At 40.4% G+C, this 284333-nt stretch overlaps 30 protein-coding genes, 1 long non-coding RNA gene, 1 other non-coding gene and 1 pseudogene across 39 annotated transcripts in view; 19 read left to right on the top strand and 14 right to left on the bottom strand.

The window, feature by feature from the left end:
• The window catches only part of LOC117150616 (tektin-4), a 2099-nt gene extending 804 nt beyond the window's left edge, over nucleotides 1-1295 (bottom strand). The window contains exons 1-3 of the mRNA XM_033317586.1: nucleotides 936-1295; nucleotides 569-843; nucleotides 1-503 (exon numbers count right to left, since the gene is read on the bottom strand). The exon at nucleotides 1-503 is cut by the window's left edge and continues 804 nt beyond it. Of these exons, the coding sequence (XP_033173477.1) occupies nucleotides 1-503; nucleotides 569-843; nucleotides 936-1295 (1138 nt within the window). The remainder of the gene's footprint in view (nucleotides 504-568; nucleotides 844-935) is intronic.
• A 242-nt stretch (nucleotides 1296-1537) lies between these two features.
• LOC117150618 lies at nucleotides 1538-3056 on the bottom strand. Its single transcript, XM_033317587.1, has 2 exons — nucleotides 2956-3056; nucleotides 1538-2904 (listed from the first exon to the last, which is right to left on the bottom strand). The coding sequence occupies exons 1-2, from the start codon at nucleotides 2957-2959 to the stop codon at nucleotides 1691-1693; spliced, it is 1218 nt and encodes a 405-aa protein (XP_033173478.1). The 5' UTR covers nucleotides 2960-3056; the 3' UTR covers nucleotides 1538-1690.
• A 14848-nt stretch (nucleotides 3057-17904) lies between these two features.
• On the top strand, nucleotides 17905-18558 carry LOC117137476 (phenoloxidase-activating factor 2-like). The gene has a single exon (XM_033298954.1). The coding sequence runs from the start codon at nucleotides 17905-17907 to the stop codon at nucleotides 18556-18558; it is 654 nt and encodes a 217-aa protein (XP_033154845.1).
• A 1284-nt stretch (nucleotides 18559-19842) lies between these two features.
• Nucleotides 19843-21044, top strand: LOC117144481. The gene has a single exon (XM_033309663.1). It carries the CDS (start codon nucleotides 19904-19906, stop codon nucleotides 20792-20794), a length of 891 nt encoding a protein of 296 aa, XP_033165554.1. The 5' UTR covers nucleotides 19843-19903; the 3' UTR covers nucleotides 20795-21044.
• A 20798-nt stretch (nucleotides 21045-41842) lies between these two features.
• Nucleotides 41843-43359, top strand: LOC117145968 (probable serine/threonine-protein kinase DDB_G0276461). The gene is made up of 2 exons (XM_033311873.1): nucleotides 41843-42049; nucleotides 42112-43359. Exons 1-2 carry the CDS (start codon nucleotides 41849-41851, stop codon nucleotides 42631-42633), a joined length of 723 nt encoding a protein of 240 aa, XP_033167764.1. The 5' UTR covers nucleotides 41843-41848; the 3' UTR covers nucleotides 42634-43359.
• Nucleotides 43360-63899: 20540 nt separating this feature from the next.
• LOC117150543 lies at nucleotides 63900-69972 on the bottom strand. The gene is made up of 2 exons (XM_033317474.1): nucleotides 69883-69972; nucleotides 63900-69821 (listed from the first exon to the last, which is right to left on the bottom strand). Exon 2 carries the CDS (start codon nucleotides 69795-69797, stop codon nucleotides 63987-63989), a length of 5811 nt encoding a protein of 1936 aa, XP_033173365.1. The 5' UTR covers nucleotides 69798-69821; nucleotides 69883-69972; the 3' UTR covers nucleotides 63900-63986.
• A 9454-nt stretch (nucleotides 69973-79426) lies between these two features.
• LOC117150462 lies at nucleotides 79427-79774 on the top strand. The gene has a single exon (XM_033317357.1). The coding sequence runs from the start codon at nucleotides 79474-79476 to the stop codon at nucleotides 79708-79710; it is 237 nt and encodes a 78-aa protein (XP_033173248.1). The 5' UTR covers nucleotides 79427-79473; the 3' UTR covers nucleotides 79711-79774.
• A 3606-nt stretch (nucleotides 79775-83380) lies between these two features.
• Nucleotides 83381-84934, top strand: LOC117144631. The gene is made up of 4 exons (XM_033309929.1): nucleotides 83381-83756; nucleotides 83817-84192; nucleotides 84466-84640; nucleotides 84693-84934. Exons 1-4 carry the CDS (start codon nucleotides 83678-83680, stop codon nucleotides 84867-84869), a joined length of 807 nt encoding a protein of 268 aa, XP_033165820.1. The 5' UTR covers nucleotides 83381-83677; the 3' UTR covers nucleotides 84870-84934.
• A 127-nt stretch (nucleotides 84935-85061) lies between these two features.
• Nucleotides 85062-87689, top strand: LOC117138364. Its single transcript, XM_033300434.1, has 5 exons — nucleotides 85062-85160; nucleotides 85218-85313; nucleotides 85368-85600; nucleotides 85656-85778; nucleotides 85853-87689. The coding sequence occupies exons 1-5, from the start codon at nucleotides 85146-85148 to the stop codon at nucleotides 87483-87485; spliced, it is 2100 nt and encodes a 699-aa protein (XP_033156325.1). The 5' UTR covers nucleotides 85062-85145; the 3' UTR covers nucleotides 87486-87689.
• Nucleotides 87690-87927: 238 nt separating this feature from the next.
• Nucleotides 87928-89797, top strand: LOC117138374 (zinc finger protein weckle). Its single transcript, XM_033300446.1, has 4 exons — nucleotides 87928-88160; nucleotides 88222-89127; nucleotides 89188-89534; nucleotides 89593-89797. Exons 1-4 carry the CDS (start codon nucleotides 88035-88037, stop codon nucleotides 89627-89629), a joined length of 1416 nt encoding a protein of 471 aa, XP_033156337.1. The 5' UTR covers nucleotides 87928-88034; the 3' UTR covers nucleotides 89630-89797.
• Nucleotides 89741-91620, bottom strand: LOC117138385 (leucine carboxyl methyltransferase 1). 2 transcript variants are annotated; one of them, XM_033300458.1, is made up of 4 exons: nucleotides 91230-91620; nucleotides 90644-91069; nucleotides 90263-90579; nucleotides 89741-90176 (listed from the first exon to the last, which is right to left on the bottom strand). In XM_033300458.1, exons 1-4 carry the CDS (start codon nucleotides 91473-91475, stop codon nucleotides 90140-90142), a joined length of 1026 nt encoding a protein of 341 aa, XP_033156349.1. In that variant the 5' UTR covers nucleotides 91476-91620; the 3' UTR covers nucleotides 89741-90139. The 2 variants fall into 2 exon arrangements, with proteins under 2 accessions (XP_033156349.1, XP_033156357.1); XM_033300466.1 differs by having other exon boundaries at nucleotides 90275-90579; nucleotides 91230-91619.
• Nucleotides 91621-93507: 1887 nt separating this feature from the next.
• On the top strand, nucleotides 93508-100100 carry LOC117135242 (acetylcholinesterase). 3 transcript variants are annotated; one of them, XM_033295385.1, is made up of 8 exons: nucleotides 93508-93579; nucleotides 95616-95788; nucleotides 95847-95979; nucleotides 96351-96779; nucleotides 96840-98059; nucleotides 98121-98432; nucleotides 98500-99201; nucleotides 99268-100100. In XM_033295385.1, exons 2-7 carry the CDS (start codon nucleotides 95622-95624, stop codon nucleotides 99107-99109), a joined length of 2871 nt encoding a protein of 956 aa, XP_033151276.1. In that variant the 5' UTR covers nucleotides 93508-93579; nucleotides 95616-95621; the 3' UTR covers nucleotides 99110-99201; nucleotides 99268-100100. The 3 variants fall into 3 exon arrangements, with proteins under 3 accessions (XP_033151276.1, XP_033151277.1, XP_033151278.1); XM_033295386.1 differs by having other exon boundaries at nucleotides 93530-93703; XM_033295387.1 differs by lacking the exon at nucleotides 93508-93579 and adding an exon at nucleotides 93936-93959.
• A 1852-nt stretch (nucleotides 100101-101952) lies between these two features.
• Nucleotides 101953-105504, bottom strand: LOC117135241 (exosome RNA helicase MTR4). Its single transcript, XM_033295383.1, has 2 exons — nucleotides 104340-105504; nucleotides 101953-104285 (listed from the first exon to the last, which is right to left on the bottom strand). The coding sequence occupies exons 1-2, from the start codon at nucleotides 105421-105423 to the stop codon at nucleotides 102214-102216; spliced, it is 3156 nt and encodes a 1051-aa protein (XP_033151274.1). The 5' UTR covers nucleotides 105424-105504; the 3' UTR covers nucleotides 101953-102213.
• Nucleotides 105505-106091: 587 nt separating this feature from the next.
• LOC117135353 lies at nucleotides 106092-106209 on the top strand. The gene has a single exon (XR_004459007.1). It is a non-coding gene; the product is annotated as a U5 spliceosomal RNA (small nuclear RNA).
• Nucleotides 106210-106632: 423 nt separating this feature from the next.
• LOC117150521 lies at nucleotides 106633-108135 on the top strand. Its single transcript, XM_033317441.1, has 3 exons — nucleotides 106633-107001; nucleotides 107071-107172; nucleotides 107883-108135. The coding sequence occupies exons 1-3, from the start codon at nucleotides 106747-106749 to the stop codon at nucleotides 108027-108029; spliced, it is 504 nt and encodes a 167-aa protein (XP_033173332.1). The 5' UTR covers nucleotides 106633-106746; the 3' UTR covers nucleotides 108030-108135.
• Nucleotides 108136-109636: 1501 nt separating this feature from the next.
• On the top strand, nucleotides 109637-129163 carry LOC117136630 (G1/S-specific cyclin-E). 3 transcript variants are annotated; one of them, XM_033297622.1, is made up of 6 exons: nucleotides 109637-109985; nucleotides 116870-116997; nucleotides 119753-120083; nucleotides 126796-128066; nucleotides 128132-128357; nucleotides 128470-129163. In XM_033297622.1, exons 2-6 carry the CDS (start codon nucleotides 116978-116980, stop codon nucleotides 128740-128742), a joined length of 2121 nt encoding a protein of 706 aa, XP_033153513.1. In that variant the 5' UTR covers nucleotides 109637-109985; nucleotides 116870-116977; the 3' UTR covers nucleotides 128743-129163. The 3 variants fall into 3 exon arrangements, with proteins under 3 accessions (XP_033153513.1, XP_033153519.1, XP_033153527.1); XM_033297628.1 differs by lacking the exon at nucleotides 109637-109985 and adding an exon at nucleotides 111202-111355; XM_033297636.1 differs by lacking the exons at nucleotides 109637-109985; nucleotides 116870-116997; nucleotides 119753-120083 and adding an exon at nucleotides 125889-126645.
• LOC117136649 lies at nucleotides 112458-114251 on the bottom strand. Its single transcript, XR_004459111.1, has 2 exons — nucleotides 113344-114251; nucleotides 112458-113284 (listed from the first exon to the last, which is right to left on the bottom strand). It is a non-coding gene; the product is annotated as an uncharacterized LOC117136649 (long non-coding RNA).
• Nucleotides 129164-130535: 1372 nt separating the features above from the next.
• Nucleotides 130536-167238, top strand: LOC117145774 (voltage-dependent calcium channel subunit alpha-2/delta-3). Its single transcript, XM_033311554.1, has 16 exons — nucleotides 130536-131134; nucleotides 134130-134702; nucleotides 140881-140962; nucleotides 150073-150183; nucleotides 159767-160240; nucleotides 160520-160801; nucleotides 160857-161564; nucleotides 161634-161847; nucleotides 161911-162116; nucleotides 162208-162437; nucleotides 163088-163192; nucleotides 163262-163523; nucleotides 163594-164079; nucleotides 164149-164304; nucleotides 164362-164518; nucleotides 164583-167238. The coding sequence occupies exons 2-16, from the start codon at nucleotides 134590-134592 to the stop codon at nucleotides 164774-164776; spliced, it is 3780 nt and encodes a 1259-aa protein (XP_033167445.1). The 5' UTR covers nucleotides 130536-131134; nucleotides 134130-134589; the 3' UTR covers nucleotides 164777-167238.
• Nucleotides 137698-138262, top strand: LOC117145790. The gene has a single exon (XM_033311579.1). The coding sequence runs from the start codon at nucleotides 137755-137757 to the stop codon at nucleotides 138157-138159; it is 405 nt and encodes a 134-aa protein (XP_033167470.1). The 5' UTR covers nucleotides 137698-137754; the 3' UTR covers nucleotides 138160-138262.
• Nucleotides 142661-143588, bottom strand: LOC117136554 (annotated as a pseudogene).
• On the bottom strand, nucleotides 151102-152736 carry LOC117145782 (phenoloxidase-activating factor 2-like). Its single transcript, XM_033311565.1, has 2 exons — nucleotides 152516-152736; nucleotides 151102-152288 (listed from the first exon to the last, which is right to left on the bottom strand). The coding sequence occupies exons 1-2, from the start codon at nucleotides 152723-152725 to the stop codon at nucleotides 151125-151127; spliced, it is 1374 nt and encodes a 457-aa protein (XP_033167456.1). The 5' UTR covers nucleotides 152726-152736; the 3' UTR covers nucleotides 151102-151124.
• LOC117145799 lies at nucleotides 154448-155037 on the top strand. Its single transcript, XM_033311593.1, has one exon. The coding sequence runs from the start codon at nucleotides 154500-154502 to the stop codon at nucleotides 154677-154679; it is 180 nt and encodes a 59-aa protein (XP_033167484.1). The 5' UTR covers nucleotides 154448-154499; the 3' UTR covers nucleotides 154680-155037.
• Nucleotides 167239-179655: 12417 nt separating the features above from the next.
• On the bottom strand, nucleotides 179656-182624 carry LOC117140698. Its single transcript, XM_033303765.1, has 4 exons — nucleotides 182355-182624; nucleotides 182182-182284; nucleotides 181109-182066; nucleotides 179656-181042 (listed from the first exon to the last, which is right to left on the bottom strand). The coding sequence occupies exons 1-4, from the start codon at nucleotides 182534-182536 to the stop codon at nucleotides 180633-180635; spliced, it is 1653 nt and encodes a 550-aa protein (XP_033159656.1). The 5' UTR covers nucleotides 182537-182624; the 3' UTR covers nucleotides 179656-180632.
• Nucleotides 182625-183165: 541 nt separating this feature from the next.
• LOC117147510 (seminal metalloprotease 1) lies at nucleotides 183166-184049 on the bottom strand. Its single transcript, XM_033314426.1, has 2 exons — nucleotides 183833-184049; nucleotides 183166-183770 (listed from the first exon to the last, which is right to left on the bottom strand). The coding sequence occupies exons 1-2, from the start codon at nucleotides 184047-184049 to the stop codon at nucleotides 183223-183225; spliced, it is 765 nt and encodes a 254-aa protein (XP_033170317.1). The 3' UTR covers nucleotides 183166-183222.
• Nucleotides 184050-188980: 4931 nt separating this feature from the next.
• On the top strand, nucleotides 188981-190410 carry LOC117150482 (odorant receptor 35a). Its single transcript, XM_033317381.1, has 4 exons — nucleotides 188981-189862; nucleotides 189960-190055; nucleotides 190110-190292; nucleotides 190342-190410. Exons 1-4 carry the CDS (start codon nucleotides 188981-188983, stop codon nucleotides 190408-190410), a joined length of 1230 nt encoding a protein of 409 aa, XP_033173272.1.
• A 4351-nt stretch (nucleotides 190411-194761) lies between these two features.
• On the bottom strand, nucleotides 194762-195557 carry LOC117150945 (zinc metalloproteinase nas-4). The gene is made up of 2 exons (XM_033318113.1): nucleotides 195350-195557; nucleotides 194762-195276 (listed from the first exon to the last, which is right to left on the bottom strand). The coding sequence occupies exons 1-2, from the start codon at nucleotides 195555-195557 to the stop codon at nucleotides 194762-194764; spliced, it is 723 nt and encodes a 240-aa protein (XP_033174004.1).
• Nucleotides 195558-196263: 706 nt separating this feature from the next.
• LOC117148009 (seminal metalloprotease 1) lies at nucleotides 196264-197256 on the top strand. Its single transcript, XM_033315172.1, has 2 exons — nucleotides 196264-196483; nucleotides 196536-197256. The coding sequence occupies exons 1-2, from the start codon at nucleotides 196273-196275 to the stop codon at nucleotides 197081-197083; spliced, it is 759 nt and encodes a 252-aa protein (XP_033171063.1). The 5' UTR covers nucleotides 196264-196272; the 3' UTR covers nucleotides 197084-197256.
• A 586-nt stretch (nucleotides 197257-197842) lies between these two features.
• Nucleotides 197843-198715, top strand: LOC117146062 (seminal metalloprotease 1). Its single transcript, XM_033312006.1, has 2 exons — nucleotides 197843-198069; nucleotides 198138-198715. The coding sequence occupies exons 1-2, from the start codon at nucleotides 197853-197855 to the stop codon at nucleotides 198683-198685; spliced, it is 765 nt and encodes a 254-aa protein (XP_033167897.1). The 5' UTR covers nucleotides 197843-197852; the 3' UTR covers nucleotides 198686-198715.
• Nucleotides 198716-199353: 638 nt separating this feature from the next.
• On the top strand, nucleotides 199354-200180 carry LOC117146292 (seminal metalloprotease 1). Its single transcript, XM_033312307.1, has 2 exons — nucleotides 199354-199559; nucleotides 199613-200180. The coding sequence occupies exons 1-2, from the start codon at nucleotides 199358-199360 to the stop codon at nucleotides 200164-200166; spliced, it is 756 nt and encodes a 251-aa protein (XP_033168198.1). The 5' UTR covers nucleotides 199354-199357; the 3' UTR covers nucleotides 200167-200180.
• A 778-nt stretch (nucleotides 200181-200958) lies between these two features.
• LOC117144713 (seminal metalloprotease 1) lies at nucleotides 200959-201928 on the top strand. The gene has a single exon (XM_033310055.1). It carries the CDS (start codon nucleotides 200972-200974, stop codon nucleotides 201755-201757), a length of 786 nt encoding a protein of 261 aa, XP_033165946.1. The 5' UTR covers nucleotides 200959-200971; the 3' UTR covers nucleotides 201758-201928.
• Nucleotides 201929-221933: 20005 nt separating this feature from the next.
• LOC117150367 lies at nucleotides 221934-253415 on the bottom strand. 3 transcript variants are annotated; one of them, XM_033317227.1, is made up of 4 exons: nucleotides 253340-253415; nucleotides 251118-251633; nucleotides 225046-227019; nucleotides 221934-224076 (listed from the first exon to the last, which is right to left on the bottom strand). In XM_033317227.1, the coding sequence occupies exons 3-4, from the start codon at nucleotides 226947-226949 to the stop codon at nucleotides 222909-222911; spliced, it is 3072 nt and encodes a 1023-aa protein (XP_033173118.1). In that variant the 5' UTR covers nucleotides 226950-227019; nucleotides 251118-251633; nucleotides 253340-253415; the 3' UTR covers nucleotides 221934-222908. The 3 variants fall into 3 exon arrangements, with proteins under 3 accessions (XP_033173118.1, XP_033173119.1, XP_033173117.1); XM_033317228.1 differs by having other exon boundaries at nucleotides 253345-253415; XM_033317226.1 differs by having other exon boundaries at nucleotides 253140-253409.
• Nucleotides 253416-254778: 1363 nt separating this feature from the next.
• On the bottom strand, nucleotides 254779-255720 carry LOC117147134. Its single transcript, XM_033313915.1, has 3 exons — nucleotides 255506-255720; nucleotides 255088-255345; nucleotides 254779-255032 (listed from the first exon to the last, which is right to left on the bottom strand). Exons 1-3 carry the CDS (start codon nucleotides 255661-255663, stop codon nucleotides 255008-255010), a joined length of 441 nt encoding a protein of 146 aa, XP_033169806.1. The 5' UTR covers nucleotides 255664-255720; the 3' UTR covers nucleotides 254779-255007.
• A 2212-nt stretch (nucleotides 255721-257932) lies between these two features.
• LOC117148208 lies at nucleotides 257933-258699 on the bottom strand. The gene is made up of 2 exons (XM_033315498.1): nucleotides 258568-258699; nucleotides 257933-258512 (listed from the first exon to the last, which is right to left on the bottom strand). Exons 1-2 carry the CDS (start codon nucleotides 258613-258615, stop codon nucleotides 258174-258176), a joined length of 387 nt encoding a protein of 128 aa, XP_033171389.1. The 5' UTR covers nucleotides 258616-258699; the 3' UTR covers nucleotides 257933-258173.
• Between the last annotated feature and the right edge of the window lie 25634 nt (nucleotides 258700-284333).

The following is a 284333-nucleotide window of genomic DNA, read 5'->3' as shown; positions in this document are numbered from 1 at the left end:
CTCCCGGTCGGAACATGATCGTCCTGGAGCAGTTATTTAACCCAGTATTTAGGGTATCAATCTCGTAGGACTCCTTCTTGTCACTCCAGTCGTATTCCAGTCGCTGCCTAGCCGTTCGATTCTCAACCTGCTGCGAATTGAAGTCATCCAGTGTTTTCATCAATAACCTTCGGATTTCAGCTATAAGGGCCAACTCGTTGACCAGCTCCTCTTCCACCTGGTCGCGAACCAACTCGGTATCTGGTCGTGTGGCCCTCTTCTCAATGCACTCCTTGGCTATGGATTCGGGTACGCCCAAAACCACCATGGATTTCCGCAGCTTAATACGCTCCACTTCCATAGTGGATATCTCATCGGCCATCGCCTTGATGGCGTTCTCCAAAGTATTCTTCCACTTGCCAATCAACTGCGAACGGATCCTAAGTTTGTCGGTGGTTTCCTTTTGCGACTTGTCCACCAGGGCGGAGAGCCTTAGGAATTCTGTGGTCGAACTGAAGCGGTTTCTGTGGATTGGATTTCAGAGTTTAGCGGTTCAGTAAGTGTAGTTCCTGATATTCTGTATTCTTACTTATCCGCCCTGCCCAAGCTTGCGTTGACGACCTGCACAGTCTCGTGGTTCCTGGTCCGCCATTCATTTGGGCTGTATCGGGTGATCGAATAGCGGTCCACAACGGGTCTCGTTCCCGTTATGCCGGCCATGGGGCTCCAATCCACTTTTCCCGATGCCCAAGGACCAATCGGACCCATGGGCATCAGCTGGTCCTTGTGAGGCAGCTCATCGCCCTGTTGAGGCAAGTAGCATGGTGGATTCCGCAAGTCATCTGCTTCGGGGTCCATGGAACGCTGGGCGGAAAGAAAGCATATGTTTTAATCAACTATGATCTAATGGTTAAGCCAAGTTTATATACGAAAAAGTATCATTTAACTCAGCTCACCGCAAACTGAACTTCCTCCATTCTGAGTGGCTTGTTCGATTGCTTGTACTGTTCAGCTCGCATGTCGGCCAATTGCATCTGCTGTTGGTCAACTCCCGCTTGGAGATCCGCCTGTAGCTTCTGATGCTCTTGGGCAGAACCCATAATATTTTGGACCAGGTGCTGTTGGGCGGCCTCATCGGGGTGAGGAGTCAAGGCTACCAGAGCGGGCTGTGGAGGCTTTTTCAGTCGGTGGGATGGAGGTTCCGTCGGAAGGGGACAGATTAGCGGAGCCGGGCAAGCAGATCCCGGATTCAACTCAATCGTCCTGCCCTTACACTCTGGATTTACATCCGGCGATTTCTTCTCCAAGCAATTCATTATTGCTCAACTTACGACTAACTTGTGAAAATATCAAAATATCACGTGGATTGTAAAGTATACGAATGACTTTCGTTTAGTGTTGGGCACAGACTAAAATTGAAAATTTTGGACGATTGTTTGAAGGGCGCAAACAAAGAAATGGGTTGCTGGGGTGCCTGATTGTTGAGTTCAGTTTATTGGCAACGGTTACTATATTGTATTTTCGAATATGAATGGCGTGCCATTTAAATTTTCAGTACATTGTTTTTATTGTATTCAATTCAATTAACACTCAAATACAAACTAAAATAAACTATATTCTAAATGGGTCCTTCCCGAATGTATTTATAGGATTATCTGGCCAAAAATCACTTAAAATTTGGAAAACACTCATTACCTAATTAGGAATCAACCTATCCCTTTGCCATGTTCTGGAAAAACATAATGGAGAACTCTAGGACATTGCTGGGCTTGTACCGCAACAGATTGAGCACATAATCCTGCATAAAATCGGCCAGCTGTGAATTGCTGCTCAGATAGCTGGTGGCATTCTCGTAATTGAGGGCTTTGAGCTCCCGGAACTTGCGAGAAAGCTGTTCGTTTTGGCGCCACATCAGTTCCAATTTGGGCAGGATGGGTTCCTTTCTCTTCGGTGGCATGCAGGCGGCATGCAAAAGGTAGTTATAGCCGCGCCAATAATGCAAAACAATCCGGCCCTCAGGAGTCATGAAAGTCTCGGCCACATCCTGAAGCTCATCGTTGAAGCACTGCTGCGTGAAGATGTGCACGACATTCTTGTATGTGCGATAGAAAATGCGCACCTCCTTGCGCTCCTTGGAAACAACCAGATTGCACCGAAGGACCCGGCCATACAAATTCATTGTGTAGTACTCGAAGTCGCCCACAAAATTGTTGCACACCAGGTGTCGCATCAGCAGCATGATCCCGCCGTCCAGGACGAACACATGATCACGATCCTTGATGTCGATGCGAGCCTTGAAGCGCTGCACTTCCTCGTTGATTTTGGTTTCGCGAATGGCGGTTAGCATCAAATCGGCATGGTTTCGCAACTCCAGCGTCTTCTCCACCCGAGTATTGTCGATTCGGTCGAACTCCGATCTCTTCTCGCAGATGAGAAGGAACTTGTCATCGTACTTTCCCTTTAACTGGTGTCCACATTCCGTCATACCCTTGCCCTTCTTCATTTTGCTGCTGCTGAAGATCACATAGCCATCGAAGGATTCCTCCACATTCAAACAGAAGCGTCCAATCTGCTCAAGTTCCCGCTCAAAGAAGATTTTTAGATTTTCATTTAACTTGCAGTTTGTATTCCGCAGCTTCGATATGAACAACTGTTCCTTGAAAATGATCGCCTGTTTGGTGGGCATAAACTGCTTGGGATTGATGCCCCAGTCGCACACCTTGTACTGATCGTCCGAGGGCTCAATCGGTCTCAATAGCGCCGAGATGATACTCGACACACTGATCTCGTCCTGGGCATCCAGCTGGTCCAGCTCCTCGCAGGCATCGTTGGCGGCACGCTTCTTGTTTGGATCACGAAACTGCTCCATGTCACAGGTCACGAAGAGCGGCGGATCCAGCCGCATATCCTGGTTTCCTTGAGCATCTGCAGGGTTGTGTTGTTTAATATATTCCTCCTAATTTATGTAATTCTTACCCATTCTTCGGATTTTACAGTCTAATTTTTGTGTTTCTAAGTTTAGCTTCCCAAAATTTCCTAGTTAATGCGAGTGTTCGCAGTAAAAGTTGAAAGCCAAAGCTAGGCTGACTGATTTATTATTAATATTATTTTTAAGGCATTTGTAAAAATAAAATACTCCTGTAAAACAGTAGTAACTGTTTCAGATTAAAAAAATAAGAATAAAAAATGTTAAATCATTTGCGGTTGTCTTTTAAAAAACTTGTATATTTTCTCCATATTCAACACAAAACTTTGTGTTTTGATTACGCCTGTTGTTGTGACGGCCAAGAACTTGCCTCGGCAATTAGTCGGAGCGTCTAAGTAACGCTCTCCGGGAACTTCTTGAAGTGAGCAACTTTGGAGTGGCCCCGGGGTGCAATGATGCCATCGAAATTGGCGCTGCAACAAGCGGCGAAACAAAGAGTAGAAAGCCTGACATGGTCCTCAACTAATTGCAAGGCCAACAGCTCTTCAGACGACTTAAAGAGCGACAAACAGCGACAAGTGTAAGTAAGGCCAAGAGGACGAATGTAAGTTGGTGCCTCCATGGCCGGCAAACAAAAAGGGTCGCAGGACGAAGGACATGCTCCACGTTGTTGGCTCATTAAAAGGCAAGGAGCGTGTGCGAATATAAACAGTTAAAGGTGAACACACACATACACGCACACGGCCCCAGTTAAAGGAGGCATAAAGGGTTAACAATAAATAAAATGACCGGCCTTCGAGACCGAGCAATATTAAATTTGTTATTAAGCTTGTAATTATTTGCTGAGCCGGAAATGTAGGCATCTGCCTGCTGCCGCTGCTTCATTTTAACAGCGCGAATTACGCCCGATGAAAATGAAAATATAAATAAATTATGCAAAAGACAAAGACAATGCGCTCCTTTTTTATTCCTTTCACTGCTTTCCATTCAGGCTGGAGATCTCTCGTTGTCCGCTTATTTCACAGTCAAGTAAACTTTGAAAGAGAGGATACTCGAAAGGACAAAGGAGGTCCAAGGTCCTGAGGCGAGGACCGGAGTCTTGAGTTCTTCGGCTGCACTGAACAAATAAAGGCGATCGCGATTCGTATGCTGTACTAAGTCGATATATGTTAAATATTTAAGCTATTCAAAAATGTAATAACATTTCATAAAGACAGTATTATCATTATTGTTATTATCATAATTTTAACATTTGTTTTCGAATCGAAAAGATACTGCATTGAAATTTCATAAATATTTTAAAAACATTATATTAATCAAGCTATTTTGCAAATTAAGCATATTCTTTCAGTGCATTTATTTACGCTGGAATTCTCATTAATTTGTTATGCATTTCTCTCTACGCGTAAATTAACTACAATTGTTTCTGTGCGACGTCCACTTACATTTAATCTTTGTCTTCATCTGCACACACTTTTCATTCGTTTGGGCCATTCATTGCGCATTCATTTCAGGCCTCGTTCATTTCCTCTGCATTTGTTTTGCATTTCTCGTCATTGTTCGCCCTTTAACCTGCCCATAGCCCACTGCCCCGCCCCCTGAGTGCTAAAATAAATCAAATGTACGAATGTGTGTGTGTGTGTGGGTCCAAAGAGGAGCTGACACAAAAAAAAAAAAAAGAAAAGGAGCTGAACAGAAAAAAACAACTAAAAAAGCGAAAACAAATCTTAAATGAAAATTGTAACCGCTGCGGCTGTGCAAAAAGCCATTGGGAAACCGTTGGGAATGAGAAAAACTGCGCGGGGGGATGCGGGAAAATGGAGCGACGGGCGAGGAAAACTGTTGGTAATCTCCAGGCCCACATGTATCGGGCTTGTGGGTTTTGGATTGCGGATTGGGTGGCGGTGGGGGCTTAAGGGTCAGTAATAAATGTCATGATATGAAATTTATTTACGCGCTGCGAAAAACCAAAGCAAAGGAATGCAATAACAACAGAGCCAAGGACCAAGTACCAAGAACAAGAATCGGAAGGACAATACGCATACACTAACACACACACACACTTACTGCACGCCTTGGCCAAATCGCAAAAGACAATTAAAATGGAATGCCAAAGAAGAATGCCGAAGGGCCAAAACGAATGATACAAAACCTTGATTCAAACTTGGCCATTGATAGGGGAAATAATTGCCAAGCGCAGTAGAAACCATATTTCACAAACATTTTGTCACATCAAGAATATTATGATTAGCCCAAGAAAAAGTTGGACACTCTTAATATAAAAATCAAGAAAAAATAATACAAAAATACTTGAGCCCATTTTATAGGTCATTTCATAAGCGAAGAAGGCTTAATAATATTTAAGCATAAAATATCATGTCAATAAAAAATAACTACTACTATCACATTCTTATATTAGCAATTATTTATAGTTTTAATGGAGATGACTGCTTAAATATTTTAAAACTAAAATATTAAATACCCCATTTTCATTGGTATTTGAAAGTATAAGTCAGCTAAATGAAAAGACAAAATGGAGGACCGCCTGAGATTTCCTTGACATCGTCCTTCACACACACACCCGCAATTACACACGAGACACGCAACAAGAGCCAAGCAAATAAAAGCTCAGCTTCAGTGCTGATAGCAAAGTAAATAATACAGATTCTCGCAATTTTTCTGTAATTAACACATGCCCCATTCAAACGAGAAAATGGGGGAAACACCTTCAAAGTCACACATGCCATATATCATACATGTACATATCTCGCTCGCTTGGACTGAAAGTTGAGGGGGCTGGCAAAAAGGACTCCCGTACTGCTGGAGGCACGAAACCTGAAACCTGGTTTCTGGCAAAGGGGTGAGGTTAGGGGTTATGGGGTGGATCGGGTGGATCGGGCGGTACTCGCTTAGGAGGTTCTCGGTTAACACATAAAGCACAAAAGTGTTGTCAGCTCGCATGGCATTTTTATGAGCTGTTCATGTGAAAGGACATGCAAGCCATCTCCTTGTTATGTTAGTGTTTTGCACATGTCAAGTTTAAGTGGCACAACTCCCAGTCAAATTGGCATGTTTCGCTTATTGCAATTTGGACCGGAAATGAGTAATAAAATTAGTTAATTCGATAATCAGACGATAAAGGAAAACGGTAAGCAAAATGACAGTGAATTTAATTTTACGTAAATAATTTATACAGTTGATTCAGAGTTATCGAAATTAACATCACCATATTTAGTCCGCAACTTTCTACGGTTTTGTAAATAACACAACAGCTTTATTACATAAAATGCAAATTATTTTGAAATTTAATTTCGTTATACAATCCAAGTGCGTATTGTCAAGTACAGTCAGTCCATGTTTTTCCCTTCTGCCGTTTTGCATTGACAAGCAAACAAACCCCGAAACTCGGAAAAACTGCAGTGAAAACGAAAAACTTGGGGCAAGGTGCTGTATTGTTGGTGTTGTGTTGTGGTAACAGGTGTGTTGGAAAAGCTGAAAAACAAGCGAAACGCGCCGAGCGCAAAGTCTGTGGAAAAAGTTGATTGTTGTCTGGTTTTGTTTCATTTTAGAATAATTTTAATTCTTTTCCTTTTCATTTTGAAGTTTTACCCACAAATTTGCTCTATTATTATTCCTGTATTTGTAAAATCCTATTTACATTGAATATTATTCTGAAAATATGGTAAATCACTCGCTTTGTTTATAGATTTTAAGCTAGATGGGTGAAAAGTTTTATTTGCCTGGCAAGCTGGCTAACAATAACCAAATTCAACGCAAGCATTTATGAAAAGTTCAATATAAATAATAAGCCTCAGCCATTTTCGAGTTAACAAAACCAAACAAAAGCCCCGAAATGCATCAGTACTTTTAAGAGATTCTTACCAAGTGCAAAATGCTGCCAGGCAGCGTCAATCAATTTCGAAACTTTTTTAATTAGCTCACAACGAACGTGTAATTGACTGCAAAAGGGATCAAAAAACGGTGAACAATAAATAATATTTAAATGTAAAGTCTTAAAAGAGTACAACGCTCATAAAGAACTTTTACAGGTAAGCCAATTAAAATATTAAAAGCGCGAAAGGGTATAAGAGTCCGTGATAGGTGTGATAGGTTATGAAGTTTAATGCAATGTAATGAATTATTTATAGTCATCAAGGACACGCAGAGTTTGTCAGTTCCTAAGAGTATCGTGGGTTCTAAATATATTTTCCGAACTTGTTCCAAAGCCTTTTAATAGTTGCAGAAAGGAGACGCGATGAATAGCGCTTCTCCAATTAAACTCATAAATATGTACCACCATTCCATTTATTTCGTTCACCACCAAAGTTCTTTAAAAAACTGTTTGCAAAAGTGTAAAGTGAAAGCAAATATATTTGCAGGCGCATAAAAAAGCCATGAAAACTGGCGAGTGACATGTGAAAGGAGTGGAAGGATGTGCATGTGGATATGGACGAGGATGTGGATGTGGCGCAGGATAGCTGCCAGGCAGTTGGGCGTAAACCACTCAAAGGCGCAAATAAATACACCGCCCGCATATAGAAGGTGGGCGAGAGGTCCTTTGTTTGCCCCGCTGTGTATATGTTTGTGTAGGCTCACGTATGCCCCTGAATGTGTGTGTTAATTTGCCAACAAAGACACGTACACACAGGCAAACAGCGTTTAAGAGATTTGCCAAAAGAGAAAGTTCGCACCTGAAAGACATCCCAGCGCTAAAGTGTTTACCTTGTCATTGCTATTAATTTGTTCGCGCTACATAATAGCTGTGTCAATATTTTTCAAACATTTTCTAAAACGGTGCAAGTCCTTGAAAATGGGCACACGTCGAGCAAAGGATAATATTATGAATAGGGCTTACACATATGATTAAAGGACGTAGATAATCGAACTCATTAGTGAGGCAAGGGAGTGGAGTGAGGTTCACACCTAAATCAATGAAAATAACCAGTTTATGGGAATTTTCTTTTAGTTTGCAAAAACTGACTTCAAAATGTTATCGATCTAGAATCTACCACTAGTGAGAAAGGACCTCAACAAGAAACTGTACAAGCAAATACGCCTAAATTGCGACTTCACATTGCTAACCCCGCAGCGGGATAAAATCGCCCCGCTGGCAGGCAGGGCATATCAATCAAAGTTCTGAAAGGGAGTCCATTGTGCGTTAACAAGTGGCACGTTGTCGGATTGATACACAGGCTCAAAAAAGGCGAGGGCAGGAATAGAAAAGCAGGGCAGGGACAAGCCAAAAAGCGAAACCAAGCCAACCATGATGTATCTATAACTGAGCCTTGGCTTTTCCCAACCTTTTCCTAGCTTCAGTTTTGTACCGAAGGACCAGACTGCTGCACTATCTAAACGACAGTTGTTAGTACACCAGAAAAAAATTCGGAAGTATGCTATAAAGTAACCAATGGACCACCATAGTATTTATTTGCTGCTATGAAACTAACAATTCGACAAATTATTTTTTTAAATGAGCAATTGGCTATATTATTTTTGTTTGGGGTGTGACAAATCATTTAAGGTTTTTCCAGTGCATGATTGTGATTTGCTGGATTTCGGAGTGATTCTTACTCCGTGTGTAGATGCCGGCTGCAACTCAAACATCAACAGTTGTGCTACTACTTGCAGGTTCCTTCAGATGGTGCTGTATCTGTTCTCGTTTGGCGGAGTATGTCACCGACAACGTGGCCTGCACACGAGTTTGGCAGGACAAAAGATGGCAAGCGAATGGGATCCAGGGATCCAGGGATAGGAATCCGGGGGATTGTGCTCGAACAAGTCATCAGCCATGTACAGGAAGTTAGTTAGGCGGCCCAGACTCCCATCCAAGTGCCAGTCTCATTCCCAGTGAGGCTCTGCCAAAATGTCACCAGCGACAAGTTGTTCAAACAGCAAATTACATGCAGCCATGGAACTTGCTTCCAAATATACAACATGTAAAAAAGACGATCTGACTTTAAAGTCGTAAGCTCACGAGATTTTTTGTACAATTCCCCCAGCGTTGGTGGTATTTTGAATATGCCTTCGTTTTGCCATTTTCCACCTTTTTAACCCAGCATATGGCTGCTATTGTTGGCGTTGATAACACATACATGCATATCTGTAGGCCGCGCCCCCGAGTTTTGCTTTTGGGCTTGTTGAGGCACAAAAGTGCACTCGGCTATTGAAAATGCAACAACTGATAGCAGCAGGCGCTGCATACAAAGTAGCCAAGGGAAAAACAACTAGAAAAGCGATGAATAACACACCTCAGAACGGGTCGAATTTTAAATACTCTTCGTAGAAATAACATGCTATTTCATTTGAAGGTTATGCAAATTTAACAAATAGTTATTTCAACTAGGAAGTACATTTTTGGATTTCTTGAATATCAAAATTTTGTCTTGGAGTATTAAAAATCTACTTATGTCCTTACTTGTAGTAAATGGCACATTTTCAATCGTATTCAGTTTTAAATCCATATTGCCTGCAAAAATTGTTCTTGTTAAATATTTTACTTTACTTAAAAGGCCATCCAGTTGTATGACAGTAAAAGTTGGACTTAGAAAGTAGAGTGGATGGCTTGTTGGAAGTCAGGGGAAAATGGAAAATGCAACCGAGGAAAGAGGCATGATATGCAGCAAAACAACAATGAAGTCTTTGGGGACTTCCTTTCCATACATATTAAAGCACAATATCCTTCCTGATCCTTAAAATGTAAAGTTTTACCCAAAATACCCGCTCCGTTCATCCATCATCGTTTGCCTACTAATTGATTTAAATTTCCTTTCGAACTCATTAGGTTCTCTAATATCCCCGAAGTCGGCAACACATATGAAAATCATTTTTTACTATTGTGGAAGCAAGGACATGAGAAAAGTTGACGCAAAAGTTTTCGGATAATTGATTTGCATGGGGAATAACTCAATTTGGGTACATACAATTTCTAGCTTGATTGCAAAATTCAGTAGTTACCGAAAGTATGTTTAGCACAGAGATTTCAGGGAAGAGCTTGAAATCTATTAACATTACTCCTAGTCAGACTTCAAAATATATTGGCATATTATTTGTTATATTTGTAGAACAAAATCTGTATTTAAAACGATATGATTATATACCTTTGTCTTTCATTATGCAATGGCTTTATAATATTTATTATTTTATATTTTTTAAAGCCGAACTTTTAACTATCGCATTGTACACAACTCATTGCAAATAAACACATCATACGTTTTTATTACGAAAATTGTGTCAACCATTTTTGATAAGCATCAGGCAATGTACGCCAGTAAAAAAAAACGACAATAATACATAGCACAAAAAATGAGAAAATTGTCTACAAAATGGTTGACAGGCAATTTGCCTACACACATTTTTCCACCCAAATGTTTCGTCATTATACCACCCGAATTTCCCTCTGCCTTTTCACATTTCGTAACATGTGAAATGAACAATTTTCACATATTTGTATGACAACGTTTATGCCGCACACTCAGGCGAAGCTGAAGCAGCATAAAGACATAAAAATAAATAGTTGGACTCAGCGAGCGACAATATCGAGCAGTTATATTCGAAGCGGAGTCAAGGCAACGCCTCATTTGGGAAATGGGGCACCACCCCAGAAGGGCACCCAGCTTCTGGACTTTTTAATGCTGATGAGGCTGACCTGACACCACCCACTTGAGTTGACGGCAATGGTGGAGCACGTAAAATTCGGACTATTTCTTTGTATAATTTGTCAACAAATAGTTTTTCATGTGAAGGAAACAAGACAAGTAGCATTTGGATCAAATAGTTTTTATTTATAAATTTTGAAAGAGGAAGGTTTAAAATGAAGCCAGTTTGTATTACAGTTGTTCAGTATCAGTATCACTAATTAAATAAAACTTTTAAATATTTTTTCATTAGTATCAGTGGAACATTGAAAATACTCCACCATTATAATACTAACAAAGTTTCAAAATACTTTTTGCTCTGAACTAATAAACAGACACCGTCCGTTTTACCAACTTCTTAAAACTTCATCGATTCATTTACAATATGAAAAGAATGAAGTCAAAATAAAAATCACAAAACTAACTTCTCGATGTTGCAGACAAATTAAAAGTAAGCACGGCAAAGTTTCAAATAAAATATGTTGGAAATGCAGAGCAAACTTACTGAAAATACTAGGAAATGAACTTTAAAATAATCCCGACAAGACAATTAGTAATCGTCGGAGAAAATCGGGAGGAGAGTGAGAAAGTGTTTGATCTCGGATATATAATGAACAGGCCATGTCAAAGTTGCACTCGGCGGTGGCACTTGATAATTTTGTTTTGCTTCCCGCTTAATCGCACCCCCGAGAACAATGCATCCTGGCTTGGTCCTGGCAACGTCAGGCTCCACGTCTGGATTCTCGACACCCGGCAATGCTGGCAGCATCACCGGATAACTGTCGAACGAATTGATATTGTTTACTTTTAATTAAAAGCATTTTGCTTCGCTGGCTTCTAGCCACAGCACATTGAGCAGCTCTCCGGCAAGGACACGAACTCACATCGATGACTGACAAGGAGCGAGATTCTAGTTCCCTAACTGCAATCCAAAACAAGTAAACTGAGAAAAAACCAAGTCAATGTATTCTATTTAGCAGGCACAACATACGATTTCAAGGTTTCGTGGACATGTTGACTACATATGCATTTTTCTTTGGATTTGTTTGTGTTATTAGGGAACTCAATTTGCCTTTTAAAAATAAACAAGAAAGGGGTAAACTGTTTCCTCCGTGTGCATGCTCTTCTAATCGTACTCATTGGATTCCCAGCTCCCTCCTGACGAGATTCTGATGACCGTGTCCTTTCTAATGAAAATCGAACAGTCTATATCAAGGAGTTACCATTGAGGCGTTTCAAGATGCCTTTGGTTTTAAAGATCCATGTTATCGTTGCACTCAGTGGAAATGAAACGATATAAGAAAGTAACTAATTTAAAAGGAACGTGTCGCTTAAATCAGAAAATCACCAATCATGGAATATAAAAACGGAACTTAAAGCAGTAGCCCTTGAAAACTGTCAAGCTGGAATTCTACATATTTTATGTCCATTTCCTCCTGACCTCTAATTAAAATCCTGGCGCCAGGCCTTAACCCTTTTTAGGCGCCTCGAACACAAGTTTGCCCACCGAAAGTGTTTAGTTGTGAAAAAAATGTGCTTAAGAATTTATGTTGAGAAAAGTTCTGTCGCCTTCAAAGTAATCCAAACTCTTCGTGCGTCTTTACCAAAAAAGTTTATCGTAGTTTTCGTAGAGGCCTATCTCTTTAAAGTTTCACCTGCCCAGATAAAGTCGCAAACTTTTGCGTTCATTTCAAAATTAATTAAACGTTTAAGACTGGCCCGGCGCCACTCTTGAATAAGTAAAGTTCGTAGATATTTCGATTGGCGAAGGACAATGGCAACATTTAATTGGGGTTCTCGATAATAATTGGCCACAAGCGGCTTAAGGTGTACTCACGAACATTTTTGCCGGCATCCTTAAGCTCGGAGACTGGAAAATTCAGCACCAAATCCATGGAGCTTTTTGTGTGAAGGGACTTTGGTCAACTTATCGCCGAGAACAACGTATACTTATATATATAAGTTTATACTTACGCTGGTATTACGTTTTCTCACCCTTCTAAGGCAGTTTTCTTTGTCACAGACTAAGCGGCTTAAACAATGAACTTTATTTTGTCTGCGATTGATATCATTTCTGCCAGACTCATAAGCCAATAAATAGTAATAAATATAAATAGCCCACGGGTGATGAAGTTCAGTTGCAGGCCGATAAGGGACTTATCGGAAAATGTGTATGTGGAAAAAAATATACCCGCTTATAAATAAATTAGTTGATTGTGAAGAAGTTGAGTCACACATTTTAAAGAAAAAGTTTATAAAAAACAAACCTCACAACTGTACTTATTTAGAGAAATATTTTGTGATAACTGTTGCAAAGCAAATACCAGTCTCTATTTATTGTTGAGGGCAACCACTTTTAGTAAACATCAGAAATAGTCTGAAACCATATCTATAAAGGCCATTGGGCATTCAGAACAGCAGGATTTACGCCAACATGCGACTAATTAGCCGGCTCTTGCATTATTAAGCCGGCCGAAAACATAATAGGTATAATCAGAGGACTGAGCCAAATCAAACCATAAAATTAAACTGCAAGCTCATCGAAATGTTCATACATGAACTCGGCCATGCAGTTTGATTGATAAACCCCATGTAGGGCTGAAACTGGATATAATGAAGTAACCCGAACCCCGATTCGGAACCCCTCCGACCAATCGACAACACTTCATGCAATTTGCAGCAAATCAAACTAAACATCGTATGCGTATACTCAATATTGGTGTGCCAGGCTTGTGTGTTTTGCAAATAGTTTGCGCAGATTTTAGCAGTAAAATAAATTGTTCCAATTTATGCTGGAAATGGTAGCGTTTGGATTTCGAGGGAAGGGAGGGCCTAAGTGGGAATAACCCACGGCAACTATCGGAAAACTGTTTCAAATAAATACAATGTAATTATTGAGCCGTACAATGCACTCATACACGCATCTATCCATTCACATACACATGCAATCAGGAATTTCGTAATTATATTTGGGAAGCTGTTAATCACAAAATGCGCGGCCTATGCAAATATCACATCCAGGTAAGCCGTAGCCTTGAACAGAAGCCACAATCTGAATAATATATGCCCTTTAATAAGAGACTAATGGTCCTGATATTTTCCAAATTCGAATCAATTAATTTATAATGTAGTAATAATATATATATACACTTTTTGTTTTATTTTTGTGATAATTAACACTTTGCTTTAATTTTAAAACTTTTTTTAATATATGTTATAGAATTTATGTCCTTTAGAAGTTAAACAATTTATTACAAAGTGGTATAACCTATTTAAAATCTACTTGGAGTAGAGAAACAAAGTGTCGTGCTACAAACTTTTAACCGACAACGCTTGTGTTTGCATAAATATTTTATCACTTTATTATACGAAGTCCAATACAGAGTTTTGGCACTTTAGCTGTGGCAATTTGCATATGGTGGGCTAGCGCAGTGGCTTGCATATACGGAAATTAACCAAATACGCCGCTGATTTGTTGAAAATTCTGTTAATTTATTTGTTTATTGAATATAGACGCCGGCGTTCGAGGGCCTCGTTCGCATATATGTAAACATATGGCATAATAAGTGACCGTATGCAAATTACGATGCCACCTTTATACACATGGATTCCATGTTTGCAGCATGCCACTCATTCGTTTATTTGCCGCTGGCCCCTGTCAACATTGTGACAGCAAGCTTACACGCGTAAAAATTTTAATTAGAAAATCTGTAAAAATATATCAAGCATTTTCACACACTTTGCAGAGCTCCGGCAAGAACCAATATATCAATTGTTTGCTGATGTTTGACAAGGAGTCAATGTGATGCCCATATGCTAACAGAATATATTTATGATGCAAATATATGCTAGTTAATAAACACAAATTAAGTCCAATAATATTTTAATTCCCACGATCAGAACACGTGACTTAGGCACTAATTTAAGCCCCCTGATTAATTCAATATCCATGCCAATTATATCCAAAGTCAATTGGCCAAAAATCCCTCGACTCATTGGGTCGATGAAGCGTTCTGCGACGAGAATTAAGCCCCAGATGCCAAAAGGTGTGAATGGGTTATCATTGGCGTTAAGGACTTGCCACGCCCATGGCACGCCCTCTGCGAAATTCCTCCCCTGGGCGGCGTACGGATAATATTGCTGATGCTCTTGCGATGCTGCCGCAAAATTCAATCAATATAATTGCAACACTTTAGCAAAGGACTTTGCCAGGATCACACACACAGGCGCACACATACGTATGCCCCACATATACGACATGAACTTCAATTCACCCACACATGCACACTTCTTAACTGTGAATGTAACCAAGGCAAATTGCGTAAACAATGTAAAGCGTTTCAAATTTATACGTCGGACCCAAAAACTTGCCCCAAAGGAACCGGCGACAACAGCAACTGATGACGAGCTAAAAAAGGAGTAAAAGGACCCAAACATAAACCAGAAAACGTGTGCGTGTGTGTAGAGGTAAGTGGCAAATGTAGAAAGAGACGACATTCGTGTATTTTCACCCAGAAGTTTATGCACTTAATTAAGCCCCAGCTACTATACAGCATACACCCGAGAAAGGTTCACTGACATAAATCAACGCAAAGGTGTGCTCAATCATACAAAAAGTAAATTAACCATGCACATGATTTAAAAGGTACATTTTACAATTCTATTTTTACACTCATCGCTTGCAGGTTTTACGAGTAGAAACTAATACGATTATGGTTGAAAGTATATTCTCTACTTAATGAATTAAGAATACCTTCTCTACTTATTAAATTAAGAATACCTTTTGAACTTAACTTGTTAATAAATTAATTATTGGTTGCGAATTTTAAGCTTATTCCCTATTATTTTTCTTTCAGTATTGCGTTTTTTAAACCAATTAGTCAATTAGTAAAATGTAATGCAATCGATTTTTACAGTGCATATAGAATAGAAGTAGACACAACAACTATGTTGAGTGGAACGCAGATAGAGGTCCTCGAGTACATCCGCCTTAAGGTCCCTGGAACAAAGTTTGCCATTTCGTTGGGTGGGCGTAAAATGTGTCGCAGAATTACTCAAAACTCGAACTCAACTTTTCACCCACACACATGCATGGCGAGGAAAGGATGTGGAAAGTGCGGTGAACTTGTACCCACAGCTGTGACTTTGAAAATACATTCAATCATTTTCTGAAAGTTTTCCCGGATACGTATTTTATTTATAGTTTTCAGCGGAGAGAACGGCCATCTTCTTTCTCCCAACTAAATACAATTAAATTTATATTTATCAATCAACCATGCACAATTTATGCTTTGTTTACTTCAAAATAAGGTTAACAGTCTAATTTGCTTAATGGTCCCAGGTCACTATGCGTTTCACGCCTAATTAATACAACCAATTGGTATAATTTTTGTGGCTGTCAGCATTAAATTAATTTCATATTTAGCGAATAATATTTATACTCGTGAAATATAAAATGCCCAATGCAAGTGACACACCCAGCGGAGCTAACAAAAACAAAATTGGCTTTATTATGCAACAATAAGAAGTAATTAGCAGGTTAAGAGAATTGAAAATTAAGCAAATACAAAACTGCAATACAATGCAAAGCAGTCAACAAATTTTATTTTAAGAAAAGCATACTCGTTTTGTTCTCGGTTCTTTATAATAATTATTAGTAATTAAAATGAATACGTTCACAATAAGTATGTGATTTTAGGCACCAAATATGTTCTTATTGTTACTTAGACCACTGAAAAAAATAAGCTTGTATATATTTTGTTTCGACGTGAAGCACGTCAATGAAGTTACCCATCGTTGTGATTAAAACGTAATCCAATTCGAAACTCCGAAATTCAGTATGCACTTTATTAGATTTGCTCGCTCAGCGTTTTGCTTATGAAATCCCCCATTGCTGATTAGAGAAAGCGAATCTCACGTACGGCGCATTCGCCTTGAACCCCCTGTGAAAGTGGTGTTCCTGCCAGTGATATTATTTTCTTATTCTTATATAAATCCATTTGAAATGCAACTTTTGCGCTAACGCATAAATCTTCAGAACAAATTGCAAACATGGTGGGCAGGGGCTGGAATGGCCTGAAAAGAAGGCAGCAAAGCGTAGCTGCGAAGCAGTCGAAGCATGTGTTGTGCCACTCCATATACATATACACACAGATGTGTACTATATAAAAGTGTGTATCCAGATGCTTGTTTGTATATATATTGTCGCAACATCAGTCAGGATTAGTTGTAGAACTTTACCAGTACGACTAGTGGCCCCATCTTGTTTGCCATGCTGTAACCGTCACGCAGAACGCTCCAACATGCTGCCAGTTGTACCGCCCATAACCCATAGCCCAGCGCTCTCACTCACTTCCCACTTTCCACCCAAAACAGCCACCCAACCAACCCTCCACCCAGCCGCTGCTGGTAGCCTTGTCCTTGTGTTGTGTCTTGTCTTGTTGAAGTTTTCTGCACTGACGTTGTTGTAACTGGCTTTGGCTGTTTGTCTTGTCTATTCCATCGGAATGTGTGCCGGGGAAGTTGCTCCCATTTTGTTTGCTTAACTCATTGCCGTTGAAAAGGCCATAGAAATTATTTAGGTAATTGCGCCGAAAGCCCCACTAGATGTAAAATTGAAATGTTTCATAAAAGCATAATTCGAAGACACTCGTAATTATTATATATTTTCCATAGTATTTAAAGCCGGAAAACAAAAGTGCAAGATATTGACATTTAGAGGAACATCTGACATGAAATCAACTCGGCTAATAATCTTTATCAATAATATATATTCTTAATGTGTTAGTAAGCGCCACAAGTTCAAGTATATCCTTTTACTCTTCGAGTAACGAGTATAACAACGATAAATGTAAATAATTGCAAGTGCAATTTTTCTGTTTAACTGCGATTCACGCCTAAAAACCATTCATCAGTCAGCGATTTATATTTTACAGAAATCAGAACGCCTCACTATATGTTTTATTGGAATATCACTCTTTTGCAGCCAGTTTGCATTCCACAAGTAACGAGAACAGATCTCATGTACGGAAAACTTTCTATTTTCTGCCTGCTCCTGGCTGTATATAATTCAGATGCCATTCCTTGCTGGAATTCCAAGGAAAACACATGTGCGGCTCGGCATCTCTGCAGGATCGGCGCAGAAGCAGAACGCCCCGTCATTCAGTTCCGGGATCTAAGCATGGCCTACTGGGAATGTCCTCCTGCAACAATCTGCTGTCGCAAATCGAAAGTGGTAATAGATGTAACATTCATAAAGGTAAACTGGTATTAATAAATAACCAAACGCATTTGAAGGTTCCGAACATCGATCCATCTCGTCCACTTTAATGTGGCTACGTTAACAGTCTAGAGCTGAGCTCCCCAATGAAGAGACATCAATACACAGCCCGAGAGGCGGAAGTGCCATGGACGGTGGCTCTTCTGGATGCTAGAAATCTTGAATATTGGTCTGGCGGCTCCCTAATTGCTCAAGATGTTGTGCTAACAGCGGCTTTTGTCACTGAAAAACTAAACGAATACCAGCTGATTGTAAGGGCTGGCGAATGGGATTTGCTAACCAAACAAGAGCAAGGGGAACATAAGGATGTTTCCATCAGGAAGATTGTGCGACACTATGGCTTCAATCGGACAAATGGAGCCAACAATGTGGCCCTGTTATTTCTCAAAAAGCCGCTGGAGCTAACCCACCATATAAACCCCATTTGTCTGCCGCCACCGAATCGCAACTTTATCTATAACCGTTGCATTGTCAGTGGCTGGGGTAAGAAGAACTTCGAGGACATGGCTTACATGAATGTTCAGAAGAAAATTGATGTGCCCTTGGTGGACAGATCTAGGTGCCAGCGACAACTTCAAGGAATCTTCGACAAGAACTTCTATCTCGACCGCAGTCTGATGTGTGCCGGCGGTGAGATTGGCAAGGATGCGTGCAAAGGCGACGGAGGTTCCCCACTGGCCTGTCCCCCCAAAGTGATCCAAATCGATATGAACAGGTGGGCATCGTCAACTATGGATTAGGATGTGGCACAATATTCCTGCTGTGTACACTGATGTCTCAAAAATGCGGACCTGGATTGACTATCAGATCCGAGAAAACTCAAACGCTTATCAACCACAAAATGCAGATGATGGGGGCAAACTAAGAAAAGAAAACTTTAGAAACTTATAATAGAATTTCGATTCTAAATAAAAGCAAATATTTATTCCTTAATTAGAATAGTGATCCTATTAAAAGGAAATATAAGATTGCCTTATTTAAAAATAAGTATATTTCTAAAACGTTTATCCGTTAGCATTTAATCCCAATATCAACCAACGTGGGATGTTGGGCATTAATTAGCTAATACAGCTAGTTCATATAACAAGCTGCGTTCATCCTGCTACTTTCGGCTAATTGTGGACTTGGGCGGGTCGTTTCATTGATTTATGGCTGCTAATTTCAACGCATGGCGCTCAAAGTATTAAATAATAAACTGTATTCCTGCAGGAGGCTCTCGATCCCGCTGTTTTCCGAATCCCCGCCATAACTCCACCCACAACATCATCTTCATCGGGCTCCTGCTGAGCTGCAGTGTTGCTCGAGATGAGGCGCCATGCAATATGAGACCATAGGAAAGGGCTCCCTTTCTGGTCGCCCGGCAGACTTTACAAGTATTTCCCTCGATTTTATGGGCCAGCTCGGAACTTGGGCGGGAGTTTCCCCGTTCCCACTGGCCGTGTAATGAAATTAAAGGCGTAATGCAATACAGCTGGCAAAGTTTTTGCAGCGGTTATTTCCATGGGTTCTCGTTACTGTTTGCTCTTTTGCCCGCCAGTAGCCGTCGTCGCTTCTCCAGACAGGCATTAAATTTAATTAATATCTTCCGTTTTTTAACAGACTGCGGTCTTCAAAAAATTTGATACCGTTCGCTGTTGTTTCTTGTTTGGTGTGATGAAATTTTTCTGGGGCATCTCTATCTCATCTCTTTCTTTGCGGACTTTTGGAAATATTTTTGGCAAGCCTTTTAAATATTATATGCCCCTTTTTTTTATCATAAGATTGGCAGGTACCTGAATTACAACTTTCGTTTATAGTTTTTTTTTGTTTAAATACACTTTTACATATTTGAAAAACTCGATTAAATTACATAAAATTTATAATTGCGAGAATAAAACTACGATAAATACTTTTTTAATATTTGTAATATAAAAGTCAAATTTTATTCTACTTTGAACATTTAACAACCCAATCAATTGGGCCTTGCTTTTTGATTCAGAATAATTTGACGTGACTGTCAGAATTTCGTTTCTTAATTCAGTGTCACTTTTACATTGCTAGCAAACGGCCGTTTCGAGATAAATAAGTTAAATAAGTTGAAGTAAAATGAGTACAGAAAAGAATTTTATTCCACCAAACAATTCAGCCACTACGGCAACGGCTCGCAAAATCCCCGAAGAGTCTCTATCAATCACTGACCAGCCGGGGGCAACATCAACGCCAACTCATATGACACGCAAACGGCCAAGGCTTTTATCTCTCCAGTTGGATTCTGCATTGTCATTGTCATTGGTGGATCGAGTTCCGCAATCATTCGGGGATATTCGAGGACGAAAGGGTATTCGTGCTAACAGTCCGCGAAAAACTAATCTCCCCAGAACTAGAGCCCCGTATATACTGACTACAACAGAGCGTGTTCCCCCAAGTATAATTCATGGTAGGAATTCTGCTAAGCCACAGATGAGCTGGGGTCATATGAAGACTACAGAAAAAACTTCGGCGAAGATTTTCGAAGAGTCCACAGACACTCAAAACTATACACCCAAAAAGAATGCCAAAATTACGCCAAAAATGACGCAAAAAACGAGGATGATGCAAAATGTTCCAGCTATAAAATCACCAATGAAATCAACAACGTCCTCATCAATAATAAAGCCGAAAACTTCAGCAGAGTCCCAATTGAAATCTCCAACGAAATTATCAATGATGTCAACGAATTCGCCAAATCAGTCGATTAAGTCAAAAAAAAATACTCCTGATGCCCATTTCTTTGGAGAAGTAACCAAAAAGCAAAATGCCACTGAAGAAGATATTTCGGAACCGCCTTCAAAACAGCCTCGTCTACATATTTTGCAAGTCAATTTGGGGTCCCCATTCGCCATGACGCACAGCAAGAAACTTAAAGTAATTGCAGTTGATTTCAATGATAAAAATCAGAAGGCAAAAGAAGCACCTACTGACCAAATCAACACAAGTGAGGAAATCACCGATTCTTAACAAGTTGGGATAGCAAAGTCGGAAGGTTATCGAAGCTTTACTAAAAACAAATATGATTTGAATCGAAACAAATTCTTTTACTAGTTTATTTAAGGAAGTTAATATCAATAGTACACGATCGTTGTTCCTGAATGTTTTTAAATAAAGATTATTATGGATGTAGTCGTATTCATGTTTTTACTTTGCTTTGAATATTGATGTCATATTGAATCAATCATACGCACTGTGTACCCAATGCAGACATCATTTAACATAAACGGAGCTCCGATTGATACACAGGAGGTGAAAATCAGACCCATTGAACCGCAAATGCGACGTCAAGCAATAAAAAAAAATAAAAATATCGATAGTACACGACCGTTCTTAATGGATATTTCTAAATAAAGATTATCAATGCGATGCAGCAGGCCTTAACAACTTATTCCTTTGCCGGGTTCTAGCACTAGACTGATTGCATAATCTACACTTTTGCAGACAATAAAGTTCTTTCAGCGCACTTTGTAAGCTGGCAAAATGCACAGAAATGGCATTATCACGCTGCACACAGCTAATTTGCAAGCAAGGAGGAGGAGGTGGAGGTGGAATATAGCCATAGACGGGTACGGGGTACAAAAAGATCGGCCAAAGAGAAAAGAAAACTGAATTATATTTGCACAATAAACTTGGCAGCCGCCGTCTCTCTATATTATTATTCTGCCAGTTGTTTGTTTGTAGTTGTGTGTTCTCTTGTATCTGTGGGCAATAGTAATAAGATGCAAGCACACCAAGCACAATTTTCCTTTACCACCCGCCGAATGACACTCAAGAAAATAATAGTCCTGGTTAAATTAAAATATAATATTTATGGTAAAACACAAAAGCATTTTTAGATGTATTTGATGTATTTTATGCATGTTGATGATAGAAAAACGCGTTTAAATAATCAATTCCAAAAAGGTGGATATTTTAAAGTATTTTTGGCATGTAAGTACAGGAAATAAAACATTTCCCTAAGTGTGCAATGAAAATGCGGACAAAAAAGGCGCAAGAACTGCGGTTCAATGGGAGAAACACTTTTGGGTTGGGATGGTTTGGTGCATATAAAGAAATTTGCATGGATTTTGAACGTAATAAGCGAAATGTGACTGCAAAATCCAATTTGTAATGAGAAAAGTAGTGCGAATTGTCTGTGTATCTGTGTGGCGCGGTAGCTACAAAAATATTGCAGCATATTTCTAGGCGTATTTATGGGTTGCGCTTAGTTTGCCGTCACATAGCATGATGGTTGTCGTGGGCCAAGAGGGGCGGAGAAGGCGAGGAGGCGTGACAGGGGCTGGGGACTGAGCGCGTGCTAAAATTATGCAATACAATTATGCGAACAGGCCTGCAACTCGGCGCATGCATGTGTGTAGATGTCTGTATGTGTGTGCTCTGCGCTTCGAAACGTGACTTGTTTTTGGTAGGCTTACGCTGGGGATCCCCCAATTTGTTTGCGGCTGCTTCGTGGTGTTTTTCCCCATTTTATGCTGGTCCTGGAACTACAAAGGGATTTGTTTTGAGAGCAATGGATAAGTTTGTGGACCGAAGTGCACAGCTGCACACTGGGAACGCAAAGTTTTTAAACCGTTCCATAATATTTAAAGGCATATTTTAAAATAAAACCTTTTATAATTAGATATTTGGAGATTACATTACATTTCAACTAAAAATCAATCAAAATTGGCTCAAGTAAGTTTTTCTGCTTTATAGAAGGGATATGAATTTGCATGATTCTATTCATTGTGCACAGACATTTAAATTTTGTCTCTCCATTTAAAAATAATTTCCTGCACGCGCTTGAAAGTATGCTATAATTCACACGTAGCACAAACAACTGGCCAGGACCTGCGGTTGCCAAGAAGAACGGGAAAAGGCCTTCCTGTTTACAATTCATAAGCAATTTCGGACTGGCGACAAGGCGAGTCGAGGCTCCCATGTTGGGAAATCAACCTCGGCACCACACGATTTTTAATTATTTTGTTGCATTTTCATTTCAGCTCTGTGTTTTGTTTTGCTTACCCAAATAAACAAGGTCCAATGGTCGCCTGTTTTTCATGGGGAAAAAGAATACGGGCTACTCGAGGATGGCAATGCTCGTTCCTTGACCGTGTATTCTCTGTTGTATAATTACAAAACGTGATTTTCTTTTTGTTTAGTTCTCCTTTATTTTTGGCAGACAACATTTCACGGTTTATGTTAATTTTTTGTCTGTGTTTCTTAGCTTAAATTATTGTGACCTCCTCAAATGGCCAGTTTTGGTTTATTTTTTGTTTTTTTCGGAGGTCTGTGTATTGTCGCAGCTGGTATGCTTCAGAGGTGTCATAAAATAAAAGTTCATAAATATTTACTGCACGTTTTATTAGTTGCTGCCACGTTGACGCCGTTGGCCCAACTCTGAGGTAACTTAAACACATTTAAATTCTATTCTCCTGATATTTTTTAAATATTTAAAATACATAGCGCGCTGTTGTTGAAAAGAAATGTATTTGTAGAAAGCAAAAATTAAACATTGCTTATTTATTTGGCTGGGAATCAAGTTTTAATATAGAATGTTTGCACTTTTTTGCGGTTTTCTACTGTGATTTTTTATTTATTTACTCTAGAACAGTAATGGAGTCGTTCAAACACTCCGACTGTCAATAATTAATTTTAAATAATTGTATAAAAATAAATAAATAAACTAAATAACTAAACAAGAAAATTCCGTATATCAATTTGACTGAAATTTTGATGAAATGTCTACCATTCTAGACTGGATGTAGTCGTATTCGTGTGTTGACTTCGCATTGATGTCAAATTAAATCAATCATACGCACTGTGTACCCAACGCAGACATCATTTAACATAAACGGAGCTCCGATTGATACACAGGAGGTGAAAATCAGACCCATTGAACCGCAAATGCGACGTCAAGCAATTTCATGCCACCGAAAATCTTTCAAAGTTAATTTTCAACACACGAGAAAACAGAGGAGTCAAGACAGCTACTCAGGAACGAGAAAATTGTACGACTTCAAAGCGTCAATAAGCAGACAAATATAGACAAACGGCGATGGGGGAACGTTGTTGGCCAGGTAAGCCGGGTGGGCGCGTCCAATGGAAATGGCCCGGCTGTCTGGCAAACAAGCTGACTGATAACGGAAGCTGGCAATGCACGTGTTTACCTCTCGATATTTGCCGGCTGCCATGGAAAAGGATGTCCTCGCCACCTCGCCTTCTAGCGCCCACCCACCCGTTCTCAGTCTGTCTCTGTCTGTTTGTCCTGTCGCAGGACGATAATGACGACAACGGGGGGAAGGGACTGCTGGTGGAAAGAGGGAAAGGGGATACACCGCCCCTGGCCGCTGCTGATGTCACACATTCATGGTCATTTTGCTGAGTCAATCGTTTGAAAAATTTATGTTGCCTTCAAAAGCAAAATTTGCCATCACCGTCGTTTGATTCTCGGCATTGCACAGTGGTTCCCATTGTATGGGGAATGTGGCCAAAAATACTTCTAGTTGAGGTAGACACTTGAAACTTATTTTTGTAGCAAAATTATATGAAAAAATAGCCAGATAGCCAGCCAATATCATAAAGCTGTCATATGAACGATCAGTTTGAAATTAAGCGTTAGTATGGAAAACTTTTTTGTTTTCAATTATTTTGCAACGAAAACTTGCAATTCTACATAAGAAATTAGTATATATATTCAGGGCGTTCTTAGCGAACATTGTATGCTCATCATATAGCTGCTATAGGAGCAATCAGTCAAAAATCGTGATTTTGTTAAAAAAAATATTTAGTTTTAAAAAATATTGGATGTACATCCAATCATTTTTATTTTTATTCATTTAAAAACAACAACCATAAAATAATTTTTTTGGTATATACATTGATATACTTATATTTTTATTATTCAAAATTAAAAAAAATATATAATACATTTACAAGGTGAAACGATATATAATTTAAAAAGATTGCTCAAGTAAATCAAAGGCTGATTTTAAAAGCTTTGACTTTGGTTTGGATGGAAGTTTTCTTTGACCAGTGATAAATGGATCAGAGCTCAAGAGTACGGGACCGAATACGGGACCAGTACTTGTACCGTACTGGTCTCGTACTCGGTCCCGTACTGGTCCCGAATTGGTCCCGTACTCGGTCCTGTACTCGGTCCCGTATTGGTCCCGTAATGGTCCCGTACTGGTCGCGTACTGGTTCCGTACTCGGTCCCGTATTGGTCCCGTACTGGCCCCCTACTCGTCCCGTACTGGTCCCCTACTCGTCCCGTACTGGTCCCGTACTAGTCCCCTAGACCTAAAATAAACAGCTAAATGTATTTGCCAATTTTAATAATTTTAAATCATAATTAAGACTAAATCAGTTACTTTAAAATCAAGAGGAGTAAGTAAAGCCACGTAATGTAGTTGGCTGATAAAAATACCATTGAATCATTGGGTCAGAAATCATACTTTTAAATTTTTCAATTGAAATTTCTTTAAGTATGTGCGAGTTTAGCCACTGTGCGACTGCGAGTCAGAGGGAGATGGGTATAGAGCCGGAAAAGGGAAGGAGATAGTCAATAGATGCGGTTCATTTAACTTGACTGAATGTGCATCGCCTGCTAACCTGCCTCCATTCGCATTGTCTCCTTGGCAGTCTGGTCGGATCGGGTTTCAGCCTTTTCGACCATGGCCCAAACTCAATTCATGTTTATGAAGTGCTGATGTGTGTCTGATTTAATTGGAATTTGATGCACTTTTCAATGTATGCCGTTCAAGTCAGCAAAAGTGTTTCACTACACTTCAGTCATGTTTAACCACTTAATTATGACACTTGGGGGAAAACATTTGTTTTAAGTTGACTTGGACAAGGGATGCAAACATTTTTACCTGTAATTGCTGATTAGCTGGTTGGGTTCGTATTTACAATTACAAGTGTTTTAAACAAATAATTCAACAGGAAAATGTAAAATTTAATTGCAATTTGACACGAAATTAGATTGTTAAAGTCGGTCTAGCCAGTTGATTAAAAATGAAAATGATTTTCTTGTATTTCCAACATCGTTAAAGTATTCAACAAATTAGGGCTCTGAATTCAACATTTCTTTATATTTTTCGTTGACTTTTCCTTTAATTTTTTAGTCCGCAGCACTTAAGATTTCCATTTCCTTGCCAGTCCAGACAATACCCGCCACCTCCATGAGTTCTCATCTTAATGCGCTTAAAGCTGGTCGCGGAATAGAAAAATATATAAATGTGGGCAGCCAAGTGTCAGCGACAGCTACGGGCGAAGAATAACCCAAAAGTTGGCCACAAAACAACAGACCCAACTATCCACAACCCTTCGTAGAATACACCCTCTAACTTAGTTACAAAAAATGTGCCGAGAAAGTAGGAGAGATGGTGAGAGAACGGGGGAGAAACGACGAGTAAAACTTAACAAGTTCACTTAGAAGAAATTAAGTTTTCAGCATTTATGTTAGGAAAACTGTAAAGAAAAACTTTCTTAATGAAGCGACGACAATGTGGTGAGCAATGAAGAAATGTGGGCAAAAAATCGCACTACTGAAACCCAAGAAGCGCACAAGTTTGCTATGAAAGCATACTAAATGAGGTCCCCCATCGAGTCAAGAAAAGAGCTAAAAAAGTTTAAAACTCATAAAAATTTCATATTGGGTGAATTGTAAAATAATTTCATTTCATTTTAAATTCAATTTTAATTTATTTGGAGAACAATATTAGTGTGCCAAGCTCTCCCAACATAAAAAAGGAAAAACGTACATTAGTCCAAATACATATATTTAAATGATTTTTTAAAATATATATGTACATATAAACAAATTCGAACTAAAAAATCGTAGTCTTGGGCCACATGAAATTTTTTTCACAGTCTTCACGGTTATCATAATAATTTAACATATTCGCACAGTCGATAAAGTGGAGTCCAATGCAGGCCTTTTTTTCGTGATTATATTCGTACTTCGCCATAAATGACGTGCACGGTAAGTCTAAATTTGCAAAGCCGCCTAAAACAGCTTCCACGAGAAAACCAAGCAGCGCCGAAATAACAAAGAAGTTAATGCTGATTAATGTTTAATGTAGAGATTGTAGGTCACGACTGATCGGTTGCAAATAAAGCCTGCCTTTTATAGTCACTGCGCAAACGCTTATCAATTACTTCGAAATTAGCTGATCTTATAAAAATATTGTGGCACTGACATATTCTGCGATAATACCATTCCATTAAAATTATGATAACAACGGTTCCTAAAAATGTCAGAATATTGAGTTTCTGAGAAAGAACGAAAAGAAAAAAAACCGAGTTTAATTTGATGTGAATGGACCGAATTATTATGAAGTTGCCATAGGAATAATCGAGAAATACAAAAGCATAACTTATTTGGTATTGGTGGTACTGTACCTGCTGTAGAAACAGTCGGAATATTAATTGAAATTATTATAAATGAAAATATATAATCTTTAATTCCTTTGTCCTTAATCATAGAGTGTTTTTTTCGGATTACATTAGTTTTTTTAACATAAATATATAATATAATATGCTTCACAAGTAAAAAGTATAATTTTTTTCGCTAACAAGCTTTAGATTGCACTACATATGTTTTTAAATCTTTTTCCTTAGCGCCAACGTAAAAGAACTTTCCTTCTGTAACACGTCCAATGTTTATTAATTATTTGCCAAGTGCTTTTGGATGGGGACCCATCAATCCATAGCACACCCAAAATTAACCTAATTTTTTACCCACTCAATGTTTGGGGAGTGCGAGAAAGAGGTCTGAGTTGAAAGGTTAGCCCACCGCCTTGTTTTCAAACTCTTGGCAATTTTTTACCTACGTAACTCACACATACCGACCTGTGGACCTGGACCCCCGAGTGTATTTGTGAGAGAATCAGCCACAGTTGGAAAACTTCTCCAGTCGCTCCTTTTTGCTTTTGCAAAGCTGTTTTGGTTGCTTTTCCACTGCCGCCTCCTTTTCACGGGTAGAATTTACTCGCTTGAAGATAAATTATATAAGCATTTCCCAAAGGTTAACGTGATAAATTTCCGGCAGCGTAAGCAAAATATCCCACAGAAAAGAAGAAACCCAAAGTCTGGCTTCGATCTTGCGGCCGCCTTGCAGAAAAGGACTCGGCGCATATGTATGTGTGTGTCAGATAAATTGTTTATGTGTCTGTGGGGAAGCGATTAGTGTTAATGGGTTCCTCCCCTCAGTCCCCCAGCAACTTTCTTAAAAAATGTGTGATTTTTGGCTTTATTCTTTTTTTTCGTTTTGTGCGGTATTCGATTCAAGTTTTCTTTTCAAACACTTGGGCTGTGCGCGTATAAGCAATCGATAAGTGCACGCAGACGGGTACAAAAAGACGATGGTGGGGGTGGGGCGGAGTAGCAGTTGGACAGTTGGATAGACAGTCATATGGGAACCAGTCGTACATCGGGATATATATTTTCAATTTCTTTTTCAGCAGAACGCACATAAAGTTTGCCCAGCATTGCTGCTGTCTGCTGTGCTGAGATTGCAGCCGGGGCATGGATTGCCAGGACAACAGGCAGGACATTCCCAAAAGTGCCCTAGCCATTGTCATTGCATCGACTTTTGCTGCTGGAGTTTCATGTTTAAATGTCAATTTCTCAACGAGCCAAAGTGACCAACGAGCCACCGACATCCAGTTGTTGTTGCTTCTACTGCTCCAGATCCTTTTGTCGGCCAAGTCCGTTTTCGCCTGTCCTTGCGCATTTCGCAGGCCCATCCTATGGCATATATTTTTTAACGCCAGTACGTCGGTATGGTCGGAGTTATTTTTTCAATTACTTCATTGTTGATAGGGGGAGACGTGGTGACTGAATAAAGAAACTGGCATTGTGGTCAGCTTGCCCCCTCCATTGTTTACCAGACTAGATTAGTAGTCCAAGGTGTTGTGATTTGTTGGGCCAAGGACTTAGTTGGGCAAATATTTCAAACTTAGAGAAAAGAAAATTTGGTAAAATAGCTCGGGGACTCAACATTATTAAAGTTAATACAGAAAAGAAAAGAGCTTTAATAATAGTTTGGTCAGACGTTGTTCATGTGAAAGTTATTCATCATGAGAATAGTAATTATCTACCCAATAGCGATAGAGCGTTACAGAGTTTATTTTAATAGCTAGTATTTAGATCAGTGCCAATTTGACCATCGAGTTAATAACACGACTCTCCGCAATCCATAAACATCGAACAATACTGAAAAGACAACCTAAACAACTCAATAAATCAACTGTCGACTGAGTAGCCTTTCCTGCCACCAAAAACAGGAAAAAAATTGTAAAACAAAACACACAAATGTCAATCCTTTCTGCCTGCCGAACAAAGTGGGCAATTAGTCCTGGCACTGAATACTCCCAGAGAGGGCGGGGTCAAAGGCTTAGTGCTACTAATTTTCAATTTGCATGGCACCCAACCTACAACTGCCATCGATAGGCGTTTGATGTTGATCCCCACGACGACGATTACGTCGGGCAGCGAAATATAAATAAGTTTGGCAATTTAATTGAAATGGGTTGACAGGGCCGGGGGCCAAAAGCTCACGGAAACGACTATTTTGAATGAATTAAATGGCCGTCGAAAATCTTTATTTATAACAGCTGCGAGCTGCGAACTTTGCACCCCGCCAACGACACCTCCTGTCCACCACCGACCAAGATCCCCAGCTCTCTGTCTGCTGGCATCAGAAATATTAAATGAAACGGAGCAAATCCCATTGTCACCCGGTTTCGGCAATCGAAATTGGCAAATAATTGACAAGCTATTTGGGGCGTGTTGATTGGCAAAAACTAATGCCAGCAGGACGCTCTACTCTGGGAGACACAGGCGGCGGGAAATCGATATACATTTGACTGATGGACATCGCCTGCAAGGGCCAGCCGAACAAAAGACACTGTGCAAAATCACTAAATTTTTAATTCAATTATAGTCTATCTTCTTATGGTTAAAGATTCCTTACAGTCAAACTTGACTTTTAATAGAATAACAAATTAAATTAAAAACAAACAACTATATAGCTGAAAAGATATTTTTTTGAGAAATGTATAAAATGCATTTCAACGTTTAATTTGGGTTTAAACTTTTTAATTTGTAATTTGTACCCATTGTTAGTCTATGATTTCAACATAAAATCTATACTAATATCTAATTTAATACTTATGTACTATTGTTATTAAAATATTTTACAATATTATTCTCAGCATAAGATACCCAAATATAATGATACATCGTTTCAAAACCAATATTCCCGGCGAGATTTGTACTTAACAAAAAAGAAAGCGTGACAACACCGGATGAAACTAAGTGACATTAAGCCATTTCAACGCAAACGGGATTTGCCCTACCCTTCTTTTTCCAGTTTCTTTGCTGGCTGATGGCTTTTTTAGCCAGATGTGCGTATGTGTATATATGAGTATATATATTCATATTAAATACATACTCGTATAGGGAGATAGATCTCTGCACCTCCTGCAAATAAATCGGGCATATCCGTCGGACACCACATGAAATACAGTCCATTGATGCTTTTCGTCTTGTTAAAATAATTGACAGGTGGCCGTGGTTTGGGCCAATCTCTAAGAGAGCCCACGGTCGGGGCATTAGTGCCATTTATGACAATGCCGGACAAATTGCGGGCCAGCAAATTGATTGGCCAGCTGTTCGTGAATAAAAAATAAAATTAGAAGGGATATAGAGAAAATATGCCAATGATGATCGAGACCAAGCAACTTTCATCGCCTAGATACGAAAAGAGATTTCCCAACTGCTATATCTTTAATTAAAACTAAATAATATAATATAAATAAATATATAATATAAATATTTACCTAAATGGTTCGACCAATCTAACAAAGTAAAGTTTTCACGACAGCGACATTAATTCTTAGACCAGAACGAACTCACCACAACATCGAAATCAAATGTTTTCATTGAATTTCATTCGAGACGTGGTCATGCAATTTTAATTAGTTGGCTAGCTATAAATTATTCAGAGCCACGTCGTTCGAGGGTCAAAATAATGGATTTTCTCTCTGCCTTTTGATTTTCTCCCTTTCTATTTTCATTGTTATCTTGGTATATAGATTGAGCAGAAAATGAAATCGAACCAAGTTAAGTAGCTAAGCATTTTCGTTTCTATAGCATTGAGTTTTCTTTATCTAACCCGATAAAATCCGCAATCAATTATTTTTCCCATGGCTTAATTATTAAAATTTCAAGATACAGAACACAGAGAATTCTACGTATTGATTACTCAATTGTAATCCTTTTCGGCAGTATAAGTACATACGGATTTTGTTATAAAATACAATTTAGTTTAATAGCAAAATATGTTGATAGTAAATCATAACTATTTCATGTTTGCATTTCAATTTGTCCTCGAAATTCATTCAGCTAATACAATATTTTCAACCGACAAAAGCCCAGCCGCAGACAGGAGAGGAAGAAAGTTTTAATTGACTTGCCCAATGCGGAATTGTTTTGTGTGTACCTGTTGTGTGCGAATGCCACAACTAACAACTCCAGAATCCGGGCTTCAGTCTGGAACCAAGGAACACCCAAAATACCCAAATTTCCCAGGCAGCTTTCCAGTTGCTGTGAGCGATATGAGAACACTGAACATAAAAAACATCAAAATAGATTCGATTTTTTCAGAATTAATGCAATTTGCGCAACACTATAATTAGCTTATATCAAACTAAACTTAAAGATCAAACCATTTATTAATGTACCAAACTAAATAGCTTACTTTAAAAATTATTTTTATATTTCAAACTTTTATCTCCATTCCCTTATTTTGACAACATATATGACGGTGGAAATAGTTTATATTTTTTGGCGAAGCGTAGCTGCGTTTCAGCAGCATGTGTGTAACTGGGCGTGTTTTATGCTTTTGCGCCCTGCGCCAACTTAAATGCTAACTTATGTTTAGATTTTACCCAATCCCGAGGAGCAGAAAAAAGACGATGCAGGATGTGGGGAGGGAAAAGGACCAAAACCAACTAAGCCGGCTGCCACATTGTTTGCCCGGTTGTATTTCGGGCTTTTTTGGCAACTGCAACTGCAACAACATCAGGGGCAACATCAGTTGCAGTTGCTGGAGCAGCAGCAGTCAAATTGCAAAAGTTTCTTGCTTTAAGCATAAAATATTTATGTCTGCATTTAGTTTAGTTTTTGGCTGGGTTTTTAGTTACTTTTTCAGTTTGAGGAAGATTTCTCTGTTGCAAGTTTGTCTGGCTGCAGTTTTATTAAAACGATTTCTGTCGGGTCAAAAAGTAGAACCCCAGGCGGCGGCAGACATGGCCTAAAATGTTCAAAAATGCCATGATCTTAAGTAAATGGTTTGGAAGGTAACGATGGTGATGCCTTAATTGAAATTTTAATCAGTGTTAATTAAGGTGAATCGAAAATATCTAGACCAAATTTTCTGCAAACAAAGCGAGAGCCATCCAAACGATTTCAATGGAGTATTAAAGTATTTATTGGAAATGTGTTTGTAATCGTCTTCTTTTAGTGAAATATATTGAAGTTTGTCAATTAATTTGAACTGGAAGTAATGTGCATAACTATTTCATTTAGGTACAGGACCGAAAATAAACTAAACTAAACTTTCCATGTTTTTTTTTGTCCTGGACCGACATAATAATTGAATCCAATGCGGTAAATGTATTACCATATAATGGTGTACATATGTCTGAATGTCAAATACACTTGGATTTTAATTGATTTTCTTATTTAATCACTGCGTTTAGAAGGCATTTGCATTTTTGGAATTTAGATTGAATTAATACTTATCATATACCAAATTGTAATTTTTTTTGTTCTCGTTTTTCATGCAAATTTTAGTGAATTAGCACAAGGTGGTCGAGAAACTCTTGCACGAAAACGGGAATCAAACTAAAGTCAATCTCGCACTTTCTTAAAGAATTCGAAAATGTATTATTGATATTGATATACCCAGGACGTTATTGAACACTGGCAATTTGGAACATAAGAAAAAATAACTAAAATTTCTTTTTACTGAATGCTAAAGCTATAGTTTTCTGCTTGCTCGATTTGCTGCACCATTAACTAACTAGTAATTAATTGTAACCACTTTTAAGCGATTAAGATATCGATTTTGGACATATATTTTTTAAGAATTTACATACATACGTTACATACAACTGTTACAGGCCTAAAATTTCTTACAGGTATTACCTGTTACATACTTTTTAACGAATCTAGTATACCCTCTTACTCAACGAATAGTGGGTATAAATATGGTCAGCCGAAGCCATTAATTTACTTCCCACAATATTTGGCATTACTCAGATCCTTGTGGTTTTTTCGGCCCACGCCGCTTGGTCACATCTATATTTTCCGTTTCCTATTGTTCTACGTTGTGGTGCTCGAGCACCTACTTCTTACGCAAACAAATGATTTCTGTTTACACACTCATTTCTCAACATGTTACCTATTTAAACTTTTGTGGACAGGAAAATTTAATTAAAACCAAAACACAGCTGCTCCCCAAGTAAGCCAGAGCCCCCGTAAAATCAACAAAAGTGTTATATAAAGACGTGACGGGGAGGAATAGGAAATCCGAGGAAAGCCCAGACACTCATAGCAATATTTTCAATTATAACTCAAGTTTATAACGGAAAACTTGTGAGTGAAATTGAAGGAGATAGAAGCCGGAAATCCAGAAATAGAGCGAGCTAAATGGAAAAGCTTTAAACGTATTTCGCTGAACAAAGGGGGCCAAAAGAAATAAGGAAACACAACACAAAACAATAAACTGTAAAATGAAAACTGTGAGAACAATATATTGACACAAATAAAATAATGCGAACTAGATTCGAATTTCAGTTAATTTGAGGAGTTCGTTTTCCGGCTTTTCGGGCACAGTGGAGCAGAAGGAGAGCAGGAGGGAATTTCCATTCTGATATAAATTCACTAAAACAAATCAAAACTTTTCATATAACTTTCACATCAATCGGGAGTGATGTGCGGGTTATTGGGCGGCATGCATGCCAAACAAATCAAAACAAAAAGCTCCAAAGTGCCACAGAAAATTGCTGGATTGTGGGTTTATAATAGTACTTCACAGCTTTTGGGGAGCAAAGCCATCAAGAAGAAGCACAAACTTCAAGCTCAAGTTTAACCAACAGCATTTTGTCCTTGTACATTGTTCTTTTTGTAAAAGGTATCTGTTGAGTAGTTAGGGTATGTGGTACCTAATATCAAGCCAATAGCAATCTGATTAATATTTTAATATGTAAACATATATATACAGATGTTATATATTATATATACAGATGTTAGGATCCTCGAAATCAATAGAAACTAATTCTTTCTGAATTAAAAACGTTAGATATCTTGTAGTCGAGACTGCAAAATAATAAGATCACATGACCATACATTTAAGAAATGGTTTACAATTTTCAATTATTTATTTTATTTATTTATTAATTTTATTTAATTATTTATTTAATTTTTGTCCTAATATAAAAAATTACATTTTCAAAAACTTTTACGATACTTTATATATTTAAATGGTTAGGTAAACTTTCTTGTATTTCTACCGTACTCTCTTCCGTATTTTTACCATATGACTGATTGTTTTATGTGCTTAATTTTCAATAGGACATTCTGCGGTAGCTTCTGCAAAAAGATGCTCCTTTGGAATGGGAACAGTGACTGTGGGTGGGACCGACTTCTTTGTGTTGATGACGTGTCAACTTTTGTGGAACTGCAAACTTTGCGCAAAATGAAGCGACAAAGCGAAACCTTTACAGTAAAAAAAAAGTGAAAGAAAAAAATCTTACAAAAGGAAAGTTTTTCTTTTTCCTTTAAATTGAATTAACTTGAGAGCAGACCTGTGGAGTGGGGTACGATGCCCTTTACACCGGCGGAAAACTTACGATGATTTATTTGCTTCACATGGCAAAGTTGAGTGTCACTTTTTTCCCGTTCGTCTTCTGCTTCTCGTAAAAAGCAGTATAAGAAGATATGGAAAGCATTCTTAAGAGAATGTGGGCGTTTAAGCAACTTTATTGACCGTTGATCGGCGGAACTATTTATTTAAATACAGGGTGCTGTTTTAAGTACACATAACAATTTTAATTGAATGCTCTTTAGCCCCACATTATTTACGCATATTAATCGAAAATATTTTCATTAGGTCGTACGAAACCAGCAAAACAAGATTCCGAAATGAGCATTGAAAATATAATTTTGGCAAATTGAACACTCAAAGCGCTATTTAAATGGCACACAAATCTGAAATCGATGACGCAGCGTTGATAGAATTTATGCATTTTTGCAATAAACTATAATTTTGAAAACCAAAGAAATGTTTAGGGACATTATTTATCAAACTAGCTGCTGCTGGTCAAACGCATTGAGTTGTGTGTGCCATAATCGAAAAAAAATGTTCACCAAAGCTGCGCAGATCAATTTGGGCTGCGGGAAAAGTTGCCTCGACAGTTTTCCGACTTATCTGGGAAAACTAATTTGTTAAAATGCTGCCCGGCTTATTTGTCGTCCTCCTCGTTCGGGAACAATTTTGAAGCTGATCCCAAAGACACTGACAAAACCCAAAATGCCAAGCATCCATCATAGAGAGTTGGGCGGCGGGACGCAGACTGCCGACGACGACTTTTGGCGTCTGCATTTTTGGTTGGAAAATAAATAAGGCGAAATAAATTCCTGTAGCAGGGACGTAGTGTCGCCATCAACTTGACTTGCTCGAGTCAAGTAAACTGCAAGCCAAAGCCGGGTGCACTTTTTCACTTTTTTCCAACAGTCTCGCTTTATGTTCTGTGCAATATTACAGAAGCAGGGTATATTCTTGGTTCATGGATCAAAAGATGAATATATATACATATATATACAGTGGAATATAAGTCAAACAATATTATTTTGAAGTTACTTTTATTAAATCATAAAATATGTTAACAATTACATCTTAAAGTTATTTAGGGTATGTAGGGTACTTATGGGTCGATATAACTGACAACAGGTTTTTTACTTCCTTCAGCTGCTACATTTTGGCTGCTCTCATGTTTATGCTTTGTATGCTCGTTAGGGTTTTTATTTCTTGTGTGCCCAGCTTATTTGAGGAGTCTTCGTCCTTTCTGTTTAATGCCAAAGCAATCGGCCCGTTACATATTAAATTTTTAAATGGCCCCATATCTCCGGGGCTCAGAATCACCAGAACCAAATGCGGTGCGTTAATGGTTCGTGCTACATTGCCCAGTGCGAGGTCATGGTGGTTAAAGCTCAATGAGGTGTTGCCATGATTTAGTTGGCTTAGCTAACTTTAACATCAAAAGCATGTCCTTGTTGATCTTGCGGTTGCACTTTGTGGTTGAGCAGAGACAATCGCAAGCGGAGGGGAGTCTTGTAGGTAAGTAGGTACCTTTAAATAATTACCAAGTCTGTGGGTAATAGCAATTGAACTGGGATTTGACACCATTTCCATTTACACTCTATTTATATAAAATAAAAGTTTATACTTAATTAGTACGATTGGTAAGGTTCTCAAACAGTTTACTTTAATAAACTATACTGATATGTCACAATCAAGGTTAAAACAATGCCTAAATATGTGCTGACGCACTTTATAATTATAATTTATTATTTATAAATACGAAAAGTATAAATTGTGCAAGTACAATCGACTTTATAATTTGACCACGAGCTCGAACCATCAAAAAATCTGAAAAAGGCAACTTAAACTTTAACAGCTATGACCTTCGGCATTGCTTATAATAAATTGTGAGAGTTGAGTAAAAGTTTGGCGCTTGTCAGCGAGTTATCTATGTGTGCGCTGTTGTGTAACCATGTATTTGAGTTTCCAGTGTTTTGAAAAACTTGCAACTGGCCAAACCCGAATAAACTTTTCCCTCCTGCTGAAATACATATCACTCTCTGGTGTGTTTGTGTGCCAGCTTTTCAGATCTGTTCTAATATATTGTGGTCAGCGGAGAGTTCCATCCTTCATCCCTCCATGTCCTTCGCCTGCATGGCCGGAAAAGTTTGCCAACAATGCCACATTAACACATTTGTTGAACGTATAATCAATTTGTAATTTGTAGCCGCAACAAATTCGTGGTATATAAGTCCACAACAAGCGGCAGCATGGGGAAAAGAAAAATAAAACTAGGGGAGTCTTAGAATCCCGAAACTGCGAAACTTTCATGTCAACATGAAAGTCGAACGGATACAAAAAAAAAACTGGTGTAGGACACAGTTAAACAGTTATATGGGGGAACAGTACCTTAAGAACCCAATATTAATGAAAACAAATCGGTAGTTTACCCTAGCACCTAAAATCCTTTAGGAAAATTAACTTCAAGTAATTTTATAATATTCTTAACGCTCTTTTAAAAAGGTATCAAATACTGGTATAAGATAATCTATACAGAAACTTTGGATACTAGTCGTCACATGAAAATGGAAACATAATATTATTCATTTTCCATCAACAACTTTTCACCTTTTCCAAAATTTAACCATTTCAGAAACTTCATATAAATCACCTTCATCACATTTAATTCTTATCAATATTTCAATATGTTGACAACGGCAGACTTCGACAAAAAATAAATATCTGATTCTCTGACAACCTGCGTCAAGTTTACAAACTGATTTTAAAAAGTTTCATAATTTATATTGCTTTGTATGTCCTTGCGCTGAATTCCCCGCACATTCGAGTGTATAAACTTGAACATTTTCGCTTTCACACTTTTTCCAGCCAAAGCGTGTGTTATGCAAATTGAGTGCAGCTGTTATCTCTTTGGCAGCCGAAAAAGAATAAAAAAAATAAGTATAAATAAGGAAAATAAAATGGAGGCGGGTGAAAAACAGATAATGCTTGATAAATGTGTGTAGTCCCCATATGCAAACACCCACCTCACCCAAGTCAATGGCCACCAGATGACAATCGGGATAAAGTATCCTCCTCCTCGAATTTTCTTGACAACATAAAGCGTCTTTTAACAGCCTGGTCCCATTCCACCAGCCCCTCTTTATATGCAAATTTGCGAAAGGGTTAACTCTTGACTGAAGGTCAGTTGGCATTTTGTTCGACGCGGTGGCACAGTATATAATAGATTGTATATCATTTTTCTCCCATTCCGGGCTGTTCATTTTTAACGACAGAATTGATTGACATTTTGCACCCTCAAGGCGGCTGTATTCAATATTCCAAATAAACCAAAACCGAGATGAGTTTGCGTTGATAAGCCCATAAAGTTATTTTAGTGGATTTTTTTTGGCAACAGAAAACAACGGAATGTCAAAAATAATAATATATTAGTGTATTGAAAGCCTAGTAGTATTAATTAACTTTTGCGTAAAATGTGGAAAAGCACGTATTGAAATTTGTATATGAATAAAAGGAACATATATATATTCCTCTGATATTCCGTTTTCGTGCAGCATTCATTTAGTTAAGGCCACTTCCTGCCTAAGCCCATAAACCAGTCCGAGAACCTAGAAAATGGTCCAGAACAAAACTGAATCCGACCAAGGGCGTGGTGGGCCACCTGTAAGCCGCTTGCCAATCGCTGACAGCCAACGCTTAACGTGAAAATCCCCTAAATCGCTCCTGTTGCAAACGAGTTTCGCCCTGGATCTGGCTTTAGCTGGCCTTGGCTCTGTGTTCGCATCTGTATCTGTATCCGTATCTGCCGCTGACCGGAACCCAATTGAATCGAGCGAGGCCAGTGGAGTCGACCGGCTACTTTGGCGCACTTCTGAGCCTGCACTGCTTGGCTTCCTGTTGCCATCGGCAGAAAGGTAAACAGAAATGTTTTCATGGACACAACTGGAGTGGAATGAAGGAACAATTCCATAGGAATCGGTGGGGATAGAGTAGATAGATATCTACACCTCTCTCTGGGGTGTCATTAGCCCCTGTTGTTATAAATACTGTCTACGCCGTTATTTGTTGGTTGGTGAGTAATGTGTTTAACTAGATTTATAGGCTTAATCCTCCTAAGTTATGAGCCACAGTATAATATAATCTCTTGTAAAGCTACTAAATATACCTGAAACAATAAATATGGAAACAAATAGCCTAAACAAATATTTTAAATGTAAATTTAATTATCAAAAAGTATTTTACTTACGCCAAATTACAAATTGCATGTTAGATACGACGTAGGACTACCCACAGGGATAAATGAATGCTCTCCATGGCTAAAGAAAATATTGTTGTAAACTAGAACGAAAAAGCGAATTTCTAATTATACGTAACTGTTCGTTGAGCCCCGAAATGAAAATCGGTAAATGAAAATTGTGAAACGGCTAAAACGAAATGAAATCATCAACAAAAGCATAATTCAATTTTACGGACCGTTGAAGCCACTAATGAATTATCGTATAGAGTTCGATACATAGGACATAGCCATGGATTTATACAACTTCATATGTGCAGATGTACCCATCGCAAATAGTTTTTCTTTTTTTTATGCATTTCCATTACATTTCATTGCATTTTGGAATTTGTTTCTATGTGCCATTCGGAATTCTGTTTGCCTGTGCCCCCTATGATCCTTAGCCCTTTTCCATCTTGTTTCGATTAGTTTTTTTCGGGTCTGTATATTTTTCGTTTACTTAATGAGCAAGTTGATGATATAGGCTGCTCAAAAATTTAGAAACTTTTTTACCTAATAAACGGAAAGCGAGAGTAGAATACTTACTGTCATTTGACAAAGCCAAGACCAAGGTTTTTATTAATTAAATTTCTTTAATATTTAATTACCAATTTTATCTAAATTATATATAAATTTCAAATCCCCAACAACGTCGCAAAATGAAAAAAAGTACTTCTTATTACATTTTTGAAGCTGAGAACCCAAAAAAAATCACGAAAGCAGTTGTAAACAAGTAATTGCACTTGAAGACAATCAGATAAGAAAAGCAAGGTTATAACTTTACAGACAGGAAAAAGAGAAAAAAGAGGTAGGAGTTTGGAAAAATGGAATGACGAAAGGCAGCAAAAAAGCTTATAAGATAAAATAGGAAAACGATTTAAAATATATATTATTTTAATTTTAAATTTTCACATACCGAAATATTCTTGGATCAGACTTTTGTTATAGTTTCTGGCAGTATTTTTAGGGCATTTTAGCCGACTCTAAAAAATCTAAAATCCTTTTTAAAGCTATTTTTATTTATTTTAGGCCATTTTGTGTTTATTTTGTATAACTTGTATGACTTCGTTGAGGGCTTGCAAAATTATATCAACTGGTTTACTGTGCTTCGTGGGCTTTTGTAAATTAGGCTATTTTAAAGCTGGCTCGTCCCAAGAGGCCCCACAAATATTTAACGCAACATTTAACCATCGGTTGTGCGCACCACACCATCAACCAAATGTCCATATAACCAAAAAAAAAGGCGTACAAGGCCAATTGGGCAAGGGATGAAAAAGGGTAACTGAAAAGGCCAAAAGGCAGCTTTGATGTTATTGCCGCAAATTAGCTAGAAATCTTTTGCCTACAGGTCACCGCTGTCCCTTTTTCATTCCATTCGACCACTTACCACTTATTTTTACCCGAATATATTTTTTGGCCTGCAACTTTTCCGATTATTTTTACCTACACCTGTGCGTAACAAATAGAAATTTGCCAAGAAAATAATTGAACTTCAATTGAGTGAGAGCATGTGCAGAATTTCAAGTATACGTATTACCGGCTGTACGTATAGAAAGAGCCAAACGCACATAAAATAAAATACAAAGTTTTGGATTCCCCCAACTTTGGCAGAGTCCATGCTCAAGTTAAAGCGGATTCCCAGTTTTGTTTTCCCATATTTCTGCTATAAGTCGAGCAAGGGAAGCAGCACATTTTTGCTGCATCAATAGTTCAAATACTATTTTATGCTTAGTTGATTATTGACTGCAAGTGGAAATTTACTTTTGCTTCATCGAGAAAGGACGAGCAAGACAGAAAGAGTCTCTTTTTTTGGGTTAAGTCTGGCAGAACGTTAAAAATTGGCAGACGAAAGAAACTTGTTTGTTTTTCAACTTATACGGAAATTGTATTTTTGCCCAGCAGGGAAAAAAAATCAAAAAATCTGACAAAACTTGAAAACAAATTGTGAGTGTCCTAACGTGTACTGCGCCTTCGTGAATTCCCATTTTTGCAGCACTTCATCTCTGTATTTCCACTTGATATTTTTGTTGTGAGCTTACACAGTTTACCGAACGATTTCTACACTCATTTGTATTCTATGTATCCAGGTATAGAGCCAATCTATTTCCCTTAAATTAAAACATTCTTTAATCTTAGCCAACATTTTCTGAGCAACTAACTACCAACCGTGCTCTTAGTCACTATTGTTGGACCTTGTTCGATTCGATTGTAGAATCGTTCTGGCCGTTTCCTGTTGCCTTCTAACAATCCGAATCGCATTGTCGCTGCAGTCAAGTGCACCGCCAGAGTATCCAGCACTTTTGTGGCCAGCGTGCAATGCGTTTCTTTGGGTTTCTATTCAGGATTCCATTCCGGCCCTAACTAACCAACACACTTCAAACTCTCGCTTTTAATGCGCTCTCCATGGAAATGCTGTTGCCATACAATCTAGGTTAACGAAGGTGCCTTAGAAGATGGATTTGTGGGTCGCAAAAGTGCAAAACAGAGCCTGGATGCCCTTTACTGCTCTACTTTTGTAAATCCATATTGGCTTAGTTTCCAAACGAAAAAATGTATCTCCTCCACCTCGGCCAAAACCACATTTAATATTGCATTTTAAATTTATGTATGTGCAATTCAGCGCTTGTAAGAATTCAAGCAAAGCTTAAAAATGTGAGTGATGTTGGTTTTGATTCTCAGATCAAGGGAAAATGACTTGGCTTTTGATTCGGAAAATGCATATATATTTTTTTATAATATTTCACAGAACCTCTGATTAATTTAAAGCCGATAAGGCCCGCAGCAAACACTTCCACGAATAGATAACACTTTGAGCGGTATAAATGCGAATCTTTACTCGAGTTCGATCTCAGTTATGAGTTCTCGGGTTACCATGTCGGTGCAATGGGAAATTGTCCTAATGAGCTTCATTCTGTTCAGTACCGCCCAGGCTGGAGGATATTGTGGACCGAACAAGATGTATGCGTGTGTGCCCACGCTTTTTTGTAAAGATGGTCGCAGCACGCAAAGAAATCCCGCTGCTTATTTCAACAGGCAGTGCTTTTCGTTTGAGACTTGCTGTGACGTTAATAGGGTGAGGCCAAGGATTGTATTTTCTTTGAAGTGTCACTTTATTGAAAAACATGTTGTTTTCAGGTAATTTATGGAATGCGGTACACTGGAGGAGAGTTCGAGCCTGGTCCATACGAACAATCCAGCGAGCCGTTCAACAATGCAGGTGGAAAAACTTCTGGCACAAACAGTCAACAGTCAACTGGTAATACGGGTGGAAATAGTCCGACCTTGAAAAAAAAGGGCGGAGTGTCATCTATAACAAACATTCAAAATACTAATAATGGCGGAGGCAAAACTTTTACAACAAATAGTCAAATGCCTAGTTATACGATGAATAGTCAGCCATCCAATAACGCAGTTGGAAAAACCACTACTGCAAACAATCAGGCACCCAGTGAATCAGATGGAAAAACATTAACACACAGTACAAATTTCCATGCTCATAATTATCTTAACAATAATTCCGGAAAAACTAATTTAGGAAACCCACCTACGGCTAATACTAAAAATACAAATAGTCCAACTTATCATCATTATCAAAATGTTAATTACAATCCCAGTGGTAATGCAGGCAGCGATGTTGGAGTTTATAGACAGTCTTGAAACATTTAACTAATAATGCACAAAATATAACACAAATTAAAGATTATTCATAAATTAAAGATAAGCAAGAAAGCGATTCGAAACTTTTAATAAATAAATACATATTAAACAGCAGTAGACATGGACCAACGCTAAAAAAAACTGGTGAAACCTTCACTCGATTCGAGAAATGAAAAGTGCGGTCTGAAAACCGTCTGGAAAACGGGCGAAAGCGATGGAGAGAAAGGTCAGCTAGACCGCTGCAGCTGTCACCATTGACAGGAAGTCAAAAGTTAGCGTCCCCCAAAAGCGGAACTGAAACTGACAGCAACAAACACACTCACCCACTCGCCTCAAGGACAGCCGAAAAGAAAATCAAGGCATGACAGAAATAAAGGACAAATATCTATAAGAAAATAAAAACCGAAATTTGATTTCCACAGACAAGTAAAATATTTTTTACCCCATCCTCCCCATCTATCGAACCTATGCCCGCTGCTGAAACCAAAAGAAATTTTAATATAAGAAAAAAAGGAAAGCAGGAAAAGAAAATAGAAGGACGTTCCGAGTGCGTTTTCCAGCTGTTTCCCTTCAACGAGAATTTGTCATTTCTTCTTTTTCGTATTTCCCTGTCTCATTCTAAGCTTGTTTGCATGTGTTTCTCAGTCTGTTTGTGGTTTGTCCTTCCTTTGTTATTTATTATTGTTTTTCAACAGGAAATTCGTTTCCCTTGTTGTTTTGCTTCCTGCTTATTTTTGTTACCAGTTTCTCTTCATCAATTTCTTCGACTGTCTGCGGCTGATTGGCAAAATCGGCAACAGAAAGCCCTTCGTAAGCCTGTAAACTAAATGCATTAGCTAATCTTAATTAAAATGATTTAGCACAGCTAAAAGCAATTTTCGATTCAATTATATTCTTGAAATTATTAGGTTTGAAACTTACTTATTCCTATATAAAAGGAATCAAAATCGTGGCTTGGTTGCATATGCTTATCTCTATCAAATATATATATATTTTTTGTAATACTCCCAATCCATTTTTAAAACAAGACGCAATCCTTACACTCAATTAAATCATCTTATTTCTGGTCAAAATATTTTACAAAAAGTTGGTCGAAAAGAAAAAGAAAGCTACCGTGAGGCGGCAACTCAAGCTCATTAATTTAACTTACCCAAAAAGGAAACCAAGTGGGTGTGGGAAATTCAGGCCAAACAATACCGAGATAGAGGGACCGGAAAACAGGATGTGCGGCCAGGTACGAGAAGAAGGCAACCAGAAAAAAACCACCAAGAAAAAGTAGCACGGAAGCGGATTTTCATTCAAGGTAAAAGCAATCAATCAATATTCATGAAATCAGATTTAATTTTAAGCGCATTTAAGTTTCCAGCCAGGAGGAGGAAAGGAGGACGCTTTCTCCATCTCGGCCCACCATTTCTCCTTGGTAATGATTCAGCATTAAATTTCGGGTGACTGAAGAAAGGCAAGAAACAACAAAATCAGCAGCGACAGCAACAGCAACAAAGAAAATCAGTAAAATGAAACGATGTCGACGTCAAAGCAAATGAAACTGAAGATGAGACCAGAGCGAAATTTCGGACGAACATCATTAGAAAGATGCTGGAATTCGGTTGTAGCCGGATGGTGGGTGGGGTTGGGAATGGGACTGGTGTTTGGCTATATCCATCCGACCTTGCTAATTGTATGACAACGGGGGGTGGGATTCGCCCACCTGGCCATTGAAATCATTGCTCCGTTCAAGTAGCTGAGCGCATAAAACTAAGCTGCCAATTCAATTTCGTAATCAGAGTGGCATGAAAAATTAAATAAAACATGCAAATAAAATTATTACGCATAATTTGTGTGCACACAGGGTGAGATGAAGGGCTCCCGGTAGGCAATACCATTTTCCCGCGAGCTTTTCCGGTGCGGAGTGCCTGATTTTATTTCTGCTTGGGATTTTGGCTGACTGGTTCCCTTTGCAACACAATTTATTTTTCTGCTTGACAATTTATCTTCAAATTTAGCTCAACCATTTTATATTCATATATTATTAGCCTATTATTAAATATTATATCAAGCATTAAAATTTAGTTAATCATGGTAATTACCTAGTCTTTAGGTGTTTATTGTAAAACTTTTTTGTTAAATATATAACAAATTATTATTACATTTTATAAGTATTTAACAGCAATGAGTACTACAAAATATTGATTTATATCTTGTTTTGCATGACTAAAATATACTTTACAATTCAATTAAATATTGTTTTCAAATTATACTGGTTTTCCTTTTTGAAAGCTTACCTTCATTACTCGTAGCACATTTGTAGCTGTCCGAAAAAGGCAAGAGTTAATAAAGTCCTTAATTGAGTTGCTGTTATGTATGTCCACCGTTGTATTTTTATATGCTAAAGCGAGTGCGATGCTTGTGTGGTGAGGCCTCGGTGGTTGAGGTCAAAACTATTAGCAGTGTGCCGGGAAATGAAACTAAAGTTTTGGGGAGTAATGAGATCGTAACAGCGCAGATTTAACTGGATGTGTATGAGTGGGGCGCTTATCTAATATGTGCATCTGAAAATGAGATTGGAAGCAGGGCATAAACCTTTCGTACCACCTCATTTTTCACAAAACACTGTGCTCTTGTTAACCTTTTTTTGGTCTTTATTCCCTGTATTCCATTCATTCTCCACGTTAATCGAGCGTTTTATCTCTCCCAGAGATTTGTAAATTTGTGAAGCATTCTTTAATGTGCTTAATTTTATTTGGGATCCAGCCACTCGCAGCTTCGGTGTTCCACAGTTTCGGTTTGAACATGTGTTGCTGGCTAAACTTTTTCATTGTTGCCCCGTACATCACACAAGCGGCTTTATTGGTCAGCAGGGGTTAAAGTAGCCGAGTTAGTTTTGTCAGCCTTGGCATTAAACCCATGTTGTCCATCGTTCGCCTCATTTCCATCTGCCAGAGTTGCCGCGCCGCGGGTTATTTGTTGGGTTCAAAGTTCGGGTCTAGTCTGGTCGCCCTGGGATCGGGGACAGAGATTGGGATTGGGATTGTGGGTCTGAATCCGAGTCCGGGTCTGCGGGTCTCCTGGTGGGCCCTACCACCCCTGCTTTTAAACCATTTTTCGCTTATTTTGTGCTCTAATGGGGCATAAGTGTGATTTAGCAAGTGTTTAATGAGCTTTCCACTTTTTCCCCTAGTCGTTTGAATTATTTTATACCCATGCTGGGCTTTCAGATAAAACTTATTTTAAGGTGTGACAAGAGAAGAGACCGAAATATTCATGTACTCTCATGGCAAATTGGGATTATTTATAGTAGTGAGCGACAATAAAGGATATGTAGTTATGTTATTACTATATATACATAAACAAAGTGTATTCATCCAACGCAAATGCAAATTTATATGCTTTTAGTCATTCAATATGCATGAATTATTTTTTATTATTACACATTTTGTTTAAATTTCACCACTTGCTTTAATTTCAATTAAAGTTGCAACTAAAACATTCAAGTAATATTGTACGAAAATCGCTCTTTTCATCATTTTTCGGTCATCTCCTTGAGCCAACTCATTGCGAACAGACTGAGCCACGACCCACTTGGTCGTATTCGTATCTACTTGGCCCAAAGTGATGCTGCGTTTTCAGAGGGCCAAAAGCAGCCCGCAACCTATCACAACATTTGCTGAAGTATGTAACTCGACTCGAACCCAGACGCGACTTGCAATCGGGAATTGGGAATCGAGAATCGGTCTTTGGCCTGTTACCAGAACAGCCGTTGTAGGTCAGTGGGAAAAGTGCTTCTAAGAGAGTAGGCGTTCGTCAAAGGGAGCACAAGTAATAATAATATTATAATTATTAATTGTTATCGATTTTATATTTTACATTTCGGATAATGTATAAAATTGTGTGACATAATTATAATTAAAAGGTTTCATTTTCTGGTTTATTTATATATTTATTTATACTAAAATTAAGAGAACACAATTTAAGAGTACAAAGAGAAAATCTCATTTTAAAAACTGGCTGAGCTTTTAAGGCACATTTCGAATTCGCACAAAAATGTCCCACATGGCTGGGAAATTGTCCCAACAGAGGAAAATACTGGTAAATGTTACCATGTGCATAATGTTAAGTCTGATATCTAAAGGAATTTATAAATTGGCATCTTAACATTTGAGAGCAAGTGTTTTATTATAAATATTTTTAGTTTTTAATGCAGAATTCATTATATTTTCGATAATAATTGCTTTAGTATTATAATAAATAATACTGACATTAAATTCATGCTAACCTTTTCAACTTCTAATGTTTTATTATTAAAATATTAATATAAATTCAGACATTCACTCACATTAATTTCCTGACAAAAATAGTAATCAAGCTGCAGGCTTAGCCTGTAGTTCTAACATCCATCTGGCCTAACTGAATACTCAGTCTGAAGGCGTTTTTTCCCTGAATCTGTCACTTGACTAATTAAAGTACTCCTTTGCCAATCAGAAAAAGAAATCTGGAACATGTTTCTTGAAAAATTCAACCTGATTTCAACGTCGGTATGCAGGCAATTGTGGCTTACGACGTAACTCTATACCGTACACGCTAATATTTGCACTAATTTGATTAAAAGCATTTTAATGGCTTGAAGACTTGGCAGCCTCGCAGGTAAATGCTCGCACATTCATTTTGTTTGGGCTGTCGGAAGTTTAGCCTGCTGCAGCCGAAGTACACTCACAGTGAAGCCTCTCCTGATGCCCAACCTATGAAAATGGCCGCCCATTTAACGCATGTGTTTGCACGCCACAACTTTCCAATCCCCCGAAGTCGGAGAATCCCGAGCCGGTGGATACGCCATGGAATTTTCGGGGAACGATGCTTTACGGCAACCGGAATGGCTAAGATGGGAAAGCTATACCCAAAACTCAACTCCAAGGAATGTTCGCCCATCTTTTCTGGCTTCTGCCGCCTTCTTCTTCCCCATTCTATCCCATTTTTCTCTTTCTTCTGCACGGGGTTTTTCCGCCATTTCAGCAGAAAACTCAACCAAACTCGCACAACCAAAAGGCTAAAAGTTCAAATGCAGCAGCAGCAGCTCTGCCATTTCACCTGACTGCAAGAAAGTTTTTCATTTGATTTTTCACTTCTACCATCCGTTGCTGGGTTTGGGTTTGAGGTGGAAAACATTTTTCTGCTATTTTGGGTTGCCTGCGGGCCTCCCTTTGGCAGCACCGTCCCCCCCCCCCTTTTGCTTATCGTTTTAGCCAAATGTTCGAACTGTTCGCATTGGATTACTTGCGGATTTGTCCATGTCGTTATTTCGACGGTCAGTTAAGCCCACTTCAGGTACCGCTCCGCTCCCAATTGGATCGTTCTCATTACGGAATAGGAGCAGGATAAAACTCCCAACTCCGAAACCCCACTGCGGGAGTGCGTCATACTTTATTTGTTTTTTTAGCTAAGCGCAGAAGTTCAGCCATCAACCAAAACTTCAACTGCAGCGCCAAGTCAAATTTCTGACCGGACCCCAGACCCAGTAAGTGGCGTCAAACTTTCAAAACTGAGCGCCTTGGCACTTTTGCATATTTCCACCGAGGAATACGAAAGACGAAAGGGTGGTACCTAAATGGTTGGTTAGACACAGATCGTCTGAGGAGGAAAACACCAGGAAACATTTGCATAGCTAGACCGAAAGACAAGTACGCTTTGGAAAAGAAATACAGAAGTTGCTAATGATAGCAGATGTTCTTAAAAAATTCAATAATAAAATAAAAATAACAAATTATACAATACAACATACATCACATTTATTTTATTACTATTTATTATTAACATATTTTATATTTATTTAAATAAATTTAAAAAATATACATTTATTGTCGTCTTTAAAAAAAAAAATAAAAAGCTTGCAATTTTTTGAGGTGCCGGACAATGGAGGAGCTCATTGCTGGCCTCACCCCTTTCATTCTTATTTTCTCAGACATCGTTTATCAGAGGTCTGGTGCTGTCTTCGCTCGGCTGCATCTTTCTTTTAAACACTTACTTAAGTGGAAATTTATGTTGTTTTTCTACCCGTTCTTAGGAGCTGCCAGGCTATTGGTGCGCAAATGTTGCATTTGATATGTGCCAGACAAGGGACCTAAGCCCAAAGTCCAAGTCCTGGCCATTTGTTGTTGCACCGCTGCACACTCCCACCCACACCCACAGCCGCAGCCACAATCGCAATCACACCCACAAGCACACCCACACGCAGATAAAGAATTAAGTATCTGTGTGAACGTAAAGACAAGTTGGCAAAGTTAAAGTTTTGCTTTAACAAGATAACAAGAACCAGCATGAAAAACTGTGGCCAGAACTTTTTCCACGGCTCTCGGAAGAGAATCTACTAAGAAATACAGGAGCCAAAAATAGTTTGCAAAATCAAATAAAAGGGCAAATAATTAATGCAAATCATTTGAAATAATTTAAATTAACTTTGGGCAGTTGATCAGCTTTAAGCGTTAATAAACTTCAGCATGAAAAACACACAATTACACTCAACGCCACACGACATTCCACAAAAAAAAAAAAGAAAACACGATCTCAACTCATTGAAAATAAAAACTGACAAAAAAAATCGTCAGTAAGCTGACAGTCATCAGACAATGCCCCAAAAAGTTACCCTCTTCGGCGGAAGAAATAGCAACAGAAACAAAAACATAGTCATCAGCAGCGGCTGGGAAACTGCTAAAAACGAATCGCGAAACAAAAAGCAAACATCCGAAAAAAATCACAAAACTTCACACAAAAAGCACTCAAAATATTGTTGATTATGCCAGCGCACAGACACATGCATACTCACAAAAATCGTCCGTAGTGTTCCGATTTTGAAATTCAAATAAATTGAAAATCGCCTAAAAATCATTAAAACATTTGCAAATAATAGATGCTGTCACATAAAATATTTTGAAAATATATATATTTTATATATATATATTTTTGACAAAAAAGAATGTAAATATAATTGGCTTTAGAAATCCTAGGTAGCTTTGAGTTTACTTAAATCGATTCTACACAAAAATAATTGAATAAATTAAAAAGGAGTTTTGGAAATTCGGAACCGACCTGATAGACACTGAAGAACAACAGCAAAACGGTCGCAATGAACGTCGTCATATGGCTCTATTCCCGCCCTTTTTTCCGGATGCCTCTGCAACCATAAAAACAAAACTGAAAAGCACGGCCGTAATGTTTTTTCGACGTCCGCTCACTCGATTCGCTGCTTTTTTCACTTGTTTTTTAGTGTCTTCGGTGTTTAGTTTTGGGTCATTGCGCATTGGTATTGTTTTGCCAGGGAGAACGGGGAATCGACTGCATTTTTGCTCAGCCGCCTTCGCACCCGAAATCTATGTAGTTAGAAGGGGTTAGTACTCACAGTGCGATACTGTGCAGTGTCTCGTTATCCATGGGAAACTTTGCCTCTATGCGAATTCTGTTTGCATTTCTTTTTGGGGCCTCTTCCTTTTCAAGTGGGTACTCTGCCAAGGTAGTGATAAGTCCGTAAATTGTATGACAGGATGATAAGAAGAAAGTATGCAAAAATAATGTTAACGAAAGAATTCTATTAGTTATTATTGTATTACAATAATTGTGTATTGTAATATTTTATATTTATTGGTTAGGAACTGGATTGCCGTATAATTTCTTTATTATAATTTTTCATTAACCCCTTTTAGCCGATTTATTTTACATTGAACTTTCTTTAGGGCATCAAAAATTTGCCTATTCAAAGCTAAGCGTGTCCTTTGGGCACTTTTCCAAAAAACTGTAATTGCTGCCATCATGTTTTGTAATGTGTGTGGGTTGCATGTTTGCTTGTGTGCGTATAAATAAAGTGAGTGTTCGTGTGTGTGTGTGCGGTGCTCCTTGAATTGCATTTTGCAGCCGTAATGGCTGTTGACTCTACTCCGCTGCTATCATCTCCAAACGCCATCCTTAATGCCAAGTCCTTATCGACCCCGCCAACACCTGAAACAAATTCACTGATCGGCGAACAAACTTGATAAGCTTAAAACTATATTTTAAGCCTTTTGTTCGGGCGGACTCTTTAATTACAGCGGAAGTTAAGAAAGCTTTTTAGAGTTTCGTACCCGTCAACTTAGTTAAAAAGCCAACTTGGCTTTTAATGACTTTGTCTTTTAATTTCATTAAGCTCACCCAAAATGTCAGCTCCCTGCCTTCGTTGCCAAAAATTTCATTAAATGCACTACCCTGAAAGTTTCGCGAGAAAAACTTAATTTGACCAATTTTCAGGTACAATTCTAAATCAAAATTGTACTATAAGAATTAAAAGCCCTCTTAGCTGAACATTTTTAAATTAGACAAATTAAACAAAAATGCTGCTTTAGCTTAAAACAGTCATTTTGCCATTCTCGTGGCACTCCATCACTTTCGCCTAATCATCCGGCTTTTCTGCCCAGGTAAACAAACCCCTTAGAAAGCGAGGTTTTTCATACCCAAAACTGGGCTTACAGAGACCAAAAACAGAGGCTGATTGCTTAATAATTTTTGTGATGATGTGAATTTACTTTTATCCCCCATTTGGGAGAAGGCCAACCACCAAAAACTCCAACACCAAGCTGGTTCCCAAATGACTCTTTTTTGCTCCGTATATGCGGGTGTACCCATATTCATTGGCTTTCGGATCCAAATCAGCTTAGAGACCCAAAACAGGTGACAAACATTTTTTTTTCTCCATCGTGTGAAGAGTTCTGCAATGCCAAAGCATGTGTAAATATTCATGTTGGTATCGGGGTATTTTGCCTTTTGTTTCCTTACGTGTTGAATTAGCTTTTTCTGTTTCCGGTTTTGGGGTTGAATTTTCAGAGCCATTTTTCTTATTTGTTTTTTTTCGTGTGGCATTTGTTTGCTTCAGCGATAAAAATGTAAATTTATGAAGTTTTAATCAATTTGGGGAATTCTCGCTTTCTTTCTTTGTCCCTCCCTTTTTTTAGCATTGTTTTTGCCATTTGTTTGCTGGCCCCAAAAGGCAAACACACAGACGGCAGACAACAAAAAAATTGCGAAACATTTAAAACATATTCCCAGCTTTTTTCCCACTGGCTCTCCCTTCTGTGTGTTTTCTCGTTGGCGACGCACAATAAAGACCCTAATAAAATTTTGATTTAGTGTTATTTGTCACCAGAGGGCGAGTAGGCATATAAACCGAAATATAAAATGCAGATGAATGTTTCTCACTTTGTAGGTTGTTTTCTGCTTAGAACTGCGTGTTAAGTTGGAAAAGTTCATCCCAAATGAACTGAAAATGGGCTTTCGCCTCGTTTTAATATCTTCATTCACACAATACAATTAATAATATTTTATTGAACTAATTGGCATGGCACAGGAAAACACATAAATTTGTAGCCACGTAACGTATTGTTTATTATTTAATTACCATAAACCAAATGCAGCAATAGCCAGCCGGCTCTCCAACAAATTGATTGTTTATTGCGAGCACACATTAGCAGGGGCAATCAAATACGCAGTTATTGTATTTCGGCATTGTCACAAGCTGCGTATACGCAATGTAGCTTGGCATTCCAAAGGCACCACAAATAATCCTCAAGCAGACGGCGATTAGCTGTCCAGTATGTGGGTATAGTTATGAGCCAGGACCCCAGGTCATGGCGAATTATGAAAGGAGGTGGCATCCCGGGCAGTGAGGTCCTGGGAAGGCAGGAAAAGCGTAACTCTGACAACTGCGGCAACGGTAATTGCCAGTGTCCACTGTCCAATGTCCACGAGAGCGGCAACACCATCCTGTCGTCCATTTGGAACTCGTTGCCTCTCTCCTATATTTATGTTTCTTTTGTGGGGTGGCACTAGGTGCGGACTACATTACTCCGAACATAATTTTAATGTGCGTAGTAAGCGGTGGCTGCGTAGAAAACCAACTAAACAACAAACATAAAACTACCGTGGAATGCGCTAAAAATGGTTGGGCATTCCACAATTACAGAACTTATAGGTCTTCTGAAATTTACAAATGCCCTAGATTACAAAAAATAATTCAAATTGAAAGTACAAGTCTATACTTTTATTACTTTTAAAAATACTGCTGCACCCAAATATATTCTACCTATATTCGGGAATTTACAATAGCTTGAAAGTTATTATTTATTTCAGAAGTATAAGATCTTTATATCTCATATTTAAGCTTTTCTTAGTTATGTCAATACTATTACGAGACTATTTAAAAGCCTCAAAAACCAGTCCGAACACAAGAGGCGGTCAGATCATGGTGCGCGTTATCACTTTTTAGTTAGTAGTTGTTATTTATGTGCCATTAGTTAGTGCCCAAAACGCATTTGGAGGCTCAGTAGGAGTCAGGACTCCCTCCCTTGTCTCGATTTATGCCCTCCGACCGGAGCTGCGAAATGGTTCATAAATTCTTGGCTGTGCGCCGAAAAGTATGCAACTGGTTTCAATATTTCGCATGCTCGTATTATCAGTGGCAATCATTTATACCTTTCAGTTGTCTTCCCTTGCGAGTGTTTTTGCCCATTTCACTTGTGCTCGGGTCGTGGGACTGTTTTATCGGCGTTTGTTTTACTTCCGACAGCGGAACCAGAAACGGAAATTTCTCATTTCAGTACATTTCCGCATCTCGCGCACCAACGCACGCACACATATGTATGTATATAATTACACTGCGAGAAATCGCTACATATGCAGATCAAGCTGTGGTGGACGGGATTCCCCACCAAATGGAAAACAAACAAGGGCATTGTTTTGCAAAGAGGGCGAAGGCGAAAACATTCATTCTCTAACAAATATGCGAGCAATAGCAACGATAAAAGGATACAACGCCAGCAAGAACAAGAACAAGAACAAAAAGCGACAAAAGGAAATCGCCAGCAAAATGTTTTTAAAACTGCCAAAGGCATAATTTTCCCTTTCATGTCCTTCTCTTTGTCTTTTGCTTAGGAATTTCACCCAGTACTCTGACTTGATATAGCAAAGGGCTTTGGGTTAGAACGGCTCGAAGGAACGGATTGTATTCTAGGTTGACGCTAGTTGACATCGGTTTTGCATTTTCCATCCCTTTTGTTGTAATTTCTTCTTTGTTGTTTAGTTAAGTCATGATTTCACTGTGATTTGCCTTTCTTGTGACTTAAATGAATGTGAATCAGACCAACAAAAAAATACTGTCCAAGGATATTTTAATAAACATCTGCGGCGTTGTAGTAGGAAATACTGCAATAAAATATAAAATACATTCTGGTCATTAATTAAGCACAGTGCCAAATTCCTGACAGAGATCCCAGATTCTCACAGCCTTACAGGTAGGGTAGCGGATAAAAAGGTCACTCGAATTGGCGACCAACCCAACCCATTCGCCATTCACCTTTGCGACGACTCCTTTTATTTGGCCAACAGAACTTCCACTTGAGTGAGTTTCTGTGAGGAACAAATTCAATTTGCATATTTTGACAGCGGAATCGACTGAAGAGCAAAAAATGTTGGGCCAAATGAGAAATGAGAACGCCTGACGCTAATTACAAGAATTTATTGAAATCAAGAGTGGCGACTTAAGCAGTGCGGGAAAATGAAATTATTGCGGGGTTGGGCTTTTGGAAATCGGCTTTTCCTTGAATCGCGCTTTGCAGGACGGGTCCTTCGGGCTCCAATTATTGACACTTGACCAAACGGCCAAGCGACCAAAATGGTAATTTCTATTAAAAACTTTAGGAACAATTTTTGTTGAAAAGAATTTTTTCTTTCACTTTTTGGGTCATTTTTGTTTGAAGCCAGCGATGTAATGAAAGTGCTGGTGAACAAAAAGTTTTCGATTTCAGTGCTTTTACAAATTGGCATTAATTAATTTTCAATGTTTTTTGTTTTTTGTGTGGCACTTGAGACTTTTTTTTAGCGAAATTGCATTTGGTTTTTAATGAAAAATATTTAGCAATTAGTTCGCGAAAAGGCAAGGCACACAGAAATCGTTAAGTTCTATGATAGGGACTCAGACATTTTAAATAAATCTTAAATAAATTATATACTCTCATTACGATTTTAAACTAAGCTAAACCCTTTCCTAATCCGCATAAGATACGTACATTATTTTTTATTAAATTCTATACCTTAGATGTATCTTATTATGAGCTCCACAATATTATCTTTCATATCACTGGCACTCTTCCCTTTAACTCGCCGAGTCATATAATTAATTCCTTTTCATTATATTTTTGAATAAAAAAATTCGCTGGTGTTCATTCATACTTATTTCATATCTTCTTTCGCCGGCCTTGTGCCTAATATGAATTTTATGCAAAAGCGCTTTAGGGCGGCTTTGGTCATAATGCTTACCAGGTTGGGTTACCCTTTTTCCCTCAGCGTGTGGCATTAAAAAATTTAATGTTGTTATTATGCCCCGCGAAACTGTAAAATGAAATGAAAGAAAAACAAAAAAATTAATATAATTTTTTTCTTAATTAAAATAAGCTAAAAAGTTTCAGTCACATGGGAATAAGGGATTAAAACCAGTTTGAACTCGAATGTGTTAAAATTAAAAAATGTATGTTTTTCAATAGACAAGCAGAAATATCCTAATCAAAAAATACCAAAACCTTCCTTTACCAAAAAGCCAAACATTAGGGGATATTTTTGAACTAAAACAAAACTTCATTCTTTTAAGTTGTATCCAACATAAGTTGGGCAAATATAAAAACTTTGCAATACATATATTTATATATATGGAAAAAGTGTCCAGAAAAGTCGTGTGTAGAAAAGTTACTTTTTTCACCGAACTCCTGGAAAGACTAAGACTGAGAAGATGGCAATAAACTTGAGTTTGCCGAGTGGTTTTTGTTTTTCCTGCACGCCTTGCAGTTCGATGTGGTCAAGTTTTGCGCACTAAGCGAAACTAATGTCGAAGTGGCGAAGCGCGAAAAGAGTTCCTGCTTTCCCCACCAACGGGGCCCCGGAAAAATGTTGGAAAACTAAGAAAAATGAGACGATAATGGTAGCGATATTACTCCAAAGGCAAAGTGCTCTTCACTCCCCATAAAGAAGTTGGTTTTATTGCGCAAACTTCGACAAGACAACCAGCGTAACTGAATTCGCTAATCATTGAAATTTAGCCTGCTAATAGATAAAGGTAAGTGTCAGTATGTGAATTTAAGAGATATAAATTCTATTTAATATTATTCAGAGAGAATTACAATTTCCCATTGAAACGTTTATCTAGCATTAATTAACATGGTTATTCGATCTCCTTGGTTATATAACTCATAGTATAAAAATACGAATATCTTTGAATAGAATGGTCAAATGAACTGACAACTTGAAATCATCTAAATCAAAGCAAGACTATAAATAATATTGGATCGTCCATTGTATTTGATTTCAAAAGGGACATATTCTGAGAATGCTTTTTGTTTGGTCCAGTCGAGAAGTCGTTGACAACTTGACAAGCCGAGATTTAATTGATGAGCTTCTTACCTGTTTGCGATGACAACGCTTCATCCAAAAACCTTTAATATTAACCAAGTTAACAACAAAGTTACCCAACATTAAAAGGCGATATATGGTAATCTTACCATTTCATATCACAGCCATACCACACAAGTAAAAAGCCGAGAAAGGTGTGGCCAAAAAATAAAGCCACATATTTGTGGAACATAAATTTCCGACGCCAAGAGTCGAAAACATACCAATTTCACCATTTTTTTTGTTACCTTTTTTTCTTTCTCAATACGAAGCAAAGCAATGCAAACGTTTTTACAATGCCTCCTGCACAAGTTTTTGTGCCAGATGCCCAGCTTTATGTATAACCAACATGCTAATGCCAAGCCACTAAAACACACATTTTGCTCACAACTAAACGGAAAAAATCGCCAGCCAAATTGGAAAGTACGATGCTGGGGTTTCTTGCAAGTTTTTCATATAAATCTGGAACAGCTGGCACAATATAAGTACGGGTTCCGTACCACGAAAGGTGGATAGAAGGGCAAAGGGCCGAGTTGAAGTTGAAGGTAAAAATCTGTTGGCCTGCGGTGTAATACCAACAACAGCAAACATAAATTGTAAAAAAAAAATATTTTAAATAGAACGTCCAAAAACTATAATTGCTACAAGAAATTCATGAACTTTGTGTTATTTATTCAATATTTCCAGGTACTTTTTTGAGAGACTTTCATTTATTGATATTTATTATTATTTTAAGTGAATTATTTTCATATTTTGTACCTTCCATTAAAGGGGTTATCTGCTTTTATACGTAGTATCCCACTACCATGAAAATGAGACTAACGAAAGTTCCTTTCAATTATTCTTTCACTTTGGAATCTAATATTATAAACTTAGGGCTAAGCCCTGTCAGTATGAGCAGGCCCAAGTGTCATCAAAATTGCGCCAGAGTAACACGATTGAAAGCCCGAGAGGGCTCATATGGCTTTAAGCCAACAAAGAGAAGGGCTCACACACGCCTATAACATTTAAGAGGCTGTGCAGCCGATTCTCAAGACTTATTTTTCACAAAAAAATAAATAAATAAGAAAGACCGCTCAACTGAATTTAAGCGCTTTTCAAATACGCCTTCGAGCACCCCCAAACCGTTAGTCCAAGTCCCCACTTAACGCATTTATGTTGAAAACGTGATATAATAAAGAGAAGAACAGGCGAAAAGACGAGAAATTGTGAGGCCAAACCCTAAATCCTTCAAAAGCGGACTTACTTACTCTCGCGACTATCGATATCAGCGATTCTCGCTAACCCTTTGCGCAAATATTACTCATACACTGGACCACGCCCCCATGCTCAGGGTTCCACGCCCAACGCCCCCACACACTCCCCCTGCAAACGACCTTCACTGAGCTCAAGTCAAACGCGGCGCGCAAAAATATGCTATAGAAATTTTTTCGCACCCTTAGCGAATGCCTCGCCTCGCAAATTGAATTGAAATTCGATGGCACTTTAGCTGGGATTGGGATGGATGGATAGATGGAGGGGGCCAGGGGGCGAAGGTCTCGTCTTTTTGGGGCATGTCCTGTACTTGTCTATATTAAGGTCTTCCAAGCTCAGCTGCCTTTCGCGTCATCATCATCACCATCATCCCCATCAGCATCATCGTCATCCGAAGAGGGGCGCATTAGGCGCGCATTTTCGAGTGCCTTTTCAGGGATAAACGTAAATTTTATTAGTTTTTTTATGCCACCCCTACCCATTTTCACTCAGCTGCCGCTTCTTCTTTGCATTAGCGAAAATTAGTCAGGCAACGGCGCTAGCAACACAACTCAAAGGATATTTGCTCAGACCTTGTACTCCATACAAGTTAAGAATGTAAAATCCAAGGTCTGGACACCATTTTGGGGTTTGTATTTGAAAAAGCGAATTTGATATTTGAATTCTTTATAATTGCCGTACATGAAAGGCAGTCAAACTAGCTCTGTCAATATTGAACCGACACACTGTGCCAGCAAACCATGAAATCCAATAAACTAGTAAGCTAATAACATTTAATAAACTCCCAAACGTCAGGAAATTAAAAATGAAAATAAATTGGACAGCACAACGAGCAATAAGAGCTGCTGGATGTATACAAATAATACAATTTTTTACTGGAAAATATTCAGCACTGGATTTTCTACTTGGCTTGTGTTTCGAGTTTCGCTTAGCTGTTTGTTTTAATATTTAAGTCTTGCTGGCTTTACTTTAGTGTACTTTAATGTAAATGTCTAGCTACTTGAAAAAATGTTCAAGTGCTAGCAGCTCAAAAAATTGTGCGCCTGCGAAAGGAATCCAAATTAACGTAATGTAATTTGACACTTTTGCATGTCAAATTCAAGTGAAACTTTTCCAATCGTTTAATGAATTGCAAACACATTTTAGTACTTTTATCAAAGACGTTTTTTTAATGAATTCTTTTCGAGACAAGTGTCGGGAATGTCATCAAGTGCGTGATTAAAGCAAATTAAAATTGGATATCAAGATGTATGCCTGACATTTATTGGACAGTCGAAGGGGACTTCCGAAAGGTTGGCCCAATGCAATGGCTGCGAAATCGTTTCCTTTCAACCGATTCTGATACTCAATTCCTGTGTAAACACCTTGAAACAACCTTACCATCAATGGACCCCCAAGTCAACACTTGGCACCCTTTTACAAACTAAAGCTGGCAATTTCGTGTACGTATAACTGCGCACACACTACTTTGGTGACAAAAAATGTGTAGCATAGATTAAGGACCTGTCCTCGCTCACATTTCCAAGACCTTGGCAAATACAAGAAATTCCAACTAAAACCTAGCACACGGTCTAAGATAAAGGCAGCCAGAGAGCAAACATTACAATTACACTTTTGCGGACAGTTTTCCTCTGGCAATTGTGAAATTTATTACGTATACGCAGTGTGCAACGGAGAAATTCGTGGAGGAGATGCGAAGTCAACGCGTTGGCGAACTAAACATGGCGAACAAATTTTACCCGCTGACAGGTGGAGAAAATGTGCAGCGAAAAAGAACAACAACAAAGTTTACGTGGGATTTGTTAAGTTTATTTCAACATTTTGATTGCGTTTGGAGTTTATGCTGATTGTCCGCCCTCTTGAAGGTAAACACTGTAAGCTGTGGAAGCTCTCGCATACTTTATATGCCACACAATTGTTATTCCTCAAGATTTCCAAACTCATTAGACAAATGTGCGTAGCCGCCCCACAAGCATACCATCCTTGGTCCACAGTGATTTAAGAGTCAACTTACTTGTGTCATATTCAATTGTGATTTATTGCGGTCACACCGCACAAATTTTTTCCCACATATGCGGCGCGTGGCTGGGCGAACAACCCCTTCAAATAAAGTTGCAAATGTGGAGCAGTTAATTTACCGAAGGTATCACGAAAGGAGGACAGTGGTTTGTGTGGTTAGATGCAAGCACGTTTTTCATGCGAGATGAAAAATAATTTTACAGGTATCCCTGCAGTGGCTTCTCTTAATTTGAATACCTTTTTAAATTTAGTTTTTTAGACATTTCTTTTCTGCGACATTTTGCTTATCAAATCAAACTTCCATGTCCATTTAGACAATAGAACCTAAATAAAGCACATCAAGTTTATTTGGGTCAAAAGGACAAATGTAGATGAGATAATTCGAGTTTCCAACACAATAAATTGGCTCATTTAAGAACAAACCGATACCGTAAAAGATTTCAGTTAGCTCAAGCTAACCAGAAACCCCCCATTGGGCGGTTCTTCCATGTACCAGGCTCATTATAGTTAACCGCACATTAATGAAATCTCCGAACAGAGAAGCCTGCCTATGTGGATGATTATATACATACACATGTGTGGGCTCGGAGGAAAACAGCTGAAATTTATATGCCACAAGATGCAGAGTGAACGGAGGAGTAGAGATAATCAGAAGCGGGAAGTCGATGACTTGTCCTCTTTGTTCAAAGGAGGAGATTCCTTCAGCAGCTCTCGTCGGCGTCTGACTCTGATTGATTTGAATAAACGCGCGCATATTTATCAAATTAGCCACAAGCACCGCAGAGCGAGACATATCGCCCTGGGAAAGTTGTGGATAGGGAGGCTACACATATGATGTACACACATACACTCAGCGAAAAGGGTAAAGGTTTCCATCCGAAAAATTTAAATATAAGTTTAATTTTGTTTTAAAGCCCATTTTGTATGTAATATGAATATATTTTAAATACAAATTCTTGGTCTTTCGTCTAGGTTAAGACTATTTCTTCATAAAATATTTTAATACAAAATACTTATTTTTGAATTTGGGATAACAGTAGTTAAAATCAATATAACATTTCTCAAAATAGCAAAGTCTTATTTTTTTGAGTGCACAGAACCATATGCATGGCTATTTCAGAGTTCAGTGTTTCGCACAAATTGTCATCAACTAATCAAGCATGGGTGGTTGGCCATTGGAGAAGGGAGAAGGGACGAACCTTTGTAGGACAGGAACCTTTGGACAGATGAAATGAAGATGAATCTTTTGTGGTCAGCAAAGGCATAAATTTCGTCAAGCGGGGGAGGCGCCACTTCAGCGGTGAAAAGTGAAAACATCATAATAAATAGGCTTATCAAATTGATAAAATGTTTAGCATTCTTGCCTTGATTTTGATTTAAATGCCAGGCCATAAATCAATAAATAAATGAATAAATATTACATCTATTGTTCACAGCGGTGGCAGCGATAATAAATAATATCCACCGAAGCAAACTCTTTCAGCGATTCCGCGCTGTCCATTAGCGCAGGGCATAAATAAACAACCATTGTCCGGCAGCTGAAGCCATTAACTGGCATTGTTTAGTCGGGGAAATAATAATAATAAAATGGCCTAAGCTTGCTCTTTTCACTCGCACGTTGTTCCCCTTAACTGAAATTTTAATATATACTTGGCGCCTTTTTAATGCATTTTCTAAGATTTTACTTTGTAACGGCAGGAGCTGGATTTAATAAAAACTCGGATAAATATAAAAGTAGCAAGGCTGGAAATAAGACATTCACGCGCACAAGGGTTAAGTCAGAATTGGGAATGAGTTGGGGGGAGTTGACCCATAATTTTGAATAATTTTGTTATTTATTTCTTCTTTTTCGGCCAAGACACAGCAGCCACAAAAGGAAAGCCAACCATTAAAGGAAACCCCTGGGATACAACGAAGGGAGCCCCTTTGATGGGCATTGCATTATATTTTCATTAAAACGCATAACATTTTATGGTCTTTTAGGGTAACTTAACTTTTAAGCAGTTTTCCATCTAATTAAAAGTCTTATTGTTAAACAAGAGTTTATTTTTTTATATAAACATTAATGATTGCATGAACAAAAATAAAGACCACACGAAAAGCGTAATGCAAAAGTTATGATGACGAAACAACAAATGAGGTCACGGCGTATACGTAATGCCAATGGAACATATAAGACACACACGAACAGAAAAACTACAACTGGAATAAGGGTAAATGCCAAAAATGCCGTTTTATTGAAATTTATGGCTAAAGTTCTGTCCACTTTCCTCTTCTCGCTGCTTCGCTGCTTCCACATATTTCAATTAGTTTCAATTTGGCTAAAAAGCCGCATGTACATATACATATACTAACATGCATTTCAATTGTAGAATCAATTTTTGATCGCCACAAATACGGGATAAATGGGTATTATTGTGTAGGCCCTTAAAAATTATAATAAAAACAATAATCGAATATAACGCATTCGCAGCGAGCAGCCAACCCCTTATTGTTTATCCATCTAGAACCGAAAATATTTATATAGCGCACGTGTGAGTGTGTGTGAGCGTGTGTGTGTGTGTGTACGACTATGTATATCTATGTCCCAGGCCAACATCCGTTGAGCATTCTACGACGGTCAGCTGCATTGGCCATTGAAACGGAAATGAGAACTCAACGCAGCGGAAATTTAATAACGACCAACAATTTAGCCATGGAACTGGGGAGTGGGAATGATGGGTGAATGCCAGAGGATCGTTCACACAGTCAGGACAAGAAGGACATATTTATGCGGCCATTTTGACTGACCGCATCCAGTATCCACCATCCAAACCAGCTGCGACCACGCCCTCCAATTGTTGTCCATTGACAAATGACCATTTCATATGTGAAATGGCAATTCAATTGATTTCTCTGCGCCAAACCGTTTGCAATTGAAATGAAAATAGTTCGAATATGTTTCAGCCATCGGCCGGCTGGCCATTTCTACCATTTTCCCATTCCCTCCACGGCCAACCAGTAATGAGAAGTATTTCATAAAGCCCCAGACCCGGCCACATAAATTGCTCCGTGTTTGGGCGAGAAAAACTGACAACAAATTGTCAATAATATTGACTGTGGGGTGCGGAGAGACGTTGTAAGCCAGAATGGCAACTTTGTAATGAAATATATTGCCTAGAACAGTTCAAGTGTGTCAACGGGCATAATAATAAATTTTATATCATAGTTTAATTTGAAGTGACGCACAACGATAAAATCGTTTGTACTGAATTGCTATTAAATAAGAAAATTGCAGAATACAAAAACAAAAAAACAACAATCTGATTAAATTTGATCATATTTAATTGAGCTGAAAAACAAAAGTTGAAAGTTAAAAAGTATTTAAATTATAAAATGACAGTAGAAATACTAAATTTACCAACTGAAACTCACTTTGTTTCTTTAGAGTATAAAAACCAAAAGAAATGTAGTCCACACATCAACACACATAATAAATGGCTCGTTTATCAACCAAAACGCATCGGAAGCAGGCAATTTCCTATGAAATTAATTTCCCTAATCATCAGTCGAGCAACTCGCAAGTCACCCGGTTAACTTTTTTGTGAAAAGCGAACGCATGTCAGGACCTTGCCAACCTTCTTCCGAGTGTCACCGCTTCCTGTCGTTCCAATCAAGTTTATTAAATGCCTTCTGCCTGGGCTCAATTATCTTCTTGACATTCTCCACTTTTTTTTTTTGAGGGCGGCTGTGCTTTATAATTCATTCAGCTCAGTCGCTGATATGTGGAGGACTGGCTGAGATGACTGCCAGCTGTGTTTGTCAGATAACAAAAGAGCTCAAGACTGGGCCATCCTTTCCCCATTGTTCATTTCTTTGGCAGAGATCCGAGCGCAAAGATATTCGAATGCGGATTCTCCGAAAATTAAGTTATGCAGATGAGAGCTGTTAGAAAAGTGTTGGCTTAACTTGTTCGTAAAAATATGAAAAGTGAAGACCCAAATATGATTTAATTTTCGCAGAGCAATTACAATTCTTGCGAAGCCAAATCCCAACTCGTTCAGCGCTGGAAATTCCATTTGGCCAAAGCCTAAGCCAAAAAGTAAATTTTCCATTATTTTCTTTAATTTAAATGAACTCCCAGTCGCCTGGATTGTCCCTCCCATTCTACCATTCCGTTTCTATTCACACGGGACCACAATATAAGGAACATTTGCATAACAAAAGGCTTTTCCAGTTGCTGCACAATGCAAACATTGCTAAGTCGATTCTTAATTTTCAATTAAAATCCAATTTATTTATAGAAGAAGCGTCTAATAAAAATGTATGTCTCGCACTCTTTTCGCGAATAATATCCTGAGAAAGGAGGTAAACGTGATTGAGAATGCCATGGCTGACAAACTTCTATATATTTAAATTGAAAGCTGTTTCGAAGGCGTTATAAAGGCTGCCACTGAAATTTTATAAAAAACACGCGACATAGGAAATAATTCATAATAAAATAAATTTCACATACTAGCTAAAAAATGAAAACACATATTATACAATTTACAAATGTTTATTAAGCTACCAAGGTGACCACATATGCACATTTTACAAAAGGCAGTATTAAATAGGAAATATTGAAATATGAAAAATGGAATAACTTAAGTAATTTACAGTGATCTTTTCCTTTCCAGCTTCCTTCTAAACTCGAAATATTGTACTAGATCCAATCTATTATCCTTTTCCATATAATAGTGATCGGGATCTAATCTTTTGGCTAGGCCCCTTAATAAGTCCTCATCTGCTAGTTGAAGAGATAATAAAAAGTTAATCATTGCCGAATCAAATTGAGCATGCAGCTCATTGATAACATCCGAGTAATTTTGACAGGTCCAACGAAACTGCAGCATTCGTTCCCTATAATAGGTGGAAAAAATGTTTTGTGGTTGTTCTTTGCGAACTCTAATCACATATTCCACTGTTATTTGGCAGGAACTTAGGAACTTTCGCTGCTTATTATCAAGTTGAAGTATGAGATCATAAAGTCGCTCCAGATATTTTCGTAGATTTTTCGATTGCAGGGATCCCAATGTAATGGTTTTCAGATACTTTCTATTGGCAACCAGTAATTCGTCGACGGTAATTGCGTTCTTGCAAAACCACAAAAGTCTTGCGAATGCTGGCTCTAATAAATAGTCCAAAAAATACTCCCTTAGAACATTCATAAGGCGCATACAGGCGTTTATCAACTTGGAGAAACATTTGAGTGTGTCATTAAGGCCTTCAAAATATTTACATTCAATATGTTTTCGAAACAAGATCTGTTTCCGATGTACTCCTTCATTGAGCACATAGTTGACATAATGAAATCTCCACATTGCGGTGAAGATAACCTCGTATGCCTTGGAATCCTCACCGAGTAGTGCTCTCCAATGGGTCGATATCCTCCAACGGAGTATTAGCTTCGACCAACACCTGGATCCCTCGGACTCGCTCTTATCTATATAGATGTCCGGAACTGGTTTGTGCAACATTTTATTTTTAATTTCGTTAAATAGTTGTATATCGAAAGAACTTTCGGGTTCACCAAGGACGGACTCTAACGCGTTGATGAATTCCATGGTAAAGTTAAGATCCGTAAGCATTATGTACTTATGGAGCTCAGAAAACAGGTACTCCGGATTGGTCTTAGTCATTCGAAGATGCTTTAGGACTTTGCTTGATATTTCCAAGTGCAGATTACGAACGAAATTGTAAAGTGGTTCCTGATCGCCATACCGGATTAACTTATCGAATGTCTCTATCAACATACAACGAACTTCATTTCTAGGTACACAACTTTCAACGTTAATGCCCAAATACTTTTCTGAGTATTCCACAGTTTTGCCGACACCTATCAGAATTTCACTTAACTGAAGGTCAAAAATACCAGAGAAAGACTCTGTGATCCGGTAGCGTTTTTCCCAAAATTCATCTATCTTTAAATATTTAGTTTGTTCAATGAAAAACATATCACGATTAGTAGTATAAGGGAGTCTACCATTCAAAAACCATATGTGAAGATTATATATGAATGGTTGAATTACCAATTTTAACCATTTCAGTAGTAAGTTCCTTTGATATCCGGTCCTTCGGCTTGATTCCTCATAAAGGTAGACAACAATAGACTCTGCTTTCTGAACATTGTTAAACACCTCTAATAACCACTCAAAATTCCGTTGAAAATCTCGAGTTCTGCGATACAAGGAAAGCAGTGAGCTGGGATTCCTTTTCTGTACATCATAAAATTGGTGAAAATTAAGTAGATACTTCTGTAGACATTTTCTAAGTGCAACAGCAGTATCGCCCTGTTCGGCAAGCCTCACTTGATGTTCCTTCAGCTCGCGATAAAAGTATCCCAAGTGACCAAAGGCCAACAAAAGATATGACTCACTTATACTATCCTGATGATGAGGTGAACGCAAAAGTAGTCTTCCTGTTAATGATGACAACTTCAAATGGGGCGATCCATAGCCCATCATACCGTGCAGAGCATCGGTGAAAAGAGACTCTGCAGATAAGTCCTGATCACCTTTATCCCTTAAGTGCCAGCGCAAGGATTCATATGCCGCCCTTTCCTTTTTAGTGAGCAACTGTTCCAACTGGACTACACCCACAATAGTTATCAAATCGGGGTAGCTCGTATTCTTAGGCGCTTGTCTTATGATACATTTTAGAGCACGACTTAGCCGAGGTTGTAGCGATGCGGTTATTATATCACAGTCTACGCGATATTTTTTTTGGCCCGTGACCTCGACAAATTGATCCAGTTGTTCATAAAAATCAGGAGCATTCGGGTCATCAGGTGACCATCCGTATGCAGGGTTCGACTTAAAGGACTTAATTATAGCGCGTGGGGCGGCAATAACATAACGTTTATGGTGCCATTTGGATCTGGATTTGCTCTCTAAATTACTCAAATCATTTCTCTCAGCCACTTTGCATTTTTTCTTGCTTATACACAAACCTTCAGAAAAGTATTTATCCACCACCTCTGAATAGTTTACCTTTACATTACAACTCTTACATAAATAAAGGATTTGATTACTGTTCCTTCTTAACAACCGTTTTTCAGAGCATTCACTTAATTCTGAAGTTTCCGACGTGTGTCTTACATATTTTGGGAACTGTTTTCCAAGTATAGCATCAGAAGGATTTTTTTGAGTCCATTCAGATATAAATGTATCAACATTCCTCGAAGGACTTAAATTAACCACACTTTCGCCCGACAAATTAAGCAAAGTACATTCATCTGTTGTATAATCTAAGTCCTGGTTATGCTGGTTACTGAAATATTCTTTAAATTTTCGTTTCTTTAAAATGGCAGAAACACTTCTTAAGGTTATTTCCGACAAAGATTTATCCACTTCATTCAAAATGTTTATCTTGACATCACTAACCGTTTTCGAAATTTGGCCTAATATCGGTGAAAGTTCGTCTTGATCATCGGGTGGGTGACCTGGAGTTGGCATTGGACTTATATCAGAGATTCCCTCGGAGATGTTAATGTTTAAATCTTCGTTCGAAGCTTCACAAAGACTTTCAACTAACATAGGGGTATCAATTTTAACTTCTTCGTCTATAATAGTATTATTTAACGCTGAAACATTGGACAAGACCTCATCCATAGTCTTTAAAACTTGAAGCTTTACAAGATTACTCCTTTGGCTAATTTGACTTAATGTTGGTGAAATCACTTTTTCGTCAACGAATTCCATTAGTTCTCCTGGGTTAATTCTTCTTCTTAATTCCGTATATTCATCAATTCTTAATGACAATGGGCTTAAATCTTCAGATTTTTGCACCCCACCTCCACAAAGCCTTTGTCCGCTTTCATCTAGAACATTTAGCCTTATATCTCTAACAGTTTGATTTATTTGACTACAAGTCGGTGAAATCTTTTCATGATTATCCAGATCAAAACCATCTCCGCAAGAATCAACGCATAACTTATAAGTCGATAAACTTAAATCTTTAAGATCTTCAATTTGATCGGCAATATCATCATTAATGCTGTTTCTAACGTATTGCTCAAGTTCTATAAACGACTGTGTGCTTTCCTTATTACCCTCTTCAGCAAAAAATTGTTCTGACTTTTCTGGTGATGTCTTCAAATCCAACGAATTTTTAGCCAAACTGCAGTCCTTGCAGTTATCATTGATATCTCTAGGTGAATTTATGTCGTCTGGATCATCATCACATTTGACCATTTTCTTATTCAATCGAGCTGTTTGATTTTTTTCAATAAACTTCGGCGATGACTTATTCAGCTTTCTTCTCGGACTTGCATTTGGTAAAGACTTACACGATTTATTTTGTGTGGCCGAATTATTGTGTCTATAAATATTTTGGGAACGTGTTTCTGAATGTTGTAATCGAAGCTCATCTGTAAATCTGGAATTTCGGCAGAAGTTTTTCACCTCGCTTTTAACAATTTCCCTGGACGAGTTACTCAATAGTATGTCAGAAGATTTCTTAAAGGTCACTTCCAGGGACTTGTCGACTTCTTTCAAAATATTTACCTTAACATCACTTACCGCTTGTCTTAGTTGACTCAAAGTCTGATCCTCTAGCTTTGGCGATTTCAGATCGATTTCCTGTAAGGTGCTTTTTCCATCGTTATCCATTTCTACTGGTTCACTTGATGCATCGATTGTTATTTTATTACACTGGTTTTCAGAAAATTTACCAGTTCCATTTTTGAGAGCATCGAAGGGTGACTTACGAGAATTATTTCTTATAGGAATTTTAGAAGCTCCTTTATATGAACTTTTCATCGAACAAGAAGCAGTTGTATTATAGGGAAGAGGTTGAGTACTTCTATTGGAATCATACTGGTTGAAATCCGAATTTATGGAGGTACGAGGTTCTGGTTTTTCTGGTTTATTTATTTTACTAAGATCATCAGCGAAAGTACTATAAGTTTCGTTTTTAGGATCATTTAGAGCATCAGCTTCATCAAAAATTAACGAATTAATATTCGTGTCTTCCACACCATTCGATACCTCTACTTTTTCGGGCAATTCATCATTCATTTCTTCTGTGCCATCATAAATTCCTTTCATCATATTTGAATCAATTACCTGTTCATTAACACTTTTTAAAGGTTGTTCATTAGGAACAACTGAAGAAACGACTATAAAATTATATTTGGAGGAGCTATCCACAGGTTCCATGGAAGAGACACAATCAACATAATCATCTACAGCTAGAATAACCTCATAGTTGAAAGAAATGCCATTATCAATTCTGATGCCCATTGGGCAGGTCATTGTTCCAGCATAACTTTCCATTAAACTATTACCTTCAACATGAACATCGATCAAAGAAATGTTAGCCAAATCGTCGTCTGAAGCAATAGAAATATTATTTTCATGAACATTTGACGAAATCGTTTCCATTTTCAAATCGGTTTTTGAATCCTTCGGTTCTGCGGAAATATCATTTAGTTCAGATAACATAGCGATGCCATTATCAATTCTGATGGCCATTGAGCAGGTAAACATTTTAGCATTACTTTCGATTAAACTATAACCTTCAACGTGTAGATTGATCAAAGAAATGTTAGCCAAATAGTCGTCTGAAAGAATAGATATATTATTTTCATGAACATTTGACGAGATCGTTTCCATTTTCAAATCGGTTTTTGAATTCTTTGGTTCTGCGGAAATAAATTTCAGTTCAGATAAAATAGCGATACCATAATCAATTTTGATGCCCATTGGGCAGGTAATTATTTCTGCATAACTATTCATTAAACTATAACCTTCAACATAAACTATTTCAGTATGAACTTGGCATAACTCCTCTTTTTTATCTTGATAACATATTTCCTTATTTAAGTCCAAAATCATTGGTAAGCCATGTGTATTAGCTTCATTTCGGAATATTTTCGATTCCAAATACATATAAATTTTCGAGTCGGAACATATTTCTTTGGCATCTGGAATTCGATTAATTGGTTCCCGTATTCTTTGATCCTGGCCATGTATACTATCGCTTACTTCTATGCGAGAAGTTGGCGATTCTTGGGGCGCCTTATTCGAATCGAATAGATCATAGAAAAGTTTAAGGAACTCGCATCGTTTTATCTCATCCGGCTCCTTGTCTGCCAGTTCGTTATAGAGACGCATAAACAAATTCCCTCGGGTATCATGAAGAGCTCTTTCCTCAGGATCCATTCCTTGTTCCATTTGTTCGAATTTTATCCGAAAATCATTGAGGAGTTCCAAATCAAAGGAACATTTTAAGGTCGTATTGCTTGCGGCTATATAATTTAACGATTTTTCCACATCGTGAGTAAAGTTACCTAGACTAACACTCAATTCTAAGATTCCCATATGTAGATCATAAGCCTCGCTATTGCCATCCTCTCCAGGTGGTTGGCTAAAATACTCAGCCATTTCTTTATCTAGTTCAATTTTAAATGTCTGCGTCTCCATTTTTAATAACCGATATCAGTTAGTCTAAGGAACATCGTTAGCATCGCGCTTTGAACAATAGTAATATTAATAAAAGATATCTTACCGCTAACAAGATATCGAATTTTGGCGCATTTTTTTTAAATTTTTTACTAAATTCCGAAACTTGATAAATATCTTAGTAACAAGATTGTCAGTGCTACATGTGTGTGTGTAATCAAGCAAATGAGATTTTAGTTTCCGCCTTGTTTTATATTCCTAGTTCCGCAGCGCCATTCACAATAATTAACCCATAAATCTGTCACAAGATTGTCGACAAGTACAAAAACTAAACCAAGCCATTCAGCAAAAATTGCGATGCCTGTGCACCTTTTTCAGTTTCTGCCGGAATAGAAGCAACCACAACCTTTTGCAACCTTTCGCAACTCCCTGCCAACTTTTCATTCATTACATAGCTCTCAACGCGCCGCGAATCTCGAGTTCATGTGGGGGGATGGAGTGTTGGAGGTGCTGGAAATGTATGACGCTACTTTTAACCTCAGACCGTAAAAAGTTTCTGGGCTGCAGCAAAAGGAAACTATGCAAAGATAAGTGAAAAAGATTATATATGCATTGTACTAAAATTTACCGCCGACATGAGTGAAGCAGTTGAGCGAGTTAGCGTGGAGAACAGCCCCCGAATTTTCTTCCACAAAATGGCACGAAATTTACGTGCAGGCAAGTCAAACGTAACGCAACCGGAACCGGAAAGAGCCATTTAAAAAGGCGGAGCACGGAAAAAAAACTGTGTGTCTGAAAGAACTCGCTCCGTTTTTTGGCAACAGGCCGTTCTCATCCTGGCCGGAATTTCAAATGACAAAGGCAACAGGCTTTCGGGTCAAACGAAGAACATTTATTTTGCATATTCGTGTGAGGAAAATTGGTTGTTGAGCCAGACAGCAGTCTCTTTTATAAAGGGATTTTCTGAAAAATGCAAGAACTGTTGCTTCTCTAACTGATATATATGTATGTATATCTATGTATTGTATATGCTTGAGAATGAGCTTGACTATGTCGGAAAAGGGATAAAATGTAAGTTTCAACTAGAGTTTCCGAATGATGATAAGATATGAGTATATCCTTATATTGCACAAAGTATACTAGGTTCATTAAATAGACAGAAAGATGCATTTCCGACCACAAAACGTATACGTATTCTGGCTCAAGGTCATAAGCCGCCGGTAGGTGGCGCTCATTACCAAACTTGAGAACAGTCTATTAGCTGCTTGCATATCTCCATCTCCACCATTCCTTCATGTAACTCACGGATATTTTATAGTAGAGACCTTTTTAATTGTTTATGCAATAAACCCGTCTCCGACGGGTTTGGTTCCTCTCCAGGAACCCTAGAGACAAAACAGCTCTCAACAGAGCCACCAAGGAGCTGAAGGAAACTCTGGTCAGGCTAAGGAAGGAGGCCCTCGACAGCTTTGTTGGTAATCTCGCGCCGGGTGATCCCCACCACAACCTGTGGAATGTTACCAAGCGCATCAAGAGGCCACATCAGAAGACAAGACAACTCATGGTTCAGAACTGAAACCGAAAGAGCCAACGCATTCGCCGAGCACTTGGAGGAAGTCTTCACACCAGCCAATCGATGTTCCCCAAATGAAGCAGCCGAAACAGCCAGGCTTCTGTCAGAACCTCTCTCTGACTCCGAGTCGATACCCTAGGCCACGGAAGAGGAGATCAGCAATTTAATAGCTGCAATGGGTAACCACAAGGCTCCAGGTGATGATGCCATCAATGCCATTGCTATAAAGCTCCTCCCCCCTATTAGCAAGTCACTAATCACGACCATAATAAATAAGTGCTTGCAATTGGGGCACTTCCCTTCATCATGGAAACGCGCCGAAGTAGTTATGATCCTGAAGCCTGGTAAACATGAAGCCAATCCCGCCTCCTACCGCCCGATCAGCTTACTACCAGTACTCTCCAAGATACTCGAAAGAGTATTTTTGTCCAGAATATTGCCGGTGATTGAGGAGGCTGGTCTGATCCCTGATCACCAGTTTGGCTTTAGGCGCCGCCACGGGACACCAGAGCAAGGCCACCGAGTAGCGCAATATATCCTGGACGCCTTTGAGAATAAGAAATACTGCCTAGCAGTAATGCTGGACATTAAGCAAGCCTTTGATCGTGTTTGGCACCCCGGTCTCCTCCTAAAGCTCAAAAACGGCCTGCCCCAGCCATATTTCAAGTTCTTGAAATCGTTCCTGGAGGGCAGAAGATTCGCCGTCAGGTGTGGAGAAGCGCGCTCAGACGTCAAAGAAGCCCGAGCAGGAGTTCCCCAAGGAAGCGTTCTCGGTCCGCTCCTCTACAACGCGTATACGGCTGACCTGCCGGTGATACCGAGCCAGTACATTATGGCAGCCACTTACGCCGATGATACTGCGTTCCTAACAACAGCAGATACCCCAGCAGAGGCCTCCCAGACTATGCAGGAGCAACTAGATCTACTGAACACGTGGCACACGAGATGGAATATATCGGTAAACAGCGACAAGTCAACCGCTACCACCTTCGCAACTAGGCGCGGCACTTGCCCACCAGTCAGTTTCAACGGGTTCCCAATCCCAGAGGTAGCCAATCCAAATTATCTTGGCTTTACACTGGACAGGAGACTTACATGGAGACCACACCTGCTAAAGAAGCGGAAACAGGCGGAGAACCGAGTCCGTGAATTCTACTGGCTGATGGGCAGACAATCTAAGCTACCGACTTCCACTAAGCTCCTTATCTACAAAGCGATCATAAGGCCAATCTGGACGTATGGCATTCAACTGTGGGGCACTGCATCGAAAAGTAACATCAACATTATCCAGACATTCGAAAACAAAACGCTCCGCACAGTCACAAACGCTCACCCTTTCCACGATAATGCCACTATACACGAGGTCCTCAGCTTCCCCTGGGTGAAGGATGAGATTAAGAAAAGCAGCAGGCAGTACATGCAGAGGCTTCAAGACCACCCAAACAACCTGGCACAAGACCTGCTGGACACCAGTCAACGCACCAGGAGGCTGCACCGATCACACCCTTTGGACCTCTCTGGGATTAGACACGCAAATTAAATTAAATTATATACATACATTATTATATACATCATACATACACAGTTATTGACAGTTATTGTATAGTTTCGCAACAATTTATGTAATCAATTAATTCTCTACCGTTAAGTTTAGTCATCAAATTTAATGATTGTCCGCGAAGGACAGTTTTAAATTAATACATCAAAAAAAAAAAAAAAAAAAAAATATTTGGATTCCCTACAATATTTGTTCAGATCTTCTCCGCATCAGTGACCTACTTATGATACACCAAGGCTAAACATTCCTGTTCCCGGAACCAAACACTACTCCATTACATCGCTCTTCCACTCTTTGTCCTTTGCAGGATTGGCTCTATTCTCCCAGGCGACAAATTCAATGGACAGTGCACAATAGAATCGGGCTGGCTAACAAACCCAACTTGTCCGCCTGTGAACTATAACCAGGGACTCACTTATGTTGTAGTTACCGATTCATGTGCATGTTGAACAAACGACTTCACTGAACAATGCAAATAATTGTCAAACTTAGCTGGGCACAAAGAAAGTCGGCTATAGACGAAGCTGCAAAAAAACTAAAGCCAACCCCTTGCAATGAAAGGAAGCATATGATTTTTATAGCTCTGCCAGCAGGCATTGTGTGCAGTTGTGCGAAAACACTAAAAGGAAAAAATTATAGAAATGAAATAATAATTTGAGCGGCTTAAAGTACTTTTTAACACTATAAATTTCAGATATATCTCACTTTTTCTAAATGGATTATTCCAACTGTTTATTTTCAACTACTAATCACTAATACTTTTGTTTTTCAAACATAATTTCATACAAAAATTCCCAGATATTTCGAAATACAAGATAGGTATGTATAGGTATATGTATAGGTATATATAGGTATATCTTTCCAATTATAAATATAAACTTTAGAACGTTTTTGAATCATACTGTATATTTCTCTGCGTGTAATTCTTAATACTGCAGGGGGGTCGAGAAGAAAGCTCCACTGATTGTCTCAGGGAATCCGAAATTGCGGAGGTAAAATCGGATGGAAGGCATTCAAACGTGCTAAGCGGCGCTTTAATCGCGCACAAACACGGATTGGGAGTGGGAAATGTGCAGGACAAATCGACAAGTGCCACGAGTAGAATCCAGACAGAGGATCCTGCGACAGCGAGTAATAACAAAAAAAAAAGGTGCACATTGTTAGCCCTTCGTCCCCTGTCATTGGCTTTTCACATTTCAATGAGCCCGGGCCGCCAGCTGGAGTCACTGCCTCCATTTCGACGAACAATGAAAGTCAATAAATTTGATTTGACATTTCCTTAAGAGACGCCCCACAGTTTTTTGCGCTGATTTGGCACATTCTCGCCCGCATTGTTTGTCGCCGAGCTGCAATTGTAATTTTATTATTATGCCTGACAAAACGTCACACATTCTGTTTTTTAATGATCTGGGCGTTTTGAGAGCCATGTTTTTATCAATTGGTACACGAGGATGAGACTCCATGTTCTTCGTGTCTTTACTTTGGCGTCCTTTCAGTCGAGTGCTTTAATATCCCAGTTGAATTTTACAACTTCGATAATGTCTTGGTTTGAAAGTGAGCAGTATAAAAGGACTAAAACCGATTCTAAAAAATATTCTTACATCTATTTACACACCTTTAGCATGGATTTTAAAACCGTGAATTATAGCAATCATTAGATTGGTTTTGCATACATATACCACATGAGATTTGTGCTCCTCGAAGCCAAGTAATATAGAACTGCACACCATACAAAATTAATCATCAATTTCTGAATTCGGCCGGTGTGCGAATCGAAATTTATGCACTGCAGCAAGTTTGCGATAATTGAGGCTGGAAACTGCAATTGCTGCATTAGCCGGCCAGGAAATTAATTTACAGCTACTACCAAGTTTTGATTGCCAAACATCGCCGGATATCTGCGTCGGCTAAGACTCCGGTTTAGTTTACATTTACCGAGCGCACGTGGAATGCGCTTAAAGAATCAAAACACGGACTTACAGTCTTAATACTAATTAAAATCATGAACGAGCAAAAGGGACAAAGGGTCGAGCAATTACGTGCCACACTTAAAGCGTCATTTTATGGCAGACATTGAGAGCCAACCCATATCCGATGTTTATGGCATAAGCTGCTGCTTAAGTGCAACGCATCCTCAAGGACCCTAATCCTTGTCGGAGATCCACATCCACATCCAGGCAATGGCAATGGCCCGGCACATACAAAATTTAAAACCTTCTCAGTCTGTCGCTTGTAATTACATTGTAATTGCAACTGGTTGTCATCTTTCGCTTCCTCTTCTGTGCCACTGCAGGTTGCAATTTAATGCTTATTACATTTTGGCATTATATGGCTATGTTTGCCAACCGAACTGACTTGGCATTTGACACTTTTAAAGTGTAAAACAAATGCATAAAAAGCACATGGGTTCTTATTAGCATGGGGATAGCCCTTAAGGATATTCAAGCATTGTGTTGTGTTACCTTGACAAACTGCCTTTGATGTTTGGCTTATTTTGAATTATAATAGCACCAGCATTGGGGATTAGTAGACCTAAGGACATTATGCTTCAATACAACGTAAGCATTTCGGCTTACGGCAAATTGTATAAAATTAAATTGCAATTTACTCAAGAGCCTTGCAATTCGCATTTCGAATGCATTACACGCACACGAATACGAATTTGAAGTTTGTTTTGTTTTGTGGCCAAGTGAGTTATTATGACGTTGTTTGGCATTCGAGTGCGGCCTAAATATGTGAAAATTGTGTGCTCATTTGTGGTTAATTGAATGCGTATATATTAAAATATCAGGGACTTCGTGTCCAGATGTCGATTAAATTGGCTTTGCCGGGCGTCAATTATTGAAATCTATGTGGCGAAAATGCGTAAATGTTGAAAAGTTTTACAATTCCACGGGCCGATTCGTGCGCCACCCACTTTAGATTAAAATTCCCTGTGCGACGCAACTCTTTCATTTCTTTGGCCACGCAGCAAATTAAAAAATTGTGCAACAATTGAAAGCACTCAAAAAGCAGGAAGCATCAGCAGAAAAAAGCTGAGAAATTGTCAAGAAAATGCAGCGATGTTCATGCCACTTACAGAACGCTGGACTAGTGCAGCCAAGACAACGACCGAAGTACGACGGGAAATTAGAAAAGGAAACCAAAAGATATCTCGTATCTCGAGTGATTTCACCGTGGGATACCCAGCATTCGAAGCTTATCTAGACATTTTCATAGTAAATGCAGGAATTATATCAAGAAAGGACTGATAGGAATTATAGGACTACTCGTCAACTCCTTAAAAGGAACGAGTAAAATATGCAAGAGCGAGTTCTTCACCATTTAAATAAAAGAAACGAGTGACTAGGACTACTCGTCAACTCGTTAAAAGGAACAAGTAAAATATGCTCGCGTGAATTCTTCATCTGCATCTTAAATATAAGAAGTTTATTCTGTTCAGACTTAAAATATATTCTGTGAATATAGTTATTACCCACTACTTTAAAAATTGGTAAATAAGTAAATACCCCTTTAGACGCCTAATACAGGGCATTGTAGAGCGAAAAATTGGAATAGAAAGCCAGCGAGCAAATGCCAAGGAACACAATGAGATGAGCAAGCTGTTCAGGCTGGATGAAAGAACGAGGACCTACAAGGTGCCAGAAGTGGGAAGGGATGGGGGTGTGGGACAAGTTGGAAAGGACTCCCAACCGGATCGGTGTCGGTGGCACGTGCAACATTTGCCACAGTAATTGATAGCACGCTAGAGTGATTCGTAGTGCAATTCAAGGCAGCTTTTGCCTTTTTGCACCGCTGCACGACAAATTTATTTGTTATATGTATTTTCATTTTACTTATTTTCATTGTTGTTTGTGTGAGATTAGAGCGAGGAGTGTCTGCTTAAAGAGGCAAGCGACTCTTGGGAAACCCTTGGAATAGAATTCGATAGTTTTAAATAAGTTATGACTCCGCTACCCTGGAGTGTATTTATCGTTAGATAATCACAGTAGGGAAATATTTCTTGACCGATGATGATGATGATGACGAGACACTGATTACGATCAGCTCCATTGTTGTGTGCACAATCAAGTGCGCATGAATAATTCCCTCGGCAAGCAAATCCGCTATGAATTACACACACTTACGCCCACATTCCGCTGCCAGCAACCTAGTACTTTGGCTTTTGGTATGCTTTTTTCTTCACTTTTTTTATGACTGCATGCTGGCTGAGATGGAGGAAAGCTGGTTGTGATTTACCGTCAACATCTTGGCAATGGAAATCATCAGAGGACCACGAAGACTGAAAGAAATAATTCCACCAAAAAGAGGAATCCATCTAAAGGAATTCTTAAAAAATTCGGTATAAATTTTAAATATCTTAAAAGTACTGCAATCACTTAAATCTAATCACGTTCTCTATTTAAAATATATTAAAGCATACTTTTAGACACCTTTGGTAGTTATATTTTTGAAGTAACTCATTTATATATATTATATTTATATTATATCTTTAATATTTTACAGAGATTCTCAGTGTAAATGGCAAGCCATTGTCTTTGCGTTCAGAGTGCACAAATCTATTTTAATATTTTCTTATTTGCCACTGACATTTAGCAAAAAATCACATAAATTGCTGCACACAGCCTTTTCGCCTCCAAATTGGGAAAGGAGGGGATTCGGGTGGTGGGGGCGGGGGTCCTGCGGGTGGAAAATGTCGACTACCTTGGGAGTTTCTTGGTTGAGTTTTCCCAGGGAGTGCGACGCAACTAAAAAGATTTTTTCTTCTACTATTATTCCCGCGTACTTAAATTTCCTTTTTTTCGTCCTGTCAGAGCTTCCACATTCTCACACACACACACACTAGCACAATCGCAGGGATATAACAACGACGATGACGTCGACGGAGAGATATGCAGAGATATAAAGCAATTTTCTACGTAAATACTTTGTAATGGATTTAGTAAGTAGTAAAGTATGACGCGCTTGCCATCTAGAGCATGTCGGCATATATCCGTATTTGTATGTGTGCGTGTGTGTTGCCAAGGCTCTGGCAGTGCCTGTGTGTGTTAGCCATGTTTGATATTGTAAATCTCAGCATATATATTTTTGCGCATCATATAATTGATGAAAAAGTATTACAGCGATTTTCAACGGCATTTTGTTGTTGCATACTTATGTGCGCAGACAGTAATGCCTTCGTGTGCGCCTTTCACATAGCCTTAGTAAATGGAGCGTGGTGAGTGAATTATATTTAATGCTTTGTGTAATTTAAATACAATAAAACGCCGTACATCTTTTTATATATATTATTTTTTTTATCTGACAGCCAGAAGTAAGTACAAAGTATGCAAACACACACACACAGAGACAGAGCCAGACAAATAATAATAATTTTACATACTTTGGCAGACATATAACGCAATCGTAAAATGTATTATACTCATGAGTTTCCACACAGTTGAGTGTGCTGGGCCAAAGAATATGTCATAATTTTTAAGTGCCGTGTACAAGCGAAGTCGTATATATATATCTTTTGGTCTTTTATTCGCGATGGTTGGCAAGTAAGTGATAAACAACATCAAAGAAATACACTTTTGATAACTTAAGCGGATTAAATGAATTCAACGATCCTTGATCTGTTCAATATCATTAGATACTATTTAAAAACGACTTACTCAATTATTAATCTGTCGCTCAAATTTGGGCCAATAAGAAGTGAAATTTGTAACTATGTTGCAAGTAATTTGTACGTTGAATTCTCAATTAATTCTTTTCAGTATTTTTTCCATTTAATTGGCGGTCGAAATAACAAGCCCCACAACAATTGGTTAGCCAAAATTTGTTTCACCTACAGCTTGATTAAAAAACCACAATGAGTCCAATTCGAAATAAAAAAAAGGGAAAACTGGGGGAAAACACTCACAATGAGCACTCTCGATTGTGGATTGGGCGGTATAGAAAAACAGTTCCAATATGACGCCACCGACATGTTGTCACAAGGAGGTCAGCCACAGGGTAATTTAAATGAAATGAACAACAAATGCACTCGCAGTCGTAAAAGGAAAACAAAGCCATATCCACTCCACCACATGCGACATGTGCCGCAAATGTTGGCCAAAATAAATAGCTGCTGTGAATTCCATCGAGGAGCGTGTATATATTACTATAGGAAACCAGTTGGTCGGTTTGATTGCAGATGATTGGGGTGCCAAAACAACTGCTTCGATTCGACTCATACATATTGCTCTTCAAATTGGTCATCCACTGTAATAAAAAGCGAACGGAATTGGAAAAAAGAATGACGGGGTCAAGCTTTTATGGTGCTAACAAATTGCTTTTTATAACACAATTTGCGTAGAGATCCGCACAATAATACTCGACCATTTGTTTTTCGGGAGTACAAAATTTACCATTTTATGCTGCTTTTAAATGCAGTCCAAACTTATGGTAAATTGGAAAAAGGCTAAGAAAATTATACATTATTTGATTGATTTTTTTCAAAATCAGCTAGCCATGCCTTTTTATTCTCCTATAAATTTACTTTTAAAGTACTGCGAACAAAACGTCACACTTACTCCGCAATTATGAGACTGGCAAACAAGGATCTCTGCCAACATTTCAAGAATGCAGGACTCGATTTGGCCAAGCTAACACATCGCCGCAAAATCGAAATTATTTCCGTTTATTTCACCTGGATCAGCCTGATGATGAACACCTGGGAGCTCAGCACCTATTGTTTGGATGAAATCACTGGCACTCTGCAAACGATTCAATTTTGGATGGCGCATTGCTATAACATGGTTATTCCTAATCAAAAGTAAAGTTGTAAGCTGCAAATTAACGTTGGGTCGTACAAGAGCTGAAATAAATAAATATTTTATAATGCCAAGCATTTTATATATATATATGTAAATGTGATTTTGGGCTTCACAACGTTTTCATGGAGTATTGAAATGTAATACTGCGAAAAGCGTACGTTTTCATCACGCTGCACACTTCATCGGACCTGGCCAATGCCATTTTCCTTGGTTGGCCCCCCGGCTGTGTGCTCTTCCTATTATAAATAACAAATCCCTAAATACACCACTCAGAATTCAATTAAAACTCTCGAAGCGCCAGCGCAGGCAGATATCCTAAGCCCCACAGCCGCAAATCCATAGGGGAGTCGGTTTTGGGTGTTGGGGGGATTGTGGTGCTGCCTGGGGGAGTGGAAATAACAAAAATCCCCCTCTCAAAAAAAAAACATTTCACGAAGACAACAACACCATTGAGTGCTTTTCTTTACTTTTTTTCGTTGAAATTTTTGTTTTTATTGCAAATATTTATCAACTGTAGTGAGAGGTAAATATCTGCCCATGCCTGGGCAATAAAAAATAGCCATTGGGCATCGTCGTCGCCGAGCACTTAGCATAAATCTAAGCAATCATTTTCCCTGCTTATCGCCAGTAGACAGCGCTTATTGCCAATAAAAGAAATTAAAATGAAAACCAGGTCTACAGTAAGCTTCAACTTTGCTCGTTTCTTACAGCCAAAAACAGGAAAATTGGCAAGCTGCAGTGACTGGGAAAAGCGGGTGAGTTTTCCAAGCCCATGCATGTATGTAGTATTTCGGGTCCAACGCATCGCACATGTCTGCAGCAACGGCACACAAATGTCATTAGGAAAGGCGGCCAGCAGAGGAAAACTTATGGCCGGATTCAGTTAGTGATGGGATGCAGGATACTATAACTATTCAATTAAAAATATGATTGTATTTCAAGTAAATTAGGAAAAGATATTTTAAGTAAATCATGCAATTGAAAGCAGTTAACAAAATATTTTTAAAATCCAAAAAGTTTGCTGAGCATCTGCTGTTTTCCAAAATATTTAAAATAATTTACTGATATTTAACGAACAGGACATTGTTTACCTAGGCAGCCCATCGCTAGCGATTGTCCTTTGAGTTGGCCAGTTGTCGACGTTGTTTGAGCCATTGCGGCCAGCTGTTTCCCCTGCTGGTTTTTTGTGGGCCTGTTAAGTATGCAGTTTTTTGCCCCACAGGGGTCCTGCTCCCCTCGTGAAAACCCCTTGAAACCCCCTTGCCAACCCCCTGGTTCGTAGTGTGCGTGTTAAATGTGTGCGATTTGTCGTGGCAGCTCTTTAATGGCCAGTGGGGCGTTGGTTGTGGTGGCGATACCCTTATGCTTATGGGTTTTGCATGGCGGCACGTGTGGGACATGCAGATGGCGGTCGAGGAGGGGCGTTGGAGTGGTGGGTGGACTTCCGGGGAGGTCCACTTATTCGGTCCCTGGCCACCGCAAAACTAAAATTGAACAAATTCCTGACAAATTGGAATTTGGTTTAGTTTTTTTTTTCGATTTTTTTTCTACTTTTTCGGACCTTTCTTGTGCCAGCGAAATTTGCTCACATTTTTCTTGTTTTCCTTTCTGCAGCCTTTCTTTTTTTTTGTGAGCTCCCTGCTATTGTTTCTACAAGATTTCTCCTCAAATATGCTCTTGGCCATTATGATTATTTCCACATTGCCCGCTCGTCCTGTTGAAAAATGACACTTTACAACACTTGTAATTTGTTCTGTTTTCTGCCAGTTTTCCTCTAGGAAAGTGGGGTTTTTCCAAACTTTTTTTTGGTTTTTGGGGTCACCAGTAAGAGGGCAACTGTGATTTGTGGGCGTCAATGTTATTTCTTGCTGCCCCTTTGAATGCTACTGTGAAGGACACTAAAAAATCCTATATTTTCAAAACTATTGATAATTCTTAGATTTTATCAAAGAATTTACATTTAGTTTAAATTAATTTCTTAATATTATTAAGGACAAACCATAATACGGTTAAGCCTTTTATAGCCCCTTTATTGCCTTGTTTTTTGCGATCTTGATTGGATTTCCTAATAAGCCAAATTGTTCTTTGGTGAATAAATGCAACTTGATTACCATCATAAGGCCGGCAATCCAGGTGACCGCAATTTAATCTGCGTGCAAACAATCGCAACTCACTGGCCAAAAACAAACCGCAAAACCCAAATGTTTATTATTTAGCATTCAAATTAAATTCATTATTTATAGATTTCGAATTATTACAAAAAGTCACTGACGAAACATTTGCAAAGGGCTAATTTGAATTACATGAAATGCTTGCGAGACCAATTTTAGCGGTTTTCATGGGTTGAAAGTTTTGTTAAATTATTGAAATGAATGCAAATTGCATTCCAGCCAACCGAAATGTTATGAATTGTCAAATCTCAAATTGGTTTTAACTCATTTGTTAGTAATTAGGGTAAAAACTATATTTACCACTCACCTAACTGTGAAACATCGAGCTAATCAGCCAACAAAATAAAATTCAAAAATATTGGCGCTCTTATATAAATTTAGTTTTAAGCCAATTAAAAGTAATACACATTTATGTGCATGTGCAAATGTAAGCAGTTACAATGCCATCACAATAACTAAACAATTATTAATAACTTGCCATTCGAATATCAATGTTAATTTGAACATTTCTATGAAAGTCACGATTTAAGCGCCTTTGGAAACCCGTCCTAATGGGCATACACCTGTACCGCTTGAAAAGTAATCACACGTTACAAAAAAATAATTAAACAGTCGAGTTGACTGACTATCAGATACCTCTTAATCAGCTCATAGAAGAGCCAGAGATATGTAGATTTTAGATTTGTGGATATTTGCGGACGTTTAAATTAAACTTTCACTAAAATCTGCCTAATCTCAGCTTATTACAAAGACAGACGGGCATGGCCAAAATTATTCGGATAGTTATTCTGATTAATATATATACATATATTTATATTTCACAGGGTCTAAATAGCTAAAATACTTAACTTCACCAGGTATAACTATAACACCATTTAGTTCTTTACCGACCAACATATTCCAGTTTGCAGCGAAAGAACAAAAAATGAGAGACAAACAAAAAATAACTTTAATGTAGTATATATATAGATATAGATATATTCATATCTTTAATGTAGTATATAGCTGGATATCTAATTCATACATATATGGCATTATATACTATAGATCTGTAAATGAAGCAACACGTTGTGGCCGTTATTATGAGCAGACAAGGGGCATTATTAAGTCACGTAGCATCGTGTGTAGCTGACATTTTCTTCAATTATCGTACTTATAGTTTCCTTTCGCGTGTTGACTACTTTTTCCGCTTTTCGACTTGACTTTTTCTCAACACCCGACTCCTCTGACCCTCCGCCCCCTTCCGTCTTAATTGAATTGTGGCTAAGATACGTGGTTAGGTCAAGTTGATAACTTCAGCGAAGAAGAGGCCTTTCCAGCACTGGATGTCGTTGCTTTTGTATTCAAAAGCCTTCAGTTATGACGTTTAAAACGTCATTGATTAGATAGCATTCGTTTTTGAAAGATTTGGAAAGGTTTGAAACAATTTTGAAGAAATTATAATATTGCATTCATGTATTGTAATATAGGTTTACTTTTCTAAAAGATTTTATTTACATACTAAAAGCAACAAACCACCAAAGAAGCCAAGTTCAAGCTGAAAACTAGATATGTATTTCCAGGCAATTTGGTACCATTAGCAATTTGAGCACGCACCGGTTATAAAACAAATAAACTATCTACACCAAATCGCATTTCATGGATACTTTAGTCAGTGAGCGTTGTTTGCGTTGCGAGTGCGGATCGTTAACGGATTGAGTGTGTAAATGTGAAACTTCTGGCTCTTGAAAAGCAACCGATCAAAATTCTATAACACCTTTGGACGATATTTCGTTCAAAATTCAAAGCCTAAACCCAAAATGCTTTTCCTCACCGCCCGTGTCGATCACACGGCCGAGCAGATTTTCAAAATTGAGCAACTCAGGCAGCTGGTGGAGAGTAAGCTAAATGCTGTTGTGTGAATTCCTCGATTCGATCAGCCAGGTGAAACTGTTTCAGAGTGCGAGGAGCTACGAGTGGGCACCGAGGACACCCTGCTGACCAAGTTCCTGCACTACACGCGCTGGGACACCATCAAGGCCTACCAGGCCATACACGACTACTATGAGTTCAAGCGACGCCATCCCACCTGGGTGGCCCGCCATCCCATTGAGCACTACCGTCAGCTCTTCTACGGCACCCACTGTCGTTATGTTATGCCCCAGGCGGATCGCAGTGGACGGGTGCTGGTCATCTTCAAGACGGTGGACGGGTTCCAGGACTACCCCGACTATCTGCAGAGTCTCGTCGAGATGGACGACCTGATCTTCGAGTCGCTGCTGCTGCTCCCGCGCGTCCAGCAGAATGGGATTACGGTCATTTGTGATCTCCAAGGGTGGGTTTAATTATTTTTAATAAGTTAAATTCTCTATACTTGCTTATCCTTAAGTTACGTTTATTTATTCTTAATATTATCTTAATTTTTTTCTTATAATTAAGATGAAAGCGCATTTCAAGTATTATTTGTGTTTTTAAAAGTATATTTTACAGTTTACATTTATTTAATGATTATGAGTTATTTTTGAAAAATTTTATCTTTCTCTAATTTCTTTTTCCAATAGTCTGTCATTGATTGATTTTATTAGTAACCTCGATTGTTAATTTCCAGGACAAACCGAAATTTTCTGAGGCAATTTTCGCCGTCGTTTATGAAGGTGGTGAACGAAAAGAACGCAGTTCTGCCCTTCAGTCAGCGCATCGTGCATATAATACAACGTGGTTTCCTGATGCACGTGACCTCCACTTTGTTTATGCCCTTCATGAACAAGGAGTTCAAGGAAAAGGTAATACAATATAAGGATTTAAGTGGTTTACTCTAAATGCATCGTTTAAAAGATCTTTACGCACGATGGGCGACATCTGAGCAAACTGCGCGAAATGGTTGGCTACGAAAGTTTGCCTGCGGAATATGGAGGTCCTGCGACGAATGTCCTGGATACGAACTTGATATTCAATCACCTGAGCCAAAATGCGGAGTATCTGGAAAAGCTGCAGACCTACGGAAAGGCATAGGGAGATATAAGGAACTTTTGCTTATGATTTTATTAGTATTTTGAACACGAACCAAATACATTGACTATTTATAATTAAAACAAAATTTGCATCGTTTTTATGAAATGTAACAGTTAGCAAGTAAGTTGGCAACGCGGTGCTGTATCTATCGATAGGCGATAGGCGGTAGTGCATTTGGTCAGTAAGCCGGCGGTGTTTTCTGTTATCGACTGAATGGTATTATTGTTGTGAAATTTAAAAACATAGTCGCTGAATTTAGGTAAATAAAGTTGTTTGATGGCTTCTAACAAGGTAGGTTCACAAACTATGGTATTTAGCGTTGGCTTAACTGCATAGTTCGATTTCCAGGAATGCCTTATAATTGTGCTGGATGTGCGAACATGTGCCGCCGAAGAAGTGAAGCTGAAGGCCGCAAAATGTGTGGCGGAGATTCTTAAGGACAAGGTGTGTGAAATACAATTGGAACTTAGTTAAATATGCTAACTTAAACGATTCCAGATCGTGTGCGATAGGAAGGACTACGTGTCCTTTGTCCTCGTGGGTGGCGACACCGATCAAGTAAAAACGGAGGATGATTACCTCCCAAATGTGGTGCCCTTTGGTGATCCAATACTTTGCAGCTGGAAGCTCTTGCTGGAATTCTTCCAGTTTGTGAATAAGACAGCCTGCGAGGAAGGAGAATGGCTAAATGGTATCCAGGCGGCCCTGAAGCTCCAGAGAGTCGCATCTACGTATGTGATTTACCTTTTCACTTTACCATCATATTTAATGGAATATTTCTTGCAGCCTTAGAGTCGCCAGGCGGAGGATCCTCCTGCTCTTTCATTTCAACGACTTTCCGCAGGACTACGAGAAGTTCAACGAAATCACCGACGAATTGCTTAACGAAAACATCGAGTTGATTGTAGGGTAAGATTATTTATTTTGTTAAATGCAGTGCAACGACTACCATAATAATAATATTAATTTCCACCATCACTCAGAACGCACAACATAGCCTACATAGACAATGCCATGACCTCTCAGCCTCAGGCTATTTTCAACTTTTCGCGCAAATGCGGCCCCGATGAGCTGAATAACCAGAAGTACGCCCTCAGCCTCGTTCCTCGCTGTAATGCGACGTTGTGCAGCTTCAAGGAGGCGCTGCATACCGTCTTCAAGGTGACCAACCGGCGACCCTGGGTGTGGAACGCCAAGCTGAACATCGGCAGCAAGATCTCCATTAGCCTGCAGGGCATAATCGCCATGAAGAACCAGACGCCCGTAAAGCTGAAAAAGGTCTGGGCGGAAAAGGATGAGATAGTGATACGGGAGACTCGTCATTATATCAAAGGCACTGAGATCACGCCGCTGCCGGAGAATCTGATAACCGGTTACATGCTGGGCGGCACTCCGGTGCCATACGACGAGGCCGTGCTAGAGCCGAAGGAACCACATCCACCTGGTCTCCACTTCTTTGGGTTCATCAAAAGAAATGCCGTGCCGGATGAGTACTTCTGTGGCGAGTCCTTGTACCTCCTGGTGCACCAGAAGCACAATCAATCTGCCGCGGTGAAGCTGGACGCTCTGGTGCGCGCTCTCGTTTCTTCGGATCGGGCCATACTATGCTGGAAAATATTCAGCACCAAGTTTAACAGACCGCAAATGGTTGTGCTCCTGCCACGCCTAGCAGACGATACCCATCCGGCTACTTTGTATATGCTGGAAGTTTCCTATACGTCTCAGCACCACTTCTGGGATTTTCCGGCACTGCGAACGGCCAAGACGGAGTGCAGCGAGGACCAGCTGAATGCCATTGACCAGTTAATCGATAGCACCGATCTGGAGTGCACACTGCGGGACACGCAGCAGCCACGTCCGTGGGCGCAGAATGATCTGCTGCCGTTCGACGCACTCCCCAGCATCTTTGAGCGGAATCTCATGGACATCCTAGAGCGAAAGGTTATCTATAATAATGACAAGGAAGACAAAGCGCTTAAGGACAAAAACTTCGCGGATGTATTCTGGCGAGTGCCAGATGCCCTGGAGGAGAAGTCAAAGAGAGCGGCAGCCATCGTAAAGAAGCTATTTCCATTGCGCTACAGTCGCGCCTGGCAGGAAAAGCTGTTGGCCAAAGAGCAGGCAGAGAATGGTGTGGCAGTCAAGTCGGAACCAGCAGAGAAGGAAATCCCGATGCCATCAAACGGTGTGGGCTTAATTGATCCAGTCTCCGATTTCAGGCGAGTCCTGGCCAGCGTTCGCTCCATCAGTAATGCCACTGAGCGAGATGCCCGCTTTCAGGCGCTGGCTGCCGATACCCGCGTGGTGATCATCACACTGTTGCAGCGCAAGAAACAGAACATCGGGCAACTGGGCGAGCTTATCACCCTGTACCGGCAGAGCTGCATCGACTTCAACACCTTTTTGGAGTACGACAAGTTCGCCGAGGAGCTGAAGAAGATCGCGCTGGCCAAGAAACGCAGCGCATTCTGGCAAGACGTTATGGTCGACAAGCAATTGGGCCCTTTGGTCCTGGGCGAGCCGACGCTGGATGACGAATTGGCCCTAAAAGCCTATTACACCATCGAGAATTGGGCGGAGAGCGAGGCGAACGATATGGAAGACGTTGAGATGTAGTTTATCATTCCACATTGTAAATATTAAGCAAATTCAGTTTTTTGTTAAAATCAGTTTTTGGTATACACAGTTTTTTCTATATGTAAGTCGAAATTAAATTATTATATTGTTTATATACCAGAGTAAAAACTTAGTCGCATGTTTTAAAAACAAGATTAATCGCACAGTGAAATTGCGGCTTTACTTTCATTTTATTCAATATAATTTCTTGTCGTTTTAACTAAACAACATCCAATTGATTATTTCAGCGGTTAGTTTCATAATACAGTTTTATGTTAATAAACATCGACAAGCAGTAAGGAAAACAAAAACTAAAATAAATACAATTTTCAATTCCAAATTCAAAGTGATGACATTTTGAAAATGGCGCAACCACTTGTTGTTTTGCATTTATCGATATTGCAAAAAATATCGGAGTGCGCATACCATTTAATCGATTCGGATTTCCGCTCCAAACAGCTGGTTTTAATCATCGCTTGGACATTAGAATTTAGTAAAAATCCGAGGGCATACTGTACCAAACTGTGGGGTTTCTTTTGAGGACTAGCCATGGGAGTTCCCACGAGCGATTGGATATACTGGTGTCGCCTGTGCGCCCGCGACGACGTTGTGTATAAAGTGCGCGAGCGGGACAACGATCTGGTTAGGATCATCAGCAAATGCTTCGATGTGGAGGTATGTTATTCTTTTTTCCCAGCCTCCAGATAGCTGATACATTAGTTTCCTGCACACGCAGATGACCCTCGAGGAACCGGAGCTGGGCAGCATGTTGTGCGAGGAGTGCTACTCCGTGATTGGCCAGCTGGTCACCTTCTCGGATAGCGTTTCCAAAGTGCAAGCCATTTTTGAGCTCCTGCGACACTCGGAACCGCAGGATAGCCAGGACTTGGACGCACTGCGTCTGGAATACGGCCTTCCGCCGGCCTGCAAGCAGGAACTCGAGTTCCTGGACATGGACGATACGGAGGATAAGTGTTCCTTGGTGGAGGAACTAACGACATCAGACCATTCCACATCTCCGTCACCAGATTTTGAAGCACAGACCGTGCGGACACGAGCTAATCTCAAACAGTGTAATGCCGATCCCAAAGTGATAGCCTCACCTACTGCATCCATACCTGAAGTTGAAACAAAACGAAGTCGCCGGCAACAGTATGCTGCTAAGCGAAATTCCGAAGTGTACATTGCCACCGAGTCGGATGATGAGGAGCCCATTCAAGACGAAGACGATGCAGAATCCCCGCCGCCTTTGAAACGTAAAAGAGGCAGACCCAAGGGCTCAGGCAAACAGAAAAACGTGGACGACAGCGATAACGTAACTTCCCGCGAACCAGACAGCAATGCTAAATCCAAACCAGATGACAAGGCATCCGAATTGAGCATGTCGCCCCATGGCTCCCAGAGTTCGAATTTCGTCGATTACCCCTGCAAAAGCTGCAACGAAACCTTTATGTCCTTCATGGCTCTGCGCAGGCACAGGCACGACATGCACGGCGGTCCGAAGAAGTACGTTTGCGACCACTGCGGCAAGGGTTTGAAGACCTTTACATCGCTGGTGGAGCACCAGCTGGTTCACACGGAAGAGAAGCCCTGCGTATGCCCCGTCTGCAATGCTGGTTTTAAGAACAAAGCCAGGCTGAGGGTAAGTCATAGTATAATCTTGTGTCCCAACTAAATCTTGAAATTTGTATAAAATTTCCAGGTGCACAGCCAGACACATGGTGAGCCCAAGTTTGAGTGCAATGTCTGCGGCAAAAAGCTGCAGACACGGGCGATTCTTAACAAGCACAAGTATGTGCACACGGATGAGCGGCGCTTCAAGTGCGAAGTTTGCGGCAGCGGCTGCAAGAACTCCACGGCATTGAAGATTCATCTCCTTGGACACACCGGCCTCAGACCCTACGTATGCAAGTACTGCGGAAAGGCGTTCGCTAGCAACACCAACTGCCGGTCCCACAAATGGAAGAAGCATCCGGAACTGGCGTCCAAGGAGGATGAAACCGAATCTTCACGTGTTCCAGTGCCAACATTGGAGGAACTAAGAGCGATGTAAGCTATAGTCATGCATATTAATTATTATAATATTGGTCCAAACTTTCGTTTGCAGAACTCGCGAGATGGCCAAGGCCAAACAGGATGTTTAGAGCATCGACATATTCGGTTGATTAACCAAAAAATTATATAAATAGCAGTGCGCAGTTAAATTTTATCCCAGAGACATTTACATTTACACTTAATTTTACACACAACTGCCCTTTTGCATTTAAGTTGGTTTTTAATTAGTCTCAAAATACATTTACACTTTAAACGCACACTTAAATTGGGGAATGAATGGATGGCGTATTGACCACCTCTCAATATTTTGTGCCATAACTCGGTGATAAAATAGTAAATATTAGGCGATTAAATAATAAAAATGTAACAAGAGAAAAAACTATAAGGAACAACTAAATTAATACAAATTAGATCATTTGTGAGTGGGATAAATATCTAAACATGTTTTGATTTCGATGGTTTCTCTATAATTATTTGCTATTTAGTTTAACACGTTGAGAAGCAAAATATTTTGGCATGACCTTCCAAACCGAGCAAAGAGTCAATAAATAGTGCATCCAAGTAGGTTGGCTCTCTATCCCTTCCGCCCGCACTCACTCCTAGTCAATGTTCAGGGAGGACATCAACTCTTCGACGCTGCATGGAAATATAGGAAAAAGAAAAGTCATGTTGATTAACCGGGTATCGCAGGAGACCGCTGTCGTTTAGGCACGAATGTTTACACTGGCACGCACGTGATATCTATGTCCTGAAAGGCCACGCCCAGCCAGGCGACCACCAGGCAGTAGTGCTGGAAGAGCTGGAGCAGCAGTTCACCCTCGTCCAGCATTTCCAGCCGCTCGATGCGCTGCCTCTCGGCCGCCGAGATGCTCTCGTACACCTGCACCATGTCCCAGGCGCGGGCGCCAGTCCAGCCGCTGTCCTTGAAGCGGTTCCTCTGCGTATCCAGCGACAAGCAGGATTCAACGCCGGCCAGGCTGCAGCCGCGTCCGCGCAGATTGTTGAGCATCACATCGCCGAAGCGGTCGTTCATGTTGACCTGCGGCGAGCAAAGGATTCATTGCACTAGTTGGATGAGAAACACAGAGAAGGCACATGCTAACCTGTTCGTAGTTGACAAAGACGGCTGCTTGGAACTTTTGCGCAATCCATTTGAGCAGGTTACGGCAGTTTTGCGCCTCGATATAGACCAGAACGCACTCGGCGAGGAATATGGTGGGCAGGGAGTAATCAACTTCTGCCTGCTGCAGCTTGCTGTCCACCTCGTCGAGGTTGCGCAGGTCAACGCCCATCAGGTGGTAGCTGGGTCCGTGCAGATCCGTGGGACTGAGCCGCACCTCTCCATCCTCGTCGTGAATCCTGGCCAGCAGGGCCTTGTTGCGCTTGATTGTGTAGCACTTGCGGGCGGTGACCGTGGGGAAGTCCAGCTCAATAAAGTTCTTCACCTGGTGGGCGGTGTCCCTCAGCCGGAAGTAGAGTGTGTCGAAGCCGCAGCCCAAATTGATGATCTGGCAGTTGCCCGAGGTTTTCTGTACGGAGAAAAATGGGTGGGAGACGGTTAGAGCAAGGTCAAACTGGCATGGACATGCGCGGTGTGGCGGGCATGACGGGCACGGCCTTGGTGCAGCAATGCAACAGGATGACCTTGGCACGTGCCAGACAGTTGGGCGCCGCGGCAGATGAACTGACCTTTAGAAACTTCTCGACGCACATCTCCACGCCCTTGACACGGGCAAAGTAGCCGCGATTGATCTCCGGCGCCTTGCGCTCCTGGTTGCGCACAAAGTACCCGATGTAGTCGTCCTTCCAATAGCCCAAGCGCACCGCACATCGCTTGCAATCGCTGGCATCGTCGTTGGTGGCTATCACAGCCTCATCGCACGGATGGAACTTGTGCGTCGAGCCGGCAATTCCGGCCGACGCTGGCGGCTCCATGGCTCTGCGGCTGGTTTACTCGGCGGTTTCCACTTGGATTCTTATTTACAATCAGCTCCTGCGGCGACCACGAGTTCCAGAATCCTTGTTTTCCTGTTCCGAGTTTTTTTCTCGCTTGAAAACAGCTGCAGGAGTCGATAGGCGATAACAGCTTGCAGTGTTGAATAGCCCTTGGAGCCTGTCCGATAAAAAACCCAACAAATAACTCGATTAGTGATGGTTTGGCGCGAGCATTTGAAATATAACACATACAGATTAGGGCAAAAATTATGAAATTCAAAAGAATAATGGGAATATAAGATAACATATATGAATATAACCATTATTTCACACTGTACAATGGATAGCAATTTTATTTATAAGAATCTTCTTGTTTAAAGTAAAAAAATTAGGTCAAAAAACCATATAATATTATTCACAAGTATTAATAATAATGTTTGGGAATATCAAGGTTTAGGTTGTATGACGTTATCTTTTGTAGTATATTTTAAATTTCCAGAGCAAGTTCAAATCCGTTTCCCGGCCGATTATAAATAGATTTCAATCCCAATTTGACAAGTATTCTTGTAACTCTCTTTCGAGTTAATTGTAATTTTTTGCTCCTCAGTAGTACGAATGCAGTTTTTCTTCAACCTAATTGACTTAAGCACTTCATTAATAAAGTAAGGGTCAACATTGTAAACAATGCGTCTCAGTGCTCAAGTGCTTTAATTGCTTCCCGCATCTTTGACATCGGAAGCTCCGCCGCTTTGGTTATAATTAAAATTAGCAGCTACGCCCAGCAACCCGCTCAATAAGTCGGGGTCAAAATGTGAACCGATCGCCAATTGGCTTCGTCGTGCTGAGCTCCAAGCGTGAATCACGACCCATCCATCCATCCATCGTCTGGGCTGCGTCCTATATAATAGAATTCAATTAGAAATTATGCAAAGTTTTATTCCGTTTTGTCATGCTAAGATAACTCATTACTGCTTTATCCAGAACGTCTTGTTTTGGATGACAAGACTTGTATTTCCTAATAACTACTGACTTGGTATACATATTTATTTGCTTGTTTTTAACTTAAATATAAGCTTTAATATAAGTAAGCTGGTAAACTCTTATTACTAATACTTATCCCTTGTTGCATAACTTTATACTTTAAATTAAGATCTTTTAAGATGTAGTTCAACGACTGATTTAATTTAGATTATTCAGATTATTCAATTAATTCAGAGATTTCATAATATTTTGTTTAAAAAAACTAGGCTGTTAGTTAAAAGAAATAAACAGTAGCAGAAATAGTAGGCGGGATAAGTCGGCGGGACAGTCTGCGGGTCGGCAGATGCAAAAGTGACTTGCCGGTAAAGAATAAAAGAAATAAATCCTTTTATCAATTTCCAGTACGAACCTAATCGGAATAGATCGGAATATTAATATTATTATTATTATAATTATTATTATTATTATAGTTATTAATTTATTATTATTATTATTATTATTATTATTATTATTATTATTATTATTATTATTATTATTATTATTATTATTATTATTATTAGTATTATTATTATTATTATTATTATTATTATTATTATGATTATTATTATTATGATTATTACTATTATTATTATTTTTGCTATTATTATTCTTATTTTTTTCTTGTTATTATTGTTAATTTTCTTGTTTTCCTTCTTTTTATTATAAATATATTATTATTATTCTTGTTGTTATTATTCTTATTATTATTATTCTTATTATAATTATTATTAATATTATTATTATTCTTATTATTATTATTGTTGTTATTTTTATTATTCTTATTATTATTATTATTTTTATTATTATTCTTATTATTCTTATTTTTATTATTCTTATTTTCTTATTTTTAGTATTATTATTATCATTATTATTATTCATTATTTTTGTTTTAAAGGAAATTTCTATCTACAGACTAGCACTTTTTAGATTTTTAGGGAGAGCGCCCAGCTGACAGAGCGGCTCTCTTCCCATTCGATTCGAGTTGCGTTGGGTTTGGTTGTGGTTTTGGTTGGCTCGTCAGTTCGTCGGCAGCGTTCGAAAGAGTCGGTTGGCTGCGTTTTGGCGGTAGTGGTTGTGCGCACAGGTGAGAGTTTGGTGTGCAAGAGGCGGTTGGTTAAAGTTAAAGCTGCGCGCGCCCAATACAACGATAGAATCGGTTGGCCAGGTGTATCTGTGTGCGAATCGTTGGTAACAGCCGGCAACTGAGTGTGAGTGTTAACTGAGTTTCGTTCGCTGTGTGCGTGAGAACTGAGAAGTGGTTTTTGGACGGCACAGTGCGCTTACCTGGCTTACCTGAGTCTCAGTCTCCGCCGACTCAAAAACGGTCATTTCAGCTGCGTTACGTTTTTTCTCGCTTGTATTCAGTCTTGTTTTTGGTTAGTGTTTTTTTGTTTGTTACCTTTTCGGGGCGTTGGCCAAGAAAGTTATTGTGAGTGAGAAACGCATTAAAGTTGAAACCAAAATGTGAGTGGTAATGGTTGGAAAATCGCGATTAGATAGTGAAATGACAATTGGAGCATAACTGTAAAAACAGTGAGATTAAGTCACAGAGAAAGAAAACAAGTGCAATAAGAAACAAAACAGTAGTTTAAAATAACTGCTTATATAAACAAAAAAAGATAAAGAAGATCTTTAAATAATAAGATTTTCTTTTAAAATTACTTATTAATTCCGTTAGAAGTGTATACTCTTTAAGTTATCTACAATAATAACTGTATCGCAAATGCATCCGATTCTTTTCCGTGGATTGGTAACAACAACACCTGTGTGGTGGGCCAACACACAGATACACACACACACACGCACATGATGGGCACGCACACAGGCGCACCTGCGCTTCACTTTCAGCGTTATCGTTGCGTTTATTGTTTGCTTTGGTGATTGCGAAAAGGCAAAAACTTCTACAAATGATTCATCAACGCGCAACAGCAACAAATGCCAACGAAATTTCGACACGAAATTCGATCTGAAAGTTCCCATCCAGTTTCGCTATAAACCAAGCTCGTCCATATGTATGTATGTATATGCATATGTACATATGTCATTTTTGTGCAGGCGTTTGCACTTCCGTATGTTTTTTAGGAACCCTTCGAGGGTTGAGCCGTCGTATCATCGAATAACCGGGTAACTTGAGGCGTCCACAGGCAGGTTAATGCACCCGTACATGTACGAGTCCTTGTGCCACATTCAACACACTCGCAGTCAGAACATTAGCATCAGTTACAACTATGTACATCTTTTGCATCTTATGTTCTATCGATATTCGATTAATCATAAATACATATATGGTTTAGACCCACCTGTACTTCTAAATACATAATGCAACCAAGGCAACGATGGCTATGTTGCATCGATATAGACTGCATTGCCAATCAAATGCCAAGAGCAAAATTCAAACAAATTCAATTTGGAACAGCCAGGTGTTTATATTTTCACACTTTTTCTTTTGCCACATTTTCGCACGTAACAGTAGGGGTTGCATTGGCCGGAAACACCTGACACAAAAATATATTAATCATGTATTTTATATTATTTATCAACTCATAAATACATGGGCTTCACTTCTTGGTGTTATTTGAATGAGCGATAGTATTTCATTTGCTTTTCCAAAAAATCACTTGACCAACATTTTCCTAAACAATTTACTTGCCACCCAATGGGCTCACACCATTTTACACCGATGACCTTTCTCTATTATCGCTGCAATTAACCCATTGACGCCGTTCCAAAAAATCCAGACACGAGGCACCGAACATTCAGTGTGATGGGTATGGGGTTTGTTCATTCCACTCCGCACTGAAGTCGCATTTTATGCTGTAACTTATTTTTAGCGCTTTTTCGAGTCAGCATTCAAACGGGTTTGTCGGTCTCTCGGCTTTTTCTAATGCCGGATTGGTTTGGATTCGAGTGCCAAGAAAATTGAGCCAACCACGTAATGGAAAACCAGTTTGGTCACTCTTACTGGAACTCAGAGCCCGAGATTTGTTTTCATTCTGTTTGTTTATACTTGAATGTGCTTTTGGTTCACCATCTGAAACCTTTGTTGATTTATTGACGAAACTATTTCTTTTATATATGTAACTTAAGCGAAAAATTTCCGACTTTTGAATATTTTTCTAGATCACCATGATGCACAAATTGAAATATCGCGATAAAGTAAAATGGCTGTTAGCTCTTCTCGTGCTGATCGGCACTTGCTTTACTCCGACAAGTGGACAGACAAGAGATCCCAGATTTTATTCCCGTCCAGGCGTTGACTACCATTGGCCAAATCCCGGCGATCCGGATTACAGGTGAGTCATGGTTTCCGTTCGACTTATCAGCTTTTGTACTTAAGTTTGGTGCTTACAGAACCTACACGTTCAACGATCGCCGATATGGTCATTATCAGCCAAATGGGTATGGAGCCAACTATCCAGGCAGAAATCCACCGGGACAGTATCCACAGGGAATGCCGAATGAGGATCGCTTTCGATTTGATCCGGTAAGATATAATTCGATATTAAATACCCATTCCCAATACCCAATTGCAAAATGATCCGAATATTTATTGTGGGTTCCCAACTCGCGCTTTATCAATTAACTTCCGTGACACAAAAAACTGACCCCCATACCAAAGAAGCGCACCGAAAGATCCATAAGCGAACAATGCCCAGTCATTGAGAGAGATAGAGTTTGTCCGATCAACAGATCCATCGGTCCAATATCAAAGCAATAATCTTAATTAAGTTTTCATGCCATCGCGACTTAATCAATTACACATGTCGCCCATTCACTGATCGACTCAGAGTCTCCATTTGTTCCATGTCAAATGGTCTAATGATGGTACCATATTTCCCCCATTTCCCATCACAGAACGATCCAAATGCTCGGACCCAGTTTCCCGGAGTGCTAGCCGGATGGCGTGAGGATTTGCAGGGCAAGCAACGCCGGGATTCGTTGACCCTGGAGCGGGATGTATTCGTGACCACCAACTATGGCCAGGTGCAGGGCTTCAAGGTGTACATGTACGACAATCCAGACCCCAAGTCCTTCTATCGTCCCTACCACTCGACCGTGGATCGTGTGATGGGCGAGTGCTCGGTCTTCCTGGGCATTCCCTACGCCCTGCCGCCCACCTTCGAGGGCAGGTTCAAGCCACCACGCGTCCATCGAGGCTGGCAGCTGCTCCAGGCCGTCGACTTTGGACCCGCCTGTCCACAGCCTGTGCGGTACACGGGTGCCACGAAGGGAATCATGGACATGGACGAGGATTGCCTCTACTTGAATGTGTATTCGCCGAAGGTAGGTTTCAACTAAATCATATTATAAAACTTCCAAATACTATATTCGTTTCTTACTCAGACTGGTGCTGGTGTGGCTCAAAAGTACCCGGTTATGGTGTACATCCATGGCGGCGAGTTCATCCGTGGAGCCTCCAACCTATTCCAGGGTCATATTCTGGCCTCGTTCTACGACGTGGTCGTGGTGACCCTGAATTACCGCCTTGGTGCCCTGGGATTCCTATCCACGGGTGATGAGAACTCGCCCGGAAACTACGGAATCCTCGATCAAGCGATGGCGCTGCGTTGGGTCCACGACAATATTGAGTTCTTCAACGGCGATCGGAACTCCATCACTCTATTTGGTCCGGGAGCGGGAGGCGCCTCCGCTGGACTCTTGATGGTGGCACCACAGACGCGGAACATAGTGCGTCGTGTGATCGCGCAGTCCGGCTCGGCTCTAGCGGATTGGGCGCTGATCCAGGACAAGTATCGCGCCCAGAACACGAGCCGCGTGCTGGGACAACTGCTGGGCTGCTCCATCGAATCGTCGTGGAAGTTGGTCAACTGCCTGCGCACCGGGCGCAGCTTCTATGAGCTGGGAAACGCTGAGTTCTCTCCCCAGGTGGGCAGCTTTCCATGGGGTCCAGTTTTGGACCACAACTTCACGTTGCCCGGCGACGATTGGTACGAGGGATGGCGCGAAAAGGACTGGCGTTTCCTCACCCAAACGCCGGAAACCCTCATCCGGGCCGGAAAATTCAACCGGAATATTCAGTACATGACGGGCGTGACCACACAGGAAGCGGCCTTTTTTGTGGCCCAAAACGAATCCTTAAGTCCGTACTATGAACTAGATGGACGCTTCTTCGATCAGAAGATAAGGGAACACGTTTTCCGCTACAACTATACACTTAATCCGAACGGAGTTTACGAGGCCATCAAGTACATGTACACCTTCTGGCCGGATCCCAATAATAACACCATAATCCGGGACCAGTACATAAACATGCTGAGTGATCTCTACTACCGGGCACCGGTGGATCAAATGGTCAAGCTGATGCTGGAGCAGAAGGTACCGGTCTATATGTACGTACTGAACACCACTGTGGAGGCACTGAATCTGCCACAGTGGCGAAAGTATCCGCACGACACCGAGCGTTATTTCCTCACCGGAGCTCCCTTCATGGACACCGAGTTCTTTCCCAAAAAGGAGCACCTGCAGCGCAACATGTGGACGGATAATGATCGCAATATGAGTCACTTCTTCATGCAGACGTATTCCAATTTTGCTAGATATGGGTAAGTAACTATAAGTAACAATACTATACCTATATATACTAAAACTTTGCTTTAATTCCAGCAATCCGACGCCGCAGCAGGTGCTAGGCATGCATTTCCAGCGCGCCTACCAGGGCGAGATTCGGTACTTGAACATCAATACCACGTACAACTCCTCCATTCTGCTCAACTATCGGCAGACGGAGTGCGCCTTCTGGACGCAATACTTGCCCACAGTTATCGGTGTGCTGGTGCCCACCTATCCACCCACCACGGAGTACTGGTGGGAGCCCAAGGAGCCGCTGCAGATCGCCTTCTGGAGCATGTCAGTGGCCTGCTTCTTCCTCATAGTCCTGGTGGTCATCTGTTGCATCATGTGGCGCAATGCCAAGCGGTAGGTTTTGGATGAATATAATATTATACCATAATATAATCCAACAATAACTGATCCACATCCACAGCCAATCGGATCGCTTCTATGACGAAGATGTCTTCATCAATGGCGAGGGCTTGGAACCGGAACCGGATGCGCGTGGTGTGGACAATGCCCACATGGTGACCAACCACCATGCCCTGCGCTCCAGGGATAATATCTACGAGTACCGCGACTCTCCATCCACCAAAACCTTGGCCAGCAAAGCGCACACGGACACCACCTCGTTGCGCTCACCCAGTTCGCTGGCCATGACCCAAAAGTCCAGCAGCCAGGCGTCCCTCAAATCAGGCATCTCGCTCAAGGAAACCAATGGCCACTTGGTGAAGCAATCGGAAAGGGCAGCCACGCCACGATCCCAACAAAATGGCTCCACCGCAAAGGTGGCGTCTCCTCCTGTGGAGGAAAAGCGTCTACTGCAGCCACTTTCCAGCACGCCTGTGACGCAGTTGCAGGCGGAGCCGGCTAAAAGAGTTCCCACCGCCGCCAGTGTCTCGGGCAGCAGTCGGAGCACCACTCCGGTGCCCTCTGCCCGCAGCACCACCACGCACACCACAACAGCCACCTTGAGTTCCCAGCCAGCGGCTCAGCCGAGGAGAACCCACCTGGTGGAGGGAGTGCCTCAGACATCCGTATAAGTAACAGCTCTCTAAGCGCAGGATGCGCTTAGGGAGTCAGCCGAATCGTCCAATTACAGAGCCAATCAACAATCCAGGAGGAAGTATGCCAGGTGGGTCCTTTCATTGATATTTGTATGGACAATCACATTACTTACCAAAAATCTTTATTCTTACAGTTTCTCCTGGAATTTTATTTAAAGTAAGTTAGATATTTCCGAAAAAAAATAGCTTAAGTTTTGTATTTATGATAGGTTTGTAAACAGATCTTTGAGATCTCAGTTTTGAGTTTTAGTTTAGGCAAACCTGTATTTCTAATGCCTTTAAGTTAATTTAAGTTAACTTGTTCGTAAGTTTGATAACCCAACGAATACAAATCCATATCAATGACATTCCATAGCCTTATAATCGGCCTTCACGTGTATATATAGAATTTAAATGTATAATAAGAGTTATTTAAATCTAGGAAATGTTCTGCCGTAACTGAAGGGATTTAGCTATATAATACAAGTATTTTTATAACCAATGCTGAACTTAACTTTTTAAAACTCCCTTTTAGTGGCAGTAATATCGAATGAAATTGTAAAGAGAGTATATCTTTTTAATAAAATATAGAAAACGAATAAATTAACGTTATCAAAAATAATGCATTACATTATTTAAGACCTGCTATTATTTGATAACAAACTCATAACATTGTCGCGTCCCGTATCATAAGAATATCATTAAAATACCATTAGATCCTAGCCACTCCCACACATCATCAAGAGCAATACCTACAGTGCCTTAATATCTGGTAATTGTCCTCGATGGACCCACCACTAGTTCTTGATGAACAGTGCCCCCCATCCATGTACCGACTAAGTGTGCCTTTCATACATAAATGTACTCCTAGTTATATAACTTCTATATGTTCGTTGTGTCGCATATAAGCAAAATGACCATACAAAATCAGTGTGAACCGTCCAATAACTTATGTTTTCAAAAGTATCGTGTACATTGTTTTTCTGTATACAGCTGTGTTCAAAAAAATAGCAGTGCTTGGGACCTGCGAGTTTAAGATAAAAAAATCCTATGATTTAAAGTTTTATTGGAAAATTTTTTTTTATAATATCATTAGGTATTCAATTTCAAACAATTCAACAAAAGTTTCACTTTTATTTCTTCAATAGTTTCGAAAATATAGATAAAAACAACAAAAGAGGCAGAAATTCTGGTGTTCAATGAAATAGCAGTGCTATGAAAAAATATAAAAAAAAAATCATCTTGACTAAGAACGAACTTAGTTTTTCTTTTTAATGTGTTAATTAGGGCCTAAAACTTGGTTGGATAGCCTTTGTTAGCCAGCACAGCCTTACACCCACGTGACATGGAGTCCACCAGGTCCTGCCAACGTTTGGGGGGAATTTTTGACTATGCATCCTGCACAACTTGCCAAATCTGAGCCTTAGACGTCGGGGAGTTTTTCGACACATATTGTTTAATGTCCCCCCACAGGTTTTCAATCGGGTTTAAATCGGAAGATGATGCTGGCCACTGCATTACATCTATTCTATTTCGGGTGAACCTATTCTTAGCCGATGAGCTTCTGCGTTTCGTATCATTATCCTGTTGGAATGTCTATTTTAAGGGTATATTATATTCAGAATATGACAGTAAGACATCATTAAGTATATTTGCATATGCGTTTTGGTCTATAATACCATAAATCATATGTTATGGACTCATACCATTGTAAAAAAAACAAGCCCATACCATAATTTTCGGTCCACCATGGTTGAAAGTCATCAGTGGGTGTTTTGGGTGGTACTCCGTGTTTGGAGGTCATCAGATATACTGGAGTGAACCAGTTCCACCAAATAGAACTATTTTTGACCCATCAATCCAAAAGATATTACGCCATTTGGAGACTGGCCAGATTAGGTAGGTCTTACGGAAGCTTAACCTTGCCTTAATATGCCTAGGGCTAAGTAGGGGATCCTTTTGTGGACTCCTCTCACAAACATTTTGATTCAGTAGTCATCTCTGAATAGTAACGTCGCTTATTCCCAAGTTCAGCTCAGACTTTATGTCCCCAAAGGATGCAAAAGGATAGACTTTGCTGTAACAAACTATGCGCCGATCCTCTATATCTGTGGTTTTACGTATGGTACCACGGTTTTCGGGCTTCCGTTCATATTTAATGGCATTGGATACCATTTTGGCAGAACATTCAAGGGTTTTTTGAATGTCCTTATATGTTTTTCCTTCCTTTCTAAGCTTAAAAATTAACATTCTTTTCTCCTGGGAGCAGTGGTGTCCTCTACCCACTAAAATAAAATTTTTTGAATTTTTTTTAATTTATTGCCCTTTAAAATATACGAATTATCTTTACCAAACTCACTTTTTAGAAAATATTGATCATTTCGAGACTTTACGATGGATAAAACCAGAGACTGCTATTTTTATGAACAGCCTAAAAGTGGTGAATTTGCTCAAGAATGTAAATAAAAAAAGGATAACATGAAAAACTGACGGGATTTTCTTTTTTTCTATATCTATACATTCCATTTTACAAAAATAAGTGGAATAAAAAGTGGATTCCACAAAGGGACATGGAGAAATACATTTGTGTTTCTTAGTTTCCATCGCACTGCTATTTTTTTGAACACAGCTGTATATCTTCATTTGTCACACGATCGAAAGCATATTGTTTTCACCACATTATATATGTTTATATGTACTTTAGATAAGTTTGATGTATTTGTCCATAAATAAATATTTTTACATTACTCAATGTTGTTTTCGGAAATGCTTTGAATCCGCATTATCAATTATGACAAATTTGACTTCACTGTTGTGGTTTTGAAATAAAACAAACGTGATTTCGAAGTTAATATTTGTTAGACCTCATGGTCATATTTATTTTATTAACCGAGGATAAAATAACTTTTTATCATTAAACAAATTTACAAAGGTTGTCGGTATGTTAATCAATGAATAATCGCAAGCTTCGAAAACTAAATCTATGACCAAACATCAAGCTAGGAAACATCTTAATGGAGCTAAGAAACAAATCCGATTCCAATAAAATACGATTGGAATGGAAGTGGAAGTTAGGCCTTAAAATAGATTTTCCTAGAATCTTACAGATACAACGACGCGGCAAAGACAATGTCACGCTTGAGCAGCCTTATTCCTTCGGAGAACTTGTTTTCCAGGTCCGTGTTGCCAATGGTCTTCGAGGCCTGGCACATCTGGCGCAGAAGCTCCTCCAGTCGCCTCATGCAGCGGATGATGGAGCCTTCGAAGATGTCGGTCATCTTGCAGACCGCAAGGAAGCTGGAGCCCTTGCACCACGCCAGCACCACGTCCATTAGGAAGGGCTTAAACTTGTCCACGTACGTATCGGCGTCCAGATCGAGTTTGCATTCCGTGGACACCTTGGCAATGCGCCGCGCCAGATCCTGCATCGAGCGCAGTGGGCCCGATAGCTCCGTGGCGCTTTTCACCGACTCGCTGGACTTCTCGTCGCAAACGAAGCAGGAGAGGAGAGCCACGGCTTGCGGAGCGGTGAGGTCGTTAAATACTCCGTTGAAGATCATCTCGGTCATGAGCAGCTCATCCGCCGAGCTCAGTTCGCAGGCAACACGACCCTTGAACTCGATGACGTCGCCAGGCTTGCAGTAGCCCATGCGCCGGAGCACACGCTTGCGGTGCTTCAGTTCCTCCATCTGCAGCAGACTGCGGGCAGCCTTTAGCTCGGCCTTTAGGTCTTGCAGCTGCTTTTGTAGCGTTAGCTTGTCCTGGTACCGCCGGTGTATACGCTCCAGTTCCGGTGACTTGTGCAGCGGATGCTCCTCCAATCGCTTCTCAAATTGGGCAATGGTATTGACAATATCGCGGAAATCTCGATCCTTGATGTTCATGTCGTCGATGGGATTGAGGACCGGTGGTCCCAGGGGGAATCGTTTCTTGGCCTCCTGGATAGTCTTTAGCACGGCTCGCCGATTGTCAGCACTGCGTAGATCGTTGGGGAAGTACACGCGAATTGAGCTGATCTGGGTGATGAGGGTGTGGGCCACCGGCACCACCTCCATGCATCCACGTTCGTTCGGTTTGCATGGCTCCGTGTCGCCGGTTTTGGCGGCCGCTTCACTGACGTGCAGCAAAACATCAATCGTGACGCTGGGCTCAGCCTTTAAAGGATTCTTGCGGCTTTGGTCTTGCTTCTTGAAGTTCAGCACAATCCCCCAGTCGTACTCCTGTGAGCCGGCGGCCACCTTGACCAACCTACCTGGCTGTAGGAACGGCAAAAGGTATTGCGGCTTCGTTATCCACTGACGGAACTCCTTGCCGTGCTGATCCAGCTGAGAGCGTATGTGATGGTAGGAGGCAATGTTGTGCTCGTCCTTGATAGTCAGCTTATTCAGCTCCAGCGTCTTCTGCTCCACCTGGTCATGCAGGCCGGGCAGTGCTGCTTGATTTTGGAACTGATAGAAACTGCGTTCCAGCATGTACTCCGGATTGATTTCCTCCACGCGAAGGAGATTTAGCACCATATTGTATGTAAGATGGAAGGCCGAATTGATGGGATCTGCCTTGCCCTGAACAATATCACGACCAACAGCCGGCGAAACTTTTTCGTCAATCATGAGAATGACGATGCCCTTGTCATCCAATCCTCGTCGACCGGCACGTCCCGCCATCTGGATGTACTCGCCAGAGCTGATCCATCGGAAGTTCTTGCCATCGAACTTGCGCGGAGCCGTAAACAGCACAGTTCGAGCCGGCATGTTAAGGCCCATTGCAAAGGTTTCGGTGGCGAACAAGGCCTTGATCAGACCTTCGCCGAACAGAATCTCAATGGTCTCCTTTAGAATGGGCAGCAGACCGCCGTGATGGATGCCAATGCCGCGACGCAACAACGGCAACACGTTTTCCACCTGCGGCAGGCGACGATCCTCCTCCGTGAGCACGTCCATAGCATTGTTGAACACCTCGTCCACTAGTTTCTTTTCGTCGGGAGTGTTGAAGTCCAGCTTGGCCATCTGCATGGCGTAGATCTCGCAGTCCTTCTTGCTGAACGAAAAAATGATCACCGGTGCAAAATTGCGCTCCATTATCATCTTGACTATTTTAAAGATATTTGTTTGTCCGGCATTAGTTCCCTTAATGCCCCCATTGCGTCCTTTCTGATCTCCCTTGCCGGCCTCACCTGAAAGACATGGAAGTTAAACTATGTTTGGATTTGATTTCCAATTCGATTTACCTGCATTGGCCAGCACTGCCATTGCTGTGGTGAAGTTGTCCTCCTTGAACTGCCCCTTTTCATCGACGATAAGATGGATGCCATCGCCTCCGGCCGGGAAGATGTAGTGCTGCAGAGGAGTGGGACGGTAGTCGGTGTAGACCACGTGACATGGCTGCTTGTGCAGGTGGCAGACCCACTCGGCGAATTGTCGAGCATTGGGAATGGTGGCCGAGAGAAAGACATATCGCACGTTGTCCGGCAGAAGGATGAGCGTTTCTTCCCAGACGACGCCGCGCTCCTTGTCGCGCATGTAGTGAATCTCGTCGAAGACCACCCAGCCCACCTCGCGCATGATCTCGCTACCACGGTACAACATGTTCCGCAAAATCTCGGTGGTCATGATCAAACAGGAGGCCGATGGATTTATGGTCACATCACCGGTGACCAGACCCACGTCCTTAAACTCTTCGGTGAATTCACGGAACTTCTGGTTGGACAGAGCCTTGATGGGAGTGGTGTATATAACACGCTGCTTGGCGGCCAATGATTTTGCTATGGCATACTCCGCCACCACCGTCTTACCGGCTGACGTGTGGGCGGAAACCAGAACACTCTGGCTGTTGTCAATGCACAGAATCGCCTGGCGCTGGAACGGATCGAGCACGAAGGGGTACTCCTTCGCAGGCACGCCGCTGAACGGCTTTAGGGGTATGTACTCCTGGTCGGGATGCGCGGCAACCTCATGGGTGCATGACTTCGGAGCGTCCAACAAGTGCGTGACAATCCTGTTCCGCAGGGCCTCCAGAGCCGCGGAATCGTCTATATCGAGGGTACGAGTGGGTTCGTCATCTGGATTGTCGTCACCCACCGCATCCGTTGACTCCTCCTGCTTCAGACGCTTGGTGGGCTCCTCAGTGCCGTCTCCTTTGTCATCGCCGTCCGCTTCTTTCGAGGATTTCGAGGTACTGGTGTCAGCCGCTTGGCGCTTATTTCCTTTCTTGGAGCCACCGCTTCCCGATGGCTTCTCCTCCTGGTTAAGTGCTGGTGGCGGCACCGACGGCGACTCTTCATCAAAGCAGTCGAATAGCTCATCTATATCCATGCCTTAAGCGGAATTTAATGTTTATTTTTCACGAACTATTTCAACGCACGCCGCAAAACATGTGAAAGACCGATATCACGATAGACATGGTTATCGATTCTGCCGACCGCCGTCAGTAATGACCATCTGACTATTTTGAGGGGAAATTTAGCTATTTTTGAATTACTTCAAATAAAACAGAATAAAATATAATAAAGTTAAAAATTATGTTGTACTTTATTATGGAAATATGCTTGGTATCCACGAATTTCATTCGAAGACTAATAACGTGATATTTATCTATATTTATATAGTAATAATATATTGGCAGCTTCCATCATGCAAAAAGCAGCGTAAAATTGGCAAAGTAGTTGATTTTGATTATTAATGTGCTAAAAAGTTTTTATTAAAACATACCTAGGTTGTTATAATTATGCATTAGTTTTTTGAAAACATATATTATAAATCTGACTACTATATCGATATCCTTATTCATATTCATTCGTAAACATTCGCAAAATTAATTGAAAATAATAGAAATGAAATCATAGCTTGTTATAGTAGTTTTATATGAGTAAAATTATTACCATAAACATATTTTAGGGGTTGTTTGCGTGTTAGAAACATTATGATTCCCAACATGTTCAAGCACTTTCTAAATGGTAGGGCAGATAATTTCCGATGTAAAGTCACTCTGGTTTCTCTTCAATTGTCGAATAAATCTTTCGCCTTTTACTAAAGATTTCCGTGGAGAGGAACACTATAATGAGTCTAAAATAATTTTTTTTGTAGTGCCCGGCAACTTCGGTAGCTGGGGTATAAGAAATACATGAAAAATGGGTACCCCAGGTACAGGTTTCAAGGAATATCTCAACTCTCAGAGCTCTACCTTAAAAAGGGCCATTTCTATAAAAATTCATAAAAAATTATCCACAGTTTTTGATATAACTGAAGAAGATATGAACCAGCCCATAAAAAATTAATTAATGAAATTAATTTTATATTGTGCTTGTTATGTAGGCCTAATTAAGTAATGATCACGAAAAAAATGCATTACAAAATTATGCAAAGATGGAGATCACATATCTTTAAAGGGTACTAACGCTTCCTTATACGTGTTGCATACTTTTCAACGGGTCTAGTATACCCTCCACAGTACGAGTAACGGGTATTCAAAATACCGTTCGATTGTTGGCCAAGCGCAGTTTCTGGTATATTTGAGAGAACGGTCACACTGGCGGCAACAGCTGTTCTGTTTTTCCATTGTCGCTGCCCGATTAAATTATACAATTGTTGGCGTTTTCCAACGTCCACATCGCAGAGTCCAATAACAAACGGTGCAAAATGGTAGTTGGTGGTGCCTCGGAAACGGGCGGCGTGAAGCCGATGGTCATTGCGGGCCGCATGGTGCGGGAGCGCGAGCGCCTGATCGGCATGTCGCCGGAGGAGCGCGCCTGGCGCAAACAGTGGCTGAAGGACCAGGAGCTGCACCACGGACCCCGCAAGGTGCCCGCCCTGGAGCTGGAGCTGAACAACCCCATCAAGCGCTTCTACCGCGCTCCCCTCGACAAGGTGTGCAATGTTTTGGAACCCGTCCTGGTGAGTTGTTGTCGTGGGTATTATGTAATCAAGTTTTTGACCAGAGGAGCATCCGTTTCTCGCCTGCAGGGCTTCCAGCGCGCGTTCACCGTGCGCTACTGGACCGGAAAGGCTCTGCTCGCCCTCACCGGAATCTACGCCGGCGCCTACTACTTCAAGTACAACCAGAATGTAAGTTAATTGGTCTAGGATTCAAGTTGGCTAAGCTATAAGTATAATACTTAGTATCGAATGGTGATGTATCTCAGCTATAGTTAGTTGCACTAGAAAAGTGTTGTCGTAATGAAAATAGCTTCAGTCCTACGCTTTTCATAATATGCAAATAGGTAAAACGAATCTAAAGACTATGGTACTAATATGCCTATTTACTGGTCTCAAAACATTATAAATTCAATTCAGAAACACCATGTAAAGTATTTAATATATGTCCATGCATGTATGACACTAAAACTTCGTATAAAAACTACTAAATCGTTGGCTAAAATTCCAAAAACCTAGCAGTTAAAAGAATCTATCATGTATATTTTAAATGTAAGGATTATATTCAATTTCAAACTTACTTTACAATTTTATAATAGTTCTATTCATAACTCAAAAGACATAGGTCGTCTTGTTGCGTTGTATTTTTAAGCGCTTGAGAGCTGTAAAAACCGTTGAAGTTATTTGAAAGTTGTGACAGTCTTGAAAGTTATATTTTTGTTTATTAAGGAAATTCGTTTAGATTTCAAATGCTACCATCGAATAAGAAGTTTCATTGCTCTAAGGCCCTTATACATAAGACAAATCTATAAGATCGCCTTTCTTTAGCAAATTAGCTGTTTTATCGTTTATAATATGTATTATATTTATAGTTTAATGATCCCTTAATCCTTTTTTTTAAGGACTGGACCCGGAAGGGCGGCTGGCGTGTGATCCACTCGCGCAAGCAGTGCGTGCCCGGAGATGAGGGCTATCCCAAGGTCTCCGATCGATCGGCGCCTTCCGATTACGCGGCTCGCGGATTCAACGAGTCGCCGCTGAAAGCTTGAAGAGATGATCGTCCCCGAGCTGGCTTAGTGATTTTGCTTAAGTTTGAAACGTAAATTAATAATATCAAAACAAAAATCGCAATAAATATGGAAACGAAAACACAGAGCAGGAGATTGAGAGAGTGGATTGTGGTTTTGCCATGGCCGCGCTGCTGAAGTTGAGGTTTTTCTGCTGCGCTTGGCGGATATTTGCCGAAAAGCAAACTTAGCACTTTGCCGGTGTGCTCAATTCGCTGAAATTGTTAATTATCGGCAGTTTTCTTTTATTTGGTTTTTCGAGCTTATGAAGAAACCAGGCTGCGGTCGAAGCTCCAAGAAAATGAGATTTTCTAATCAGGTGTGGCAAGTGGCATTTAATCACATAATATTCAAATCAAATTGATAACTAATAATTGAGTGAAATAAATGAAAATCGGCAGTAAATCAAATTCTTACGAAGGTGTCATGAATATTATTTATTGGATAAACTTTAAAACATATTATCTTGGAAATTAATATATTCTAATACAATTTATAAAGCTTCGAAATAAAAAACAAATATTTTAAAGAAATATTTGTGTGAGGATATTTATTATCAAAAGTGATTGAGTGAATTAATAAAAGAGTTCTAAAAATACAAGCTATATTAAAAAATGATTATAAGATATAATAAAAATATAAAAATGATTTGGTTCAATCTTTGAAGTTCATAACTTAATTTTTTAAAGTTAAATATAAAAATCAAAACCAACAACTTACATTATAAAAATTAGTCAAGAAGTTCCCTCAAGAAAATTATTCGGTAATTATTAGTTAGTACTGCCTTTAAATGGTTATTTAATGGATAAATAACAGCCTATAGAAAAAAGTTGTAAATTAGTAAAGTGGATTGAAATCAAACAAATTCAAATAACCCGCGCCTCAAAATTTTAAGTTTGTGTGTACTTCTAACATTTAGTATACGAAATTTGCTATAATAAATCAAAATCAATATTTGAGTTAAGCAACAAAAAAGAGCATAAAAGTTTAAAACCATTAAATCATTTGAGTGACATCTGTTATTGTTTGAAAAGTGCGCCAAAAACTAAATCGATTAAAAATCAATTAAAAATGAAAGTATCTCCTAAATTAAAAAATTATTACTTGAGTGTTCTTTTTAAATTTAATTACTAGATAGTCGCATGATAAAAGCAAGAACATAACAATAAAACGAAAACTATATAAGCGTATCAAACATGCGTTTCAAATAGCGCGCCCAACAGAAAATCAAATTATTTAATATCCGTTAATCGAATAACCAAAGCACCTTGTGCTGACAACTGTTTTTATATAACATAATTTCATCTTTAATTATTTCAAATAGAGCGCGCCCTTGGGAATCCCGTTTAATGCTTCAGTAATACCCCAATTTCAGATATGAGCAGCGCGGATAAATGGTGAATTAAATATGCAGTGCAGTAAAAGTCAGGCTAAATTGTACAAGTTATTTTTCGTAATTCGAATAGCGCGCCCAATAAAAATCCCGCAACGCGATCGGCCGAGGTGGCAACGCCGCTGCCACTAAACTCCGACACTCTCTTTGCGCCGTGTGGCCAGATGATTATGGCCTTTTTTTTATTGTGTGGCTATTTGCTCTTTCATCGCTCTCTCGATTTCGATCTCGTCGCAGTGCCGCTTGCGATCATTGTGTTACTTTGGAGTCGCTGAAAAATCGCGGGGATCGCATCGAATTGGCCTTGACTGGCGTGGGGTTGAGCTAGCCGTGAAAAAGACCGTGGAGCCAAGATAAATCTGCCCAAAAAGGTGACAAAAAGGAGGCTACACTGTCTTGCTGGCTGTCGTGCACTAGTGTGTGTGCGTGCGCGTGTGTGTGTGTGCGGCGGTGTGTGCAATTTTTTTCATCACCATTCCCAGTCCGCGTGTGTTTTTCCGTCTGCAATCCCGCCGAGAATTCGCCCGAATCCTGCCCAACAGCAGGTGAGTGATCCCGGCCAATTGGCCCATTCGATTGGCAGCAGGTGCAGGGTTCGAAAGTTCGTGAACTTGCCTTTTAAGCCATCTCCCTTAGACCCCGTTTTCCCCATCTACATTCTACCAGTCGAAAAGTAATGGTAAAAAAAAACGTGAGCAGCGACGTCGACGTTTTTGCCTCTTTCTCTCTCTCTGTTCCCCTGCCCCTCTCGCGCTCTCATCCGCGCCTTCTCTTTGCGCGCGCAGCTGTCATCGCTGTCAGCAGCGCGCGCCGACGTCGGGTTCCCGCGCGCGGGAAATCGTCAAGTTCAATCGATTCTAATTTGGCCGAATTGAACGGGATTTTTGATTTTAGTGAAAAATCAGATTCTGCGAGTTTTAATCTTTCAATTGGTTGCAGGCACGCATAGGTTTTCATTTAGCTTAGCCGAGTTATAAGCGCTCGAAGTTGGTGCCAAAAATGCTCGAATGTTAATCGATGACAACAACAAAGTGGCAGTGGTTTGTTTGGTTTCAGAGCAGCGATGCCACCTAGTTGGACCTCAGTCATCGTGTCAGATGTTTTTTGCCTGCAGTTCATAAAAACTACTAGAAAAGCATATTAAACTAATTAATTTCAGGCTTCTGAAGAATAAATAAAGAAAATAAAATTTCACAGACATATAAATACCCTTTAAGGTAAATTTTTTAACCTTGAATTGATTTTGGAGCACTTTAAAAATAATAAAAAAAAATAATTTCATATTAAAATTTAAATATATACTTTCTGGAGGCCATATGTGAATTAAAATTGGAATTTGACACAGAAATAAATCTTAGGTACTTCTGTATAACCACGATATATCCGACTAAATCCGCCCTTCTGGCATCTTCGCCAGCTGTTTTTCGACCACCCAGCTGACTGGACGTCGAACCTCCAATTGTAGTCTGACTAGCCTGTTGGGGACTCCAATTGCAGACTCCATTCAATAAAATGCGAAGCTTGCCACCAGCGGCTTCATCGCCCCGTCTCGCTTTCTCACGCTCTGTTCTTTGCGCGGGAGATGCTCGCCCCATCTCCGTCCCTCCCCTAGAGTACAACAAAGTTGCCCCCTGTGTTTGTTGCATTTTTTGGCGCTTCGGATCCGCCTGTTTTGGCGCGTTCCTCATGCACACTCGCCGCAGTCGCAGTCGACGTCGCTGCTTTTGATACCCAGTTCCACCAATTTTTTTTCGGTTTCAAAGCGATCACTTTGCTGCCGCCGCTCCGCTGCTCGTGAAGTTTTTTCGTGGCCGGCGACGACGACGAAAAACTCTCGAAAAACGTTGTTCAATTCGCTTTAAGAAAAACAAGTGAAAACACCGGGGATATTAAGCATTTTTCCGCTAACTAGAAGGTAAAACCAATTGCACAATGGCCTGAGTGGATAAAAGGCAATACGTTATTCAGAGTGGAATAAAATATATGACGCGTGTGCGGTGACAAGTGTGTGTGGAACAGTGAAGTAGAGAGCGGGAGAGAATGCTGCGTTTGCCGTCGTGTCTTTGCATTTTTTGCTACAAATACAACATCCTCTTATAAGAAAATTGACACGCTGTAGGATTTAACCGTTGCTTTCTGATTGGCAAGACACGGAGTGTCCAAATGGTACAAATGGTTTCCCACACAGTGTTTAGAAAACTCCCATAAGTGAGCTCCCATAACGAAAAGTGTCCTATTAGAATTAAACCGTTATCCAATGGGAACAAATCGGAAAAACCTATGAAATAAAGGAAAGCTTCTAATCATCACGTCTAAAAGTGCACTGAGTTTCTTATGCGTAATCGGAGTTCAGTGAACTATTACGGCTTTTCTTACTATAGAAGGCTTGAAATGCAGCTGATGGCTTATTCGCTGCTGTTTGGGCCAACTTTCTAATCTTTCTCCCGCCCGAATTGCACTTTTTCCCGCCATTCGCATAGATTTTGGGCGGTAAAACAAAACTGCGCCAGCCCAAACGCCTAATTCGCGCCACTTTGCGTTTCTCCATTCTTTCCCCATGCTCATTTCATTTTTATACGCTTCCTCCAATGACACACACACAAGCACAAACTTGGAAGAAATGCGCTCGCTAAGAGAGAGGGTAAGCTCTCTTTCTCTCGCGCTCTTCCGTTTTATTCCAATCAGAACAAGCGAGTCAAGTTATTTTTCCCCTTCCCAACCAACACCAACAACAAACAAAAACGTTTTAGTACTGCGCTCTAAAACGGAAAAAGAGAGAATTTGACTGCGACGTCGAAAAAATTCGGAAAATCGCCGATCAGTCGACGAACCTTTTGAAAACTTGACGAACACGAAGCAGAGGTCAAAGCAAAATGGAGAAAACGAGTGAAGAAGCAAATAATGAATTATGTCAAAAGTGGCGCAAAAATCTTTGGTACACGAAACAAAGAGATTGTTAGTGGTATTTAGCCCTTACCCACAATCTACGTACATACATGTTTACATGTGTAGAAATATTAATAGAATTTTATTTATTGTAAAATCGTGGTTATAATTATTTTTCTGAGTAGTAACTATGTACGGTGAGTGAGCGAGATAGACTGTCAAGTGGAGAATGGAGTTCATTGATATTTCTCGGCGCTTTGCTTTCGCTTCCCCTTCGTCTCCACCTTGCTTCGCGCCATCTTCGTTCTCTCCTCTCCTACTCTTCTCCTCTGCTTCCATTTACCTGCCACATTCATTTTGTTGTTGTTTTCTTCGCAATTTTTGCTTTCTTCTTTATTTTTTGCATTCTTTTGACGTTTTTCAGTTTGCGTGTTCGCTTTTTGCGCCGTTAAACTTTTGGAGTGATGTTGGCGGGGGTGTGTGCGGAGGTGGGTGGTGTATTGTTGATGGGGTAGCTTTTTGTATACTTAATTTTTCGATTATGTCATGATCGTGCCGAAAATCCGCCGTTTATGTTTAGATTTGACCAGTTTGCACCATAGGGAAATATAATTCTTTCTTAGAAGTGATTTCGAAAAAAGTAAGAGCATCAAGTTTTTGATGATTCAGTAATGAGTGTCCTGAATTTTGTAAATTTTCCCAATATTTTCGACCAGGTGATGGAATATTCCTTTGTTTGACCCACCTAAACACTCCTTATATGACCTATTCAAATCCTAGTCAACACCTTTCAATTCTTCTCGTGATCAAGTGCTTGCCACCTTCGAAAGCGGTATGTCATCAAAGGATTTTCTAGACGAGCTCGGAACCCAAACTGATCTCGAATATTTTCTCATCATACTTACATAAATGGTTATAGGAATCCACACATATCAACTGGCCATATTAACCCGAATTCCTAGTAAAATACCAACAATATTTCTCAATTACAAGTGCGGAATGTTTTACAAATATTACATGTTCTCCAAAAGGATGAGTTGTGAATACTAACTCCTTAAATAAATGGTTCACATGTATGTATATGTGGGCATTTTTTTTATAGTCCATACACAGTTTTGTCGCTGCGGCAGAAGAATCCGATTTGGAATCGGAATGAGGTGAAGCCGTATGTATGAGGGGCAGAAACAACAATGATAAACAGTTTCCAGTTATTCCCAGACAAACAAAGGATAGTCCGACTGGCGATTTGTGGAGCGGGGCAGACAGGACGCAGGCCACTTGAGCTCGCTGACTCGCTGTGGGCATCCTTTTAGACGCTGCTAAATATAAACTAAATAGTCAATTGAGCGCGTCCCGATGTCCTAACGGCTACTTCAAGGCCATCGATTCCTGGAACTGGAACGCCGCCGTCGCCATCGCCGCCGCTGCCGCTCCATTCAAGAACTTTGATTTGTTCTCCTCCATCGGCTGGGCCGGCTTTACTTTCACACGCCGTTTTGCCCAGGCGGCGCTCTTTAGATACCCGGCACACAGATACTCAGATACTGGGACTCACAGATACACTGATGCGCGCAGGCGAGGATCGACTTTCCTGTTTTCGTTCGCAGTACCCTGTAGTTCTGGGCAGGGTGGGTGTATGCGACTGAAGCAACACAGCAAACTTGGGCCAATTGACCGTTAGAATTTAAACACATTGAAAAGTCAAGTTTATAAAGGGATACTCAAAACATGAAGATAGGTTATAACTTTTAGTAGTTTATATATACATATTATGCTGATATGGTTCGAAAGAAGTATGGTTTAGGCTTTCGATTGCAGATAATATCTACCTGATGAACTACATAATACCCAGGATTATGGAGTTCATTGTTACACAACTTCTGCAGACTTTCGTTCCTCCGAGTTCCAATTAATTGCAAGAGTGCTGGCCACAACCACAACAATGGAGAGGAGGCGGCATGGGCATGGACAACGCCACAGATGCCCAGATGCATGTGCATTTATCTCGAGTATCTCAGGAATGTATCTCGCCGCATGTGCAGAGGAGCCCAAAATGCAGCCCAAAAAGGACGCACAAAAATTGCAGACAGTTGAAGACGCCGGATAACTCGAGACCTGTTTTCCCTCTACATATGTACACATATAGTCTGGCATATACTCGAGATACATACATATTTGTATATATGTATATTTTTTGCGCTCTCCTTTGCGCATTTTGCGCATTCTTCTTTGCATTGCCTCAAGTTGCATTTCATATTGTATCTCGAGACTTGGTCCCATTTCCTTGTGGGAAATCTTCCGCACAAAGCAAATATTCCGAGATGAGGAGGGGCCTTTGGATTTGCCGCAGAAATATACGGTCGACTTTATTTTCGACACTCGGTTTTCCAGTTAAATGACCTTGGAGGACCCCGTCCAGGTAAACAGATTCACTCATGCATCGTGCACCTTTAATTAGGCGCTGTGTGAAAAGGAAACCCACGAGTTTATCCGCTCGATCCGCGGCATTATTCATATTTGTATACCTGTCGCCGCGGATTTCGCCCGAACTGGCAGCTCTTCACTTAATCTTCATTAGAGGAAGTTGCAGCCTGCGTGTGGGCAGTTCCTGCAATTAGTTAGGCATCTATCTTAGTCGCTGGTATTTGGACAAGAATAATACAGTCATTTGTTTGCCAGTGGCCCCTGTCAACTGCTTTGTAAAACTAAAGGATATTTCGGTATCATTATTAACGAATATTAATTTGAGGTTGTTTCGTGATTTACAAAATAGATTAGATTAATCCGACTATTAGCGATGTTAGATCTATAACAGACAATTTTTCTAAGATTGAAACTGAAAGATAAATGTCTATTCCATTGCGTTTTTAGGTTTCTGCTGTATCTTAAAGATACATAATTTTTCATAATGTTTTTTGAGCTCGAGTACTTACAAAACCTAGATCTTTATTTTGGGATTACGATTAAAATGTTGATCCTATTAATTGTTTTATGATTTTTAACATATTTTAAAATGGCCAAAGAGATGCACAAGTTAATAGATCTTTTTTCTGTGTAAGGAAATTTCTTTGTTGTAAATAGAATAGTCAGGGGGTTGAAAACTAAGAAAGCAAAAATGCTCTAAAAGGACTTCGGGGAAGCAGAGGGAACCTAATTAATTAGGAGGCATATCCGCAATTAGTGTGAAAATGATGGTTGGAAACAGCAAAATATTGTGCATGAGAAAAGGCCGGAAAACGCATAAGAAAAGCGAGGCAAAAAGTGAGGAAAATAGACAATCCGTTGCGTAAGAACAAGAAAGTAGGGAGAGAAAGTCTCGTTGGCTAAAAAGCATTCGCATTTGGGGTAGGTAAAAAAAGGTGTCGAACTGAATGGTAGGCCGAAGGGAGGTCCATAAATCGTGGCGAATATAACGCCAGGCCCATATGTCACACGGAAAAAGGAAAATATAAATGAAGGAAGAAAAGGAAGCGAGGAGGGGTGGGGAAAAGGAAACGCGACAGGATACAATTAGCGAGGGGGAAGTCAATTGAAGTTACAAAAGCAACAGCAGAGACATTGCCCGAATCCTTTTAGTTGGGGTAGGATCTTCAACAGCTGCCACTCCACGCCCCTTCCCCAAACCTATCCACTCCACTCACCTGCCCCGCATCGCATCGAATCCATACTGTTCAGTTCTAACAGAAGGTCAGCGATCAACTCTAGCCACAACAGGTGCATCGGGGCAATAAGGACTCGGCTCCTCGATATAATTAAGCGTTGTAAACCACTAGAAAATGCGGACGTTGCGCATGCGCCGAATGCGATGCACCTGACATCGGTACACTCAGAAAATTAAATACACTAATAAGTCATGCATTACGAAGTTAATTATTTATTTATCAACGATACTTCGAACTTGCAACAACCATTTGGCATCTAAGCTCTATTGATTTGAATAATTTAATAGCACTTGGAATATATGCCTAGTGTTTTTTTAAGTGTACAGGAAATTCAAGGGGAGCAGCTGAAGCTGAAACTGCAGCAGAGGGCATCAATCGAGACTCGTGGAAATTCTATTATAATAAAAAGATGACCATTCCGTGACTACCTGTTAAGATGACCCAACTCTAAAATAGTCTTCCCACCCATCTTTCTATTTAAGTAATTTGAATATCTTAGACACACTTTGCACCCCAAAGAAAAATATTTACTTTCTTCCTTCGTTTTGCTAAAAGCAAAAAGTTGGTGTATATATGTTTTTTCGAGAAAAACTCACGTAAACAAATTTGTTTGGGGTTTTCGAAGCAAGGAGACTCTTCGGCCACATGCTGTGTGTGAGTTTCCCTCAAGGATCATATGTTGTTTTTTCCACAAGGATCTGCAGATAATGTTTTACTAACTGTTGATAGGTTTTGTGAGGTCGTAAAAACTCGAAAACGCGTCACATGTGATGACCATATTCTAGACACTCTTTATATAGTTTATATTCCATTTATAGTTTTTTATGATTGCTTTACAATATTAATTTATTAAGTTTATACTTTGTTTAATTTATTTGCAGTCCCCTTTAAATTATACATTTCATTCAAAACATTTCTGCTTCTGACGAGCAGCTTAAAAACAAGATTCAGGATAAAGAACCTTGACGGCTTCTCAAGGCCGTACAATTATGGGTTTAAATGCCAAGAGGTAAGTTTATGCGTTTTTTTTATTAATTTTAAATAATTTAATTTAATATACGATGTTTTAAGGGGTTAGGTATTTTTACGTTGCAGGTGAATTATTGTTGCATACCCCAACAAGTTCGATTTGAGTTGGTAAAGAAGATCTTTAGTTTCAAGCAAACCTGCATGTTTTTCTTGACATGTCTTATGATCTTAGACATTTCCTTTTCCCATCAAACACTTTTCGTGACTTCCACTTCCTCCGCAGCGCTGACCAAACTAATTAGCACCCCACATGAAAGCCAAGAGGCGACTCCCCAACGGTCTGAACTACCATTTGTTTCTAACTTCCTGTGGCGACATCCGATCGACTTCCTTTTTACCACTAACAAACTATCCTGGTAGGCAGCGCGTCTCCCTTTAATTCTCTTAACCAAAAGTGATGTTTATCTAATAGCTATTTCGTAATTATAAAGCGACAGAGCCCAACTGGTTATGCCCGAATACGCCGCGGGAAAGTAGGACCCGCAGGAGCTATAACCACTCGGGCTCCTACTGTTCCAACCTTCTGACTCAAGTGCGATAATCTAAAATGCATTTTCACTGTCAATTTCCAAAAAAGAAAAAAAGCCATCTGTTTGTAGGTGTTAAAGTCGAGGCAGCGTTGATAACCAAGTGCCGCATTCCACAACACTCTGCATACCTTTGCAGGACCTTTCCGAGGTCCTGCGTGTGATTAGTATATAATTGCGCGCGAAAATGTCATTAGAAAAGTGTTTAGTTGTGGGACGGTTCAGGGTCAGCTTGGTCATTCAGAGGGTTGGGCTATGAAGGGGGTTTGTTTGGTCGGGCTTGATAATGCTGTCACTGCAGACACACACTTTTTGTGGCTTTTGCAGTCATGTCCTGGACAAAAATTAATTGAGTTTAATATGTTTTCACCCTGCACTATATATTCTTTTTGCCTGTAGGTAGTAGGTGCCTGCGCATGACCATAATTGCATAATTGCCTAGTCATTTGGTTTTGTCAGTTGCGTCCCCGTTTGCCATTCAACATCATCATCATCACCCACCAAACCCCCGGCGACCCACTGATCACAGCGATCACTTAAGTGATAGTCCATTTTATGGACATATTTCGTGGTCAGCATGTGTGCGACATAATTATTGGTATGTGTTGCGAAGCTATTTCCCTGCCATCTATAACGGAATTTATCAAAAATGTCACGGAAGTTATAGTTCAGGTTGTTCAGATTCCATTGCATACTTTTGAGGGCATGGGGTAGCACAAGAAACGCATATAAAAATGTTAAAAAAAATGATAAATTCTAGTAACCTCAAGAGTTAAGATCAAACACTATGGCTCCACATAAATTCTCAAACATAACTGTTTTGTGGATACCAATGAAACGAATAAATAACTAATTTCTAATCGAAAAGTCGCCGTTGTTTTATAATTTATCATGTGAGAAAGATCCATCCTTCGATAGTCCACTTATTATCCACTGGACCAGATTCCAGGAAATACATCTTAGAATTTTTTTCATATCATCTCCGAGATAGTCACCCTACCCTTTGCTACCTACAGGGATTCGGATTTGAAACGGAATAGAAAGGGGAAACGAAACCGAAACAAGGTACATATCTGGCTTTGCCGCAAAGGAAAGGAAACTTTCACCTCGAAATGACAAATTTCAGTTTGAACCTTAAGCCGCGGAGATGTCGGGAAACCCCTGACCCCGAACCACCGAGTACAATGAAAGAAAGCGGGAAAAACTTGCAGGCCGCGTGCACGTACGCTCCATTAGTCCTTTCTCGCCATAACTCATTTTTAAGCGATTTCATTTCCTCGTAATTTACTACGTGATTACTTTTTCTTGTTCATTAAACCATTAAACCCGATCGATAGTGCAGGGCAAGGATCAAAACAGGAGGCTGCAATGCCGAGCCTCTGGCCAAGAGAGAAATGGCTAAAGCATTTGAATTTATGTATGGGCAGCAGCCCTTTTTTTGTATTATCCCTTTTCACGAGTTCCTTAAGAAGGGTTTTTGGTCCCAAGGGTTAGATTTCGTTTTTTGCTTTTCCTTCTGCTGAGCTCCTCGCTCAAATTGCAAAAATTCGCGCATCGAATTGCTTAAAGTGCAGTTGCTTGCTTGCATCGCAACACTTGAGAGTTGCGCCGCAAGGATTCATTTAACATCTGTCCTTTGAAGTATGGAAAATTGTATTCTTCCCGTTTGCCAGCCTCCTGCATTATGCTAATGTGCATGCAAATTTGCCAAAATTGCTCAATCTCGAGGAGGAAAGGCTTTCCTCGGGCCCTCACAACGATCCCATTTCCATTTCCCCCGATCACTCATCTCGATTTCAATTTCCCGGATGTTAAATATTAATGTATCCGTTGGGCGCCTTAATCTCGAGTCTCGCATCGCGATTCGAATGCCGTGTCAAAATTCAATGAATTTATGTTCGTTTCGTTTGTATCTATTTTAGAACGCCCCTATGTGATTTGCTGCACAGCCTCCGTGGCATATTGAATTTCTCTATTTTGCGAAAAAAGAGGAGAAATTGGAAATAACTGAGCTTGGTTTGGGTTCACAAAAATATGGGGGAATCTTTAAATCGTTGGGTTAGATATAATCAGTTATGTTGAAGTATTCTATCTAATAGCTGCTCTTAAGGGACATTAAACTATATAAGTTTAGCTATGTACTTAGTAATTTAAATTATTTAGTGCTTAACTGAGATTAACAAAAGATTCCTTTACTTTCTTTTGCAGTGTTTGTTCTACCAGCAGCACTGAGCCAAATGGCAGCATAGTCACCACCGCCCCCAGCAACGGAGAAGTGAGCAGCAGCATAGTCGTCGTCGTCAGCAGCAGTAGTATCAGTAGCACCACCGATAGTCCAATCGCAGTCCCACATCCAGATCCAATCCCATCAACATCGTCCTCTTCAGCGCCGCAGCGAAGTGAAGAGCTACCAGGAACCTCAGCCGCCTCCGGAGCCGTCGAGATGTGCTCTTGTGATAGCCAGAACCTTGCAGCATCCACAGCCGCGACTTCCAATGGCAATAAACGTAAACGGCGTTTAAGCAGCGATTCAAACGAGGTACGTAATCCAAAACATAAAGCCAGACACAGCGCAGATAAGTTTTATGAATGAAGTGCTTTATCATGCCATGTGACCTCGTTGATTTTTGCAATCTTATCAGGGAAACGCCAAGAGGGCGTCGTTGACACCCAGGCAATCTAGTGTGTTTCAAAAGTGCCTATGCATTTCAAATTTATTAAATATTCATATTTTAACGAACTCTTAAACTCTGGGAATTCTCTGTTCTCTAAATTCTTGTCTTGTTATTCCCATTTTCATTCTAAATTAGAATCTATTAATTTAATCTAGTAATCAAAGATTAGGTTGTTTATAAGCTCAAAGATTTATTTCCAAGCTGAAAACCTGATTAATTGTGAACTCTGTTAATAATAATACTATAAACTAACAATCTACATATATATTTGAACCGTTGAGCTGATCTCTGATATATCTTTTTGACTTCGAATAATACTTAAGATTTTGAGCAATAGCCATTTTGTATATTTATCTATTTGATTATAGTTTCCCAATTGCTTTCATTGATCAGCGATCGCTAAAGAATTCCCCATTTTTGTATGTTTGGCAAACGATCTTCTATTTGTACTTCCATTTGAATGGACAGCCCTTTGGTGGCTTCCACTCGTTTGGCTGCCGATCTTCATTTGATCTTTCGCTGCTTGAGCTCTAGCCAAATAAGCCGTTGAGCACGTAGACAGCTACTTGGCACTTTTGCGCGGGCACAATGCAAAGATGAGCCCAAAAATAAACGCTACTTACTGAAAGGGCTCATTTATCAGCATCCTTGGAAGCCTTGAAGTCAGATCTCCGCTCAAGTAGCTGCAATCAAGGCGGCGAACAATGGCTTCCTCATCTCCTGGCGGCTCCTCACGATGGGCAGCTGTGTTGGTGCAAAGGATTTTTTTCTCCAGTGCTATATGAGTTATGGAGGGGAGAGAATATTCTCCTATACGTGCAATGAACTTGCAGAAATTGTTTTCTTGTTTGATAGTTTGGTACCCTCTAAATGGGTATCTTTATCTTTGGCAAAGTATGAATATCTGGAAGTTTTCTTATATTAAATCTAAAGTATGTTATGAGGACTATTCTGGAACATCAGCTTTTATTTGCATATGTTTTATTGATAAAATGGAAATCTAGAAATTTAAATTATTTATAAGGTGCCTTGGTTTAGACTGAGAATATTTCATAAAATTAAATTGAATTCTCCAGGGTATTCAAACAGTCTGTTGCCTAACAAAAGATATCCTTGGTTATTTTTTTTGCTGTTTTTTGTGTAGTTTTTTGTTTTTGCAACGTTTCTGCGCCTGGTTTCCCTGCCAAACAAATGTCATTCGCGAACGAAAAAAAGTGGATGGCAAGGAAATGTCTGGCCCCCTTCAGGCGAACTTGGTTGAGTAAGAGAATTCCGAAGGGGTCCTTGGCAGTATGCCGAGCATATGCATGCCAGGACAAAGGAGCCGGACTAGGAGCAGGCGCGGAAGCAGGAGCAGGAGACAGAAGGCGTCGTTGCGCATGCGCGCACACCTTGAGTCCAAGTCCGAGTTCTCCAGGGGTGGGTTTTTCCAAAAGTCAAGGCGTCGGCAAATGTCCGTTAGGGCCGTGGTAAGAATTTGAAATTGCGATAGTTATAGGTTAGCTTGAGGCAGAAGAACTAGATCAAGACAGTTTAGGGATTGGCATCGGGATGGGGACGGTGATGGGTAAGGGATCGTGGTGTCTACCGGAATGGGACAGAGCTGAAACCGCAACACACGAACGAACTGGCGGAGGGGTTGAGCAACGCCTTATCCTTTTCAAGGATCACTGGGCCGAGTTTTTCCCTTTTCTTTTCGTCTCTAATTAAATATTCATCGAGACGACATTTGCTTCTGCAGAAGATTCGGAGCATAAAAAAATTGTTTCCAACTGGGTTGCATTTTGCTACCCCGTTTCGGGACATGTTATCCTTATGCAAATGCCTTGCCCGATCCTGCCACGTCTGCTCATTAGATTTCCGTTAAACTTTTATGCAAATCATCCGGCTTCGTCCTTCTCGAAACTCTTGTGTCATCTGCTTTCGGGACACGCAGAACGCGTCTGCATCGGAATGCGGTCTTGAAATATTATACAATATTTGTTTTGCTGCTGGCACAGGATCAAAATTATGGTATTATTTTACCAATTTGTCAGTGTAATGTAAACCCCTTTTTCTTACTCTTTACATGGCAGGCATGAAATCGCCGAAAGTTCCTTGTTATTTTTTTTGGGAAACTTCTTTGTTTCTTTTGTCCCGAAAAGGGGAGTTGGGTTTGCTTTCGCCCGGGTTTCCTTGCGATGCAATCAAGTGTGGGTCTTGATTTCTGCCAAGTCAGTTTCGGGACATTGTGGGAAACTGAATTCAAGTTTCACTTTCCCAGATTGCATCCCGATTTGGGATCATGCATCGCCTGCTTTGTAATTCAAAGTTTTTTTCATTTTACAGAGGATTTTATTTAGCTGGAGGTAAACAAGAGATAATGGTAAACTTGGGCAGCGATCTGTTTTCAGATTAATTACATTAAGATTCGTCTGATGAGAAACTAGTTTTTAAGCTGATAATTTTAAAAGGTAAATTATTAGATAAAAGAAGAACAGGTTTAATAACGTAATTGGAGTAAATCAACTTATTTCAATGGTGATAGATACTCTAAAAAGTTGGCATATCTATCCCCTGAAGAAAATTGTCTTTCCTGACTATTAATCAAATTCATTTTTCGCATTCAAAATTCATTCGCGGTTTGTCCTTTGTCCACTTACCCTCCTCCCGTTTCACCAATGTGATATGCTTTAATTCGTTTTGTCATGGATCTAACCAATTGCATGATTAATTACATGTCCAAGCAATTTCGCCGTCCCCCTGGCCCACCGAATTTTCCATTTCCCCGATGATAAATCCAGCAATGTCACCGCGAAAGTGTTGTGTTGGATTAACCCTTTCTGGACTGACCAGGGGTCAGTTGAATTGGTTGGAAATATGAGTGTTTGTTATGGTCCTTCGGGGATTTGTCTTCTGGCATGTTGTTTGCATATCATTTATTAAAAGCAGAGCAGCGGCGATGTCCCAAAAGTGGACAGGACTTTGGCTAATTTTGAACGATCATCAGGGAAATTGTAGTATGTCAGCTTTTGTGAGTCCTTCATGAAAATGAAGTATTTGAAAACAAAACCTCTAGCTTGATCCTGAATTTCAAGAAAATCATAATCTTTTCAAACTGCAAACTGTAAAAATATTAACAACTACCGCACATTGTAGAAAGAAATTAAATGTTATCAAAAGTCTTGGGGGAGAATTGAAAAAAAAAACTGTAAGAAAGGAAAAATAAATGGAAACAACAATGCAGCATATTACACGAAAACAGCGGTGAAAAAGTTACACCTGGACCCACGCCAAGGTCTAAAAACTAAAGGTGTTTCGGTTTCGAGCAGACGGTCGTCGAAAGATTACGACACATAAACGCAGGACTTTGTAGGGTAGCCAAAAGGAGAGGGAGACGGACACAATGGGGCACCAGGACATCGAGTATTGAGGTCGGCGACGCAGCAGAGGTTGTCGCCTAACAATCGAATTGCTTCTTGACTGCTTTTCGTATGTACCCATAACTTGAGGAACTGCATCATCTGTCCCTGGCTACCCATGGTCTCCCTCCCAGTGAGATCTCGAGAGATGTTTTGGGTGCCTCTTCCTTGTGGGCTGCGATTTTGAAGGAGCTGATCGGGATGTGAAGGACGATTGCAGCAGCTGCCTGCTTGGAGTTGAGACTTAAATCCTTGAGGCAGCGGCGGCGGCGGTGGCTTAAGGGCAACAACCCAGTTTAACCCTTGTTAAACTTGGGATGCAACCCTCCGGGTCCAGATTGGTCCAGATTCCAGCCCACTTTACAGTTCACTAATTTCTCACACTCACTCCGCCGATCTTTCTCTTCGAATCCGTCATGTCGTTAAGTAAACTGGGAATTTTCTTGCATAATCTTTGTGATTCCATAACGCTTGACCAAGTCCAAACGGCAGATGCAATGTCCACGCACCAAAAGCAAAAATGAAGTGAAATAATAGGGCTAGAGGAACGGAATGTCCATTGTGCTGGGAGATGGCTTCTTAGGCCATTGCACGCTTTGATTTTAATTACATTGCATCTGGGTGCCTTGACATGTGTCCATGTCCATATCCATGTCCATTTTCATTTTCATTCCACGATTGCCGTTCCCGGTTACCTACATCATCTTCTCCTCGGAGGGTTGTTGTAGTTTGTTGGCCAGAAGAATAAGAAATTAAATTTGTCATGCGTCTTGGACCTTCCTGTCTTGCCTCAAGAACAAAAAAAATGTATTTATCCTCGACTCCAGGAGGGGAGTTCTGCTCGGTATGTTTGTCGAGAGAAGGCAAACCTACTCAGACAATTAAAATTGTCACATAAATATCGCAATATTTTCCCCCATTTTTGCCGAAGAAATTATGTGAAAATCTTTAAGGGGCAGCAGGGTTGGTTGATATTGTTAAGCTTTTACGATGTGTGAGATTGACTGTTAAGAAAGTTGACGAAATGCAGTCAGTATTTGATAAATTATATGGTGTGCACACCTTTTTCAATCAAAGAAGAGATCAATTGCAGTCGTAAACCAGAGAAAATTGTAGAAAAACTAATGCGAATATCATATGGATTTTATATCTTTTGTATTAGTTTACTGCTTAGTTTAATGGGCAGATATGGACATTTAAAATATTTTTGATGTATATTTTTCAGTCAAAGTAGAACTGCAAATAATTGTGCCAAATATTTAAAACAGAAACCCAAACTTCCTAAACTTTTCCAATTGTTTTAAGTGATAGTTTTGATATATTTCAATAACTTTTACTAAACATTTAAGATAGAAAAAGCTAGGAGACTATGTCTTTCTTGAATTGACTTTCAAAACTTCCCAAAAATTTTTAAACGAAATACGTTCATAAATGTGTTTTTTATGTTATCAGCAATCCAAGACATCGTGTCCCATGTTGAATACATTTTATTGTACTTTATGGACTTTCTGATTTTGGCTTCTGTTTTCCATCATCTGTCTGCAAGAACAATGGTCAAGGATTTCAATTGTTTTCGATTTTCGGTTCCATTTCCATTTTCGTTTTTTGTTTGTGTCATTTTTGTGCTGTAATCTTATGAGTCGGTCTCCGGTCTGGCTGAAGGTTCCATTAGGCTCGCTCTACTTTTGGCTTTGGCACCGCCTCATCCCTCTGATCAATGCCAAAAGATAATTTATTATTTGAGTAGCCTCCAAGATGCAGGAGATTCTAATGCAGCCGCCGCTGGCAGCTCGAGCCAAAAGCTATGGTGCTAGCAAATAGTAATTTATATACTCCCTATGTACTATTATGTGTCGCTATTTTGAGGGTTATGTAGGTAGTGATTTTCAAAACGTCTTGCGTCTACCTGGACGGAAATGTTGACAAAAATAATTGTAAAAAGGATCAGGAGCCACAGCCGTCAGTGGGATTTGTTGTTGGGCCGATAAACACCCAGAGGCGAAAAATGCAATGCTGCAAAGGCAAAAACAACACAAGTCGTCGTCTCAAGATATACGGATATCTTGGGCAACCAACCCCCGATGGAAAGGGACGGCAAGTTGGTTTGGCGATCCGATCCTGTTTTACCGCTGTTGTTGCAGCCGCAGTCGGAGAAAAGCAACCCCTATTTTCAAGACCGTTGCATTCGTTGGGCAGGATAACGACGATCGGGAATCGGGGAATTCGGGGATCGGCGATCTGGAACGGAGAACGTCGAGCTCAGTTGCACAGCGCACGTCAACGCGATTGGTACTCGATCAAGCCAAGAGCGGAGTTAGCCAAAAAGAAAATAAAATATACAAAATAATACATACGAACTGAAACCAAATCCAAATTATTCGTTGCCAAGTAGCAAATGTTAAGACTGATAAATATATTTATACAAACCAACAACAGCGAGTGCAAAGAACTAATTTAAGAACCGGATTTGCCAAGATCACCTACCAACAACAACTACCAGAAACAACCAACACGAAGCCAAAATTGTTTTAATGCTATAACCAAAAATCTGTTTGCACAATTATTTAATCATACCAAAGAAACAACGCAACAAATTAATTCCAAAGACTGCCACTAAATTTATAACATCAAAGTTAAAAGTGCAATAACGATATCGTGTTATAAGTGGATCATACCAAAAATATTTAAAAGCAACAAAGAAATCCGTTCGTTCCCACGAGAAAATCCAACGAAGTGCTATTGTCTTACCTCCATGCCATTCCATAGTCCTTGATCTTTTGTGTGAACTCCTGGCTCCTCATTTTGTGCGGGTGCATTCGGTCCAGCAGCAGTCCATCTATCAAGGATTACCAATTTTGACAGGCGTGCCCACATAAATTTCCCCAAAACCTCCTTCGCTAATTAAATTCGGAGCACGTTTCTAATTCCGCCAGCCGGGTGATCCTGTTGTTGTCTTGAGTATCCTCTCCACTCATTTGTTCATGTTATTATGAAGTTGGAACAGAAGCGCAAATTTATTGAAATGGTAATGATTTGAGAAATATGAACTACTATTTAAGAAAGTAATATCTGAATATGGCTTAGTAATTATAATATTTTATTGACTGCTTCTACTTTAATTTGAAGCATTAACTTGTACGATTTACTTATTTAAATATAACTGTTCCATTTTCAGGACCCTGAACTCGGCTTTGAGCCTCCATCAGCTAAGCGCCAGCAGCGACTGCCCGCTCTCTATGGCAGCGAGCAGGGCAATCTGTCATCGGTGGCCTCCTCGGTCTACACCTCGCCCGTTGTCTCGGTTGATGGCCAGAGCACCCAGGAGCTGCTCAGCATACGTAGCTCACCGGCCGAGGAGCTGCCGGAGGCGTCACACAGTCCGCTGCCGGACAGCCCGGACAGTCCGCCGAGTCCGGATCGTGGTAGCAAGCAGACGCCAGTGGTGGTGCGCTACGCTGCGGAGCAGGTGGTGACCAGTACAGTGGTCACGCAGAAGGTGGAGGACGATGACCTTTTGGACGACAGCTGCGAGGACTACTCGTACGACGAGGATGAGGAGGATGATGTCGAGGAGGAGGACGACGACGTGGAGATCTACTCCTCCACAATTTCTCCAGCCTCCTCCGGCTGCAGCCAGCAGCAGGCGGTGAATGGAGAGCGTACTCCCGGCCTCCCAAATCACCAGGAGCAGATCCATCATCCGGTCAGTGACTTGATGATCAACATGCGGACGCCCATGTCGCCGGCAGTGGAGAACGGTCTGCGCCAGTGCCCACTTCCTGCGCTCGCCTGGGCTAACGCCGCCGATGTTTGGCGCTTGATGTGTCATCGGGATGAGCAGGAGTCGCGTCTGCGCAGCATCTCGATGCTGGAACAGCATCCCGGACTGCAACCACGTATGCGCGCCATCCTCTTGGACTGGTTGATCGAGGTCTGTGAAGTTTACAAGCTGCATCGGGAGACCTTCTACTTGGCCGTCGACTACCTGGATCGCTATTTGCATGTGGCGCACAAGGTGCAGAAGACGCATCTGCAGTTGATCGGCATCACCTGCCTGTTTGTGGCCGCCAAGGTAGAGGAGATTTATCCGCCAAAGATCGGGGAGTTTGCTTATGTGACGGATGGTGCCTGCACAGAGCGGGACATCCTTAACCACGAGAAGATCCTGCTGCAGGCGCTCGACTGGGACATCAGTCCTATCACCATTACCGGCTGGCTGGGCGTCTATATGCAATTGAATGTGAACAACCGCACTCCGGCCTCGTTCTCCCAGATTGGCAGGCAAAAGAGCGCGGAGGCGGACGATGCCTTTATCTACCCGCAATTCTCTGGCTTTGAGTTTGTGCAGACCTCACAGCTGCTAGATCTGTGCACCCTGGACGTGGGCATGGCCAACTACTCCTACTCGGTGCTGGCAGCGGCCGCCATCAGTCATACATTTAGTCGGTAAGTTAGATGGAAGTTACTTCCCATGCGAAATGGTTATCTTACCGAATATTTTTCCTTTTTAGGGAGGCGGCTTTGCGTTGTTCTGGCCTAGATTGGCAGGTGATTCAACCTTGCGCTCGCTGGATGGAGCCCTTCTTCCGAGTGATCTCCCAGAAGGCCCCCTACCTGCAGCTGAACGAGCAGAACGAGCAAGTCAGCAACAAATTCGGCCTGGGACTCATCTGCCCCAATATTGTCACCGACGACTCGCACATCATCCAAACGCACACTACTACCATGGATATGTATGTAAGTATCTAAGTATATACAAAAATGTTGAAATGGGTTACATATTTGATACCCTTCGAATACAAAGCGTACTTTATTCCGTCAGTTACTTATTGAGTCTTCTATCTTTCAGGACGAAGTGCTTATGGCCCAGGATGCGGCTCATGCCATGCGCGCTAGGATTCAAGCTTCCCCGGCCACCGCGCTGCGCGCTCCCGAAAGTCTTCTGACGCCTCCCGCCTCTAGTCACAAGCCGGACGAGTACCTGGGCGATGAGGGCGAGGAGACGGCGGCCAGGAGCGGCATCTCCTCCACAACCACATGCTGCAACACTGCCAGTAACAAGGGCGGCAAGAGCAGCAGCAACAATTCGGTGACCAGCTGCAGCAGTAGAAGCAATCGCTGAGAGATGCGCCTCACTGCTCTTGGCCATCATCCTCTCACACTCACCACACCCGCCCAAACAGTCTACGTTAAGTGTTTCTTATATTTAAATTATTTTTGTTAAGTGAAAAGTTATTAGTTGCCTAATTCCTATGCTAAAAACATATTTAATTTGAAATTATCCACGCGCTCTTGATTCTCAACTCGCGATATAATCATTTTCCTCGCTCAGCTTAATATTTAACTTTGTGTATTTATAGAAAAACAGAAATATAATTTTAAATGTACACTATCTATAAAGCGCTCAAGCTTATATATATACATACACTTAGAGTATAGCAGACCAGGCAAAACTGAATTAACCATTAGACTAATACCTGCTGAAAAGGAGCACAACACTATCCAGATTTCAGTGGTGACGTTCTCATAAACCAAGTTGGGTGCCTCAAAAATGAAACAACAAAATATGTTCGCAATCAGACATGTTCAGCTTTCAACCAGTCAGTCAATCATTTGATATCAATCACCAAGCAGCAACTAACAAAACTAAAACTGACAAAACAGGAGAGGGGCAGCAGTGGCCCGGAGCACAGCACTTGACTAACCAACTAAAATTAGCATATAAGTCGAGGGAATTTATCTAACTCTACTAATGCATTTCATTCGACAATTAATCCTACTAACAATGAATCAACAAACATGACAAGTCCACAGCTGACATGGAGTGACAAAGAAAATGGCAATTGAAGAAGTAAAGAATTAAATATTCATGAATTGAACACCCAGAACAGACTATATGTATTCATATATACATCATTGTACAATTTTTTTAATTAGACTAATTTGCCATAATTTGCTAAGCAAATAAATACTGTACATAAAACAAAACATACAAAACGCACAAAAACAAGAATTACCCGTATCTGAAACGCATATAATATATTATTATATAAGTGTACAATTCTTTATATGGCTTAAAATATTTTATGTACATTCAAAAGGCAAACACGGAGAGTAGAAAAATATTATTATTCGTTAGCTTAGGCATAAATAACATGTAAGTGTTCATATGATTAAGGCTGGATTGAAAACAAAAACAAACAAAAAACCACAAAAAGAAAAGCAAACAAAAAAAACTAATCTATTTATGTTTTATTTGTAGTTTTAAAAGCAATAATCATTTTAAAATTATGAATTTAATTTTAAATATTTTCAGAACTACGCTTATATCCATGATTTGATGTTAATAAATAAACGATCGCAAAATCGTAAACTAAACAAATCAAGTTGAATTGAATGAGTAAATAAATATACACTTTTGTAAATAAAACAGAAATCAATTTACATGTTTTATTTTTAATGGGATCATTATTAGCTACAAACGTGGTAAATGTGTTCAAAAAACTTTGGCACATCTTGAAAAATTATATCATAATATGAAACAAGTATATAAATATATGCAGTGCGAGTGAAGATAACCAGAAAATGTACTATCTGTAGGTGAATTATTGTTGAATGAATTACCATTCAAATTAAGCGCTTTATATTTCAAATAAAGGCGCCAATTCAGAACGGTTGCACTTTGACTCTTATATCGATAGTTCTGCAAACTGCTAACATTCTGAACCGTTAGCGTTGTGGGAGCGGTTAACAGAGGGTAACGAAACCATCTGGCAGCACTGGCTCAAAGCAACCCCAACGGTTTTGACCAAATTCGAGTTGAGAGGAAGCAAGTTCGAATGGCGAGGTATCGAGGAATCGTGCCCCAAGAGCAGCTATCTGGCCCCAAAGAGCACACTCAGTTCGTGGCGAGAATCTGGCGAGTGTGGATGCGTTCCGAGCAGAAACCGCGTCCAAACGAAAATTCCATTCTGCCCAATGCAATCCGCTAAACCGATAAAACACAAAGCAAAAACCAGTACCAACTCAAAGTGCAATATTAATTTTCACACTAAAAGGCTTAAAGTGCTTTTGGCTGGCCATAAAGTTTAGTTTCAAGTTTCACAGCCAGTTCGAAAATCGCTGTATACCCCGCAGGATATCTTCAAAATCCAAACTTTGGAAAAAAATCCAATACAGATATCTGTGTATATGTATAATGTATGTACGTGAGCGAGTGCCTGTGGTGGTGCAATAATTGTGAGCGCCAAAAAGCCGAAGAGACGGAGCCGCGCAGCCAAATAAATCTCTCGTCTCGTCTCTTTGCTACGCGCTACTCGCTTTCTCGCGTCGAGTCGCGCCGCTTTCTCCAGTTCGAAAGTCGCGTAGTAAAAAGTGTCGGCAAATCTGCGCCCAGTTGCACCACCCACCCACTCAGGCAAGCCACCTTGGCCACTTTGTTTTTGGTCAAGACTTTCGCACACACTCGACTTCGAAATTCGAAATTGCGAATTTGGCGCGCACCGGAGCATCAAGTAAGTGAGAAAGTGGGCGAGAGAGAGAAAGAGAAGAGTCCTTTGGAGAGAGAGAGAGCCAGTGCGCCCCCGTTGATTGCACAATAAAATGGGCAAAACAAAAAGCAAAATAACTAAGCGAAAATCACTAAATTCCCATAAATTGGCTAAAGTTTCAATTGCTCTGAGCATAAATCAAAATTCGAGCGAAAAAGAAAAGCTGCTCTAGTGTGTGCGTGTGTGTGTGTGTGTGTACGTGAAGGTCCTGACGTTTTGCGCGCCCAAAGAAGTATGCTACGCCGTTTTACTATTTACTACTACGCACGCTCCCCCAAAAACACATCGATACTCACACTCACAAGGGGGGCACATGGCACATAATAACGGTTTATCGTGTACTATAGCCACGCAGCTTACGCAGCTGCGTAAAATCTCAAGGCTTGACCAATACCCCGTAACCTCTGGCTGGCCTTCCAATTCCCCAACTCCACATAAATCCCCATCCAATGGTCCTGCCTCCGCACCGTTGTAAGCTGTTTACCCGTATATAACCAATATATACACTGTATGCTGGGATGAATGTGTGTGCAGCAAGTCATTTGAAGGATTTTATTTAATTTAATTTTTTTGGGCATCACGTTTTTATGTCAGGGATAATAGGTAGAGATCTATTCAAAATTATTGAAAAAATTGGCTATCTTATGAGCCTAATTTATCACATTGTTTTGTAATAATTAGATCGAAATGGTTCCCATAAAAAACTTCTTATTTCAATTTTTATTAGTTATTCAATTCTCATATCAGTTATTATATTCTACCCAACCAATGGCCAATAAATATGTAAAGGGTCTTTCAAATTCTAACAATAAATACGTCATATGGCCCGTTTAAGGGCGAACATTGAACAGATTTATAACTTATCAACATTTTATCCAGCCAGACACACAGACATATCCGTCTTTGGTTGTAAAAAGTTTTGTACGCCGTCTATAGAAATTTTCGCAGGCACATTAATTCCATTACGAAAACTCCCAAGGCCATATTGCTTTTAAGCTGCCGCTCTGTGCGGCCCAAACAAAACCAAAAAGTCAGGCCAAACATAAAACGGCAAAGGCAAACAAAACAGAGAGGCGAAATGTGTGTGTGAGTTTGTGAGTGTGTGGGTTGAAATCGGGATGGGAAAGGACGAATGCGCAGGATGGGGAAATGGAAAAAAGAATGGCAGGAGCTAGCGATATATGCGATATAATAAATCTTTTGTATAACACGCAAAACTTTATGAACGTGCGCCAACTATAAACTTTCACTTTCCAACAATGGGCTCGTCCGTTTGACGTTGCCTGATGCCAACGTTGCGTATACGCCATGTTGCACATGCTTTTATTTTTATTATCACTATTACTTTGTTTCAGTTTTCCCAACCGAGACCTCTTCGCAAAGGCTATTAAGATGGCGTAATCTTAAATGTGCGATTTTTTAGATAGGCAGCTATTTATGCAGTGGTATTTTCGCATTTAATTAAGCATAATGTACAAAAGCCATATTTGAGTATCTTTTTTAGGGTCAGGTTAAGTTAAGTTAATCATTTCATGACTTTTATTTTAAACAATATATTGTTTCGTATAACGATGTCTATGACAGTTTTCTTTAATTTATTGTAGAATAAAAAATCATAAAATCAAACATATTTAGGAACATTTTCCTTTGATTGATGATAGTATTAGTTAAAAGTATAAAAATATCACGTTCCATAATATGTTACAAGCGAAGATTTCACATACTCATTTGCACTTGCTATGCTTATGTATTCTTTTAAGCAAAGATTTAAACAAGTTGTGGCAACATTGCAATGCATTGGTTAGATTATGGGTAAAGTTGCCTACTTTTGAGGGCCTGCAACAAAGTCGTTGACTTTCCGTTCGTTGTGCATGTGGAGCCGGTTCGATGTCGCATCCCCAGCGTGGATGGCGCTCCACTTCTGTCAAACTTTTTGATGTTGAGGCAGATGAGGAAACGGGGGAGGGAATCAGAAAAGCGTGCGAAATCCGGTTATATACACACATATTTAGATATGCGGAGGGGGAGGGGGTGGTGGGTATGTGGGTATGTGGATGTCTGAGTGCGTATTGGCCGCAATAAATTGTCTTTCTTTCTTTCTTTCTTCCTTGCGGATGTGGTTGTTGTTGGCCTGCGGAACAGGCAAAGGCTTGCAGCGTGTTTAATGAAAATTATTACGCGATATCCTTGGGGACGCACACAAGGGTGCGGGGGGTGGGTGGTGGTGGTGAAACGGATGTATGGCAATGTGCGCCCCGTTAGGGGGTGGCATGCCCATACAAAAAAGGACGATTCTCTGGCGAATAAGAGTACGAGGAGTACGGGTGAATGAGTGTGGCCGCCTTCTCACACTGCGCATGTACACCAGTTTCGAGTTCGAGTTCGAGTTCGAGCTCGAATACATCACGAAGTTGCGCCTTTCTGCATATGTGTGAGTGAGTTATGCTACTGCAACTGTGTGCGTGCGAGGCGGTGGGTGGAAACGCATTTCTAGGTCAAATCCACATGGAGCCAGGGGGAATCAGCCTCAGCCCTTGTCCCCATCCACAGCCAGAATCGTAAAAACATATATTGCTGAAATATTTCTGGTCTGTTTGTGAACCGAAATAAAACTATTCGTAAACCAGTTCTCTTTGCCTTATTTTCGAAAATAAATACCTATAGCAAGGCCACAAGCCAAATTTTTGCATATTTAAATAAGTTTTGGATAGACGAATATATCTATATATGTAACGATTCTCTACTCGTTGCACATTACCTTTTTAAAATTGAAACATCAATGTATTGCTATTAATTCTTGCTTACGAACGATTCACATATTCATATTAGATTTCCCAATGTACGAAGTTTTTGTTCATATAATATGCTAAATGTACAATTAAGACAGACATTATTGAATTTAAAACTTTGAAACCATTTTAACATTAAATAATAAATACCTTTACGTTTTCCGTTTCAGGTTAAAACACACTTAACCACATATCCCACTTCCAGCTCAATTAACACTTGTCAACAAAAAATAAAAACGGGCAAAATAGGCATAAAAAAATGTTAAACATACCCGGAAAATGCAATACAGACTTTTGGCAACAAAAAGTTTGTGACTTTCAAGCGATTATAGCAAGTAAATGAAAACGCAATCGAAACTGAAATTATTTCTAACAATGCATAGAAAATATTCCAAAAATTGTGAATAGGTGAAAAGAAAATCAATTAAAACGGAAATTATATTTCATATGTGAACTGTTCTGTGGTGTTTAGCCCAAGTGCCGAGCACGAAACAATAAAAAGAATTTATACATTTTGGAAATTAAAAGCAATCGATAGTGAATCTAGCCGCAAACGAGGGATTTAATCGTGAACAATCAAAAACAAATTGATCCACATAAATACGCAAACGGACAGCAAAACAAGCGAAAATGGAGAGCAAACATTGGAGCTGCTTTGTGGCCATTGTGCTGGGTGTGCTTATATTCAAAATGCACATATTTGTTGCATTCGCCGATCAGGATGAGGATATACCGCACAACGAGTAAGTATTATTCATCATCCAGCATCTGACATCCGACTGGGCACACCAACAGTTTCAATTATGCATTTTGCCAAATATTTTGGCAATTTCCTCGGACAGGAAATTAATTGAAAATTTGTTTATTGTGCCTGCGGCGTTTTTCCCCTGCTCATTGTTCTATACTATATATACAATGTACACCGATTTCTCGCCAACAATTCAACAAACTGCTGAAACACGTATGCAAATTTAAACTGTTTTTACTCTTGACTGGGCGACATTTGTTGCCTAAATAATTGAGCTAAAATAATTGGAGTGTTGACGGTAGAAGTGAAGTGTTTATAGATTTAGGGTTAACAAGAAGCAAAAATAAATTAAATTTTAAGATAAGATTGAAGCTTAAATAGTAATTATATTCGTAGTTTTGTAATTACAACCACAGTAATCTTCTTAAATTTATTAAATTTTAGAACACTGCATTTATTGCATAGCCACAATGTTAAAAAAATCCCTTTTAATGACCCATAAAGTTCCAGTTGAGCAACTATTTCGAATATAAATATGTTCATGCATCAAGATTTTATGTGTTGCAAAATCTCTTGTGTAAAACTTTTGCCATTCGTTTGCGTTTATAGACCGATTTATTTATGATTATTACTTTGTTTACCACACACAGATTGGAATAAAATTCGCTCAGCCTTCTTTGTTGATCTTTATAGTTATAGTTATCGTTTTCGAACCAGAAGCATATTGGTGGTAAAGTCTTAGAAATAGCCAATTTCATTAAAAATGCGCATAAATGAAAAATAATGAATGACAAAATGGCATAGATGACGAAAGTGCTTTCCCATTAAGTATACGACAAGATGTTTATAAACTTTATACATACTGTTAGGGAAAAAATGAGGGTCTGACTTTCTGATGTGGCGACGCGATACTTTTTTGCCTGATGGTTCGCAGTGTGCGTATCTAATGGATATATAATAGGATTTTGCAATTAGCTTCACACGGCGCCCGGTGGGTGGGTGGTTGGTTGGTGGTTCGGTGCGGTGGTTCGGTGGTGCAGAGAAAGACAGCACACGTAACCGCAACGCTCACTTGGCTAATTAACCCAAAAACCAACTGCCATTTGCAGGGAAGGACAACTGTCGACTGATGGGAATTTCGTGGGACGGGGGGTGGGCAGAGACCAGAAACCGGAACAGACACACTAAGTGATTTTTTTGTGGGTCTGTGTTTTTGTATCTAATGTCACTTTTATTTATTGAAATTAGTTTTGGCGAGGGGTTTTTGTGTTGAAATTCAATTAGTTATTTGTTGAAGCGTTTCTGCCTTTTGGTTAACTATGATGTCCAAGGAAAACGGAACGAGGACAATTCTAATAATCGTTATAATAGTTACATAGTTGAAACTTTTTTTTTACTTTTCATATTAGTTAGTAAAGCCACTTTTCTAAAAGATAACCTTCTTTTACGGCCTATTAGTTTCAGCTTTTGGTTAAAATCCTGGCCATTTCATAATCAAACTCTCTTAACTTCTTGACTGCTCTTCAATTCTCGTTATTTCTGGACGTCTGACATGTTGTGGCACATGCGTAAAATAAATTTCATTAATTTGAAAAACAAACTTTTGCTTTCGCTGTTGGCCGGGTTTTATTCGACTCGAGTCGACTCGACTCGCCCCGTTTCTTCCCTGGTGTCCAAGTTGCCGTTTGCTTTATGTCACTGCAGAAATTCAATTAAATTTATTTCAACTTTAGCTGGCAGGAGGCGAAAGCAAGCAGGCCGCTCGAGCTGCCTCTGCCTTGAGGGTCCAGCTTTGACGATTATGTCTTGGCATGCCCCGATGGTGACGATGATGAAGTTGGTCCTGTTTCTGGATTCTGGTCCTATAGCAGGCAAATGGTCCTGTGCCCAATGCCTTTGCTTTGGCCCAAATCCCGCTGCCCATTGAAGGCGAAGTCCAAAACGTTGTTCTTCCTCGGCTGGCTCGCTTTTCCTTTTGGACTGGCCTTCACGAACTGAACGGGTTTTCCATAGGCCTACCCACCCCGCCAGCCCATTTACTTGCCTCATTTTCAGTTGTAGTTGTAGCCATCTACCATCGCCATTTTAATGCATGCCTCGTTTGCTTAAGCATCCCCGTCCCCCTTATCCTTTTCGATTCGAAGCCAGTTGCATTGACAGCGTCTTATGGGTCACGTGCCGTGGCCAGAAAACTTTAAATGGTGGAAAAGAGGACATGCTGTCCTGTGTCAACACGATTGTTACATGATTCGCTCTCTGGCACGACCTGCAGATGAGCGATCGATTCGAGGACTCACACAACTCGGCTGCAATTAATCGAATTGAAGGACTTTCGTTATGTGCCACAGAAGGTTTTAAATGGTACATAAGGAACTGGCTCAGTTTTTGTACTTAATAAATAGGGATCAATGGAAAGGCGTTCTTTAAAGTTATAATTGATATTTTAAATTAATATGTTTATCAAAAAAGGGGTTAAAAAACAAGTAACGATTGCATCTCTAAGATACAAATGATTTAATCCCAGCTAAATTATATATAACTTGTTATTCCTTTTTAGTAGCATTGTTTATTTGGCGCAACTGGCACATTTGATGATTAAAGCCATTTTGCATAAGACACAATTCGCTGTTTTTTTTGCTCTTGGGCGTGGCAGATCTAATTACCGTGGAGGCAGCTTAAGTGAATAAATAAAGGAAAATCAACAAAAAGGAAGCAAACAGAGCACTAACTACTTATGACAAATGACAGTGAAAGTGCATTAAGCAGAAGTTGAACCAGAGACACAAACAGAAGCGACTACAGTGCCATGTCTAGCGCATTATTTTGGTTTTTATTTTCCACCTACCAGCAGTCGTAATTACCACTTAGTTTTATTTGAGGGGATTTCGAATTAGCGCGGAACACAACAAATTAATTAGCTAAGCTAGCTTCGTATTTAAAATCTTTAATGTTAGCTTTTGTGTATTCTCCTATTCAAATTATAATTTTGATCACAGTACTTTACGTAAACTTCGTCAGATCCAAAACAATAATAATCAAATAAAAAAATGAATCAAAATTTTTGTAAAATAAATCACCGCAGAGTTGTTAACTTTGGTGTAGCGGTCGTTAGTCACAGGATTAAGGCTATTAGAAAGCCCATGACTCTACAGGAGATTTCCGCGAGTATTGGAAGGAAATTTGGTGTGCCTGGCAGTGTTTTTGAAGATGAGATCAAAGTATTGCTCGAAGAATACCAGCCATTCGGATTTTTCATCAAGCGAGGCAATCTATACAGTCTTCCCCCAGAACTGTTGGCAATCATGAAGGAAAACGATCGGGATAAACGAAAGCGAACTATCAAATCACCACAAGCCAAACATCTTGAGGAATGCGATCAAGTTTATGGCTGTGCATCCAACATTGATCACTCCATGTCACTTAGGCATCCATATCTTTATAGATTCAACTAAGCCGCGCACAGGATATGAGTGACTCCCTACTTTTATTGTCATTGATTTTTATTAAAACGAACTATCATGTATTCAGAATTAAAATTGATCAAAAATTACAATATGTATACCTTACAGGTATAAGATAGTGTTACTAGAATCAAATTCTATTTCCTATATGGTATTTGTTAGAACATCTTAGTAGTAGCTCTGCTCTCGCTGAGGGTTGCATTGAAGTGCGCTCTTGTGATTGCGCATTCAAGTCTGTTGGCAGCGGCAGAAGGGGACTCATTTCAATTTCAATGATGCAAAATGGCAAAAACCCATTGACCTACTCTAAGGGACTACTACTACCTGCCTCGGCATAAACTCTCCGCCCGAAAAGTGAGAAACTGCATAGACAAACGTGAAACGACCGAGCTGAACAAAACAGTGGAAAAAAGGCAATGGAACTGGTTCGATGGCTTTGGGCATGCATATACATATGCTACTTGAGAATGACATACGTAGGTGGTTGGTTCGTGCTCAAAAAGCTGAGACAGAATTGAAAGTCACTACGAATACACCTGAGCACCCACCGTCTCATCCTCACGTACATACATGCATAGTTTTAGCCATTGTCAAGTTTCTGGCCAAGCAACAAAAATACAAAAAAAGGAAGGAATATCTATGTGTAAAAATGTGACTTTTTATTGTGCCGGCCTCCACCACAGGCACCAGAAAGAGTCCAAAGAATCTAAAAAAAAGAATATCTTCTACTTCAGGCCAAGAAGATGACGTTGATGGCCTTTCATTGCAGTTTGCTGCTTTGGACCCGATTTTCAATGTTTTTCTTGTTCCTTTGGGTGTGTGTGTGCATTGTTCGCCGTATTCTCTGCGTGTGTGTGTGTATTTCTAGCATATTTTTTGATAAAACCAAACTAGAATAGAATGTTGTACTAGGTTTTCTTATTTAAAGCCGAATTTTTGTTGTGGATGCCTGCTGATATATTTTTCAAAGAATATTTTGAAATGTTGTTTCTGGGCTGCAAGAAAGTTGTGAAAATTATTTGGAATGTTTTTATCTCCAATTTCTAATTTACCAAACTTGTTCTCAAAATGTAGCATGAAGTAACTTTATGTTTTTATGTAACTTTCTTAAGGTACTATATCATTAACATTTATATTACATTCGTTTTAACTCGTTCGTTTCAACCAACCGTCCATAGTTAACGCTTCCATGGTGTGGATCTCGTTTAATTGTGACCACTTGACCCTACCATCAGTTTGCCAGCTCTTTGTTGTTGCCAGCCATCAGCATTATCCAATTTCAATCACTTTGTTGGCCACTTTATTTCGCTCCATTGTCTACGCTTTATTGCTGCGGGCCACGAAGATGCGGGAAGAGATGTTGCTGCTTCTGGTTTCTGCCTCCTCGGGAGTTTCCGTTTATAATACAATTTTCATATAATTTAAATTCATTTTTGGCATCGTTCGAGCCATAAAACTTTGTCTGTAGCCCGCTTGACTGCAGTTGCACTTCCTTCCCATCGCAATCTGCTGTCTCTTCACCCCCACTCAACTTTGCACCATTCGCCTTCCTCGTTGGCCATATAGCATATAAACATGCGCTTATTTTGTATCTAGATGGCAGTGAGAGCGAGCGAGAGAGAGAGAGAGCTCGTTGGTATGGTGGCTCGCCGTCGGCTCAACATAATCAACATTGCGTATACGCGCCGATGCTGCGGTTCGAGTTTCCTTGGCTTCACCTACCTCCCTCTCTCTGCCACAGTATTGATATTGCAGATAATGCCATAAAATTGTCCAAATATTTTTGGGGGCATTATTCTGCAAGGTCTTTACTCTGGCTCAACTTGATTTTGTTTTTGCTCGTTGCTTCGTTCGTAATTTTTTTTATAATATTCCATTTTTTTCTCGTTTTCCTTGGCTGTATCAACACTCCGACTTCGGGTCCTCCGCCCCTTATTTTCAATTTTCTGTTGCTTTAGACACATTTCCCCCCTCCCATGGACTTGTTTTATGAGCACTCGTTGGGCTGCTTTTGTTTTGCTTTTGACTTTCGCGTTTAGATTATAAATGTTTGGCAAATGTTTTCACAATAGTTGGCTGTTGGTCCTGTTGTTATCCCTCGACCCTTGAGAGTTTCCCCCATTCCATTCGATGGTCCTCTGTAATGAGTTTTGCTGCTGTCTTGGGTCTTTCTCAAGTGAGTTGGTCCTGTTGGTCGTGTCCTGCAAAATAGTCGATTTACCTTTTTTGTCCTTAAGTCTTCCATGAGTAAATATTATTTATTAACATTGTTCAAATGTGTTGCCAAGTACATTTACGTATTTGTTGCATTATTTTCGCAGCCATTTTATATTTGGCTCTCATTAACCAATCGTAGGCTTAAGCATAATGAGTTGGAAATAATTTATACGGAATTTTAAATCGATTTTAATTGATTTTAAATCAGCCACGTGTCGATGAGTAGCAATGGTATGGTAGGCTAATGACCTGAGAGCTTTTTAACGATTTAAGAGCAACCGATACTTTTATTCCGTACATTAAGCAAATGTTGAAATGCACACTTAAATATACCAAATTTAACATAACAAATAGGTTAATATAAAAAATTAGACATACCCAAATGACAGCCAATCATTGACTGTTTAAGCTGATTTTTAGAATTATTTACAATTGCGCTAACTTAATTGTGCTAAAATTTACTCAAACTCATAATTTTTATATCTACTTTTTCAGGGTTCGCAATTGGGCCTTGAAGTTCGGCGTTGACTTGTGGGAGTTTGGACGACAATTTACCAAAATGAACGAAATCAAAAGTGTAAGTAATTACGTGGCTGATATATCTGAAAATTCAATAAGTACGCTATTCGATGGCTCTGATAATATAAGCATATGTATCTGATAATCCTGACATGTGGGTACGACCCATCGCCTGGGTTAATGGCTACGATTGTTTCGCTGGGGTTTAGTCGAAACAAATTCACTTAAGCCCTGTGGCCACTTAGTTGAACTTATCGAAAAGCAAGAATTTATCGATAAAAGCTTTGAATGGCTCGGCTTAGAGGGAGCTTAACCATCAAATGCGTCAATTTTTCGTGTGTTTCCTTGACGTTCCTATTTGGTTGCTCTGATACTCGTATGGTGTGTTGTTTTGTTTGGTTTGGTTTTGCTTTGTTGCTTGCTGTTGGCCCTAATGCAATTTAAACACAAATAAGGCTAATTGGGGGGGTTAAATCGTGGGTTAAGCGGGCTGATATAAGTGTACGCCACGCTGCTATCTATGTTCATAAGCACGACTCTGTTTGGATTTGGTTGACTGCGTGGCCTGCGGTGGAAGATGGTGGTTTCAGCAAGTCGCGTACTTTCGCGTTTAATCAGACGTGCCTAAGTTAGTGGACTGCTTTTATTGGCCGACTGTGTACGTTGTGATTATGTGCGAGGGATTACGTTTATGCGGATTTGCATAAAGAAAAGAAGTGTTTTCATAATACCCTACATTATATGATAGCAAGGAACTTCAAATAAATTCAATGTTATTTTCAATATTTAATGCTTTTTTTTTTTTGAATTTTGTCTAATATTTACTTTTAATGATCTAGTACAAAATATCAATGTAATATAATAAAGTAAAGAAATATTGATTAGGAAAATATCCAAGCAAAAATACAGCTTTAGTAGGTAAATTTTATTCACAAAATAAACAAAATTCTTAGCGACATTAAAAGTGTTAATGGGTGTAAATGAGCGTAGGACCATTTTTAAATGAAGTATAGTCTGGACTTGCTGAAGGCCCAACCGGCCCCAAATAAGGGTATAAATATCGGGCAAATTATACAGAGAAACAGGGGCAGGAGCAAGAACAAGGATCCTGGCGGGACAAGGGGACATGCGAGGAAGGAGAGCTGCGGAGGAAGCGACAGGATTCGGAGCCAGAAAGGCAGCTAAAATGCAAATAAATTTGCTGGCTGTGACTGTCATTGAGTCTGTAATTGTCAAGTGCCTTGTTGCTGTTGCCTTGCTGTACGTGTGTGTGTGTGTGTGTCATTGCTGTTGTCCCGCTTGTGGGTGTATGTGTGTGTATGGGTGTATGTGTGTGCGTGTGTTGCTGTCGCTGACAACGTTTGTTTGTGTTAATTTAAAGCGCACGTCGCTTACAACGGCAAAAAATGAAAACCTACGCCCAGATTGAATTAAATATCAAGTATTCGCCGCGTTGTACGTTTGGCGGAAATGGTCCGTGGCTATGTGTGTGTTGATATGTATTCCTATGTGCTTTATAAACATTATATCATACCATTTTGTGCGTGTGAAGGTTAATCTGCCCTTACGTTGCTTTTTTTGTAGGTGTGTGTTGTTAGTGGTTATGTGAACGCCGTCCCTTGTCAACGCCTTTCGCTTTGGCACCAACCTTCGGCATGTTTTATAAAATTATTGACATGCCACTAGGAAAAAAAACAGCTTAAAAAGTAGTATTAAGGATGAACTATATTTTGGTTTCAGATAATTGTATAATTAATTAATTATTATCGGGTTTATACATATTGGCTTCCGTTTGCTGATCAATCCATGGCTTAAACTCCAAAACATCTGTATAAAGGCGGGATCGTTTTGTTGCTTACAACCCACACCCCAGTTGACAATGGCAATTTGCTCGAACCGATTGGGATCCTCGGTCATTGGACAGAAAAGTGCTCCACCACCATCGCCGGTGCAAGCATCAATGTCCTTCTCGCCACCGGCACAAATTATCCCACGAGGCAGTGTATAGTTTTTGCCCAGCCTGGTTTTGCGCAGCTGATCCTGACAGATATCCGTGGGTACAATAGATAAACCAATTTTCTTCAATACTCCTCCGTAATGCATGTCACTAAAGCGATGTTTACCCCAACCAGGCACTATACAGCGAGTGGAAGATAGCGATCTTTTCTGGGTGGGCAAACAGATGGTGTTAATCTTGTATGTTAGTGGGAAGCCCCTATCCAAGAAGAGCAGCGCCAAGTTGTTGGCTCCTCTCCGGTAATTAAATGATTTATTAATAACCATTTTCATTACTCTTGCTCTTCAAATGGAGATTTTTCCAAAGCTAATCCGTAATCCCATACTCCCGCTCTGACGCTTATATCCCCTACGCTTTTATTGAATATCCGATGGGCACCTGTGAGCACAACGTCTGGGGCAATTAAAGAGCCACCACCCACTAAGCTGTGATTGCGGATCACGGCTATGGTCCACGGAAATTTGTCTGGTTTTGCTTGCCCATCGGTAACCACCATATCCGCACTTTAGATATACTGGCAAAAGATGAATTAAATTTTGGTATTTATTTATATATAAATATAAATATTTGCTCTGGCATATACCTCTTCAATCTGTTGAAGGTTTTCAACATTTTCAGCCACGCTAAGCACAAAAAGTGCTACTATTAGTATCCAAGCCTCGAACATAATAGCTGTCCGAGATCCAATTCAAGACATTTTTAGCTACACATTCTGATTGTCTGAATAATCGGACAAAAGATTAGAAATAACAAACTCATTCATTTTTCGGGAGAAAGATTATTTGCTTTTTATGTATATATGCAGTCACGCCTAAAATTGTAAAGCCCCTTAATGACAATTTCTGACGAACTAAATGAATAAATATTTATTATTGAATAAGTTGAATTTTTCATTCCGTCTTTTTATTTTTTAATGCTGACACAGTTTTTTTGTATGTTTTTGTATGTTCTAATTGAAAAAATAGGAAAAAAAGAAAACTAAAAAAGGAAAGTGGGCAGCATTGTGGGTGTGGCCCGCACACCCGGTTTCCTCTTCCTTTTATTTATTTGCTTTTTCCTTTTGTTTTGCTGTAGCTGCTTTTTCTTTGCTATTTTGGGTAGCTGTTTTTCCCGTTTGGCGTTTTAAAGTAGCATAATAAAAAGTAAAACAAATGCAGCGCACACGTTCAGTTATGCGAAAGGCGTCGCAGGACAACAGGGACACCAAGGACAACGGCAATCCGAAGACAAAATGGCTGCGACGAAGGAGGAGCGCAGTGAGAATGGCAAGCAGTGTGTGTGTGTATTTGTGTGGAATGCCTGTGCGTGGCGCATATTCATTTATTTTATTTTCCCTATTCCTTGGCTCAAAAGTGTTTAGCGCTGACTAGCTAAAAAAGTATCTACCTAAGCCATGAAATATGTTCTTCAGACAGATACAACCTACAACCGGATGTAAAGGCCGATGCGAATTACATTAGATGTCACTTCTCTAAACTATTGGTTATTTAAGGTTTAGTTTTAAATTCGAATCCGAATTGTGATAATACACAATGTTAAAGATTTATTCCATCATTTTTCTATGAAATGAATTGATTAATATGGTACGTTATCGCCCATACGCAAATTCAAAGAATTTTTATTAAAAGTATTTTTCTATTTAGTTAATGGGAGTCGTTATGAAGTCATCGTACGTTTCGTGGCTTATCGCTACTTTCAATGTACTACTATAATTTTATTTGATACAGAAAGTGTGATTATAAAATACTAAAGAATAGAGTGTTGTCTAAGATAAGGCAACGAAAATAGAGTTGACGGTCGCATTATACAACCAAATAACTTGCATATGGCGGCCACTTTCTGTCAAACGTGACTGAGAGGAAAGGGGTTTATCGACAACATGGCAACACAAATGGACAAAATGACAGGAGCACTCTCACTTTGCGTATGTGTTGTCATTATGGCAAATGATGATGTGCAGCTAACGGTGCTGCTGATCATTGTCTAACAGCTGGGCTCATAGCTCACATCACTTGCAGTGAAATATGGGTCAAATTCATGTGAAAATTGCCTTCTCGCTTTCTACTTGCTTTGCTGGCAAATAAATTTAAGCGTGCCCTCATTTTGCACGTAATACAAAACTTTTTAAACAGCGAAAAATATAAGAAAACAAAACTGGCGCGTGCTGTCGTTTTTCTTCGGCGTCCAGCCTTCGCTTTCCCACACATTTTTCCATTTTCCCTCCTCTATTTCATTTTCCTAGTCGACTCCCACTGTAAGTGGCATGCAAATTATTGTTTTCTGCCTTTGCCAGCTTTTTAGCGCTTCTACTTGGCATTCTTCTCGACGCTTATTGAAGGTAAAAGTAAACCATCTGTAAGTCGAGTTCATGTTCGTGGGAGAGAATCTTAATCCTTAAAGCTTTTCAAGCAATAAAGCCATTTTGAGGACTATTACATTTTATTTTCTAAATTGCTTAAAGCTAATATGATGATGTTTTCTTGTTGACTTACATAAAAACAAGTTTTTAAATTTATAATTAAATAAAACTGGCTTTCACTGCTCGACTGTAAGATTTAGTAAAATTCCTTTTTTCTATTTGTGCCCGCCGCCTAAGCAATTATAATATTCCGTGTGCAGGGGCTGGGCCCCAAAATGCAGATTGTTGGTCATTTGTTTGGGAAAGTGGTTGCCCACTCCACCGATACCAACTACACATCACCATGCAACTCCCACGCGGCGATTCTGCTCCATTTCCCAGAGTTTGGTGACAAATACAAAAGGCCTTGTTAAGGGCCTTGTGGCTTAAATGGGGGCGGAGACCGGGCTTGGGCTCAGAGAGATCGAGCTGGTTTTGTGTGTTTGGCTAACTAAGTGTGTGGCGAACAGTGTTGCGGACTGCAAAGAGACTAATCGTAAATCAAGGCGACGACTAGGCGACGCACTTGAGGGGTTGGGCATGGGGTATCCACCGGAATGGCTGGGGGCAGCTCAGCTCCTTCATGGAGCTACTCTCCACTGGCTTTTGTGCGGTCCAAAATGCATTCGGGCCGCAGACCCACACAGTCCTTGATCCTCTTCATATATATATATATACTATATATATATATATATTCACAGATGTACGTCGGTGTATGGCCAGGTCTTGTCTATGCAAATATTTAAGTCTGTCGTTGTCGTTTGGTGGCGAAAATGCGAGCATGACATACAGCTGCCGGCAAACAAATGTTAGGTGGGCGGATACTTCTCGGAACTGGTTCTTAATGAAAGTATAAAGCAAATTAAATATTTAATTTCATCAAATCCTTGGGGGGCTTGTCCATTAAATGGAAGCAGCAAATGCCAGGTGGAATGACTCAACTCCCGGTAGGTTATATATTTGCTTAATTAACTACGAAATAATTAATGGCTGCTTTTCAAGACATTTTTTACCCGCAATCATTAAAGTAAATTACTTCCCAAATACGTTCAATAGCCGCAGTGCTCTGGGAGTTAGAAAACATTGCTCCTTTAAACTATTTACTGCTAAAACAAACAAACTTTTTACCTAGTCATTAAAAACAAGCAAAACACGCTCATTAAAACTTTAAAGCAGGTCGTGTGTAAAAAATAATTGAAATTATCCGTAGGAATGAAAAATTAACACAACCTATGACAAAAAGGAAAACTACAAAACTTTAATATGCAAAAGAGTAGAAAAATATAAAAACATGTCCGTGCTGAGAAATTAGTTTGAGAAACCTCTGCTTCAGTGAACAGGGAAACATGCGCGTTGATGCGAGACATTGTTGCTCGCTTTTCCGAAGGGTTGGGACCCCAAGATTCGTTGGGGCTAGGACCTGGAGTTCAGCGGTGGAGGTGGTGGGGCGTTGACAGCGACATCTTCATTAAAATCTAATTAGCGCATTTCCAGACCAGGCCACAAAATGCCAAACCAGACCAAAGAGTTGCTCCGCTTTCTTAGCCCGTCGTGGCTCTTTGGAGCATTATAACTCAGACAAGAGGAAGCCAAGGCAAAAGTCAATATTCCCAACGCTACAAATGCACTGGGGGAATGCTAAATTTAATTATTTTAGGACACACAATGCACCTGCTGTTTAGCTTCTGTAGCAAGTTTATGGTGCTTATTTAAATAAAACACATATATTATATTTGATCTTATAAAAGAAAAAGAGAAGAAAAGTCATTACTAAAAATAAAATAAATAATATCCAAAACCAAGATGCTTTAGGTTTTGTTCGTTATTTAATCGTTGCTAAGCTAAATAAATGAAATTGGGTTTTAACCTTCCTGATTAAAACAGAAATGAAATTATGGGGGTTTCACCAACAAAAACACCAAATCACTACTGCACCGAAAGCATCTGCACAAATAGAATTTCCGAAACTGATACCAATACCAATACATATGTATATGATTTGCAAAAGTAGTACATAGCAAATTTTGTTTGATTCTAATGAAATTCGTGCAATAAAAAATTTAGCGACAAATGCTTCTAAAGTGATTGAGTTTGTTTCAGTGCAAAAGGAGTTCAAAATTTGCATCTGAGTTCTGCCAGAGTTCAGGTAGCCGACGCCGCTGTTGCATCTGCTGCTGCATGCGTAAGCTGCTTAACTTAAGATGGAATTCAACAGGAGCAGAAGCCAAAGCTCAGGAATGCTCCACTCTCGCAGTTCGGCCCCCCCGGATGTCCTTGCTCCAGTTAAAATTCTGCACCAGCTGCATACGCACCCGTCTGTGGGTGGTTGGGCGTGGAGGACGGTGGGTGGGATGGGCGTTGGAGGTCCGCTGGAGGGCTCCTCCTTGCGCAACATTTTCCAGAGTCAACCGCAATATGAAAACTTTCTATGGCTGCTGATGCTGCTGCTGTTCTCGCTCTTCGAGTGCTACCCATATTGTATACATATTGTATATAGTTTTTTTCGCTACCACCCCACTACTCTCCCCTGTACTACCCATCGTGACAGGACACTCTTACACACACACACATACACGCGTGTGTCCTTCAGGCGTGCATTGCATTTCGATGTTGCTCGCGTGGAAATTGCTTTATAAAATGTTGCCATCGCATGAAAGTTGGGTGAGGTTTTTGTGGGCGTGGCCCGTGCAGACGTGGCTAATATCTTGCTAGCCCCGCAGATATACATATAGGAGTAGAAACTTTTTCCTTCATTGATTCTTTTTTTTATTTTTTTTTTGTTAAGCTTCGGCCTCTTGCTTGACATTCTTTTAATTTTCAATGCATTTTCCGAACCTTTTGGATTGCCTTTTCGTTTTAACCTTGCTCTACTCCTTTTTTGACCATTGGCTTTGAATTGGAAATAGTTAGCTAATGGTTTTTGCAATAGCTATAAATCATCTTTGCGGTTAAAACTTTGCAGGATCGATTACTTGTACTCTTTGTGCTTAAAAGTGCTTAAAATTGACTTAATTTATATGGGTTGTCAGCGTTAAGCTCCTAATTTGATTATGTTTTAAAGAGATCTTTATGGATGATTTAAAAAATTTATTTTGGGAAATCTAATTCCGACACTTTTAAGCTCTCACATGTGAGTCAATTGCAGTCGGCATTTATAATGCTCAGTGGCATTACAAGTAAGACAAAGCGAGGGATAAGCTCCTTGTGCCAGTAATACTGTCTTTTTGCCCAATTTTTGTGGGTGACATTTTCTTTGGCCCGCCAATGAATGCCTCAAAGAGACTTCTTCCTGCAGTTTTAGTTCTGTGGTCACACACAAGCATACAAATGGTACATGGTTGGATTTTGGCCCAGGCCACAAGTATTTGCAGCGTGTGTGTGTTCCATTCACACTTACATTTACAAGTACACACAGAGAAAAAGTTATGGCACAATTATAATTAAACAAAATTATGTGTTACCATGTTATTGATTGTTCCTATTGTTCTAGGAAAGAACCAAAGAAATTATACAAAAATTTAGTGATTCTTAACATATTGATAGATGCACGAACTAATATGATCTTCACTTAAGTTAAAGAGTTCTTTGCTCAGCTACAAACCAAAAAAGCGCTTTTAATTGTTGTAAAATATTATAATTATATTTGATTTGAGTTAAATTTTTTTTTGAATGTATATGTATTCGTAGCCAAGCAGTTTCTTCTCTGCTGCTGCTAGCACTGAATCAGTTAAGAAAAGTTTCCTAATTAATTCGCCTGGGACATGTACAGACACACAAACACACACAGGACTTTGCGCTCTTCTTTTCTCTTCCGTTGCAGCTGAAATATAATTTAACTGACAGTTTGTTTGAAAAGTGACAATTTGAAATGGGCGTGGCCGACGCCCCCGTATAACTCCATTTCTAAATTGCTAATTTGTGCCACTTAAATGCATGGAAAAGTCATAAAATGCATTTGCCTGCCAAGCCCATTACTTTTCCATTCGCCTGCTACTCTTTCGATTATGATTATGGGAATTCATCAGGGGGGAAAATAACAGAGAAGAAAACTCATCAGAATTTTCCATTAAAGCAGATGACAACACGTTCAATAGAAAAATCATTAAAATGACGATGGGCATCTTCGTGTGCGTGTGTTGGCTCTAGTAACTGGTGAGGAAAATCAGGGCAAAATGCTGGGCCCATTAACTTGGCCACTAAATGCGTGTATCTGCTTCAATCTCAAACTAGAATGTGTGCGTGTCTCACTTCAGTTAGCAGAAGTTCCATTTCTGTGAGTTTTATGGGAATAAGTGCAATGAAATGTGAAATTTAATAAGAATTATATACGCAGTTATGAAAAGGTTAGTTAAACTTAATTCTATTTCTTAACTCGATCAACTTGTATTTCATTTTATGACCAACGGCATTAGCCTCCCTTGGGCTAGAAAGCTTTTAAGAGAATGGCACCGCAACCCTGCCTTTATCTAATGAAAACCTTATTTAATTAATAAGATACATTAAAATCAATTTAGTATCTATTTAAGAGTCGCCTGAAGCAATAGAAACTCCGCCCACTTAAGTAATTTCAGGCTCAGATTGCCATTTCCGAGGTACATCAACCTTTTATGTTGGACAATAAGAAAGCGCAAAAGTTTTATGGCCCCTTAACCCTTTTTTGCTTTCGCGAACCGGCGCCCATCACTTTTATAGTTTATGCCCGTCGAATGTACTGAGAATTGTGTATCTGATGATTTCGTTGTTTCATTTGCAGCGCTTCAAGGACAACGACATCGAAGTGAAGCGCAAGGATGGTATTATCCTCCTGCGTGAATTGGCCGCCGAGGTGAAGAACTTTATGGATTTCAAGCGCAATGCTGTTATGGTAAGTGAAAATCTCCGATTCTTTCCTCCAACATCCAAGTGTTCCCGCTCTTTTACACTCAACGAAATGTTATTAAACGAGATTGGAATACCACAAACTGGATAGATTTCAATTTAATGCTTTTCCTGAAGTTCCTTAGAATTTAAATTCATTTATGATACACATAATTCAAACAATAATTTTAACGCGATATGGTAATGAAGAGATTGTGTTCCGATATTTGTTTTCACTGTACCATCCCCAAACTTCCTGTTCATTGGATGTGCCTACAATTGACAAGTGGCTCAATCTCTCAAAAGCTCAAGGGAATGGCGACGCCTCTTCCTCCAACTCTCAAATTTGAGGACGGCACTAAAAAACACAACAAAACAATAACACGCGGACACAGGACACCGTCTCCAGTGGGACACTGGCGTAAAGTGGAAAACAATAAATTGCCGTGGGGCCAGTCTGATTGCGATGGTGGTACTGGCGGTGGTGAATCTGAGGGGTCGGCGCCAAATTGAAATTAAAGTGCGCCCGCCACAAGCCCAAGTTTTTGATGGTGCCCGCAGCTGCTGCGTGTGCGTGCCCAGCAGTGTCACGGGACGGGAGGCTCCGCTCCTGGCAAAAGGACTAACTGCTGGCCACGCCCACGCCACCGAGGACATCCCCATTCTGCGGTCCTTGCGGTCTGTCTCTCTTTGTGGCACTCCACAGTGTCCACTGCGTGTCAATGAAGTCCCTCGCTATCCGGGTAATTTGCACGGACCACGATGGGTTAATAATACACAGTGAATAGTCGATAACAAAATCAATTCGATCTGAACAGCTACTATAAGGAAGAGCAAATCCGCTTGTATCGACCAAGTTCTTTAATTGACAACAACACGCAAAAATGCAGATAATAAATACTCGTCCGTTTTCTTTAATACGAAGTTATACATTTTCAGTATATAAATTTAATCGAAATTGTATTCCATTGTGGTTGAAAATACGCTATTAAAAAAATCATCTGGCTCGTTCGGCTTGTCTTCCTGAATGGGTTTAATAATTTGTTGTTCATTTCCATGATCAGCAGAGGAAATGTTGATCCCGCTGTCTTCAACAGGGTGATAACTAACGTACGGACTACTGGCAAGATCACTATCAGCTTCTAGGACCTGCCATGGCATGGAATCAACATTTGGATAGCTTGTCGGATGCCCTCCATAGTTCGGTTGATTCCACTGTTGAAGATGCGGGCCTGCAGAAAGTGCTGGACTTGCGTAAGGAACCCCCTCCCGCTCTTCAGGTATCGGCCCTTCGTTAGTTTCCATTACAATCCATCCGATTACGTTAGCCACACTTGTATAAACAGCTGGGACGCCAGGCAATCCGCAGCTAACGCCGAAGTTCACAATGCCTGCCAGTTCGTAGCGATTCGGATTGTCTTTCATTGGGCAGGCTAGCGGGGATCCACCGTCACCCGCGCACGAATCTTTTCCAGGCTCACCGCCTGCGCACATCAAGCTGTTGTCCAGTTTGAAATCGTTTCCGTAATAGGGGCGAAGTTGCTGCTCACAGGTACGACTTGGGACCACCGGCAATGATACCTTTTTCATGACATTCATGTAGGAGGAATCATCGAACGAATTCTTTCCCCAGCCCGTAAATATGCACCGGGTGAAATCATAATTCTTTGGAGCCGACGGCATACATATTGAATTTATGTGGCGGGAGCTTGTGAGCGATCTGCGGAGAAACACAAGGGCCACATTATTGCCCCCAGTCTCTAAACTGAAGCCAGGATGACGGACAATCGACCGAATAGGAACGTCCACATGTGGAAACTGCTCGGTAGCGGTCTTAAAGTCCCATTCGCCAGCCCGCACAACAAGCTGGTTTGCGTTCATGTTTTCTGTCCTTTGCCTGGCCGTGATCACTACATGTGGAGCGATAAGGGCACCACCGGCCACGTAGCTGCGGGTTCTGGCATCCAGCAAGGCCACCATCCATGGTACCTCCCCCTCCTGGGCCAAGCCCGTATCATCCTCACTAAATGAGAAGGTCACACCTTTCGAGTTGACAAATCCGCAGTGGGGATCAGCTATCGGTTCATTAATGATGACGACAGGCTTCTGGATCTGGAATAAATGTATAAAGGAATAAATTAGATGAAATTACACCTTACAGTCAGATTTATCGACTCTATAAAGAATATAAGTGCTTGATCAGAATCACTAGCTTCCTTCTTACATAATTTTCACCGAATCAAGTATTCTCATTTACTCTACAAGTAACACGGGTTTAATTAGCCGTGCATTTAAAAAAAACCTCCATACTTTTTGTCCCAATAAATTGTAATGCTTACTGTTCGGTTTTTGGGGCAGCAAATCGCAGTGGAAACACAACCTAGGTTGCGGTATGACATTGCCATTCGAAAATCAAGTTGGTTCTTGCACATATGACGCGCGACGCAATGGTGTCTATCTGATCCACCGCAACTTTGGCCCTGTGCCTGGACTTGACCAGCGACCAGGATGAGCGACACTATTGCAATAATTCCGTACATTGAATCCATTCAATTCTACGTCGAGAAATAAACTGAAAGCAGAATGTTCTGAGCACTTATTGATGAGATGAAAAAGAATCTTAGCCTTATCGCTTAAATATGAACATATGTATATATTTATAATTATTTATGATTACCGATTCTTCGAGTTTATTTATGTCTTCTTGTGAGGAAAAAGTGTAAGAGAACGTAGTTCTATATGTTGCTCATGCTGTCAAGCTTATATGTACATATATTCTTGAGTCCGATCTGGTCAGATTATATCTTATATATAACTTTTACCATTTACCATCGTTTTTACCTAGTTAATGTCAATGGTTCTTTGAAAAGCTGACTGTGTTCAGTGCATTTCAAGCGAATCATTTTGATTGATTGTTTCGGAAAAGTTTCTCCTTGGACGTTCCCAAATTTTCTTCATAAGAAACTCTCCTAGGGCCTCCACACTTCTTCCAGCTCCTTTCTCTGCCTTTAGTCATTCGTCTTCGATGTCAGGCAATTCGTCTGCTGGAAACTTTCCTCCTGAGCCCCTAATGGGAAAGTGTTTTATATGCCCAACAGCATGAACTTCTCTCTATCCATTCAATTCAATTATATTTAACGTTAGTAATGAACACTCCATTCTATTGCAAATATCTCAGTTACAATATTCTAAATTAATTAGAAACAAGCATGTAAATGTTTAAATGTAACACAAGCCATAGAGATTCATCATAAATCAATTACTTAATAAAAAAATGGTCCTTTTCGCGGCCCGGCTCGGGTCTGTATATTTAAATGAGTTCTATTTCTGTTATTCACGAATTCTGAGAAAAAAATTACAAATCATTCCTTATCAATTAAATGCGTTAATCAGGGGAGCCGGCCATATGGAATACTGTGCGTGGGTATTTCAAATTTCTTTTTATGATTTCGTCATTATATCGATTAAATTAGTTTCTGTGGGGTTTTTGTTTTGGCTTGTTTGGTTCAACAATAATTTTCTTCCGGACAGCGGGCACCCACACACATATTACGCAGATTTTTCCAAAATTTTTCCCCTTGGCCATAAGAAAAACGCATACGAAGCATCATTAATTAATAATCAACCTACAAGAAAAACAACGACGGACGTGACAGCATCATAAACAGTCACCATTTCTCGGAGCTTATACTTAAGATAATGTATTTGTATACCCGTGATTAAATTATATTGATTATATTGAATACAGTCAGAAGTTATCTAATAATTAATATTAAATGTATAATATAATAATTAAATTTGAATATAAATAAAAGTAGGCATTAACCCAAATACAATTTAGGCTTAAACTGAAATGTGCAGATTCAACTTTGCCATCATCACGGGAATAAGAAATCAATGCAATTTCATGGTTTTTCCAGAAATGCAACATGTGCATTAGCTATGCTGCATAAGAGATATGTGGAAGTTGCTTCTGGGCTATGCCCACTTTACCGGTTTATAAACTATTGGCTTAAAGCTGACGGACAAGCTCAGTATGCCAGAGGCGTTGTTTGAGGGGAAGTTAGTTGGCTTAGAGGAAAATATCTCTGTAGATCTCTTGATACAACTAACTTAATAAAGCAATTGATTCGTACTGAATTTCCCTTCCGTAAGCAACGTGTTTTGAGCTCGGAGAGATCTGCTATAATCAATACCTTGTATTACGTGGCATTTGATTCTGGGAATCTCCCGATTGGAATAAAATCGTATATACTCTGGGTTCAAAGCTGATATGGGTGAACAGTATCTCTTTGCTAATCACAACGAACAGGCCGCATTGAAATGGATTCGCGAACCTTCGTTTTACTCTTGCTAATTGGCTGCCTTATTGTGGGATGCTGCATGGCTGCTCCTCAAGGATGTGGCGGTGGATTTTATAGCAAAAATGGAAACCTGGTGATCGACGTAAATAATATTCAAAGCCACCTCGACTGTGTAAATCGGCAGCATCAACGTGGATAACACCCTAATAAGAAAACTAGTTTTATATATTATATTATATTATATATAATATGTACAACGTATTCAAATTGGAATTTCTGTGACTGTCGATAAACAACTGCTAATGCAGGTGGAATGTTGAACAAACGCGCTAATTTTTAAAACAAATTTGCATGCATACATACGTTATTCTAATATCCCGCAATAAAAATCAAAATATACAAATGAAATCAGTTTTTTGGTTTATTAAACATTCAAAATATTTACTTTTCTCATTGATAATTCATATTGATAAGTCGTACAAATGACCAATATATAATTTAATTCCCCACACGTGATTGCAAAAACGCGTGCATTATACGTCAAAACACTCTTGATTAAACTTTTATAATGTTTGAACTGTATATTACGAAAAATATTATGATAGTGTTTTAATTATTCGAATTATTGCCAGGAGGAAAACTTTAAATATGGCTTGCTTCCTAATTTAAATGTGCCCTTGCTAAGGCGTTGGGTATTTCACTCAAAGTGATATTCCCAGACGCACCTCGTTGGGAGCACAGTCTATGGTGCTTAAATCGTTTCTGGCTGGGATCTGCGTACTAAGTGCTATAGTATTTGGAGCCCCACTGGACCCCTTTGCCTGCCGTCGACAATTTGCGCTCATGTCGAACATGAAAAATAATGAAAAGCAACTCGAGCGCGACCAGCCGAGCACCTGCAGGTCCCTGCCCCGGACCCTGCCCTTCGGCTCGGCATCAACCTCCATCGACGTTATTATGCCAGACCTATATGTGCACCCTCCGTCTTTCCCATGCCCCAATGCCGCCATTGGCCTTGCACCGCACCGCATCACATCGCATCGCATCGCATCACTCGGTTGGGCACCTGCAGTTGCCCTTTGTTTGGTGCGGCATTAAAATGCTAATTGCCTGTAAACATAAAGGGAACTGCAGATGCCGCAAATACTCGTACGCACACACGCACGCACGCATCTCATTTTCCACTTTGTTCGGAGGCGTATGCGTAATAATTTGTACGCAGACAAAAGGCAATCGCCGTTGCTAATTCGATATCTATCAACGCCTGTCAATGCCGTTTTAACTGAGCTGTTGCCAGTGCCACTGCCAGTGCAACCTGAAGCCTTTAAGGACCTCGCTTTTTCCTGCACCACCCCCACTGTACTCCCACTAATCGCGTCCTGTCGCTGACAGCATTTATTTGCATTCGTTTGCCAGCTAAAATTGACTTTAAAATTGCATTTAATGGCGGAAAAAAGGCTGTGCCACGCCCCCTGCACTGGGTGCCATTCATTTTCAAACAGAGATGGCAGTTTGGCCATTTTCCGGATTAATGTGATGATGCCCTTGATTGTCCTTGGTTGATAATGGCGAATTATAAAATTGTCTTATTTTTTAACTTATTTAATCATATTTTAATTTATTTTTATATATAATTCAGTAAAATCATATAATTATTTGACTTATATGTTTATCGAATCCTTTATTCCTCAACACACATAATAATTTGTCAAAAATATTTTCATCTTTTGCCTTTTATTTGGATTGCCAATGGTGAGTCCTTTTTTGCACAGTGTCTCTGCTTGGTTCGTTTTCCTTTTAGCCACACCACCCACTACCCAAACACACCCGTCCACTCCCACATCCTGTGCGATGTTGACTTCTTTGCCATAATGCCACTTGCACTTTGACGTTGACATTGTGCAAGCGAGAGGGCAGGCGCAGCTAGAGCGAGAGAGATGGATTGCTAGATGGAGGGCAAGTGGGTATGTTTATGTGTATTGAGTATATTGGAAGGCTGTTTGGGATTTTTAAATAGAAACATGCAACAACGCTGCAAAAAAAGTCTTTACACTAAAAGCATTTGCCTTCAACTAAAAAAGACGAGAGAGAAAAGAATCTTCAGAATGGCAGCACCAAAATTTCTTGACACTTACTCAATGTTGTAATTGCACTTGGGATAGATTTACGGATCCTGACATTCAATACTGGCGAACATGACTATGCATAAATTGGCTTCAAAGCTGGACACTTCACTAGTTTTTATATGAAGAACACAATATAGTTTTATAGTTTTTTGAAAGGTATATAACAGGTAGAATGAAGCGTTTCCAACGCCATTAAGTATATATATTTACTTGATCAGGATCAATATCCTGGCCATGTACGTCCGTCTTAATGCCGTGTTTCTTTTGAGAACGTTACGCAGCTCACAGCACTTACTCCAAAGACTATGCCTTCCAACATAAGTTCTACCCTAAGATAAGAGAGAAATCCACAATACTAAGTTGCACTTTGGCTGGGAAAAAAGTGTTTATAATCCCCAAAGTAGAAAGCATCAAATGAATGTGTGAATGTGTCGTCGGAGCCCAGTCATCCAGTCGCATTTGTGGCTAAAAATACCCAACAGATTTGGCCAGGACAGACAGACCGAAGCAGAAGAGAGTCGACTTGAAGAGGACAGGTAGCAGCAGAACAGGTGCCACCCACTTGATGTCAGACAGTTTATTTTGTTTGCCACTGGTGTACTTATACTAATCAGGGGCTTTCATTCAAAGAACATCCGACACTGGCACCACCGCGTTCTTTAAATATTTAGGTGAACTCATATTAAAACGTAATATAAATTTCTTTTTCGGCTGCACAACTTATTGCTCCAACATTTGGCACGTCCATTCAGATGGCAAATATATTGGAGAAAAATTCGCTGAATAAGGTCGTGGGTTAGGGAGGGGAAGGGAAGCGAAGGGTGGCTTAAACACATATCTCGCATTATCCAGTAAGGGAAGAAAAAACTGGAGTGAAAAATCATTCGGCTGGATCTGGCTTTTCACTTGGCAAATGGTCAACGCGTATTCGTCTTTTCCCAACCAGCCAGCCAGTGCTCAGTTTTTTGCACACAGCACACTTTCAGGCTGTTGCTCCAGCCAACGCCCAGAGACCTTATACTGCTGGCGAACAAATTGCGTGCAAGTGGCTGCATTTTGCTAATTCCGGCACCACCCAGCCACTGCACCGCTGACATTCGAGCAGGTCTCCTCGGTCTCGGTCTCAGTCTCGTTCTCGGTCTTCTAGACCCGGTTCCAGACCCAGACCCATTCCCATACCCATACCCATACTCATTCGCAGCCATCTTTGGCGTTGTCATTGTTGGCTTTTGAATGTTAAGATGTCGACAGCTGCACAGACGAGCGACAGGGAAGCCAGCTGGTGTCAACTAAGAATCGTGCGCGAGAGGGCATTGCTCAGGGTCGGGTCTCCAAGCCAAAGTCCCACCCATTCCATCCATATATGCAACCCTTTTCGCCACACAGACACCTTCTACTTTTTTTTTTTTTTCAGCCCCCTTCCTGTGCATTTCTCGACCTTTGCATAAGTGCATAATATTGTTGGAGAAAAAATGTACAACAAATATGTACAATATAATACACGGCCATGTTTTGTCTGCTGAACTTTGCCATGTTCCATCCCGAGTTGTATTAGACAAAGCGACTACGCATGTTGGCAATTATTTACATGGGTATGACATTGTTGGTCGGCGCAAATAACTAGGGGTACAGATGAATGACATCTTGGAGAGTGCCATTAATGATGCAATGATTTCTTTGTACACAGCTTTTAAGTTTCAAAAATGGGGTGGGCTTTTCTCATTGCCCATTTTCAGAATTTAGAATCATATAGTATTAATACATTTAGAATGCAATTTAAAAGTTAGCTATGTCACTTCTCGCACTATATTCCCGGTAGTTCCAGCCAACATCGGAGTTGGCCAAATTGAATAACTACTTTGAAGCAACTTGTGCTATTTTTTACCGCCCTTTAGCCATTGAAACCAACTTTCAGCTGGTTGCAGCCAACCAAAGACTCGAAATCCGATAGAAACTTCCTTGCCACTTACCACCAGTGTGCTCCTTTCTATTGACTCACTTTTGCAGTGTTTATTATTTAATGCCCTAACTAGCTCGCTACTCAACACCTTTTTGGGCAAACTTTAAGACTCCTTAACTAATTCGAGCTCTCGGAAAATGTGCAAATAACTTTGAGAGTTGGCGCTCCCCACCTGGAAAGAAGTTTTCGGTGCAACAACTTTCTATCCCACCACCAAACCGGCACTACCCCCGTTCTATCTGGCATTCTTTCCCCAATACCAACCCTTGCCATTTGTCTAAGCCGCTGACACATTCCCGTGGCACCAGCGTTTGCCCAACGGCAGCCAATTTACATTGAAATCTTCTTCAGACTCGGACTGGTTGTTCCCATGCCCCGGAGAACACCAGAGCTCAAGCATTTTTATTTTATTTTCCTGCTCTGCGTACCCATTGTGCAAAAGTAGTTGAACTATTTCAATGCACCCACATGCAGCTTAACTCGGCAGACACTGCAGCATCTTCAGGTGCACCCAAGTTCTCATTCCCTATCCTTATTTTCCCGTGTGGGAGTGTGGGATTGGCACGGGCGTGGCCCATCCCCAGTGGTGTCTATAACTGCAGGTGTTTGTCCTCCGCCCCCACTGGGTCTAATTTCGCTGCAGCCAAAGTTCTTGTTTGCGTCTTATGAAAATGCATACTGTGGGCACCAAGCGAAATCTGTGAAGATAATTTGTGCCTTAACTTGGCTAAATCCTTTGCAGCATCTCAGTAATTTGCTGGATTTCGTCTGGGTGGTTGCCTGGTATGCGATCATAAATTCACTATGAAATTTATAGTTGGCATATGATGGTTCTAAAAATTGATTTAGATATAGCAAAAGTATACACCATTAATCTAAGAAGTTTGTGTATCAAAATGTGGCATACTTTTGAGCTGCTTACCGAACACTGTGCAGGAATGGTATTTCCGCGCAGATAACTTAGCGCTTTGAATTAAACTTCACATACACAACCAGCTCGAACTAAAAGTTTGCCAAAAGGAAGGCGAAATGAAGCCAAGCAAACTCCAGTGCTTTGTGCAATTTAAGTCGTAGCGAAAAGAATAAATTGCATAAAGCGCGGAAAGTTTTGCAACTTGCCCCTATTCCCCATCTCCTGGGGATATATTTAAGCAGATTGATGACAGTGACTGAAACCAAACAACTTATTTTTTTTTTCAGCGCCTGATGGACTCCGCCGAGCAAGCTGCTCTGTCGGAGCTGGAGGGCCAGGGGCAGGCGGAATCGCCGATGGGCGGACAGCAGCACTACGATGCCCGGCGGATCAACGAATACAATGCCGATGGCAAGCTGGCTGACGGAGCCCGCCACATGGACATCCGGTTCATGCGGCGCTTCGAGCGTTTGCCGGTCAATCTCAGTCTAAGCTCGATTCTGGTCCCGCACGGCGTCGACTTGGATGAGCCGGACGTGAAGTCGGCGCTGCAGTGGAGCGGCCATTTGGATCCGCTGTTCCAGAACAACTTAGAGCAAGATCCGGCTTTGTCGTGGCAATACTTCGGCTCCTCCACAGGCTTTCTGCGCCGCTTCCCGGGCACCGCCTGGCCCCCGGAGGGCTCCAAGGGCAGCAAGCTCATCCACGACTTCCGCACGCACAATTGGTTCGTCCAGGCCGCCTCGTCGCCCAAGGATATTGTGAGTATATATTCTGCTACCGCTGCTATAGCCTATGTCACGAAACTAAAAAAATAAATTTATAGTTAAAATATTATATTCAACAAAATAATAATAATAATATAATACTAATATGTTTGGTTCTTTATTAAATATTTACCTTTCCACAATCTATGTTGGGAAGACTACCATTATGTGTTTTTATATTATTTAAATATAATTTTATGTGATAATAAGCTTATGTTTAGTAATGTCAATTTAAAAAAATCACTGATTGGACTTGTGCCTTCTCCCAATCAGATGATTCTTTTGGATGCCTCGTCGAGCATGACAGAGAAGTTCTTTGACCTGGGGATGGCCACCGCCTTTAACATATTGGACACCCTCGGTGAAGATGATTTCGTTAACCTCATTACCTTCTCGGAGGTGGTAAAAACCCCAGTGCCGTGTTTCAAGGACCGCATGGTTCGGGCCACGCCCGATAATATCCAGGAGATCAAGTCCGCAGTAAAGGCCATCAAGCTGCAGGATACGGCCAACTTTACGGCGGGTCTGGAGTACGCTTTCAGTTTGCTGCACAAGGTAAACGCTTGTTATATACGTGGTTATAGTAAAATGAACGAGTTCCCTATTTCAGTACAATCAATCGGGGGCTGGGAGTCAGTGCAATCAGGCCATCATGTTAATCACGGAAAGCACCTCGGAGTCGCACAAGGATGTTATTAAGCAGTACAATTGGCCACACATGCCCGTCCGAATATTTACATACCTGATTGGCAGCGATTCCGGAAGCAGGAGTAATCTCCACGACATGGCCTGCTCGAACAAGGGATTCTTCGTCCAGATCAACGATTACGATGAGGCCCGCCGCAAGGTGATTGACTATGCCCTGGTAATGGCTCGTCCAATGATCATGTACCAGGCGGACCATCCGGTCCACTGGAGTCCGGTGTTTGTGGCCGGTAAGTCCGGAGGACTTGGCCGCGATTCGGAGTACCAACGGCGCCTGGTGACGACAGTTTCAACTCCGGTCTTCGATAGACGGAACCATTCGGTGCGCGTTGCCAATCTGCTGGGCGTGGTGGGCACCGATGTGCCCATCGAGGAGATCCGCAAGGTGATCCCCCAACACAAGCTGGGACCGAATGGCTATTCGTTTATCGTAGATAACAACGGAAGGGTGCTCTACCACCCTGATTTGCGTCCCTTAGGCGATGCCAACCAGTACATCGACCAGCTGAAGCCCAAGTACGCCTCGGTCGACATTACGGAGTTGGAACTGCCGGAGACGGAGTTCGGCAATAATAACGAGCCCATTGAAATTAATAAGAACCTTTTAAATGAGGTGGGTAACAATATAAATATTTTAAAAATTTGTTTGCATTTTGAGTCAATTTGTTGTATTTTTATAAAGATGCGTGGTGACATGATTAAACCCAAGGAGGGGGAGACGGAGTTCACGGTGATGAACCATTACGATGACTCGAAAAGGGTTTCGACCAGGACGCATCGATACTTCTACGGCCCCATCGAGGATACACCATTTACACTGGCTATTGTGCTCCCGGAGAAATACGGTAGCCATGAGTTTGTCTCCCAGCAGGAGATTCGCCATTCGCGTAACAATGGTTAGTTTTTCCTGGAATACCCTTTAATTATTCTATCTAAACCACTTTTATATATCTTTTCAGTTACCGAATACTTTAAGGGGGACAACTGGCGCGTACATCCCGACTGGGTGTATTGTGAGTACAATAGCGTCAGTGACCTGGAGAAGGAAAGGGAGAGCTCCGGCGAGTACTCCCCGCGCGATCAAGAGCCCAGCTTCGGATCGCCAGAGGAGCAGGTATTGCATTTTCTGTCTCGCGCTGGACGCCCCGGTTGGAAGTGGATGTCGGTAAGCAATCTGACTCGGGAGAATGGGTTCTCTCATGGTGGCTATCCAAGCATTCCACTTTACTAATACGGAAAACCTTTTCCTCAATCAGGTTCGACCCAAGTCGCCACAGCCACATCACAACATGCACAGTGGCTCCAACGGCAATGCGCCCGGATCGAGCCACTTTGGATCGCAGCACCAAAGCTCTCAGGGATCTCGCAAGGCTGAGCCGTACTTTTGCGATCGAGCCCTCCTCCAGAGCTTGGTGCGCGATGCCATGGTAACTGATGGACTCGATAGGAACACGACAGGATCCTCCAGCGGCAAGGAGGATAAGCAGTAAGTTTAAATGGAATATGAAAGATACTTTTTTATTTCATTTTTGTTTTGACAAAACCACATATTTTTGTTTGCACTATGCAATTTTTTGTTTATTCAAATAAGCTTGTGAAAGTTATTGATTATTATTAGTTTTAGGAGCAGTCTTAAAACAAATTTTTTGTATTTACATTTTATTTAAAAGTTTAAAAACGTTCTCTTACTTTTTTGTTAAACATTTTACTAAAGCACCAAATCCATTTTCTCTCCGCATATATTTTCCTCACTCTATTTCTTTAATGGCAAACACTTTTTCTGTTTTGCTAAATCTCTGCACTGTCTCACCTGAATAACCATAATGCAAAATATTTTACCCTACCGCAAATAATTTGAAAATGTTTGTTTAAACAAATGCAATTTAAACTGATATGCACCACTCTTATAATAATAATTTTTATAGTCCCATCGCCACATTGATGGCAATCCTAAAGAGGTAAATCGAAGAGTAATTTGGTTAAAGTTGGAGTAGAATAAAATGCAATCGCTTTTGAGGACCAGCCACATGGAGAAGGCTTGAATGAACATCCCTTAGAAATATATTGCGCTGGCCCCAAATAACTTAAAACTCAAAGATTTCAATGAAACTTATATATATTTATGTTTAATCATAGGCAAGGATACCAGAAGTTTGTGGTCGCTACTTCGTTCGTTGCTACGAGATCGGGTCTTCTCCGGTGGATTGATCATGTAAAGCGACCCGAGGATACCCCTGAGCCGTTAGTATACAATTTATTTTTAATAATATTTGAAAATTTCTAAATGGTTCTTGCTCCATTTTTTAACAGTCACTTCAGCGAAGATAATGTTAGAGCCATGGACACATCCTGGTATAAGAGGGCAATTGACCAGCATTCTGTGGAACCAGACAGTTTTGTGTACAGTGTACCTTTTGGGTCGGGCTATGCCATTAAGTCGAACGCCACTCTGGTGACCGCCTCCCATGCCATATTTGTGGAGCATCGAGGTCACAAAGCTGCAGCCGGAGTTGTGGGTCTCCAATTTCAGCACGATTCTTTAGCAAAGCATTTTATAAACATCACCTCAGCCGTAAGTGTTTTCTTACTGTTTAAAAGCAATATGAGTTTTAAGGATTTTGCTCAAACTTTCATACTTTTAGTGCACTGGAATGACTGGCTGCAAGAGAACCTGCGCTTCGGACAATTTGGATTGCTATGTTCTAGACAACAGTGGCTTTGTTATCATATCCGAAGAGATGGAGCACACGGGCAAGTTCTTTGGACAGATCGATGGCACCATTATGGATTCTTTGGTCCAGGATCGCATATACAAGAGAGTTACGGTGAACGATTATCAGGGTGTCTGCTCCGATGCGGATAATCCATATACGGCTGCAGGAGGGATTTTGAAACCGAATCGCCTGGGCTCCTGGTTCTTCAATCATATTTTGGCCCTGAGTGCAGCCTGGTTGTCCCTGATGCCTGCTTCCCTGCGGGCATGGCCGCAGGAGGAGTATACCTACGACAACGAGGATGTTGTTTTCGTGGACAATAATTACTCTGATGAATACGAGTTCGGAAATGAAAACGAATACAATATGCAGGTGGATCAGGAAATGGACGAATTTTTCACCACAGCCGACGTGGTGAGTAGAAAATTGACTTTACGAAGGACATTTATGGGATCTACAAGTATATCATTGTAATTTTCTTAGGAATATACGACACCACCGCCTAGACAGCATAAACCTCACGTTGGACCGAGATTTTCACCAGATCCTCACAACGCCAGACGTTGTGATCTCCGCACGGATCTCTATATGCTTCAGCCCGAGCGCCTGAATCAGGGTGGTCAAAACAATCCGCTTAAGGTAAATGAAGATCGATTGAGAACCAAAATGGAAAATGTAATGAATCCACTTTTTCAGGGTAAATTAACCAACTGTCATGTGTCTGGATGCGAGCGTCCTTTCAGCGTTCAAAAGATCCCGCACAGCAACCTGATCCTGTTGGTGGTGGACACCTTGTGTCCATGTGGCTCAAAGCAACTGGACATTGAGCCCTTGGAGGAGGCGGGCGTAATCGGTGGGTAATAGTGGAATGTGTGTTAAGAAATCATTCTTAAATTCCCTTTTTTGTGGAATTCTAGGAGCCTGCAGTACGAGACGACAGGGACAGGAGCAAGAGTCCCGAAGGCGCCCCAAAAAGTGCATCAACTATCATCCCGAGGAGATCGAAATTCAGCAATGTGGACGAGGCAGCACTCTGCTGCACATGTCGGGATCGGTAATTGTGGCCCATCTTTTGATGGTGACCGTGACCTTTGTGCTGGCCAATGCGTGATATGAGCACTAAACGAGTTTTGAAAATTAAGTTTGCACTAAATATGTGTTGAAAGCAAAAAGCGGATGAGACCTAAAGGGCATCAGAATTTCTTTTCGAAAGAAATACGCAGTTTGAGTTTGTTGATTTGAGGTAGATGTGAAAGCTGTTAGTAAACCTCTTACCATTAAACGTGGTTAGAAGAAAAATCAAATATTTATTAGAAGATTCGTAAATGAGCAACGTTATACCGATACGTTATACACGATCGAGTTTATATCCTTATGTTTGTAGACAATAATTTGCAGGACGATTAGACAAAACGATAGCAAAACATTAATTATGTATGTATTTGTGCAATACGATAAGCATTTAAAACATAATTGTTTAGTCCAAAGCTTTCTAGAACGAGCTTTTTTTTTAAACAATTCTTGATTGATTTCATCATTAAATATGAGAAGCAAATTAAAGAAACAGTGCAAAAACCATTAAATAAATGTAATAATGAAGGTAAAACATTAATCAGTCGGATTATGTAAATAGTATCAAAAATATTCAAAATGAGCAAAATTCCTACCGATAAATAATTCGTTTCTTTCCTGTTTTTTTTTATCGTACAACTTAAATACTAAATAAACGGAGTTACTTTTGCACTCAACTGCGTACGCACAAATATTAAGTATTATATATTTTACAACCAAACTAAATCGAATTCACTGAACAAATGGAAGACTTGAAATACCCGACAGCAATGTAAAAATAACAAAAGCACATTAAGAACAAAAGCAAAACCAGAGAAAAATATGTAGGCAGTTATGTATATGGTTCACATCCAAATTTGAACAAAAGAAAACCAAGTTAATTATTATATAAATATTTGATTAGTTTTGCAGAAAACAAAACAAAAAAAGAAAGTGGAGAAGGAATAATAATTTATTTTATATACATTTTTATACAAACCTCATTCATATAACAAAAAGCGAATGGCGAAAACCAAATCAACTAGTGTAATCGTTCTAGTTATTTTAGACTATACAGTGAGTTCTTTGCGTTTCTTTTGTTAACTTATTAGGTCTACATAGAAATTTACATATCTATCGGAGTTTTGAAATAAAAAAATATTTCTTTTCCAAACTAATAAGCAACACTATATAAAAAACAATTACATGAAACACTTACATATTCACACCTACACTCAATCTCACTCACTTTAAACACAAACAAACACTTACAAACATATACAAAATATAAAGAAAGAATATTTTCTGTGTCTTAAACTTGTATAAAAAATGTCTTCCATTACAAATACTTAACGAAAATGAAATCCAAACAAAGTAAAACAATTTATAAATCAATACCTACTAATTAACTTACACTAAAAATACGATTATATAAGGAAATATATACTAAAACATTTAACTCGAAAGTCATTAACCAAGCATACACAATTTCAAAAGTTTCGCTCTGCGCCTCCCATTTAGCTTTAAGCTGAAAGAGGGCGGAGGAAACCCAAAAAAATGGAAAAAAAAGAGCAAACATTCGTACACCCATTAGAAGGTTAGATAATGTAGGTAGTTAGGGCTGGCTAATCGACGGCACCGGCAGGAAGGGGAGCATGGAAAGGAGGATCATACAAGCATTAGAAGAAATATTAGCAGAATATTTAATATATAGTAAATATGTAATAAACCTAATTTAACATACAACCTAAACCGAGTAATCAATTGTAAGTCGTAACTCATAAGAGCTGTTTGTTAAACGTTGATAATGTCGATGGATTGGACGGTGTTGCAGTACGAAGGTAAGACACCAGTGCGTATGCGTAATCTGAGCTGGAGTGTGTGCATGATTGGATGATTAGTGATTGTTTGCGTGCATGGCTGGGAACCTTGACTGACTTTAAGTGGCGTGGGTGGGAATGTGTGGGAAACGACAAATGGAAATACCTGGTAGGCCACCGAAGGCAGAAAACAATACACACACCTTACAGTTAAGATCGCTATAAAACAATTCCCCCTTTTTTTTATCCACTCTGCCGGTATCTTCCGGTATCAGCTGCATTCTCACTCACTCCTGTTCACCACAAATCCACTGTAAAATGACATTCAATTCCTTCGCATAACTTCAACTCGAAAGTAACAAAAGTATTTATGTATTCAACTTTTTGCAAAACGAAAATTCCATATCAAACACATAAAAAACTAATTATAAATAAAACGAAATTGAAATCTACTGGAATATGTAATAATGTAACAATGTTCTGCAAGATTTTCTATGTTTGTTTATTTTTATAAGGAAATCGAATGTTTGTATATGTAGTCCATAATTTTCTAAAGGAATATGAATATATTGAGAAACACGAAAAAACAAAGTAATGTTTATTGGTCTTAATGAAATGGAAAACCAAAAGAAATATAATTAAAACTACCATTATTAACTTACGAATTAAATCAAATTTTTGACATGCGATTTTTGCTTTTTGGAAATCGTGCTTTTTGCTAAAAACAAAACCACAAGAAAAGAAAAACAAAACGACCTATTATTAAAATATGAACACACTTTTGCTCTCTATAAACCCTATATACAAGCATCTTTCTATATGGAAAATTTATATACAGCCATCCGAAACCAAACGAAAACAAAAAAACTTATATATACCATGTAATAAAAAATGTCCTTGAATATTCATCTCTTTCACTTCACACGAGAAATCCGTAAAGTTTATTTATCATTATTTGCCGCTCCTTGCTTAACCTAATTTTAATAATTTCATTTCGATTGAGAGTTAAATTGAGACCGAGAAACATATTAGACAACAACTGACAACTAAGCATACAATTATGGAATATTAAAAAACAAAAACAATTAAGGACTTAAAAGATATTTGAAAGAAAAGTCATCCTATCAAGTCAAATCAGTGTAAAAATTTTGTTATTGCTGTCGAACACACATTAAAATTAGACTAAAATAAACCCAAAGCAACTTTTAAATTGTACAATTGTTGTTCCATTAAATTTGTCATTATGAGATTTGAAAATATAAAAGTTTAATGCAAAAGAAAAACAGTATGGAATACATATAAATACGTACACACATGTAAGTCATACACATTTTGTATGTTCCAGCGATCCACAAAAAGGCGGAAAATAACTATCAAAATTGTTCAAAAAAGCTTAAAATTTGGATAACAAAACATTTAATTTGTTTTACAAGCACTCTCACATTTAAATACGGTCACCAATGGCACATCTTACACCTATAGACAAGTCTTATGTTATTTTGTACGAAAAGTCTACAAAAAATTTTGCGTAATAGTTTGAAGGAAGTAAAAACTATTTAACATTAGTCAAAATAAACACACATTTGCGAAAGTCTAACTGTTAAGGGAAAAATAACAAAGTAAACCGCATACTTACATAAATTAATTATAAATTAATATAAACTTGCTCATTATTCTAATTACAAACTGGAAATTATAAGTAAATGGTATACATAAATAATATAATTAAAACCATGTTAAGATTCAACATTAAACAGGAAGACGAACAACTAAAAATATTATAAATACATAATATGAACGAAGGAACAGAAAAAGTGCATAAGAAAACAGAGAATGAAGAAATAAATGACAAAAAGTATTATAAAATAATTTAACTTCGATTTTTTTTCTTGTTGGTGGGATGTTTTTGTTGTTGAAGACTGAATCTTTCTATTTTTGTATGATTGATCAAAGACTAAAAGGAAATCCAAATCGATTGTTTGATGTCCGTAGCATCATGTAGATGGCGCCATAAGATATGATGGTGGAGCCATCTGTGTTTAAATGTTTTGTTTAGTGATTGACATTAGTGCTGTGTTGACTCTGTCAAAATTCTTAGTTTCTATAAATATTAGCCATATAAATATAAATTGGAAAGAAGTCTCAAGACAAGCATTTTGAGAAGTAATTTTTGTTCGCCAGCGCCACCTGCCGGCTAAGTTAGTCCAAAAGTTTTCTACAAAGCTGCCAGTTGGTAAGGCAAATTGCCGTGCAGGTGGCGCCAGTGTATCGTTCGCCAGCCTTGTCAAACATAACCCACCCACAAACGAAGCATCAAAATGCATTGCATTGCATAGGAAGCATCATTAATGACGTCCTGCACTTCCGGTACGCAATTACGCATGGCAAACACAAATCAAATGCCAAATTGCGATATAGAAGTCTGTTTTTGTGGCACGTGATCCTTTCCCAAGGATAAGCGCAAATTATAAATTTGGTAATCAACTAAATGTGGCATAACTGTTTAACATATTTATAAGGCCGACGCATACACACACCATCTTATACAGAAACTTTTTAGACAAACAAAACGGGCCTGCAAGTATGGAGAATATTTGCACTCTATGTACTGTCAACAAAATTCAAATCAAATAAACTATAAATGTCAGTGGGACTGGGACTTCAGTTTCGGCTTGAGCTGGCTGCCATTGTGTTTGAGTTCGTGCTGAAATCGTTATCCTGTTACTTGTCATTAATTCTACCCTTCGTGCATATTGTTACTCCTGTCATTATTGCCCCGTATTGTTGCCATTTCAGCTCTGTGCGTCGAGCCGTTAAATTAGCCGCTTATCAATTATGTATTTGAATTTAATTGGCCAACTAGAAGGCTCCCGGGACTCGTTGGCATGCCTGCGTCTGGATTTATCATTGTAAAAAATAAATTTACTTGTGAATTAGCAAAAATTGATTGCATACGCACAATATGCAAATAAATAAAACACATGTACTTTTTGAAGAGTTAAATTGAAATGAATCTTGGGGCTCCACGGTGGCGTGCCTACTTGTTATGCACCTACTTATGAACATAAATTTATTTTATATATTTACTTAAAAATAATCAATATTTAAAAACATGCAACTAATCAATTAAAAGAAGAACAACTATGGAAATTGAGTTGATACAAATAAATTTATTATTACTTTCCCGACATGCGAATTAAACAAATCCAAACGGCAGGCAAAAAAGCCAACGGTTTGCATTTGATTGGGAAACAATTTGAAGAACGACTAAAAAGAATTCTTGGCTTTTTTGTGTGCGGCTGCAATTGCATTTTGTGTGATTTTGGTTATTTGTCGTGGTTATTTTGCTCGACACTGGCCCGCCAGCCTGATTTATTCATTAAATAATGTGTGGGGAGCCGACGTTACCCTTATCCCTCCGTTCGCGTGCGTCCTCATGCGTCATGATTTTCTACAAATAAATTGATTTCAGTTTTCAACATTAATTTAATAGTTGTTGTTATGGGTTGGCCCAGTGGTTTGGCCAGTGTTTTCATTGTTATTGCAATTGGCCTGGTTGCTGGTAACTGGGATCTGTTGCCGCTGATGGTTACATTTTGTAATTTCATTTCGCATGGCTCTGCGGATTCCGGCAATTGAGCATTATGCAATGCATTTACATATATGCATGAAACCGTTTAATTGCAATTCAGGAGATTTAATTTTTTCGATTTTGGTTTTAACTGTTTGCATTGTTTGCGACCAATTTGCAACAGCATTCCGCCATTTTGCGTTCGCATATCGAATGGTAGACACTTCTGATCCTCCTTCATATAATCGTAAACCAAGTCGAATTTTCCATTTACAATTTTTACGATGCTCGTCGTTAATAAAGCATATAATATGTTGACCTCAGAGCTCTCAATGCTACAGTGCCAGCCATAATTCTGCGCTCAGTTTTGCTGCGGCTTCTGCGGATTGCTTTCGCTTTTGTTGCTTTAACCGCTAAAAGCAATTTGCAATTGCACTTGTTTATGGCTGGAACTGTGCTCCTGGCGTTAATTTGACGTATTTTGCTTAGCAAACGGATCTGATGGGATTACTTAGTCAAGGGAGCTTAATGAATTGCAGGATTCTTAATATATATAATATATATATAATATATACAGTTCTGTGCATGCGGACAACTAGTTTTGATGCCAATTCACTTATTACCAATAAATAAAGTTACAGCCGCTCTGATTTTAGGCCCTGTAAAGCTCTTTGAGGTTTCAGAAATCCCTAAAGGGCTAACGGGTAATTTCAATCAAGGATCAAACCAACTTAACTCCTTTAGCTCCCGACCATTGAGTTTTCCAAACTTTTCCCTACCATCTTCACATATAAACAAACCAGGAGCACGGAAACAATTTAATCAATCAACGCTGAACTATATAATAAGGCAAAAATCTGGCAGAATAATAGCCTGCTTGCCCTGCGAAAGTTCCATTGCGTAAATTGATAAATCCTTTAATGTTACGCCCACACAAGAAGAACCTAGAAACCAGAACATGGTAAAGGGTACATCCATACAACGGCACTCTGGGGCGCGACACAATGACATACACACGGCCATGGGGTTATGGGTGAAATCAACTTTCGATTTCGTCGAAATAAATCCACTTTACAGATTGAGACGGCCGTGGGACGTGAGGACATGGGGGAATTTCAATTCCTTCTAAGCACGACGACAGGGACAAACTCATTGAACGAGAGCGACGACAAAATACGTGCAGTGTGTTAGAGCTGCGTTCAAAAAAATAGCCCCAAAAAGCTTGCTATTATAGTTTTAGGTTAATAAAATCATACACTCGGTTTTAAAGTTACATTGAATATTAAGCATCATTAATTAATAAGCAATAAATATAAACCACATTTGTTTACTATTTATTTATGCAAAAATATTTGACATTTCACCTTTCCTAACCTAATACAAGCTTATTTAGATAGGGATTTTCTATATATTGATAAATCTCCAAAATTGGCAGGCGAATATAATTACGAAAATAATTCCGATAACGAATTTATATATATTTGCGGTAATCGTTAAATAATTAAAGAGTGAGAAACAATTGGATAACTAATATTTTAGCAAAAGCTGTAACCAGATTGAAGACGGCAGGATGTTGTGCTCGAATAATTGAATTCATCAAAGCTAACTCGCACAATTGTGAAAATTCTTGAGCCACAACCACCGCCAAATGCCTGAAGCTACCCGATTTCCCCTTTGAATTTAGTTCTGTAAACTTTTCGCTTACTGTGTGTGTGCGCTTCCTTTGATGACGGAGACAGCGGCTAAATTCGGCTAAAAGAATGGCGTACAAAAAGATTTGCGAATTGACAAAGTGCAAGTGGGTCTTGGGGCACGAACATGCCAAATGATCGGGTAGGCAGGACGGCACCTCATAAGGGAGCACGTGTGTGCGAGTGCCTCTGCCTCTGAGGACCTCCTCGGGCAGGCAACGAAAGACACACTCGCACACAGCGACAAACAACTCGAAAATCCATGTCAGTGTCACGTAGCAGAGTGTGTCCCAAAACGGGAACAATAACAACACCACCGGCAGCCAAAAGCAGCAACAAAGCTTGATAAAACAACAAGAGGGTGCTCGAGACGATAAAGAAACGGATACTGTCAATATGACTAAGCCTAGATACACTAATAGATTTCTTTGGAATAAGGACAAAGCCTAGATATACTAATAGATTCCTGGAAAGGTAGTATGCGAAATGTTTACTATATAATGATGATTAATAGTAAACTTGACCAGGCATCTTTTTTTGCAATGAAAAAATCATAAAATAACAATGAGGAAATTATCTAATGTATCTGAGTTGTTCATTTATTAAAGTCCTTACTAGAACTACACCCTCTTCCATTTCCAATTTTGTGTCCCTCATTGTTTTTCCTGCTGATTGGTGTCTTTGTATTCTTTTTTCCTATTCTGAATTCCTATTTGCCTTTATATCTAGTTCTCTTGTTCATCACAGCAACTCAAGCTTCATTGGCATGCCCAGCGTCTCAAGGATATTTTCTGCTCGCATTGCGTATACGCCACGTTGCTCGCACCGTTGATTAAGTCGCTCGTTCTCCGTGCTTAATCAATTATGCGACGTTTGCAAATTCACGTAGCTGCTCGAGTTATTTTCGCTAATCACTGGAATACAATAAACTTAAGCCTCAAAGCCTCTAGAGAAGACGGACTTCATTCAGTGAGTCCAGAATGGCTTACGGTAGCTTCAAGTGGTTATATGGATGCTGGACAATTTTCCCAGCCCCTTCTGACCGGGTCATTTTTCATTCTGATGAAAATATTGATTTCGATTCTCTTTCACCCGCCTTCATCCGCGGTCGACGTGATGTTGATGTCTGTTTGTCAGTCTAACGATTGCTCCTTCAGTGGTTACCTAGCCCTCAATGAAAACGGGCAACTTTCCCCCGATTACATTCGTTTGCCATCGACCCATCAGTCCTCATCCTCGTCCTCGAGCCCATGCCCCTTCAAAGATTTATGAGTTGTCCGCCTCGAAGTTGGGGAGGCAAATGAAATATCGCCAGTGGGCAAATATTTGCGATACGGAAGGCGCGTGATTCGATCAGGAGCCAAACGCAACGAGGTGAGCTCGGAACCAAGTTCCACTCGACCCGAGCCAAATCAATGGCCAAGCACCGAGTGCACCTGCGAAGTACAGTGGACCTAAAGGGCTCGTAACCTTCTTTGAGAATTAAGTCTTTCAAGTCTTTTCTTAACTGAAATAAATATGTAAAATTACAAATTTAAAGAGAGATGTACAGCTAGTTAATCTATTTACACGCATATTCTAAAATATTTATATTATGGAATATTAAAAAAGTATTTATGACTTCTGAGTGTACACCACGGTGTATTGTTTAAATATTTAACATTGCTTTGCTTCTGCAATGGCGACTCCTGGCTGACAGGTAATAAGGTCATCAAAACGCTCGATGCGGTTTTGTCGACTGATTTATGAAGTTGTGTGGTCAGCACGGAGCAAGACAAGCCAGAAGCAAGATGGTAACGGGGTTGGTGGCTTTTGGGGGGAGGGTGAAAAGTGCAGCCAGCCAGCCGTGACAACTCAATCGAGGACAGCGCGCATACGCCACGTTGTTCGCAGTCACCTTTGGGGAATGGAACGGAATCGGTATGGGGATGCTAGGGATGCCAGGGATGGCAAGGATGTGTCGCTTGGCCAGTCACCGATTTCGCCTTGTGCTCTCCTCCTTCCGGTTGCGTTTTTTGGAAAGCGATTTATAAACGTTGCAAGCATAAATAAACAAACAGATGCTCGAACAAAAATAAGACCAGGGAGAACACCGCATAAAGAACTGAATGGCAACATGTGCCTGGCCTTCGTTTTTCGCGCTGTATTTATATACTTTTGCTCTTTTATAAAATATTTTTTAATGCAGCCACAGGGCTGCCAATTTGTGCAGATTTATAGAGGCTGCCAACGTCATGGCTCCCGGGAATAAAACCGACAAAAAAAAAATACATAACCAACGCTCTCTGTTGACAATCGCCACAGGAAGTGGGCAAGCAAGTTGCCAAGGATGCCAGAAATGTGAATGTGCATGGTTGTTGCTCGTGCTGCTGCTGCTGCTGTTACAAAAGGGTCATAACTGATTGCTGCAAACACTTACGGGGGGAGGAGAGAGCCGAGGATGAGGTGGAGCATGAGGGGTTACAGGACATTCGCCGGTTGACTGGACAGCAGCGGCCAGCGGAGAATAACGCACGAGCAGGACAAAGGACGAGGGACGATGACAATGCTGCGCATTGAATGAGCATTTGATGGCTGTTTTTACAACGACTCTTGGGCATTCGGGTTACTGGTACCTCAAGAGCCCATCGAACAACATCTGAACAATTTTAGAGTTTGCTTAGAAACAATTTTACGGATTTTCCCTAATGTTCTGCATCGGTCAGAAAATGCTGCTCATGCATAATGGTTTTTAAATTCTTAATTTAAACTCTGTAATCAAAAAGAGCTTGGGGATATTTTTAAAACTTTATAATGCACTTATCTTGAAATGCGAATAATTAAATTAGAACACACTTTTAAAATTAACATGTAAATTATTTATAAAGCATTTATAATTTGATATAATTGTTTTCTCTGTATTGCATGTACGGAACTTGATTTTAAATATTCGTGAAATAACCTCGGAGCCCCGAGAGTATTTGTATAAGTAAATATTGAGGGGATAATAGATTTAGGGTGTTATGCCTGACATGTCTGTCAGCCGTTGGTTGTTGTTTTCCTTGGTTTATGGTTGTTTGTATTTTTGTGCCGTGGAGACTGCAATGGAATTTCTCTGCACCCATCGTCTGGCCACCGCTGTCGTCATGGTCATCATTAACATTGACCAACGTCATCGACATCGTAGCAGGATGTGGTGCAATTTGTTGCTGCTGTCGCTGTGTAAGTGGGCGTGACTGTCTGCCAAATATGAGCACCGGAAATTAGCACACAACTGCCACGCCCCCGCCCTGATATGAGGGCGAAAATTGAATGGACATCGGACAAACCCCTGGCCGTATAATTACTTTTGTCCCTGAGCGGGGACCAAGTGCTTTTAGTGGCCAACAACTGCCAGAAATCCATGCCTGATGACCCGGCGGGATCACCGGATCTTAATTAACAAAGGGCCTCAAATTAAAGGCTAATCACCCACTTGACCACTTTGTCTACTTGACCTGGCCCAAAGAGTACGCCTTCAGCTCCAGGGTATGCGGCCATGGATTTATGATGCATGGCAATCAAGCTGGGAACTACTTTACAAACTTCACACACACTTCGGCAGGAGCACAGCTTTCCAGTTTTCCATTCCCCTCAAACAAACATCCTTGGGAAACTAACTGCGAATCATACAAGTCATACAAAGACTTGCCCTTTTGTTTTTGTCAAAAATGATTATAAATAATAGTGGTAAATAATTACGTATTTGTGGAATATATTACTTTCATATTTAATTTTGGCCCTATCGTTTAACTGACTTACTCTTCAGAATCCACGCTTGAAATCAAGAAATAATTCAGTTCTTCTCGAGCGTTCAGAGAGGAAAAGTTGTAGAGTGCGAAAAACTTTCTCCACATATCGCCAGGACCAAGAAAAGTAAAGGAAAAATGCAAAGCCGAGCACAGAGGCAACTTGCGTGCTTTTGTGCAGCGTGCTTTTGTGAGCGGCAACTTCGTTTGCGTCCATTTTGAAAATCAGAAATATGCGAGGGTGTGCGTTCCGCGTGTGTGTTTGGCATACATTAGCATCTCTTGTGTGTGCTGCATACATTTAGGCGCAGCGCAATGCAGTGCACAATTGCTTATGAAATTGAGCAAACAAAATGGTGGAATGATGTAAAATGGAAGCTAATGAGCCGTGTTGCTCTTAGAGGTTAATGCGAAAAGGGCTAAACTTCCTGGAGTTTGATTTTACAGTTCAAAAAAAAGCTTTGTTATATTTTTTTTATATCGAAGTGCACTTAGGTACAGTTTATAGACAATTTTTTATTAATTACAATTTAAAATCCTCCGATTATTAACGATTTCTGTACGTGTATTTTTAACTTTTGCTTTAAAAGAAAACGTAGAGTTGAAAAATATTAATGAAGCCATGAATAATAATAAAAACAGCTTCCCCTCTTCAGCCCTCTGGAAGGAAACAAACTCATTAAAAGGTTGCCGGCTAGTCAACCAGTCAACAACTTTGGGCCACAAAACAAGCCATTAAAAAATGTTTAGTACATCGACTATGGGAGAGACAGCCACAGAAAAAGCAACAGAAACGACAGCCAACTGCCAAACAAGTTGATGGTGGGGAAAAAAATAGAAGCACAAAATTGAAGGCAAATGTTTAGTGGAAGTTTAGCAGAGTGGCGAAAAGTTGGAGCAACAGCGAAAAAACACGAAAGTCCCCCGGGCACATTTGAGGGGTTTTCCGCCCCATCCCCAACCAATCACCCTCACCTGTCACCTGTGCAAAATGCCGCCAACGGCCGAAAGTCCTTCATCCCCGTTTCCTCTGCCCGTGTATCCTTTTGTGCCCTGTTCATGTAAATTGAAAACAGTCGCCAAACGGCATCAAGAAAGCGAATGAGGCAATGAACTGGGCTTTGTGCCCTTGTGTGTAAATTAAAAATTAACTGTCGCCGGGGATAAATTTTCAAATTGTATGAACGACACGAATTGTAGCAATTGTTTGTTAAATGAATTAATTTTTTGAGTCGAACAAATACACACATTATTCAGGAAGTTAACTGGTCTGTATATTGCCAAGAGAAATAACTTTAAAATCCTGTTTATATTATATACAAAAAAAAAAAAACAAATTATAATGAATATATACATATATTTTAAAGGTGAAAACATTCTTCTACACTTAGCATTTACATAATCTGGTAATAGTGGAAGGCTACAGATGTGTTTTCCTCCCACTTTTAAAAATTTTCGTTCATATACTTTTACATAGATTCTCAGAGGGCAGTCGTGCATATCTAGAAATAAACTTCAAAGCATTTAACATCTGTCCATTGACCAAGAACGCCCCGACTCGCCGGCGATGTAATCTACACAATGGCATGGCAGAGTTTTAATTGCTATGACACAGCCAAGACACGGCTGACTGGATAAGGGATACCGAGTGGTGACGAAGGGATCGGAATAGGGATTCGGACTGGGATTGGTTGCGGCATCGGCTGGGACCGCTTGCCGTTGTCGTTTTCTAATTTGATAAAGATAAAAATCATTTAGTAAACGCCCTCGACGATGTCGCCGTCAAATGTGCATGCACATGGCATGCCAAACGGGCATGCCAAAGGACGGACACCGAAAACGGGACACACCTATTCCAGGACACGCTCTCGCAGCTCCTTGGCTGCCGCTTAATTGAATGCTCATTTCAACGAGGTCCAGCTCCTCTGCTCTGCAACATCGCTGGGTTTAATTGCATTTTTATTTCATTTCCCAGCAATTATCGCAAGTTCGTGTGCAAATTCTATAAAGCAGAGGAGAAGAAACACGGAAAGAAAGCTTATCTACAATAAGCTAGAATTTTTTAAATAATAGTCATATTTATTGATTATGAAAATCAACAGATCGAATTTGTTGTATCTATAAGTTAAGCTGAAGCTTTTAAAAAATTTTTCCCACACAGAATAGGTTACTCCAATATACAAAAATTAAAATATAAATCATTAAAACACGTATCTAAAACACCTTTTTAAGTAATTATGTATCCTTCCTAGGTGATTTTCTCGCAGTGCCGAGTTCAGTAGCTTGAAGCGTTGGGGATGTGGCACCTGCAACATCCCAAAGCCAAGAGGTCAATCGTGTCATGAGTGTATCTGGGCCATGTGCAACTAGTTAGCAGCTTGTGTGAGTGTGCTAAAGTGTGGTCCGGTGTCCTGCGAAACCGTAATTAAAGGTAGCCAGGACTTTTAGCCAGCTCCTTGCCAGTTCCTGCTGATATTTATTGTCGTAGCTGCGCTTTCTGCCCTCTTATTGTCAGTGCAAGTCCAAGTTCCTGCTGTTGCTGTTACTGCGAGTTGTTAGCAAAGCAATTAGCATGAGTTTGTTATTGCAACACACGGCAAGCAGTCGGCAGAGGATAGACAGAAAGTTGCAGGGGACACGGCGACCATGTCCGGCACCTCCTGAAAGTTTTACACCGAACCCAGGGGCGAAATGCGCCGCACCGAATGCCAGCAAATACGAATTTAATTTATTTACTCTGCAGCGGGCAAAGTGCTGGCAAATAGCCATGTAGCGCTTAACACTCCATAAACAAATCACAAGTAACTGAAACTTATGAAATAGAGATGTACAGACTAATGGCAGTGGCAATTGGAAAGCGCAAACTTTATTTGTACTGAATGAGTTTTTAAAAAATTGAGGTGGTGTCAATTGAAACACATGATAAAACATATCAATCTTATCTGAAGTTATAAAGCTATGTGACCAAAAATAAATCAAACCAATCAAATAACCTTAATGTAGGTAATGCCTTGAAATGAATAGCCAAGAAAAATGACCCGACCGCTAGTAAAGGCTTGTTTTCAAAGGATACCTCACCCCTTTGATCTGCTCTCAACCATTTTCCAATCAGTTTTTCTTACGCCAATTCCCTTTCATATCGAGCTCCATAGGTTTTCGAACCATGGCTTAGATTTAGTGCAACTTTCGCCTCTAGAACCCTAAAGTCTGAGCCATCTCATCACTTACTTCTTTCTTTCGGGGTAACCTTCAGCACCTTTTAAGCCGCTTGCCATGTCCTTCAATGCCTCAAAAATCCCATTCAACCACCACCTCCCGGCGGAATCTGTTGCTTTGTTATCCTGGCCCTCTTATATTGCATTTTATTCACTCGATGGGGAGTTCCTACTCCGCTTGGCTGCATTTCCTTTGGGGGAAATGGGGGTTTGATTTTGGTTTGCTGCTTTTGCCACCGCCAGCTTCATCGTGGATTATGCAAAAAGTTTTTCATTAATGTTGGATTTAGATATTTTTTCACGCTCTGCAACTCTGCTTCCTCAGCCCTCCTGGTGCGAGCATTTTTTCGCCCAGCTTCCTCGATTTGGGCTCCTCATTTCCCCACAGCTCTTTTCCCAAATCCGCTTTTTTCCTGCGTTTTGGTTGTTGACAACGCAACTTTGGTCCCAGGATACGTTAACTTTTGTGCACCACAGCGTGCTGCAGCGCCGGGCTCAGTGCAATGAAAGTTGGCACCACAAAACACAGATACGTTTGGATAGATAGATAGACAGCTAGACAAACGCTTAACAACAGAACCCACAAAGATGCCGCGCAGCAAATTTGCTTCACAAGTGATCTGGCAAATGGAGAATGAATTAAAGGAAAACCCACAATGATTTCGAATGGCGTTTAGTCCGGGAAAATGCTGTAAATAGATTTTTTTTTAATTCAAAATAATATTTACAAGGATTTTCTAATTTGAATATCGACGCAATACCACTCATCTATCAATAATAACCATTTTAAAGATATTTAAGCAATAATCAAAATTCTTTTGCGATTTAGTGATTTTTATATGTAAATGTTTAATTTGATAAATTCATAAATTATGTTTATATATATTTTTTTATTAAATTGTTTGAAGATACCTCTTAGTTCAGTGCACTGCCACATGCCGTTTTTGCCACATGATTTTTTTTTCCCATTGCAACATAACTTGGACCTTCTTTCTTTCCCTATATATATTTATTCTTTTTCCGTATCTGGTCGGGGTTGTGTGGTTGTTTCTTTGGAGACACTTTTGCCGCTTTGCAGTGCAAATTGTTGGGTTTGTCGTTCTTTTTTTGAGTTTTATTCTTATGGCATTTTTTGTGCGGTTTTATTTTCCTTTGTGGTGTTTTCGATTTATCTGCAGGCAAGGATTGGGGGACGGGGGGCCTAAAAGGACCCATCTTCTTTCGCGTTTCAGCATTTATTTGAGTGTGTAAACTTTTGCTACTTGAATTTTTCGGGGATTTTCCTGTGGCAATTTCACAGTTGGCCATGCCCCATCCCCACATTCCCCCTAACGTTGCCAACTTTGATAGTTTTGTCAAAAGTTTTTATTGCGATTTGTTGCAGCTGCAAGTCCAAGTCTTGTAAAAGTAATGCTTATCCAAAACGAGAAGCAAAAATGCTGGAATTCCCCAATTGATATTTCTGTGTGTAAGATGAGAATGAGGAAACATTGAAGTTTTCAAGGGCATTTTGGCCGCCATGTTGTGGGCTCTCTAAAATATCGTTTGGGGGCTAGGTGCATTACATGTTGTACTTAAAATAGTAGTAGAATAATAAGTTATTTTGAATACAAACATAATTTGATGTTGCCAATAAAAACTGCATGGTCAGTTTACTTCTTAATAAATATTTAGTAAACAACTATGACAGCTGGAATAATTGATTTGAAATATGACATTTTATATTTAGACAATTTAAATTTGTAATTATCTCATATAGATTTGAAAAGTAAATAATTGAGGTCGAGAAGAGCGATAACTTAGATTACTTTCACCTAATACGAATGTTTGGCTATATTAATAAGATACTCCCTTCACTTGTTATCACAATTCTCGATGACCACCACATCGCCGTAGTTTGGAGGCGGTGTCTCCGGTCGTATCGCTCCACTTTCAATCACATCCGTGTAGAATCTGGCCGTAGATGTTGGCGGTTCGGCGGGGGAACTCGGCTCCCGGTCGCGACTGGTGAAGAGGTTACTCCGACTGAGGCGCCTTATGAGGGTGGCCGTATTCTGATTGATGGTCCGGTAGTACTGACTGCGGGCCGGACGACCAAAGAGCCTGGATACAAAGTTGTCCTGCGGTCCGTAGGGTTGTCGAACCACGGCATTCGATGGAGTACTACGGGGACGCTGGGGATTAGAGCGCCTGGGGTTGCGCGTACGCTGTGGTGACCAGGTGTGGATAGCTGGAAGGCTATCCTGCGAAGGGTTCAAAGGAGCTGGGGGAAACAAACAAGGAAGAACTCCATCAAATATTGGTCAATCACCTAATTGAGCAGACCTACCTGAATCGCCAGTGGCCACTTCCGGGTTGCTTTTCTTTTTGCGCATCTCACAGCAACTCTTGAGGCACAGGGCAAAGGTAATGATGAAGATGACCATGCAAACGCCCGTGGCACCGCCCACCACAAAGGCCAACTTCAAATCATCCTCATCGTAGGTGTGGGTGCGTATGATTTCATCTTCCAATTGGGAGTTTCCGCCTGCCAGGAGTTCATGGCTCACACGCTCCAAGCAAATGCGGTATCTAAGGCACAGTTTCTCCCGACTTCCCTCACACACATCACTAACCGATGACATCTTCTCGTCGTCCTGCTCGCTGTTCTGCTCCTCACTGGAGTCCAGATCCCGCCAGATGGACAGCACGGATTGGGGTCCTCGGGTGCTGGGCTCCAAGTACTCCATGCTTTCGAACTTCTCGTTTTTAATGGGAAAATTCACAGCTTCTGCATCCTCCTGCTGATCCTGAATCTCCTCTTCCATGCAGTTGCTCATGAAAATGGCCACTCCGCGCTGTCGCAATCCAGTGGCCACTTTGGCCAAAGACCGATCGCAGTTGAACGGATTTTCCTCAACATTCAGTGACGCCAGATTGCGGGGGGCATGGAAATCCCCGGGACTTAGGGTTAACAGTAGATTCTGTGCCAAATCCAGTTGGCGCAATTGAGGCAGGGCACTCAGAAGCTGGGTTCCAAGTTGATTTACCTGCGAGTTGCGCAGATTGAGAGAGCGAAGCGATGGACTTCTTAAAATAGGTCCTTTTCCCAGAGTGGACAATTTGTTGCCTTCCAGATTGAGGTGGATCAGTTGATCGTTAGACTCCAGGATATGTTCATCGATCTGTTCCAGGCGATTGTACGAAAGATCCAAGTAGCGTAGTCTGGTCAACTCCACAAAGGCATCCCCATAAAGTGTGTGAATGGCGTTGTGGGCCAACGTAAGATTGAGCAGATGGATGGTGGTCTGCAGGAAATCACAATAGATTAACAATAATTATTTTTGTAAAGCATTAGTTGTCTACGAAATCGTGGAAAACAAAAACATTCGTATCACCATTATTTTCCATTTTATAACTTACTTTAAAGGAGTCATCGTCAATGGTGGTTATATCATTGTAGCTCAGGTCCAACAGCTCAACCGTTGTGGGTATTTCTATATTGGCGCTTATCAAGCGCTTTGCGCTGCACAAAAAAGTATATATAATATATATAACTCAACCGAATTAATTCCCCAAATCCGATGACAACTCACCTGCATACTGCGCGATTGCGCTGGGCGTGTAGATCACAGTGGCAAACAGTGGGGCAAAACATCTGCGACTGGGTCTTGCTCCTGCAGACCTGCAGAAGAACACAGAGCAACAGGCCTACGTAGAGAAGGATCTGCTTAAGACCCAACCACATTTTGGGCTTTGTAACACATTGCAGGGCCATAGGCTAAGTTCAAATACTATTTGCAACGATTGGAAGAAATCTTCTCAATTACACATCATCGCCATTTTCGAGATGGTTGGTTTGGGAATGCTTGGTAGTTCTGGACTGACTGAGTGTCCAAAACTCGTCTCTCCACTCGCTTCATGACTAACAGTTGAGCTGCTTTCCAGTGGTGGGTTACCTTACTTTAACTGGGTTCCGTCAAAATATTAAAGAACGAATTTCATCCGATTATTAATGTGCTGCGCTTGTGCTCTACACTTCCACTGCAGATAAGATAAGCGTTTTTTTTATTATCTAATCAGCTGATGCGGCTATGTTCGTGTTTCGATGAAAAAGCGCCAAGTTTCGGCCTTTCATTTGTTTGGAAAATGCAGAGCTATAAAATTTGGGTTAAATTAGTTGCTTGCAATTTCCTTATCATCAACTTTTTGGGTACTTGTCTTAATGTTATTATATACTTATTTATTTGACCTAAGCGATGAAATCAATCAGTTAAGACGGTTACAGAATCGAATGTTTAATAATCGCTTATTGTAGTGCTTTTTATTTCCGTTGTTAGGCCAAATGATAAAAAACGGGGGCAAAAGTCAATGACTGAGAGTTTTATTGTACAAAACAAAAACGAATTTCAAGCGGTTTATAAAATTGATAGGCCTTTTTGACCTTGAAGTTTATTGCTATTTTTACAATTTAATCGGACACTTGTACATGGTATTGAGTCGTTTGACATCGGTATCACTCATCATCAAGCGCTGCCCCATTTGCTCCTGACCCTCTGGATTCAGAGCCACAATTGTCGCTTCACCATTTATGGAAAATGCCAGGGAACTGTAGTGTAGAATGCTTCCGTAGTCATAGGGCTGATCAAAGTCCCCCACCTCGCCTTCTTCGTACTTGACAAAGTTCTTCTCGTGACCCTCGGAAATGTTCTCCTCCACGATCTTTACGAACTCATCTCGATTCGGGGAGCACTGCTGATGGTGGAATCCCAAAGTGTGGAGCAGTTCGTGTTGGATGGTTCCCAGCTTGAAGCAACCTGTGTCCAATGCGCCAGGCTTTAGTTTGACGGTTCTTTCTCCTGGCTGATAGCCCACTTTGGAGCTGCATCCTGAAGTGGACGGAAGCACAAAAAGATAGTTTTCCTCATCCTCATCAGCAGGCACAAATCGAATACAAGACGAATACTCGATGAATTGCATGCCAAGCTTTATATATTCCACATGAGGAGCATCTGAAAAGTAAAATTGATAATAAAATTAGTTTTGGAAATTAGCCATCCAATGCGTGTCTTACCAAACTCCTCAGATATCCTAAACGGAACTGTTGCGTTTGGCCAGCGTCGTGTCTCGGACAGCTGTCCATTCCGGGCGTAGTCCACATCCATATCACCCTGGAAGTATCCTGCCGTCAGCTCTGGGTCTGTTTCCTCATAATGGGTATTAAAGGGTGCTGGGAAAATGCCAGAGCACAGAGTGCCCAGCAGGAACAACTGAAACCAAGCACCAATCATTTTTGACTGAATTAAAGCGAATTAACGGCTAATGTACTGCTAATTATCGCAGAATGTTCGCTATTAAGAACTACTTGTGATTGATTGGCGATAAGATACCTCGTAACCCACAAACCGGTGTGTGCTGAAGCACTTCCAACCGCTGTTCCTAAGCTTATGAAAAAATTGGTGATCTGGTTCTTAAAAATTTGTTGGGCACCTCACTGCCAAAAAAAAATTCAAGTCATATTATATGTATTTATATGGATTACCATATCATCATTTAATCAAAAATATACAATAAAGTTGTTTGTTTTCTGAAACCCAAGAAGTGTTTAGGATTACAATGCTTCAAGGCGACAATTTTTTTTTAAGAGACGTCTGAGTTTTCTCCGACTGGACAAGTTGATCGTTAGCCAGCGAAGCTCGAGGCTACTTAGCAGCTCAGCTTGCACTTCCGTTTGGTCACAGTTCCAGGCTCAGTCCCATTCCCAGACCCATTCTCATTCCCATGGCAAGATGTAATGGCTGAAAGTCCACTTGTCCGCTTTCCCCCATTTCCCTCTAGTGAATCTGCTTCCGCACTTGGTTTGTTGGCTTTAATTTATGGCCATGGCCAGACGATAGCGCCTGAGTCTTCGACTGAGACTTCCACTGCGACTGCAAAGGCGCCTTGTGTCAGTCAGTGTGGGCGTGGCCAGTCGTCGTCACATCCGCTGTTTGTCAGGGGTTGGCTCTGTGGGCCCGCGCCATTTCCACTGCACATCCCATCGTATGATCACCGCAACGGGCAACAAAAATGGAAACTTTTTCCCACACATTCTCAGCTTTTGCCGCTCGGGATTTTTCAGTTTTCAGCTATAGCCAGCCGGGCTGGTCCGACGGAAATAGTTAACTTTTATGCGCATTTCAAATCGGAAAGTTTTGCATTCAAACTTTATTAAAATTACGCTCGATGCACGTCCAATTGTGCCTGCCATCCAACTCCTGAACAAATCCACTCCGAACTGTTGGTCGCCATCTTCAATGCCATTGTCGCGAAGGTCCGCAGAGGTTGGTTTTCTTTGTTGCAATGGCGTTCCGAGCTAACTGGGCATTTGGACATGGAGCTTAAGTAGGACACATTGGATAAGTTTAAGCCACTTAAATTACGATGCTGCCCGATAGGAAACACTATACTTTTATCTATTCCGCCTGAAGTTTAGAATAGAGAGTAAAGCTCAATACCCTTCGGACTTTATTATAATCAATATTATTCCTTAATTATAAATATGTTGACTAGTAATGCTGTTACCTTGTATACAAAAAAAAGCATACAACTGATTCGAATTCTTGTGTGGAGTAAATTTTTTGATTTTATAAAATATTTTGTAATTAAAATAATTTGAAGATATTTTATATATTTCTATGAAATAGATTGGGGTACCGTCCTAGGTAATTTCGTAATTATCTCGAGGCAAATTCCCCCACTAAATTTGAAAGTGCATTCCATCTTCCGCCATGTGGAAAGTAAATTCTGCAGTTTTTCCCCACTGCACATTTGCATTGTTGTTTTGACTGCCGGCGCCTTTTTGTGCCCATTCCCGAATCCCTGTCCCTCTTTAACCCAGCTCTTGGCCAACAGTTCCCGCACTAATGACCGACATTGCTTCCTAATTACAAAAGTTTTGCATGCACTCGCTGCAAAAGGGTGGATGGCCGAATTGCTTGCCGAAAATGGCAAAAAAAAAAATACAACTTTTAAGTTTATTTTATGTTCTTTATTTAAAATTGGAGCGCTTAAAGTTGAGCTTTTCATTTGGCTTTTAGTGGCCATAACTAACGACTCCATTAACCCAAGGCGGCCGCAATACACATGTTTGAGCAGTAAAAAAGGGGGTAAGCCAAACAGCAACAAAATTTGCTTGACCGTAGACGAGAAGCACTAGCACTCAGTATATTCCAGTTGCACATATGTCATGTGACACATGGTGACCCAGGAACTGGCCGGATCCCGATCCTAGGGCCCACTCGTTCTGCCCATGGGCCGCACTTAATGATAAACAATGCTTGCGGTCAGTTTAACAAGCCGCGCTATTACCCTGCCACTCAGCCGCCCTTCGTCCTTGGACCACCATCCCTTGCGGCAGGACCAACAAGCCCACCCGCATAACGAGTGGACAATTTACACGCTGAAACTGAACGACAGCGGAAGTCGGGTGGCAGCGGGTGGACTCGTTGATACCTACCTATTGATCATTGTACCTTCAATAAACGTCAAATCTAGTTTCTTATGGCTGTTGTGAGGGCATTTTTTAAATCAGTCTTACACAAGTCGTTAATAAATAAATAAACTGTTAAGTGCATTCATGAACCAATGTCATTTACAATTGCTTAAATTCTAAATACACTTCTGTAAAAAATCTGCAGCTTATCCATACATACATGTGTATAACACCCTTAAAGTCCACGATTCCCTAATAATTCCACAACAAGTATAGAAGGCCAACCAAGGAAAAGAAGAAGCGACAAAAACAGCATGCTTAAAAGAGCAGTAAATGAGAATTTATCCACTTGCTGACCAACGAGACGTCTCCATTCCCATCCTCGTCCTTCAGTGCCACGCCCCCCATTCGCAGACGGAGACACAAAAACCGGGGCGGAGATATAGGGGGTGTATAACTGGCGGACACACGCACATCGTAAAGTTTTAATCGGATGTTGTCCAGCTTTACATGACGCCATCTACTGGCTTAGAGTGCAATATCCTGTGGCACGCGATAACATCGAGCAAAAGAGTTGGGTGGCAGTGGTCGAGACCTCGTACAAAGGACGATGGGAGGGATTTGGGCAAGGGTGCAGGGGGGCGTTGCCGGGGTGCGAGAGCGGCCACCCTTGTTTATGCGAAACGCCCGGCCGAAACGCTTCTGGCCCTTTGCTTTTTGACGGCATTTGGCATTGCCACTGCCACGCACAACAACTACAAGGATCCGCCAGGATGCCCAGCACTTCCATCTATGGTCCACATAGTCGGCACAGTTTCGGCCCAGGCTACAGATACAGTTATACAGATACAGATGCCAAGGCTAAAGCCAAAGGAACAGCCGCTACAAAGGCTTAAAAAGCGCTCAACACGAGAAAAAATGAGCGGAACACTGGAAAGGGAGAAAGACAAAAGGAGGTTCTTTTGAAAGCCGAATTACTGTGGCTCTGCAAAGCACTCAATTGTTACAGTTTTTTATCCAATGATAAGCCTTTAGTTCACTTTTCTTCAGGGTTTTATTTACAATCTATAAGCAATCAAATTTTTAGATGGGAAGAGCAAATATCGTTTATTTAATATAAATATTTGCAGTTATTTTATTTAAATTTGGTGTTTATATCTTTGTATAAGTTTGTACATTTAATTTGCTACATTATATATACTTTGCTAGGCTGTTGTTGACAGAATTGACCTTTGCCAGGAGAAATATCAAACAAAGGGCGATGGTAATTTAAATTTATAAGAAATATTCCCACGATGGCTTTATAATGCATTATTTTCACCTTAGCCTGTTGGAGAACATCGACGTCAAGTCAGCATGGCGACAAGCCTCATAAACAATACATTGTATCCTTGCCGGCAAAGTGCATTCAAAACGGAAGTGAAATGTGTGGCTCTCGTTGTTTTCTGGACTTTGGTCAGCCGCTTGGCTAGACGCACACTTGGCTGGATGTCCAGGATTGTCGGGATTTTGCAGAGCGGAGTGGACTTCAGCCATTACACACGAAAGCAACCCACCGAACCACCAAGGCAACGAACCTCGTTGTCATTGTCGTGACAGGAAATTAAGATGAATGTGGCGAGCAAACTGCAGTTTCTACGCCGGGGCACCAGCTCCTCGTCGCTCGATGGTGTCCCTTAAATTTCGCCCTCAGCCCGCTGTTGTGGCCCTGTTGCCTTATTGTCGTTTTTCTATTCGGTTAGACAAGCGAGAGACAGACGGCTGCCTCTTAAAATATTCATAACACAAACTGTTGCCACTATCTCCAGTGCGGTCCGCAGCGGATGCAGGCGGACCGGCACAAATGGCATCGCTGGGAGTAATCCGGGAAAGCTGGAAAAGCGTGCGAAAGTTGCGCGTTTGAAATAATTGATTTTTATGAATTTGTTAAGTGAGTTTTTCATGCAGCAGTTGTCAGAAGGGAGTCTGCGGCTGCGGAAATGTTGGCTTTATAAAAAGTGCAAAAATATGTCACGAATTAACAATGCTTTAAATGACAGAAATTTGCGAACGGTTAGTAATTTATACGGAAATTTATTCTTGTTTTTGTAGTTTCCCAATTTTGGTTATGATCTGAATGCTTGTTTAAATAATATAAACAATCACTTTTAATCATTGTTTGGTGCTCATTAAATGTAGAATAATAAATCAAACTTGACATGTTTATGTTTGTAAATGTGTAAATGTAACACCAAAATAAATTGTTATACTGCGTTGAATGGAAAACATAAAATATTAATTTAGTTACACAGTAATGTTGTAATGTTCAAGAATAAATTAACGTGCCCAGCCTGCTAATGTCGCATGCCCAAAATGAAACCTTCATATTTAATCGCACAAAATTTTTGAATAACAATTTATATATTTTAAATAAGATTATACATTTAATTGGATTGTTTACCGTTGCTTACATCATTACCTGCGTTTATAACCCCCAATAAGTCCAAATTCCCCGGTGGTGGTCCTGAAAGTTGGCTCAATTATACGAGGACAAGCCATTACATCGTAAATGAGGCAATATTAATGTGAGACTTTCAAATGTTTCCGTTTGGCTTGGAACTGGAGGGTAATAACTTAATTGAGCCATTGCACGCATGGGAGACTTCATTTAAAAGTTGAGAAACTGTCTTCGTCTGTACTCCCGTCTAATCCCTGGTGCATATATAAGTCGGAGGAGAGCAGCCATTATTCAACAGTCTTGACTCCATAATGGTTCGTTACGTGCCCCGGTTCGCTGATGGTCAGAAAGTAAAGTTGGCTTGGCCCTTGGCGGTTTTTCGGTTAAATCACATATTCTGGCCATTGGATCCGAGCACGGGGAAATGGGGCCGATATCTGGACAAGGTTTTGGCTGTTGCGATGTCCTTGGTATTTATGCAACACAACGATGCAGAGCTGAGGTACTTGCGCTTCGAGGCAAGTAATCGGAATTTGGACGCCTTTCTCACAGGCATGCCAACGTATTTGATCCTCGTGGAGGCGCAATTTAGGAGTCTTCACATTTTACTCCACTTCGAGAAGCTTCAGAAGTTTTTAGAAATATTCTACGCAAATATTTATATTGATCCCCGTAAGGAACCCGAAATGTTTCGAAAAGTGGATGGAAAGATGATAATAAACAGATTGGTTTCCTCTATGTACTTAGCAGTTATCTCATTGTATCTAATCGCACCAGTATTTTCCATCATTAACCAAAGCAAAGACTTTCTATACTCTATGATCTTTCCGTTCGATTCGGATCCTTTGTACCTATTTGTACCACTGCTTTTGACAAACGTATGGGTTGGCATTGTAATAGATACCATGATGTTCGGGGAGACTAATTTGCTGTGTGAATTAATTGTCCACCTAAATGGTAGTTATCTGTTACTCAAGAGAGACTTGCAGTTGGCTATTGAAAAGATATTGGTTTCAAGGGACCGTCCGCATATGGCCAAACAGCTAAAGGTTTTAATTATAAAAACTCTCCGAAAGAATGTGGCTCTAAATCAGTTTGGCCAGCAGCTGGAGGCTCAGTATACTGTGCGGGGTTTTATTATGTTTGCATTCGCTGCGGGCCTTTTATGTGCGCTTTCTTTTAAGGCTTATACGGTAAGCAAAAAACAATAAAAATAATTAAACTCTGAAAGTTCTCTTAAAAATGAAAATAACTATAGCTTTAAATAACTTTTTTTAATATTTCCAACAGAATCCTATGGCCAATTACATCTATGCTATTTGGTTCGGTGCTAAAACAGTTGAGCTGCTTTCTTTAGGACAGATTGGTTCCGACTTGGCCTTTACTGTATGCCAAACTATATATTTCTGATATATATTATTATGTTTTTTTTCTATACAGACGGATTCCCTCAGCACAATGTACTACCTTACCCATTGGGAGCAAATCCTTCAGTACTCTACAAATCCCAGCGAAAATCTGCGACTACTCAAGCTCATTAACTTGGCCATTGAGATGAACAGCAAGCCCTTCTATGTGACAGGGCTAAAATATTTTCGCGTTAGTCTGCAGGCTGGCTTAAAAGTAAGTGAGAAACGAGTGCAAAACCATTTCATTGTCAGCTCTTTTACAGATTCTGCAGGCATCCTTCTCGTACTTCACATTCCTCACTTCGATGCAGCGACGACAAATGAGCAATTAAATAATTCACATTTTTTTTAATGGCACACTGCCTCCTTCTGCGACTCTAGTCCGCTGATACAAATGATTGCATATTAAAAGTCAATTATTGGTGAATTAATTTTAATTAAATTAAATTGATAAAAGGAGCTGGCTTGCACGCATCATTGACTTTTCCTTTGCTCTTTTTCCGTGTCAGTGTGTGCGTGTGTGGGAATGTGTGAGCATGTGAAAATGTGTGTATGTGAGGGGTGGCGGCGCCTGGAAATATGCAATAAAATATTCATGATTTCTGTGCAGCAAAAACTTGCAGAAAGTTAATAAAACTTTTGCCACTGCTGGTGGGTAATGAAATTAGAATATCGCAAGCATTCCGAACGCAAAGAGCCAGAAAAAATATAAATTTTCAGCTTTCCATGTTTTGCCATCTCTGGAAATGATCAGCGGCCATTAAGCCGGGCTTGGATGGCGTCTCTGGCGTAAGCCATAAATCTTCAACTTCAGTGGAGCCTCTTCCCCCGCTGCCCTGCTCCTGCACCCACTATGTTTCAATTTCCTCTGGCACGAACATTTTGGTAAATTAATCCATTAAAGTTTCGCCATGAAAATGCACAAAAGTTTTCACATAAAAAGCCCATGCATCCCGCTCGCACCGCTGCTGTCGGGCTTAGGCTGTCTCTATCTTCCGCCCATAACTCCCTCATAAGAGGAAGTCGAACTTCGACAGGCGTCGCGCTCATTGATAATTAGACCCTGTCGACGTCTCCATGGTCGTCGATTTAGGGCTTCGACCCGCCCCATTAGCCAATTTGTACTTCATTAGCACCGTGTTGTTCGAATGGGTTGGTTGCCGGCACTCTAACTAGCTGCCTATCTTGACGACTAATGAGTTTTATTTATCCTGAATATAGATAGGGAAATGGGTTAGTTTTAACACGCTTGAAGTACTCACTACCCAGGAACACACTTCTTGAGTTCACTAGCTTCATATAATTCAATAAATTTGTTAGGTTTGGTTGTGCTTCAAATGTTATAAAAATCACTGTCGACTGCTGCTCAATAAAATGTATAATAAAAAATTTTAATTGGACAATTTAAATAGCCTAATGAATGAAAAAAGACACAGTTGTCCAATGATAACAACAGTTCGTGTTTGAAATAACTCAATGCAGAATGAAGACCACAAATACACCGCATTTATTCACAGTCGACACTCAACTGCTGGACCGAACTATGCATTGACTGCAAGTCGAAATAATAACGTTTAATTAGAACAGACAGTCCGGGGGTAGACGAGGTTTTTGGGGGAGCTAAAATATTCTAGTTATGGACTCCCAGCCCCTTATCCTTCCCTCTGGCTTTGCTGAACTTTTGTGCTAACCACTGGAAATTTTATATTTATGCTTGTGTTGCGTTGCCAACTGCAGCTAAGGCCAAATGCTCAAATGTATAGTGGGGCTTAAGTAAATGCTGCAAAAGTTTTTAGCTTGTAATTATCATTAGCGATATTGTGTCTAAACTTTTCAAGCCGCGCATGGAGCAACAGCATGCGAATAAAGTAAGGCAGGGATGATTCTGCCACATCGGGAGATTAAACTTTGATTCGAAGGCCTTAAATCAATTACAGATGCAAGCGAAAAAAAGAACTTGATAATTGCTATATAAAGCAGCACGGAGTCTTCTTAATTCCAGTACCTGTCATGCAATACTTTCTGAACTGGCAACACGTCGTATGCTTAATTAATTTTAAATGCACTTTAAAAGTTTTCCCTCTCGAGAGGAGTCCTCCTGGAAAAATAGGTGGCGGTGAGGTATTTTCACCTGTAAGTCAACTTTCCCCTAGCCCCGTTAAAAGTAAAAACAACCTAGAATAAGAAAGAAGCCCAAAGAAAAGTCCATTCATGTGTGACTGCATTTGTCAGTCCTGGACCCAGAATCAGAATAAGGCTCCGAGTCCTGGCATTCGCACTCCTTTGCCCAGGTCCTGTGAGTTGTGTGTGTAATTATGTCTGAGATTATGCCCACAGCCACGACGGTGCTGCTCCTACTACAGCTGTCTGTCTTTAATATGCCACCGCAACGCCAACTCCCACCCGTTTACACCCCGCCTTATTTCTCAGCAGTGTTGCCCACCATTACCTTTATAAACTGGTTATTCCAATACATTTTTTATAAACAAGGTACCAAAAATGTTTTTTTAATAACTAACTAATTAGAATTATATTTAGTAGTTATAGCAAATACTTAAATTTCAAGAGCCCATTGTTGGTATACACACCTATACAAAAAATTGATTTAAGCTGTTTATATATAATATTTACCATATTTTCTCATCTTAAAATATCCAAATTTGGCTTGAAAAACGTTAGCTTGGCAGGACTTTTCCGCAGGCTTTCCGCCTGTCGTCAGCGTCAAAAGTTTCTGCGGTCTGCCAGCTCATCCACCCTTAGCACCGCTGATGTGTTGGCATTTGCTTTTGCTTTTACTCGCTGGCTGCTTTAAGTGGAGGTCTTGAGATATTTTTCAGGGCTTGCCTTCGCCACGTTGTTCATATGCAGTTCCTCTGCTGCACTGCAAGAAAACGGTGAAATTTAACAGAGTTTTCCATTTAAGTTAGACTTTCTGGTAATGCTATTTATACTAAATAACAATAAAATGAACTAAATAAGCTAATTATAAATCGATTTCTTATTATGGAATTTTTTTACACAGAATGGTATCATTTTACCAACCACTATGTTACTCAAAGAGCTGTCAAAAATAAATCTATAAAATGTTTTAAGTAAAGCTGTATGCTTAAATGCTGTCACTAAGTACCAGTAACCTTGATTGCAGTGTACTCTGCTTAAGTATTCTCATTTCCCTTTAGTTGCCGCTGCTGCTGGTGGGTTTTTGGCTTTTGCCTTGGCTCGTAAAGTCGCAGGAAGTTATTATCCTAAAAACTTTACCCCTGAGGGCAATACAAACAAAGGCGTAGCAGGGCAACAAAGCGCAGCATTCATGTCTGACTATGAAATGGCTATGGCTGCACTCGCCCGCCCCCAAAACCACCCACTACCCCCAAGCCACCCACACATGCGTCTCGTTTGCTATGCATGAAAATAGAATGTCATAAAATTAGAACGATCGCAAGAAGAGCGAGGGGCCAAGCACAATACAAAGAGCCCGGGAAAAGAAAGCGAAAAGAAAGCCGAGCTCCAGCCTGCTGACTTTTTTACTGCTCTTGGCGAAAAGTTGATGGCCAGGCGTCCTAGTGGCCGCCTTAACCCATTAAATTCTCTTTATTATGCCAGCAATATTTTCTCAAAATAAAAAGCTGGAAATTCCCAAGGCATTATGACTTGAGAGCGTAGTAGTAATCGCGTTGGCCTGTGATTACATTTTATAAAAAACACATTTAATTGAGTTGAGGGTTGCAGGGCAGTCTAACCTTATGATTTTCAATGATTTGAGGTTTCGGGGCCAACTGGCAACTGGTCTTCAGTCTTAAAATGATCATCGCCAATAACTTTTGGGTGATTTTAGTTATTTCGTTATGCTCTTAAGCCTTAACACCCTCGTAAAATTATCTGTTGAGGTAAGTATACATTTAAAATGTCCTGGCGCCAAGGCAACACACTTAAACGTTGATAAAGCCGCCAGCAACACAAAAGCTTAGCCACCTATTCCATACTGGATGACGTTAGCCCATCTTTAGTTGCAACTAAAAAAGCGAATGCACTGCTTGCATAAATTAAATGTTTACGACTTCCGTTTTGTGGGCAGGTAGCTCTGTAGGAGCTTTGGCTTTAGTACAATTTGTGCCATTAAAAAACCAAATATATGTATATGCCAGTCCTTGTGTGAGAGAGATAGAGAGCCGAGAGCACGGAACGGTCTACGCAGATAGTTAGTCCTGGGATTATACGGAAGGACTCAGCCGGTAGGTAGGTAGGTAGCTGTAGGTGCGCGGTCGCATGGTTAGTTGCCTGGCGCGCTAATTTTTAATTACGACCACTAAATATTCAATTTTTAGTTGCTGGCAAAGGCAAACACTTCCTCTACGTTGGCCGGGGCTTTTTGTTTTCCAGATTAACCGGTTTGTGGAAGAAGTTTTTCGGGGCGGGAGACTGTAGTTTCCTGTCAAGTGCAACAGCTCGTTAGAATTGCAAATGTTGCGATTACTTCGAGAGGATGTAGTCTGGCTATGTATATGAAATTAACACCATTACACTGCTTTTTTGTATCTTTACGTTAAAGAAGCAAGTCAAATTTTATAGGAGATTTCGGCATAAAAACCCTTTAGTTACGATTTATATTGTTTATTTTATTTCATAGACAACCAGGGTACACTTTTAATACCTTCCTGTGATATTTATCAAAAGATAATCAAATTAGCAGTACATGCGTTTCAGTGTTTGCACATCCTTCGGACTCATTTGCGTCGCCTGGCCGATTTTTGCTTGGGATCTCAAAGGAACTATTGTCGACTTTCCGTTCTTGGAGAAAGCAAATGGACCATAGTGCATGATGCTGTCGTAGTCGTAGCCAAGGCCATAATTTGTCACTCCATTGGCCCGAAGCCTTTGAAAGTTATGTTCATGACCGGATCTGATGTTATCGGTTTGAATCCTCACATATTTATCCCGCTGCGGATCGCTGTGTGTGTGAAAGAAGCCTAAGGCGTGAAGAAGTTCATGCTGAATAGTCCTACTGGACATACAACCACTGCCTAGATTGAGGGCCTGATCTGTCCTTCCCAAATATCCTACATACGACCAGCATCCTGAACCCTCTTTTTGTATAACTACTTGTGGCTCCCTCTTGTATTCTGTACGGCGAAATTTCACACAGGTTTTCGATGATATTTCTGCCATGGCACTTTCAATACTAGCAATATCCAAGGAAGCTGTGATCAAAATACCATATAAGATAAATATTATAAGAACTTCTGCTCAAGATTTCTTAAAAAGTTTACTTACAAAATCCTCCGGCAAAACTGTAGACCAACGTTCTTCCCTTCCAGTAATATTCTGACCATGATTTTACAACACGGCCTTCAGGATTTCCTTCAAAATATGGGAGTTGTTCTGAAATTAGTACGATGTCGTCTTCTTGAAGTTTGATGGAAGGATGACCATTGGCCGAAGACCCAAGTCCAAAAATCACAGCGAGTGCAAGGTAATGCATTTCCGAACTGATATAACATTGCTAAGAGCAAGAGGCTTTTATACATTTCCAGAACGGATATACACTCAGATAAAATGCATTTAAGCTTGCAGAACAAAAATAACGAATTATTTCAAAGATCAATTGCGGTTTTAGGAAAAATAAATTTTAAATCACTTGTGATTTTTTATAATGTTGTGCTATTTTTGATCTCAGTGAAGCAAAGTTCTCCAGATTAAGTAAAAAGCATGCAACATATCAGAGATTATTGTTTTGAAGGTTTTATATTTATTAGTTAGTTTAAGCTTATAATTATTAGATTTATATTAAACCATATTTATTTGCATATAGTAATTTGGTTAAGCAATAAAAGCATTTAGAGCATTTCTATAATTTCATTACAACTATTCCAAAAAGGAGCATAGTACTAACAATTTTAATATAAAAATATATTATATTTTCTCCTGGTAAGTACAATTGGACTGTGTAAATTTAAATTTAATTTAAAATTTGTAAGTTTAGCCAAACTAGTAAAATTTAATATTACCCGAGATTAGAAACTTAATTGCTTGCTTACCTCTCCTACCGTCCCACCAATGATTAGATATCATTTAAAAACGGCACTACTAATTTGAGAAATCATAAATACTAAAGATTAACTACAGCTAGTGGACTTAAACAACGCTCGTGCATTGAACTGCCCAGACAGTATTGAATTGAAAGTCTAGCCGCCAATATGTACTATTACAGTGTATTACTTCTACTTCTGGTTGTAGTCAATGTCGCTTGGGCAGCTCCATCCATACGAACGGAAACCGATCCGGAGCTAACAGCTGGATATATTGAGGGTGATATGGTGCCCAGTGGGTCCTCGAGAAATATTTGGCGCAACGAAACCTATAGATGGCCCAATCGCATTATTTATTATCATATTAATAGCTATATTGGTAAGTATTTAATAGCAAATATATTTAAAACTATAATATTTGATCCCAATAGATGAAGAACATCGTAACCACATCGTGAGCGCTATTCAAAAAATCGAATCCATTTCGTGCCTGATCTTCAAAGAGGCCACCACTGATCAGAAGTATTATGTAAATGTGACCTCCGAGGAGGGCGGTTGTTACTCCTACATCGGTTATCTGAACCGCGTTCAACAACTGAATCTCCAGAATAATGAAATAGGCGTCGGTTGTTTCCGTTTGTATACGATTGTACATGAGTTCCTGCACGCCCTTGGATTTTTCCACCAGCAGAGTGCCTCCGATCGGGATGATTATGTGCAAATTGTGGAGGAGAATATCACCGAGGGCATGGAGTTTAACTTTGATAAATATACCGAGGAAACCGTCAACGATTTTGGTGAGAAATACGACTATGGCAGCGTAATGCACTATGGTCCCTATGCATTTTCCAAGAACAGCGAAAGGACAATTGTGGCTCTGGAGGAAGGAAAGGAGGATGTAATTGGCCAAAGGCTGGAGCTAAGTGAAACCGATATCAGAAAGCTAAATGCCATGTACAAATGCCCCACCGACAAATAATGAGTTTTTTTTATCATACCTCTGTTCGAAAATTTCTACAGGCTTTTGCAACGTAATGATGATAAATTTCATTCTATTATTGTCACCTTTACTCGCGATATATAAATATAAATATAATCTCTTTTTTTGTGTTGACAAATGCAATTAGGAGAATGCTCGTCGCTGTCATTTGCTTCCGGATTAATTTTGACACTGATTTTCTTTATTTCGGGGTGGGAAGGCGTTGTAATTTTGATTGAGTCTTGGGGTGTTGCAAGATGAAATTGCGCAAAGGGAGACGACATGGTTGGTTAGCCTTTGTTATGTGGAAATTGAACAAATATTACTCGTGTGCTGGGTGAGCTAAAAGTTAACAAGGAAATGATGATAAATTACAGTTAAGAAGATGCAATGTTTTATTCCTTAAAATAAACACGAGACGCTTCCTTTTAAGTGTAACATACTTTTTAACTATTTAGTGTACAATTCATGGCAATATAAAATAATGGCCCAAATATCTGTTCGTATAAGATCTTATCTTATTGGCCGTGGGAATTCCAAAAATGCTTAAGAAACAACCATGAATTAAGGTTACGTATTCGAGATTATACTTTCGCAGGCATCATTCGCCGATAAGATAACATCATTGCGCTGACCAATGGCCAATTTGTCTGATCGTAAAAACTTAACTGTAGAAAATGTCATAAATTATCCAATAACTAACTATACCTCTTTGTCACCATAAGCGAGGTGCCTCAAACAGTAACTTGCTGATCGCAGAGCCATCAACATGAAGACCTGGGCCTTAACTTTAGTGGTCATATTATTGGCCAGCTCCTGCTCGGCAGCTCCCACCACACAAAACAGGATTGAAACCGATCCTGAACTGACAGCTGGCTATATTGAAGGCGATATGGTGCCCAGTCCGGAGGGAAGGAACGGACTTCGCAATGAAACCTTCAGATGGCCGAACCGTGTTGTCTATTATTACATCAATCGCGATATTGGTAAGACAATCGAACCGTAAAATCCTTACCATTTTGCATTATATGACTTCATAACAATTTTTATTCAGACACCGAGCATCGCAACCATATTTTAAGAGGTATTCGCATAATAGAACAAAGTTCTTGCTTGGTCTTCAAGGAGGCCACCACTGATCAGGAATATTATGTGAATGTAACCTCTGAGGCTGGCGGATGTTTCTCGTATGTTGGCTATCGCAACCGGGTTCAGCAGCTGAATCTGCAGAACTACGCTCTGGACACCGGCTGCTTCCGTTTGGGAACAATTGTCCACGAGTTTCTGCATGCCCTTGGCTTCTATCACCAGCAAAGCACATGGAATCGGGATGACTATGTCCGAATTGCTGAGGAAAACATAACTGAGGGCACTGAGGGCAACTTCAACAAGTACGACAACGAAACCGTCGAGGACTACGGAGAACCCTATGATTACTCCAGTGTACTACACTACACCGCTTATGCGTTCTCCAAAAACGGAGAGATGACCATTGTGCCGCTCCAGGAAGGTGCCGAAGAGCTTATGGGACAGCGATTGCAAATGACCCAGTCGGATATTAACAAACTTAACGTCATGTACAAGTGCCCCAGGCAGGTGTAATAAATAGAAAGAGCTCATAACGCAAATATAGATGCTTTAAACCAATTTTATTTATTTTTATTTATTGAATACTTAGGTCGTTTTAAGTCATTAAAGATTCGGTGTACTTATATGTTATTGTATCCTTTTAAGTATTGAATCCATGAGTTTTCAAAGCTTCCAGAATAAATTGAAGAGATACAATTTAAGCTTCTACTCCTGAAAGTATGCAAATAATATTTGTACATTTGTGCAATTCTTCTTTCAGGGATTACATATAAATATAAAGTAATTTCAATATCACTTTTCATTTCAGACTCACGAAAAGAATTATCAGTGATCCAGTGACAATTTAATACTCTACCAGATAGGAAATCGGGGATTCGCGAGGAGGCGCATACTTAGGATATGCTATGCGTTCCTAAAAGAATAGTACTCATAATTAATGACCAAAACTTTGATAATTTCTATTATTATTAAAGCTTTATATAAACATTTATATGAGAAACCTAGCGTGGTATCTTATGTACGTTATCTAATATAAATATCTAGTTAAAAGTTGGATAATATAATTGCTCCCGTTCTCTTTCTCTATAGGCATGTCGAATTAAATATACCCACTATACCAGTCATGGTATTCAATAAAACTAGCATGGGTTAATTGAAGCGTTCAGTTTGTTTCCTGTCTCCATCATGTTTGCGCGGACATGGGCTGTAATTTTTTTGTTCGCTCCTACTGTTTTTAGTGAACTCTTTAAGGATCCGGAGCTGCTTGCAGGATTTTATCAGGGGGACATCAAAGCTCATCCAATTCAGTCTCGAAACGGAATTGTCAATCAGATTTATCACTGGCCCAATCGCACTGTACCGTATATGATTGAAAATAATGCATTTGGTATGTTCTATATATCAATTAAGATTGAACCTATCCTGATATAATTATTGAAGCCGACAGTCATTATCGGGAAATTCTTAGAGCCATTTCCATCATAGAGGAAAACTCATGTGTTATTTTCAAGCCAGCTACTGAGATGGATTTTCCCCTTGCGCTCGTCATTACGTCAAAAGGTTTGGGCTGCAATACCGTTCACTTGGGCTACAGGAATAAGACACAAGTGGTAAATCTGGAGATTTACCCACTTGGCGAGGGCTGCTTTCGCATCGGTTCCATTATCCACGAGCTCCTTCACGTTCTGGGCTTCGAGCATCAGCATGTGGCCCAAAATCGGGACCAGTACGTCAGCATCCAGTGGGAGAATATAAATCCGCAGTACAATACCAATTTCGTGAACAACGATAATTCTACAGAGTGGCACGACTTTGAAGAAGGCTACGATTATGAAAGTGTTATGCACTATGTGCCAAGGGCCTTTTCCAAGAATGGCCAACCCACAATTGTGCCCCTCAGGGAAGGAGCTGCAAATATGGGTCAACGATTTTATATGAGCGAAAAGGATATTCGCAAGTTGAACAAAATGTATAGATGCCCCGGTCATTTCTAGGCAAAATATATTTGAATTATTCATAAAATTTGTTATTTTTGCTTTTTAAATTGAATTAAGAAAAATGGTAAGAAACGAGGCCTTCTTCTAATTGTTTTACTAAATATATTATTGACAATTTTTTAAACATTTTCAAGTGCGATGGCATGTCAGTCTCTTTCCTGTTGAGCATGCAATTGAGAACCCATTGATTGTCATGTTTTCTGCCTTCAAGGCTTATCACATAGTTCCCAGTGTGGAGAAGCGAAAAGAACGTTGTATTGCGATAAGGCGTTGAATTTGAACACCTTCTGGGCAGCCAAGCAAACTTTTGTGTTCAGTACAACGATTACGCGTGTCGTCGTTGTTGGGTAATAATCAGTAATCAAATGACGATTTTGGGGGAATTACTCATACTTGGGTAGCAGTGGTTTAAATTATTTATAATTGTTTTTGGTATTTTGCTGGGCACTTAAGAATCCAATCACTCCTCCACTTCAATTTCCGATTTCCACATATAATTCCCTATCTATCATTGTGAATTGCGGCAATCCAAGAGACAACCCGTGACGTATGTTAGAGATATTTATCGTAAACTTACATGACTAATGGAAGGTTTTCGCATGGGCGCCTCGCAATATGGTGATATACCATAAACCTTGATCTAATTGGACGTTCCGATTGTCTTTATCAATTTGCGAAAAAACTTTTTGCCTTTTTGTATCTAATCTAAGTTGTATGGGCAGCCTTCCTGTGTGTTTTATATTTAGGTAGCCGTTCTCCCTGGCCACTTTATTAGTCTAGTTCGAGGAACTCAACTGGCAAGATGGCGAGGTCTGGAATAATATACGTTCTTCTGCTGCATGTGGTGCTTAACTCTGGCAAACCCCTGCCAGCAGGTGTCTACGATCCGGAGGAGGCAGGTGGCTTTGTCGAGGGTGATATGATGCTGACGGAGGAGCAGCAAAGAAATCTGGAGCAGGGTGCTCCCAAGGCTCGCAATGGCCTTATCAACACGGAAAAGAGATGGCCTGGAAATGTGGTGGTCTACAGGATATCAGATGACTTTGACACGGCGCACAAGAAGGCCATCCAAACTGGCATCGATACCTTGGAGCTGCACACTTGTTTGAGGTTCAGGGAAGCCACCGACGAGGATAAGGCCTATTTGACGGTTACGGCCAAGTCTGGAGGATGCTACACAGCCGTCGGCTACCAAGGAGCTCCACAGGAAATGAATCTGGAAATATACCCGCTCGGCGAAGGCTGTTTCCGGCCCGGAACGATCCTGCATGAGTTCATGCATGCCTTGGGATTCTATCACCAACAGAGCTCGTCCATTCGAGATGGTTTTATAAACGTGATCTACGAAAACATAGTGCCGGGCAAGGAATTCAATTTCCAGAAGTATGCCGACACAGTCGTGACCGATTTCGAAGTTGGTTACGACTACGATAGCTGTCTTCATTATCGACCAGGAGCCTTCTCCATCAACGGCGAGGATACTATAGTTCCCCTGAATTCCAGTGCGGTAATTGGACAGCGAGTGGGTCTCAGCTCCAAGGACATTGATAAGATCAACATTATGTACAAGTGCCCCATTTTGCTGTGATCCAAAATCAGGTAGACTATGTACCTAGTCAATTGTGATATGTATATATATTTATTCATATATCAGCCACCGACTGACGCGATTAGATCGGTTTTATTGATCTACGCTGTCATTGTCATCGCGGTCTGAACTATTTATAAAGAAGCGTAAATTAAAGCCATACCCCTTTAATGACATTGTCTCTGATAATTTCTTATCGGCAAAGTACAAAATTCAGGCGGGGGCAGAATCTATCAGGGTTTCAGGTTGTAATGCACGGAAATACAAGCCCAAACCGCATTTCGTGTGCCCATGTGTCGAGGTCTAGTAATTGCGTGCTGCTAATGCGATTTATATGCGAGATGCAAATGTCTAGAAAGCATCTGGGCCCAGGGAATGGAGGACACGTCCTGGGAGCTCCAGGACCCCGGCGCAGGCACTCAATTCTCACATTTTGACAGCGCTTGTTAGACCATAAATTCGATTCTCGTTCGTTTCAACGACACGGTTTGCCCTCTTCCATGCATCCCCCATCCCGAACATCCTGCAATATCTTCCCATGCGCATTGTTTCATCCGAAATTAAGAAAGGACCTCAGGAGCCGGGTGCGAGCATGTTTGGGTAAAATTACCATACACCAAGAGCAGCGACAAATTTTCAACGGCTTATGCATCGCAAAATTAGAATTCACAAGATGGTGATCGATGCAGTTTTAGGCACATGGTGCCTAAATTAAAATTCCATTATGTTTTTTAGAAGAAAACTTTATGTTAGCTAATAAATCATAACCTTTAATAATATAACTTTCACAACAAAATATCAAAGAAGACATTTTTATTGAAAAATTCGAGTTCTACAAACGTTTTCTATCTTTAAAAAACACATATCAACTAAATTTCAAGAGCTACTTGTTAATCCACTTGGGGTTTTTAATAGTTCCCAAATTAGTGATGAGCTAATTTCCATTATCAAAAATTGACCGTAAAGGCGAATGTAATTAATTTTAATTGGCGATTAAACATCGTTGAGATTATTTTGAGGACGTTGATTTTCTTTGAAATTGTTATGCACGTATTTTTGAATAGTTATAGAAACTGGCGTACGATCTAAATTGTAACTAAGACCACGAAAAAGTACAATGAAATGCATTGTAAAACCATACAGGAAGTTGCCTATTGAATTGTCTTAATCTTGAGGATTAGGTAATTAAGTTTCATTGATACCACAACCTGTAGTACGAATTACGAAAATATTTACAAGGTGTAATTACAATAAATAACAAATTCAAGGAGTTTATTACAATCAACTTAAAAGCATACCAATGCTATTTATATTTTGATTACATGCTTTCAATATAATGACTTATATACGAAACACAGACTACTAAAGCATTCACCTAAAATTAATGGTTCAATGTGCGGTTAATGCACATGTTGAAATACAACAAATATTTCAACGGTATTAAGCAATAAATAAAGAAAATTCTTGTCTGGACTTTATAGAGGTTATAAAATAATCATAAACAATCCATTCAGGGTATATACTTAACACTAAGATGACTCATTTCCATTACGAAATTTCACAAGTTTTTTTAATTGGCTACACATGGCTCACCGTAAAGTATACCTTATTTGTATGGCTGATAAGACGCTACTAATTGTGCTTAGTCCAAAAGTAAGCCATTTTAGCCGCGAGCCATGTATGTGGCAGCATTTTCAGATTCGAATACCTATAGTATGCAAATGAGCTGCAAACAATTGCAATTCTGCTGGCTCCTTGGTGGAAACCCGTTTGCCAATAATAACTCATGGAGGAAACTGCGCTCTCACAAACAGAAGCGGAAACCAAAAACCCAAATACCGAAGCCACATGAAATATGAAACGAATTGTAGCAATTTCCCCAAAGGCGCAAAAGCGCATATGTGACTGAGTTCGAAACCGAGAGGAAGAGATCCTGGCTTCAAGTACGGCCACAGGAACCGTGTCCTTTGGCTTCAGCGATTTATTGCTGACGAATGCGTATTCAATTTTAAATCATCGCTGAAATGATTTATACATTTAATTTTATTTTTCTCGCCAAGCCGCTTAGCTGAAATGTGAAATCACTTGCAAGGACCTGCATCCTGCTCTCTTGGCCGCCCTTATTTTACGATGTTTTCCATGTTTCGGGCACATTTTTTCATCGTTCATATTTATGACTATGACATCGTAAAAAATTATGCTTTAATTTGATTATGGTGGTGCAAAGTATGTGTGCTTGACGTAGTGTGTACGATACGATGTGCCTGGCCATAAATTGGCAAACGATTCTTGGGTCAAAGCTTAGGCGATTCTTACTCGCAATTCAGTTATATTAGTATTTAAATATTAGGCATTCCAAACTTATCAGGATCTTCATAGGCTTGCAAGTAATTCTGTCAGTAGTTTCTTATTAATATAATATCGTAAAATGCATCAAAAATTAGTTTGCCAGTAAAAGCAAACTGGTATTTTCGTACTCCTCTTTAGGCCAAAATAGTAACTGGGTCAAAATACCCTAACCAATGTTCTCATGGCGTATCAATGCCATTAACAGCGTCATTACCCATTTCAAAACGCTTATCAGGAATACGATTTCAGTAAGCTACTGTAACTCAATCAAATAGCGAATTAATTAATTTGCACATGCATTTCTTTGGCATCCCTTAAAGCACACCCACAGCCCCGCCCCCAACGCACACACACACACAACACAGTCAATTTCCCAGACCCACAGTTGTATACATTTAAAATGGTTATTTTGGCATGGCCGCCTTTTGTGTGAACATTAAAAACTTAATTTGAATATGTAACCGCTTGTCTATGCCACTTTTAATCCCCATTTGGCACACTACCCACCTGTGTGTCCGTTTCGTCCTGCGGGGCTGTCCCTTTGTGTGTGTGCGAGTGTGGGTGTTAGATTGTTTTCCGCACAGCTAAAACTAGACTGTTTGGGCGGCAGACGGGCGGCATCATGTTCATTTAAAAAGGTAATTTCGGCGTTGAGCTTATTATGCTCATTAAGTCATCAGGCGGCGCCCCAAACGAAATGGGCCAGGACCTGGTCCTGCAGGATCCTGCTCCGGGCCAGGAAAACATTATAAAGTGCACGGCGACCGCAAAACGTGTGCACTCATTTGCTGATGTTGTTTAGTTCCCCATTATCCACTGTAAAATCTTCGAAACCTCTTGGCAATGAAAGCATGCTTTAAATATTTAAGCGGCATTATTATAACACCATCTTAATTAAAAACCCATAGCAGCCAAATAATATAAACTTACTTTCTTGAAATCAACGCACTTTTTATGGACACTATTTTAATATTTTTGTATTTAGTATACTATCAAAGTAAGTAACTAATTACAAATTGGGTTTATTCATTTTTAGCAAAAGCTTGTAATATATATTTTTTATCTCTGTACAGGTACTGTTGGACTGCACTTCGCTTCACTCTTCCCTTATTTTTTAGCAGGCACAGGACATCGAGCGTGAATTAATTTTTAATGATGTTGTGTGCGGTGCAGTGAAAGCAGGTCCCATTTTCCTGCTATCTGTGTGCGTGTGCCGCGGTCTGTCCAGGATGTAGGTCATTTCAAAAAATTGTTTGCTTTAAATTGCATTTGCGTCGGCCGTACGATGACATGATCAGCGACAAGTTTTTTCATATGCACCATCAGGGGGCAGGTGGGCGTCAAGTGGGGTTGGGAGGTGGCACCCCAGAAGAGTGTGCAACACGCAACCACGCACAACCATGTCACTGGTTTAGAGGTCCTGGGATGGGCACCAGGCGCAGATGGCTTAGCCATTACCGAGTGGAACCGGCTGCAAATAGTGCTGGCCAAATAGGGTTTATTAAGAAGGTAAAATAGTAACTATTCCGTATATTTAGATTTTACATAAATATTTTATTACTTCTTTCATTAAATGCTTGTAATGTTTGAATTTAAATGTTTATTTTGTGAACAGAAATTAACTGTGACATTCCTGTGTATAGATAATATAAATTGATAAGTAGTCAACGCGTTTATGACGTCTGCCCTTTTCGTTGAAATATGAGGTATTAATAATAACTGCAACATCGCGTGACATTTTGATTAAGTTAATTTTTAACAAAGAAGTCATTAAACAATTGGATTTGTCACGTAGCATTTCACATTTTTTAAATAGCAAATATAAACAGAAGTACACATCTTAAATAATTACTTAATTTAATAGATTATTTATACTGACAGCACTGCCGGAGGTAGTGGGTCAACTGCCTATTAAAAAAATTATTTTGCTGTCATAACGCCTGTCCTTGTGCAGGTTTAAATTACTCCACCGACCGTGGTTTTCACACTTAAAATCCACCTTCTTCTACATGCATATCTTAATCTGGGCACGCACTTAATTTACTTGATCAACTACCGTGTTTTAAATTCCCTTAGTCCCGCTGGCAAAGCAATTAAGCGATTAATTCGCATTCATGCCACTCGATCTTCGGCCATATGACAGTCCACGAATAAATCAAAAAGGGATTTTTATTGTGGCAGCCGCTGGCTATTGCCAACGGTTTGTTGGCCATTTTATTGCCAGGATTTCGGCTTTGTTGCCGCTGTGTTGTCGCGCCGATGTTCTTTATTTTCTCAACTTTTTGTTCTTTGGCTACTTTGCTGCTCGGTGTTGATTCAATTGCACGCACACGCACGCACACGGTTTATGCAAATGCAATAAATAACATTTTATTATGAAAATTTAAATGCTCCAGCCCCGCAGGAGAGGTGACAATAACAAAAAGGGTAGTAAAAATCCAATTAATTGTAATTTTATTTGTTTATTGTTTTCTGATTACGGTACGGGCGAGACTGCACGAGAATATTTTTGGGCTCAACGCCGCATTTGATTTATTGGGCAGCACATATTTTTATAATTTAATTAAAGCCTTTATGGCTGACGTATTAAAATGTATAATGTTTGTGCTGCATATTTTTTGTCTTATACTTATACTAATTAATTCATTGAAGTTTTTCGGTTGCAAGCCCTTATTCAGAAAATAGCGAAAAGTATTAAATAAATTTTAAGTATATTCAGTTATAGAAGTAATGAAAAACCTTGTTGAGTAATTTTTTGTACCTAATGATCCCTTCGTAGCTAATGGCTATGTACAGCCAAAACAAATGATGTGGTTCCTGCGCTCGCTTTACAACTCACTTAAAAATTCGAGTAGCACCATTTTTGTACCTTTATTTGAGTTGTCAGTTCAACTCATTTATCACCGGCAAATGTCTCGGGTTGGTATTTATTTATACCTCTCCATGGAGACGGCTTAGGAGGTGGACCGTGTGTGATCCTCCCACATTCAACATCGCTCAGGTTGACAAGCCGCGCAGAGCAAGATAAATTATTATTTTAATTGCATTTAAATTACACGTTGCTGCAAGGGGCGTATACGCAATAACGTAAAAAAGTCAAGGCTTCCTGCTTCAAGTGACATTTTTCAGGGGGTTGAGTTGCGGTGGGGAGTTGCGGACCCCCCGTAGCTATATTAACAGCCACCCATGGAGAGGGAACTTGACCGGCAGATTGGCCAGCCACCGTTTAGGGGATTTATTGAGACTTTTTAAGCTGAGCTATGCTTTTTACTCTTTTATTGGGCAAATACATTTTAAAATGAGTGATCCATAAAGCAAATGATTTATAAATTTGTTGTAATATTTTTACTAGATTTAATCGCAATATAGTGCATTTATCATACTATGACTCATAATTTTAAACTTTCATTCTTAAGCATTTGATGCCACAAAAATATATTTTAAAACTCTTATTAAGCATTTGATAAACAGAAATTTTACTTGATTAATAACTTTGTATTGTCCTTTATTTGATTTAAATGTAAAGTAGTGACACCAACATTGCCAATCCATTCAGGGCATCTCGAATTCAACCAAGTGAATGGATGGAAATCCAGTTTATTTGATATATGAGAGCCCCTGGGATCTTGCCGTAGCCTTGAGCTACATTAATAAATGCTGGCATTGCTGGGGTCCTTAAATCCCGATTCACCTGCTCCGTCTGCTTTTTTTGTATACACACACATTTTTCTGTGCGTTATAATTGCCAACCACCCGCGGCGACTTCAACTTTTGTGAACAATCTCGGGGAGCAGTTGGCGGCTCCTTTCGGCCAGAAAGTGAGGCGGCAATTTATATTCATGAGTTGTTGTAATGCATGTACAAGTTGTTGGTGCTGGTTTCCCCAAGAGCATGCTTATTGTTATCCGTGAATTAACTTCTCTTATCGCGTCGCCTGGGCTCCTTGTTCGCCGCTTTGATTTGCGTGCCCTGACTTGTGGTTTATATCGCATATTAGGCTTATAATGGCCATACGCAAAATGTCCTTCCTCGTCTTTGTGCCCCGCCCAAATTCGTCCTGTTCATGTGCTCACGCAGGAAATAATTGCCAAAATATAAACTAGTTATAAATTATTAGCCTAGCTCTGGCAAACGCATCTAAAGCTCCAAGTGACAACGGCAGCAGCAACGACAACTCCATATCCTGGCCAACAGGCAAAATGGCAAAGACAAGCTCAAGATGTAAGGGATAAGCACGGACACACATAGAGCTGTTGACTGCCATATTTTATAAGCCTGTGTGGGGCGGTTGAAATTTTAAACAAAAACCCAGGCAACAAAATCTCAGAAGAAGGGAATATTCTACTTAAGTTATTCCTGCAATGGAAAATCATCTGGATGCTGGAAATCGAACACTAAATACACTTTCTATGGGGAAAGTTGCAAAGTCATCGAATATATTTGATGCATTTAATTAAATACCAAGTTTCTTATAAATAAATAATTGTTAAAAATAAATGGTTAAAAAGTCAATTTAAAATACAGGAATAAAATGGCTATTGTAGACAAAATATGCACTTATTAAAATAAAATAATTATGTATATGCTTTCATCCAAAGCGATGCGAGATTTATCCTTTTAAGCTGGGCAGGCTCCTTGTCAAAGTTCTAATGCCCTGGAAAATGTGCTTCGGAATCAAACAAAACAAGGAAGCGCATCCGCACAGTGGCAGTCCCGTCCCTTGACCACCGAACCATGTCGTCAGCAACACATTAAAGCATCTTCATTGTCCTTGGATGAGTGCGAGGACTAGGATATGGGCATATCAGTGGATGTTGGCGCTTGTGTGTTGTGAGGGGGATTGTAAGCAGATAAAGTCATTTGCTTTGATATCTTTCACTAATTATTGCCAAAACGTAGTCTAAGCTGGTCTTGTGCGGCAACAACAGGAATAATAAATGACAACAATTCCAGCTAACTGCGGCTGCTCGAATCCTTTTTTCTCTTCCAGCCCAGCAGACCACAACATCCTTGCCGGAGCGGGAGAGAGAACAACATTAACAGCATATTATCCTGCCAGAGATCCCATACAAAACAAAAGCCAGCGAAGCGTAGACCCAAACAAGGATGCGACATCCTTGGGCTGGCGATTGAGTTTTCCTGGCGTTGCTTCCGCCTGTTGTTGTTTTTAAGAAAGTGAAAAATATGATGAAATTAATTTTTGTGTGTTCGGATTTAAGCACTCGCTGCTGAAAGGTTGAAAACTGAAATGCCGTCAGATTAAATTTAATCCTGCTGAAATGTTGTCATTTATAATTTTTGCACAATTGCCGCTAATCAAATTGTTGCCAGAAAATAGAAAAGGGTAAACCGAATTCCCAGAGCCGAGACTCGAGACCTTTTTGCACGCTCTTGCTTTTTAATATGCCATAAAATTCAGTGGGGGAAACTCACTGATGCCGCAGCTTATTCTTCCCGAAAGCAGCATGCTGCCATCCAACTCGAATCCCTCACCCTCTGGCCAACCATTTATTCTAACGAATCTATTAAGTGGAAATTTATTTAAGCCAACGCAAAAAGTTTAAGCCATAAAGTTCAGCATGTTTTTGCTTTTGCTGTGGCTGCTGAAGTACATAAAAATATTAAACAAATAGGAAACAGGCCATGGAGTCAGCCAATAATAGGAAGGCGTTGCCATTTTTTTTTTTGCATATCTGTGCTCTTCCGCTGCTGTTGATATTTTTATTGCACTGCCGGCTTAGGATCGGCAATTTTCCTCAACCAATTCGACTGAACGAGTCGCATGGAAATTTGCGCCGGATTTAGCCTACAGCTTGCTTAAGCTTATGGATTTTCGAGCAAAAGAGAGAGTGGTTTCCCGTCATAAATTGTACTTGAATACTGGGCGTATGCGTAATATTTTAGTATCCCTCAAAGATAAATGAAGCCTGAAATATTTACCATGACTTAAAACTAGTTAACTATAGGATTTTGGTTATAGCTTTTTAGCTGATGAATTTTCGGTAGGCGGCATATGTAGCGGCTTAGTATACAAGAGAATATTTCCTGTTACATCATTTAGTTGTGTGAATCTATCAAAATTAGTTCCAGAAAATGTGATAAAGCTACCCAATTTTGTTTTAATAATAATTCTTGATTATCCCATTATGTCCATTATTTTCTTGGATTTTGCAGACCGAGTTTTTATTAAGCCCACTTAAATAGTTCCCCCCCCTTTGCAGAAGAATACACATTATACATTTTACTTTCCATATCCTTAAAGCAGGGCCGAGAAAAAAGGATTTTCCTTACCACACTCTTTTCCCTTTTTCCCCAGCCATTGAGGTAATTTGCCTGGGACATAAAAGGGAAGAACAAAAAGGATTCGCGAGCCAGGCCTGTAAGTGAGAAAGAGACAATTAAAAATCCATTAATTTGAGTAGCGGCAACCATGTAAAGCTACTTATATCGCACCCCAAACCGAATGGAAATTTACATTACATTATACTCGCATTTAAATAATTTTTGCAAAATTAAAATGTAATGCACGGGACCGTTTCTCGTCGGTGTCCAAGGCGAAACTTTATTCATCGGGAGCTTGTGTGTTTGTAAAGAGAGAAGTACGAGTGTGTATAAGTGCATCCTTGATGCATTGACCGTGTGCTCAACCCGGCCCATGGCAGTGAAATTATTTATGTGTCGCACATTTAACTTGCACATGGCAAAACATATATGTATATATATTTTGCATTTACCGAGTGCACTTCCATCATTATCCACCCGGACTGAACTTTGCACCACCGGCTCACCCATCCCATCCTCAAGGATCCCAAAAGCCTGACCGGATGCAGTATCCCAACCCTTTTGGGCCGCATTGGCATTGTTTTTTGGCCAGGCCAAAAGAGCCTGGACTGCCGCCTGCGGATTAAAATGCATGGGTTCATGAAGTGGTCATCTGTCATCTTTGCGGTAGGAAGAACTTCGCATGTTGACATTGTCGCAACAGTTTATATATGTACAAACATACGGGGCGTGCACCAAAGGGAGATATGCCAGGAGGCACTCGAGGCAAATCCAACAATTCATGTCCATCTCGAATGACCGCCGCCACAGCTTGATTTTATTATTTTTTAGCGGGAACATTATCGGTTGGAATTTGTGGGTATATTGATATTATAAAACAATTATTAAGAAACAGAATTTATAAATATAAAAAGTATATAAGCTAAAGTCAATGATGAGTTTAGTGAATTCTTTTAAGAACTACGAATTTAAATTCTTTTTCAATAAGCTAAATAATCAATGGCTGAGTATTTTATAGTCTTTACTTTGAGTTTTCTGATTCTCATTCCTAGTTATTTATACTTTTGCTGTTTTGTGGAGAATCGCTCGAGCAGGGTAACTGGTGCGCATTTCCCTTACAAGCCGGATTAAATATGGCTTAAAAGTCAGTTGACACGAGTTGGCCATTTCTCGCCGACTGCTGTTCACTCAACCTCCGGTTGGCCAGCTACTCATACTCTTCTCCGGGCAAAATGTTGTTGTTCGGCGGTGTGAGATGATAAAACATTTATGTAGATGGCACAGGCCCAGAGTGCACCAGCAATCATTGACATTAAGTGGATAAGCAATGGGGTGGGAGCTCGGGATTGAAGCGAAATGTCTTTTAGATGTCGTTTAAATTAATTGCAATGAAGAGATTATTTAAAAGTGGAAACTGATTTAATGCACACGCCTTAAATGCTTCATATTCTGGATGGAGGTGGACAGCAGTGAAGCTTGGGGCTCAGCTTTCAATATTAAAAGTGTAATCTCTTACCGTTTGCTTCCGACCAGTTCGTCCAATCTTATTTTCCAATTATCAGCAGCTCTATGCCAATTAAATCACCTGCAAAATACCCAAAAGGGAAAGCAGAAACCAGTTTGGACAACCCTTATCTGGCCAATTATGACCGTCTATTTGGCAGGAAATATGTTGTGATATATTTTCCTTTTGCCTTGTTGCCTCGTTTAATTGCTCGAGTAGGTATTGAGTTTGTTAAGCAAGAAAAAACGCAATTCAAAATTGAAATTGAAAAAATATATCTCGGCTAGTCCGCAAAGGAAATTGCCAAATTTTCACATGTTGTGAGGCAAGAAAAAAGGATTCCCTTGGGTGGGAATTTTCACTTTTTGACACGTTTCTAACAAGGCTTTTGAAGACAGAATTCTGCTGTGTGAGAACGGAAATTAGCTTGATTAGATAGTCTGATGACTTCAGACAGTTGGGGTATGGGTGAATGTCATTCTAGTTGTTAAATGTACAGTGAATTGAAATATTTATGTGATACCTTTAAATGACTAATTCGAAATGTAAGCCAACATTTAAATTTAATGACTGAAATTAATTGCTTCCTAGATATGCAATTACCCTACGAATTTCATTATAGACTATTTCTAATATTATTTTCTATTTAATTCAACAGTACAAATATAACTTTCAAAATTATAAATATGTTCCGTGTAATATTTGCTAATTAGACAGAATTTCGAAATCAAATCCTGTGCTAATGGATCTCGACCTCCTAATTTTACCATGTGATTTTGCGCCACTCGACGTCCATTCTGTGACCAGCTGGCGAGTGGACCAGCTCCTTGTGCCTTGTTCATCCTGCATGTCGCACAAATGTTGTATTACCTCCTGACATGCAACATGAATATTCACTTTGCACTTTGCGGGCGCATTGGCTGGGGCAAGGATTTGGGATACAGGTGTTTTCCCAGACTGCCCTAGGGACAAGCCGGGGAGTACGGGGCGGATGTTGATGTTGATGTTGTCCTTCTACCCGAATTTGCATCTTAATCTCTGCCGTCAGCGCCGCTGTTGACAAGCAGCAGCGGTAGCAAGAGCAGGACCAAATCGCCTGCTTACGAACTCGAGAGTCCTGCACGGTCTCCCCGGCTGATTGCTGTTTAGTTTTGCAATTTAAATCAGACTTTCAGGTGCAATGGTCGGACATTCCCTGCTTAAATTGGCAGGACATCTTCGTCCTGGAACACTTATCATCATCTGCCCCCCAAGGACGAGATGCTGTATCGGAAACCCCTTTGAAACCTCCATAACGCCTTTGGGGGTGGCTGGCTAGTTGGCTTTTATTTTTCGGTTCTGCTCTTTGCTGCGAAATAAAATCAAATGAAATGAAATGTAGATGCATATCCTTTTTTCGGCTGCTATCCTTGTATCGCCGCTGTGTGTGCGCATGTAAATTGTATAAATGTGCGCATAAATTTTCGTAGGCAAAATTTGAAATTCCGATTTTCGACCAGATTGGTAAACAATTTATGTAAGCAACCGAACTGAGCCGAACACATTGAAAATCTGGTCAGAAGTGTCCTCTGGCTTTGTTTTGTTAGCTCTACCATCCCCTGTACCCTAGTTCCGGATGGTGCTGGAAATCATGTAATTGCGTAACCCTTTCGATAATAGGGCCCTTGAGTACTCGTATATGCGTTGGGTCCTTGCTTATGGTTATAGCCACACAGAGAGGCAAACAGACTCGCCCCATCACTTGTGCTTATCTTAAGTATTTTACTTATGTCCTGTCGGAATGTCCCAACTCCTGCTGTCTGTCCCCAAAATGTTCCATGTTTGCATTTGCACATTTCCCACTTTTCAGACCATTTTGGGTAGAGAATCATAGGCTGATTCTGAAAAGTTTTTCTACGCCAGTGTGCAGTGAAAAAAATAGCTTTGTATGAATTCCAAATCACATATAAAATAATATAAAATCATTATTTACCTATAATGCTTAATACATACAAAATATAAATACACACATATATCACATATAAAATAATATAAAATCATTATTTACCTAATGCTTATTGCCCTAAAATTTAAAACTACATGACCCCATATTTAAATTGTCAGGATTATAAATTAGGAAATTGTTCATTTATATGATCGAAATTTGTTTTGTCGCTGTAGGAATTTTGAGCTTGACATTTTTGGACAAGATTTTTCAGATTATCCAGCAATTGATTTACTGCAGTTTTGAGGTGGTTTAGCCTTAACACAAAGACCTGGTTTGTTAAAAAATCAATTTTGTGCTGATTACTTTCTCCAACGATAGTGACTTATGCTAAAGTTTTCATAGCTGTCCTTTTGGTCAGCCTCATTCATGCGTGTTTTGTTTTTTAATTTATGCAGAGCTGCTCTCATGGAATTTCGTCTGTGACCTCTCAATTCTGTTACCCGACTTGACTGGCTGAGCAGCTCTGCGTTCTCGACAATTTGCCATTAATTGAAAACAGATTTGCCACCGAGATTGCATTGTCGACAGGCATCTGATTTCCGCACAAATTAATTATAACTGCCATTGACATGGCCCAGACCTCGACTGGCGATTGCCAATGGCCGATTGCCCAGCATGGGAGCTAAAGCTGCTGGGACCTCTGCGATAAGGCGACTGCCGAGTTTAATTCAATTTTATTGAGATTTATTCAGCCAGAAGTGGAGAGCCGATCGAAATGACAGTGAAAGTGCTTTGGTCGTCCATTTAGCGGCGTATTAAATCGCGCGTGCAAAGTTCCTCAGCTGCAACTAAATATATAAAATATTGTAATTGCAGCTATGTAGCGCTGGGCGGAAACGGAAATGCCAACGTGTCAGCGGAAATGCAGCGGCAAAAGAGTGAAATAGAGATTTGCACCAACAAAAAGAAAAAAAAACGAAAGTGTCAAGTCAATGGAGTGGATGCATTTTTCTGTGTCTGAATTTTAAGATGAATGTTCCGCATATGTTAAATATAATGCCGCAACATTTTTACAGCTAATTAATTTTAATAATTGGGGCAATTTATGGCCAAAATAATCAATACTTCGGGTTATTAATGGACATTGGGAAACACAGTTAATATGGTAACGTAAACTATATATATAATAAATAAGTTCAATTCGTTGCTTTCATTGTTGAAAAAAATGTATATGAAGAAGTAAGAGAGCTGCATAAAAGTTTACTGTCTTAATGCTAATATTTTGTATTTTTTGATAGCATAAAAAAGTTATGTTTATCAAATTTTCGTAAATGATTAGTTAAATAATAAATTCTTTAAGAACGTTTGGTATTATGCTGTGAAAGGAAACCGCTTTTTCATGTTGCAATAATGAATGCAGCTTACATTTAGATAATGCTTTCTAATTGATATTAATGAGCGGCTGACCTGTCAGCTGTCCGATTTGGTCCGCATTGCTCTCTGACCCAAGCCAATAAGCAATTGAAATCCAAATCCGTAAATTAATACAGATGTTCGGGTGTTGTGTGTTTGCCATTGGAGGCATTTAAATGGAGACAACAAATTAGTTTTATGTTTAGTGTTATGCAAATAAAATTATCGTTTAGTCCGACACTTTGGGCCCATTGAATGAAATGGCTGGAATGCTTGAACGGACAGTTGGATAGATTGATGGCTCTACATATTGATTTGTTTGCAAGCCATATATATTCCCCTCGGTGCAGCCATTTCAATTATTTAGTTTTGGCAAGGCAGCTATGCAGCTGCATGTGTGAATATTTGTGTCGGAAAGTATCTGTGTAGGATTTTAATTAAAAATTGATTTAGCGAAATTTGCATAAATTATGCATATCACAACGGTAAGCCAGCAAAGCACATAAACTCAGGCTGTGTCAATAAATTAGAAAAGATTAATTGCAAATTATATAACTATTTTCGGAGAGTTGCGTAAGAGGACAGAGTTAAAATTAAAGATTTATAATTAACTTTACTGCATTTTACTCAATTCTGCAAAATGCATACCATGTTTTATTGCAAAGGCATAATTAAAAATCATTTAAGCTAGCTAACTCCACCGAGAGTCTTTTGAGTCAGAAAAGTCGACCAAAAAATATGCAAAGTTCACAAAATGCACTTTTTTGCAGAAGGGAAGCGGGTGCAACAATTTATTGTGGCAGCGTGAAATATTGCAAAACTTTTGAAACGAACTTGGTCGAAAAGGACCGCAGCAACATTAACAAATGAATGGGTAACTGAATAAATGAATGACAAAGTGAGTGATAGAGCGACGAAGTTACTTTTTATTTCCATTTGGATCTTCGAATTGGTTATGATACAATTTTTATAAGCTTATAACATCCTTCTTAATGTATCTTTCTACAGAGCATTACAATATCGCGTCCATATTATTACATTTTTATTTTTGCTACCATTTTATTTAATTATTCACCGCCTCTACCTGTATCTCTCATTTTGTGCACAGTGGCATTCAATTTACATGAAAATTTAACAGGGAAGGCACATAAAAATCCATCCGCTTAATTCTTTTAATGTTGTTGGCTGAATTTTACTTCAATTTCATTTACCTAGGGCAAATATTTATCGACACTCCCATCCAAAATGCTATTTATATGCAGTTCTGGTGGTTGTTCTGATTATTTTTCTGGTTTTTCGTACTGAAGAAAACATAACCTGTGGCTCTTTGCGACCAAACACTCGAACACTTTGGCCCACACCTGCAAGTGGTTCGTTGGCAGCATGGAAATGGACTTTGTTAGTTTTGGGAATTTTTTTTATTTCCATACCGGCACAAACAAACTTCCACGTTCATCGACGGCAAATCCAATTTAAAATCAAATTTTACCCACCGGCCGGGCGGAGGAAAACTCTCGACATGGCTTCGAGTGCAAATTAAATAAAATCGTAAAGTGGCAAGAAAAATGTAGTCCCTCTCTAGTTGCCGGGCGTTGATTGTCTGTGATTGATTTTAATCGCCTCAAGTGATTTCACTAAACGATTGGACTCCGAAATTGGTTACTTTGCATTGTGTCTGTATCGCCTTGAATGTATGTATATATGTAGATATATATGTGCCTATTTTGTTTGGGGGTGGTGGCTTACCTTTGGCTCAGAGTATTGCGCTTCCGGCAATTTTGGCTATAGCAACGAATTACTAGAGTATTTGCAAACTGTCTGCAACACAGTTTTTTTTTGCCTTCCCAAAACTAGGCAGCTCTGAACTACCAGTTGATAAATGAGCTTGAAAAGTATTATTATTTGAACAGTTTAAGTTGCGTAATTGCTTCACAATATTCTTGAGAATGCAGTATTTCGTTCGAACGAATAAATATATTGTTTAGAATACTTTGGGAAAGATATGTACCGATTTTGTAAATCCAGAGTATTCAAAATATATTGTTCCTTTTCTTCTGAGTGTCGTTGGCAACATTTTTGCACATTTTGCTTTTGCAACAATTTCATAAAATTCAATTTAAATGCACACACTCTCGCGCTGAATATTCAAATGAGTTTCAAGCGCAACTTGCAATTCTACTCCACTTCTGCCCTCTTCGTTATTAGTTGAATTGGGTGCATATATATATATATATATATATATATATATATTTCTTTTTCAGCTGCCAAAATGCTGTGAAGAGTGCAATCTTGATACCGCTCTGATTGACACTTTTCGGTTTAAGTTCGCATTTAACTCGGCTCGCTTAATTAAAGTGGTGCCCGGAAAAATGAAGCCGCTGAAAAGTTGGCCAACAAAGCCGGGCGTTGCAGCTGAGCCACGAACAAAAGAGGCGAATAACTGCGGCCGACAAAAACCTGGCTAAAAGTTTTTCGGGGCCACAATTCGAGCTTTTTGTTTTCAGCGGAACTCAAACAAACGGAGGCGACGAAACCAATACAAACAGACAACAGCACCAGATAGAGTCACAACAAAATGAAGAAAGAGAAGCCAGAGAAAAGGATACCCGTCAGATTATCCTGGCGCTGGCAAACAACAAATTTCAAGTGCGCTGCAAGGCCATAATCCGCTAAGGCCTCCAACTAACCGTAACCGCTATGAAGGTTGCGGCCTGGAGACTGCCATAACATGGCTGATTACCCGCTGCAACTTGGCCAAAAACCGCTAAGCGCCCGGCAAAAGTTTTCATTAAAGTGGCTCTCGGCTTTCGGCCTTTGTAATTGCTCGGCATTGAGGAATTCGCCGAGCTGAGAGCTTAGCCCCGTTTCGGCTTTTGGCTCTGACTGACAGTCGCCAGGTGTGGTCTAGATTGGCCTACATTGGCCCCAGGCAGAAAATACTCGGCAAACAGCGACGAACGAATTTATTGGAGAATTTGTACAGGCTTCCACGTTTTTCAATACCTGTTCAAAACTTTGTGAAAGCTTTAAGAAAGAATGCACATTTTTCGATTCGTAAACGCAAATATTTGGCAAGCTTTTGAGCATTTAAGCATAGACCTTAAAAACACTTTTTAAAACACTCATGCTTACGCATTTTAATTGGATAAAATGCATTGGAATGCTTTTCATGGCAATAATTTATGCTATTAATACCATACTATACATTAAAGAAAAACAAATGCATAACATTTCCGACAGAATTACACCCTCAGTTTTCACACTTTAATTGACATTTTAAAGCAATCAACAAAATTTCTGTTATTTCAAAATATGTTAAGGCAGCAGAAAACTTTTGGCAAATTATCGTTGCCCTTCCAATGATTGTGCCATGCAAATAGAAAATTAAAGCTGGAATCGTCCGACCATTTCATTTCCGGCAGCCAAGCACTGGCACATTATCCTTGACATTTTTCCAACCAGCATTTTGCGCTCAGATTTTACTTTTTTTTCGGGCCGTCGTCTTCTCGTTTTTTGCCCCGCTTTGTTTAATGAATTATCAGTGCGCTCATTACCAGCACTTAAGGGGGCGGCTCCCCGCAGGGAATACTGGGCGTGGCAGTGACACTGCAGCTTGAGTTTGTTTTATGTCACCGGTGTCCTTGCGCACTCTTAACCGCAGGCGCCTTGGATGCCAGATATACCCCTTCCTTGCACCGAGATTCTTTTTCCTGCAGAGGATTATTTGACATTGATGCGTTGACTTGTTGAACTTGCGGTGAAGAGGACAATATCTGTTGGCTTTGCCAAACAGGAAAATTAAATCCAAGTGGCATTTGAGGGTACACTTGATATATCCCACTCCTGGCGGGCTAATCAATAAATGCAATTGCCATTAACTTTTCGGGCGCAACTTTTACCCAGCTCGCTTGTGTTTCGTTTGCGAACGGGGGACGAAACTATTTTTCAATTTTCGCCGCTGGAAAAGTTTTTTGTTCGTACAGCTGCCTCGGAAAGTAATGCAACATTCATTAAAATGGAACGACAGCAGCGGCGTCGAGTGGAGGGGAAGGATTGAACGGGACAGGCAGTTGCACATTAAGCAGCCGGCAGCATCCTGCTTTGGGTTCTTCCTTCTCCTACCATATCGATTGCCAATGTGCCCAATTGAAAATAAATTCTAGGCCGAAAAGTACCGAAACAAAAAAATAACAAAAACAACATTTTGAAATATAGGTAACCAAATTTCGAACACTATTTAACTTTCAATATATGTACACTTTTGAGGTATGCAAATAATCTGAAATTTATTCTACTCATTCTATGCCTTTGAATTTGATTTAATTCTGCATTATATTTGCTTACATCTCAGTGCACTAAAGTGTTTTCCTATCACTTCCTACTCTCCCCTTGAAATAAGAAATATTCATTTCCATCCCAAGGCCATCAATTGGCATTTGGTGGTCGAATGTGGTACCTGCTAAAGTTATGACTTCCCATCCAGACTAATCAATACCCTTACTAGGTTCATGTATATTTTCGTCTTTTCTACCAAAAATATTGGGTACAATGAGAATTGATGCAGGCTAAATATAAACAAAGCATCTACAAAAAACCGAGGAAGCTGGGAAACTGAAGCTGAAACAGGTAGCAGCTGCCTGGCGCTAAAGTGCCAACTTATGCCACGAAAATGCTTGACTATAATGGCCGTTGTGGGGGCTTGAAGAATGGCGTTGAAGGTGGTTGGGTGGTTGGGCGGTAGGGCGGCTGGCAGCGTATGGTGGGCGGCATGCAGTTGTGTGACGCCACCACAAAGGCCGCCAAGATGACGACAACGACGACATGGAAAAGTGGGACGAGTGCTGGCTGTGCTGGTGCGTCGGCATTAAGTGGCATGTGGAAGCGGCTACAAGGACACTGATAATGATGGAAAAATTCCCTGGGCACATACACATAACACACATTGCTCCGTTTGCTCCGCTCATCGCTTTATCAGCACAAGAAGTCAACTAGTTGGTACTCAGCTTAAAAGTCCTTCATCGTCTTGGCGACAACCGAAAGCCCGTTTTACACTTATCCAAAAAGTAGTAACTTGTGGTATTATTAAATTAAATGAATATTTTGAATGCAGTAATTTTTCTAGATTATTTCATTATGAAAATGTTTTTCTTCCATAATGCTTGTAATATTAACTTATTTCAATATTAGCTTTTATTTGCAGTGTGTAAATATTTAAAATATTCATCACAGCTCGGCACTACCAAAACCACCAGGTCACGTATATATCCCTAATACCCTGCGCCAGCCACATATAAAAATTGCACTGGCAGCCGCAAGACAGTGACAAAAGGGCACTTGCCGACCTTCCTCCCAATGCCGCCCACCACCCACCCACCTCCTCGTCCTCTCTGCCACTGACAGGTGCAGGCCAGGATAATGGGAAGGAGAGGTGGGCGTGGAAGGTGGGGCTACGAAACGAAATCGACCTTGACTGACAGCTTGACATGAACTCGACTGCTCTCGACGTTGTTGCTCTTTACTCTGCTTCACGCCGAGATCCAACATCGGGCTCATTATTTTCGCTTTAGCTGGACAGCAGGCGGTCAGGTGGGTGGAATGTAAATGGCTTTGCTCTTTAAAGCCGACAAGCCGCAAGGGCTTGGCCTGCATCTGGGCCCGGTCCACGGTAAATAACTCCAACTAGCCAATTTACCCCCGGGCAGATGGAGTTCCTTTAAATGGCCAACCATTTTCGGTTACTTCTGCCTTCTGACACGTCTGCGTGCTTGAAATTCATAAGCCCAGGGAGTTTTATCAGCCAGTCATAGCTTAATTACATGTTACTCACGTATAAATCAAAGCGAACGTAACGGAATTGAGATCACGGTAGGAAATTAGCTGATAAAAAGTTCGGCAGAACTAGGCATATAATAATGGTATAAGGTTTAATAACTTTGTTAACGTTTCTATTCAGTAAGAAATTTCTTAAAATATATTTTAATTTTTTTTACAAAAAATAAATGTTTATTTCTTTGTAATATTTGACTCAGCTGCGACCTTAAAATATTTACAGCTTATGCATGCTTAAGTCGGGACTAAAATATTTATGGGCTCATGAGCGAAAGGCCCAAATGAGCTATTGATGACGAGGTCACAGGAGGATAGTTCCCGATTCGGGATTGCCTGGGCGCTTTTCATTTTACACTATGTGTCCCGGAAAAGTAGGCAACCGCTTTTATTCTCTCCCCTGTGCGACATTGTGTGTGTGTGTTGAGTGCGAAGGATGTGACGTGGGGAGAGGTATAAAGCGGCTATCATGTCGTCGTTGTCGTCGTGCCAAAGGTTCATAAATTCGTTTTAATCCTGCTTTATGGCGACATCACATCGAACATGAACTTTAACGCGCATGTGACTACGGCGACGGCTTCATTTGCATTTTACAACTTCATTTGGCAGCCGGAATGCGAGGCGAAAAATAAAAGGAAATGGGCGCCGTACCAATTGGCGTAGTTTTGCTGTGTGAAGAAGTTCATCCCCCCTTTATTCGGTCTGAAATTATTGTTTAATCTTGACCAACGCCTCCGCGAAAGTGAATGTAGCACGGCAAGCGGCAATTCAGTAACCTTTTACCCCGGATGTGGACATTTGCACGCCCCTCAATTAGCCATTCGATCCAGTGAAACTCGTTTTGCTATTTTGTTTTATTTTTTTTTCTTCAATTCTCAACTAATTTTATTTTTGCTTTCTCTTGTTGTTTGGGTGAAATGCTTTCGAGTTTTAGTTTAGTGACACCCTAAAATACGTTTTCGGTTTTTGTTTTTATCGCTTTAAATTACAATTTAGAGTTTGGATCTAATTGGCGTACAATTTGTGACCTGAACTGCGGAACTGAAAAACAAACATCTAACAATCAAACAATATGTCAATCTATCGATCTGCAGTCTGTGCCAACTCATACTTATGATAATTAGGGTCATCTATATTATCCTTGTTTATATTGAGATCGCTTAAAGTACAAAAACACTTGTAGTTAGACTAACACGAGAGTTTTATTGGGGATTCTAGGATTAGGTTCCAATAGGTGTTTTCGTGAAAGTATTTCTTTTTCTTCTAAGGGATTGCTGTCTATACACTTACAATATCTTATGTTGTTCGACCTCCGGCTTCACCGAATCGTATTTAATATTGCATAGTAGCGAGTATAAAGAGTGGAAAAGTGTTTCTATAATACAACAGAGGGGCTGGGTATCGAACCAGTTGAATGTCCTCCAGCTACCTAGCTAACTAACTATGCAGACAAATGCATTTATCATAAGTCGACAGGGAGGAGCTTGCAGGAAAACGGTGTATTTCGTTGTTGTAAAAGTAATAATTTGCAAACCCAACTATAAGATAATGGTAACATTCATATTGTCGACTCATGTATAAAATGTAAAATAAATCCAAATGTTTCAGTTTCCAAAAGTGCAAGAAATCACCACAGTTACTTTGGTTTTGTATAATAATGTAAAAAATACTTTATAAACTGTCATTAAGAGTGTAAAATAATACAAAATATATGTCATAAATTAGAAACTTTTGAATTTTGATAAGAGACAATGTTGATTCCTGCAAGCTCATGCCTTCTTTGGCGGACCAAAGTCTCTCGATTTTCCTCCTGCCCCATCACTTAATCCTCCGGCTGTACACAATTGCGATTAGCTCTTGAAAATATCCTGTCCGGGCTGCGGAGAGGCAGGAGATCCACCAGAACCATTAGCACCAGCACTGCCATCCCCATTTAACCGCTTCAGCATGGCGTTCCGGTGCAACCAGTAGGGGGGTGGATCTGGTGGTTGTCCTGGGAGTAGGGTCTTTGTCTTCAAGTTGCTGGTCGCCGGCGGTTTTGGACTGTGCGAGGCTGCACTGTACATCACGGGGTCCGCCAACTGCGCAGCCGACTGTCCAATGGCAACTCGCAAAGGAGTCTCCTTTTTCCGGATCGTATCGCAGGTTTCCTTCATCTTGCACAGCTGATCCTGCAGGTTGCGGTACTCTTCCAGAAACCTCTCCAGCTGCGCGGCATGATAATCATAAGCGGCCACCGATGTGTTGGCCGCTCCGGCGGCCCTTGATGCCAGGGCTGAGAAGTCCAGAAGGGGCGTGGCCGCACTCGACAGAGATCGCTGATGCTGGACCGGGCTTGAGGGCAGGCTGGGCTTCTGGCCCAGGTGACCCGGCAGCAGTTTCCCTTGGTGAGCGCCACTTTGCACGAGGTTAAGGAAACTATTGGCCCGCTGGCCACCGCCTGTGTAGGTGGCCGTGGTCGAATAGTTAGCATAACTCGATTCCGCAGAATACCTTCTGCCCAGACCCATCGCTTCGTTCAGGAAGCTTCCATCGCCCAGGGTGCTACTACCATATTTACTGGAGTTATCCGCCAGCAGGGGTGATTGGCTATCCGAGGAGTTGCGGAAGTACTTTCCACTGGTCTTTAGTTTTCGGGGGAGCGTGCACAAACCCCCATTCGGAGTGGCCGTGGCTTGGGCATACCCCTGACCCCGACCTTCCTGCTGCGCCTGGGCCACCGCATACTTGGCTATATCCAGCAGATCCGGATAGTTGCTATCGAACAAGTCGCTCTCCTGCCCCTCACTGCAGAACACCGAGGTGGCCATCTCGTCCGCCGGATGGTTTCCATAGTGTGCGTATGGCGTGGCCTGTGCATTCAGAGAGGATGGAGCCGCCGAGGTCACCGGTTTGCTGTGCGGGGAATTGATCTTGGTGGTGGCAATGGGTGTGGTCTTCCAGGTGTGTCCGGCATAGCCCGCTAAGCGGGCAGCAGCGTCCACCTGACTGGAGATCGAACTCGATGCGGAATCGGTGCTGGTGGAAGAAAAAAAAGAAAAAATACCTTTTAAACTTTTGTGGGACTCAAGGAAAACTAAAAAAAATAAAAAAAATATAAAAAAAGTATAATAAAAAAATACAAGGACAAGACGAGTATAAATTTTGGAAAACAATGAATATAAAACATTGAAATAAGAAATTTTTTTTCCCCGCCCAGTTGAATGAGCTGTCCCCTTTGTTTTCACAGCCCTAGTAATTGCCTGCATCCTATATTGCTTAAGTGCTTGACTTTTCAGATTGTCGTTATTCGGCAGTGTCTTCGTCCGTGAAGATAACCGGCACCGCACATCCATTAACCCGCACTCGTACTCGCATCCGCGGCAGGATTCCTTTTACATGACAAGCGCCAATCAGGCAGAGTGAGTTCTCAGTGTGCCCGAAATAAACCACTTCTCCGGATCGTGTGTATGAGGATGTGGATGTGGTCTTGGATGCTGAAGGTTGGGTGCGGGGGGCAGGACGTTGAATGTGGATGTGCTCGCATATTTCGCGCGTCATTAGCACGCGCGTTCTCATAGTCGCCGGAGATGGGGCGGATGGCTGGTGGGCAATGGGCGTGGGGTTTTTCGAAAAGGAGGCTCGAGCCCAGAGTGGAAGTGTCAAGTGTTGCCCATAATACGGACGCAATACGGAGATCCGGGCGCGTTCCGCACTCGAGCATGACAGCTCTTTGACAGGGACACGGACGCCCGGTCGGGGGACAATTGCCACTCGAAGTAACGAGAACCGCAGAAACAAAGGGCACCCGAGGCATACACTGAGTGAAGAAATCGTGGTAATGGTAATGAGCTAATATGGGCTGTAGATTTTAAGTTTTAACTAAAATCTAAAGATATATTCAAAACCTACAAACGAATTTAATAAAATAAATAGGGCAAACAATTCTTAAATTCTTTCAATTTCAAGAATTTCCCCCCACATTTTGCCCGGTGTTGGACAACTTACCCGCCGATGTCGATGAGGCGCGGTATGTGCAGATCCGTTTCCTCCAGCGGTGCTGAATTATTCGCCCCGGATGCGGAGACAACATGGCCCTGGGAGCCCTTCCTCTGCTGATGCTGCTGCTGCTGCTGATTGGGATGTGGGTGGTGCTGGCTCGCGGGCTGCTGCTGTGGGTGGTGGTGCAGCTGTTGCTCCTCCTCCTCATCATCGCAGTGGGTGGAAACGTGCAGGTAGTCTCCATTTCTCCGCTGTACACTTCCTGCACTCGGATTTACGATGGCCGCCGCCTGCCCGGCATCGTTGTCGTTTAGTGGCGTATGAGCTGCCCGCAGATAGCCCTGCTCCTCGGCATCGTGATAGAGTCCAGCGCCCGTGGCACTGCCGCCTCCACAACTAGCCCCTCCTCCCAGATCCGGTCTCGTTCTGGCCGTCATCTCGATCTTCTCGTAGCTCTCGCTTCTTCTCACAGGAGGTACAGAGTTCCAGAGACGCAGCTTTCTTCGCCTTTGCAAGGAACACAAGCAAATGGCCGCAAAGGAGGATCCACCGACGAGGAGCAGGGCGGCTACCGCCCCCAGCAGAATAATTCTTACGCCCCACGGAGCTTCCGGGGGTCTACGGGATACTGCCAGGGTCACACTGGCCTCCACTTTTCCAGCCTTATTTTCCGCCGCACACGTATAGATCCCGGCATCCTGCATGTCAGCCGTGAGAATGGTCAGGTTCGAGGCATTCCTCAGCATGTTGACCACATAGGTCTTCCTACCCTGAGTAGCTGCCGCTGTCCTGGGCTCCGAATCGGAGTCACCATCCCCGCCAGCACTGAGATTGGCTATCAGTCGGTTTTTAAGCAGCCACTTGACAGCCGGTTGGGGTACTCCTTCTACGTAGCAGCTCATGGTTATGTTCCTGCCCTCCACTCCGTGAGCTGTGGTGTCCGTGGCCACGATTTGTGGAACACACGCAAAGTCATCTACATCGAGCTTATCCCAAGCCCTCCCGGACAATCTTGGAGGAGACTCACATGTTGGCGGTATGCCACTCGGTATATTCTGCTGCAACATCCAGGCCCTCAAAGGACGCAAGGAGCAGCTGCAATTCCAGGCATTGCGCGCCAACTCCAGGCCATGCAGTGAAGCCAGCGAGGTGATAGTGCCACTCCTGACCTCGCTCAGCCGATTTCCATCCAGTTTCAGCCACTCCAGACTGCTCTCCAGCCCGGCAAATGCTCGGACAGCTATGTGCGACAGGCGGCAGTCGCTTAGCTCCAGCTTCACCAATTGTGGGACATGGCCAAATGCATCGTCCGGCACTCTCAGTATGGGGTTGCCACTTAGACGGAGCTCCCTCAGCTCTGAGACATGGTAGAGGGCCAATGACGGTATGGCCGAGAGCAAGTTCTGACTCAGATCCAGTTCCACCAGGTTGATCAGCTTACGGAAGGCATGACGTTCGATCAGCCGGAGGTGACACCTGGCCAGGTACACCTTCTGCAGGTTTAGCAACTGGGCGGTTGCGAAGCTATCGTCGGGTATTAGTTGGATCTCATTGCCGCTAAGGTCCAGCAACTGAGTTCCCGCGTCCAGCGGCTGCGGGATGTGGGTTAGGTTGGCGTTAAGGCACAAGACGGACTCCTTGCCGCTCTTCCACTTGCACTCGCACACCGCTGGGCACTCGGCCCTCAGCTGGCCCAGCTGGGAACAGCAGCACAGCAGCCAGAGTAGCAGGTGCAAATGGAGCGGCAGGCGTGGGCGCAGGGGCGGGTGCAGGCGCCGCTGGGGGCGTGGCCCTTTTCGACGCACCTTCGTCGCCAGCGTGCGGCGCTGGGCGCTGTTGTCGCTGGCTATGTCCTGACCGCTGGGCGGACCCGGAGCCTCCAGCGTCGCGGCTGCTCTTCCCGCTGCCATCGCATACTCGGACTAGAATGATTCCGAATGAGTATCCCGATTCCTATCCCGCTGGTGTACCGCCACAGGTCTACAAAGAGTCGGAAAATATGGGTATATAGTTAGTGCGGCTGTCATAAACTCAAGACTGCGGACAGTTTAATGAGCTGCAGGAAGAGTCCCTATATATTTCAGAGGATGCACCACTATAAATAACTGAGGGTAAAGCAAGCAAAGAATGAAACTAGTTTTGAAACAGTTTCTATAGCTTAATCGTGATTTACCCTATAGGCTTTTATGGAGTATTTACGTTAATTATTTGTTGTATTATTTTATTAAATAATCCTGACCAAAAATTTCATTTCAAAATAAATATTTTGTTAATAACTTAATATTTTTTCTGCCAGTGCTTTTCTGAAACCCCTTGTCTTGGCCACATTAAGTCATAACAACACCCAGCCAGGAGTTCCACAACAGGGCTCTAATTCCCCTTCTACCATGCCAAACTCTAGCATAGCTAGAATTTCGGTTTTCTGTTTTTTTCAGATTTTTTGTTTTTGGTTATGCCCCGTGGTTTGTTTGACTTGGCTAGAGTCTCAAATCGCCCACTGTGATGCGCGTGTGTATGTGTTTGTGCGGCATGTTGCAATTATGGCCGTCGACCATGCAAGCCAAACACAACAAGTTCCCGGTTTTACCCCCCTACGCGACACTGCCTCTTGCCAGGCTTAATACGTGAAATTTGCATGCAGGCAACGGGGCGTATGCACAACATTTTGGCATTTCCGCGTTAATTTTTCAAGCCCAAGCCGCATGCCTGTCGAGTTCCTATCTTGGTCGCTTTGGTCGCAAGGCACCTGCTGCTCCTTCTAGTGTAGTGCGACTTAAGCTATATAAATTTAAAATAAAATGTATATAAGTAAATTTTAAAAGAGGATAAAAAACAATACAAAACCTTAAACGTAAAGAACTACAATTGTTGCTTTAAAATGCGAGAGTTAAATTTTGTCGAAACAACATTTTTTAAAAATAAAAGAGACGGGCAATCCCAATTTTTTTGCGAAACGGGAAAAATAAAATTTGTATATATGACAAATGCTTTTTCACAGATTTCGCAACGAAAATCGGCTTGTTGACTACCCGATGGCATTTCACAGGAATCAGTCATTCGATTTCAAGGGGCAAATATCGAGGCTGTTGCAAGTGCCTGTTGGGCAAATCGATCCAGTGATGGCTCAATTATAAATTAACGCTGCATAAATTCTTAAATTAACCTGCCCGGTTGGTCGAATACTCAATCGGGCTCAGAACAGTTGACTTTTGGATACGAAAGCGAGTTTTTAATGTCGGATTCCAAAGCAAAGCAGAATGGGAAACGGCAACAGAAACCGCAAAGCAAACAAAATGCTTGCAAAAACCGCGATGGTGTCGAAATGGAAGGGGGTGTGAGTAAAATGGAATGGCTTTGTCACTTACGTCGGGATGTGGGTGTGTGTGTTAGTGTGAGAGTGGAGGGCGCTTAGGGGTCAATACACTGGACTCCAGCCGCAGAAATGAAATGAAGTTTTTACATGTAGCTAAAAATACTCAGCTGCATTTTTGCCTGGCCAAAACAAAGACAAAACGAGTACGAGTACGAATACGAAGCAGATACTGAAAAAGGGAAATACCCGCAGACACAGATACAGATACGAGTGTGTGTATGTGGCTCAGTGGTTGTGGGATTGTCGTTGCCGTTTATCATATGTGAGCACTACGCCGTGAAGTATGCAACATGCAAATGCAAATGCTGCTGGCTGGCTGGCTGGTTGGGTTGCCTTTGTTGTGGCCTTTCTACGGCGCCTCCTTCGTCAACCAAGTCCAAGTCGTGTTTGTTCTTCTTGTGCACTTGCTGCAGACACTAATCCTATTTATGTTGCATTGCAGCGGGGTTAATAATTTTATTTCCAACTGCAGAACTGCAGTGTCCGCTGCAGTTTTCCATTCCCGTTGTCGCTTCCAAAAGCCGCTTTCCCTGCTTATGACACACGATACGTGCCCGGGGTTGGAGAAACTTTCCATGGAGTTTGTCAGTTCCTTCTGACGCAACCACACACACAAAGACGAACAGAAAACCGGGAGCAATGGCAATGTTTAGAGCGGCGGAGCGGTGAGATTGGGACGTTCAGCCCAATGAAACTCACATTAATGTGGGCTGTAACAACTCACAAATGTTATATCTCACGTGTCACTGAGGATTCCCAGAAATGGGCAAACATACACTTGAATCCAAGCTCAATGAAATTTATTAAGATTCTGATATAAAATTTGAAGGCATGATACAGTATTAAAATCAGGAAATCGCAAGTTTTGACCAATTATTAAATAATTAATTTAAATGGTAGTCAAACTGTTGAAGCCTTTACTAAAATGCTTTCAACAGGATATCCTTATTTTTTCGGCATTACTTAAAGTAATCTGTTCCTAGTTGAAGTTCATAAGTTATACTTACTCGGTGCGAGATGTATTATGTGACAGCTGCCAAATGGCGGCAAACTTGGTTTTTGGCACGGATTTTTGGCCAACTTTGTGTACGTTCTCTCTCGCACACATTCTTAGCCCTTGCTTTAATGTAAAAATAATGTCTTTTCGGGCCGCATTGATTGCAAATAAATTACGCACACACCGAGGTGTCGGGGCTGAATAGGGGGTAAAGCTGAGTTCGACTGAGAGAACAGATTAAGTGGCCCAAAATGCTGCCATCGTTGACTTCATAAAGCCACATATACACACACAAACATATAAGCAAATAGGGGTAAATGGGAAAACCCGGTCTGGCCAAAATGGCAGTGCCATTAATTTCACTTTGGCGCCGCGTTTCGCTTGCTGAAACTTTAATTAGAAAATCCCGGCAAAGATTTTTGTGTAATTTTCCCTGCTTGAATGCCTCGCCTCGACCAAGCCTGAATTTCCACTCGACGAGCTGCTTCGCACAGATAATGAAGTTCTTTCTTCCACTTTCCTTGTATTCTTTGCATTCACACTTCCGGCTTCATTATGCGCAAATTATTTTAGCTGCACTTCCCCAACCGATTTTCCTACCCCTAGGTTTGGGGCAAATATTATTTCACTTCTGCTGTTCGGAGACTTTGATAGTAAATTCCCATTTAATACCCTTACTCGCGGATCTGGGGAATATGCCTCAGATATTCCTAAAATCCGTGGAAATAAAGGAAACTGATAAAATCGTTAGCTGAGCTTGAAATGTTTTAGTGCAGCTTTACGAGTAAACTAAACTAAATTATTATTATACCATTTTAATATTGTTCATTTCCAAGGGGTTGGTTTTGGGACATATTACATTTATTTTTATGGGTTAGAATTTAGATTTTATTTGTTTACAGACAGGCATATCTTACAATTAGATTTTATCTTTGAAAGGGCATATGGGATTCTCCTATTTATTACCAAATGCGAAAACGGAGTTAAAAGTAATCTCTAGACTATTCCCTCCAGTTCGCTGTCATTATTCATTTTTGTGTGGATTTCTTTTTGTGCTGTGTAACCTTTTTTGCCGCATTGTTTTGCAGCTGTAAAGCAATTTTCGCAAGCATAATAGACCTTACCAGCTAAAAACAAAAAAGGGGAAAAACAACTGGCGAACGAACTAGTGAGTGGGGAAAATTCGAGCAAAATGCCAGAAAAATAAAAAGCCAGAGCAGCGGTAAAGCAGTAGCTAAGCGTTATTTCTCAAGAGTCTTGGCTCAAGGAGAAGTCTCGCGGGAGCCTGGAAAGTATGGTTATCCCAGCTTTTTCCCTCAACCGCGACCTGCGGTCAGCTGCAGTTTCAGGGCGAAATCCCAAACTAGGCCTAGCCCTCGCTCTCCCGCTATTTGCTTCGCTGCATCCTTTCAACTACGCCGACCCTAGCTCGCTCTCGTTTTCGTCAAGGACCACTTCACTGGCTGTTGTTTGCTATTAGTTGCTTTTCTTTGTCAACATTTGTCCTGCCATTTGCTGTTGGTTTTAAGTGAGGCATTCCTGCAGGGGGACCGAAAATATGCCAAAAGAACGTCACGGGACTTAATCACCTGTTCGGTCAGTAGCAGTGCTAACGACCCTGCAATCCATAAGTTTTAGCCAAGAGGAACTCAGTTAAATAAATTTAGAAATAAAAAAAGGACAAGGAATTGAGATCTTTATTTTAAAATGCTAAGAAATTATAGCCATATTGCATAAATGAAAGTCTACAATATAACATTTTATGAAAAATGAAAAATGATATAAATTTATTCAAATAGATACAAACACATGTGAAGATGGGCATTCTCCTCATAAGTGATATATATCCTCTCAATCAACCAAAAGCATGAAAAACTTCAGATGAGAGGTAATTTATATCTATGCATTACAAGTAGCAGCACTCAGACATAAGTTTATATTGAGTTTGACACTTATTGGGCATGATAAATCACTTGTGATGGTCTGGCACATTCAATGAGGTAATTATTAACATAGGCAAATATAAATTTATTGCCATTGATAAAGGAGTTAGTGTATTGTCATCGCTGTGAAAGTTTCGTGTGCGGCAATTAAATAAGCGTTTATCTTTACCCGGCCATAAAAAAGTTGGCTTAAGTTCCCGATAAGCATCCTTGGCTTTGGAAACCTCACGAACGTGTGTCTTATTAAGCCATAAATAGAGAAATAAAAGTTAAATTATATCAGGCTGCTAGACAGGCACGCGCACCTTTTCCGATCCCTATGCCATAAGTATCCCTCCCCAATAACCAATAATACCGAATGCCAATAAAAGTAAACAGCCAGAACCAACAACAAAGCAGAGCCGCAGAGCCGCAGGGCCGCCCGCATATTACGTATACGCACACAACAGTGCACACGTTTACAATATCCTTAACATAAATATCCAAAAATACTGGGGGTGCTTCAATTTTACGACGATACGGAGTCAAGTCCCTCTGACAACGTGTTCAATTGCCGCAGAAAAAATTTCTTGATAATATGTGAAAATCATACAAAGCACAATATTAAATTAGCCCACAACGAAAATGAGAATGGCATTGACGACAACAACAAGAGAGGACCAACAAAGCACATCGTACATTAAATTGTGGCCATGGACCATAAAATGTGCAAATGTCAGCCGAAAAAAGCCAAGAAAAGTTGATCAGCATATTTTTAGGCCGAAAAGAGGGCGTAACCAAAATCAACTGCCGCAAGGTAAGGCCATAGAATCGAATGGTTCCATTTTAATGCCAGGAGTTGTCGGATTCGGGCATCCATTTCGACAAACCGACAGAGGGATGTATTTTAGAAATTAAATTAATGTTTGCAGATAATTTCGAAGGACGGTCGATTGTGCGGATGATTTTACGGGAAAATTCAGAGTTCGATACCATGATAGCTGGGTCATCGCACCAAAAGCCACAAGTTTATTATCTCTCTTTGCATATTTAAGTGATTAAATTTATGGAAAGTGTTGTTGAATATCAACAATTTTTTATCGGTAGCCAACCCACAGCCAATTAGTTCAAACCGAACCAAATTAATTTATCCAACCGAAAGGATCTTCACTTTCACCAGCTCCGAACGTAATTTAATATTCCATTTTTCATTGGGCAATCCAAGCGTTCACCTTCATTTGCTTGAACAAGATGCCAACCTCAATCAAAACAAATGAAAACAGCGCGTCACTTTATTTGTTGGCTCTGTTTTGGACACACCGAACTTTTGTCAGCCGAAAAGTTTCGGGCGCCAGGAGCCCGAATTGGTTTTGTGTGACAGTTATTGATTATTTAGTCGGGGTTCTCGCTGATGGCCTGAGAATGAAATGGAGTGGCAGGTGAGGCTGCTGGGAAATCACCGAAATTGGAACAGATTTCGGGAGCGAAGGCTGCAACGGCAGCACAACTAATTGTCCAGGTTCGAACTGAAATGTCATGGCAACGTCGTCGAGGACGAGCAGATGCAGATGCAACTTTAATGACGGAAAGTGGGTTTTTGGCCAAGGAAGGGATTTTGGTCCGGAAATTTGATTTGCTCTTTCAGCTGAATGTGGCAACTTTTCCACAAAAAATGCACACAACAGCAGCCCTTGGCTAAATGCACTTTTCCCTACGTCAAAGAGGACTGCAGCGCACAAAAACTCAATAATAACATAATATATGGTATACACATTCCCACATTCCGATTTTTTCCTTTTTCACTTTTTTGTTGGGCTGCGATTTCCTGGCGCGTTTTCACGCCAGGCTGATTCGATTTGCACTTGAATCGGTGGTTGGCGGTCAGAGGATTGCGGATCTTGCAAAATATTTAACTGTATGGTGATGCCAACGATTGGGCCGAATTCCAATGGCATTTACTTTCATTTTGCGCAAATATTTGCCAAATTCGAATGCAAAAATTACACATGCATTCTGCAGCCAACAATTTTTTAGACACGGCTATTATGCACAAATCAAACATGCTGATTTCTGATTGTACATGCTTCCTTACATACACAATTTATTTTTGCTTAGTAAGTTTTGTTTATGAAAAATTTAATCACTATTTATATATTTTTGACTCTTAGAAATCCTAATTCAGATGTCTTTTTTGAAAGAAAGAAAACGTTTTATATTTTTTTTCAATTTTTTTGGTTTCTTTCTAATATATATATATCAAGCTTACTTAATTGTACATGACCATCGCCCAATTCATGGATTTTTTAAGGCCAATTATACAGTTGAGCCAATCCAAAGTATTTCTATATCAAACATTCTTAGTGCAGGAAAGCTTGTAAAAATCTTGGTAGAAATCCTTTTATGACAACGAGGAAAACTCAGACAGTAACCGACTTGATTGCATTTCCTTTAGCTTCCACCTGCCTGCCGTCTGCGATTCTGTTTTCAATTTCCCTTATTTCATCCCGCCTTCCAGCCAAAGAGACAATATTGCCTCTGGCATTGCACACAGCCGTTGACTTTTCCAATTGCAGCATCAACATCAGCCGTTGGAAAATCCTCAGTTCCATTCCACCGCCCACCCAGCTGATTGCTCCGGGAAAACTTTGAAACAACATGTAGTGGCAGCTAAACTAACAGATAACAGATAACGGATAGCGGATGGCGGAGCAGTCTCCTCCTCGTTCGTCAAGGATTTCGACTCTCCTTACATTTCTACTTTGTCGCAGGCAGTCGCGTTTTCAGTTCAATGGCAATAATCAGCCAACTGAAAGCCTTTGTTTATTAGCGGTGCCACTGACAAAATGAAGTCCTGGCGGAGGGATTGTGATACAGATTGTGGAACAAACTTGATTATTTAACTTGGTTTAGTTAAACAGGGAATCCATTTTTAGGATTCCTTGCCTGCAGGTTGATGCAAAAAAAAAGTTTTTTTTTTTTAATCAGCCAACTGAAAGCCTTTGTTTATTAGCGGTGCCACTGACAAAATGAAGTCCTGGCGGAGGGATTGTGATACAGATTGTGGAACAAACTTGATTATTTAACTTGGTTTAGTTAAACAGGGAATCCATTTTTAGGATTCCTTGCCTGCAGGTTGATGCAAAAAAAAAAGTTTGCTTTTTAAAGCACTCGATCAAACGGAACTTAATCACTATAAAACACAGCATGGAGGATTACAAAACATAAATTAAGACCAATGAATTAGAGTACGAGATTGCATTTCAATATGTAAGCTTGCAGTGTTTTGCAGCTTATCCTGCTGGGAGCGACAGTAAAAAAGGACACTTTATGATTGCCATCATCATTGAGCTCACTCGACGAAATGAAATGCAAACACATATCGGCCCATTTCTCATAATTGAAATTGTAACGGATCAGGGAATGCAAATAAATACAGTTCCCGATCCGCGCCCCATTAAAAGCCTTTCAATGCATTTACCACCCGTCTATAGTGCACAGTCATGAATTATTGGCCATACAAACCCATAATCTGCCACCCCGACAGCCTCTCGGTTTTTTACGCACTGCTTTTTGTCCTTGTAAAGGACTCTCGGGTGACCCACATGGCATTTTTCAGTTGTTAGTTGCAGTCAATTAAATGCAACGGATTATATCAAAATCTTTGCTATTTTTAATAAATATGCAAACATTTGCATAGAACACGACCTTTAAAAAAAGGATAACTAACATCGAAAAAAACAAGAACTTTTTTATTGTTGGCCCGAATGGCAATTTATAATAACCGGTCTATTTTATAGCCTCAACAGCGACAATCGACAGGATAAAGCTAACATTTTGCAGGACAAGGACTAAGCCCGCTCAAAGCCCACTGCTGGCTGATGGAACTGAAGAGAAAGCCATTTCCCAGGGACTGGCATTAGTTTGGCATAAATTTAAGGGCTTACCCACCTCTATTTTTGGTTATTTATGCTGAATAACAAAGCGTCCGCTCAGAAAGTATTTAAATATGCATATGAAATGTTGGGCTACATCGGGGATTAGTACAGTGGATTATGCCTACAAGGGAATTCGTTAAAGCGTTCTTTTCTTTTGTAAGCTTGCTTCGCAAAAAATGTAAATCTAGCACAAGCCATAAATATTTGTATTTAATTTTGTGTTTAATTAAAATGTGCTTTAATAAATTCGATAAATTTCTTTGCTATTTGATAAGCAGACACAGTGGGCATTTTCGGCTTTAAACAATGCTATATTTCGTATGACATTGCTAGAAACATAACTTAGTGAATTAATTTCCCGATAATATGAACTTTTTATATTCTTGGGAATATACTACACAATGCTATCAGTTTTAAATCTGCATTTTATGCGTGCACATATTATGTTTATATCATCTAAAAATTTTTCTATTTGGGGCACACCCACTGTAGATCCTGAGGTATTGCCAATATAGCATTTTTAATACCTTTTTGCTGGATGCATCGGCACAAAAGAGCTCCACACCTGACCACACACACAGGTACAGTTCCTCCCTCCACCCCTACACCATTTTCCCAACCACCCCGATTTCCATGCCACTCTTCCTCATGTGTGTATGTACATATATAACGTTTATTTGCCTTTGTTGTTGGCTTTTGTGCGCTATGTGCCTGAATGTTGCTGGCGTTGTATTGTTATTGAAAAGCATTTGGTCATCAAATATGTATATGCATACTGCCATATATTCTACCTATTCATATATCAATATACATGCACGAGAATATGTATGGACCGGCATTCGGGTCAGTGGATCAAAAATGCCAAAGACGACTTACAAAAGTTAAAAGCAGGCTGGCCATCAGCATCGATATGTGGGTATCTGTATTTTCCGTTTACATACACATATATTTGCGTGTGTGAATGTACTCGTCCCCACATCTGTGCTCCACTTTCGCTTTTGTGTTTGTGCATTTGCCATAATGGTCCAACTTTCGGTCAAGTGGAGGCCTTTCCCGAAGAAGACCTGAAAGGCGAAGGTCAACAGCTGTTCGATGGGCAAAGAAAAGTTTTTACTCGAGCTGTAATTCATTTTCCGAGGGAACTTCGAAAGTTATTGGAATTTGTTTTCCGTTTTATTCAATAAATATATCCTAATTGAATGAGAACTTCTATTAAAAGAAATCAACTTTTCAACGGCACTAATAAGATTTGTGCTTTTAAGTAAATATCTTCACAATCTGCACAACTCACTTAATAATTAATATAAGAATGACTAAGTTTTGGAATTAATTAAATATTAATTTTATCAACTTTTGCTGAGCAATTGATATATCAATGTATATCAATTGCTTAGCAGAAGTTGATAAAAAAAAAGCAATTGATATATCAATGTATATCAATCGCAGATTCCAATTCTATAGACGTCTTATCCGAATGCAGTAAACTAACGCTAACAGTGAATCCCTTTGTGGCAAAGACTAAAGCTCGCCAGGTTTCCATTTTCCGAGTTCCCTAAGAAGCCAATAAAAGTCACAGCCAAGTCCCAATGCCAAGCAGCGCCAATCGGATTTTCCACCCACAACCCCTTGCATTACCATAAAAAGCGAATGCAGTTTGGGGCTACACACGAAACGCATTTGTATGCACTTTTGCTTTTCCTAGCCAAACATCAACCGGCGAATGCAACACTAAGGCGAGTGTGTTGTTCCTCCTCCATTTTCTAGCATCTGCATATGTGTGTGTGTGCAGTGCATGATGAGGGGGCGGAAGGCGTGGCCGCTTATGCGCCATTATGCAGCGGAGAGTAGCAGCGGTGCTAAGTGCTTTTTCTTTGCTCATGAGCGTCCAAAAAGCCTCGACGGATGAGGTGGTGAAGTGGGCGAATGCATTGTTACCATATTTGGTGGTGGGGATGGGTCTTAATGGGCATGCGAATAGGCCACTTTTCACAGTTAAAGTTGGATTTGGTTTTCAATGCTAAGCCCATAATATTGATTTGACCTTAGGTGCTTTTGGTCAAAAATATGCCCACCACTCTATTCAATAGAATGAGATGGTTCTTTATTAAATTTTATAGCAACATATTAAGTGTTTATTCAAACTAAGATTTATGCCTATTTAACAATCAGTTATATTTGTCTAAGAATACCGCAATTATGCTAAAGGTATAACAATAAATGCAAATACTTCACTGATAAATTCAACAAATAAAACTAAATTGGCTGCCTACGTGATTTTAATGATAATTATTGATTTAGTGCAACAGTGTGGAATTATTCTACATAAGACTATAAATATTTGTCTATATTGATATGACATTATATTCATCTTATTTAAGTGATATGCTCTCATACATTAAAAAAAAATAATGCCTACTTGTTCACTTTATACAAATAAGAGCGCAGATTAAGGACTGTGTTTCACGAATTCTATCTTTCCAAGAATGCATTGCAAAAGTCAAATATTAAAGATTAAAATAAAAAAGTAATAAATACGTTCCGAGGTATCGCCTTTAGTAGCAGTTAAAATCCTGAAAAATCGAGCCAAGCCTGCAGAGCATTTGGCAATCATTATCCTAGCCCGTTGTTTTCTGGCACAATAGAAGCCACTAAAAAGAGTAAACAATTTGCGCGCATAAAAGCCGAAGAGCAAATAAACTCCTTCCACAAAGTCCTGGCAGCCCAGAACAATGCAAATAAAACAAAAGCGAAACGAAACGAAACGGAGCATTTTAGCTTGCCTACTTATGCAAACAGGACCAAAGCTACACACACATACGCCGTCCACACACACGCACACATACTGGCAAACACACACACACACACATGTAGACCGCCACAAGGTGCTTTGTGATGTTGCTGTTGTTTTTGTGGCCATTGCGGGCTGGGATGTTTAATTTAAACTGCGGATAGGCATCCAACAATTTTTAATCATGTTTATGGCCAAGCAAATACACACACCCTGGGATCAGATTTAATTGCACACAAAAAAATTATGAATTCAGAGGCAGGGCACGCAATTTCTGGTATTTATTTAAATAACCAGAAAAGAAAAACTTGCCCAAATTCCGGGAAGGTTGAAAGCTGCAGTAATTAAATCTATCTATCTGCAAATTAAAAATTCATTTAAGACATTAAATGAACAAAATTTCAAAATGTGTGTTTCATTTTTGCTACTAATTGCAAGTCATCAATTAAACCAACTTAAAATTCGGCAAAATAGTTAAGCGTAACAATTGGTTTAGTTTTTAGTATAAAGTGAATTTTTGCCTTTATCTTGATCTTTTATTTAAATGTCATTAAAGATGTTCTTCGTTGAACTCATAATTTGGCACTTACAAACTAATTTATTATTGTTTATGCACTTTCTAGTCTACATATGATATCTAACTTACTATCAGGTTCTTACCATCTACATTCCTTGCTAATGACTTCAAATTAGAAAACTAACCCGAACGACCATTTCCAAATTAAACTTACTTTGCTGAGACCGCTATTTTTAATTGTCTGAATCAATCCGCGCTCGAAATTATAATTAAATATTTAAATTAAATGTGCAAGCAAATACCAACACGGGCAAATATGCAAACAGAGGAATACATATATACACATGCCCCTGTCCTAGGCTTTCGTTTTAACCCACTTATGTTGTGATGAAAATAATTTTTTTTGCGCATAATAAATACTTTTTAGTAGTTTGTTGTTGCTGCCATAGTCCGCCATTCATTTGCATTCATTAGGAATTTCATTCGTGTGTGCGGGAGTGTGTTAGCAATTAAACAAAACTCCCCAAAAGAAAGGGAGAAGGGGCAAAGTCAAGGACAAAATTTTGCTTTACACGTGCCACGCACACAGAGCTGTTCAGGATTGGCAGGATTCTAGAGCCTGCAGCTTTAGCCAGGACAATCAAACAGTTTTACAAATGCCTGCGTGTGTGTGTGGACGGGCTTTTAAATATGCATGGCATTGCACAAAAGAGAGAAATGCATTTCCAACATGACGCTGATTACAGAGAAAACGGATGAAATACTCTCACCTTGGAAAGGGAATAGCAAAACAATGGAAACGACTTTATGGCAATGCATGTGTTCATTTTTTTTTTTAGTAGCTGTGCTTCATTATCAGACATCATATATTTTAAAGCTTTAAAAGAGAGTATCTTGTTATAAAGAACTATTTATTTATCTGTTATAAATTAAGAAATTGTTTAAAATATTTACATATCCAAATGATTAGAATTCATAATAAATTGTTTTAATTGTTAACTATTTTTTGAAGAATTCCATTTTAATTTATGTGTCGACTGCAATTTTCAATAAATTCCTATAACTTTTATGGAAGTTTTCGATGCAGCCTGTCCAATGAAATCCAGAGATGCCTGCACAGAACGGACCAGAAAAAGTTGCCGAGGACAAAGGTCAAGTCCCAAATTGCCACGTAAGCAAAGCGAGTGCCACCTGCTCACCTGCCGCCGCACCTGTCGGCCTAGTTTCGGTTCCCAGCAGAATCCATCCCATCGCATCCCCGTTTGCTCCATATTAGAATCTGACCTTTGGCCATTGTATCTAAAAGCCTGAAAATAGTGCCCCGTCATGCGGTGAGGACTTTAATATAGAAAAGGCCGAGGCCGTCCAAACAGCTGGGCAACTGACCACTGGACTTCCCTTTCCGCTTTTCCGCTCCCCTGTTTGCCATTTCCCGATTTTACTGGCCATTTTCTCAGGCAACCTTCAGACCGAGCCGCAAACTTTTGATTAATGTTTGTTAGTTTGTCTCGGCGTGAAATGTATTTGTTTTAAAACAAAATGCAGTGCAAAAAGTGTGAACAGAAGGTGTGAGTAGGATGCAGATAGCTTTGCTCTGCTCTGCTCCTAGCCATATCCTTTTGCGCCACCCGCCCCCTTTTTCAGCCCAACGACTTTTGGTTTTAATTCTTTCTCGTTTTTTTACGGGTTTGCTCGTTCATTCCATTTTACATATATCCCTTTTTCTCTTCTGCTTATTTTTACCCTCTTTATTCCCGTTTATTTTGCCTGTTCATTCATCTTTACAGTACGCAAGCCCGAAAAAATATTTTTTGTTATATATTGACTAGCAAAATATTTGGCTTTAGCACGTGTCTGTGCACACAAACATAGGGAAACACTATCAAAGATTTTTTGGGCAGAGAAAGATTTTTACAGTAGAAATCAACTAAGTAATACAGTAGTTTATTTTCTAAAACTCAATTTTATGTTGCCTTTCAGAGCGAATGTTTTGAAATATAAATATTTCAATTAAATTACAAAGTTCGGATTTTATTTAGCTCGTTTCACTTAGTCAATGCCAACTGTTCTGATAACTTTTAGTCATATTTTGTGTATATTTTTATAGGTTCGCATAGGCCGTGCCTGCGTACGTGTGCTTGTGCGATGCAGTCAGGCGTGAACTAAAAGATTAGAATTTCAAACATTTTTTTGCACTCAATTCTTTTTAGCCGATACCCAATTTGTTGGTGGAGCCTGCTCCTGGCCCCATTTACTTGTCCAATTTGCAGGGCAGCTGCCAAAAAGCCTAGAAGGGCATGACGGAATCGAGCAAGACAAACGAGGTCTTAATGCCCCAGAAGCCCAAGCAAGTACGCAGCGAAACATTTTTAAAGACCCGAAAAAAGGCGGCGTTTAATACACTTTTCATGCTTGATTTGTTGCCCACGAAAATATGCTTTAACTGCCTAACAGCAGTTGTTTTTGCCGGGTAGAACGTGCTGATTTCCGGGTCAGGATAAAGGATACCCGCAGGAGGGTTTAATGAGTGCCCCCTAGCCGACCCTTAGGTTTTGTGGGAGACAAGGCACGCATCAGGAAATTAGAAGGGATGACCAGATAAGAATTAGAAGGCCGTGGGGGATAAGCTTTATTGTTCTTCTAAGGGTTTGAGTTTTTTTACGCTTTCATGGGGACTCCAGACCAGAGAACACATACCATCGTTAAAACCAAAACAGTGGCATTTAAAAGTTTTAAATTTTTCAAGATGCAAATATGCGATTGAATCATCCAGAAAACTAAATGCGATTGAAACAAATTGCAGCTGCCAAGTGGAGAATGTCAAGTTCAGAGCGGAATGATCGACTATGCAATGTCAGTTGATTGCGCAAGCGATGGGGAAATTCGAGTGTGGGCGTGTTGAGTGAGACATATACATAGGTGCAATGCTGACTGACTAATCAGAGGGACGTTGGGTTGTCAGCATTACAAACCCATTCCATTTCCCTTTCCCGATGACTGCCATCGCAGCGATTCAAGCATCTCGTCATCGTTGGCGGCGCATGTAAAGCGATATTTCAGCTGTCACTTCATGCTTCAACTATTCGAAATCAAATCAATGCGAAAGGATTTTTCCCCCGCCAACTATGTACCGACTCGTTGGCAATGATTTATGTTAAGAGCACTGCACACACGCAGATTGCGGAGGGGTGCGGCGAATAGTAAGGGTTAACCTTTTACCAACGCAGTGAAATCGATTGCGAATCAACTATGGAGAATGCTGGGGAGATCAATTCGGGAAGTTAAATTTAAGTAAGGCTGACTAACTGTATGGGTTGCAATTGACATTTTTATGACAGAAGATATGTTCATGTTCATATTAAAGGAATACAAATATTTGAAAACTTTCATCAAATAAATAAAGTTCGTTAAACGAAATTAATAAACTTCCAGAAATACCCATATAATAAAGACTTTTTGAAAGTATCTAACCAAACATTTCAATTGAGCCGCATAAACAAAAACAATGCAATACAACACTACTAGCGCTAATTTATTACTATTCCACATTTTTTAGGAGTGTACTTGAAAGGCGAGCTTTCAGAGCTTCTTTCCTTTTCCAGTTTGCATTGTCGTGTGAGTTTTTCCACCATAAATTCACAAAAGTGAATCTACATTGCAAATGCAGGCGAATGTAAGTGTGTGTGTGTGGGTGTGTGTGTCGGTGTTGTAAAAAAAAAAACAAAGCATAAATGTGGCACGCAAAAGGGGCAAGAGAGATGGGGCTATGAAACAGAGGCTAACGAAGCGTAAAGTTTGCCAACTGACTACCGCCCGAATTTCCCCTCGCCCTGGTCATCAGTGTTTGCCTTGTGGCATTTTTTATTAAATATTCCTAATAAATTATGCAAAATTTTTGTATTGCCGAGCGAGACCGAGAGGAATATTGGCAAAAGAAAGAGAAAGAGCGACGAAAAAATGTGAATTGTGGTCAAATCAAAAAGTGGGCCGCCATCTGTGTGTGGGGGCGTGTCATAACTATCAATAACTTGGCCCAAAAAGCCATATTCAGATCCTTGGACCATAGTGTATGCGTAGGCAAGGGGAGGGATGGCAAACGGCAACGGTTTTAAGGACGAAGCCTTGTGAACGCCCATCGGTCTGCATTATAATACAATAAAAGTAAAGGATATCGCTGTATCCGCTTTGTTCTGTGATAATAAAATAAAATTGAAATATGGTTTGCAATTGAGTGAGCGCAGTGAGTTGAAAGTCTGAAATCAGGAAATGCGATTGTGGAAAAGCCGAAAAAGTCGATTGGCGACCCTGGCAGCAATAGTATCTTTGTATCTGAGCAACGTATAGTGACGGATGTTGTAAAATCTCGTTTGATAGATGTCCTTCAATATCTTGACGTTCGATGATTGTTTCGTGATGGAATGTGTCGTCTGATAAATGCGTGTCTGCTAGGTTATTAAACGTATGGATACATCTAAGACACCCTTAAGTATTCTTCAGGATAATAGGAAATTTCTATTCAGCCAAATATTTAATTTTGAACACCTCATTCCCCCTTTCTAGCCAAATTTATTTGTATTAATGTTAAGCTATTTAAAAATCTGGAAAATGTAATAAGTTCCTAAATGAATAAACAAAGTCAACGTCTATAAAATGTATTTGTTTTCCGTTCAAAAGGATATTCCCATTCCATTCGTCGAATGAACTCAGCTGTAATCAATTCGCAATCGCATTATCATCAGTGCTTTCCCCTTCTCGAATTTTTCCGGCATTCCGTCAACGTGAAAACTCATGATGTATGAAAAATTGTTAAACAAAGAACTAAGCTTATGAATTAATAAGCTTACACAAGCAAAAAAGAAACCCCACATCCATAAAAAAGAAAGCTCTTTGGGGAGTAAAGGGCTTCCGCCAAACTTGAGATTTTTGGAGGGCTGGGATAAAAAAAATCTGCAGCAGCAACAGCAAGAAAACAACAATAACAATAAATACAGCAAATGTCTTATTTATTATGGATTTTTTTTTGCCAGCAGCAAAAATGAGGAGAAATTAAGTTGCCGCCTGCAGCTTTGTAACACCAGCCAGAGATTGGCACACCCTCGGCCCAAAAAACGCCCCCAAACAACACATACCCGCATAAAAAAACAACGCAATACCAAGAAAAACATCAGCAACAACACGAAGGAAAAGCAAAGAGTGTTTATCTGATTTAAACGCTGCCAACAGTCGGCAACATTTCCCCGCCTCTACCGCCATTTGTTGTTTTCCCTCTGTCCATACTGGGGCAACCTTTTGCGTGTCTTTGACTGCCGTCTGCTTTTCCTCCGCTCACTGCCGCACAAAAACTTATGTTTTCCGACTTTCACTGGCCGAGCTTAATTCGCACTCGGGTGAAAACTTTAATATTAATCATACGACACGTATGCCCAACTAAAACAGTCCGCTCTACACTGGAACTATGCCCAACTTAAACAGTCAAGTCTAAACTGGAACTAATAATAAACTTAACTAAAATAAAATAAATTTAAGAACTAAATAAATATTTCGGAACAAACAACTAATCTACCAATGAAATAACTTGGAATTATATGCCCAAATACTTTTCATAATGACGGAAAAAACTGTTCATTGCCATTTAAAAGTGTATATCCATAAAAGTTTTGGCCAAAGAAGATACACACTTCCACAAGATTACCCATGGCCAACACATGAAGCGCTTAGTGTAAATTTCCCACGCAGCTCGGTTGGTTTTTGTCTAAACCCGTTCTATTGACTCTCCCCCGAGTGAAAATGTTTTCTGCGGTTGCAGTCGCCAAACGTCAAAAGTTCTTAGTTAAATTCGTTTTCGTTTTTCGTAAACTTTCCTCAAGTGGCTCATTGTGGTTGCTGGCGCTGTGAAATGTTGACCTACCAAACGGAAAACTACGAAAACTGGGGGAGTCCCAGTCTTCGAAATTGTGGGAAGAAGATGGCAGATAACCGCCGCGACACTTGCTTACTTTTGACAAGGACTCGCAACACGCACACAAATAACCAAAACTAAAACTAAGACTCTGACTAGGACAACATTCGCGTCCTGCTCCCTTGCGGTTGCTCCGGTTGCCGAGCAATCCTGCCAGCAACAACTTAGCATAGGACTAAACCCAAGACATGCAAAAACTTTTCGGATGTGGCTGGGAAAACGCAAATGATTAAGTGCGTAGCGTGCTATAATTCAACAAGACAACGTTGCAGCGATAGAGACGCCAAGGGAGAAGCCCAAGCACGACAGGACTAGAATGACTCCTTCCGCAATGATGCAATTGCAAATGACATGGCCAATGGAGCGAGTTGCCCCAAGTGTTAGGGCGAAAGCAAATGCTTTGTGGCAGCCATGAAAGGGATAAGTTTTGATTGAGGCGAATTGAATTTGATGCGACAAAGAGCCCGACTTGAATAAGGCCAAATGAGGAGCGCGGAATCTCGGCAAGGGATTACTGGTTAAATCAGGCATCTTGGGTCAACTTTGGGGCTGCGTAAATTAGCAGCCAGAAGTTTGCCTTAAGCAGAAACGTGTATTAATATAATCTTGAGAGAAGGCCATTGGGCTGTATTATAAATAATATTGGTTTATTACGAATTATAACACTTTATGATCAAAAGACGAAACTATGATTTCTTATATAATATTTTTTATTAATTTTCCGACTATCTTTATATTACCTTTATCGTACAGAAGCCCGATTTTTATCAAAATATATGTTCTTATCAAAATGTGTACAAAAAATTCTAACATGATCAAAAAGAGCAAGGGTTAATTTCTTTACATTTTCCATTAAAGCACAACTTTTCAACATTTTTGACTTTTAAATATATCATGAATTATGTTTTATTCTAATCGGTCGTATGTTCAGATGAAGCTCAAGTCGGTAGCATTGAAACTACGATCCTTGACAGCCATCTGGTCTTGTCTCCTCTTCCGAGCTTCTGCTCGAGTTTCCACCGCTTTTCCTGCTCTGCTTGCTTTCTGATTTCCCAGCGACAGCAACAAACACGAGTTTTGCTGTTTAGCATTTCAACACAAAAACAGACAGAGTTGTTGGTGCTCCTGTGGCAGAAGAGCAATTAATATGTATCTCTTACTCGGCACGCTTTATCACTTCACGCCACTCCACTCCTTGGCTGGGAAATGGAATTTCACTCCATGGCAAGTTGCTTATATTTTCGTTTCCATTTGTTTGTTTTCGCTACCGTTTGTTCTGCCGGTTGCTTGTTATTTCGCTTCTTTTTGTTTTTGCTACTTGCTGCTACATCTGCTGCTTTTGGACAAAAACTTTGCACGTAGCCATTTTATTTAGTGCTTGGGCATTTGGCACAGTTACAGTTAGTGTTACATTAGGCCACGCCCAGCGGCCATCTAGCAGACGCACAATTTTGGTAGCATTTCGGGCAAAGTGATTTATGACAGGCTGCACGGCGTATACTTGATATTCCCTTTGCCATTGCATGCAAAACGCATTTTCGCAAATTTTTAAATGGCCCGAGAAGAAGGAAGGGATGCAAAGGAGCCAGCAAAAATGAGTGGCAAGAAATGGCACGCGCTCAAGCTAAAAATTTAATTAAAATGCACATTTGTTTGTCCTTGACAGCGTTTTATATTTTTTACTTAATTGGTAGAACCGAGCAGACTCTACGCCCGGAATGAAGCGGCGAAATGAGAGCGATGAGCAAAATGCCAGGATGTAGGACGCAGGATACCCCCATAAAACGCACACACACACACACACACTTGATGCGGTTAGATAGGGAAAATTACGACGAAACGTTGACACAGAAACTAAAACACGCACGACCAACCTGAATTAGTCGAGCAAGAAGTGAGTTGGTGTGCGAATGTGACTCCGAAACGTAGTTAGTCAGAAGAACATCCCTGCCCCATCTGGATACCATTTTGCAGGTGCTCGCAATGAAAACGGGCCTGGCAGAAGTTAACTTGATTATGCAGCCGGGACATGTCATTGATCAACTTGCGGGAGATTTAATAGAATTGACGAGGTGGGAAAGCTTCAAAATTAAGGGGCACTTGACGTAAACACCAGCTGACATAAATGTCGACTAAAGTGAGTGCTGTTATAGCCGAGTTAGTTTTGAATTATGCACATTTAGCAGTCTTCAAATATGAGATAAGATTTATATAAGCATATGAAATGGATTTTTGACTAAAAAAAATAAGGCCACAAATAGCCAATGCAAAGCAACAAATATCAATCCAATAATAGCTAAAATGGCTAATTAAACAGATACGCCTGCCATTGGGAACCCACGAGCATCCATTTGGCGTCCAATTCCCACAGCTTTGCGAAATCATTTCCGTATGGTGAGTGTCATTCATATTGCAATGCCCGAGACTGCATTTCCAGGCGAACTTCTGCTGGTGCTATATTTCTGGCGGAAATTGGGAGCAGCAGTCGGGTACGTGCCGTAAAAGCTGCCAACTTGCAGCAATTTCTCACATTTTGCCCCCCGATCCGGGATCCGGACCTGGGTTTATGGGGTCATAGCACGCAATTATGGGGGGATTGGCATTACCAGGGCTTCCCGGGATCAACCAAACTAATATCCATTTCGGCTTGTCCCTTGTCCAAAACAAAACGCATTAAGGCGGAAGTGCATTTCGGGTTTATTTTGCATTTCGCAGAGACATGCACGTATTCATATTTACCTAAATAACTACTCAGAATGGTGGAACTGTGGGCAGACCAAGAGGTGGGCGGGGGGTTGCATTCTCGTCTGTTGTCCTTTTTATGATGGGCATACAAATGCTGAGCCAAAAGGATTTTACTTACAAACGAGCGAGCAGAGGAAAAAGTGCAGAAGAATCGCATTGTCCCCTTGCCAGGAAGATAGAATGAACGAAGGACGAATGAGGGGTCATAAGCCAGGACATAGACAAGCGCACAAGGATATGTAGTGGCATAAGGATTTGTTTTGCTCGGCTGCAGATAATGAGGATGATGATGAGCCTGCTCATGCTTCTGCACCGGCTCCGTTGCCCCTCAACTTTCATATGTGCAGTCACGGTCTGTCTGCCTTGTTGTTTTGAGCCCAGTCTGCCGTCTCAGTCTCCTTCACAGCTGCCGTCTCTTTCATTGTCGCATCTTGTCTGGGACGCAGGACATGGGACATGGGGCATGCATAAGTGGCTGCCTCACAAAACTTGTTATTTGTATTTACTTTTGATTGTTGCAGCTGCACTCTGCCTTCTCTTTTCACTACAGACAAGTGTCAACACAAAAATTGCACTTTACTCTAACTTGTATTCTCCACTGCTACTCCCAAAACAATTAAATGGCTCATCGCATACCACTTCTGCTTGAACTATTTTGGATCTGCTGCATTTTTTATGGCCCTTTAAAATCTGCATCTGGGCATTTCTTTATTTCTGCCATTTGTTTTCCGCTGATGTCACTCACTGCAAAATGAACTGTCAAGTGGAAAAATCGAGGAAACGAAACGAGGCTGTCACTGGCTGAATGATGCTTTAATGGGCTCTTCTTGATGCGAGTATATATGTAAGAAATGGAAAAACGTACAAAAATATTTGTCGAAGAGCTGCCAAAAGAACGCCGATTAAATGTATCCAACTGGGTTGGAGATGGAAGTGGGATAAACCTACGTACCATTTACATCAAAATTTTGAAAATATATTTTCACTAGAGAAGCATATCATAGAGCTGCAGACTAAGCTTGAAATATTTAGTTTTTAAATTGATCCTGTGTAATACGCCTATATCCGAAATATAATAATAATATTTTTCGGTAAATTCACTTATTCTCGTTTACGAAAGGCAAGCTTCGAATTATCCCCAAACGTCTTTATTGACTGCCGCATGTGTTCCATCGATTCCACTCCACTTAGCCAAACCCATTCAACCCAAGTGCATTGGCTGGCACAACGACCAGTTCATGACGTCAGGAACAGGTCGGAATATTCTCACCCATTTACCGCACTTTTCCGTTCCATTCACCATGAGAAATAAATGCCCCCTGCTGCCAGTTGGCCAGTCATCCACAAATAGCATTTTGTGTCTATTTTAGAGTAATTTTCCACTTAAACGGTTTTTTCTCTCGAAGGCAGCTGGAAAGCCTTTGGAAAATCCCCTCCCGAAGCAGGCAAGAAGTCATCTGCTTGTGCTGCGTCTGGCAGCCGCCAAAAAATGCCAAGTTGGAATGAAAATTATTGGTTCGCCCCTCCTCCGGAAAATGGGTAACCAAAAAAGGACGAGCGCAAATATATGGAAGGTTCCAAATTGAGTTTGAGCGGTTTTCCCAACACGCCCCGTAGTTTTTCACTCTTCTGCTATCGATTTCAATTGTGCTAAGGCAACTGTATCTCCCTCGACTTCAAGCCCCTGCACAACCCAAACCCACTCCACCCAACCACAATCTCTTCCCCTTTTGGCCAACTTCAAAGTGAGCAGCGTGCAATGAAATTGACACCCGCAGCGTCGACTCCATTGGAATGAAACTATGGATGGGTGAAAAATAAATGTGTAACGAATTGGAAGCATCTCGCATCCCTCCCCAACCATTGCGACCCTTTCTCCGCCGCCATTTGCCTTGGCAATAAAACCATTTTAATGAGATTCAAGCTTTAAATTTCGCGCTTTATTTACGTGAGTGTTGGTGGGGATCAGAAATGGGGAAAAATGAAAACGGCTGGCCACAAGGGGCATGGCATAAAAGTGGGCACAAGCGTGTTAACTTTGATGGGTTCAAAAAGATCTTAACGACTCTGAGCTACCTAGCATCCAATAATTATAAAAATTTAAGTTGCTGTTTTAATTTCTGATACGCAAAATTATACGCACCACTGTTGTCAAATGCTTTTTTATATTAATTATATTTAAAAGAAAAACAAAGCTTAAACATTTAAGAGTTTAAGGTTGTCTAACACGAGTTTAAAGTTAAAAAACAAAAAAATATCTACGGTCATTCATCTTGAACTTTTGTAAGTTTTTATGATGAAACTTCATTAAGCAGTTTCTAGCACATATGTTTGAATATTATTTATCTGTCGTATAAAACGAACATACCCAAAGAAAGCTCTGGAATAAATGGGCTGACTCAATTATGTAACTCAACGAGAATTTTAATTAAAAGCATGCAGATGATTTAATTGATTCCTGTGTATAACGTATACGCCGGATGGGCAACTGCTGACCAGCCAACACAGGCTAAGCAGCCCACTTAAACGGAGTTTGGCAAATATTTTAACAACTTTGTTACGGCGTTTTTTATGAAAATTGGACACCAGCGAAAAACAGAAAGCAGCTGCGAAGATGGAGCCTCTTAGATGGAGGTTTACACAGTTAATAATAAAAACCATTTACTATGCAAATATTTGATCGGCTGGCAGGTCAGCGGAGACGGGGAGCGTGGATGCTCTTGCCCATCTCGAGCCATTTTTCACGCTCAGCGTATGGGAATTTTGAATTTTGGACACGAGATGAAAGATGAGCAAAGTCAAAATCCAAGTTGAGTGCCGGGAAATGTGTTTGCGATGGGTTAAGTATGACTTACAGTATATGCATATGCATTTCATAGCCCTCCGACTTTTAGTTCGTGCTCGTGTTTGCTTTGACTTTGAGCGAGGCAGCCATGAAAAATTAAAAGGGGATTGCCATGCGGCAGCTGAACGGCATTTTCACTGCTAGCTTGAACAACTTTTTCCACTCGCTCGCCTGTCAGCGTTTTTCTTTCGATTTTCCGCCGCCTGCGAGATGATGTATGTCGGACAAGTGCTTCGGTTCGAGGGGAATGCGGAATGTGATGGCGGTTGTGGCTGCTGCTGCAGGATGTGGGTTAGTCAGCCAAGCATGTGGCTTGCATTTAATTACGTGGATTTGCCCGGATCCCAACTACAGACTGCCTGATAAGGGGGCTAATTGAGCTGCGAGCGAGTGAATTGCCTCGGCCAATATATAAAGTGCGGTGAAAGCACTTTCCTTGGCCACAAGTTTTGGGTCACATTATAAGGAGGTTGGCAAGTCAGGGTTGGCCTTTGGATTATGGTTTTGAGGGCACATACTTTAATTATTATCTATCAGTTTTCCCTTGGAAATGGTAGAAAGTAAGAAACTTTTTCCCACAGCTTGGCAAACAAAAGCCATATGTCATAGTTAATTGTGGGCATCATTTAATCAGGACTTGAAGGTAACAAATAAGAAAAGCATGCTTAATATTTAAATATTTTATATTTTTCGCACTTAAAAACTGCTCGTGTAAAAAAAAACTTTTTGAAAATGAGTAATTTTACTTTATTGTAATTTTGGTTGCAGGTATTCGCCCCTTTGCTTCTGACAAACTGTTTGTAGAAAAGAACAAAGTTCTGTGCACGGTCAACTCATCTGAAATTGCGATAGGTCAGGTTCTGTCAACCCCTGAAAAATGGAGCAACTACTATTAAATTTTGCTGCTCGATTTGCCAGCCAAAGGTGACCAAGGACATCAATTTGCCGCCCCCTACAGTGAACTCTAAATAAAATGTAGCAAAAGGCCAGGGCTTACCTTGTGCAATAATAAAAATTCGTTGTACAAGGTAGTTTGCAACTCGTAAAAGTGTTGCCAATGTTGATGTGGCTGCTGCTGCTGTTTGTGTAGGTTTTCTTGTTGTTTTTTTAGCATCAAATGCTTTGGCGAACTTTTGGCTTAGTTGTTGTTGGCGATTTGTTGTTTGTAGCTTTTGTATTAGCCATAGAACATAGATGTAGTCAGCATTGTTGTTTTCGTTGATGACCGACTGACTGAACCTGCTGCTGCTGACGATGTTGATGCTGCCGCCGTGTTGTTGCTGCTGCTGCACTTGGTGTTGCTGCCGTTGCCGTTCATTGTTTGTATTTTGTGATAGAGAGGGAGGGAGTTATAAAACGTTTTGTGCTTATTGTTTTAGACACTTGTCATGGAATGAATTTGCAAACTATTTTATTTGGTTGTCTCTTGCCCTTTTAGGCAATTGTAAACAATATCTGTTGTTTGTTTTCGTTTGCTTGCTCGCTTTTTGATGAATTGTTTATGGGCATTTGGCTAACGATAAGGAAGAACAATAAAAATTTAATTTTTAAAATATTTTCCATGTGTGCTTTTTACGGATTTCGCATTTCTTTCTCGCTGCTGATGATGATGCGAAATGGCAGCCCATATGCCAAAAGATTTATGACCATACAAAATGGCAAGCGGCTGTCTTGCCCCTGCTCCCCGATGCCCCATGAATTATGCAATGAAATTTATTTCATTTTTCCCATTTGAGGGCGAGAGCACATGAGAATTTTTTAGGAGTGTCGAGGTTGTCGACAGACTTCTGTTATTGTTATAAATGGGGGAGAAATGATTCTTTAATTTATGAAAAAAAGTAGCGTATTTTTCATATGCACCAAACACCCTGGGGGAATTTTTGAAAAATGAAGAGGGGTACAAAACTTGCCACCGGCACATTGACACCTAGACATTCGTCGAGTTTCTCCTTCCTGACGTGGCCCATTGTCCCCGGCCACTTTTGTCGCCTGTCTTTTCTTCCACTTATTAGTCTGCGTTTTGCAAATATTTGCATACGAGGCACGTTTCAGACATTTTTCTTTGGCTCATTCCTTTTATTTTGTTCCTATTATTATTATTACTCCTTGCTGCCACTCAGCTTTCCCCGATTTTCCATTTTCCCCTTCTCAGCTTTCGTTGTTGTAGTGTAAATGCGAGATTTCTTTGCACCACATAAAGCAAGTAAAATGAGAAATGGGTTGAAATATGCGAGTTAAAGTATTTTAATCAGTTATGAAATTTTTAATGCCGGCAAGTTTGTATATAACATTAATTCCTCCAAGGTAATAAAGAAGTTACAGAGGTTACATGCTCTTTAAGATATTTAAAGAAGGAAAAGGGAAATAATGATTTCAGTATTTTTATTAAGGCCATTAAGATAGACACAAAAAACAAATGAAATGACATATTAATAAAAACATATTTAAGGTAGAAATAAAAAAATAAAAATGCGTTTTTCCGTTTTGAAATGAAATGTATTGATTTAAAAAAGTGACTAAAAATAATTTTCTCTTCTTTTATAGCAATTCGATATGAGGAAAATAAATACATCGTCTTCGTATAGGATCCACTTATTAAGCATTAAGATTCGGGGCTTGGTGCTGATTTAAAAATTGACTCCTCAAGGATACCCGTCAATTGATAGCATGCACATTTCCAAGAACTAATCCTTAAGACGACCCCCGTAATCCACTTAATCCTCCGAGCTAAACACGTTGCTGCCTATCAGACAAACGATTTCGAAAAGGGAATAAAGGAAACGCCGTAAGGACATTTGGCAGGCCTCCCTCGTTGTCCTTTCTCCTCAATCCCCCTTTGACGATCCTTGATTGCTGCTGTTTTTCGGGCCCTTCCACGGGCGCCACATCAATTTGTAATTTGTAAATGAAATTGCCCTTGCTCGGGCTTCCCTTTTTTGCGCCCACCAGAAAAATGCAAATTTGTCAAATTGATTTAAAGCCCCGGTGTCGGCCAATTTAAATGCCAAAAATTAATTACACATGCACGCGCACACATGAGCTCTGACTGGGTTTCATATATGTATTTTTATTTCTTTTTTTAATTTCTGTTTGAGCCGTCTTTGCATTGGCACTTTTGGGTGTTTGGAAACTTTTGATCTGCGGTGGGACTGCCGCTTGCCTGCTAAATAACACAGCCCGATTGTCGAGATTAGCACTCGTCCTCGTCGTCACTGGCACCTCACACATTCAGTTGGCAGCTCTGGTCCAAGTCAAGTATCCGCACCGTTGGCCCGCTGCTAAACGAACTCCGCCGCGCTCCCGAGTAAACTGACTTTGGGCAACGAGCTACGCCAGCAGGTGACCCGAACTGGTCGTCGGCCATCGCCCGAAGCAGGGTCTTATCAGAGCCGAAGGATAACCCGAGAGAGGGCAACGCAGTCGCACATGAGAGAGCCGGCTTTCGTTGGTGATTGGAGTGTGGTGGCTTTCTGCATTACTCGTTGGTGTAAGGACCCATGTGCTGTGGTGAATGTTGGCTCTTATCAGTGGTGTTCGGTGGGGGACAGGTCTTATCGGCATCCAGACTGCTGCCCCGCTCCATATCCTTGCCAGCTGACTTGTCCTTCGGGCTGACGAATGTGGGCAGGCGTCTGGCAGGAATGTGCCAAAATGTCAAGCAAGCAAGCTGGTTTTTGTTTGCGCCAAAACTGATGATAAGACCAATTCACTTACCGTCGCAAAAACCTGATTTTTTATAAGAACACGGGTTGGTTTTCAGAGTCACTCTAGTGTCAAACAAGTTACCTGCAGCTTTTCAGATTATTGGGCTAAGCATAGATAGACCTTTACTTTCTTGGGAATATTATATTAGTTGGATTTACCATATTTCCTCTATTGCTTGAAATGGTTCAAGCTATTTAAGAATAAAGGTAAGGTTATTCAATCTTGCTTGCTAAGGTAATTCAATTTAAGTAAGTAATGCTAGTCAATTATTAATTAAAAATATAAAAATCAATAAAAATCTATGTACAACATACATATATGAAAATGATTTAATATTACATGCCCTCCTTTCAATTTTCCAAAAAAGTTGAACAGCTTCACCGCAAGGACAGCGTGTCCTTTGCATGCCCCGTGGAGTCACAATGCGCAGGCAACAGCTCCTTCCTCCGCAGGCTGACACTTCGGAACATTCATACCGACTTTCATACTCCTGTCTGCCGGAGATTGTTATGTTTTGGCCACTCCATTGGGGCGATGCTTGCGGTGCTGGACGGTAGAAGGAAATCCATCGCTTATGCGCGCTTTCCTCGGGGCAAAATCAATGCAGCGGCATGTCAGCCTGGTTTATTGGCTTCCATTCGGACACTAAGGAGGCCAAACTAATTACCGTGCATAATAAATCAGATCCCTGTCATAGACTGCCATTAGTTTGACACCACCCTCATGCCCGACATCCCACTGGCCAACGGGAGAGCTCTTCTAGCATTTATGCAAATTGGCAGCAATGCCAGTGCCCGCGGCGAATATCGCAGCAATGGCCGAGTATCGGACTTGGCTTGCTGCCTTCTGCATTATTAATTGCAATTTGCTTGCTATTTTTCCAAGAAAAGTGTACCGGCTATAACCTAATAATAGTCGAGCACATGGCTCTCCCCTGACCACGCTGACAATCAAGTTTATTTATGCAAAATTAATTGATTTCTATCGAAAACGAAGGGGTAATGGAAAATGCAATTGACACATTTTTCCCGGAACATAATGAGGGGTAATTTATAATCATGGCACAATTGAAAGCTCTTAAAATAGGAGCCACGTTGCGTGACTTTTCCGATGATGGAGTCAAATTGTTACAAATTAAAAGTTTTGGTTTTGTAATTTTAGCCCGAACAATTGTAGCCCTTGTCAATACTGAAGAAATGATTGATTCCTTTGTAATACAAGAAATTTTTAATATTGCAACCGATTAAGATTAGATATCTCACCTCAGTTGCCGGAAGAAGTTGACTTTCTTGCGTGATTCGGAAAGATTGTGCATGTGATCATCGAGAAACTTAAAATCCAGTCCTGTGGTAAACTCAAAATCGTTTTTCGGTTTTCGATTGAATATGGGATCTGGTGTTTCCGTCTTTACAACAAAGGGCTTACAACGATTTGGATACGGCTGGGAGTATTGCCTTGTGTAGCTCGACAACATGGGGGGTTCCATGTTGTCCTCGACTAGGGAAATACCGTAACGGGGACTGCGAAAAAGTAAAGTAAAAGATCACATGTTCATAAGCAATCCACAATCCCAATATATAGTTCGGGTATCGAAGTAAAAGACCTTAAGCTGCTCTTCTTACTGCTCGCATTTTCCCGATATACCCTTTATATCCCTAAACAGCATAATTTTCCACTCACTCATCCATATTGAACGACTGAAAGTTGACCAGCTTTTTCTGCTGCGTAGAAATCGTCCTTAAACCCCTGGCGCCCTCCTCGAGCATCGCCTGTGTGGTGGACTTCAATTCATCCTTGGTCATTGGTTCCCACAGTTTGGTTTTCTTTTTGCAGGCCATTTTGACTCTGATTGTGTGCGTGTCGGAAAAGTGAGTAACAATGCGAACGAAGTTTGCTGAGCGATCTGAAATGTTTCTCAGAGTGAATTCCTTTCAACCTTTGAGCCCAGCTCGCCATAATCCCCAGTGCACAAAAACAGAAATCACATCATTAAACTGCCAGCGTGGTGCTGGCAGTCGTTGCACAATATTATAAGCGCCACAATTGAATTCACAAGCGGATTTGTTGCGGGCAGAGGCGAATGATTTCTGAATCAATAGGCGATGAAAATGAAAATCGAATAGTGGGTCATCGGTGGAAATGCACAGGAGTCGAAATGAGAAGGGGCGGTGTGGGCGGTGATTTCCAGTGTGTTTAGTGGCCAACCCGACTACAATGGCCAATAACAATGGCTGATTGGCTCTTTGGCGTCTCCCATAATGATCTGCCACCTCTATTTGCACTTGCAACGGCATTAATACGAGCTAATTAAACAAATATTGTGTTCATCCGACTACGAGTGTCCATGCATGAATGTGTGCGAGTTGCTGTTACGATTAGGTGGTGTGTAGATACATCGGCGCCAGTAGCATTACAGACTAATTTCGCTATGAGAAATTTATTACTTCAAAAGCTTAATTTCTTCAGGAAACAAAAAATTTTAAATTTTTTAATTAATATGAATATTTATCCTAATAAAAAATGTAATCCGAGAGCAATCTGACGATTTAAGTAGTTATGAGTGTGCATCTTAAAAACTTGAATCCCATCATCTAATTTATTATCCCCAGTCACGTGTGCACTATAAAGTCTTGGCCGGGAGTGTATTTATTCCCGTGATTACCCATATCAGACGCCTTGTATCAACAGTCGACATCGGGTCGTCGATGACACCAAGCCGAATGTTCAACAACATAATGCGATGGCCGTCGAGGGGAATTGGCGGAAACGGAAGTGATGCAGAAAATGAACGCACGACGGTCGGGGATAGTCGTGGTCTTCATGTGGCTCATAAATTATGGGGTAGCATTTTGCAGCCGGTGCATTTTGCGGCGCATAATTTGCATTTTTAAGCATTTTCACAGTGCATTGGACATAATTAAAAACAACGACACTGGGGCTTCTGACCGCAAGTCCTGCTCCAATTCCGAGACTGGAACCCATGTCAAAAACTTCGGTTAACCTTGACAGGGTTGAGCAAAGGCACAGGGAACAAAAAAATAATATTTTTTTGCAATAAACGCAATCAGTCGATAAAAATTATAAAATAAAAATTTATTTGTGGCCATATAAAAGTATTTTTGTTTATTGAAATTATTCAGTTTAAGTGCTTTAATTGCTTTAGCCACCATTTAATTTACAATTTTGAGAATCTTATAGCTCAGTGCAAAGATGTTGCCGACAGTCAAGTTTCTCACCTTCATGTTTCTCTCGTCCCCAGTTGGCTGTTACAAGGTTTTCTGGGGGCGTGGCAGCATCAACTTCGGGGGCAGGCAGCCATGGTGCACTTAACAAATTAATGTCAAGCCACAATAAAAGTCAACAGCTGGCTTGCAACAGGGGCGGCGAAAGGCAAAGCTATGTTATGCCATCTTAGGTGAAAGGGTGAAAGGGCAGTGAAAGTGGCGGGTAAAAGGGGGTAGTACGTGCAATGAACGGAATCCGACACACATAAGTTAAACAAATATACTGCGCACCCACACATAAAAATGCAGATGCAGATGCCCAGATGCACAGTTGGTCGTCGTAAAGTCTCCATGAAGGGGGAAGTGCACCTGCTGCCAAAGACTCCGAACTCGCAGCAGAGATGCTGAATCAAATTCTCATATTAAATAATCGAATTCCTCGCATGCACATCATTTTAAATTCACGTTCGCACTTTCCTTCAGATCCGCATCCACTGCACATGCATTTTACATTCGCATCCTTGCTTTTAGAATCGCTTTGCCTTTCTCTTCGAAAATTTCATTCAGCTTTTTGTATCTTGCATCTTTAAGCAATTTTTCTCGCCAACTCGCTTTGCCCGAGATTTTGCGCTTGACATATAATTTTTATGAGTCTATTCAGGGGAGCGGAATAATGGGGGCTTAAGGACAAAATAAAAAAATTAAAGAAAAAATGAATTTTAAATTGCAATTTTCAAAAGAATGTGATAAGTTAAAATAGTCTATTTGAATAGGAAAATAAAATATGTTTCTCAAATTCAAAATTCAGGTTTTACCACATAAAATAATTAAAGCATAAACAAACCAACAACCCCCATCAAAAAAGTGATCTCTACACCCCTGCTTAAACATTTTCTCTATCCTTTATTTGCGGATGGCAAAAACTTCTGGCACGCACGTCTGCCCCAACTTTTGATGGCTGAGGTGTGAAATTTTGCGAGCTGTTCGAGCCAAATAGGCATAAAATTATTTAAAACTCGACGCGAGACTGCAGAAAAGGATGCGTCATAAATGTGAGGCAGTTTCGCACTTCTCATACTCCATTAATTGAGTTTAATTTCTCTCTTCAATTTTAAGGTGATACATCATTCTTGCTGTTCCATTTTCTGCCAGGCCTGGACGTATTCCTTGTAGAAATCAGAAAGCAGGTGGGGAACATGCTGCAAGGCCAGTTCCAAAGGAACCAACTCGGGTTCAATGAGTCCCGTAAACTTTATGTAGAGGAATTGCTCCTTGTGGGTGTTTTGTACCATGTCCAATATCGATTCTACTTGGTAGCCTCGTTGAAAAGCATCGATTGCGGGAACCGGTGGAAGATTGGCTAAATCCGAAGAGAACTTCTTGACGGGTTTCTTTACTGTTTGAACTAGAGTGCTGGGAGGTGATATTGTTGACAAGTTGCGTGTCCGTTTATCGGCATGTCTCTAAAAAGTTTATGATTAGTTTTGGCGGATGAATTTTCCTGAAATATTCACTCACATTGTTCTGCAGAAAGGAAATTCTGCGCTTTCGTACGGCGGATTCCATTTGGACTTATTAAATATATATATATTTTCCTGTTGAATTGTTTTTGTGTATACACTGAAGTTAAACTCTTTTTTACTTCTTCCGAGTGGCACTTCATAGCCGGCTCTTCTCTGGAAATTCATATGACTTTCGCTTCTGTTGCCTGTTCTACAAATGAACTTCCTGCGGCCAAAACAACTTCACGGCACTTTGAGCCGGCCCATGGCAACCGGGTAGATGGAGATGGAAGGCAGGGGGAAATGCAGTTAAATGAGCGGAAATACGAAATTAACTCGCCACGAAAGCACAGAGCAAACAAAGAAATTGTTGTTCAACTAAAAAAATATCCCCACACACTCGCAGAGTGAAGAAAAATGAAGAGGAAATAGAGAATGAGAAAATCAAGTGCCGTGGCACAAAAAAGGGGGTAAAAAACGCAATTGAAAGCAAGCAAAGGGGCAGAACAGAAAAAATGTATAATAGCAGAATAAACGTTGCCACTTGGCCAAATTTAATGCAAATATTTGGCCAGCCGCAAACGGAAATGCTGTCTCCCCCGCTCACGACTAAAAGCCTTCGATGCCACTCTAATGCGATGTGGCTTGGTAAATCGCGGGAAATTAAGAAATTAAAGTAAGTAAAATGCTGCTCAAAAACAAACTTCCATGCACGTTTGCAAAGATTACATTTCCGGGTTTCGCCGCCACCTATTTTAAATTATCCTCCACATAGAATTCCGCTGAGCTTGATAAATAGAAGCGAAGCATTCGAGAACTGTGCATGATTTATGTATATCTACTGCGCCCTGTTCTATGCCGCTCTCTTGTATATTTCCTTGCTGTGACAACGACGCACTTTTCGGGACTTACGAAATTGTATTTAATTGTTAGGGTTTTCCGAAAGGACAGGGAAGTCCTTTGGTCGGCATTTAAAATTAAACAAACATTCTGCCTTGCCATGGAAATGACAATAAAAATAGCATCAAATTTATGGCATACCGAAATAGAGAGGTGGAGGACACCAAAATGGTAAAGGAGGAGAAGGACCTCGTTGAGAGCATTTTATTCTCTTGCATCGTCCTTTTATTTCAACTCCATTTTGTCTGTCATGCACTCAAAACAAAAGTTTTAATGTTTTTCTTTTTAAAATAAATATTTATGTATTCATTCAATATTTCAAAAAATGAACTATTTTTGATTTTGCTATTATTATTTGCTTAAAAAAATTAAACATAATTATTGACACTTTAAAATAATATAATTATATATTCTTTTTATTATTTTCTAAAGCTAGAGCGGCAGATTACTTACCGTATTTGGTAACAAGTTTTCAAAGAACAAGAAATGTGAGAAATATATATAAAATATTTTTTTTCCCGAAAAAATATGATTAAATAAATATAAGTTAAAATTTATTTTCTGAGACACACACTTTTGCCTGAGTGTCTTTTGGCAAGCGGCGTCTACTGCTTGGCACTGACTTTGACTTTTTCAGCCGCACTGACTTTGCACAATTAATGGCCACCTTCTGCTGTACCGCTGCCACTCCACCTTCCCCCTTGCCATCCTCGCCACTTACCAGGCATTCCCAATTCCGCGCAATTATTGCGGCCATTGTGTGAGAACCTTTTGCCAAGTGTCTTGTGTGTCATCGTCACCGCTAAATTTAACATAATCCTCGGATGCTTCAGACCGAATGCTGCCCACTCCGGCGGCTCCTATTGGGCGCCAGGAAAATTGTTGGCAGCTGACGCGACTTGGCCAGGATGTTACTCGAGGTCCTTTGTGTTAGCCCTTTTCCGCTGCTGGTGCTCATTCGCCTGCCGCTTTTCTTCCTGCGCATAATTAATTTCACGTTCTTGCCAAAAATTATGCGACAGGATTTGTTTGCCCACGCTCATTTCCCTTCACCGAAAAGTCCTTCACTCTGATTTCGTTCTACTTCAGTCTTGTTGTATTTGTTTTGCATTTTGGCAGCATCTCGTCAGGCGCCGGACGAACTTAAATCCTTCGGCGGACCGTCAAGTTGGCCAATTGTGCTGCAAAGTCAGCTTAAAATAAAAAGTTTTACGGAATAGTCAGTGTAAACGGCTAAGCCATTTTAAATGCTGAAAATTCCATTGTCATGTCGAAGAAGTTGAGAGCTGCAAAGTGAATTTCTTATACTAATAGGTTTATTTCGAAGGCAATTCCAGAGGAATGTGTATACTTCTCATGTCAGCACATACACATATGTTGAGGCTTTTTGAATTATTATTGGTTTTCAAGGAAATAAAGTTGTGTGGCTGTCCGCAAAGTTGTTCAGCTTATAGAGCTCTATCAAATTCAGGGAATATAATACATCAAGATCTAATTCTTCTTGTGCAGCCTACATTGGATTTTCAAGCTAACTTGGCTCGCATGAATGGCTGCATTCAAAATGCATACAAAAGGCGATATAGACAAACAATATCAAAAATGTATATTTATCAGTGGCACAATACACAATCTTTGCACATTGCTATGCATAAGTTTGACCCCCGGAATTCACACTTGGTCATTTATAATTGTTTTCCAGCTGCAATCGATAACAATTCAAATCCATTGCTGCCAATAAACAATTATTGCAGCCAACAGCAAAACAGAGCTCCACCTTTCGCCCCAATTTACGCCGTTTCTGGCTGGGCTCCCTGCCGGCTGGGCTCAAATGGGTTCTAGGCCATCAGCCCCATTAGCCACAGAGTGGTAGTCGCATATAAGCCAACGGACATTTGGCCAGACTATCGTTGAGCTTTTTATCTTCATAAAAACACCACCAGACAAAACACACATACTGCATGAGATGGCATTCAAATTCATAGCAAAAATGTTCAAAAATTGGCGAACGAAAAATGTAGTGAAAGCTGAGGGTGGGAAAACGTGGGGGACAATCCCACCGAGGAGCACTAAATAAAGTTTGCAATGAAAAACTATTAGGGAGTCGGCACAAAAAATTCACTTAGAATGTCATAGGAAAAAATAACAACAGGACAGCAACAAAAAAAAAAAATGATGGGAAGTTTATCCACCCATGGAAACTCCTATTTGCAAATTCCAAGAGAGGCAATGAAATGGCAACCGACTGTATGGGATTGGACGAATTCAAGGGGCTTTTTTTTGAGGGAGAACAAGCCGAAACAGGAAATTAAAATCGAATCGTGTGTGCTTTGAATTGTGCATCTTCCATCTGAGCACATGGATCTTTGTGTCCGCGTATCTGTGCATCTGCGGGTTCTCCCTTCGATAAGTAGACGCCCCAACACCAGAAAGTGTTTAATTTGATAGGGCCCCAGGGACTTCAACTTGAGTTCGGGGTGGGGTCTGGTCAAAAACTTTTCGCCGTTACCTTGACTTCCAGAATTTATGTGCAAAGTTTCCACCGTCTGCGTTGTTCTGTGTCTGTGTGTGTGCGTTGCCCAATTATGCAATTTTAGCGCATAAATTTCATGACTCGCGACAAGCGGCCATTGCAGGGAGGAAGCTCCAGATTCGGTAACCAGCTCCAGCTCCAGCTAGAGCTCCAGTTTCAGTTTCAGCTCCAGCTTCCTCCTCCACATTCAGCCGGCAACTTGGGTTGGATGTTCACACAACTGCGACTATCTAATTAAAGCGTCCAGTTGGCAGGACATCTTTTCTGGCCCAGTCCCAGTTTAAGAATCGTTCCCAGCCTGACTGGCAGTGCAATTTAAATGCAGCCATCAAAATAGGTAAAACCACTTTTATAGCCTCAAGGAAGGGTATGACAGATGCGAGATCAAAACAATATTTACCAATATTCGAGAAAATTTTTGAAATTAACAAGATTTGCCAAGTATTTTATAGTTCATTTTCAAAAACGCTCAAAAACACCGTGTCCCTAATGAATGTCTGCCAATCTGCTCAGATATTCATTTATGCCCGCAACGAACAATGAACTCCGAGTGTATTCCATCTTCGTCTCGTTGTGAGCTGAGTCTTGGTCCCGCTCGTAAATATAAAAGTTGGCATCGCTCCCCGGAGACAAATCAGTTTGATTTTGATTGCATCTTTTACGGCCTTTGGCACCCTATAACTTTTTCCGGCTCACCTTGGCGGCCCCGTGAATTCTGAAGTGGCCCAGAAAGCGGCGACACAGGTCCAAAACGAAGCCCGGAGCAGATGTCGGGTTGAGTACTATCATGGCAGATGGTTGTCTTAATCCCAACCAACTGCACTGAAATAAATTGTCCAGGAAGTTTAGACCAGCTAATTAAGAAGCAAAGACATACTGACAAAAAAAATTAAAATAAATATATATAGAACATTATTTTCAGATTTTAATTCTAGTAAATGTCGTGTAATGAGAGATTTCTTGTTGGTTTATTAATTTAATAGCTGCAAAATTATAAAAGGGTAGCTCTAAAGATTTTTTATGCTCAAAAGGAACTAGGATAAAAATGTTATAATTTAATTGATTTTGTTAGACTAAATTTCTTCCAGTGCCCATTTCCTTTCTTCTTCCGCTCAACTGCAGTTTGGCATTATTGGGGCATGTCCTGTATGTGTTTCGTCATGTTTTGTAGCCCGTGCTTCGTCCTTCGGCGTTCGTCTGCTTTTACTTGCCAGGATAAGCTCGTAAAACTTTTCGTAAGCCAAGAACCGACAAAAGCGAGGAAAAAACTCGACTTTCTTTATTTGTTGTTGCGCTTTTTCTGGCTTTGTTTGCCGGAAGTTTTATGCGTGAGCCGAAAGGTGACCAAACAGCATGGGAAACAAGGAAAATTAAGGACTTTAATGAATCGTTGTGGAGCGGTTGAGAATCCAGCGAGAAAGCAAAATAAAGAAGAATACATCTCCGCAATGGCAGGTCTAACAAAATTTCACACACAAAATGCTTTTACAATTGAAATGTCAATAATGTTTTATGCCATTGCAGCGATGGATCCAAGGAAAACAAATCAAGGAGACCAGCCACCAACAGCCCGCAAAATATTTTCATTTGCCTGACAAATCTTGACATGCAACAGCAATCAAAAGCGACGGCTTCGGCCTTCCTGTCCAGGGGGCAGTAGGGGGTTAAGGTTGCGGGCGCCACCAAAACAGGACAGCATTTTGTGGCCTGTCTTGCGGTGTTTGCCTGAAATTGGCCAGAAACGAACGCAAAAAAAGTACAAACGATAAAAGGGACAGAGGAAATCCAATTCAAAATGCCATCAGACATTCTAATTTCATTCATTTTTCAATACAATTCCAGGGTCCGGCTTCCACTCGCTTCCTTGTGGCCGCATAAATTGTGATGCCGATAAAACAGGCAAAACAGGCCAAATATTCGGAATCACAATGCGACGAGAACGAAAACAGTGACTGTGACTGCTCCTCGGATGCGTGACTTCAAATTCAGAACAAGTCTAATTAAATTTTATCTATTTGTTTTTTAGGCATAAAACACATGATTATTGTATGATTGTTGGTCACTTGTTTTCTCCATTCTTTGATTTGTTCGGTTTGTAGACACGTTTTTCTTTGGCAGTAAACGTGCTGTAGACTTATAATAAATGTGAGTGTTTTTTTTTCGAACTCACTCGGCCTTCATTCGCTAAACGACAACGTGGTGACACTAGATCAATTCCAGTTTCCTTAGCAGTTCCAACTACAAAGGACCTTGGGGTATAAAAAAATGTTTACCAAAACCGAGTCGAGTCCACATAGAAATCTCGGACACGTAAAAGATTTCTGTAGTCTTACAGATTTCTCTGCCAGATACGAATTTCCATTTAAATAGGAAGTACGTCTGAAGACTTATGACCATTAATTGGACCTTGATCTCGGTCTTGGGGGCTAATTGAAATTACCCATTGTTTGATCGGGTAAGCGAAATTGAATTGGGCCGCCGCTAACGATAATTATCATCATGAAGCGCGTATCCAATGTTCCCTGTAAACTAATTATATCTGCAGCAGCAACAGAAATAATTGCCAACGCTTTCCCCAAAATGCAATCACAAATTAATTGTGGCAATAATTGCTTTATAAATAACTATAAGACCACAACTAGCAGCTTGCAGAACATTTATGTATGTAAGTTTGTGGCTTACAATTGTATATATGTTTATATATAGATGTGTGCTTGGGCAGGTGTGCGAGTTCTGTTGGTTTGTGTTCTTGCAAAACCATTGAAACGTCATATTAGTTAATATGCAATCCTAGCTGATATAAGACCTCATCGCGGGAAGACCGAAAACTAAGCTAAAAGAGTAGTTTTAATGTTTGAATAACAGGCAATAATTATAGCCTGTTTTGATTTGTATAAATTCTAGGAAAGTTATAAATGTCTAAATGTTTTACGCTTCTGATGTTAATTTATCCATTAATTAAACTTCCTAATTGTTAAACACAAAAAAATATACCTTTGAATACTTAATATACCACGATGTAAATGCTTTACTAGTATGTTGAAATAAATGGCTCCTTGAAAGATATATTTTATATATATTATATATTGATATATATATATATATTACCCGCAATTTTCTTAGTGCATTCAATTGAAGAGGATGAGAAAGTGGCTGGGCTTAATACTCGCCTAATGAGGCCAACGGCGCGTATGATTGATTTAGGTAACGGTGAGAATGGGACTGAGTAAAATCCGCTTGGGGCTGGGATTTCTATTTGCATAATTCATAATTCAATTGACTCGCACTTTAAAGCCGTGTTGGGGCTTGTAGCCCTAAAATATAAAAAGGTAAGGTGAGATTAGCTTAATGCTTATTTTTTATAGAATTTATCTAATAACTACTTAACATTTTAACTTTTCCTCACCATCATAAAACAGGGAATCAAGAAAACATACCTACCTTACTCAATACCTTTAATGTCGTACGCTATTTATAGGTATTTATATTACACAGTTAATTAAATCAACTTATTTAATGCAAACCAATGTGCAATAAGACAATTGATTTAAGGTGTTTATTGTAAAGTCGATTTAGATTGAAAAAAAAAAAAAAAAAACAATAAGAACGTGCTAATTCAGTAACCTATTCTTCAAAGGCCATTGGCTCACTTACGTAAGGCACAAGTGACTCATGTCACGATATGCCTTGGTCGTCGACTTGTCCTGATCCACTTGTGATATCCTTTTGGAGGCCGCTCATTATGTAAATTGTGTTCGCTGTGTATTTGGCACTTCGATAACAGTATTAACAACAAATGTTTCATCGTTGACTGCTGACCAATTTTGTCGGCATTGCCAATTTGGGGCTACTACCCTCGTCTTCGTTTTTTTTTCCTACCGAATTTCCTTTTCTCCTATGCGAACTGAATGGGCTGCCCGAATTTGGAGTACGTCCGCTGTCAACAGCATTTGTTGAACGCTTTCTGGGGGCCCCTCCTTCCCTCCTCCACCACTTGCCCCATTCGCAAGGACTTTTCCCATTCAGACTTATGAAGCATCGAGCATTGTTGTGTCGGGACAACCGTTGACAGCCAGAAAGGAGACAAGTTTTTCTTTCGTTTCGGCTTGGACAAAACGGTGCGTAGTTGAGCGCAGCTGCTTCAAAATATAATAAATAAATAAACATAATTTATAAGTAGCAGATTTTTTACGTCTGTGTTGGCACAAATACTTAAGCACTCCCGCTTCCATACGCCGACAAGGATCTGCTCGGCACTGAAATTTATTTCATTTTTATCTCGGCGGATGAATGCGGTGCCATGTTGCGGGTATTTTGTGCCGAGGCAAGAGCGCTGAGACAAAACACGATGAGATTAAGCATCTTTCCACGGGATTCCTTTATTTTGTGGGTTGCGGGCTTGCGTGCGATGGAGGGTGAGCATGCCACGTCAAGTGCATTGCGTGTCCTTACGTAAGCGAGATGTTGATGATTCAATTCACAATTTTTGCTGATATTTTGCTTCTTTATCTACCTACTTGCTATATTCCCAAATTAGACGCTTAAACTGTGTTTTGATGTACCGCAATGGTATTAACACTCTTATTGTGTGTTATTACCACCAAAAATATCATGGTTATTAAATAATAAAGTATTTTACTTCTCAGCTACAGCTCCACAGTTTATAAATTTAAGCTGAAAGGTAAACAAAGTTTCACTTTTAGCCATCTGCCACCACCTTAAAGTAACGTAACACTCTGCGTTACGTTGACCCTTCGCTGCTGTGGCTCGCGTACCCTTCACCACTCAACCAACCAACCTACTTGACCCACACTGGCTCCATACTGCACTTTAGATTGTCAAAACCACGGCGGTCCCGCCCTGATTTTTTTCTTTTCTAGCTGCTGTTAAAAATGCCAAGCCGAAATGAAGAACAAAGAATTTGTTGAAGGCCTGGCTAACCGGAAGTCGAAAACACAAACGAACTAAAAGCCGCACTCAGCAGCAGCGCGTTATACACAATAATATACATACAAACATATACATATATATATATATTTATATATATATTTGTATGTGGGTGTGACGCACAAGTCCGGGAGGACCTCACCCACATACTCGACTGAAGCCGAAGGGGGGGCACATTCAAATGGTTCCATATTTCTTGACAATTTAGGACACCATTAGCGAAAAATTATTACTGTGCAGCCAGTAAGTGGAGTGCGAGCAGTCCGAGTGGGAGTCCCGCGGAGGGAATTTTCCAGGGCGACGGCTGCGGCTAAAACTGGAGAAAAAATAGGCGACAATAGGCGAGGGCTTCGTCGTCCGGTTTTTGGGCAGTGACAAGCCCGCAGCAGCCATAAAAATGCTAAGGGAGAAATCGAAGGAAACTCAGCATTGTACAGTGACTCAGATTATACCACAATGTTGGTAGATTGGAAGAAAATAATATTTATTTTAATGGTTTGTACAACAGAAATCACAAAAAATAAGTACATTATTTCATTTCTGTTTTTAGAATTAATATTGAAGTACAATTTCATATATACATAATTATAGAAAAAATACGTAATTAATATTCAAGTATATATTTGTTAATTATATAAATTTAACGCGCTTAGCATCGAAATAATTTTTTAACTCAAGGTAATTTGCAACTTGTTTGTGCATTTCCCATTATTTTTATTAAAACAGCGAGAGATATAAAGGAATTATCGAAATGTTTTCCAATCTATAAGCTCTGCTCTTTTGCCACAACAAACCACGGTACAGTTGCTGTGTTTTGCCCTTTTTGTTGTATTTTGGGAAAAGCGCGGAAAACTTATGTGGGTGCTTAAGTGAACCATTAGCGCCGCGCGTCATTAAGTTGTTTCCGCTTCGCACACTTCTCGCTCTGTTTTCCATTTCGGTTGTGGGAAAGAAAAAGGAATACGGATCCGGATTCGAGTCTAGGCCCGGACAAGTCGCTCGAGCGGAGCATATAGGGCGTACTCGGGGGAGGAATCTGGTTGGGCCAGGTCACATCATTAATGGTTATGGACCCGGGCCCAGATCCAGACCAGGACCAGACACCCAAGACGGTCTTGCTTTTTGCGAGTCCTCTGCGGTTCATTGACCAGACGGAGGGCGTGTTGATTTATGCCGCTCCAATGGTATATGGCCGACTGCCTTCTCGTTTTCCCAGTGCCAGTAGGCTCAACATGTTTTCCGCCCGTCTTCCTTTTGCAGCGCAATTAGATGGGAGGAATGGGGCCCGCCAAGTCAAGTCCACACAACGGCCAGTGTGAAGAGCAAATTTCAATTAAACACAAATCGGTGCAAAAACCACACGAAACGTCAGGTAGCCGAGTTGTTAGTGATGGACTTGTTGGCCAGGCCAACAAGCGCTGCCAGCACTCGACAGCCGCAGGCCAACAGACACTAGCACCACCAGTCCATCGAGGAACTCAACTAACCATCAATGCCATTTAGCGCCATGGCCACCTCACTGCAGTCCAGCTCGACTACGTTTAGCTCGGGTCAGTTGAGATCGGAGCAGTTGGGAGCAGTTTCGAGTTGCACGGCACGGCAGTTTGTGTGCCACTTGAGCGGTAAGCCCAGTAAATAAGGACACTGTCGAAAAAAGTCACTTTGTCCTCACAATACTAATTTCGAAATTAATATATATAAACCAAAACCACTATATGAATATTACTGACCCTTTTTTCGCACAGTGCACACACCTGAAACAGGGCTGCAGGACGATGGTGTGCGTGCAGCCGGTTAATGACAAATAAAACCCCCTGGCAGAACAGCAATCGCAGCAGCGCGGGATCAGTAGCCTGAAAATGCCTGACGACCCGACAGCCATTACGGGCTAAATGGATTTGATGAGCGTTTATATGCAGTGGCGGCGATTGCATGTTCTAATTATGACAAAGGGCCGGACTTGCCACCCACTGACCCCTGCCCCCTCTGACCATTGCTCCTGCACATTTGGCCTTGTCTTGCGGTGTGTATGTGAGGTATTCAGGTGTGCGAGTGGCACTTACACCTTGCCTTCCACGGGCAGCGTGTTATGCAAATGTTTGCCTTTATCGCCGTTCAACAAGCTAAGCGCAAATTAAATTTGTTATTAATAGAGGGGAGACGTGGCAACCACAAGCCACGGGAATGCATTTATTAGCCAGAGAGCGCTTAAAGGAAAACAACTGACTACTCATAAACAATTCGCCATTAATAAGGGTAATCTGTTAGTATAGAAAGATAAGCTCTATTTATTTAATTTTTAATTTTCAAATATTTTTCATTTATGTATAGCCATCCAGCTAACCGAAACTAGATTCTTTTTAGGAGGGTTTCATGCAATGAATCTGATAGATAGGTTTCAGGCAGAGCTGGATTGCTCAGTTACCGCGGTGTAAAGTTATGACAGAAATCAAAACACTCTTTGCAAGTGTAACTGCAAAAATACCTGCAATCGATAGGAATGCCTTACACAAAATGCCTTCACATGAACCGCACACGACTGCCAGTGGTTAATCTGAAACCAAATAACAAAATCGGTTTGTAAGCCTCCGGAACTGAATGCTACTGAAAATTGCCATAGAAATACGCACACACTAAGTTATTATTATTTGTACCTTAGCCGTATTTCTTTGGCTCGCATTCAGCCCGGCCCAGTCCAGCCAATTGGCTTATCAGATATCCGCCTTTTGGTCACGCCCCTTGCAAACCGAATTTGCATGTTTATTGTGCGGTGGCTTTATGGCTGTAATAGCAATAATTAAGGCTTATTTACAAGCTCACAATGCCCGGCTTGGGCGATGGCGACAACAATTAGAGCGCCCTCGCCACGAGAATAACGACCCCACACAGCAGCCGAGGACAACAACTGCAGGGGCCACTGACTACAGGTAACAGCAGCTGGCCAACAGGATCCGGCAGCCATCCTGCGTCCTTCGGTGTGTTCGGTGCAAGTGTGTGGTCATTTGACGGCTCATATTGGTAATTATTTGCACATTGGGACAAGGATAACACACACGAAGCTGTAACGGGTTGGGGCGGAGGTAGGTCGAGGTGTTCAGGGACAGTCGAACGCTTTGATTAGCCGCACCACCCACTCGACCAACCACTCAACCGCCCACTCAACCACCCGAGGGCAACACAATCAATGGCGGCAAAGGCAGCAAGAACTGCATGCCAATGCAGTCGATCGTAGCTGCTACACAAAAGAAAACTTCGTTGCAATACTGATGCAAAGCATTTCGAATAAATGCGAAAAAAGTTCCAATAAAAGAAATACAGCTAATAGCTTCTAAAAGGCTATTATGCACCCATAATTTTAGAATTTAACTTATATGGCAAATATGCCATTTTTCTATGTGCTGTTGCTAGCGTTCTGCTTGTAGTTCTCAGCTCTTGGACGCTTTTAGCTGGCAAATGAAATGAAATGCTTCTCGAATTGCCGATTGAGCTGAAGCAATTTGGTTTATATCTTTTATGTGCGCCAAACACAAACATTTTGCACGTAAAGGCAATAAACCCTGCACATGCCCTTTGTGTGCAAAACGCAGGTGAGGTGGCATTGAAAGCAAGAAGTATTCAGCTGGAGTGGAAGGAATTTCAGCGAAGCCGACGGGAAGCTCCCTGCCAATGACGATATCATTTCAAATTGTTTTCAATCAAATGTGACTTGCATCTGTAATTTGTATGCAAACGAGTAACGAGTTGCCCTCCTCCCGGTTTTCCCCGCCCATGCCCGTCAAACTGATTTGTGATTGACATGCTGGGAATGCTGCGGAAATGGCTGGAAAAGAAAAGCTGACGCAGTGGCTGCCAACGGAAAATAAACTGCCTCGGAGGCAAACTCTTCGAAACCTGGCCAGTTGATTAGGTTTTGATCGTGTCTTAGCGATGCAATGGCGTGGGAATTGAATCTGGTTCTGGGAAATATCCGAACCGGGACCACCATTACAATCGTGTGTATAAACTAACTTAAAATTTGATATTTTTAATTATTCACAGAGATGCGTTGCACAATAAACAAATTGTGCGACAGCAAATCCAATTCTATAAAGTAATTATTTCCCAAAATCATTTAATCAAATAATTTGTTAATTACGTAATAATTTATATCCTCACATAAATTTAATTTATTAGAAGCCTAGGATTACAAAGCCTTTACAATTACAACATACATTTATTTCAAATATTTATTAAGATTGCATTCTTCGATTTTATTTTGAGAAGGAATGCCCAATTTAACGCTAAACAATATTTTAAACCAATTGAAGCAAATATACATTCCTTATATTTAATTAATTTATTTATGCTGTTTTCGTTGTGCTTACTACTTTGTTTATCCATTGTGAATTTCACACACTTTAAATCTAATCATTGATTAATTTTAATATTTTTAACCTTTTGTCTCACATTTTAAAATCAAATACTACAACAAATTTGATGATTTTAAAAATGTACATTTTTACATATTTCTACTTGCTTGTATGTTTGGCTGTCTCTTCTTTTATTTGTGCCCCTGCAATGTTAATTAAATTACAATGCGCGTGTTAATTACTTAATGAAGCGAATTGTTGCATCCATTGTCCATTATGCACTGTGCATGTCAGTGGCAGCTTCACTCAATTGTGCAATGACCGATGACGGCCACAAAGGACTTCTTCATCAACGACATCATCATCTACTTTCACTGAACTTTGACCCCTCCTGACCTGCCCACTTTTTGTTCCCCTTAACCAACGTCTTAGCCGGCGGCTTATCCCGCCTTTTGTCTGTCTAAGGGCAATTAGGATGAATATGCTGGCCGACCGCTCATTAAAAGTCAAAAAAAAGGAGAGAACGCTATAGTCGAGTTCCTCGTCTATCAAATACCCGTTACCCAGCTCCCAGCAGGAGTGCGAATGAGAAAGTTTAAAATTTTTTTGGTCATATAAATATAATAAATTTAATAATAAATTCGTGGTAGTTTTAGGCGGTTTGTGGGCGTAAGAGTGATAATTTAAGGAAACAATCAACGTCTTTTATAGTGAGATCTCGACGGTTATAAGGACGGGCAGACGGACATGGCCATATCAACTCGGCTGTTAATCCTTACCGGGACTTTATATATATTTTATAGGGTCTGAATATAGTATACTTATACTCCACGAGTAACCGGTATAAAAAGTTGGAGCGCATACCCTGAAATCAAAAATTTTAATAATAGTATGAATGTGTGCTTAGAACCTGCGGGCTCAAGGCTTTGGATTTTGGTAGAGTAAGAGGGCATTCAAGATTCGTTGAAATTATGTATTCTTAATTTATTCCAATGAACACAGAACTCTCCAACTTGAGGTCTTTAAAGGGTTCTTGGCGACGGTTTCTTTTCTTCTAAATTATGGCTCTCATAATTTAGACAAACACACAATGGCAGGCACGGATTGAGCCGTTTATCAGTGTAGGTTTGAGGTTTTTCTGGTTTTCCGGGTTTTCACCTAAGAGCTTACACATGTGAGTTGTAGAGCCAAAGAGCCTGCGGAAATCTACTCGCACTGTTGATTTAGTTTGCACTTGTTGCGTGGCTAACAAATTGTTATCCTTTATTTATGGCGGATTTCGTCGCCATTTGTGCTCCTGGGGCTCCGGCTCCGTTTGTGCCCCAAAAAAGTGGCAACAAGGCGCTAAGCGCATTAGCAGACTCCCTGTGAGCACTCCTGTGTGTCCTTGTGTGCCGGGGTTATTTATTGGAAGTGTGCCGAGTGCGGTGACAATGCGCTAATGTGCGGCACACGCTGGGCATAAATTCAATTCTTATTTTCACTGCATTGCCGGAAAAGTTTCCAGCACACAATTTGAAGAGGCCGTCAGCTTTGAAATGTTTCACTTTTCCGCAACAACCATAATGGGCTTATGGAAGTATATTGGCCACACTTAAAAAGTGGAACGCTTTTGGAGTGATTTGCAAAGATTCTATAATCTACGATTAAGCTGTAAATACAAACACTTACAAACACTATTGAAGTGTCTGGTTAGATAAAGAATAATTTAAGATCTAGCGCTAGAAAATGAGAGTTTTCCCGCAGTGCGGGAGGCATTCAACATGTGGCATCTGCGCCACGCACTACCAGCAAATGGGAGACGAACTCCTTCACTTTTATGGCAATTGCGTTAAAAACACGCACGACAGGGCAGCGAGGGTTAAGCGGACAACGTGTCGTATGCGCGCTCAAATCAAATGAAGCGCAGTTGACGGCAACATTGCGCTGCAAGTGTCGCATGTTTCTCTGTATGGGTGACATTGCAACGTGATGAGAGTGGGAAAACGTCACAGTGCGGAAGGAAGGAGGAATGCCAAGGTGCAGCAGACAGATGCCAGGATGCAGCTTTGGAAATCCGCCTTAATTTCCCATTTAAATGACACCACAAGAAGCGGGAGAGGCCAGAAGTACATATAGAAAGCTGGAAATTAAATTACAGACGCATTAATAACTAAGAATTTCACAAATTGAAATAATAGGCGGCAATTGCTCATGATTTAAGAGAAAATTTAAAAGAAAAAACGTTGACAGCTGGCAATTAATAAACACATGTAGCTTTTCTTGTCGAAAGCAAAGCTAATTAATTACAGCGGCCAGGCCTTTATGATTTAAATTCATACACTTTAGTTTTACAAATAGCCAGAGCAACCGATTTTATTGCCCTCGCAGAGCCCGTTCCATAAATAAATACATAGTCTATAAAGGGGGCAGACTGTTTTCCATCATTTGGCGAACAGTCACATCCATCAACTGTCAAGCGACAAAACCGATTCGCGTGTGTTAGTTTCGGATTATTCATAAAAATCAGGGGAAAACACTAGAATGCCGGGAGAGCACTAATAGCCAGTGTATTGACAACGACAGCAATTTTTGCTAGTCAAATAAATAAATTGAATTGTTGTTTACCGTTCGTGTTATTTGGGAAAGGCATGGAATTGCATTTTGGAAAACGCTTTTCCAAACTGACAGCTGAAGTTATATCACGAACTTAATTGCTATGTACACAATGCGATTGCCAACCGGAAGTTGAATGCGGCATCAATATAAATAACTGCTGATAGATGTGTGATATACTATAAAGCTGCACATTATTTTGGGAGGCTTCGTCCTTTCTGCGGTTTCAAATTTATTTATCAAAAAAGTATTGGATTAAATAGTTGGCTATTTCATGAAAGGAAAGTGCAAGGTTCTTGAATAACTGGATGTACCATCCTCTCATTTATATTTTATAGATTTATTTTATAGCTCAATGAATATCCATATGATACGCCTCGCGACACACATTCGTTTTTGTCTTCTCCTCCCCCGTAAAAAACGTGATAGAAATTCAATCGACCATTTGGTATTTGGAGGCGGCATGCAAATTGACTGTATGGAAAATATTTCGCAATTAAATATTTAAAATGCAGGCACGCTGTCATATTTTGTGCCCATTTCAATTTGACTTTTTTGCGCTGCTCCCATTTCTGCGCTTGCGAATCAAATTGAGGCTACCAACTGTCGGTAATTTGCATATTTGAGCTGGAAATTGTCAGCCACGAAGTGGGCTTAAGACCCACACTCACAGGACCAGCTCTGCGGCTGATTGAAGGAGTCTAAACTGGGCTTTTAAATATATATATGGGGATGGGGTGTGGTTTTGGTATGACAAATGGGCGTAGCTGGGAAATTCATTGGACTCAAAATTGATTTATTATGCAGTAATTGTTTTGGCCCCATTCGGAGTCTGCATACAGAATGGGGTTTCAGAGACTAATAACACATTTAACTGCTCGAGCATTAAAATAAGTGACTAGGCAAGCAATTGTCAATCGGAAAATGGGATCATTTGGCTAAAGACTTTGGCACACATACTAAATTCGTGCACTAATTAAGATAATCAAAATGCGTTATTAAACTGATTTTACGATTGTATTATTATAGCTATAAGAATATTGTGTATTAAATTAGTCATCGGCAATTATGGTGGCTTTATAAAAAAGTCTATGAGAATTGTTATATATTGCCTTTCTTACTTATTAACTTTCAGAGTAATCTCCCCCATTTATTAAATAATTAAAGTGAAACCCAGCTCTCGGCTTTCAAGTGCTTTTCGATTGTATTCTTAAGAAGGCCCACAAGCTGCTTACCCGGGAATCCTTGCGGCCATCCCTCATTAAATGCTAAACAAAGTGTGCCCCTGATCCGGTCTTATCCTCGGCGAATCCTGGCTGCTAAATGTCCGGCAATTATGCACAGACAACGTAAATTTCAATGATTTCATTGTGTGGCTTTTCATTTGGAATTTATTGCCCGAATGGCGCGAGATGGGGTTGTATGAATGGGATTTGGTTTAGCTGAGTGCAGAAAGTTGCAGACCCTGCTGGCGGAAAATCAACATGAAAATAAAGTTTTATATTTATTATTTAAAATGGTTGTGTGTAATTCTGCGAGTGTCGACGGCGTTGGCAAATTAAATCGTTTCCATAAGCCCGCTTCGAGGCGAAACTCAACTCGACGGAGGGCGCATTAAAGTTTTATTAATGAAGTGCTCGCTTTAAGCAAACACTTTGGCGACAAGCCCTTCGGGGAAATGCGGAAATAAAAACCATTTTCTCATTCAATTTGCATTTTTCATTTCCATTTTACGGCGGAACAGTGACAAAGTGCTGGCAAAAAAAAAAAAATGGCAACCGAAACAAATGTTGCCCATCACACGCCGCTGTCATTCAATCCAAGATCAATTGCTGTAAAAATGACAAAATTATGCCAGCATCGTTATTCGAGGAAGTTTGGGGATTCGGGGAAAATTTGCAGTGGATTTGGTCGCTTTCATTTCGGTTTAATCTGTTCAAATGACCGACGATCAAAAAAGAACAACAATAACAGCGAAAAACTAGTCTGAGTTGCCATTTGACAGATTCAATTTGCTGAGACCGGGAGTTTTGTAAACTCAACTGGGAATGGTTCGTGCGGAAAGCGAATGGTTAAATTGAGTGTGTTTCTTCTTTGTGTTTGTGTTTGGCGATTATTAGGGAAAGTCCTAACCCAGGGGAATTTAGTGTTTAAGATTGGGAAAGTCGAACGAAAGTGGGGGAAAACCGGCAAAGAGTATATGTCCTTCAAATGTTCAAAAGGAGTTAATGTATCCAACGTTATATTGAAATGATTTTGGGCTTTAAAGCTATACTGACAAGTTATTAAATTTTATCCAAGATTCCCCTTGACTTCTGCCGACTTGAACGCTGTAACCGTCGGAAAAGCTGTCCTTCCTGAACTCATATCTCAGGCAGCATCGTAGAGCAATTTCCACGTCTTACTTCTTCCTGCACATTATGTTCTCCTCTAAGTGCCGAAAAAGATGCAGCAGCTGGAAACTTTAGTGTGCTCCAACTTCCCCTTCGGACCCGGATCCTAGCCCCTCTATCTCCATCATCGTCAGCGACGTCATACAGAGAAACTAAAATTAGAGAGCTCTTAAAGAAAGAAAAACTTTTGGCCCAGTAATGGCTTCATAACACGCAACATTACAGGGCAATAGAAGTGCGGGGGCAGGCGTAGCTCCCTGCTAATATGCAACTATATATTATGGGACACTATCCGGGGGGTAGCCCCCTATCCACGCTAGCTAGCAACTCTGTTGACTTTGGCGGCACCTGCAGCAGCGGGTCCTGAAGGATCGGGACCTGGAGTTGCGCAACAGCTGCCAACGCGCAGCTTGCTGCCGTTAATAACTGTTATAGTTGTAATTATAATAAAACTTGACTCTACGCAAGGATAGTGGAGGGAAAAGCGGGCGCAGCCACGCCCTCGCGCATCTGCCGCCTAACAATCTCCAGGCTATTTGGCTGACTTTGCAACGGATTTTCATTCGGCTCCAACCGCAGTCCTGTTAAAGGGTGAAGGGTCCCGGAGCTGAAGTCAATGTATCTTAAGTTTACTCACTGACTTATGGTGTTTGAAATGTGATGTGGTATGCATTCTAGATATTTTTATACCACAAAATATATAAAATATTCGACATATTTTACACTGGTTACAACTAAAGTTATTATTAAGATATTAAAACAATTTTTTTGAGTCAAATTAAACTCCACATTCAAAAAGGATGTTCCCCAAATACAATATCTCCAGCTTATTAGAACTGCACGTGCTGCTGGCGTTTACTCCGCTGTCTTCCGGCTTGCAGATGCCGGATTGCCATCTTGGCCATCCTGGCGCCTTGGCTCGAAAAATTCTGTGCTATTGCTGTTTGTGGCAATCGCTCGGCGATGCTTGAGCACACGGCAGACGCACTTGAGCTGGATGCCACGAGTACAACTCTCTATCGCGGCGAGTGTAACTGTCTGGGATTTTAATTAAAATTTTTACCAAAATAGCTCGCGTCCGTTGGATCAGAGGGGGGCGGTCGGGGATTGAGTGCTGAATAGTTGGCTATCCGGAAAATTTATGGCCAGGAGAAAATCTGAAATCTGTGCGCTGCAAAAACTATAAGCTGACATGAGCGGAAAGTTTTATCTGCACACATACCATCGCCATGCGAGTACATAGTATATATCGCCATTTCCCGCTCCGATCGATGCCACTTCGGACTAATGAATATTTTCGAATAAAAAGACGAGCGGTGGGGCGGGCGGATGGGTGTAATGCGACTGTGGTGCGGTTTCTTTGTTTCCTTTCGTCTTTTGTTTTGGCCGCGATGCTACATCTCCTGCTACTGCCAATATTCTTCCCCACACAACCCCTCTTGGCCAACACCACCTTCCCCTGCAGCCATTAATGCCAAATGCCAAACGCGATTGCAAAGGCGTCGAAGCATGAGCTGCAACGGTCTGTGGGTTGACAATTTTTTCGGAGGCAGTGTCATGGGACGAATCGAAGAGATGGTTGGCAAAAAGATGGTAGTGCTTCCTAAAAAATTGTGTTATATACTTAAGAAATAATTAAGCTGATAAATAAATTCAAATCGAAATTTGTTATACCTGTTACTAGTTGTGTATTAGTTAATTTGATTTATTTAATTTATTAGATATTAAACTAGTTTGGATATGTTTTCTTTGCACGGATATCTGATAGTAGAAGAGCACTTATCAGTAGCAGTAAAAAGTTCCTAGAGGTAACATTTTTATCATAGATTTTTCGTTAACTTTGCCTTTAATTTTCCACCGTCCAAAAGAGAGGAATATTGGACCGCTTCGTCGCGCAATTGATGGTATCGATGGCAACGGCTACTGCGATTTGAATCGCCATGGAACTCAAAGCGCAAAACCAAATTGAAGTTTGCCGCGACTTTCCCCCCTTTCTCGTCCTATAGCCTAACCCCTTGTGGCTTTGCTGTTTTCTGGGGTTTTTTAATGCTCGTTGGCTCCAGTTGCTTTTCCCCGCTTGTTGCGGCTACTTGTTCTTTGCTTCGGCCATCGCATTTTTCTGGCCTTTGGCTTCTGACCATTTATGGTACGCCCACGCCCCATCGCCCCCTCTCCCCCTCGGTCGACGCCTCTTATATTTCGCGGACACATGCCAGCCTTTGGCGATGTATCCGCTTTTTATGCCGTTTTCCCAGCCACTTTCTAGCCGCGGCTTCTGGTCAGCCATTTGCCATTTGCTTTTGCGTTTGCCACCAACCCCAAAGTTTAATTTAGAGACTCCACATATATCCACAGCTTTTGGCCACTTCTCCAGAACGGAAAATCACGAAAAACTTTTCTAGTCGAAGTAGTTGCAGAATACCCATGAAAATATTGTATATGGGTCACGTTATTTGAAATTTTGCCATTATGGCTTAATATTTTAGATTCTAAAGCTATTTTTTCGATTGTCATTTATTATAATTCCGCTTTCTTACGTTTTCCTTTCTTAGAATATGCATAAATCAAATATCTTCTAATGAAATAACATTGGGAAGCAATCCTGCAATCAACCTATAGAGTATCGGATACCATCCTGCCATCTCGCGCTTTATTGGCGCACCTTCCATCTTGGCAGTTCACCGCTGAAGCTGTTGCATCTGCCGCTTTTGGTTGACCGCCGGCAAAGTTTGTGGATTTTTCGGTTTCTTTGGCGCCGCTGTTGCGCCATTAAAACGGTCGTAAAAAGGCCGCCATCCTTAAAGCAGAAGGAGCGGTGCGCGATGGAGGCTCATAAAGCTTTGGGTGCGGCGGGGTCGTCTAAACTTTTTCAATTCGCCGCGGCAACACCTACAAACGCGAGCACTCACGTACTTGCATATATACACTGAACGAAGCTCGTATAAGAACTTTGGCTAGTCAGTCAATGGCTTGACTTTTAGCCTCCTGCCGACTCCTTTTTATGGCCACAGGACGCTCAAGCCTCGTAAATTTTTAAGTTCTGCTCTCATTTTTTTTTTGTTCGCCTATTTAATTTTTCGGCTGCTTTTTTGGGGACTTTTACGTCGACTTTTGTTTGGCAAAATTAAATTGTTTCGCCCAAAAACTTGCCGAAGCTGGGAAAATTTAATTTGTTTCTATATAAATATTGCGAAAGTGAATTTTAATCGTACTGCACGGCACACCTCCCGCGGACGTACTTTCGTCCTTTGAACATTCCTCGAAATTGAAACAATTTCCTTGGCAGCTGCTTGAGTAGCTCCGGCTATTCCCCGATCTCCCCGGAGAACGAAAGCGGAACGGGTTATTAGTTTTCGATGTTTTTTGTTCGCCAGCCACCGCCGGAATGGAGCGGAAATTGGTTTTTAAAAATCCATTATGGCCCTGAGACGTAGATCGCTCCGGGACATCCTGTTGATGATTTCGGTACCTGAGAGTTGATTGCGTTTGCCGGTCGCTTTAGTTGACGGCTTCCTTATCCCGCGCTTTGCCTTGAACCCGGACAGTAATTAACCAGCGATTCTGGCCAACTAATTGGACAAGCCCTTTTCGACGTAGAAATCAACATAATTGCCGTAGCACAAAATTCCACTTTCAAGGATCGCGATTCGAGGGATATTTCGTTGAGCGGAATTTATATCATTGTCGGTTGCTCTTGGCGTTTCCTTGGCAATTGCATTTTTCCTCGGCATTCCGCCTCATTGCGTTTCGGCCCTGGCTTCTTCGAATTTTCGCCATCGTAAATAACTTGAGTATAAGTTGATGTTCCACAGGGAGAAACGGTGTATTCATCAAATGTTCAATTAAACAGAATCATTAGCTTACAATATATACGTATGTATATCAGGATCAGGATATCAGGATTTAGTTACTTAAAGTAAAAAAAAAACAGGAAAAGGATTTCTTACAAGAATTTATTTTTCAAATTTAATTTGTACTTTGGCCCAGTATCTTTTTAGTTTCAGTGCACTGTTCTCGTTCCTGCGTTTTCCAGTGGCATCCTTTTCCACATACACACTCTCGCACGCCGGCAAACTGCAATCGATATCAAGATACACTTACAAAATTAACTATCGTCAACATACGTGCCTGGTAAATGCAATTACTTCGCGATTGACGGTACTGCCATCTGAGGGCGGAGTGTGTGGTGGAGCAGTATACAGCTGGATTCTGCTGCTGCCGAAAAGGATACGCCGCATGTCTGAGGCACAAGGTCGCATATGGAGCGCTCGTCGTTAGTTCAATTTGGGTTGCATAAAAGTGCATGGCAATTGCATTAAGCGACTAATGAATGCAACAAGCAATCAGGCAACAAACTGTTGCATTCAAAGCACTACTAATGAGTGGTTAAATTCAATTTAGACGAGAACTGCCACGGAAGACGCACTGAATAAGGTGGCGAGACATGTAACTGAGTGGAACAGAATTCTTCTTGCAGGCTTGCCATTCTAAATTGTAAACTGAAAAACTGCCAAGGGCCCCAGAATTCGTGGTATCACAAACAAAACGCATAAATGTTTAAACAAGCCAACGCAATCAACCAATGGCACACGAAAGTGTGGGGCTGTAAATAAATTGCGCATACGACGCGTGTTTGCCTAAGGTCAACAAAAAAAAAAAAATTATGGTGGCGTTTTATTTGCCATTTAGACAGGGCTGGCGAAATTAACAAATTGTAATTAGGCTTAGGCGAGGATTAAAACCAACTTGTTGAATGAGGATTTTAATTGGGGCCAGTTGCCACATTGTCCTCGGCCAAATTAAATAATGGCAGGGATTTTATGAATATGCATAGCAGGACATCGTTGAGAATCCAATAAATTAATTTGCAGAAACATTTTAAAATGTAAATTGCTCGCCAGCAAATGCCAGAAATAAAATCATCAAAATGTTCAAAATAACAGTTGTAAAGAAATTGCAATTTGATTTCGAAATGTGTGTCGCTGCTCCATCTCGATTCTAATGAAAACCTCCAGCTTTCCCGAAGAAATTTAATTTTATTGCTGCCAGCTCTTTTGCCATCTCGCTCTTCGTGCTATCTATTGGCCAAGACAAATCTCGTTTGCCAAGATTCCACGGTAAACATTTGAAAAGGGCTTCCAAGCCAGCAATCGGGAAATCTCCCCTCCTTTGGGCAAATAGAATTGAGATAAACGCATCCTTTTGTATCGACTCGCGAGGATTTTGGATTTCGTTTTGGCTCCAGCGACTATCCATCTGGCCCCCCAGTTCAGCCATCCCCCCTTCTGAAATCGGTGGGCTTTTGCTAGGAGTTAACTGCGCCTCGTTGGGCCCACAAACAAATTTAATTAAATTGACTATAGCAATTTGCTTTGTGTGTGTTCTCGGAGGCGGAATGTGTTGGATGCTGGGTAACCGTTAAGTGGAGCGGCTTCTGTGCGCGGATTGGGGTTTTTTACACGACCAGATAGGCTAGCTTGGCACCCAGAACACGAATACCCTGTAACATCAATGGGTATATCAAATAGATAAACCTAACTTTTATTCTCATAGTAATTATAGTTGGCTATTCTCTATAGAACTGAAACAACGTTTTTACTTAGCTCTTCCTAGGATATTTCGTAGTCGTATCATTTGATAAACTTTAAATACTTTGCTTACCCATCTTTGGCAGCTTTTATATTTTTTCGCGCTCCATAAACCAGCCAAAGCTCATGGCAAGTATGTGTATTTTTGTGGGTGTTTCGCGTGGCGTGGGCGTGGCACTTTTCATAATTAATTAGAAGCTGACGGGTCTGGGCAAGTTTTAGCAGCTAGCAAGCATCATCCGCTTAGCCAGCTTGTCTAGTCTGAAGCACTCACCTTTTGCTATTAATATAAGAAGTTTAGAGACAAAATGCGAGTAAATGGGGAGATATAAGAGAGATATAAGCAGGAGGTTTAAGGGGCTTATAAGGTGAAATCCATAGAGAAAGTTGCTGCATCAGCTGCTGCTTTCGACTCCTTCGCCCATTTTGGGCTCTTGCCTGTGGAAACTTAATTTGTTTATGCATAAACATGGTCTTAAGCTGCTCTTGTCTATGCGCTCATGTTTATGCGTTCAGATACTCAATGCATTACGCCCCGGCTCTCGACCAGTTTATTTACAAACAATTTGCAGGTCTGTCCACACTCTTGATGCATGAGCATAAGGCAAGGATGAAGACTCAAATTCAAGTTTCATGAATGGAAAATAATAACTAAGGCGAGTGCTCTGGGCCTCCATGTGCACAAGGGTCACGAAAATCCAGGTGATAAATTAGCAAGTGATTCATCAGGAAAGTTGGAGCTCTGCCATGACTACTGGCTCCTGTGGCAAGCCGATGAATTTATACCTTTGACTCTTTGACCTTATTCTTATTTTGAATTAAGTCAGCTAGGATGAGGAAGGAAAAAATAAAACCTGTCCTGATGTTTCGAATACTTGTTTAATTGGGAAGTAGATATTCAATATTATCACAAGAAGCGCAATAAAGATACCTGAACTATTTGCAGTAATGCGCAGTAGTTGATTTACATAAATAATATCTTTAAGAAGTTGTTCATTTGTTTCTCTCGGAGACCTTTAACCACTTGCAGTTCCACTGACTCCTCTGAAACTTTCATTGATCATTAAGTGAAACTTTGCCCATAAGTCGAGTAACTTTCACCTTCTGTTTGAGTCCCGGGGTGACGAAAGACCCTTTCGTCCTGCACTCGTCCTCTCCCTTTGAGTCTCGCTGTGTTGGCCAGCCGCAAATGGCAATGTTTATTAGCCATAATGATGCTGACAGTGCAGCGAGGACGACGGGACCATGTTGCCATGGCGAATATGTCCTGGTTGCCGGGACAGCGTGTCCTGTAACTTTGAATAAACTGGAAGTTTTGTGTGCGACGAAAGAAGCAAACAACAAGAGCAAAAATCGTGTCCTGCTGCCGCCACTGTTCACTACACAATAAAAAATTAAATGCTTATAAATGCACTTTTAATTGAATTGTAATTTTTACATTAGAGAACTAAATGTTCTTTACAATTCCAATCGCAGTGATTTTCGTATAATTTAAAACTGATAAACATGAGTTCCTGGAATTTTACTTTCTGTTTGTGAATTAATTTTATTTTAGTTTTTTTTTGTGTGTAATTTCCGTCTGTCACCTTCTGCCCCTTGACAATTTTACTTGGCTATTTATAACTGTCATTGCCTGCTTGGCTGGCTGGTTGGCTGTCTTTGTTGTTGGCGTGGAGCATCTTTATTCCGTTTTGTAGGTGAGTGCGGCGCAGGATCCTTGTCCGCTGGAAAGGCTCACCAATCACTCGGCGGCCGGCGCAAATTGCGGTCATTTCTTGTTGTCGCCTCCGATGGCGGGAATTACAAGCCCCACAGTGGCTAATTTGTCACTCAAGAGGGCAGCCAAAGTGGCAGCCGGACAGCTGGCCATGCAAAGTCCTTAGTAGTTGCCTGCAGGTCTCCAGGTCCTTGGTCCTCCGGCCGGATCCTGGTCTTGGCCCTAATTCGATCATCCGTTCGAGTGCCTGCGAATCAATTGCTCATGCCGTATGAACGAGAATACCCGTATCCTGGCACATCCTCTGAGCAAATGTTTTGCCTAGCAGAATAACAAAGGATATCGGACTCCGAAGCGATTCGCATGTCCAGTTTATCCCCTCCATCGCCTTTATTGCGATTTTATTGAGCAAAAATGCAACTTTTGAGCATGTAAAATGTTTCGCATGAATTGCCAATGCCGGGGGCGTACCAAAACGGGGCAAGTCCGACTGCAAAATGTCTGTGCAGGAAAAGCAAGGCAGATCGGGAAATGGAGTTGTGCTTAAGGCTAAATGCCCTTCTTTCCTTAAACAATTTGAACTTGATACTATAACAGCTATTAAACAAAAAAATAAAATAAATTTTAATGTTATGCGAGTAGTTTGATAAATATTTAAATAGATAGTTTAAGCTTGGTGTTACAATATTAAACATTCTTTTGTTATTTCTCCGCTTATTAACTATTTATATCGTTTCATAATTGAGTTGGTTTCTTCCAAAAC

This window comes from Drosophila mauritiana, chromosome 2L (assembly GCF_004382145.1).
Source record: "Drosophila mauritiana strain mau12 chromosome 2L, ASM438214v1, whole genome shotgun sequence".
Classification (NCBI taxonomy): Eukaryota; Metazoa; Arthropoda; class Insecta; order Diptera; family Drosophilidae; genus Drosophila; species Drosophila mauritiana.
This window is presented reverse-complemented; position numbering and strand designations above follow the sequence as displayed.

Coding starts and splice junctions, on each gene's coding strand:
- LOC117137476 (XM_033298954.1), top strand. CDS start 17,905: ATGAAGAGACATCAATACACAGCCCGAGAGGCGGAAGTGCCATGGACG.
- LOC117144481 (XM_033309663.1), top strand. CDS start 19,904: ATGAGTACAGAAAAGAATTTTATTCCACCAAACAATTCAGCCACTACG.
- LOC117145968 (XM_033311873.1), top strand. CDS start 41,849: ATGTCGGTGCAATGGGAAATTGTCCTAATGAGCTTCATTCTGTTCAGT. Junction 42,050..42,111: donor CTTGCTGTGACGTTAATAGG/GTGAGGCCAAGG, acceptor TGTTGTTTTCAG/GTAATTTATGGAATGCGGTA.
- LOC117150543 (XM_033317474.1), bottom strand. CDS start 69,797: ATGGAGACGCAGACATTTAAAATTGAACTAGATAAAGAAATGGCTGAG.
- LOC117150462 (XM_033317357.1), top strand. CDS start 79,474: ATGAGACTGGCAAACAAGGATCTCTGCCAACATTTCAAGAATGCAGGA.
- LOC117144631 (XM_033309929.1), top strand. CDS start 83,678: ATGCTTTTCCTCACCGCCCGTGTCGATCACACGGCCGAGCAGATTTTC. Junction 83,757..83,816: donor ACTCAGGCAGCTGGTGGAGA/GTAAGCTAAATG, acceptor AAACTGTTTCAG/AGTGCGAGGAGCTACGAGTG. Junction 84,193..84,465: donor GTCATTTGTGATCTCCAAGG/GTGGGTTTAATT, acceptor GTTAATTTCCAG/GACAAACCGAAATTTTCTGA.
- LOC117138364 (XM_033300434.1), top strand. Junction 85,314..85,367: donor CGGAGATTCTTAAGGACAAG/GTGTGTGAAATA, acceptor AAACGATTCCAG/ATCGTGTGCGATAGGAAGGA. Junction 85,779..85,852: donor AACATCGAGTTGATTGTAGG/GTAAGATTATTT, acceptor ACCATCACTCAG/AACGCACAACATAGCCTACA.
- LOC117138374 (XM_033300446.1), top strand. CDS start 88,035: ATGGGAGTTCCCACGAGCGATTGGATATACTGGTGTCGCCTGTGCGCC. Junction 88,161..88,221: donor GCAAATGCTTCGATGTGGAG/GTATGTTATTCT, acceptor CTGCACACGCAG/ATGACCCTCGAGGAACCGGA. Junction 89,128..89,187: donor AGAACAAAGCCAGGCTGAGG/GTAAGTCATAGT, acceptor TAAAATTTCCAG/GTGCACAGCCAGACACATGG.
- LOC117138385 (XM_033300458.1), bottom strand. CDS start 91,475: ATGGAGCCGCCAGCGTCGGCCGGAATTGCCGGCTCGACGCACAAGTTC. Junction 91,070..91,229: donor GCGTCGAGAAGTTTCTAAAG/GTCAGTTCATCT, acceptor TTCTCCGTACAG/AAAACCTCGGGCAACTGCCA. Junction 90,177..90,262: donor GATATCACGTGCGTGCCAGT/GTAAACATTCGT, acceptor ATTTCCATGCAG/CGTCGAAGAGTTGATGTCCT.
- LOC117135242 (XM_033295385.1), top strand. CDS start 95,622: ATGATGCACAAATTGAAATATCGCGATAAAGTAAAATGGCTGTTAGCT. Junction 96,780..96,839: donor TGAATGTGTATTCGCCGAAG/GTAGGTTTCAAC, acceptor TTTCTTACTCAG/ACTGGTGCTGGTGTGGCTCA. Junction 98,433..98,499: donor ATGTGGCGCAATGCCAAGCG/GTAGGTTTTGGA, acceptor CCACATCCACAG/CCAATCGGATCGCTTCTATG.
- LOC117135241 (XM_033295383.1), bottom strand. CDS start 105,423: ATGGATATAGATGAGCTATTCGACTGCTTTGATGAAGAGTCGCCGTCG. Junction 104,286..104,339: donor GGCAGTGCTGGCCAATGCAG/GTAAATCGAATT, acceptor CATGTCTTTCAG/GTGAGGCCGGCAAGGGAGAT.
- LOC117150521 (XM_033317441.1), top strand. CDS start 106,747: ATGGTAGTTGGTGGTGCCTCGGAAACGGGCGGCGTGAAGCCGATGGTC. Junction 107,002..107,070: donor ATGTTTTGGAACCCGTCCTG/GTGAGTTGTTGT, acceptor TCTCGCCTGCAG/GGCTTCCAGCGCGCGTTCAC. Junction 107,173..107,882: donor ACTTCAAGTACAACCAGAAT/GTAAGTTAATTG, acceptor CTTTTTTTTAAG/GACTGGACCCGGAAGGGCGG.
- LOC117136630 (XM_033297622.1), top strand. CDS start 116,978: ATGGGTTTAAATGCCAAGAG. Junction 116,998..119,752: donor ATGGGTTTAAATGCCAAGAG/GTAAGTTTATGC, acceptor TTTCTTTTGCAG/TGTTTGTTCTACCAGCAGCA. Junction 128,067..128,131: donor ATCAGTCATACATTTAGTCG/GTAAGTTAGATG, acceptor TTTCCTTTTTAG/GGAGGCGGCTTTGCGTTGTT.
- LOC117145774 (XM_033311554.1), top strand. CDS start 134,590: ATGGAGAGCAAACATTGGAGCTGCTTTGTGGCCATTGTGCTGGGTGTG. Junction 134,703..140,880: donor GAGGATATACCGCACAACGA/GTAAGTATTATT, acceptor CTACTTTTTCAG/GGTTCGCAATTGGGCCTTGA. Junction 140,963..150,072: donor AAATGAACGAAATCAAAAGT/GTAAGTAATTAC, acceptor TTTCATTTGCAG/CGCTTCAAGGACAACGACAT.
- LOC117145790 (XM_033311579.1), top strand. CDS start 137,755: ATGAATCAAAATTTTTGTAAAATAAATCACCGCAGAGTTGTTAACTTT.
- LOC117145782 (XM_033311565.1), bottom strand. CDS start 152,725: ATGGATTCAATGTACGGAATTATTGCAATAGTGTCGCTCATCCTGGTC. Junction 152,289..152,515: donor GCTGCCCCAAAAACCGAACA/GTAAGCATTACA, acceptor CATTTATTCCAG/ATCCAGAAGCCTGTCGTCAT.
- LOC117145799 (XM_033311593.1), top strand. CDS start 154,500: ATGGATTCGCGAACCTTCGTTTTACTCTTGCTAATTGGCTGCCTTATT.
- LOC117140698 (XM_033303765.1), bottom strand. CDS start 182,536: ATGGCCCTGCAATGTGTTACAAAGCCCAAAATGTGGTTGGGTCTTAAG. Junction 182,285..182,354: donor CGCAATCGCGCAGTATGCAG/GTGAGTTGTCAT, acceptor TTTTTTGTGCAG/CGCAAAGCGCTTGATAAGCG. Junction 181,043..181,108: donor AGTGGCCACTGGCGATTCAG/GTAGGTCTGCTC, acceptor TGTTTCCCCCAG/CTCCTTTGAACCCTTCGCAG.
- LOC117147510 (XM_033314426.1), bottom strand. CDS start 184,049: ATGATTGGTGCTTGGTTTCAGTTGTTCCTGCTGGGCACTCTGTGCTCT. Junction 183,771..183,832: donor TAGGATATCTGAGGAGTTTG/GTAAGACACGCA, acceptor TTTACTTTTCAG/ATGCTCCTCATGTGGAATAT.
- LOC117150482 (XM_033317381.1), top strand. CDS start 188,981: ATGGTTCGTTACGTGCCCCGGTTCGCTGATGGTCAGAAAGTAAAGTTG. Junction 190,056..190,109: donor GTTCCGACTTGGCCTTTACT/GTATGCCAAACT, acceptor TTTTCTATACAG/ACGGATTCCCTCAGCACAAT. Junction 190,293..190,341: donor GTCTGCAGGCTGGCTTAAAA/GTAAGTGAGAAA, acceptor GCTCTTTTACAG/ATTCTGCAGGCATCCTTCTC.
- LOC117150945 (XM_033318113.1), bottom strand. CDS start 195,557: ATGCATTACCTTGCACTCGCTGTGATTTTTGGACTTGGGTCTTCGGCC. Junction 195,277..195,349: donor CAGTTTTGCCGGAGGATTTT/GTAAGTAAACTT, acceptor TTTTGATCACAG/CTTCCTTGGATATTGCTAGT.
- LOC117148009 (XM_033315172.1), top strand. CDS start 196,273: ATGTACTATTACAGTGTATTACTTCTACTTCTGGTTGTAGTCAATGTC. Junction 196,484..196,535: donor TCATATTAATAGCTATATTG/GTAAGTATTTAA, acceptor TGATCCCAATAG/ATGAAGAACATCGTAACCAC.
- LOC117146062 (XM_033312006.1), top strand. CDS start 197,853: ATGAAGACCTGGGCCTTAACTTTAGTGGTCATATTATTGGCCAGCTCC. Junction 198,070..198,137: donor TTACATCAATCGCGATATTG/GTAAGACAATCG, acceptor ATTTTTATTCAG/ACACCGAGCATCGCAACCAT.
- LOC117146292 (XM_033312307.1), top strand. CDS start 199,358: ATGTTTGCGCGGACATGGGCTGTAATTTTTTTGTTCGCTCCTACTGTT. Junction 199,560..199,612: donor GATTGAAAATAATGCATTTG/GTATGTTCTATA, acceptor TAATTATTGAAG/CCGACAGTCATTATCGGGAA.
- LOC117144713 (XM_033310055.1), top strand. CDS start 200,972: ATGGCGAGGTCTGGAATAATATACGTTCTTCTGCTGCATGTGGTGCTT.
- LOC117150367 (XM_033317227.1), bottom strand. CDS start 226,949: ATGGCAGCGGGAAGAGCAGCCGCGACGCTGGAGGCTCCGGGTCCGCCC. Junction 224,077..225,045: donor CGCCTCATCGACATCGGCGG/GTAAGTTGTCCA, acceptor TTCTTCCACCAG/CACCGATTCCGCATCGAGTT.
- LOC117147134 (XM_033313915.1), bottom strand. CDS start 255,663: ATGGCCTGCAAAAAGAAAACCAAACTGTGGGAACCAATGACCAAGGAT. Junction 255,346..255,505: donor CAGTCGTTCAATATGGATGA/GTGAGTGGAAAA, acceptor ACTTTTTCGCAG/TCCCCGTTACGGTATTTCCC. Junction 255,033..255,087: donor AACTTCTTCCGGCAACTGAG/GTGAGATATCTA, acceptor TGTATTACAAAG/GAATCAATCATTTCTTCAGT.
- LOC117148208 (XM_033315498.1), bottom strand. CDS start 258,615: ATGGAATCCGCCGTACGAAAGCGCAGAATTTCCTTTCTGCAGAACAAT. Junction 258,513..258,567: donor TTTCCTTTCTGCAGAACAAT/GTGAGTGAATAT, acceptor TAAACTTTTTAG/AGACATGCCGATAAACGGAC.